The sequence below is a fragment of the Neovison vison genome, chromosome 2 (genome assembly GCF_020171115.1).
Source record: "Neovison vison isolate M4711 chromosome 2, ASM_NN_V1, whole genome shotgun sequence".
Classification (NCBI taxonomy): domain Eukaryota; kingdom Metazoa; phylum Chordata; class Mammalia; order Carnivora; family Mustelidae; genus Neogale; species Neogale vison.
In genome coordinates, this window is record NC_058092.1 from 80,597,874 (window position 1) to 80,886,231 (window position 288,358).

The window sequence follows — 288,358 nt, forward strand, 5'->3', positions numbered from 1 at the left end:
AGAGGATGGGTTCCATTTTGCCTGTGACGCAAAGGCTGTCAATTGAAATTGAGGGGAGAAGAGATGATACCATTAGAGAACATAAGAGAAAACCCACCAGAGAATTGAAGAGGATTGCTGACCATCCTGGAACCCATATGACATCTAGTCATGAACTTGGGGTGAAATCAACCTTTCCTTTGTGTGATTTTTTTCTCTACTGATATTTAATTGCTCATGTTCAGGCATGGAGAAAACAGATAGTTAGACTCCATGGATTGAATTTTTGCCAGATGGAGGCCAGGGAGTTTTTGAAATAGTGAACCATAAATCTAAGTTACAAAGGAAGGAAAGCGAATGCAGGAGGGGACTAATGCATATGGAGAGAGTGGAGGAGTTGGTAGAAAACTGGGTGCCCTGAAATGGCATCATAGAACGAACTTGCAGGAAAGGTGACAAGTTGTACAAAAGAGTGTGATGCTTGAACTCGTGAAGTTTGTGTCAGTCTCCACCTCTTCGGTTATAAGTAGAAGAAACTAAACTCAATGTACCTTAAAATAAAAAGGAATTTATCGGTTCATTTAACTGAGGGGTACAAAGGCAGAGAGGGCTCTAAACATACCTAATTCATGGGATTAGGGGATACTACAAGGACTCTCTTTTTTCACTTCTGAGTTTTCTTACAGGTTTCTATTCCTTATTCTCTCTTGCAACAGACATTCTACACAGGCTCCATATGGAAAGATGGCTACCAGCAGCTTCAAGCTTGCCTCCTGTCATCTCATGATCCTTTAGGAAAGAGCCCTTCCAGTATTTATACACCAAATTTTCTGAAAGGACTGAGATTTACCTTGCTTGCATCTCAGCCCATCCCGTGAGTGCCCTGGGCACTTTACAAACAGTCTTGTACCCACAGTACTATTTAGACTTCATGACAACTTCCATGGAATACTGAACTTGATGGTCCCTGGTTGCCTCTTCAATATCCATTCCCCCTTGCCTTTTCCTTTGTAGGACCCAGATTTTCTTTGGGGATATAGGAGCTCCCCCATTCTTTGCAAAATTGTTAAGGAATGACAGATACCATTCTCAGTCCAGTGATAGTCCCTGACTGGTTAAACTGAGTCAGAGTCACCCAGCTACCTATGCTTTCATGGGGATTTATTAGTATTTATTAGAGGATTTATTAGGAGTTCTTTTAACTCATATACATATACTTTCTTCATACTGCCCAAGTATGAAGAAGTAAAATTACTTTGAAAATAACATGGATTTTCTTTCTAGTATAAAACTATGTCCACTGTAGAAAACATAAATGGTAAGTTATTTACAGTTGGGACTAAGAGTTTATGGTCATTTCTACAAAAATTGAGCATGGATCTTTGACCAGAAAAAAAAAAAAAGAATTCCTTATTTGTTACTCCTTAGACAAATCACCTTAACTTTGGTCATTTTCCACTTAAAATGCCTGATTTGGGAACACCAGTCACGATGAAAATGAGGACGATGTGTACTAAAGCAGTCTCTCATTCTCTTTCTGTTTCTTTCTCACATTCTCTCCTCAACCTTGTGTTTATTTGCATTCATTGGGTTTACATAAAAACGAGTTCAGCATAGCTCTTAAGGATTGTTTTTGGGTTTTGGCCTACAATGTGTTAATAAAAACATTTACTAAAGAGCAACAAAATAAGCATTCTCAGAGTCAAGAACTTGTAATACTATTTGCCACAAAAGTAGATGGAGGCATAGAAGAGTAAATACACATATAATGAATTCATTTGTAGGGTCTCACATCTTCAGTCTTGCAAACCCAACTTGTGACAATATGTTTATGAAAACAAAACATTAAAAAACCTTGGAAAGTCATAATAAACACTGCTGCTGAAACTCCGCTCTGCCACATCCCCGGTTCTGGTTTGGATGTAACACAAGTGTTTTAAATTGCACTGGGTGGAGGCCCTGGCAGGAAGGAAGCATCGGATATTGCTGGAACATATCTTTGTTTGAGCAACAGCTAATGAGAAAGGTCACCATTATGCTTTGCTTTCAAACACTGTGTCTGTTTTGAAATGAGTCCTGAACATTTCATCACAAATGCTGATTTATAATCATTGAAGTACACAATCCTGTAATATTAACTTGTTTTCTCCTAAGTGGAGAATAGAAACCAAAGCCTATGTTCTCACCACTGTTTTGTTCGGAATATGTCAGTAAAAGAGAAAATGATTTCCTATTTATGGGCTCAGGGCTTTTAGCTATTTACAAAATTCCAATAGTGGATTTAAAGACAAGGATAATTTTTTCCCCTCCCCTGGAGTTTTGTGTGTGTGTGTGTGTGTGTGTGTGTGTGTGGTGTGTTTTAAATTCTTGTTAAACTCACTGCCAGTATTGGAGATGTAAGACTTTCTGGATTTCATTTCCTAACATTTTTTTACATTTGTTTAGTGGATCAAGTCAGGAGCATTGAGGTCCTAAGAAAGATTAATTTTTTTCTGTGCAAAGTGTTTACTGACAAATGCAATAAACTTCAGAAGGTCTCCTTCCAGGATGGACTGACTTAAATCAGAGATGGTAAAAGCAGTAATATTAGCAATAACAGTAAAAGCAGATATTTTGGCTACAACTTTGGGAGGGGGGCAGAATCTCTTAAATCTCTCCGTTTATATTTTTGGTTTTCCCCGTTGGCCAGGCCTCTGTATTCCCATGTCCACAGCACGTTCCACTGTGGGAGCCTGGAGCTCTCAGAATAAACTTTGGGAAAGGCTGGGTCCACCCTCTGGGGATAAGGGAGCCAGAGGGAGGAAGGGGAGGGGGTAAAGGAAAAGGCAAGGGGACGGCTGTCTTCCTGTGTTTGGATGACCTTTCCTTATGTTTATCTGGAGGGACTGGGCAGCTCTGCTGGGCTCTGTGTCAGTCTGCCATGTTGGCCCCATGTGATCTCTTTCTTAGCTTCGTGTAGGTAAGGCTCGGCTTCTGCTGGAAGGACTAGATTTAAATCTCTGAGAAAACAAAAGTATATGGGTCTGGGAAGGTTGAGTGCCTGGAGAAAGAAGGCTTAGCAAATATACACATATGCCTGTGTCTAATGGGTTCCTGAGGGAACACTCTGGGTGTCTCTTGGAGCCCTTTGAGGCAGGACCCACCTGTGCTTCTGCCCTTCAGCTGGGCACGAGGCTAGAGCTCTTCCTTCTCCTGAATGCTCAGCGTTTAGCACAATGTTCCCCACCTGCGGGTCCTCCATAAATATTTCATAGATGAGTAAATAAAGGAATGAATGAATGAGCAGGCATTGAGCAGTGACTGGGCAACAAGCAGTGGGTCATACAATACCTAATGTATTCTCCAGTCCCTGCACCTAGGGCCCCAGGAAGGAGCTCCACTTCAAAGCAACCATTTTCAAACCTCCCTGCCTCACATTCCTAATGCCTGAATCACTTGTTTCTTAGGGGTGGCTGAGACTAACTCCTCACTTGTTTCTTCCTGGTGGCTGAGACTAACTTTTTTGGTATTGACCTCTCCTCCTGGCCTGGCCTTAGTTTTAACGTTACTCCCCAGAGAAGTCATCCCTTAATGCCCTCACCCTTCTCTATCTAAATTAGGGGTCCCTAGTAAACTTCTTATGAAACTCTGTTTTCTTCATAGTTCGTAAGACAACTTCCAATTATATTCATTTGTGTGATAGGCCATGCTTGTCTGTCTTCTCCACTAGACTATATACTCCTTAAAGACACGGAACCAGATCTCTTTTCTCATCACTCTGTCCCCAGCACCTAGCACAGTAGTTGACATAGAGTAAGCACTCAGCAAGTATGTGTTCCATGGATGAATGAGCCAATCACAGAATGGATTATATTTGAAAGGAGAATTCATACTAGGTCACAGAGTGGAGGTGGAAGATAAAAGGCAGAGTCCAAAAGCTCTATCCTGGTCAGACCTTGGACACTTCATAAGTCTGAGATTCTGGAAGGAGGACAAAGTGGTTAACAGATATAAGTAATGTTGTGCATTTACCTCTGGAAGCTAGCTAACACTTGGGGTTCCTGGGAGTACCAGCAACTTTCTCTTTCATACCCAGCCTGGCAACTTCTTCCACTTTTTCAGTAACAGAAGGGTTTTCTTGGTTACCAGGTATCCAAACCTCAGAAGGACTCTTGACTTTTCCCTTTTCCTCATACCACACAGCTTTATAATACTTCTTGTTAGTTTCAACCTTCCCGTTCTCCTGAGGACCATTCGATCCAGTGTACTAGTCAAGTTTCTTTCTCTTGCAAGTTATAGAAATTCAACTCCAGTTAGCTTAAAACTAGGAATGTATTGGGACGCCTGGGTGGCTCAGTTGGTTAAGCAGCTGCCTTCAGCTCAGGTCATGATCCCAGCGTCCTGGGATCGAGTCCCACATCCGGCTCCTTGCTCAGCAGGGAGCCTACTTCTCCCTCTGCCTCTGCCTGCCATTCTGTCTGCCTGTGCTCGCTCTCTCTCCCTCTCTCTCTCTGATAAATAAATAAAATCTTTAAAAAAAAAAACTAGGAATGTATTGGATCATGTATCTCGGAATTTGATTGGAGCAGTTGGCTTTAAATGTGTCTAATCTAGGGGTCAGATGATTACTCAGAACTCCACCTCTCTTGCCATCTTCCTGCTTAGGTTAAAATGGGCAGCTATGACCCCCCGCTCACCATCTCCTTAGAGCACCAGAGAGAACTCTGTCTCCACACATGAGACTACTCCTGAATCAGTCCCTTTGGGGGAAGGGGCAAGACTCCAATTGTCCCGGCTTGGGTAACATGCTTACTCTTGTGGCTCTTTTAGGGGAGAAGTGGTGGAATCACAGAAAGAGTTCCTCAACGAAAAGACAGATTATGTTACCAGGATGAGTTGAGGAAGTGGTGCTAAATAATCAAGAACAATAGAATGTCTTCCTGCACAAGCAACCCTGTACCAGTAGCAGGAGGACCTTAATCTACATGAGGCAGAATGTGCAGGGGAGATGGGGATGTACTATGGAACCAGATGGCTTCAGTCTAAACCCTACCTCTTCCTCTTATTAGGTATGTTAATTAGGCAGATTAACCTCTCTAAGTCCAGTTTTCTCAGGATGAAATAGTGATAGAAGACATTCAAAAGAATATTATCCAGCCTTGAAAGTGAAGGAATTCTGACTCATGCCACAACATGGATGAACTTTGAAGACATTATACCAGGATAAATAAGCCTGCACAAAGGGAAAAATGCTATGTGAGTCTACTTTTAAGAAGTACCTAAAATAGTTGAATACATAGAGACAGAGAGTGGAAAGCAAAGGCCTGGGGGCTGGGAATAGGGAGTTACTTTTTAATGGGTATGGACTTTCACCTTGGGAAGATGAAAACAGTTCTTGAGATGGATGGTGGCAGTGATTGCTCAATAGTATGAATGTTCTTAACACTACTGAATCTTAAAAAGAGCTAAAATGATCAATTTCTGTTATGCATATTTTACCAGAACCAAATAAAACGGTGATGTAAAGAGTAAATGAGACAACAGGCATACATGTGAAATATTAATTCCCATAATAACCCTTAGAATGAGGTATTATTATCTCTTTTTTTAATCACTAAATGGAAACTTGGAGGTTAAGCAAGTTCAAGGTTACCCAGCTCAAAAGTGGCAGAGCCAGACTCAAAACCAGTATGTGACCCCTGAGTCCTGTTTTTTCCATTATACCACATTTCTCCCCCACACACTGTTTCCTAACTACTATTGCCTGATTAATATTTAAAATGCTGCTTTGATTACATCAAGCCCCTGCCTAACAAAAACTTAAGGGATCTACCCCTGATCTGAAGCCCAAATGCCTCTTTGGGTGCAATCCTTGCAGTCTGACTCCAGTTATTTTTCTAGCTTCACCTCAAGGTCAAGGCCAGGCTCTACCCTGCCCTGTGTTATCTATGTCCATAGCATATACTAGTTCTCTTGCTGGGACGATGGTGAAACTCTACCCGCCTTTCCATGCTCAGGTCAAGACCCAACAGCTCCAGAAAGCCTTACCTAAATGAAAGAAAGACATTGTCACTCCTTCCCCTTACCTGCCTCAGCATTTATTATTTGACAGTGATACATAATGTAGTGCTTTCAGTGAAATTCTTATTTCAGCTTTTCATGCTTATTTCCACAGCAGGCTCTCTGCTCATGGAAAGCACGGACTGTGTTGGTTTTTCTTTTTCTTTTTCTTTTTCTTTTTTTTTATTATTTATTTGTTTGACAGAGAGAGATCACAAGTAGGCAGAGAGGCAGGCAGAGAGAGAGAGGAGGAAGCAGGCTCCCTGCTGAGCAGAGAGCCCGATGCGGGACTCGATCCCAGGTCCCTGAGATCATGACCTGAGCCAAAGGCAGCGGCTTAACCCACTGAACCACCCAGGCGCCCCTGTGTTGGTTTTTCTTTATATTTCCTTCAATGCTAGCTTAGTGTTTTGTACTGGCACTTAGTAACATTTTCTTAATGATGCTGATGCAGGAAATATGATTAATGATGACTAGTTCACACAACCATGATTTGTACTGAGGAAAAACATGTATTATACCCTTTCTTGGTAGAGAAGGTACTGGAACTTTCCCCTGTACTTTTAGGCTAGTTCAGAACATAATGATTCCTACTCAGCTTGGAAATAAAAAGATTGAGTCTGGTCAAAAAGTTCATCTGCTGGTAGGCCTGTGTGATGTCTCTTACTGATTAAATTCTAAGAAACATAAGCAAGCAAAACCATTTACAAAGTAACCAGCAACAAAGCAGTGTTGTTTTGTTTCATTTTTTTTTTGAGCACATTTTAAAAAATTTAAAAGGTCATTGCAGGTTCTGCAAATAGTGTGTACTGTGCAAATACCACAGTCTCTCTATAGGTACTGGAAATGCTATCATAGTATCTTCAAGCCCATAAACGTTTCTAAATGACACTGTCCTTCCGTCCCTACTCAAATGCTAGTCCTCTGTGAACTATGTAAATGATCTGCATAAGCTCCCCAGGAAAAGAATCAAGGTCAAGGTTCTAGAAACAGTGCCAGGGCTGATATTCAGCAGAAAGCCCTACCGCAGTAGTTTCGAGTGGTTATGAGGTTTGTTCTGATTGTCCGCTTCCCATTCTTTAACTATTTTGAACATCATCCCTGGGTAAAGGGACCAGCACTGGAAGAGCAGGTAGTTCTATTTGGTAGGAGCACAGAGCACCACAGGGAGAATGACAGATGAGGATGGCAACATAGGTAAGAACCAGAACTTGAAGGAATTCAAATCAACCACATGGGCTGACAATCCATGGAAAACTGTTAAAGAGAAAATCAGTATTGACTACATTTTCGAAAGGCGAGCGATACCAGCTGATAGGATTTTATAATGTATTGAGTGAGAGATGATAATGTCTTGAACCAAGAACTTGGCAGTGATATGCAGATGTAAAATGTATAATTTTTAGGCAAAATTGACTAGATTTATGATTGGATGGAAGTAATTGAGGGGAAAAGTGTCAAGTGGAGTCAGAATCTGAAATGTGAATTTTCTAATTGGGGGTATGTGCCAAGAATACATGGAAGTTTCATATTGTTTTCCCTCTCTTACCATAAAGCTCAGGACATAAGTTGTGGTTGATCATACAAAATACACGAGCAGAACGGTTGAGTGTGAGGCTGCTGGCAACTCTTGAAGCCTGCAGTCACCTGATTTGACCACATTTTGGTGCAGTGAGTCTACACAGGAATAACTTCTTTAATATTGCGTGAGTTCAGTTTGGCATTGCTGAAGGAGATATGGAGAAGGTTCTGAAGGCTGATGGCAACTATGAAAACAGCAGCCAGATGCCTTTGGATGAGGCCATCTCCACACCATCCCACAGGGCATCATTTCTGTTTCACAGGAGTTGAGCCCTGGGTGTTGCTGGGATTGTTACAGCTACTTTGGGTCTTTCCCCACATACGAGGCAGTCAGGATGGGAATGGGGTGCAACCCACAAGTCTGGGAAGCCCCAGAGGAGAGACTCTGAGTTATATCCCCAAGATGGAGCAGAGAATCACCTTGGTTTGCAGGGAGAGAACATAGAAGAAGATTGATTTTATGAATATGCATTGTCAGTGTTATCCATCGTCATATTCCTTATGACTGTCTTCTTAAATCAGCCTTTAATTTTGCTTGTCTAAGAAAAGGAAAATATAATAAACCGCAATCTGAAAAATGAGTAGACTTTTACATTTATTTCATCTTGATCTTGGATCTTCAACTTTATAACTCAGGATTTTATTTTGAGTGATATTTCTTCAAAATAGCAGCAATTTCTCCCCTCGATGAAGACCATGACTATAGTATCTTTACAGTTTTAAAAATAAACTGTTCTTTGGACCTGCAAAGAAATATTCAGATGTCATAACCTGAAAATGCCTCAGAATTTTCCCACACTCCAACAAATCCCTAAACAGCTACATGGATATGCACCAACATTTCTAGATCCCCCTGGGAGCACATTTGAGAATGCTTAGTACTGAAGAAAATGTTAGGGAAATACATACACACTCAAAAAACAGGGGTTCACACCAAAAGTGCTCTCCAGTCAAGACATGAAAAGTATCTCAAGTATAACACGGTCATATATGTGATAAATTATTTTTTATTAATTATATCTGTATTAATTGTATAAATTATTTGTACGATACAGAGAGCAGTATAATTTAGACTTCTTGCCCACAAGTCAACATTTTTGTTAACACATATTTCTATTCTATCTTTACTGGAAACAAGACAAACGAATAAAAATATCTCAGTCTGGGGGTGCCTGGGTGGCTCAGTTGGTTAAGCCTCTGCCTTCAGCTCAGGTCATGATCCCAAGAACCTGGGATCAAGCCCATCATCGGGCTTCCTGCTCAGTAGGGTGGGGGGGTTCTGCTTCTCCCTCTCTCTCTGCCCCTCCTCCCTCCTTATTTTTTCTCTCTCTCTCTCTCTCAAATAAATAAATCTTTTAAATAAATTAAGAGATATATATCTCTTAATTTATTTTGTCCCTCCCTCCATTAGGCTTATCTTGGCCACACCCAATCCTAGCGTGAGCACAACTAGATCATTCTCCTGCTTACTCCTAAACTGCTGAGCACCAATGAAAAGCATCACCCATACTGGACATAGGTGCTATTATAAATTCTTGGCTTCTTCTTCACCTGCAGGACAATCTAGAAAGCTAGCTCCTTGCTATCCATAACAATTATTTCACACTTGACTCTCCTCAAACATCTGATCTACTTCTCTATGCCTTAGTGAAAGAAGATGGCTTTGGATAAGATTTCATTACAGAAACCACAAGCAAATCATGACCAAAACCATGAAAGTCTTTTGATAGGAAACATGAAGTGGTTATAGAAGTTGTCCAAAAAGTAAATACAGAAGGACAGGCAAGAAAATGAGAAAAACAAAAATGACAGGAACAATCTGGCCCTCCCAGTTATCAAACAAACTAGAAATCTTTTGTAATTGAATCATGTGGACTTGCTGAAATAGATAATACACCAATGGCAGAAGCCAGAGACCACATATAAGAATATAAGATAAGATAAAGGTAGCATTTCAAAACACAGGGAAAGGATAGAATAGTTAACAGATGTTGTTGGAAAAACTGACTATCTGTTTGGAAAAGGTAAAGTTTTATCTCCACTTCTCACCAATTTAAAAAAAAAAGATTTTAAAAGCTGTATGTTAAATACAAAGAAAATTATAAAAGTAGTAAGCAGACATATGGAAGAGTGTTTATAATTTTTATAATGAGAAAGGCCTCACAAAGCAAGATTCAAAAGCAAGAAATAAGCAACAAAAAATTTTGACAAACTGTCACTCAGTGTACTCACTGACCTGCTTTAAGGAAGTCAATCTGGTAATACCTACCAAAATGTTCCTACCCATTTCAAGATTTTCTTCCTTAAAAATATTCACATATGCACAAAGATGTTCATTGTAGTGTTCTTTGAAACAATAAAAAAATGGAGATGATCTCTTCTACAGTGAAGGAATACTTTAAATAAATCATAGTATGTTCATGCAATATGAAAACTACAAACCTTCCAAAAAACTGAGGTGGATTATAATGTATTGACTTAAAAATACCTTCCAACAGAGTCCAAAAAAATCAAATTTTAGGGCAATACAGAAGGTATGCTCACATTTATAAAAAATATCAAAACTGACAATTGTGTGTATGTGCGTGTGTGTGTACATATGTAAATACATAGAAAACAATTTCAAAGGATACACATCAAATTGTTAATTCCCAGTACTCCTGTAAGTTGGGAAATTCAATTTGGAAAGATGGCAGGTATTTTAGCTTTTACTAGAACTACCTCTGCCTTGTTTGAATTTATTACATTCAACATATATTCTATTTTTTTAAGACTTTATGTATTTGACAGAGAGAGAAAGAGCACAAGCAGGGGGAGTGGCAGGCAGAGAGAGAAGCAGGCTCCCCACTGAGCAGGGAGTCAGATGTGGGGTTTGATCCCAGGAACTTAGAATCATGACCTGAGCCAAAGGCAGATGCTTAACTGACTAAGCCACCCAGGTGCCTTAAACGTATATTCTAGTATACTTCCATAATGGAATTAAAAATAAAAGGGCATCTGGGTGCCTCAGTCAGTTAAAAGTATGGCTCTTGATTTGGGCTCAGGTCATGATCTTAGGATCCTGGGATCAGGCTCCATGCTCAGCAGGGAGTCTGCTTGAGGATTCTCTCTCCTTCTCCCGGTACACCTTCCCCTGCTTGTGCTCTCTCTCTCTCTCTCATAAATAAATAAATCTTTTTAAAAAATTAAAAAGAGAAAATAGAAATTATCAGAACCCATTACACATAGCAAAGATAAACATTGTTGCCTTAAACTATTGCTTTCTGAAACCTTTGTTTCAATAGTATGTGTGTAGAGCACCAGATGATCAGATCCATTAATTCTTATTGCCATGGAATCTTGTACATGTGTATTTAATTGTCTTAAAATCATTTTGAAAAGTACTCCTGAATTAGGAGTATTTTATTCTTTAATTTAAAAAATTTTTTAAAGGTTTATTTATTTATTTTGGGGGGATGGACAGGTGGGGGGGCGCAGACAGAGAGGGAGAGGGAGAACAGACTCCCTGCTGAGTGGGGAGCCCCACCTGGGGCTCAATCCCAAGAGCCTTGAGACCATGACCTGAGCCAAAATCAAGTCCACCACTTAAATGATGAGCCACCTAGGCACCCCTAGGAGTGTAATTTTAAATAACCATCCTAGCCAAGGACATTGCCAAGCCTTTACCCCCTGTTAAAGAAATGCCAGGTTAGGGAAAATAGAGACAGGCACAATAAGCTATTTCAAGGGTTTTGACTGTTGAGGGGAAAAATAGATAACTAATGTCTAAGGTCTAGCTCTGCTGTTCTCGTTTCTGTCGGATGGGCCCATATCTCATGTACCATTTCAAGTCCTCCTGACCCCGCCTCTTACTCTAGCCACTGCTCCAGGAACCCAATCTGAGTAAATTTCAAACTATGTGACGTGCCCTTGCACATGGCAGTCATGTGTGTGTACAGCCCAGTCAGTGCCCAGCAGGGCACCCTTGATCAATAGAGATGGGAATCTAAAATTCTCCCCCTTTACGTCCTCTGAGGGGACAGTTCTGAAATGTCTGTCGTAAGGCTCCTCAGAAGGTTACATGGAATTGAGCCCCAGTCACCTGCAACCCCTATGGCCTTGACCAACTTAGTATCACACCCTTGAATGGCCCTTTCCTCCCTCCTTCTCTTTTTCTAGTCCTGCTCCCCAGGATCCCATTCCCAGATATACAACATGGGGGCTGTGCATGCAAACTTTGGCTCAGACTTGGATTTTGGAGGAGTCCAGGCTGGGACTGGGGGGTGTACCCCTTCTTTTTAAACAGAGTGAAGGAATATTTCTGTACGGTAATGCCGACTAATATTTGTTTCACACTTACAGGAATTTTATCTCATTGCCACAAAAAACTTACGGGGGAGGTAACTCTACTTTCACTTGATTGATGAGGAACACTGAGGCTCAAAGAAGGGGAGTAACTTGACCAGGGTCACATCAGCTAAAGAATGGTAGAACCAGGACTCAGCCAAAGTTCTTGGAGGAGAAATCAGGCCCCCCTCCGCACCCCCCCTTTGGTATGACACAGCTGCCTTCTATCAGAAAATTTGCAGAGGGCTTTGATCTCTGTGCTTACCCCTATGGGCAGTGCTCTTCCCAGCTTATCAGCTCTCTGCCACAACACTCACTGGGGTTCCAAACACACCCATACTTTCTCCAGCTTCAGATACACCAAGCATGGAGGATTTTTTTTTTTTCCCCCAAGAAGTTGTGTTGTGAAGGAATACAAAGGAACAGAGCAGTAGTTGTAGAGGGGAATGCAGATCAAAAGAAAGGGTTCTTGAAGGTGAGCAGATGCACGAGCTGAAGGGGATCACCTGGAAAAGACGAGGTGGTGCAGGAGAGAGAAAAAGTAGGTGAGAGGAGATGAGTATCAAAGTCAGACTACAGAGACTGGCTTTCAATGGGTTAAGAGTCGAGTCCTCTGTGATAACTGGAGGAGAAAAGAAGCAACTCCAGTAAATAAGTTTAGGTCTCTAGGTAAGTTAAGATCTTTCTTAAGTAAAAATACAGACCAAAAGGTTCTTCCTCGGATTTTACATTGCTCACCCTGGGAAAGCAGGAACCATGCCTGGTTTCTCTACTGCTGTTGTATTTTAGTACCAACCTCCTAGAAAGTTCTCAGTAAATATATGTGATTGCTGAATAGATAGATATATATAAATTATACCCTTCCCCTCACCACCAAAAACTTTGAGAATAATACTAAATGACCAAGAAACAGATAAAAATGTCATTTAAGTAAAAATTTTAGTAAGACTTGGGGCGCCTGGGTGGCTCAGTGGATTAAAGCCCCTGCTTTCAGCTCAGGTCATGATCCCAGAGTCCTGGGATCAAGGCCCACATCGGGCTCTCTGATCAGCAGGGAGTCTGCTTTCCTTCTTTCTCTCTGCCTGCCTCTCTGCCTACTTGTGATCTCTGTCTGTCAAAAAAAAAAAAAAAAAAAAAAAAGAATTTTAGTAAGACTTGAAATGACCTACAAAGAAATGATTACTCTAAACTTTACTATTTCAGATGTACACACGAGGTCCAACAAACCACACGGCTCATGTGCAGAGGGGCAGAGCCCTTGCCTAGCAACAGTACCTGAGGAAAAAAGACACAGGGGTTTTGGTAGCCAGAGAGCTCCAGGTGAATTAGCAGCAGGAGGCAACCGCTGAAAGAGGAATGCCATCATCCATGGCTTCCAGTACTGGTTGAAGGAGGGTGTCTATGACCAGGGCAGAAGACATCCCTGCCTACTTCTGTCGGACAGAGTCTGCTGTGATTTGCTTCCAGGTGCCACCCTTTCAAATGAACAGTAAAAAGCAACCAGGCTTTTTAATTTTTTTAACTTTAATTTTTTAAAAGATTTTATTTATCTGAGAGAGAGCACACGTGCACGCAAATGGGGGGCAGAGGCAGCAGAATAGAAAGAAGCAGGCTCCCTGTTGAGCAAAGAGCCTGATGCAGGGTTCGATCCCAGGACCATCAGGACCTAAGCCCAAGGTAGAAGCTTAATCGACTGAGCCCCAGGAGCCCCAGGGACTAGGCTTTTTAAAAAAATGCTTGCAGGTAAACCTGGGTGGCTCAGTTGTTAAGCATCTACCTTTGACTGAGGTGATGATCCCAGGGTCCTGGGATCGAGCCCCACACTGGGCTTCCTGCTCAGCAGGAAGCCTGTTTCTCCCTCTCCCATTCCCCTTACTTGTGTTCCTTCTCTTGCTGCTCTCTCTCTGTCAAATAAATTAAAAATCTTAAAATATATATATATATATATATTTGCAACATTCTCATATGAGGACCCGTGAAGAAACCGGGTATGTTGAATTCTAGCAAAAAGACTCAAAAGGACCCAAATTGATTTTCAAATATGTGAAATGCTGTGTCATCTTTTCCAGCACATTCCCTTTGAAACTTCAGAGCCAACCATTCTTCCACCTCACCTGGGCCTCCAGTTGATTGGTCATACCTCCTTTTCACGACCTCACCTTACTGTTGGCTAGCTCAGATTACATAGGCCAACATGGAAAATTGGTTTCCTGTTTATACCCTCAAATTTCTCACTCCCTTTTACCTATCTTGTGCTTGCTTCGGGGCTGAAGTGGGGTTCAAGGGACTGAGTAGGGTCTTATGGTGTGATACCTTTCTTTCAGTTCATGACTATCTGGAGGAGAACTTCCTCCCCATACCTGCTGTTTTCTTCCATGCCGGGGACATAAATGAGTGTCATGTTCCTGGCCTCCTTCTCTCCCACTTGCCTTCCCCATCCCCCTCCAGATAAAATGATGTACCTGATTGGTGACTTTGGAAGGAGAAACTGAACCTACCTCAGATGGGAACACCTTTCTTGCCTTTTTCTTCTTGGCTATGAGCTGCTTCCAGCAGGTCACTTGTTTTTCAGCCTTTTCTCAAGATTTTAACTTTCTGATGAAGCTCTTTGGGGATCTTTGGGATGGTCCACTGAAGCTTGGGCCCGAGTGAGTAGACTAATTAGTCATGTCTAATTCTAGGGTTCAGTGTATCAAAGTTCACTTAGTTCTCAAATCAAAGCCATGTTCTCCAGTTGCTTCTTCCTTCTATCCTGAAGGGAGCTTATTGCCTGCAAAGAACATTGATTTCCCTCTGTTCATGGGGGATGGGTGCTGAAGGCCCCAGTGGTGTCAACCTTTCTTCCCCAGTCTCTCTCCTCCCTACCTGGGAAGGAGATGACCCAACAATGACATCAAATCTCAAGTGACCTCCAAACCTTAGTGGGTCTCCTCAGGTAACTTAGTCTCCCCTTCTCCTAAAAAGAGGATTTCATGGATTCTCCTCTCTCCCTGAAACTACTTGCCTGATAAGAAAATAAAAGCACCATAAGAGAGCTTCTGCAGAGGTATCACTAAGTCTGTCAAATGTCTGCTACCTCCTGTTGCGAGACTCCATCTGCAAGTGTCCATATTCCTCTCCAAGGCCACGCCTCACCTGGGCCCTGGATCTCTTCCCCTTGCCCCCTGCAAAGGCCTTGCTCTTGCTCTCTGAATGCCAGCCAAGGAGGGGTCATGGTCAATTATCATCCTTACAGATGAAGTTTCCTTTTTCCTCCCTGGTTTAGAAGGCAGCCTTGTGTCCTTAGCCCCTAACCCTTCACTCTTCTCTTCTTCCTGCAGCTCCTTTAAACGTGGGTGGTAACCCCTGTTTCTGACCTTCTGCTAACACTCTCTCTAAACTCCTGTTAATCATTATCTTCAGATGATATCAATAGTGTGATAAAGATTAGCAAAATGCTAGAAGGAATATTTTAATAAGTAAAAAGCACTTTGCTTTGTACTTTGATGAGAGTCCTGATTTTGATTAGGAAGACCTAGGATTGAGCCTTACTCCCACTTAAGAGTTTTGTGGCTGCAGGCAGGTCTCCTACGTTTTTTGAATGTCCACTTCAGCATTTATAAAATGGGGATAACAATGTCTTACCTTACATACACTATCTCAGTGTACTAAGTTTGAATGAAATATAAGTGGAAAGGTTTTGTAAAATATAACTTGATCTATAGACATAGATTCTATCATGACAGATTCTGTCAGACATGACATAAAAGGGGTCACTAAACCATTGTCTATAAGGAATAATAATTGACACAGGGAGCTGTCTTTTCACTTTCTCTCTTTTTAAAAGATTTTTTAAAAATTTTATTTATTTATTTGACAGAGAGAGAGGGAACAGAAGCAGTGGGAGTAGGAGAGGGAGAAGCAGACTTTCCACCGAGCAGGGAGTTTGATGTGGGGCTCGATCCCAGGATTCTGGGATCATGACCCGAACTGAAGGCAGTTGCCTAACTGACTGAGCCACCCAGGTGCCCCAAGACTTTATTTTTTTTAATTATCTCTACACTCAACATGGGGCTCACACTGACAATCCCAAGATCAAAAGTTGTGTGCCCTACCTATGAGGCAGTTAGGCACCCCTCTTTTCATTTCTAGGTACTCGTGGGGAGAACGTTGTATGTGTAGGTCCAAGATTGCCTTTTAAGTTCTTTGTCAAGTCCCGATCAAATCAGTAATGTACCGTAACCATGGATGGTACATGGACACAGGATGGAATCCTCTAATAATCTAAAAATAAGCAACTGACAGATTGAACTGAAATGCCTCTTTTCACCAAATCAACCGGGACTCCGTTTCACTCCTAGAAGTTAACAATCCCAGAATCTTCACTGGCTTCACTCACACCAGCCCTGCCCATTTGCTGATGATAGTTGGAATCTGGCTGAATCATCCTCCCCAGTAAAGGGGGCTCATTTGGGGTTTCAGGCAGGCACATCAGCACATTCCTACATAAGAGAGGGGAAGTTTAAACATATTCCAGACTGAGCTTTCCTTTTGGCTGCAGATCAGACAGGGAGCCGAACTTAGCTTATTTCTGTTTGTTGTTTCTGGTTTTTGTTTTGCTTTCCCCCCATATCCCAGAAGTGTGCACTTTAAGGGGGAAAAAATCCTACTGTTCTTTGGTGATTCTATGAGAAGCCAAGCTATTTATTAAAAGTAGGAAATAGTTTGGGCTGTTCAGCTGAGATTTTAACAGCTCTTGTCTAATCGTTAACATACCAACCTCCCTAACCAGAACATTTGTAAGGGATGACTTCTTAACAGGATCTGAAATCAGCCTTTTCCCAAAAGGCCTGTTAAAAATTACACATTTGGAATTTTGTCCCGGCCTGAGTCAGCTGCTAAATTCCCTTTTGATATTTCCTGGGGAGTGGGGTAGAAGTAAACAGCCTTATTTCATTTAATGGAATAAAAACATTTAAAAACTCTGGTATCAGATTTGCGTACTTGCTGACGACAGGGTGAGCAGCTGTACTGTCCCAGTTTGCCTAGGGTTGGGGGGATTTCCTGAGGCACAGGCAAGTTGATCACCCTAGAAAGGAAACCTTAGTACAAATCATTCATGAGATAGGTGAGGACATTGAGGCCCAGCAAGATGGAAGGATTTGCCCAATATCACATAAGTGGCTAACAATCACCACACTGATGACACTAGGATCTAGATCTCCTAAGGTCTAGATTAGGGCTCCATTGACACACTGTCCTTGTCCTTGGCAGTAAGATATGGGGTAAACCATGAAGAAGAATTTAAGTTTGGTGATGGGTGGGGAATGTAAATATGGGTGTGTGGGTGTTGCCTTTGGATTGATGGCTAACCTCTCTGAAAGGTGGAAGTCAGTCGGCACACTTCCCAAGTGCCAGGCACAGTGCTAGGATCTTAACAGAAGCCAAGAGTATCCACAAGGTTTCTAAGCCAGAGGTTCTGAATCTAAACAGAGTGGTATTCTCAATAGGAAGATATTTTTAATCCTGTGATATTTTAGTTTTGTTTTCCCATTGGTCTCAAGAAATCTTAGAGAAATAAAAAATTGTATTATTTGCTCCAAGAATCAGAATAAAGACAGGAAGCAGTGGTTGCTGGTTACCTTTTCCGGGAGTGGCCCAGAGGATGTTTACAGGAAGGATTCCTTTCTGCCCTCTGACTTACGGAGCTTTCAGACTAGAAATAGGGCCTCCAGAGTAGAAATCCTAGGGGGACAGAGTAGATACAAATGCTAGATAAAACCAAAATGAAACATCCTAAGAGGCAAAACACCCTTCTACATCCCCCACAAGGAAAGAGATAGACCTGGGGAGCCAGTGTGGAGAATTTTTGTTAATGCATAGTTATATCTCTTTTCCTTTTATTCCCTTCTTCAGCCTCACTCTTTACATTCCCTCCTCTTCCCTAAATTTCCTTCCATCTACTAAACAAGAATATTAAATGGAGGTGGGTGAGGGGCACGAAAAGCCTACATAATAAACATTCTCACCAAATCATAGGTTTTTAAAAAGGACCAGCCATCATTGTCTTTTTTAATAGTTACATCAAGTGAAATTATAGTATTTATCAAGTACACACGTAATTTAAGATAGACGGGAGTCAGGTTTGGCCACCCCTGGTGCTCAGTGGAGTTACAGTGTTAGCCCCAAATGCCAGGGCACAAATCCTTGTGGATCACTGCCATGTGGAGTAACTGTGGTCAAATTCTCCAGTTTCCTCATCTAAGAGTTGGAGAGAACACAGGGTTGTCATGAGGGTATCAGGTAACCATGCAAAAGAATTAGCAAGTCGGGGACACCTGGGTGGCGCAGTTGGTTAAACGACTGCCTCCGGCTCAGGGCGTGATCCTGGAGTCCCGGGATCGAGTCCCACATCAGGCTCCCAGCTCCATGGGGAGTCTGCTTCTCCCTCTGACCTTCTCCTCGCTCATGCTCTCTCTCACTGTCTCTCTCTCTCAAATAAATAAAATAAAATCTTAAAAAAAAAAAAGAATTAGCAAGTCGTTACAAAGGCATTAAGTACAGCAATCTATCCAGGTTTTGTGGAACCTGAAGATTTTACAACTCTGAGGGCTTTCTTCAATAAAAAGAATACAAATCTTACTTTCCCGAATATACGATTATGTGAACATGTTGCTGAGGCCCCTCCCTAGGTCTGGGAAGGGCTTCTTAATATGAGATCTTAAGGCTTAAGCTTCCTCAGCTTCAAGGTAAACCTGCTTCTGGATAAATCTTCAAAATAGATGTCAGCCTTTGCTGTTAGTTAGTTAGTTAGTTAGTTAGTTAGTTAGTTAGTTGAAAACTGTTTATGGTGTACTCACTGTGTGCCAGGCTGGGGGCTCCTGCTAGGTGTTGGGGGTGTTGCAAGTCTGGAAATTCTATGCCTTAGGTAAAGGGAAGGTCACTAAATATCAAAGCAAACCAAACTCCTTATCTAAAGAATGTTGAGTTTGATTCGACAGAACATCCCAAAGCTAATAAATGACTGCAAAGCACTTTACAGACCTCTTTAACAGTGTACCAGTGAACCAAATGAGCTATTTGTGGTCATTATTTTTATTCTCCTATTTTTAAAAATTGTGGTAAAATAAAAATAATATGAAATTTACTATCTTAAGCATTTTTTAAGAGGGGAGCTATGGAGAGGTAGAGGGAGAAGGAGAGAGAGAGTCTCAAGCAGGCTCCCCACCCAATGCAGAGACACATGTGGGTCCCAGTCTCACCACTGAGATCAAGAGCTGCACCCCTGACTGACAGAACCACCCAGGCGCCCCTGTGTTAAGCAATTTAAAGCATACATTTCAGTGGCATGAAATCCCTCCATATAGTTGTACGACCATCACCATCTCCATTCCCAGCACTATTTTTAACTTGTGAAACTGAAACTCTGTGCCCATTAAACACTAACTCTCCATTTTCCCTTCCCCAGAGGCCCTGGCAACTGCCATTCTGTGTTCTATCTTTACAATTTTGACTTCTTAGAGTAGTCAAATACTCTAAGACTGTATCTTAGATCTCTAAGTATCCACGTACAGAGTACCTCATGGAAGTAGAATCATACAGTATTTCTCCATTTGTTTTGGGCTTATTTCACTTTCCATCCTGTCCTCGAGGTTCATCCACATTGTATTTAGGGCTGAATGATATTCCATGGTATGTATGTATTCCACTTGGCTTATGCACTCATCCATCAAAGGATAGTTGAGTCACTTTCATGCTTTAGCTACCATGAATAATGCTGCTGTAAACACAAATGTACAAGTGCCCATGATTTTGGAGGTGCTTTAGAACATTTGCATCCCCATGATTGCTGCTATAATGTACGTGAATGATCACTTTCCTTTGTTCACATGCAAATCAAATAAAGCAATCAAATACCCAGGAGCCAGTAATCAAACTTGAATTCATCTTCCCCATATCTTACTGTCCTTTCCTTATTGTCTATTTTTGGCTCCTTTGTCATAATTTAATTAACCATATACACGTGGATTTATTTTCTGAGCCTTCTATTCTATTCTATTGGTCTGTTTGTATGCCAACACCATACTGTCTTAATAACTATAGCTTTGCAATATAGTTTGAAATCAGGGAGCATGATGCCTCCAGCTGTGTTCTTTTTTCCTAAAGATTGCTTTGTTATTTGGATATTTCTGGGGTCCCATACGGATTTTATAATTATGTGTTCTATTTTTTGGGAAAAATGTCATTGGAATCTCAATAGAGATTGCCTTGACTCTGTAGATTGTTTTGGGTGGTATGGAAATTTTAACAACGTTGAGTCTTCCAGTCCATGATCACAGATTATGTTTCCACTTATTTGTATTTTCTTAGATTTCCTTCATTAATGTCTTATAGGTGTTAATATATACATCTTTCACCTTCTTGGTTAAATTTATACCAAGTTATTTTATTCTTTTTGATGCTATTGCAAATTGATTTTTAAAATCTTTCTGATAATTATTATTGTATAGAAACAGACAGATTTTTGTGTATTTATTTTTAAAAATTTTATTAACATATAATGTACTATTTGCTTTAGGGGTACTGGTCTGTGAATCATCAGTTTCACACAGTTCACAGCACTGACCATAGCACATACCCTCCCCAATGTCCATAACCCAGCCACCCTATCCCTCCCCACACTGTCCTGCAGCTCTCAGTTTTTTTCATGAGATTAAGAGTCTCTTATGGTTTGTCTCCCTCCTTGGTCCCACCTTGTTTCATTTTCACTCTCCCTCCCCCCATGACCCCTCGCCCTGCCTCTCAAACTCCTCATATCAGAGAGATCCAATGATAATTATCTTTCTCTGATTGACTTATTTCGCTTAGCATAATACTCTCTAGTTCCATCCACATCATTGCAAATGACAAGATTTTGGGATATTTGATGGCTGCAATATATATATATATATATATATATATATATATATATACACATGTATACACACACACACACACCACACCTTCTTTATCCGTTCATCTGTTGATGGACATCTAGGTTCTTCCCATAGTTTGGCTATTGTGGACATTGCTGCTATAAAGGGGCATGTGCCCCTTCGGATCACTACATTTGTATTTTTAGGGTAAATATGCAGTAGTGCGATTGTTGGGTAGTAGGGTAGCTCTATTTTCAACTTTTTGAAGAACCTCCATGCTGTTTTCCAGAGTGTTGCACCAGCTTGCATTCCCACAAACAGTGTAGGAGGGTTCCCCTTTCTCCCCATCCTCCCCAACATCTGTCCTTTCCTGAGTTGTTAATTTTAGTCATTCTGACTGGTGTGAGGTGGTATCTCACTGTGGTTTTGATTTGTATTTCCCTGATGCTGAGTGCTGTTGAGCACTTATTCATGTGTCTGTTGGCCAGTTGGAATTCTTCTTTGCAGAAATGTCTGTTCATTTCCTCTGCCCATTTCTTGATTGGATTATTTGTTCTTTGGATGTTGAACTTGGTAAGTTCTTTATAGATTTTGGATACTACACCTTTATCTGATATGTCATTTGCAAATATCTTCTCCCATTCTGTCAGTTGTCTTTTGGTTTTGTTTCCTTTGTTGTGCAGAAACTTTTGATCTTGATGAAGTCCCAATAATTCATTTTTGTCCATGCTTCCCTTGCCTTTGGTGCTGTTTCTAGGAAGAAGTTGCTGAGGCTGAGGTTGAAGAGATTGTTGCCTGTGTTCTCCTCAAGGATTTTGATGGATTCCTGTCTTACACTGAGGTCCTTATACATTTTGAGTCCATTTTGTTTTCTGTTGTAAGGAAATGGTCCAGTTTCATTCTTCTTCATGTGGCTGTCCAATTTTCCCAACACCATTTGTTAAAGAGACTGTCTTTTTTCCATTGGACATTCTTTCCTCCTTTGTCAAAGATTATTTGACCATAGGTTTGAGGGTCTCTTTCTGGGCTCTCTATTCTGTTCCATTGATCTATGTGTCTGTTTTTGTGCCAGGACCATACTGTCTTGATGATTACAGCTTTGTAATAAAGCTTGAAGTCTGGAATTATGATGACACCAACTTTGGCTTTATTTTTCAACATTCCTCTGGCTATTCAGGGTCTTTTCTGGTTCCATATAGATTTTAGGATTAATTGTTCCATTTCTTTGAAAAAAATTTATGGTATTTTGGTAGGGATTGCATTAAATGTGTATATTGCTTTAGGTAGCATGGACATTTTCACAATATTTGTTCTTTCAATCCATGAGCATGGAATGCTTTCTACTTCTTTGTGTCTTCCTCAGTTTCTTTCATGAGTACATTACAGTTTTCTGAATATAGATTCTTTGCCCATTTGGTTAGGTTTATTCCTAGGTATCTTATGGTTTTGAGTACAATTGTAAATGAGATCAACTCCTTAATTTCTCTTTCTTCTGTCTTGCTGTTGGTTTATAGAAATGCAACTGACTTCTATGTATTGATTTTATATCCTGACACTTTACTGAATTCCTGTATGAGTTCTAGCAGTTTTGGAGTGGCGTCTTTTGGTTTTCCACATAAACTATCATATCATCTGCAAAGAGTGAGAGTTTGACTTCTTTGCCGATTTGGATGACTTTAATTTCTTTTTGTTGTCTGATAGCTGAGTCTAGGACTTCCAGTTACTGTGTTGAATAGCAGTGGTGATAGTGGACATCCTTGCCATGTTCCTGACCTTAGGGGAAATGCTTTCAGTTTTTCCCCATTGAGAATGAAATTCGTTGTGTGTTTTTCATAGATGGTTCTGATGATATTGAGGTATATACCCTCTATGCCTACACTGTGAAGAGTTTTGATCAAGAAAGGATGCTTTGTCAAATGCTTTTTCAGCTTCTATTGAGAGTATTATATGGTTCTTGTTCTTTCTTTTATTTATGTATTGTATCACATTGATTGATTTGCAGATGTTGAACCGACCTTGCAGCACAGGAATAAATCCCACTTGGTCATGGTGAATAATCCTTTTAATACTGTTGGATCATATTGGCTAGTATTTTGATAAGAATTTTTGGATCCATGTTCATTGAGGATATTGGTCTGTAATTCTCCTTTTTCATAGGGTCTTTGTCTGGTTTTGAGATCAAAGTAATGCTGGCCTCCTAAACTGAGTCTGGAAGTTTTCCTTCCATTTCTATTTTATGGAACAGTTTCAGGAGAATAGGTATTAATTCTTTTTTAAATGTTTGGTAGAAATCCCCTGGGAAGCCATCTGGCCCTGGGTTCTTGTTTGTTGGGAAACTTTTGATGAGTGCTTCAATCTCCTTACTGGTTATGAGTCTGTTCAGGTTTTCTATTTCTTCCTGGTTCAGTTGTGGTAGTTTATACATCTCTAGGAATGCATCCATTTCTTCCAGATTGTCAAATTTGCTGGTGTAAAGTTGCTCATAATATGTTCTTATAATTGTTTGTATTTCTTTGGTGTTGGTTGTGATCTCTCCTCTTTCACTCATGATTTTATTTATTTGGGTCCTTTCTCTTTTCTTTTTGATATGTCTGGCCAGGGGTTCATCAATTTTATTAGTTTTTTCAAAGAACAAGCTCCTAGTTTCGTTGATTTGTTCTATTGGTGTTTTTGGTTTCTATTTCATTGATTTCTGCTCTGATCTTTATGATTTCTCTTCTCCTACTGCGTTTAGGCTTTCTTCACTCTTCTTTCTCCAGCTTCTTTAGGTGTAGGGTAGTGTACTTGAGACCTTTCTTGTTTCTTGAGAAAGGCTTGTATGACTATATACTTTCCTCTCAGGACTGCCTTTGCTGTGTTACACAGATTTTGAACCTTTGTGTTTTCATGATTTGTTTCCAAGATTTTTAAAAATTCTTTAATTTTCTGGTTGACCCATTCATTCATTAGTAGGATGTTCTTTAGCTTCCATGTTTGAGTTCTTTCTAGCTCTCCGTTTGTGGTTGTGTTCTAGTTTCAAAGCACTGTGGTCTGAAAATATGCAGGAAACGATCCCAATCTTTTGGTACTGGTTGAGACCTGATTGGTGACCAAGGAAGTGATCTTGTTCCTTGTGCACTAGAGAAGAACGTATATTCTGTTGCTTTGGGATGGAATGTTCTGAATATATCTGTGATGTCCATCTGGTCCAGTGTGTCATTTAAAGCCTTGATTTCCTTGTTGATCTTTTGCTTAGATGATCTGTCCATTTCAGTGTCGGGGGTGTTAAAATCCCCTACTATTACTGTATTTTTGTTGATGTGTTTCTCTGATTTTGTTATTAATTGGTTTGCATAATTGGCTGCTCTCATGTTAGTGGCATAGATATTTAAAATTATTAGATCTTCTTGTTGGACAGACCCTTTGAGTATGATATAGTGTCCTTCCTCATCTCTTATTATAGTCTTTGGTTTAAAATCTAATTGATCTGATATAAGGATTGCCACCCCAGCTTTCTTTTGATGTTCATTAGCATGGTTTCATCATGCTAAATTATTTTCCACCCCCCCCCACTTTAAAACTGGAGGAGTCTTTGAGTCTAAAAAGAGTTTCTTGCAGACAGAAAATTGATGGTCTTTTTTTAATGCATTTTATTACCCTGGATTTTTTGATTGGGACAGTTAGCCCATTTACATTCAGGGTAACTATTGAAAGATATGAATTTAGTGCCATTGTATTGCCAGTAAGGTGACTGTTTCTGTAGATTGTTTCTGTTCCTTTCTGGTCTGTTACTTTTAGGCTCTCTCTTTCCTCAATATTTCCTGTTGGGCTTGGTGTTTGCAAATTCTTTTAGGTTTTATTTGTCCTAAGGTTTTTATCTCTCCTTCTATTTTCAATGATAGCCGAGCTGGATATAGTATTCTTAGTTGCATATTTTTCTCATTTAGTTCTCTGAATATATCATGCCAGTCCTTTCTGGCCTGCCAGGTCCCTGTGGATAAGTCTGCTGCCAGTCTAATATTTCTACTGTTGCAGTTTACAGACCTCTTATCCTGATCTGCTTTCAGGATTTTATCTTTGTCACTGAGATTTGTACATTTTACTATTAGATGATGGAGTGTGGACCTATTTTTAATGATTTTGAAGGGGGTTCTCTGTGCCTCCTGGATTTTCATGCTTGTTCCCTTTGCCAAATTAGGGAACTTCTCTGCTACAATTTGCTCCAATATACCTTCTACCCTTCTCTCTCTTTCTTCTTCTAGGACCCCAATTATTCTAATATTGTTTCATCTTATGGTATAATATATCTCTCAAATTCTCCCCTCGTGGTCCACTAGTTGTTTATCTTTTTATTTTTCTCAGCTTCTTTATTCTCCATCATTTGATCTTCTATATCACTATTTCTCTCTTCTGCCTTATTTATCCTGGCAGTAAGAGCCTCCATTTTTTATTGCACCTCATTAATAGTTTTTTTTTTAAATTTTCATTTCAACTTGGTTAGATTTTAGTTCTTTTATTTCTCCAGAAAGGGATTTTATTTTTCCAGAAAGGAATTCTCTAGTATCTTCCATGCTTTTTTGGAGCCCAGCTAGCACCTTGATAATCATCATTCTGAACTCTAGTTCTGACATCTTACTAATGTCCATATTGATTAGGTCCCTAGCCATTGGTACTGCCTCTTTTTCTTTTTCCTTTATTTATTTTTTTTTTGAGGTGAGTTTTCCTGCCTTGTCATTTTTCCAGATAGGAATAGATGAATCAGAGAACAAAATACTAAAAGGGTAACAACAACCCCAGGAAAATATACAGTAACCAAATTGGAAGAGACCCAAAACCAGGAGAAGAGAGGAAGGGGGCGGTATTTCCGCCCCCTTCCTCTCTTATATATATATGCACACATACAGACATATACATACATACATATATACAATATATATACATGTCTATTGTGTATATATATATATATATATTAGACTGGTGAATAGAACAGAGCCACACACTTGATTTTGGGTGTATTTTGGTCTGTTAGAAGAAACTGCCTCCCAAAATTTTAAAGAAAGAAAAGCTTATATATATATACAAAAATAAGGATAAGCATGATGAAGAGATGGAATATGACTATAAAGATGAAAATTTTAAAAGATTCTAAAAAAGGAATTGATAAGATAAGAAGTTGGTTGAAAAAGAAAAGAAAAAGAGGAAAGTATGTGATCAGGCTGGAGACTAAAACAAAGCCATGTGCTAAATTTAGCATATATTTTGATCCATTAGAAGAAACTCTATCCCAAAATTATAAAGAAAAACCTATATGTATGCAAAAAAAATAAGGTTAAATACAATTAAGGGATAGAATATGACTATAACAATGAAAATTTTAAAAAATTATTTTAAAGGTGTTGATAAGATAAATAGTTTAAAAAACATTAAAATGGGAAGAAGATAAATTTAACAAAATAGAATAAGAAAAATGAAATTTAAAGAATTTAACTTTGAAAGACTAAAGAATCATGGGGAAAAAGTCATGAATTCTATGTGCTGTATTCCCATAACTCTGAAGTTCCAAAGTTCTCCTTGATCAGTACACTTGGTCTTGGCTGGATGTTCTTGCTGATCTTCTGGGGGTGGGGCATGTTGCAGTGATTCTCAAATCTCTTTGCCTGAGGTGAAATTGCACCGACCTTGCTGGGGTCCAGGCTAAATAATATGCTCAGGTTCCCTCTCATAGCTTTTTTTCCCCCAAACATTTTCCATACAGCTTTGGAGTACAGGAATGAAGATGATGGCCTCCTAATCTCTGGCCTGGAGGAGCCCAGAGCTCAGGACCCCACTCCTCAGTGCACCTTCAGAGAAGAGACCCTCCTGCCTCCTGGGTCTGCACTTCACCCTCACTCAACCTGTGACCGAGCATTTCTATCTCTGGTGTGCAGCCCCATTTGGAGTCTCCAAACCCAGCAGATTCCTGCAGTGTGCTCCCACGCCTCCTGGAGGAGGAAAGTGAGTCTCCCTGGATCTACCAATTGTGGCATTCCTGCTTGAAGAGCAGTGGTCTGACTGTGCCATGGTTCACGGTTTAAGGTAACCCTGAGCTGAGAGATTACTCCTCAGCTCTGTCTCTGTAGCCAGCTTTCCTGCTCTGATATTTGGGAGCTCTACCACCCTCCGATACCTCTGGTCTTTTTGTGACCCCACGGGTCTTGAGACCACACTGTCCCAGTGAGGGCTCCCCACCCACACACATACCCCTCCCTTCACCCCTGTTTAACCTCTGGAGTGACATCTCTCAGTGGAGCAGACTTCTAAATGTTCTGATTTTGTGCTCTGTAGCTCTACTGCTTGCCGGGAGCTGGCCCTTCCCCCACAGTCTATCTTCCTGTATATCTCAGATCCACTTCTCTGCACATCCTAACTTACAGAAAGTGGTCGCTTTTAAAAGATGTTACTTAATTATTTATTTATTTGAGAGAGAGGAAAGAGAACAGTGTTCATCATGAGGCTCCATGCGGGTCTTGATCCCAGGACCCTGAGATCATGACCTGAACTGAAACCAAAAGTCAGATGCTTTACTGATGGAGCCACCCAGACACCCCTATTATGTATTTTTGAATTCAACTTTCTAATACATTGTTGAGAATTTTCACATCTATGTTCATTAGGGGTATTGGTTTACAATTTTCTTTTCTTGTGGCATCCTTTTCTGATTTTGGTATCAGGATAATGCTAGCCTCATAAAATAAATTTAGAAAATTTTCCTTCTCTTCTATTTTTTGGAAGAGTTTGAGAATTGGAATTAATTCTTCTTTGAATGTTTGGTAGAATTTGCCATTGAAACTTCCTGGTCCTGGACTTCTGTTTGTTGGGTGGTTTTTGATTACTGATTCAATTTCCTTACTAGTACTCAGTTCACTTTTATTTTCTAGTTCATCATGATTCAGTCTTGGTAGGTGGTATATTTCTAGGAGTTTATCCATTTCTTCAAAGTTGTCCAATTTGTTGGCATGCAATTTTTCCAGTAGTCTCTTCTGATTCTTTGTATTTCTGTGGTATCAGCAGTAGCATCTTTCATTTCTGATTTTATGTATTTGAGTCCTCTTTTTTTCTTGGTGAGTCTAGCTAAAGTTTTGTCAATTTTGTTTACCTTTTCAAAGAATAAGCTCTTGGTGTTATTGATTTTTTCTATTGTCTTTTCAGGCTTTCATTTATTTCTGCTCCAATCGATATCTCTTCCTTTTACTAACTTTGGGTTTCATTTGTTCTTCTTTTGATAGTTCCCTGAGATGTAAAGTTAGGTGGTTTACTTAAGATTTTTCTGGTTTCATGACAGAGGCATTTATGGCTATTAGCGTCTCTCTTAGAAGCTTTTGCTGTATCCCACAAATTTTGGTATGTTACATTCCTATTTTCATTTGTCTCAAGGTAATTTTTTACTTCTCTTTTAATTTATTCGTTGACCCATTGGTTGTTCAATAACGTGTTATCTAATTCATGTATTTGTGAATTTTCCAGTTTTCTGCATGTAATTAATTTCTAGTTTAATATCCTTGTGGTCTTGGGTCACCTGGGTGGCTTAGTCAGTTAAATGTCTGACTCTTGATTTCATTCAAGTCATAATCTCAGGGTCATGGGATTGAGCCCCAGGTCAGGCTTCCCACTGGTGGGGAGTCTGCTCAAGATTCTTTCTTTCTGTCCTTTCCCCTGCTGGTGGTCTCTCTCTGTCTCTCTGACTCTTAAATAAATAAATAAATCTTTTGAAGAAATACTATTATGGTCAGAAAAGAGTCTTGATATGATTTTAATCTTATTAAATTTATTAAAACTTCTTTTATGACCTAATATATGATCTATTTTGGAAAAATGTTCCATGCACACTTGAAAAGAATCTGTGTTCCTTTGTTTTTAGATAGAATATTCTGTATATATCTTATAAGTCCATCTGGTCTAATATGTAACTTAAGGCTGTTTCCTTATTGATTTTTTATCTGGATGATCTTTCCACTGATGTAAGTTGGGTATTAAAATCTTCTACTATTATTGTATTGCTATTTCTCTTTAGGTCTGTTAATATTTGCTTTATATATTTAGGTGCTTCTTTGTTGGCTGCATAAATATTTATAAGTGTTATATCCTCTTGTGGGATTGGCCCCTTTAATGTTTATCTTTGTCACTTATTATAGTCTTTGTTTTAAAATCTATTTTGACAGATATGAACGCAACTACCCCTGTTTTCTTTTGGTTTCCATTTGTGTGGAATATCTTTTTCCATCTCTTCACTTTCAGTCTAAATCCTTACATCTAAAGTGAGTCAGCATATAGATGGGACAGCATGTAGATGGGTCTTGCTGTTGCTGTTGTATTTAATCCCTCAGTTACTCTATGTCTCTCAGTTGGAGAATTTAGTCCATTTACATTTAAAATAACTATTAATAAATTATGGACTTATTGCCATTTTGTTAATTTTTTCCTAGCTGTTTTTGTAGTTCTTCTTTGTTCCTTTGTTCTTCTCTTGTTCTCTTCCTTTGTGGTTTTATGACTTTCTTCAATCTTTTAAAAATAATACTCCTTCATGTTACTTTTCTGCTTTAAAACTACCCATTAAAATGCTGCCCAATTCTCCCAAGTCTAACTCCTTACCTGGACATTCAAGATTCTCCATAATCTGCCCCAGTTTTACTCTTAAAACTTATATGCACTCTTTACAAGGGAAGACTCTAAGTTGGTCATCCAAATTGTCAACTCATGGCTTTGTTCATATAACCTCCACACAAAGTACGGTTAAATTCCACTCAACAAAGACGTGCTGAGACTTAATATACAACATCCATCTGTATCCACTCTGACCATGAAAATCCTACACAGTTTATCCCACTTGGTCAAAGAACTCTTCCTATCCCTCCTGCTTGCTGACATCCTGCTTGTTCTAATAGCAGCAGTTTCTAGTTTGGGGGATTTAATGGGCCAGTACTTTATAATAATAAAGTCCAATATAGGCTTGTCAATTTTTTATTCTGCCAAAATAAAGACTTTTTAAAAAGACCACCATCACAATGATCTTATTAAAGAAAAGGCATTTTGCCACTCAAGAAGAACAAAAGGCACAATCTCAGAATAATGGTCAGTTCTTTCATTGTAGCACCCTCAGCTCTAGGAAAATTCACTATATTGTTTTCCTTATAAGACTGTCTAAGGTAATGAAAACTACACAGGCTGGCATTTCGGAGTGATTCTGCAAGACTTGATCTTACCACCTGTTTAATACCTCCAAGCTGCCTTTGGGCACATTTTGCATTGCTCACTCTTTGTTTAACTTCTTGTGCCTGCATGTCATTTCCTCAGCTAGAAGGTAAGCTCTATAAGGAACCTGTGTAAGAACTGTCTCTTAAACTCCCCAGCAGGGTCGTGCACATGTAAAATGTTCAATAAATATTTGTTGAATGAATGATTCAGCCTAGATTAAGCTGTCTAAGCCTGTGTAACCAATAAATCTCCTCTTAATGGAGTATGAGCACCCCATCCTAAGGTAATTTCTTTCAATATACTTCTTTACAAAGAGTTAACCAGTACAAATTGCTTTGCTTTTGAGTGAATTCTTAAAAAAAATTTTTTAACTCTGATATGAAAAGTAAACAGTTTCTTCCTCAAGGCAGTAGCAAGCCCCAGCAAAGAGAATGAAGACAAACATAACTCGTTGTTTAATTGATCCCAGTTCTTTTGGGCTTTCTTGGTAGACATGCACCCTGTGTGTGCTTTTGACCTGACCTGACTTGATAGGATGGTTGGCTTTTGTTCTGTGGCACTTGCCCATGTGCTTAAAACATCCATAATACCCATGTTATTTCTTTGTCTACCTGAGTGATTTAAAAAAGAAAGAAACTCAACATCTTCTTTGCCAAGTCTTGGTTTTAGATTCTAGAGTTGATGTAGAACAATGTAGAAATATATCTTTTGGACTTTAAACATTTTTTTCTAGTCAGCATCCAGAGTTCATGTTCCAAAAATATAAATAAGAGAGCATCACATCCATGCTTTGAAACGTGTTCCTTGTCTTTCAATTTAATTCCATGCAATTGCTATTGATTAAGTGCCTACCACATGCCAGGCCCTGTTCTAGATTTGGGGGATATTTCAATCAACAAAACAGATAAAAATTCCTGCCTTCCTGAAGCTAATGAAAGAGGATTGTGGAGAGATAAATAAGAAACAGAATATATATATATATATATATATATATATATACTGTATTATACTTTTAGAAAGTGATGCATGCAAAGCGAACTAATGGGAGGAAGGGTCTGTTACAGCTTAGGTGGGGTGGTCAGGGTAGGCCTGATTGAGAGGGTGGCTGAGCAATGTCTTAAGGCAGCTGAAGGCTGTGGGCCACGAGGGCCTCTGGGAGAAGAAGTTAATGCTTTCCTCCAGCTTGACATTACAGGTACCTTGTCACTTTGTATCATGCACACTGGCCCTCCTTCACTGCTCTCCAGGGCATCCCCCTTCCCCCACTTCTGGGGCATCTCATTCCCACCTCAGGACTTTGCCCATGTTGTTCCATTAGCTCAGTATTTGCCCTTTCCATCCCTGGACCCTGAACCATCTCTTTGCTTTCAGGTTTCAACCCAAATACCAACTCCTCAGGTGGCTTTCTTTGTCCCCCAGCTCATTATAGCTTAGGTCCCCTCCCACCATTACTCTTATAGCCCTCCCTTTAGATACTCAATAACTAAATAAGATTCTCAATAAACAAATACATGGTATCCAATAAATAGTTGTTTGAATAAATGAATAGACAAATAGAGCTAGGGTGAGCTCATTGAGAACAGGACTTCTGACTTGTTGGTTTATCCTCAGTGCCAGGCACATAGTTACATGTATTTGATACACTTTATCTTCATAAATAAATGTCATTATCAAGGATAGATATAGGGATCAAGTTATGATTCGCTTTAATCAAAGCATAACAATAAACAAATAAACAAGATTTTAAAAGAAGTGTGAAACAAGGGCGCCTGGGTGGCTCAGTGGGTTAAAGCCTCTGCCTTTGGCTCAGGTCATGATCTCAGGGTCCTGGGATCAAGCCCCACATTGGGCTCTCTGCTCAACCAGGGAGCCTGCTTCCTCCTCTCTCTCTCCCTGCCTGCCCCTCTGCCTACATGTGATCTCTATCTGTTAAATAAATAAATAAAATCTTTAAAAAAAAAAGTGTGAAGCATTAAATTGTATTTGAGGAATGACTTCCTGTCCTGCTTCACTCTTTCAGCAGAGTAACCCTTCCCCCCAGATGAAGTTGTCTTTGGTTTCAGCCCTTAGCTCAGATGGGCCCTTTCAGGACAATTTCCTACCAACTGAAGGGCCAGTTGGTACCTTCCTCCCTTCCTGTGAGTCTCAGTTTGCTCAGCAGAAGAGTTACACACAACAAAGAGTTTTTGCTTCTTCCTCCTCCAGTCTGAAGTCTACATGTCTTTCATTTTCCACTGTGTCTCAGTCAAATTAACTATATATGGCTGTCATATCTCAAATTCTCAATCATCTGGATAATGAAAACATTTTTAAATTTTCCCCCATAATCCCTCATACTTTGAATGGTATCTCTAATTGGGGGTATTTTCTTATTGATGTTTGCTCAGGAAATGCCATAAGAATGATAAATGTATCCATGAAATCCCTGATTCATTTCAAAATGTACCTTGAGTGACTTATAAAAATCATGCAATAAAATTGAAACAAATGAGATAAATCAGAAGAAAAAGAAAAAGATAGTAAAATGAAGCAAGAAATAATCCCACTACAGAGAAATTCCAATCATAGGGATTCAAGCAGTTACTGTAAAGGGTCCACAGATTTGGCTCTGAGCAACAAAGGAACCAGAACAGTCATAAATATTTTATGATGTTTTGTAATACCAGGGGCTCAGGAGACTAGACACCCAAAGGAAGGGTCTCCCGTGCATCTTTTGAAGGGACACTGGTATCTTGAATAATACGTAAAGCAAGTGATTTTCCAATAGTTGTTTCTGAAAGGTCCCCCAATAATGGGTCCATGATTAAAGGAGCGAGACTGATAAAAAGCGAAGGTCAAGCAAATCTTTATTTTGCACCAAGCATCAAGAATCAAACTGACCCCGGGGGCACCTGGGTGGCTCAGTGGGTTAAGCCGCTTCCTCCGGCTCAGGTCATGATCTCAGGGTCCTGGGATGGAGTCCCGCGTCGGGCTCTATGCTCAGCGGGGAGCCTGCTTCCCTCTCTCTCTATCTCTCTCTGCCTGCCTCTCTGTCTACTTGTGATCTCTCTCTGTCAAATAAATAAATAAATAAAATATTTTAAAAAAAAAGAATCAAACTGACTGGCCAGGGCCATCTCTTACAAAGAGGCAACCTTTCTCTGCCTTACAGACTAGCTTTTAAGGGCAAACGCCATGTGGTTGGGCCTGGCCACGCACAGGTGGCCAATGAGATTGTAACACACAGAGAAAGCTGCACAATCATGCTAGGTCACACATGAGTGACCAATTGAATCAATTGAATTACAATTTACACTATAGTAGATATTTGAACTAGCCTATCACCTTGGTCAGAATTGGCACCCAAAAGGTGCCCAAAGGGCGGGGCCCATACTCCTTGGTACCTAGGGAGACAGTATGCATCCCCCCACTGATCTGGATGTCTCCACCTGGCCTGACCCACCCTTGTATTTGGGCTTTGTTACCTTGGACTGGTTTCCAGGACTTGTTTTTTTTAAGTCAGTCCCCTGGAGGGGGGGGGGGACAGGGACAGTTTAAGTTTTACTGTATAAACAACAAAGTCATTCAAAGTCATTGTTTAACTGGATGGAATCGCTCTAGCTAAATAGGCCCTTACAGTTTCCTACAATGTCACTTAAGGAGATTTAACTTAGGGCATCATAGTAAAGTGAAGTCCTCAAGAATACAGTTTCTCTTGAGGGAATGAACTGTTGTAGTTCAAATACGAAGTTCTTCAATTATCTGACTTGATCCAGGGATAAAGTCTAATATATCTGAAAGAAATGACAGATTGCTTCCTTCCATAGATGTTATTTTCTGCAACAAAGCTTTGATAAGAATCAAGCAGCAGAGAAGTCAAGGATAGATTGTGTGGCAGGGACCTAACGTGTCAAAACTTTGTGTTTCTGATTTGATGCTGGTATACACCAAAGAATTTGGCATTCATGTGTAAATAACGAGGGTTCCTAACCAGGTCCAGTATCTGCATAGACTACCTCTATAAAGAGTCAGACCAAGATGTACCCATGGGCCAGGGCCAGTTTTTCTTCAGAAAACAGACTTCATTTGCTCTAACACAGCACACGGACAGCCAAAGCCCCATGGAGCATGACTACCATGTGACATAAATAACAACCCTCCCACAAACATACATTCCACAGTTAAATATAAACTCAGTTTTCTGTTATCCTGTTTTGGTGTATTTATCCCATGCCTCCCCACCCATTAGTGCAGATAGTTGAGAACTGATCTTTAAAAACAAAATCAACCTGCAGAGAAAAAGTCATTTTGGATTCATGACTAGGGCCCTAGGCTGTGGGCTTCATGTTTGATTTGGCTGCTTCTCAATCCAGTCCTGTATAAGAGATAACCTCCTCCACCCCCCCACCCCCTCATATAGCTTCCTCTATCAGCAGGATGATTTTGTTTTTCAGAAAATATGTCCACTTGGTAAGCTGTCAAAATGAGTTGTACTCGAAGTATGCGTTATTCAGAGGGAGAGCATATTTTCAGCACTACTTGAAGTCTTCATTCCTGACAACACATTAAGAATTCAACACAGTAATCTTATTGTTTTAGCTGTTGCTTTTACCATTACTCATGCAACATGACTGGAAAAAAAACTAATGATGATTTTTCCCTCCCGCTGTATTTTGTGTGTGTGTGTGTGTGTGTGTGTGTTGTGTGTGTGAATTTTTTTAAACTTTTGGTTTGGGATGAATGCCCCTAACAATCCACCATCTGGTGTCCAAATATTTTTACAGACGTGAATCCAAATACCACAAAATCATTGCCACGGCTCAGGTTATGTGAGTCTTTTTCTGAGGCAGACTTTTTATTAAATGTGATTATTCTCGAACTCTGAGAATCTCAGCCAGGAACATTAAGATTTAGCCTTGATGACCAATATAAAAATAGATGGAAGGGAGAACTCCCCTGGAGCTAATCTCGAGACCAAAAAATGAACTTTTATTTTTGTTACCGTACACAGCAGTATACAGACTGAATCCAAGTGACAACGTCTGCTGCGGCATTCCTGCTCTAATCATCAGGAGCAGAGAAGATAAGGTGTGAGTAAGCTCTGTGGGAATCGAGTTTCAGCCCTGTCAGGTGTAATCAGAACCGTGGTCTTAAAACAAAGGCCTTCACTCCACCTCCTCGGTCAGAGGACAGTTCACTTCCCCATCCCCCCCAGACACTAAAAGGGAAAAGAAGGATCAAGTCTGTGTGTGAGAGCAAAATAAAACCAAACCGAACAACAATCACATGTCTGAGTGCTAGCTATCTCCTCCCTCTTCCCACCCTGGGATTAATGCGTCTACATTAAACATTGGATACCCCCCTTCTCTAATGTAATAATGATAATAATAGTTTTTAAAAATGAAGATTTCCTTCTTAGCCCTCTGTAAAGAAACTTGTTTTAGGGAGTCTGTGCATTATGAAGGAATTCTTAGGACACCACCATTTCCTTTTTCAGAAAAAAAAAAAAAAAAAGCGTATGTTTGCTCAAGATGTCGCCCAATTTTTTAGAGCACAGAGAAATTTGCTCTTGTCAGCGAACGTGCCACACAGAAAATTAGAATTTGTATGGCTACACTCCCTCGCAAAGTTAAAAATGAGGCCAAACAGAGCCCAAAGGATGATATATCCTCACGGCTTCGAGCTTTGCTAGTGAAAACAATCGGAATAGTCATGAAAATAATGGCAGAACTCAGCATGTCCATAGTTAGTGACGGGTAGAACTGTCCTAGAAAGACTAGATTTTGATGCTGCTGCTTTGGAAAGAAGGGGAGAGTTACCATTCCCATTTCAGTGACAGGCAAACTAAGGTATGGTGGCAATTAAGTAGCTGTGCTAGGGTCCCTGCAGGTCAGTGGGGACCTGGAGATAGGTCAGAAAGGGAGAGGAAGTGTAGACAGGGGTGATAAGGCTCTAACTAGAGGAAATTAAAACCCTGTAGTGTGGGAAAAGAACAATTAGCCGAGACAGAGGAGCAGGAAGGAATACCGAATGAATTACAATAAGAGGAAACGAGCCAGCAACAAAGGAGAAGGGATGGGAGGTGGGATGCGGCAGGCTAGGAGCTTGAGAGGAGTCAGGAGAAATGATTTAGGAAGGCTGGCTCTCTTTGCCTCTGTCAGGGCCTTATTGTTTGGTTGTAATTTAACCCCTTTAAACCTCAAATGTCACACTCTCAGGCAGCTATCTTTATTCATGAAGCTCTTCGAGACTGTTATGTGAATGTTATGAATTCCAGATGAGAATGACTTCATGATTAGTTTAGAAAAACCTGTCCTTCACCCCTAAAAAAGGGCAGAAGTCTAAGCTTGCATCAATAAGGAAAATCTTTCCATCAGAAACCCAAGAAACACTTAGAGCATGGTAGTATTAGCAAGAATGGATGGTTTAAGACCAAGAAGAAAACATTTGTGAAAATATTTTGTGAAAATGAGATTCTTTTTTTTTTCTTTTTAGTAAAAACACATAGAAGGGTTTAAAAGTAATTTCTATGACTATCCAAATTACCTAAGGAGAAGAAATTATTTATAATTAGTGAGAGGTCATGGGGAAAAGTACCGATGCTTTATGACAATAAGAATGTGCTTCTCTTTTAAGTCAATGTGTTTAGCATACATGATGATTGGCACAACTGAAAAAGATGTACTGTGAGCCCAAAACAAAATTATGTTTGACTCACTCCTAAAAATCAATTGGCAGAACGCTACAAGGAAGCACCATTTTAATCAGCCGAGAGGTTAATATCATGGGCGAAAGGCAAAGAGAAGGATGAGCTAACAGCTAGTCATTGAAGAGAAGGGAGAGTTGATTATAAAGTAGATGAGGATGCTAAATGGATTAGAAGAGCCAGCTACTATTACAAAGGGTTGATTGAAGGGGCAAAGTGGATAATGAGGCAAAGTAAGGATTCTTTAGAATCCTCTGTGTCCAGGAAATGAATTAACTGCTCAGAAAAACTACTAGATGAGGAAGGATCACATGAGAGTGACCAAAAGTGACCAGGAGAAAAACAGAAGGCTCTTGATTTATAAAATCAGCATACCTAAAAAGAAGATTTTTTTTTTTAAGGGGGATGGGAGGACTGAAACAATACTTAGAGGGTATAAAAGAAAACGGAGAAAATTTGAAGTAGACAGTGATGGACGAATGGCTTTCAAAAAAGCCACAGGATGAAAGATTCTTTAAATACCTTAAAAGTGACCGTGGGTGAGGGAGGACATTCGGGAACTTGAAGCATTGAACTCATTTTTATTTTAACTTATTTTAGTTTAGTGTTTTGATCTTATCTTCAGGAAGTCAATAAAATGTATGGACAGAAGAACGATGAATTAAGGACAATTGAGAATTTCCGTCCAATAACCTAAGCTGACTCCAGAAGAGGCAGCTCCTGAACTGGAAGGAAACTCTAAAAAGATGAATTTTGCCTCAATGCAGCGTTTCGAGAAGAATGATGAATTAAGGACAATTGAGAATTTCTGTCCAATAGACTAAGCTGACTCAAGAAGAGGCAGCTTCTGAACTGGAAGGAAACTCTTAAAAGATGAATTGTGCCTTAATGCAGCGTTTCGAGGGCTCCTTGGAAAGACAGAGATACTCGGGGAAACCAGAGTCAAGTAAATCTCATGCATTTCTGGAAACAGACCAGTGAAGAAGCAGAAAATTGCTGGCCTTTCCCTTTTAACTCAGAAGCAACTGAACAATTTAAAGGAAGATAAAGCGTGGGGATGAAATTATCAAATGCCTCGCTAGGTATCAGTTCAGAAAATAAGACAATCTAATTTCAGGAAAAGTTACCTCTTGATCAAAATCCTTACAGAGGTTTGGGCTATTTACATTTATAGAGAAAGCTGGTAAATAAGCATTTGTTAAGGTCACCATCATATTCTGAAATGTCATGTGTTACATAACATCACAGAGTGGAGACTGGTTAGGACATATGAAGAGCAGATTAAACAAGTCCCCGATGCTTTGAGACTGGATCACTCTCAAGGAGCCAACATCCGTGCAGACATGAAGGTTCCCACAAGCTTGGCCATCCAGAGGTAGCAGCGCCTATGTGAACAAGAGAACCTCAATCTCAAGATTCATCCACAAAGAAATGCCATCACAGAGAAGGTGTACATGAAGAAATCTTTGAAGAGAGGGGGTGGGGAAACAGTTTGCTTGGCAGGCAGGGATGGAGGGATAAGGGTAGGTATTTCAATATAGGAGGAACCTCTGAGAAGGCCCAGAACCCAGGGTGGGAAATCAGAATGAGAACTCCCAGGCGGGCTTGGTGAGAATGTAGGTTTGGTAAGGCATGATGGGAAAGGTAAGGTATTCTAGAAAAACAACAGTTTAGGGCCTGGGCTCTAAGGGCATGGGCTCTGAGACAAACCAGGTTGGAAGTCCAGCTCCATCACTGTCAACATTTTTTTTAAACCTCTCCATGGTTTATTTTCTCCTCTTATAAATGGGATTTTAACAGAACCTAGCTTAAGGGTTGTTCTAAGAGTTAAGTGACAGAACATGTGGAAAATAAGGACTTCAAAATAGCTATGGGTGTGAATAAATTGTAATCAGCCTGAGGCTGAGAATACACATCTTCCCAGCTTCCTCAAGGTCATCTCTGGCTGACCTCTATGCCTTTTTCAAAACTTTTATGCTCTCCAAAGACCACAGCCCCACCTGGCTCTCTCCCTCTAAGACATTGTGGGAAGGCCCACTTCCCCCTCAATTTCTCTTTCTTCCACTCAGAACTAGTCCATTTCTTCTCTGCTGATCTCCTGCCTGTGCTAGAAGACCCAGTGCTCCCACTCCTTTCCAAAGCTAGCCTTTCCCTTGAACCAGCGATTCAGTGGTGGCCTTGAGGTTCTGGAAGGATGATGTTTCCTGCTCTCCTGGCCACAGTAACTCCTCCACAGACTCCTTCCCCTCACGCTCAGCATTTCTCTGGTCTTTTGTCTTTTCTTCCAAAATTTGGTGTCTGAACGTCTGACTTTTCTCCTTCCTGCAAGAACTAAACTCCTCTCTGCATTTTTGTCCCTTCACTGTTGAGACGGCTGGTCTCAGGGTCACCGAAGATGAATCTAACCAGTTTTTTCTTCCTATTCTATCCTAGCTTCTTGCGATTCTGAGTTTACCTTCACTGACAGGTTGTTTCTCTCTGTTCTGATTGTTCCTTCTCAGCTTTCTCTTTCCTCATTCTGTTCCAAATGCAACCGTGAGGATTCTAGACTCCACCTGTCCCATCTTATCTGCTGTCCTTCCTCTGGGCAGCCTTTTCAAACCTACGATTTAACCATTTCTCTGGGTCATTCCTTCACCCCCTCCTGTGGTTGGAATCTCCAGTTGCCTTTGAAAATCTCATGTCATTGCCTTTTCATTTCATTTATTTGTCCACTCAAAAAATATTTGAGTGCCACTGAAACCTCATCCACCTCTAAAATCATCTATTTCTCCATTCCTACTCCCATCTGCATTTTCTCCTGTCCTTTCTCTGCATAAATGACATCTTAATCACTCCACCTGCATGAGGATCTTAGAAGCTATGTTCAGCCTCCTCACCTAGATATCTGCTCAGCTACTAAGTTGGTATGAGGGTGACCATGGGCTTTTTTTTTTTTTTTTAACATATGCTTACTTTTCTCTCAAGAAACTAGAATCTAGCTTTATTTCCTAGGGGAAGAAACTAATTTTATTTCTCTTCACAATTTCTTTTTTTTTTTAAAGATTTTATTAATTTATTTGAGAGTGAGGCGTCTGAGTGTCTTAGTCATTAAGCTTCTGACTTTGGCTCACATCATGATCCCCGGGTCCTAGGATTGAGCCCTGCATTGGGCTCCCTGCTCAGTGGGGAGCCTGCTTCTCCCTCTCCCACTCCCCCTGCTTGTGTTCCCTCTCTTGCTGTGTCTCTGTCAAATAAATAAATAAAATCTTTTAAAAAATTTATTTGAGAGAGAAAGTGAGAAAGAGAGATCATGAGCTGGGGGGAAAGGATAGAAGGAGAAGCAGACTCCCCGCTGAGCAGGGAGCCTGCCGTGGGACTTGATCCCAGCACCCTGGGATCATTACCTGAGCCAAAGGCAGATGTTTAACTGACTGAGTCCCCCAGACATCCCTTTCTTTGTAATTTCCCAAAATGACTTAGTAATATTTCTAGGACTGAGTAGAACTCCATAAGTATTCTTGAATTATATTGAGTTGAAATCTCTCATGAAGTGATTGTTAAGGATTTTTGAAGACATATCTGTTAATCCTCTGGCAAAAAATGCAAATGTACTCAGTTATCAATTAATGCCTACAGTTAAGATTCTAAAACTCTGTAGAAATAGTACAGAAAAATTATGTTATGGCCTAAAAATGTTAATTGTAAAGAGGGAAATAGAATTGTTCAGAGAGAAGATAATCCTTTATTTCACAAAAGACCCCGCATGGGAAAGATGAAATCCCCAAGGATAAATTGCCTTGTATGAAAAAAGTATCGAAAAGTGAAGGCTGAAAGCCAGAGGGAAACGAAGAGAGGAAGAGAAAGAGGAACCAAGGGAAGTAAGGTGAGGGGGACCACCACAAAGGCAGCCAGGAAGTAGTTCAGAACAGCCTAGTGAGTTTTGAGCACAGTGGAATCCAGTATTTGTTTTCCACTGTTGGCTGTGCTGTGCTGTAATTTCCCTAACTCCCATCACTCTCCCCTCTACCTCAAGAAAAGCCAGCTATGTGGTGCTCCAAGTCAGCAGTGGAGTGCCACTCAGATGCCACTCAGATTTCTCTCCGGGAGAAGCTGCTACAAGGAATGAAGTGACGCTCACCTCCCCCTGGTGCACCTTCAGGACCCGCCTTAGCGTCCACGCCAAGGCCACCATCTGCCTGAGCTTCCCCAGCCATTGACTGAACTCTGTGAGAGCTCTAACTGGGCCATTTCTGCCAGAGGCAGGACTCCTCCAGTGGGCTAGCTTTGCTCTGCATTTCCCATCTGCCTGCTCAAGACTTTCCCAGAGCTGTGCTGTGCTCTGAGGCTCTTTCATTTCTCTCTTCACAAGTGCCAGATCTGGGGTTCCGCTGACCCATTCTTGTGCACATGCGCACTTTCTCTTTCTCTCTCTCAATCTCTCTCCCCTTTATCTTTCACAAGCATTTTCTGAAGAAATCTCTTGTATTTCTCCTTCTGTCCTGGTGACTGAATCTCAGATTCAGTTCAAATGAACTGACACAGTGGGATGTTTTTCTCAGGAGTAGGGTGTGAGGGTGCCGGAATTGGAGCAGTTTCCATGGTGGGGTGACATGGTATGGAAAAGGGGCTCTGCATGCAGGAGGTAATGGCCCAGAAGGGGGATGGGGAATTAATGGAAGCAGGAAGCTGAGCCCAGAAGTAACTAGGAAAGGAATAATCTAGAGATTTGGAGAGAGAAGCTGGGTTTTCTATTTTATTTTAATCTTAAAGGATAAGTTAAGCTTGCAGCTGGAGAACTTTCCAGGATATCCAGGCATCTTGCTGTGTGTGAGAAGGTACAGAGCAAGACGCTTATAATGTGCTCTGAAGGGCGACCTGCAACCCAGGGGAGGTGGAGGCTGGTGAGAGAGCACTCCCAGAGCTCTCACAGAGAATTTACCTGCAGCACCTACCACGGGGCTCAGCAAAGAGGAAGCTGGAGAGGCTAGCCGAATGAATGAAATCTGCTGCTCTAAGTGAGAGCAAATTTCCTGATCTAGATAAATTACATTAGATACTCAATGAACTTGTGAATGATGTCCTCAAACTACAGTTAGTGACCATTAAGAAATTCTGAAGAAGGAAACAGCTGTGAGCTAGGTATTGAACAATGACACTGTGGTATTTCAAATGAAACCAGGATGACCTGCTTTGTTTACTCACAGTAGGAACACAGTATTCTCAATTTTACTTTACTTTTTTTTCATGACTTTTAATATAATTGCTTGATTCTACAAGATGGTCCATATCTTTGTGCCTTATAGTTTTACATCTGGCTCACTTACTTCCCATTGTCCCAAAACTCTGAGACTCAGTCCAGGTGGGGAGGTGGTGATATGCTAACTGCTTCCCATGTACTTGATGAAACGATGTTTACCCGATAAGAGGGTCCAATAAAGAGATTTTATTTCCTGGGGTGCCCAGGTGGCTCAGTCAGTTGAGCATCTGACTTTGGTTCAGGTCATGATCTCAGAGTCCCGGGATTGAGCTCTGCATTGGGTTCCCTACTCAGCGGGGATCTTCTTCTCTCTCTCATAAGTAAATAAAATCTTAAAAAAGAAAAAGAAAGACTTTTCCTGAACAAAGAAAGTCTGCTCCCTGTTCTGGTGTACATTTTAAACACCTCTAAGACACCTTATTACCTCAAACTGTCAGGTGATTCTACCAACGAATGACCAGTTATTTGAGGAGATGTTCAACCAGATTCTAGAATGTGTTGTAAAGGGCAGTTTTGAAAGCCTGTTGTATAATAAATAATTGAAGAACTACCAGGGTTTAACTGGGGGTATCTGGCCCTCGTAGCCACCAGACACCTATAAATGACTACATAAAAGGAGAGCTCCTACAAAAATTTACTATTAGAGGTCTTTGTTCTGAACTGCCTTTCTGAACCAATTCTTTCTACTGTTTCTCTTCACCTCCTGGCCCCCTGAGCTAACAAATTTACTGTCTGGTGTCCTTCTCCTGTTCCCTGTTCTACTTTGGCCTTCATGTTGCTCCTCCCAGCAAAGACTCTGGTCCTCCTCTGTTCAGGGCTGCATTTGGCAATTTCAGGTAAATGCCCTCCTAGGAAAACCGGGGAACCCTTCGACTGGACTCTACTCCTGGGGGTGGAACACCTAGAAGGTTTGGTGGGAGAACCGAATACCAGGAAGGCATGTGCTGACATGGTTTAGCTTTCAAATATTTGGTAGAGGCCATTTTACTTTTCTTTTCTTTTTTTAAAAATTCTCTAAGGCCCCAAGAGATAGAGGAAGGAATAGTGGGAATTAAAGGGACATAATATAGCTTAAAAGCAAAAGCAAAATGTATTTCATAGCAGACAGAGCAGCCACACCTGTCATTTCTTGTCCCTGAAAGGTGCTCAAGCAAAGGCTATCTAGCCATCACGTGGAAACGCTTGATCGCAAAAGGAGTCATGGCGTTGGATGGATCACATTACTAGAGGTCTACAGCTTTCTTCAGGACTGAGCTTCTCAGAGTCAAAACTTTCATGGCTCTTCAAGTTGAAAAGAAAAAAGTCAGATGCTTGCCTCTAAGGAATAATTTGGAGTGAGAATCATGGGAGGGTCCCTTGTATACGGCTACTGCCAAGAAGGAAGCTATAGGTGGAGATGAGAAGCAGGACAGTTTGAACCTTGGTTGGAGGATGGGACCTGGTGAACTGTGTTTTTCAGTTAACTGTGCTATTCTCAGAAGGACCCGGTAAGCTGTGTTTTTCTGTGTCAACTGGATCAGCTTAGACCTGAAGAATGCCAGCAATTTTCATCTTCCCACATGGCCAATCTATAATAATTAGTTTTACTGCTTTTTTCACAAGCTATTACTTTAATTATTTTAATTAGATTGTTCATGCACTCAAGTTGTTTACAAGCACTTTCCTTTTCATAGCTCATCAATAAACAGAAGAAGGGAAACTACCAGCTTGGAGGAAGCCAAGTTTTTATCAGGTGGGCGGTGGCCGAGAGCATGGAAGTGCTTCTCCTACTCTAAACTGGGGACCACCCAGCAGGCGGACCTCCTTAAGAGAGGACGCGAGTCTGTTCCATTGGGCGGACTAGGTCACGTGGGCATCCTCTGTGGTCTCCGCCCCTTCAGTCAAAGCAACACAGAGCAAATAACCCGTTTTCTCAGTGTTCCTCCGACAACCACCACCACAGAGTACATACTACAGGCTATGGATGGCTAATAGTAGGCTTTTATTAAAATTCCGCAGACTTGGCCTCTCTCAGTTATTTGGTTTGAGTGCTGGTTCCACCCCTTACCGGTGTGTGACCTTGAGAGAGTAACTTCTCAAATTCTCGATTTGCCTCTCTGTCCAAGGAAGGCAAAAGCACCAAACCGGTCGAATTCTTTTGATTGCTAAATGAGTTTGCTTTGGGCGGGTGCTCACACCGCGTCAGCATAGAGCAGTCATTGGCCCTCATCTCTTCCCTCTTGCCTTCTTCTTTCCTTTCTCTTCTGCTCTTCCCATCTCAGCCTGACAAAATTGGGACTTGGGGCTCCAGACTTCAGGATTCTTTCTTACTTCATTACTGTTCTTAAGCCTATACTTCATGTAAATATAAAAGAGAGAAAGTGAAATAACGATTTCCAAGGAATTACCACAATTTGAATAGTCCTATTGGGACATCCGAAAGACCTCAAGTTCCTTTTCTCCGGGGTCGTTACCTCCTGCACTCAAAAGTTTTGCGCAGGCGGCCTTTGGAACGTGTGTCCGGCAGCAGCCGGGTCTTCGCACCTCCTGGATAGACCAGCGGCGGTGGGGGCGGGAAGGGGGTGTGTAATGCGGGTGCAAGAAGCTCCTCAGGCTCCACCCACAGCCTCAGAGTATTGGTCCTTCTGGGGGAGGAGAGAGGGACTGAGGCAGAAGACCCTGCGTGCCATTAATTTTTGTGATCTAAAATCCTACTTTGAGCTTTTCTTTAGCAAAACCCAGCACTCCAGAAAGCCCTGTTGCTGTGCTCCCAGAGCTGTCTCTCCTTTGCTCATCTGTAAACTTGGAAGAGAAACCAGGAGTCACCAAGGCAGCTGCGCCTTCACCATAATCTGTCAAAGTAGGGAACTGGGACTCTTTACAGCAGATCCCAGGAATCCTATATTTTGCCCTATGCAATGAGGCTGCTAAATCCCCACCAGTGAAGCGTCACTCAAAACAAAACAAAACAAAACTGTCTTTAAATCTTTAATAGATTAACAGAAACACAATTTTTTCTCCAGGAGTTCTTCTATGGCTAGGATTTAGAACTGTGAAAGAAAAGATTTGGTGTATGTTGAATTGAGATGTTGTACTTGACCCCATGTGTTGTATTTTTGTTCCAATTAAATGTCATTGTGTACTATTTTTGGTTTAATTTAAACAACCAAAGGAGGAACTGACCACTCAGGTTTTCAAAAGGAATCTTTGGGCACCATCTTGTGACTATTTATGGTACAATAAAACCAAAGGCAGCTCTCTGAAGTTTTTAAAAGCGTTCTTCTGGAACTCTCTAGTGGCGTATCATGGAACTGAGAAAAGCAACACGTAATGAATAATGCTTCTCCTCCCAGATATTGTGAAGACTTTGGATCCTTCTGCTGTTATAACATAGTAATTTGCTGAAGAATCAGTGCAGTCACACTCTATTAATCTCTTTGTGTAAATTTCAAACACATACAAGAAATAACAATAAAGTCTCATTTTAATCTCAAAGATGGAAAAAAAGGGGAATCTCTCCAACATTTTAACATTTGTTAAGAACCCCCAAATTTTAAAGCTGGTCAGTCAGGGGTGCCTAGGTGGCTTAGTGGGTTAAGTGGCTGCCTGGGGTTCTGGGATTGAGTCCCATGTCGGGGCTCCGTGCTCAGCAGAGAGTTTTCTTCTCCTTCTCCCTCTTCCCACCGTTCTTGCTCTCCCTCTCTCAAATAAATAAACAAAATCTTAAAAATAAAATCTGATCAAAGAAAATATAAACTGTCCTCATGCCATAGTAATGCAACACCACATAAATGGAAATGTCCACCATCTTGGTAAGCGTATTGTACTTTCTAATCTCTTTATGTGTGCTAGTAGTTAATTCTCACAACAGCTCTAATAGCTCTAAGCTCATCCCCCACTGAGAAAACTGAAGCACAGAAAGGCAACTAACTCGGAGGCCAATGACTGGTGAGTGCCAGAGCTGGGACATGGTCAGACCATTCCCTCAGAATCCACGTCCCTCACCCCTACCTCACTCACCCCTACCTCATGCTGTCTCTAGCTTGATGTTAGTGACTCTGGGCATGATGTCAGTGACTTTTGTTGTTCTGTGTTAGCCTTCCCTGTTAAGATAGCCCTTGAGCAGTGTCATCTGAGTGCGTGTTAAATGGTGGTGATAATGTTAGTCCTGAGACAAGTGTCTGAAAATCCTCCATTGATACGGACTTACAATGTGCTAAAAGTTAAAGCACAATGTACAATATCAATAAGGTCTCATTTTTAAAAAATAAAGTCTCATTTTAACCTCAAAAATGGAAATAAAGGAACTCCCTCTATACTTCCCACATTTGTTAGGAACCACAATATTTTAAGATTTATTTATTTATTTATTTGACAGAGGGAGAGAGAGAGAGATCACAAGTAGGCAGAGAGGCAGGCAGAGAGAGGAAGGGAAGCAGGCCCCCCGCTGAGCAGAGAACCCGATGTGGGACTCGATCCCAGGACCCTGAGATCATGACCTGAGCCGAAGGCAGCGGCTTAACCCACTGAGCCACCCAGGCGCCCCAGGAACCACAACATTTTAAAGCTGGCCAGCCAGTTAAGTGCCGTAACATCTGTGCTGTCGATATAGGAGAGACTTCTTGGGTTTCCCCAGCCTTGGCACTGTGGGCATTTGGGGCCTGATAATTCTTTGTTGTTGAGGGCTCTCCTGTGCAATATAGGATATTTTGCAGCATCCCAGATCTCTACCCAGTAGATGCCAGTTTCGTCGATAGTCCATGGAAGGAAAGCAAGAGCTCTGGCAGTGATGGTCTCTCATTGGCCAAGTTGTGGCATTTTCTTATGGGCTGAGCTTGCTGCCAGCCAAGAAGAAACTCTTCCTTCCTCCTCTTGGAGGAATAAAGTAGGCTTTTTTTTCTTGTTGGGAATGTAAGTGAATCTCTTCTTCTTGGGGTCTGCAGTCGACGATGAGTGATGGGGCATGAGAACTCCTTGTGGCCTTTGGTCTGTTTAAGTTTCCTTTATTCAGTTTCATTAGTTTTTTTTTTTTTTAAGATGATTTCTGTGTTTTTATATATAAAAACACATTATATATAGAAGGTTTTTATATCCTCACCCGAGGCCCCCCCTAGAAAATGTGGTCTTGACCTTGACAAATCCATTGCAACTCACTTCTCCACTTTGGGAATGAAATGTCTATATCCTAATCCACTTGTGCCCCAAATGTCATCTTCTTTTCCTTAAAATTTTAGTTTTCTCTGTAAGTATTGGGAAAGGTTTTGTCTGTATTCCACCTGAGTTATCTACCAGGAGCTGTTCTTCAGTGTCTCACGCTTCTTTCTCTGCTCATGGCTGCTCCCTGCCTGGAATTCCTTGGCATGGACCCCATCAGAAGTGCTCTTCCATCTGCACCAGTGGAGGAGTGAGTGTGGGCAGGCCACACTTTGTTTATTAGACACTCCCTTTATTTTTTAGGAATACAGATTTACAAATGTTATATCCTCTGGTTGGACTGACCCCTTTATCATTATATACTGCCTATCTTTGTTACTTATTACAGTCTTTGTTTTAAGGTCTATTTTGTGTTGGGACACCTGGGTGACTCAGTTGGTTAAGCGTCCAACTATTGATATTGGCCCTGGTTATGATCTCAGGGCTGTGAGGAGGAGCCAGTGTCAGACTCCGCACTGGGTCTGGAGCCTATTTAAGATTCTCTATCTTGGGGTGCCTGGGTGGCTCAGTGGGTTAAGCCTCTACCTTTGGCTCAGGTCATGATCTCGGGGTCCTGGGGTCGAGCCCTGCATCAGGCTCCCTGCTCATTGGGGAGCCTGTTTCCCCCCTCTCTCTTGCCTGCCTCTCTGCCTACTTGTCAGTCAAATAAATAAATAACATCTTTAAAAAAAAGATTCTCTCTCTTCCTCTCCTTCTGCCCCCACCCACTCCTTGCTCAGAAATTAATTAATTAATTAAAGAGGAAAGATAATGAGCATCTATCTCATAGGCTATTGAGGGAAGTCCCTGGGAATTGCTAGTAAGCATGTTGACCAAATTTTATGACCAATGAGGTATTAAGTGGTTCTCCATGCTTTTGCCATTTATCAGGAGAAATTGAAGTACAGGTTAAGTACCAGGAAGTAGGTTCAAAGTCAGCTGTGTGAAACAGTGCTTGGAGAGTTGCTAACTCATATCTGTACAGGGAGACCCTCACCAGTCTGGCAGGCAGCTTCAGGTCTGCCCCACTATAACAACTAGTACTAAATATTCATCCTGGATGGGTGGGAATTTTTTATTATTTTTTCTTTTTTTGGAAGAATGGCAACAGCTGGATCTTTTTTTATTGTATTATTTTAGTCACCATATAATACATCATTAGCTTTTTGCTTTGTTTTGTTTTAAAGATTTTTTTAAAATTTATTTGACGACAGAGGTCACAAGTAGGCAGAGAAGCAGGCAGAGAGAGAGAGAGAGGAAGCAGGCTCCCCGCTGAGCAGAGAGCCCTATGCGGGACTAGATCCCAGGACCCTGGGATCATGACCTGAGCCGAAGGCAGAGGCTTTAACCCACTGACCCACCCAGGCACCCCGCATCATTAGTTTTTGATGCAGTGTTCCAAGATTCATTATGTATAACACCCAGTGCTCCATGCAATCCATGCCCTCCTTAATACCCACCACCAGACTCACCCATCTCCCCACCCTCTCCCCTCTAAACCCTCAGTTTGTTTCTCAGAGTCTACAATTTTTCATGGTTCATCTCCCCCTCCAATTTGCCCCAATTCACTTTTCCTTTCCTTCTCTTAATGTCCTCTATGTTATTCCTTTTGTTCCACAAGTAAGTGAAACCATATGCTAATTGACTTTCCCTGCTTGACTTTTCACTCAGCATAATCTCCTCCAGTCCCATTCATGTTAATGACATTGGCCACACCAACTTCTTTCAAGATATCTCTCCAAAAGCAAAGGAAACAAAAGCTAACATGAACTTTTGGGACTTCAACAAGATAAAAAAAACTTCTGCACAGCAAAGGAAATAGTCAACAAAGCAAAGAGGCAACCCACGGAATGGGAGAAGATATTCACAAATAATATTAAAGACAAAGGGCTGATATCCAAGATCTGTAAAGAACTTCTCAAACTCAACACCCAAAAAGTAGATAATCATGTCAAAAGATGGGCAGAAGACATGAACAGACACTTCTCCAATGAAGACATACAAATGGCTAGCAAACACATGAAAAATGTTCATCATCATTGGCCATCATGGACATTCAAATGAAAACCACATTGAGATACCCTTACACCAGTTAGAATGGCAATGAATAACAAGGCAGGAAAAAACAAAGGCTGGAGAGGATGGGGAGAATGGGGAACACTCTTATTACTGTTGGTGCAGCTACTTTGGAAAACAGTGTGGAGATTGCTCAACAAATTAAAAATAGAGCTACCTTATGACCTGGCAATTACACTAATGAGTATTTACCCAAAGATGCAGATATAGTGAAAAGAAGGGCAATATATGCCCCAATGTTCATAGCAGCAATGCCCACAATAGCCAAACTGTGGAAGGAGCTGAGATACCGTTCAACAGAAGAATGGATAAAGAAGTTGTGGTCCATATATACAACAGAATATTACTCAGCCATCAGAAAGGATAACAGCTGGATCATTTTATGACTTAGTCACCCTATGGTCCATCATCCCACCCTTGGATCCATTCAGACAAGAACAAAATATCTCAGGAATTTTTGCAGTCATAACTATCATGGCTTTTTGGGAGATTTCCCTGAGATGAATATTCATGGGAAACCATAGATGAAGCTTAACCAATATTTGAACACTTACTGCCTGGGATTGGATTGACAGTGCTGATGCAAGTGATCCATTGGAGAATGAGGAACTGACCCAAAGAATTCTACTTAAATTCTTATTGTCAGTTGTCAGCCCTGGAAAACTTACACTGGAACTAGGTGAAGTTCTAAGAGATATTATTTTGATATGGACTAGCAAATGCCCCAGACTGAAGTAGACTCTTGAAAAAAAAAAGAGTTCTTGCTGTGTGAACCAAGCCCAAGTCAGCCAAAGGGTGAAAACCCAGTAAAACCAGCCAGAAAATAATGTGGTGTAGCTACTGAGTCAAGGGGTTCCCAAGGCTGAAATAGATGGTATCAACCATGAGGATCTTCACTCCAGGTAAATTGTTGAACTGGCCAAGAAAACATTCCAAGCTCATTTGGTTGAGCCATGAGCAGACACCACACTGTTTGAAAGTAAAAATAACTTTAAAGCCTTATTGGCCTGGAGAGGCTCTTTCCTTCTTTGCCTCCTTGAGTCCTTCCTCCACCCTCTCTTCTTGCTTCAGCTGCTGATAGTACAGATACTGTATGGACCTTCCATGCTCCTTAGATAACTAGCATTGACTCAAAATCCACAGATCCACAGATATCTAGCATTGACTCAAAAAAATTCTGACTCTGCCTCCTTCACCTTCTGCTAGTCCACACACATGAGGAAGGCAGTTTGGCCACTGAATGCAGCTGTCCTTAGAAAGGGATCACTTCTTCATAGCTGCTTTCTCGGTAATGATGAGGACACAAGGGATGGGAGGTGATACGGGCTTATTTTGAAAATCTGAGATTTCTCCCTGACCATTCTTGGGCATGGTATGTCTTTCTTTTCCCTAACAGCAACCCCAGGACAAACATGGTTAGCACACCCTCTAGATGGCAGCTCAATCAAAATGGGGCTGGGGAGATTCAGACTTCATTCTGGTTCAGTCACCTGATTCTCTGGTTGGATCAGTATGGTCCCAGATCATAAAGATAGTTGTCACTTGGTTGAGTAATCATCACCAAATTCCCCCATGTTGCCTACACAGGCCAAAGTGGGAGCTATAATGGTTCTGTATAACTTTTATTAAAATGTCCAAATTATACTTGATTCTATTTTTAAAGATAGGCTCCTGGCCTGGTGTGGAGCCCAACACAGGGCTTGAACTCACCACCCTGAGATCAGATCAAGAGTCTGACAACTGACTGAGCTACCTAGATGCCCCACTCTGGCACCTTTTTTTTTTTTTTTAAATAAAAGGTCTGGGTGTGATTAGGGGATATTGAAGAAAAGGTGAAGTTATCAACACTGAAAGTGGATATTGTGATTTTTAGGCAATTTTTAGGTATTTGACACCAATCCATCTTATTTACAAATGGGTTAAAGCATTCCATCAAGTAAACTTAGGATAATCCTATTCCTCTCTACCCATAAAATAAGAACTAATGAAGAACTAAGGTGATGTTTGGTGTCCTTCACAGCTTCCTCCCCACCTGCAAGCTTGCCCGTGCTCTTTAAACAGCCCTCCCCCAGGGGTCAAATGACCTCAATGGATTCCTCCAGGCTCTGCTTCCTGCTCTATCTTGTGACATCCTATCTTACACCTGCAGTCCGTTTTTTCTCTTTGGCCACCTCAGTTGTAGTGGCCATTGTTGGTTGGTATCTGGTATCCATTCTTATCCATTTCTCCTACCTCCAGTATGAGTCCCTGTTGGGGACTCATGTGGGAAACCAACACCATTCAGACATTCACTTATTTCAAAGCAGTCAGGGGATGCTAACCCCATTCTCATCTTCAGAGGTGGCACTGATTGGTCTACGAGCAGCCCATTCTTTCTTTTTGCCAATAGAGCAATTTCAGCCAATGAGATGCTAGAGGAAATGTGAGGAGGAACTTCTCAGAAAAGTTAGCTTTCTCTCATAAAAGAAGGCCACAGAAAGAAACACATCCTATTTCTAGTTGTGATGTTTGGAGTTTCTGTAGCGATTTGATCCCAGCCTGAAAATGAAGCCACCATTCAAGATGGCAGAACAGAGAGAGGATAATAATGTTATAGTGCGTAGTCAACTGTGAAGCCCACCCTTCCTCTGGGAGATAATGTATTTCCTAAATATATAAGTCTGTTTGAGTATTTGATTCTGTTACTTGTTACCATACACTGAGTTAAGTAAACATGAATTCTTCTAAGTACCTTAAATGAATTCATGTAATTAAGGCTTGTAACAAATCTATGGGTTTATTATCTCCTTCCTTTGGAAGATAAGGAAACTAAGATACAGAGAGCTTAACTGCCCTGCCGAGGTGACACAGCTACTTAAGTGACACAGCTAGGATTGGAAACCAGATCAGGCTCAGAATCTACAGACAACCACTACTCTATCACCTCTCACTATTTCGTTACTCATAACCTAAAGCCTTTCAACCAATACTAACTATACCTTGCTTTTAAGACTGCTGATACTGACTACACTTTACTTTTTAAAGACTTTTAAGATACCTTGCTTGTTAAGACAACCAATACTAACTACACCTTCATTTTTAAGATTCAACTGACTCTTGGGCTTTGGACCTCCAAGCCCTTCGGCTTCCAAGCCCACAGCAGCAAGCTAGCTTCACCTTCCCATGTCCACCTGCAGGGCCCACTGCTTGCCCAAAGAGGAGATTGAACATTAACATCTAACTTCATTTCCTATTTGGACACCTAGGAAGGCAGCCAAAAGTTAACATGTGAGCTCTGATTTAACATTCTGTTTATTTTAAGCACCTTGATGTGAACAACTGGTTCAAAGGCCATCTACTGTATGGACCAAATAATGCCTTTTAGGAGAGACCCTTTGCTCTTATGATCTGGCTGGCAATAACTGGGAGATCTTATATTTGCCCTGACCCCATTGAGGAAATAGATAAGCAGCTCCTCAAGCCTGTCTCAGGGGTATACACACACACACACACACACACACACACACACCACAGTTATTCCCCATATATGAAATGGGGCAGGTGGGGATTTAATTACCAGACAACAATTACCCATTTTCATCAGCTCTTTGTCCTGGGAAGTTCCTTCCCCTCTCCCCATTGACAGTTCTTGGCTGTGATAAAGGGGAAGTATGGATTGTACTGGATAGTTCTGCAGCCCATTGCCCTTGCCAACCCCACCTCTTTCCACCAATACTATTGATAACCTATCAGAAAAATTACCAGATTTATTTTTTTAAATCATCAAAGAAACTAGGGCAGAGGTAAAAAACATTCTAAGTCTGGGGCGTGGCTCTGTTTGGTTTAGTCAGGAGGGCACTATTGCTTAACATTTTTGCAGTAGAAATATCAAGTAACTCACTTTCAAGTTTTTCTGAATCACAAGGTGTGTAAACTTGAACAAAATGGACATATGAAGACACCACATTTGAGGGGTCAAAAAATGTTATAGGATCTCCTTAGATCTATACTTGGAAGACTTGGTTTTTTTCTCCTAAAATTTTTTGTATTATAAACATCTGAAGCCTCCTTTAAAAAAGATCTTAAATGAAGCAGATGGTTCAAACTGATCTGAGTTTAGAGCTCAAAAAACTAGAAGGTCTCTTTTGTAACTCACACTGGGCTTTGAAGATAAATGTCAGAGATGTCCCCTGTTCACATGTATAGTTAAAGAGGAGACCGCTCAGAGAGGGTTGGGATTTTTCTTTGTGTGCGCCATGGAAGAAATTATTTATTTCACACTTAAGAAATTCAAATATTCTTGGGTTGGCTTAGCTGGTTAAGCATCTGCCTCTTGATTTCCACTCAGGTCGTGATCTCTGGGTCACAATCTCTGGGTGCGGGGAGCGAGCCCTGCATGGACCTCCACACTCAGCGGGGAGTTTGCGGGAGATCCTCTCTCCCTCTGCCCATCCCCTGCTCATACATTTATGCATGTGCTCTGTCTCTCAAATAAATAAATAAAATCTTTAAAAAGAAATTTTTAAGAAATCCAAGTATTCTTTTCTCTAGACTGGAGAGAGAGAGATCTGATAATAGGTATCAAGAAAAAAGGTGGAGGGTAACAGCAATGAAAGACTCTGGATTCTATTAGAATGCTTTGCTATCTGGGAGGCTGCCTGGTTTCTTAAAAGAATAATTCACTACCCAGGAGATGGTCAGGATGATGTGTTTGTCTTTTGGAATATACTAATCCTTATTTTAGATAACAAGCACTTATTTAATTATTCTTTTAATAATATTATTTTTAGTATGGCATACATAATATGATACAATATTTTTTTCTGATTTTAAAAGCAACATATGTTTCATGTAAAGAATAAAAAGTCACTTCTACTAATACATTCAAATATAAATATTTTTGAGATCCTACTATATGTGTATACTAGAAATGCAATACCAAACAAAAACAGACTTCATCTCTGCTCTTTTGGACTTCAGAACTGAATGGAAAGTGCACAGAAGAAAAGGCATTCATTTATTCTTTCAGAAAAATATTTATCGAGACTTTCTTTTCATACCCAAGTGAAAATTGCCTCTTATAGTGGTATTTATACTTTGCTCTTACACTTTGATAAGTAGTCAGACAAAAGGTGGGAAGATAATAGATACATACATACATACATACATACTTAGATATAGAATGTCATATTAAACACTTCCTGAATGAGTGCATTGCTGAGTTAATATAAATTGTGCCGTAAACTTGAAATGAAAATACACTCATATCAGTATTATTTTTTCCAAGTAATTCCTTAACCACTGAATAAGCCAGAAGTCTAGGAGCTTCCCCTGGAGGATTCTTTATTTTTCTGAGCAGTCCAACTAGCCAGGTGTTTCCAAGATCTTAAAGGGAGGGTCTGTATGATTTCCAGCTAAGACTCCAGACAGTCATCTCACACTACCCTCCAACACAGAAGTGAGGTCTTCATGATCTCCCAGTCAATGCTTATCTGCAGCTGACCTCGTGCCTCAGCGACGCAGCTCATGATATACCGTTTGCTCAGTTCCCTTAGGAAGTATGAAAAGACCCTCAGAGCCAAGGACAGTCCATGTTACTGTCTCCTGCACTCCAAGCGTTGTAGAATGTACGGCACAACATTTTCAGCTTACATGGATAGCCTGGGGCATCAGCCAGCCCTAGAGGAATGGCATTAGACTGAGCCCTGAACCCCTGACCTTCCTCTCGGCCCACCTAAAATGACTGTCTCAGCACACAGTAAGAAATACATTCACTCAACCCAATGGGTGCACACACATGCACACCCACACATGCTTAGAGATGAATCTGAAACAAAAGTTTCACAGAACTTGCCCGTATTATGCGTGATTCATATGGCTATAATCTCTCTATCCTGTTATTCTATTTAAAAAAATACAGGTTGGCAGGGTGCCTGGGTGGCTCAGCTCAGGGGGTTAAATCCTCTGCCTTTGGCTCAGGTCCTGGTCCCAGGGTCCTGGGATCGAGCCCCGCATCTGGCTCTCTGCTCTGCAGGGAGCCTGCTTCCCTGCCCCACCTACTTGTGAACTCTGTTGGTAAAATAAATAAATAAAATCTTTAAAAATAAATAAATTAAAAACACTGGTTGGGAATCATTAATGATTCAAGACCCACTGTTTGAAAAACACTGTTCTAAACTTTGGTCAGCCTTTCTACTTAAACCTCAAAATCACAGAGGGTCTGATTGTGCCCTCATTTCCCTGGATGATAGAAATAAAGTTAAATCCTTTTTTTCTCCCCCGACATTTCTTTTTTAAGTAGGTTCGATGCCCATTGTGGAACCCAAAGTGACACTTGAACTCATGACTTGGTCTAAGATCAAGACCAAGCTGAGATCAAGAGTCAGATGCCTGGGAGATCTGGGTGACTCAATCAGTTAAGTGTCTGCCTTTGGCTCAGGTCATGATCCCAGAGTTCTGGGATTGAGCCCCACATCGGGTTCCTTGCTCTGTAGGGTGCCTGCTTCTCCCCTCTCCCTCTGCCTGCTGCTCCCCCTGCTTGTGCTTTCTCTCTCTGTCAAATAAATAAAATATTTTAAATTAATAGATATTACTTTAAAGAATTATATAATTCTTTAAATTTAAATTCTTTGAATTCTTTATTTTGAAGTCAAAATAGCAGTTATTCTTGGAACATAGTGACAGGAAGGGAATGAAAGAAGGCTTTTGTTTCTGGACCTAAGTTTTGGTTACATAGCTGTGTTCAGTTTGTGAAAGTTCGTCATGTATCACTCAATCCCTAAAGCAACTCTACAAACCTAAATGCCCAACAAGAGCCAAATGGTAAATACATGATGGAACAGTCACACAATTGAATACAATGCATTAATGTGAGCAAGCAATTTACAATTACACATGATGGCTGAATCTCAAAAAGTTATAGTTGGAAAAGATGCCAGATACAAAATACTACATTTTGTATGATTCGTTGACAAGAAGTACAAAACAGATAAAGCTAATCTATGCCATTTAATATGAGGATGGTGAGAACCTGGGGACATAATGAAAGATGTCTGAAGTCAGAGAAATGTTCTATTTTACAATCAAGGTGCTGGTTACACGGGTGTGTTGAGTTTGTGAAAACTCAGTATAGCTTAAAAATTGCAACAGCTCTATGAGAATATAGTTATTACTATTTCCATTTGCAGGTGAGGAGTCTGTGGTTTTGAGCAGCTGATGACCTGAACAAGGTTATATATTTCGTAAGTGGTAGAGCCATGCTATCAGGGTCCAGGTGCATGATCATTCTGAGGAGTTCCTGTTGCTCCACATCTTAACAGCATTCGATGTCAGTTTTTTGATTTAGGCCACACTAATAGGTATGTAGAGGTATCTTGTTTGAATTTGCAGTTCCCTAATGACATGTTGAGCATATTTTCATATTATTTGGCAACAACATATCTTCTTTGGTGAGAGGTGTCTGTGCAGGTCTTTTGCTCATTTTTATTTTGTTAAAAAATTGTTTTTATTTAAATTCACTTTAGTTAACATGCAGTGTATTATTACTTACAGGGGTAGAATTTAGTGATTCATCCGTTGCATATAACAGCCAGTATTCATTCCATCAAGTACCCTCCTTAATGTCCAACAGCCAGTTACCCCATTGCCCCACCTCCTTCCCCTCCAGCAACCCTCAGTTTGTTCCCTATAGTTAAGCATTTCTTGTGGTTTGCCTTCCTCTCCATTTTTATCTTATTTTATCTTTTCCTTCCCTTCCCCTATGGTCACCTCTTTTGTTTCTTAAATTCCACATATAAGTGAAATCATATGGTATTTGTCTTTCTGTAACTGACTTATTTCACTTAGCATAATGCAGTCTAGTTCTATACACATTGCTGAAAATGGCAAAACTTTTTGATGACTGAGTAATAATTCATTATATATATACTTCATCTTCTTTATCATCTGTTGATGGACATTTGGGCTCTTACCATAGTTTGGCTATTGTGGACATAGTTTCTATAAACTCTGGAGTGCAGGTGTCCCTTCAAATCACTATGTTTGTATCCTTTAGATAGATACCTAGTAGTATAATTGATGGGTCATAGGGTAGTTCTATTTTTAACTCTTTGAGGAATCTCCATACTGTTTTCCAGAGTGGCTGCTCCAGGTTTCATTCCCACCAACAGTGTAAGAAAGTTCCACTTTCTCTGCATTCTCACCAACATCTGTTGTTTCCTGAGTTGTTAATTTTAACCATTCTGACCCCTGTGAGGTAGTATCTCATCACGGTTTTGATTTCTATTTTCCTGCCCCTTTGCCATTTTTAAAATGGGCTTTTGATTCTCTTATTATTGAAATTTTTTAAAGATTTTATTTATTTATTTGACAGAGAGAGAGATCACAAGTAGGCAGAGAGACAGACAGAGAGAGATGAGGAGAAGCAGGCTCCCTGCTGAGCAGAGAGCCCGAATGGGGACTCGATCCCAGGCCCCTGGGATCATGACCCAAGCCGAAGGCAGAGGCTTAACCCACTGAGCCACCCAGGCACCCTCTTATTATTGAATTTTAAGTGTTCTTTCTGTATTGTAGATAACAGTCTTTTACCAGATATATCTTTTGTAAATATTTTCTCCCACTATAAGCCTTGTCTTCGCATTCTCTTTGCAGTGTCCATTGCAGAACAGAAGTTTTTAATCTTGGTGAAGTCCACCGTATCAATTATTTCTTTGATGGTTCAGGCCTTGCGTCTTAAAATAGTCATCGCCAAATCTGCAGTAACCTAGATTCTTCTCCTGTGTTATCTTCTAAGTGTTTTATAGCTTTGCATTTTATATTCAAGACTATGCTCCATTTTCAGTTAATTTTTGATGTGTGTAGATACAGTTTTTTGCATGTGGATGTCCAGTGGTTCCAGCACTAACTTTCAAAGACTGTTTTCTCTCCATTGTATTGCTATTGCTCCTTTTCCAAGGATTGGTTGACTATATTTATGTGGGTCTATTTCTGGGCTCTCAGTTTTGTTTTGTTAAACTATTTATCTTTTTTTTTTCTGGTACCACACTGTCTTGATTGTTGTAACTTTATAGTAAGTCTTGAAGTTGAGTAATTTTGTTCTTCTCCTTTAATTGGTATTGACTATTCTAGGTCTTTGCCCTTCAATATAAATTTCAGAATCAGTTTGTTGATATCCACAAAATAACTTGCTGGAAGTTTCATTGGGATTTTGTTGAATCTATAGATGAAGTAGGGAAGAACTGACATCTTGACAATATTGAGTCTTCTTATCCATGAATATGGAATATTATTCTATTTAGTTTTTCTAAATTTCTTTTATTAGAGTTCTTTAGTTTACTTCATAAAGATCATGTACATATTTTGTTCTATTTATACCTACATATTAAAGACTTTGGCTCTAATGTAAATGACATTGTGCTTTTAATTTTAAATTTCATTTGTTTGTTGTTAGTATATAGGAAAGCAACTGGCTTTGGTAGATTAACTTTGCATCCTACAACCCTGTTATAATTCCTTTTACTTTCAGGTTTTTTTTTTTTATTCTTTCAGATTTTTCTGCATGGACAATCATTTTATAAATGAACAAGGGCATTTTATTTCTTCTTTCCAATCTGTATACCTTTCATTTTATCTTCTTATCTTATTGTATTAGCTAGGATTTTAAGTATGATATTGAAAAGGAGTGGTAAGAGGGGACACCTTTACCTTGTTTTTTATCTTAGCAAGAAAGGTTTTAGTTTCTGCTTACAAGTGTTTTGTAGATTCAAAAAAAAAAATCAAGTTGAGGAAGTTCTCTATTCCTAGTGTGTGAGAGTTTTTATCATGAATAGATGTTGGATTTTGTCAAATGCTTTCTCCACAATTCTATTGACATGATCATGTGGTACTTTTCTTTAGTCTTTGATGTGATGGATTACATTAACTGATTTTTGAATATTGGATCAGCCTTGCATCTCTGGAATAAACCCTACTTAGAGCAATTGGTCATGTTGTATAATTCTCTGCTCAATTCAATTTGCAAATACTTAAACTTTTTGTGTCCCTATGTAAGAGGGTTATTTTTAGTTCTTTTTTGTACTCTTTTTTTTTCTATTTTTTTTATTAAATTAATTAATTTATTTTCAGAAAAACAGTATTCATTATTTTTTCACCACACCCAGTGCTCCATGCAAACGGTGCCCTCTATAATACCCACCACCTGGTACCCCAACCTCCCACCCCCCCGCCACTGCAAACCCCTCAGATTGTTTTTCAGAGTCCATAGTCTCTCATGATTCACCTCCCCTTCCAATTTACCCCAACTCCCTTCTCCTCTCTAATACTCCTTGTCCTCCATGATATTTGTTATGCTCCACAAATAAGTGAAACCATATGATAATTGACTCTCTCTGCTTGACTTATTTCACTCAGCATAATCTCTTCCAGTCCTGTCCATGTTGCTACAAAAGTTGGGTATTCATCCTTTCTGATGGAGGCATAATACTCCATAGTGTATATGGACCACATCTTCCTTATCCATTCGTCCATTGAAGGGCATCTTGGTTCTTTCCATAGTTTGGCGACTGTGGCCATTGCTGCTATAAACATTGGGGTACAGATGGCCCTTCTTTTCATGACATCTGTATCTTTGGTGTAAATACCCAGGAGTACAATTGCAGGGTCATAGGGAAGTTCTATTTTTAATTTCTTGAGGAATCTCCACACTGTTCTCCAAAGAGGCTGCACCAACTTGTACTCTTTTTATTTGGTTTTGGTACCAGGATAATAGTGGCTTTCCAAAATGAATTAAAAAGTATTTGCTCTTTTATTTATAGGTTCTTAAGGGGAAAATTTAGATATTGATTTAACTAAACAGTGTTGTTTAGTTTTCAAGTATTTGGAAATTTTCTTGTTGCCTTTACTGATTTCTGTCTGACCCCATTGTTTTTGGAAACACACTTTGTGTAATCTCAGTTCTTTCAAATTTGTTTAGGTTTCTTTTATACCCCAGGATACAATCTATCTTAGTATATGTTTCACAGGTACTTTAAAAGAGTATGTTTTCTACTATTGTTGAGTGGAGTGTTCTATCAATGTCTCTCTCTCTCTCTCTCTTTTTTTTTTTTTTTTTATTTGACACAGACAGAGGGATCACAAGTAGGCAGAGGGACAGACACAGAGAGAGAGAGAGGGGAAAGCAGGCTTCCCCCCCAAGCAGAGAGCCCGATGCGGGGCTCAATCCCAGGACCCTGAGATCTTGACCTGAGCAGAAGGCAGAGGCTTAACCCACTGAGCCACCCAGGTGCCCCTCTATCAATGTCTCTTAGATCTTGTTGGTTGATGGTCTTATTAAGTCCTTCTGTATCCTTCCCGGTTTTCTAACTAGTTGTTCTAGTTAGAGCCTTGAAGTCTTCAACTATAAGTATAAAGTTGTCTATTTCTCCTTGTAGTTCTATCAATTTTTCTCAGATATTTTGGAGCTCTGACATTTGTGCATGTGTTTTTTTCTTTTTAATACACAAACTGAAGAGAGACTTAGTTCAAAAAAGGACATGAACTTTGTCCCATGAAGTGACAAGCTAACATAACTGTGTCAGGCACCTGAGAAGGACAAGCATTGAAAGTACAAAGGGCAAGTTCTTACTTCACTGGACAAATCATCACTCACCAGACACCTCTCAAAATTGCTATTTTTGACTGAAATCTCTGAAATGAATGTATCTCTTAAAATAGAAGTCTCTAAATTCTCCACTGCTATTTATTATAATGATTATCTTGAAATGGAGTCAGTCCCAAGGTTCTTAATAATGGCTCCCAAAAATGAGTTTTTAAATGTGAACTGATTTACTTAAATCAGGCATGGCAATTTCCCTTTTCCAAATAAGGATACTGATGCCCAGAACATTTAAATAATTGGCCAGAGGTCACCCCAGTGTGGCTGAGTCCAAACCAGGAACCTGTTTCTTCTATCCAAGCAGTCCCTGCTTTTTGGTTCTGAGTCATGCTGAAGACCGCACTTGCAAAGTTTGGTTGACTACTTTGTGCTAGGCTTCAAGGGGGATAGAGGACCAGAAGACAGGGGTTTTGATTTCCAGCAGCTCATGATCTTAAAGCCTCAAGTGCTACCATTTAAACACTCATTGAATTCTTGACTGCTCACAGTATCTTGTTGTCTTCACCTTCTCTCATTTCAGCAGAGAAGGTAACAGTGAAAAGATGGATTGTCTTTCAAAGGTGTTGATTAATGACTTGGTGAATGTCATGAAGTGAATAAACCACCCATATCCCACACTAGATTGATAAGAAATGACAGGTTGTTTTAAATAGACAATCCTTCTAGGTCACTTAAAATATCATTTGATTTACAAAGCTAAATGTACCATAAGTTTGGGGGAAAAGGTACATTAGCTTTTCAAAAGCCTTTAATCCTCTGCCTCCAATGTCAGAGTTTAAGGAAGCACAGTCTTGCCAAGGATGTGAGCCACCCCTTGGATCACTGCTTACCTTAATTTTCAACGGGTGTTTTGCTTGGCATATGATCCTCCCTGCAGAAAACATCTGGTCCTACAGGTCCTTACATAACCTTTCCCTCAATGCAAATCCTGTCCCTGCCATTTTATGCCTTGGCTCTTGCAGTCCATTATTTATTTAAATCTTTCATTTCCTTTGAGGGTCACAGCCAAGCCACAGCTGCTATGAAGACCTCCTGTTCCAGTCCAGCCTGGGGGGATTTCCTCACCTTCAGTACAGAATTTAGCTATGTGTACCTCTTGCTCAAAAACATAGGAAGAGCAGAGCATAATGGTTAATACTTCACACTCCTTACATAGGCATGTGGATTTAAGTTCCCCACTGTCTGGGGAAGTTCTTTCTTTCCTTTTTTTTTTTAAGATTTTATTTATTTATTTGACAGAGAGAGATAGAGAGAGATAGAGCACAAGCAGCAGAGGGAGAGGAAGAAGCAGACTCCCCGTTGAGCAGGGAGCCCAATGAGGAACTCAATCCCAGGACCCTGGGATCATGACCTGAGCCGAAAGCAGAGGCTTAACCATCTGAGCCACCCAGGCGCCCCCAATTTTGTTCTTCTTAAAGGCTGAATAATATTCCATTGTATGTATCTATGACATTTTTTTTTTTGTCCATTCATCTTTTGATGGGCATTTGGGTTGTTCAAGCACTTTAATAAGAATTGACTTAACCTATGAGGTTTGATCCCCATTTTCAGATGAAGAAACTGAGGCTCAGCTAAAGAACTTCCCCAGAGGGGCCCCCTTTATTCTAACAGTTCTTAACTTTATTCTAACAGTTAAGAGCTGCCATTGGTCTCTGCCATTCCAGTGGGTTAAGCTGCTGCCTTCGGCTCAGGTCATGATCTCAGGGTCCTGGGATCGAGTCCCGCATTGGGCTCTCTGCTCAGCAGGGAGCCTGCTTCCTCCTCTTTCTCTCTCTGCCTGCCTCTCTGCCTGCTTGTGATCTCTCTCTGTCAAATAAATAAAATAAAATCTTTAAAAAAAAAGAAGAAGAACAAAATTGTCACATGCAACAACATGAATGAACTTTGAGACATTATGTTAAGTGAAAGAAATGAGACACAAAATGACAAATGCTGTGTGATTCCACTTACATGAGGTAGTTAGATAGTTCAATACATAGAGACAGAATATAGAATAGTAGTTACCAAGAGCTAGAGGAAGGAGAGAAGGGGGAGTTATTGCTTATTGGATACAGAATTTCAGTTTAGGATGAATGAGAAAGTTCCAGCAATGGATAGTGGTGATGGCTGCACAGCAAAGTAAAACATACTTTATACCACTGAACCATACACTTAAAAATGATTAAAAAGGCAAGTTGTAACCAAAAAAAAAGTCTAAAAGTGGGACGCTTGAGTGGCTTAGTTGGTTAAGCACCAGGCTTCAGCTCAGACCATGATCCTGGGTCCTGGGATTGAGCCTGTTGGGCTCCCTGCTGAGAGGAGAGTCTGCTTCTCCTTCTCCCTCTGCTCCTCTCTACCTCCTCCCCCTGCTTGTGCTGTCTCGCTCTCTCTCTCAAATAAATAATATATATATATATATATATTTTTTTTTTTTAAGTGAAAAAGTACATTATGCCACAATTAAATTTTATTTATTTATTTTTAAAGAAGTAAGGTCTGCTGGAGAGAGCTGGCTGGCTGACCTGAAAGGGCTCACCTTTTGTCACCTGCATGACAAAAGAGTGATTTAAAAATGGATTATGCCAAACAAACAAAAAAAAGACAATTGTCATATAGTTTCACTTGTAGGTGGAATATAAGGAATAAGGCAGAGGATCATAGGGGAAGGGAGGGAAAACTGGTGGGAAGAAATCAGATAGGGAGACAAACCATAAGTGACTCTTGACTCTGGGAAACAAATGGAAGGTTGCAGAAAGAGAGTTGGGCGGGGAGATGGGGTGATTGGCATTAAGGAGGGCACATGGTGTGATGAGCACTGTGTGTTATACGTAACAAATGAATCATTGAACACTATATCAAAAACTAATGATGTACTACTGTATGTTGGCTAATTGAATTTAAATTTTTAAAAATCTAAAAAAGTAAACATAAAAATAAAAATGGGTGATATTGAGAAGGGCAAGAAGAGTTTTGTTTATAAGTATGCCCAGTGCCATACCGTGGAAAAGGAAGACAGGCACAAGACTGGGCCAAATCTCCACGGTTTACTTGGGTGAAAGATAGGTCAGGTCCCCCTAAAAATTATTTTTTAAGTGAAAAATTCTTCAGAAAAATTTAGACAATATCCATGTGGCAGCTGGGTGGTTCAGTCGGTTAAGTGTCCAACTCTTGGTTTTGGCTCAGGTCATGATATCAGGGTCCTGGGATCAAGCCCCATGTTAGGCTCCACTCTCAGCGGGGAGTCTGCCTGAGGATTCTCTCTTTCTCGCCCTCTGCCTCTCCCCCTGCCTCGCTCTCTCTCTCAAGTGAATAAATAAATCTTGAAAAGAAGAAGGAGAAGTAGGAGAAGAAGGAGGAGGAGGTGGTGGAGGAGAATAAGAAGGGATCCTAAGGAGCTAGAGTGAAGGTCTGGAGAAATAAAACAAGGAGGAGAGTAAAAAAGCCAAGAACAACGAAAGAAAACAACCAAATTCCATAGCGCGTTATTCCTTTGGCAATCAGTATGGGTAACTGGTGCTCTATCCTGCCAGCATGTATTATTACTTTAACATCTTGACTTGGCCGAAGGAAGAAATGGTTTTAAGTTTCTTACCATAGTGCCTCTTACTTCACAGCTTGGGAAACCAATGTGAATGTACTGTCAGCTACTGCCTGTGTGTGTCCCAACTACATGCTCAGATACCAGAGAAATAACAACAGCGTAGATCTAAAAGATCTAGTGGACCCATAGTAAGACACATTTGAACTAGAACTCCTTTTATCACTTGGCCTCCCTACCACACCATTTTAACTGGAGAGTTAGGAAAAGTACTTCAGGTCCCTTGATACAGTATCAACACAGAGCCATGGTCCCTATATTCAACTGTTCTTGAAAAGTCTGACAATTCCCTTTTGCCAGTGCATGAGCACAGTGATAAGCAGCTTTAGATCTCTCTGGAGAAGGATCAAGGGAATGTTTACCATAAATGCTTGTAGTAACATTGCATTGTCTTTCCTCAAAGGGATCTATCTCTTCTTCAGTGAGTGGGCTTTGGGTCTGTGAAGTGACATATTTAGAAATTGGGTGAAAGAATCTTTCTCTCTGAAAGAAATGCTGGTTCAGGTTTCTGTTCACCAGTTCTCGATTTTTTCCATTTTATTATACAGGTCAAATAATATTCTGGTTGACTTTCCGTCTCCCCTCTAGGAACACCATGACTTATTAGCTGAGAGTCAAAGCATACCAAATACTACTATAGCCTTGCTGCCCAATATGGCATATGCCCCCTTTATTCTAACAGTTAAGAGCTGCCATTGGTCTCTGCCATTCCAGAATCTTACTATTGCCTTGATATTAGGAATCTTAATTCCATGGTAAATCTTCTGTCAATCCCAGCCTGTACAAGATAGTTACCACAGAGTTTGTCAAATTAACTGGTGCTCCTTAGCAATGCTTTCCTCCTTGCTTTAGTGAAAGAAGTGTTCTTTGGGTCCTCCTAGGGAATACTGTCCAGTGCCGGTTTCGCTGATCACAAATAATAAATTCATTCTAATATTTTTACCTCCCTGAATCTTCGGATGCCTTCCTCAATTCCATGCCAAGGCCATTCTAGCATCTCCACCTAGTTATCCTAGGCTACCATGGTATCAAAGCTTCAAAGAGCATTCCCAGCAGCATGTTGGATGGGATCCTGGAGTCCTTTGCCAGAATTCTCAGCTCCAAGTCATGAAGGATGGCCCCAATAATAATAAGCTATAATCCACCCAGTTTCCTAACCCTGCTTCTGCATCACCATTCCCAATACAGTATTCTCAAGATCCCTACACATATGTGTCCCCCAGATTCTTGAAATATTCCTATTAACAAGGTCCTGCAATAATTTTGGTACGTAAGCCCCTTCCTCCCAGAACGAGTATGGTATTTCTGCTCTGGGGGCTATGTTGTATTCTTACTGTAGCTGACAGGTTTGTTTGTTTAAGATTTTATTTATTTATTTGACAGACAGAGATCTCAAGTAGGCAGAGAGGCAGGCAGAAAGAGAGGGGGAAGCAGGCTGCCTAGCAGTGAGCCCGATGTGGCGCTCGATCCCAGGATCCTGGGATCATGACCTGAGCCGAAGGCAGAGGCCTCAACCCACTGAGCCACCCAGGTGCCCCAGTAGTCGTCAGTTTGAGGAAGAAATGTACAATCTTGAGAAAAACCCGCCTCAGATGACCCTTCAAATGTCCCCAGACAGAGGGAAGTTGCTCTCTTCTGTAAAGGTCAAGAGCTAGTGGATAGAGAGCTGGTACCAGTTGCCAGTATGGAAAAAGGCAGTCCAGTTCATTTACTTTAGATCTGTGAGAAGCTGGTTCTATTCTAATGGACTGACATTGGCGGTGACACCCTATATTCTTTCTGGTAGGGTTTGCACCATTTAGAAAGTTAGTAAAAGTATGTAAAATCCTGGGCTGCCTGGCTGACTCTGTCAGTGAAATGTGTGACTTGATCTTGGGGGGTTGTGAATTTGAGCCCCATGTTGGGTGTAGAGATTACCTAAAAAGTCAAGTCTTAGGGGAAAAGAAAGACTATAAAATCCTAACAGAAGAACGAAGTACAAATATGTAATCAAGCTTATTAAATACTCCACAAAGAGGAGGATACCAAACTGATAGGACTAAGTATACCTCCGAGCAGAGTTAACAACAGATCACATTTTATTCAGATTTGGTGTAGCCTAGAGTCAGGACACAACCGAGGGAGACAAGGAAAAGGCCTTGGGCAAGTAGAGGAGCTTGGATGCATTTTTTAAAATTTTGGTTAAAGGAAAAAAAAACCTTGGAAATGGATGTTCAGTGCTTTTCATTGAAATTATAGTCAAAACTGCCTTGTCTCCACTGTAGTACTTCTAAAAGTGATTCCTCTGAATAAGCCCTCCAACCTGTGGTCATTTCCAAGCACAGGCAGACATTGTGATTGAAGGTGTCTATGTATGTAAACAGGTGAGCAGCTGTGAATAAAATTTAGTGAATTTACAATTCTGTGTCTATGGTGATTTTTTGAAATCTTCTTATTTGAAATCTAGCTTAAGGAAGAAAAAAACCATTGGTAGTTTAATTGAAAACATTCAGGACTGAGGAATTTGTGGAATTTGCCCTAAAACATTCTTTTCAATAATTTAGTTGTACTGCAAGCAGTTTAAGCAAAACTATTTGGACTTAGTGTTTTAGGAAGTTATGCCCTCCACAGAGAAGAATCTGGTCATTGTGATGCCATCTTAGCCATTTTCCTGATGAGAGGGAATCAATTACTGCTTGACCCAGGGGGAGAACTTACCCAGGTAGTTAAATTCTTTGCTCGCAGTAGGAATGGGGTGAAATAACGTTTAAGTTAAGAAATTTGGAACAAAGAGGGGAGCTGATGCAATATCTGGGACAAAGGTGAGCCTAAGATTCAGAGAAAAGACCTAACTGTTTATACATAGTAAGGGAGCAATCTTGCCTATGGGAAAGGAGGGAACAGTCTGATGCAACAGAAGTATCAAAAATGCTTAATCTGGTCTCTAATACAAAGTAAACATTGTCTTTTCCAGAAATAAAGGCAGAGCTTGAGAACAGCTTTTCCTCCACACTTTCTGTCCTATTCTTAACTGGAATAGAATTTGATTACTGTCCACAACTTATTTGTTTTATATTTATGATTTTTTTTTAAAGGGGCGTGCCTGACTAACTCATTTTGAGGAGCATGTGACTCAATCTCAGGATTGGGAATTCGAGCCCTATGTTGGGTGGAGAGATTACTTAAATAAACACACTTAAAAATAAATAAATATTAAAAAGCCATGGAGTTTTAAAATTCATCAAAATACAACCAGTCTTATACTTTATCTATTTCTTTCACCCCTGACCACAGATGTACGTATCAATTTAGATATAGTTTTAAGTGTTAATCCTTTTACTAAAAAATCATAAGCATCTTCTCTAAGTTACTACAGTCTCATAAATAATATGCTTACAGAATTAAGTTTACTGGTGGTTTCCCTTATAAAAGATGCTACTTTGTCATTCTAAGAAATTTACAATTCAGAAAAGTCAAAAATTAGAAGGAAAAAAGCACCTATAGTCTCACCACATATAAATTCACTCACTATCTGTGTTTTGGAATCATTATTACAATATTTAATCATTGAGTAATTTTTAATTTTTTTTCAGCGTCTACAATTTTATTTTAACATAATCTAAACAGATATCATTTAGAAAATACCAAGAAAATTTTATGTGTAAGAGCTGATGTTACTGGGGTGCGTGGGTGACTCAGTGGATTAAGCCTCTGCCTTCAGCTCAGGTCATGATCTCAGGATCCTGGGATCCAACCCCACCAGGCTCTCAGCGCAGCATGGAGCCTGCTTCCCCCCCCTCTCTCTCTCTGCCTGCCTCTCTGCCTATTTGTGATCTCTCTCTCTGTGTCAAATAAATAAAATCTTTTTTTAAAAAAAGTTGATATTATTGCATTTGGGTAAAGCTGGCAAGTTCTTGCTACTAGCATAGTTCAGGAAACACCTCGGAGGAAACCTAATATATTGGAATAGGTGTTGTGGCATTTAACCCCCAGTTTGATAGCTGTGGCGGACAACTAAAATAGTCAATGTTTGGTACTAGATGTAAAGCTTTATCTGTTACTCCGCAACCTTTAAGACTTTTTATGCATCTTATATCTAAATTCTTTTTTTAAACGATTTTATTTATTTATTTGATAGACAGAGATCACAAGTAGGCAGAGAGGCAGGCAGAGAGAGAGGAGGAAGCAGGCTCCCCGCCAAGCAGAGAGCGGGATGCAGAACTCGAACCCAGGACCCTGTGATCATGACCTGAGCCTAAGGCAGAGGCCCAACCCACTGAGCCACCCAGGCGCCCTCTTATATCTAAATTCTTAAGCAGTCTGTCATCTCATAAATCCAAGTCTTCTGGAAGAGTCTGTAGTGCCAGACTTGCAAACAAAATATCAGTCTCTAGCTCATCAAAACGCCGTTTGATGCCTCTTCAACAGCCTTTGATATGTATCCCTAATCTGTAGGATCTAAATGTGAAAACTGTCCCTCCAACATTTGCGATTACAGATTGTAGAAGATTTTTGCTTTCACTGATTTCTCGGATCCACTCTTTTACCAGATTGGATCCACTCGGATTTCTCGGATCCACTCTTTTACCAGATTATTTAATTTTCCCCAAATTAAAATCCTGCGCTGCAGTTCGTCTTCCTCTTCAAAAACCCCAAAGGGTTGCAGAGTCTCAGTTGGTATCTGTGTTAGTAGGCAGTGTCCTTGGAGGCTGCTAAGCTGATCCGAGAGGTAAGGTCATAGTGCTTCTGCGCTTCTGTGTTTGCTGCGATCCCTGCTCTTTAACTGGAAGCAGCAAGGAGTCCTCAGCTGGCACCGCCCAGTCACTTCCCCGCCCCCTGCGCCAGGCCCTCCAGCGGCTGATCCATTGAGGCTGGTGAGTGGAGGCGGGGCGCCGAGGGCACAGCCCTGGGCCCAACCCCCTTCCCTCCCTCGAACCCCACCTCCCGCCCCACCACCGCTCCCGCGGCTTTCAGCCCTTCTCCTCCTTCCCCTTCATCCTAACATGAACCCGGGAGGTTTTTTGTTTTGTTTTGTTTTATTTTATTGGTATATATTTGTATATTTATATATAATTATGTATATATTTCATTATAATAGATGATTGTGTTGAGATTCCTGGAAGGAAGTAGGGGCTGAAGGGGGTGGTAGAATTGGTTTGTGATGGTGTTTAGTGCTGCTCTAAAATCTTTCTCCTTGAAAGCGTATGGTAGAATTCTATTTCTCCACCCTCTTGAAGTCAACCGTAACTTTACCTAATGGGATAGGAGCAGGAATGGCGTGTGTCTGTTGCAAGTAAGCCGGAGCACTGAAAATTTGCCGGGCTTCTTCCCTCCTGCCTGATGTGGAAAGTACCAGGCGGTGGAAGTTGCATCAGCCTGAGTCTTTGCGTAAGGAGGAGGCAGAACAGAAAGAGCGGGAACCTCGAAAAGGTGATTAAAGAAAGTTTAATGAGATTACTAGGAACAACGGTGTGACAAGATATAGGGAAACTGTAAAAGCTAGAGGCATACCACAGGGCTGGCTACAGGAGGACACCTGTCTCTGCAGTGGAGAGGGCAAGAAGAAAAAGGGATGGCTGAAACCAGTGAGAGTACAGTAGGAGGAGAGAGCTGTGGCCTTTGGTGTCCAAATGCATGAGCTGTCACCTCGCCATGAGGTGATCAAGGGAATCAACCCAACAGTGTTTCTCTGCCCTCCCATTTTCCAGTCTCCTGCCAGTCCTTCCCATTGGCCAAACCCAGCTGGAAACCTGGTTAATGCTGTGGATAAAAGTTGGGATCTGAGGGCACAGAGCAGAGTGTGAAAAGATGGTGAATGGGTCTGAAAGAGCAAACGAAGGCTCTGTTCCCAGTCAACCCTCCCTCCTTTTCCCCCTCAGTGTCCACTATGATTCCTTTTTTTTTTCCTTCCAGGTGAAAAATTCTTTTCCCAGCAAACAGGTTACACACCCAAACTCCCATCAGCTGATATAGCCTCCCCAGGTGTTATCAATTAAGTCATTTCCACCCCTGAAACCTAAGACGTTAACCACCACCAGTGCTCTCCACTGTGGATCGTTTATTTATTTATTTATTTATTTATTTATTAAGATGTTATTTATTTATTTGACAGGCAGAGATCACAAGTAGGTAGAGAGGCAGAGAGAGAGAGAGAGAAGGAAGCAGGCTCCCTGCTGAGCAGAGAGCCCGATGCAGGGCTTGATCCCAGGACCCTTAGATCATGACCTGAGCCGAAGGCAGAGACTTAACCCCCTGAGCCACCCAGGCACCCCTCCACTGTGGATCTTTTAAAAAGAAGAGAGATAGTCAATTAGTGTAAAACACTGTTGCCACTGTCTAACATGGAAAATACCCAGCACAGTATGGCCCTCTGGCCCCTTAACGTCCATGTGATTCATTAACTTGTGTGCTTTGATGATTAGACAATTGGAGCTCCCTGGAAGAAAATGGTTTGCAGGTGAAAATGGGGCCAAGGAAGAATTGGATACTAGGGTAGCAAGAACAGAGTGACAAACCAGGAGCTTCTGAGCTGAGTTGTCTCTATCATCAGGATCTAATTATAAAGGCCACAGTCCTGATCAGCAAACTGTAGCCCATCTTTAGAGGGGCATAGGATCCAGAGAAGGGACTTAAGTAAAAAGGAGGTGAGGTGGTGGTTAACAGGCTACCAAGCTGGTCTTCAGGGTGGGGGTTGGGAATACTAATTCTATCTGGTAACAGCCTAGAAGTTCGAGGAGACAAGCCTCTTCCAGGAGGCTTAGATAGACAGGAAGCAGCCCAATGCTCCTGCAACACATTGTCATTCCATAAATATGGAGCATTATTTTGGGTCGTGTATCATCTTGAAAACTGGAGGTATGATGTTTAAAAAATAGGGAAGAAAATCCTTGTCTTTATGGAGGTTGGGTAGAAGTGAGGAAGGCATAAGTCAGATATACTCATTCAAATGGTTCATTCATTAATAATACAGAAAACATGCCATGGAGAACTCTGTGCCAATATCCAAGCGCACACCGGGGCCCTACCTAGTCCGGAGAGTAGGGAAAGACCTTTCAGGGAGACAGTTGTATCTGAATGTGTCCCAAGATCATTAGCGGCCAGTTGTGAGAGCACTGGACCATTTCCAGACACCACCCCATCTTGGTGAAAGGCCTCCCCATAACTAACCCACAAGCCTTGATTCTGCCAAGCTGCAGGCCTGCACAGGACAGAGCCAGATGGAAGACTGACCCTGGAAGAATCCAGAAGAGACATAGCTGGGAATGGTTACATGCGGTGGCTCCAATTCCATTTCCTCCATGAGTCTAATATTTTACTCTGTGTGTGTGTGGCGGTGGGGGGCGGGGTGGTGGAGGGACACTTTTCTGTCTCTGTCTCCACTGCTATTTCCTTGTTTGCTCCAATGTTGGGTCTGTAAACCATTAAAAGTGAATCTCGGGTACTTGAGGCAAATGCTAAACTTTCCCTCGTCATTCCTGCCTCTTCTTTCTCTTTGTGGTTCCTGTGTCTGCTCAGATTTCATTCATTTTGTGTGGTGGCTCAGAACTCTGAAGCCCTAGGAACCTAAGTCCCAGTTCTGGCTTCCCCGGTCACCAGCAGTGAGACCTGAGGCAAGTTCCTTTCTGTCCCTTAGCTTCAATTCCCCTGGCTATAAACAGAGGCTAATAACAAAATCTCCCTCACAAGGCTAGTGTGGGAACTGAATGGGATATGCCACTGTAAATGGAAGCTCTAGTAGTTATTCAGTTTTTCCACTCAGACCTAACAGCAAAATCTAGATCCCAAACTTTGCCACTCATCCTCCACCAGGACACTGACTGCAGTTACTCTCAGGGCTGCTTCCCATAAACAGCATCCAGTGCTGGGCTGTAGGATCCCATGACAGGTTTGGCCATGAAGTCCACGCCCCTGGGGGATATCAGGCAGCTCCTCCTCATCATTCTTCTCCTCTCCATTCCTTCTTATGCCTTAAATGGTTCCTAATATGGATATAAGTTTTTGTGTGGTTCTCCCCATATGTATGGAACAATTTTATGTAAACTCTTCTTAATTTAAAAGTCACACAAACATAATATCACACATTTCTGTATCTAGGGAAAAAAAAAACAAAACCCTAACAACTGAAATGGCATTAAGTTGCTTTGTACTAATGCTAATGTTTTCTATGGGTCTATGGGCCTGGATGGGAATGAAATGGTTCCCCAGCCTGGGACTAGATGATCTCCTGAGGTTCTTTTAGAGATATGAAAAGCAAACTAATGACAAAATAATGAGTTCTAGGCTACATGATGTGCAAGGTATGTGCCCAGGCTTTGTTGGTAGGGTCAAGATGTTCTTGGCCAGTATTTCAAGAAAAGAGAGTGTAATGGTCTATAATTCTTTAATTTTTTTTTTTTAGGATTTATTTATTTATGCTAGTTTCTTTCTTGATCTCTGGATGTAACAGTAGAGCTCCTGATTAGGCACACGTATTTTTAATTGCGACACTGAATGCAATTTAACTTAACATTTTTCTAAACTTTTTGGGGGGGAGCAATTTATATTTAAGGATGTTTCAAAGATAGTACAAAGATAAATTACATAGATAGCACAGGGATAAGTTACAAAGATAGTACATAGAATTCTTGTAGAGATATTTCTTGGAGATCCTGCTGGTTTGGTTCTGGACCCACCGCAATAAAGCAGATATCACAGTAAAACAAGTCAAATGAATGTTTTGGTTTTCCAGTGCATATTCAAGTTAGGTTTACACTATACTGCAGTTTGTTAAGTGTGCAATGCCATTACGTCTATAAAAAGAATGTACATACCTTAATTTGAATATACGCTATTGCTGAAAAATCCCAATGAGTCATCTGAGCCACCAGCAAGTTGTAATCTTTTTGCGGGTGGAGGGTCTTCCCTCGATGTTGGTGGCTGCTGACTGATGAGGGTGGTGGCTGCTGAATGGTAGGTGGGCTCTGGCTATTTCTTAAAATAAGACAGCAATGAAGTTTACAGCACCATTTGACTCTTCCTTTCACAAACAATTTCTCTGTAGCATGTGATGCTGTTTGATAACGCTTTAGCCAAAATAGAACTTCTTTTAAAATTGGAGTCCGTCCTCTCAAACCCTGCTGCTGCTAAGTGTGTGTCATACTCTAAATCCTCTGTTGTCATTTCAACCATCTTCACAGCATCTTCACTGGGAGTAGAGTCCAGCTCAGGAAACCACTGTCTTTGCTCATCCATAAGAAGCAGCCCCTCGGCCGTGAAAGTTCGATCAGGAGATCGCAGCCATCCAGTCACATGTTCAGACTCCTGTGCTGCTTCTAGTCCTCTCGCTGTTTCCACCACATCTGCTGTTCCTGTCTCCACTGGAGTCCGGAGCCCACCAGGTCATCCAAGAGGGCTGGGATCAACTTCTTCCAGACTCCTGTTCACGTTGATATTGTGACCTCTTCCCATGGATCATGAATGTTCTTAATGGCATGTAGAATGGTGAATCCTTTCCAGAAAGTATTCAATGGACTTTGCCCAGGTCCATCAGAGGAATCACTATCCATGGCAACTATAGCCTTATGAAATGTATTTCTTACATAGTAAGACTTCAAAGTCGAAATTGCTCCTTGAACCACAGGCTATAGAATGAATGTTGTATTAGCAGACATTAATGACATTAATCTTGTTGTCTATCCCCATCAGACCTCTTGGGTGACAGGTGAGTTGTCAATGAGCAGCAATATTTTAAATGGAATTTTTTTTTCTTTTGAGCAGTAGTTCTCAACAGCAGACTTAAAATATTGGGTAAACCATGTTGTAAACAGAGGCTTTGTTGTTCCATTTATAAAGCACAGGCAGAGTTTAGCATAATTCTTAAGGGTCCTGGGTTTTCAGAATGGTTAAGTGAGCAGTGGCTTCAACTTCAAGTCACCAGCTCCATCAGCCTGTCCTTTGCAGCTTTGAAACAAGTCCTTGGCATCTCCTCTCTAGCAATGAAAGTTGTACGTGGCATCTTCTTCCAATAGTTTCATGTAGGTTGAAAATCTGTGGTTTAGTATAGCCACCTTCATGACTTATCTAAGCTACATCTTCTGGATAGCTTGCACTTTTATTTTATGGAGATGGCTTTTTTCCTTAAACTCCACGATCCAACCTCTCTTAGCTCCTGCAGCTTCCTCACCTCATTCAGCCTTCACAGAATTGAAGAGAGGTAGGGACTTGCTCTGGATTATGCTCTGGCTTAAGGGAATATTGCAGTTGGTTTGATCTTCTACACAGACTGCTGAAACTCTCTTCGTATCAGTAATTAGACTGTTTTGCTTTCTTATCATTCACTTGTTCACTGGAGTAGAACTTTCAACGTCCCTCAAGAACTTTCCCTTGGCATCCACAACTTGGCTGACTGGCTCAAGAGGTCTAGACTTGAGCCTGTCTCAGCTTTCGACATGGTTTCTACAATAAGCTTAGTTATTTCTAGCTTTTGGTTTAAAGAGAGAGGTGTGCGACTTTTCCCTTCCCTTGAACACTTAGAGACCGTTGTAGGGTCTATGAACTGGCCTAATTTCAGTGTTATTGTGTCTCAGAGAATGGTGAGCCCCGAGGGGAGGGAGAGACATGGGAGACTGGCGCATCAGTGGAGCCATCAGAACACACACAACATTTCTCAATTACGTTTGCTATCTTAATCGGACACAGTTTGTGGTACCCCCAAAATGGAGCACCAGAGTAACATCAATGATCACTGATCACAGATCACCATGACGAACAGAATAGTGATGAAAAGTTTGAAGTAGGGTGAAAATCACCAGAATGTGACACAGAGACCAGGAGTGAACAAATGCTGCTGGGAAAATGCCGCCAGGAAATTTGCTTAACACAGTGTTGCCACAAGCCTTCAATCTGTAAAGAACACAGCCTCAGTGAAATGCTATTAAGTGAGATACACCCTGACAGCTTTCACGCAGCTTCCCTTAATATTGTTACATTGCATGTGAGCAGGTCCCTTCATCAAACCTGAGAAATTAACATTGGCACAGCACTATTAACTAAACTTCAGCCTTCATGGGAATTGCAACCTTTTCCCACGCATGCTTTTTTCTGCTCCAGTAAGTAGGCTTCAATAGGGCACTACGTTGCATTTAGTCACCATATCTCTTTTGTCTCCTCCAACTGGGACAATTTCTCAGTCTTGCCTTGATTTTCATGCACTTGACACTTTCAAGGAGCACTAGCTGGATATTTTGTATAATGTCCCTCAATTTGGTTTTGTCTGATGTTTCTAATGATCAGACTGCGGTTGCCAATGTTTTAGAAAATCACAGAGATGAATGCCTTTCTCATTGTATCATATCAGGGACACACAGTATCAACATGTCCTAATCATCTTACTCCTGCTGCTGTAAACTTTGATTACTTTGATTACTTGATTACTTGGTTAAGGTGATATCTGTCTGCCAGGTTTCTCTACTGTGATATTCGTAGGTTGTGGGTTTTTTCTCCTCTTTCCATACTCTATCCATTAGAAGTCATTTACTAAATCTATTAGCTGGGAAAATAAACGACTCCTTCTAGAGGTAGGATTATCAAAACATTTGTGAACATATGCTAAAAACCACCAAAACACTTAATAGATATTTTGGGGAAGATAATTTGAGACTATGCAACTCTTTTGTTCCTCTTTAAAGTTTCATCCCCAAATCTTGCCCACAATAATTATTACTGTGATGGTCAAATGGTAATTTTTCTCTTGCCCTCATTCCTTCTGCATATATTATTTGGAATTTTGGAATTTTTCTGCAAGGAAGGGCTTCCATTCTCCCTCAGTAGTTAGCATGTGTGTAGATATAAGAGCTTGTCTGCTTCTGTGTTTTGTTTTTTGTTTTTTTTTAATCTCAGTTGTTATGTATTTGTCTGACACAGTCTTGGATCTTTAAATCTGGAAGTCTCTCCTAGTAGTTAATAGTTCCAACCCCCATTCTCAGAAGTAACCAGTATGAAACCCTTTATTTCACATATGAGAAAGTGGAGAATCAGAGACTAAGATCATGCAGTTATTTAGACAAAACTTGAGGTGGAACTCAAGACTCAAGACTCACAGCCCATTGTTCTTTCCACATTCGGTTGTTTTTTCAAAGGTTCAGATCCACAGCCACCCAAATACAGTAAGTGCGAACTGGGTAACTTGTAAAACACCCAAGACGTAGTAAGTAAGTGGCTTTGTCCCTCACTGCTGCTGCTGTAGATAAAGGGGCACTTATGTGTTGGGAGAAGGTCTTAATCCAGACAATTTTTATTTTCTAGTTATGCTTTGGAAGACTATTAAAAAAACAACAACAAACCTTTCTACCCTGGCCACCACAGGAATTTAATGGGGACTTGTACAGAAGCTCACAGACAGCAGGCATCTGCAAAGATTTTTCTTGTAGAAGTCCCTGTTTTGCAAAGATTTGAGATGTAGCAATTCGAAGTACAGATTCTAGAACAATAAAAGAATCATTGATAAAAATCTGTGCCCTTGAAATTGGACTTTGAGGAGCTGAAGAGAATGAGAAACTCTGGAATATGTGTAGTTGTGAAAACAAGAAGCCCCTCCCCCCCACATACACATACACACATGCCTACATACACATACACAACAGACCAGTGTGGCGCTCTGCAGCAAAAGGGGGCCAGGAGCAGAACTGGCCTGACCAAAGATGGAGAGTGGCCACAGGACAAGCAAAGGATGTCATCCTAGTCCTACCTGGCTGAAGATTTCACCAGCATCTAGAGAAGAAGATAGCAGCTGCTCTAAAATTACACTCTAACTCCAGGACCGTACTTGGAATATGGCATCAATATTTAAACTTAGATTATTTCTGTCATGTAAGTTAGCCTAGCCTACATTGAACATGCTCAAAACACATCAGCCTTTTATTGCTTGAAGAAAGTGAGCTCCGTAAGGTGCTGTTAAAGAGAGATGCTGGACTGGGAGGAACCCACTACCATAGCATTGCAGCCCTGGTTGTTGCCCAGTGGCCGCAGACCAGGACCACATGTCTGGTGCAGGATGGTGCCCAAACAGGCCCCAAGTCTACGGAGAGGTGCCACTCCTTACACATAGGAACAAAAACCCCAAGCAGCAAAATCCAGAACTCCTTTTAAGTGTAGAAATATTGGTATTTTTATGGATTACAAACTTGTTAGTTATGTTTGATATTAAGTGTACATCCTACAGAGCATTCTTAAATATTCTAAAGGTTATTTGAGGGAAGGTTAAGAAAAATGGTTTCTCTTGAACAGTTTCAAATGGGTCTTCTAGGTCTTCTTTAGAGCCTTTCATATTATTTATCATTATTTCCCTTTCATATTTTTAGATACTCCAAGTCTTTCTCAGGACACAATAGTCCTAACTCTGAAACAAATTCTGCTGATGTTTAAGTGGAGTGGATACAACCTCTTGTTCAACCTGAATTTACCTTTGGGTATCTCCCTGAAAATAATTAGATTGTTTGTTTTTCATTCATTCATTTAATTAGAGTTACAATTTATGCAACATAAAAGGCACAGGTCTAAAGTATTCAGTTTGATGAGTTAGGACATTTGTAAATATCTTGAGACTACCACCCAAGCAAAATAGAGAACATTTTCATCATCTAGAAAGTTCCCACACACTATTTCCCCATCAATTTTACCCCATCTCCAAATGCAACCACTTTCTGACATCTGTCATAAATTTATTTTCCCTGCTCTTGCACTTCATATTCATTGAATCAAGTAGAATGTTTTGTGCATGTGTGAACGTTCTTTCACTCAGTGTTTCTGAGGTTCATCCATGTTGCTGTGCTTTTCAGCAGTTCTTCCTTTTTGCTGTTGAACAGTGTCACATCATGTGGCTATGCCACAATCTGTTTACTCAGTCTTCTGCTGATGACCCCTGAGTTTTCTAGTTAAAGGCTGTTATGGAAAAAGTTACTATGGATATTCTTGAGTTAGTCTTTAACTTTTCTTCTTTACAAAATGTCTTATTTTGAAAGAATTTCCAACTTCCCAAAAGTTGCAAAAATTAAAATGACAGAAAAACACTCATATACCGCTTATCCAGATTTATCTACTATAAATATTTAACTTTTGCTTTATCATTTGTGTATGTGTTCTCGATTGTGTGTGCATGTGTGTGTTTTCCTGCACCTTTTGATCTTTTACCCCCGAATGATGGCGCTTTACTACTAAAAAGTTCAGTGTATGTTCCTTAGAGTGTGGATATTCTCTAATAGAATCATTATACAGATCTTCCTTGGCCTATGACAGGTTATATTCTGATAAACCCATCATAAGTTGAAGACATTATAAATTTAAAAAGCATTTATTACTCCTAACTTGTTGAACACCATAGCTTAGCCTAGCCTACATTGAACATGCTCAAAACACATCAGCCTACAGCTGGGCAAAATCATCTAACACAAATATTGTTTTATAGTAAAGTGTTGTAATATCTTAAGTACTTAATAAATTACTTATGTAATTTATTGAGTACTATGCTGAAAGTGAAAAACAGAATGGTTACTCGGGTACAGAATATTTGTCAGTGTATCACTTGGCCACACTTGTGATTACATGATCCCACCTGCCTGGGAGCTGTGGTGGTTGCTGCTCAGGTCATAAGACAGGATTATTTCACGTTATCACTAGCCCAGGAGAAGATCAAAATCTAAAACTCAAAGTACAGTTTCTACTGAATGTATATCACTTTTACACCATCCTAAAGTTGAAAGATTGTAAGTCAAAACATCATAAGTCAGGGACCATTTATATAGTTACAAATTTTAGTCAATTTAACATCTATGTAATACTCTAATCTACCAATCATATTGCAACTTTATCAGTTATTGGCTTAATTATTGGCCCAATGTCCTTAAGAAAGTCATAGTAATCTGCACCCCCAAAATAACAAAATCCAGTTTAGGGTTAGCTATTGCTTTTAATGGTTGACTCTTTTTAGCCTCCTTTAATCTGGAATATTTCTAGAGCCTCTCTTTGTCTTTATGACACTGACATTTTTCACAAATATGGTACTCGTTCTTGTTTTTAAAAAATGTTCCTCATTTGGGGTTGTTCTGATGTATCTTCATAATTACGTTCACGTTATACATTCTACACCAAAATACTGCATAGGAGATATTGTATCCTCAGATAGCACATTTAGATGCATGAGATATTCACCTCTCCCACAGTGGTGACATTAATTTGGATTCCCCAGTCTAGATATTGTCCAATTTAGTCTCTAAAATCACCATTTTTTTTCACTGTTGTAACTAATAGGTCATCTTAGGGAGATCATTTAGGATTATGAAAATATCTTGTCCCTTATCAAAGTATCCTCCAGATTGAGTGTCCATTGGTAATTTTGCCCAATTCAAACTTAACTAATGATTATTGCAAAATGATAATCTTCCAACTTGTGTACTCCTCTATATTTATCAGTTGGCCCCCAGCTTTCAACTATAATCAAGAGCCCTGTCCTCTGCTTGCTTATTTATTTATTATAGTATGAACTCATTAATTTCTATTTCTTCAATGACTTGCAGTTCATTACTGTACTTATTTTGGTACACAAATTATCCCAGATTTGGCTAGAGGAATCTCTTCAAAAGGCTCTCGTGTTCTGACATGTCTCATCTTTCTTTCTTTCTTTCTTTTTTTTTTTTTAGCATTTCTTATTTTCTGGCACAAGTAGCCATTCCAGACTTTCATTTACCTTGCTCCATGCATGGAATTAGCCATGTCTTTGAGGAGCACTGGTTCATCTTAGTGAAGAATAATATTAAAGATCAAGACCTAGGTACCAGGTATTATCTTTGTTACCAGAGCATCTTTGCTTCTTGGCCCTTTCAGTGGACAGAATTAAGATATATACAGTGGACGGAATTAAGATAGATATGTATATATACACATACACAAAATATATTTATACCTGTAAATACATTTACATAGAGACTTATACACACACTTTATGTATACACCATATATATTTTTTAGAAATCATAAATTCATGCTTGAGATCTCCAATTCCAGCCATCCCCACAAAGTGCTTTCTAGTCTTCTTCCATTCCCTATTTGCATGTCTCTCCTTCCTCCATAAGACTGAGCTCCCCAAACACCAGTATATTTGCTCAGTCTTGTAATATATTCTAAAATAATTTAGGGGGCACCTGGGTGGCTCAGTGGGTTAAAGCCTCTGCCTTCAGCTCAGTTCATGATCCCAGGGTCCTGGGATCGAGCCCCGCATCGGGCTCTCTGCTCAGCGGGGAACCTGCTTCCCTTCCTCTCTCTCTGCCTGCCTCTCTGCCTACTTGTGATCTCTGTCTGTCAAATAAATAAAGTAAAATAAAATAAAACCTTTAAAATAACTTAGAACCACATTACTGACACTACTACAATAAACAAAACTCTAACATGAGCTCAAGATTCACTTGTAATTCTTCCCTGCGCCCCACCTTGCCCCAAACTAATGGTGTATAGTCAAACATGTTACTTGGCTCCTTCTTTCTTTCCTTCCTTGGCTCTTTTCTTCCTTATTCTTTTTCCTTACAGTATGGTTATGGTATTCATTTGAAATACAATTAGATTCATGTCTTTTCTTTTGCTTTCAGTTTTTCATTTTCCCCCATTCTTAGTGGTCAAATTTAATTTTTGAATGTGTAGAACATATATATGCTTTCAAGATCCAAAACGAGGCAAAAAAGGGTTTCTCAGAGAAGTGATACTCCTGTCACATCCCTTCCACCATATTTCTTCCCAACCTCTGCATGCTGCCAATTTTAGTTATCTGGTTTTTCTGTTAGTGTTTCTTTTTGTAAAGTTAAGCAAATGTATGAATATATCCCATTTTCCCTTCTTTTGTGCATAAAAGGTAGCATCCTATTTAAGCTCTTATGCTTTTTATTCTTAACTTAATGGTAACTCCTGAAATAACTCCCTTTTAGTGTTTCGAGATCATCTCTGCTATTTTTTTTTATAGCTGCATAGAATTCATTGTGTTTCTGTGTCAAAGATTTTTCAATGTCCTATGCTTGAATATTTGATTAGTTTCCATTCTTTTATAACTTCAAATCATGCTTCAAGAAATAATACTCTGCACACATATTTTTTTAAATTTCTGGAAGAATTTCTACTTCTTTGTGCATCTAAATTCCTAGAAGATTGTTGGGTCAAGGCATATATGTATGTATCATTTTGTATTTGTTCCTGTATTACAAAATTTCCCACAATTTTTTTCATTCCCACAGTGATATAAAGGGTGTCTGTTTTTCCCAAGTCTTGCCACCGAGTAACATTGTCAAGCTTCTCAATTTTTGCTAATGTAAGGGTAAGAAATATATTTTAGTAGAGTTTATTTTGCATTTCTCTTTTGAGTGAAGCCAAACACCTTTCAGGATGTTTAAAGGCCATTTTTTATATTATTGTAAATTGTTTGTTTTTGTCATTTGTCCATTTTTCTATAGGATTTTTCCCCTAAAATTTTAAAAAGTTATAAATTAGAGATATTAGCCCATTATCTGCAAAGTAGGTTGCAAATATGTTCTTCTAGTTTGTCTTTTGTCTTTTGACTTTGCTTATACTGTTTTTTGACATATCAAGTGTCTTCTTAGTGTTATGCCCCAATAACGGGTCCGTGATTAAAGGAGCGAGACTGATATAAGGCAAAGGTCAAGCAAAGCCTTATTTCGTGCCAAGCATCAAGAATCTAACCGAACGTTCAGGGATGCACCTCTTACAAGAGAGGGCGACCCTTCTCTGTTTCACAGACTAGCTTTTAAGGACAAAGGCCATGCGATCAGGCCTGGCCATGCACAGGTGACCAATGAGATTGTAACACACACAGGAAACTCCATAGTGATGCTAGGTGACAAATTGAGTTACAATTTACCCTAGTAGACATTTGAGCCAGCCTATTACACCTTGATTGGGATTGGCGCCCAAAAGGCTCCCAAAGGGCGGGGCCCATACTCCTTGGTAACCAGGGACACAGTATGCATCCCCTCACTGATCTGGATGTCTCCACCTGGCCTGACCCACCTTTGTATCTGGGCTTTGTTACCTGAAGCTGGTTTCTGGGACTTGTCTCCAAGTAAATCCCCTGGGGGAAGGGGAGCAGGGACAGTTTCTAAATAGGTCCTTACATTCCCCCCTTTTCTTTGGAGACTAGTCAAATCTTTGACTTTTTAGCCAGTTCTATACCCTCCTTTTAACAGCTGCTAGACTGTTTTAATGACTCCAGTGTGATTTACCCAGAGACAGTATTTCTCTCCTAAGGTTATGCAGAGCCCCCCTCCTCCTTTTATCAGAAACAGTAAGTTAAGCCCCTCCTTTTTTTTTCGCAATTGCTTATACCTCCCGTCTATATCTTAACAACAGGGCCAACAATGAATTTAATGAACTCGTTGTTTTTTGAGTCTTAGTTTTAGTCCACAATTGGCGGGGTCCATTGGTAGCGGCATCCACCTCTGGGGGGTGTTCTCGTCCTCGGCTCGTTTGACGTGACCTGCATGAATCCAGGCCCTGATGCCTTCTACTTTTATTGCCATGGGGGTGGTCAGGATGACAGTAAGTGGTCCCTTCCAGCGAGGCTCCAAGCTTCCCACTTGGCAGCAGCGCATCCAAACTAAGTACCTGGGTTGGCGTGGATGTGGCTCCACCTCCGATTTGGTCCCAGTGTGGGCAGTTCAGATCCCTGCATGGGCTCTTTTAAGACAGACTGTAATGCCTGCAGTGACTGGAGCACAGACTGAGCAGTCATTTCTGCTATAGCAATCTCTTTCCCTTTTTCTTCTTCCCATTCTAGTTCTTTCCGCATTTACTGTCTGACATTGAACACATCTATCAACCACATCTTGAGCCTTATGCCCTAATTTAGAAACCTAAAATTGCTTGCCCATGAGCTCTTTAAACTTGCGTGTCCCCAAACGAGTGCCCTGATGTATTTGGCTTACTAATTTTCTTCTAGTCTTAGCCCAATCTCTTTTACAGTCTAATTTAGTCCACTTCTGTAAATATACTTGCATCCTTGACCAGGAAGGCCGTGGCAGCAATTATGCAGAGGCAAGGAGGAAGCCAGCCGCTACTGGATCTAGTTTCTTGCTAAGATAGGCTATTGGCCTTTGCCAAGGCCCCAGAGTCCGAGTCAAAACTCCTTCAGTCACCCCTGTCTTTCCATCCACATACAAGTGGAAGGGCTTGGTAATGTCTGGCATGACCAATGCTGGGGCACTCAGTAAGGCTGTTTGTAATTCCCAAAATGCTCCTTTTGCCTCAGCTGTCCACTCTACCATAGTGAGTCCTCCCTTAGTCAGTTCGTAAAGAGGTCGTGCCATCTCCGTGAACTGCAGTATCCACAGCCTGCAGTAGCCCAACGTCCCAAGAAACTCCCTCATGGAGACCAAAGCCTAAGTAAGTGGTGTGCCTCTTACAAAGCTGTGTTTTCATTGCTGACACCTGATACCCTTTCCCCTGCAGAGTCTGTAAGAGAGCTCTCATCCCCTGCAAGCAAGACCCATAGTCCTCAGCGGCTATTTCTACTATTCCCACTAACTCAGTCAGAGTCTTCCTTTCAAATCCTTCAATTTTCTGAAGTTTCCTCCTTATATCTGGGGCTGACTGACTGGCAAAAGCAAGATCGTTTACACGAGTTATCATGCAATTTCTCTGAAGTTTACCTTAAGTTGTCTAGCTTAGGTAAACAAACACTTAATAACAATCTAATCTAGAATTTAACACCCATAAAGCCATGTTATTAAATCATAATTTTTCTCTCTAAAATCACCCTCACTTCCAGAGATAGCCAAATCAGGACTAACTCGTTTGAAAAACAAGTCCAGTTCTAACAAACTTGGCCTAATTATTTACATAAGATCAGTAAGAACAGTGAGTAATCATATAGATCTTTTAGAATCTGCTTTGTTGGAACTTTTTATAAGGAATCTCTAGGTTGAACTTTTAGTAGCCTCTCCAGGCCAGAAGCCAAGCCATGTACTTGCCGTCAGACATGCCTGCAATACCTGTCGACTTGGGCAAATTCCTCTCCCTGAGGTACCCAAAGTATCTTGAGGCTCCTGCTCCTACCAGGGAGTGACATTCTTTACTCACCTGGTGAGGCTGCTGGGAACTCTGTAAGCGAGGTATCGGGCCAACAGTTCCAAAGGGCTCTACGGCTCCAGGTTTTGTAAAGTCAACCTTAGTTCCTTTAAGCTGTCTGGTCATATCTGAGTCTTTTCAAATATGACTTTCCAGTCAAAGCCTTGGTAAAATAACCAGTGTCCAATGCCATCCTGTTACAAGGAGAACAGATTCTTATTGAACTTATGCAAATGACTGACTGCCAAGGAAGAATACTTACTGAACACTTTGGGTTTCAGAGGGTTCAGATAGAAAAGTTGAATGCCTTGATTCGTTTACAAATGAACACCTTTACATCTCTATAAGTTACAGGTAACTTAAGAAAAAGTTTCCCTACTCTAGAGCAAACATTACAGAATCAGTAATGTTTAAAACATTAAGAGACGCAACATTACAGCCTTTCAGTTCATCTAGTCCCATGTTACTAATTCTGGTTTAGTCTGAATGTAGCCCTTACTTCTGTAAATCTTTACCCATTTCAGTTCCCAGGATTTTAACATATCAAAGTCTTCCCATATGAATTTCCTTTAAGGTGGAATTCATCTTACAAGATAATTAAAACAATTACAAATGACAAAAACTCAGAATAGATATGGTTAAAAATCAAGTGAAGACCCTTATCAAAACATTAAACTCTAGGTACTGTATAGAGCCTCTAGAGTAGCTACAAAATGCAACCCAAGGTTGATCATTGGTTTAGCAGTACTCCGTGGGTAACTTAGCATATCAAGGAAGCCTTATGAGTCAAAGAGATTTCATTTACAACTCTGGGCAGGCAAAGAGAAAACCATTTACATTTCAGTATTTCCTACTTTTCTACAGAGTTGTTTCCCTTATTTCCATCAGCCTTAATTACACTTAGCAGAATTTTGTACTCTTAGAAATACCTTAACCTCTACTGAAGATTAAATATAAACCAACTGTGAACTGTTATAACAGAATTCTTTAGATGGCAAATTTTTCAATCAGTTAAGCACAAAACACGTTTACCAACAGATTTCAAAAGCACAAACCTAATTCCAGCAACCATGTCTCTAGCATTTTATCCCATTTGGTTGAAGTTTCAGGTTAGCAAAGACTTTCAAAGCTACTTTAACAATTACCCATTAAAACTTTAAGACAGACAATTAGCCATCAGTTCTAGTCATCTCTTTGCTAACAGATTTCAACACAGATTTTTTTGATCTTAAGTAAAAACTCTGAAGTTTCACATTTACTACTGTTAACTCAAAAGACATGTTTATCCTAATTAATCCAACAAACTTAACTTAGTTCAAATACTGATTTATGTTCCACCTGGGCCCACTCCACTTTGAATGTTTACCTGAGACACGGGTGGGAAGATCCAGAGTGGGGGGTGTTAGGTCCAGGGGGCGCTCTTCTTGTTTCCCGACAGTGAAGAACAAACAGAACAAAGTGCCACCAGAACGCAGAGAAAGGGTTCCCAGTTCTAAGGCTCATTGGCTCCAAGAGAGGAGCACATGCCATGCTTTCCCTCCAGCAAGGGGGAGGGGCTAGGCAGTCTCCGTCGGGCCAGAGAGGGCAAGGAATGTCCCTGAAACAAAGTTATTTCGGCAGCTGCTTGGGAATATTCCTTAAAGTCTCTGTCTCGAGTTAGACTAACCCCAGTTGGCTCCAGTTATAGCCATTAAGAGTCAGAGTTCCCTTACTCTGCTTGTCCCATTCCTTCAAACACAACAAACAGCACAGCAGACAACAAAAAGACAAGACCAAGACAGCCGCAGGCCCAGCAGTTCTTACCCAGAGCCTGCCACCGGTGGGGACTTTTTGATGATCTGGCCATCCGGGGGACTCAAACCCCCTGGCCGCCTAGGGGGACTCAAACCCCCAGTAACCACCTGGGGGGACTCGAACCCCCTGGCTGCCTAGGGGGACTCAAACCCCCTGGCGATCTACCAGTGGAGGAAAGGGGTGTCCCCGCATCCTCTCCAGCCCTGGGGAGCATGGCCGCGTCCAGCTTCACCCTGGTGGACTCTACCCAGACAGACCCTGGAGCTCCACCCAGACAGACCTCCTGATCTCACAGCGCCTGGAGATCGGCGGATCCCACAGAGTAAAATCTGCGAGATCTTACCTTGAGGCTTTTCCCAGAAATTCTGATGCTGGCTCAGTTCTCGTCATTTAATCCCGGACAGAGCCCCATATGTTATGCCCCAATAATGGGTCTGTGACTAAAGGAGCAAGACTGATACAAAACGAAGGTCAAGCAAAGCTTTATTTTGCGCCAAGCATCAAGAATCTAACCGAACGTTCGGGGCCGCACCTCTTACAAGAGAGGGCGACCCTTCTGTTTCACAGACTAGCTTTCAAGGGCAAAGGCCATGCGGTTGGGCCTGGCCATGCACAGGTGACCAATGAGACTGTAACACACACACAGGAAACTCTACAGTAATGCTAAGTGACCAACTGAGTTACAGTTTACCCTAGTAGACATTTGAGCCAGCCTATTACACCTTCATTGGGACTGGCACCCAAAAGGCTCCCAAAGGGCCCATACTCCTTAGTAACCAGGGACACAGTATGCATCCCCCCACTGATCTGGATGTCTCCACCTGGCCTGACCCACCTTTGTATCTGGACTTTGTTACCTGAAGCTGGTTTCTAGGACTTGTCTCCAAGTAAATCCCCTGGGGGAAGGGGAGCAGGGACAGTTTCTAAATAGGTCCTTACACTTAGCAGAGTAGGAAGCACGTCATACTGTTTTTGACATATCAAAAAGCTTTGACATATCAAAGCTTAAAGACTTCTATTACTTATATTTTTCTTTTTTTTCATTTATTGCATCTGGATATTTAGTCATAGTTAGAAAGCCTTTATTGATACCAAGGTTATAGAGGAATTCTCCCATATTTTCTTGTAGATTCCCAATACATGTATAGCAGGATAATTCTTGAGATGTCAGTTTTTGTTTTCTTTCTCTAGTTTCTCCATTCCCTTCTTCTATTCAGGGAGCAAGTTCTATGCTTCAGTGACCCAGTTGGGCTTAGCAAGAGGGCTGCATGACTTTTGACTGTGAAAGTCTAAACTGAGACTGAAGTTTGAGGAGAATAAAAACATGCTGCCAGAGACTGGAGGAGACAGGGTTCTTTAGCTGCAGCACGTACCAGGTCCAGCTGGATGCTAGGTCAGAAGATCCTAGCCTCATCCAAGATCTCCTGGTGTGGACAGAACTGTGTAGGCTGACACAATGACACTTCAGTCACAGCTAGTGCAGGCAGAGGACTGATAAATGGAGGCGCCTCTACAATGCCTTTGTGATTTATCAGACTCCAGAATTCTGACACCGCAATGGAAAAAAGACTAAGTTGATCGTTTGTTTTGTATTTAAATTTCATTTTAAAAATATAATAGGTTCAAAATAGTTCTGAAATAGCTGGAGGTCTTACATGCAAATTAGATAAATGAAATTAGGAAAATACTTCACAGCGTGTGCAAAAATTAATTCAAAATGGACCAAAGATCCAAATGTAGGAGCTAAAACAAGACAACACTTAGGAGGAAACATAGGGGATAAATTTTCACAACTTTGGACTTATTTGACAGTGGATTCTTAGATATGTCACCAAAAGCACAAGAAACAAAGGGAAAATAGATGAATTTGACTTGATCAAGATTAAAAACTTCGGTGCATTAAGGGACATTATTAAGAAAGTGAAAAGACAACCTAAAGAACGGAAAATTCTATTTGCAAACCATATACCTAATAAGGATCTAGAAACCAGAAAATATAAAGAACTCTTATGATTCAACAACAAAAAGACAACCTAATTTTTAAAGGGGTGAATGACCTGAAAGACATTTCTCCAAAGAAGATGCACAAATGGACAACAAGCGCATGAAAAGATAATAATTAGGAAAATGCAAACCTTTAACACAATTCACATTCACAGAGATTGCTAATAAAAGCAAACAAATGGCAGATGTTGATGAGCATGGGCAGAGATCAAAACCCTCTTTCACTGCTGGTGGGAATGTAAACTAATTCAGCTGATGTGAAAAGGAATTTGGTGGCTCCTCAAAATATGTAACATATATGGGGCATCTGGCCTGCTCAGTCTATAGAGCATGTAAATCTTAATCTCAGCGTCATGAGTTCAAATCCCTTGCTTGGTGAAGAGCTTACTTTAGAAAAAAAAAAAATTAACATAGAATTACCCCTTGTTTGGTCAAGAGCTTACTTTACAAAATTTAACATAGAGTTACCATATGTCCAAGTAATTCTATTTTAGGTGTATATCTCAAAGAATTTGAAAACAGGTATCCAGTATAGATATTTAGAAGTAATACTTCTGAAAACATCTACATACCTGTTCATAGCAGCACTATTCACAATGTCCAAATGTCCATTAGCTGATGAGTAGGTAAATAAATAAAATGTGATCTATTCATAACATAGACTATTATTCAGCCATAAAAATATTGAAGTACTAATAAATGCTACAATGTAGATACATCTTGAAAACAGTGTGCTAGGTAAAAGAGTCCAGACACAAAATGTCACATAATGGATGATTCTATTTATGTGAAATATCTGGAATAGATAAATCCATAGAGATAGAAAACAGATTAGTAGTTGCCGGAGGCTGGGAGGTGGAAACAGTGGGGAGCTACTGCTTAATGTGTATGGGGTCTCCTTTTGGGATGATAAAATTTTTTAGATCTAAGTAGAGGTGGTAGTTACATAATCTTGTGATTGTTCTAAATGCCACAGAATTGTTGAGTTCAGTTAATTTTGTTATGTGAATTTCACCTCATTAGAATTGTTTCTTAAATATGATAGATGATGTATTATATGGTTAAAAACTTAAAAGATACAAATTTATTCAGTGCAACTATTTTTTCCTGCCTCCCACCCCCACTCAATTGCCCTTCCTACAGTCAAGTCAATATCATCATCTTCATGAGTATCCTTCCAAAGACACTATATTCATCTATAAGCAAATAAGCTTATATTACTTCCTCTCTATTCCTTTAGTGAATGGCAACATACTAACATACTGTTCTGCTCTTGGCTTTTTTTCCTGCTTAATGTTATATTTTGAGATCATTCCATATTAGCATATACAGAATTGCTTCATTCTTTTCATGGATGTATAATAAATATTCCGTTACATTATCTAATCAGTCCTCCACTGATGGGAATTAAAACATGTTCCCAATTCTTTGCTTTTACAAAGATACCTTATATCTATGACATTTCAGTTATGTGAGAGTACATCTAAAGAATCAATTCCCTGAAGTAAATTACTGAGTCATAGGATATATGCATTTCTATTTTTAAGCTATTGATCAATTGTTCTATAATTTGTACTAATTTACATGTCTTTCTGAAATATTAATAAAAAATTATGTAATGTATTATCAAACTTTGGGATCTTTCCCATTTGGTAAGTGAGAGTTGTATTTTAGGGTAGTTTTCTTTTGTATCTATAACTATGTGTGATAAAAGCATCTTTTCATATTAATTATAATTTTTTATTCCATAGACTATACTTCATATTATTTACCAATTTTCCTATTCAGATTATGGCTATTTTTTTTTTTTTACTGATTTGAAGGTATTCTTAGGAAAATAAACCACTAGTCTATGAAATAAGGTGCAACTTTTTCCTACAGTTTTCTTTCTGCCCTGTTTACAGTGTCTTGTTTCATTTTGATTTGGTTTGCTTATGAGGAAATTATTTTTAAGTAGCCAAACATGTATTTTTTGTCTTCTATAGCTTTTGGATTTTAATACTTGTAAAGTGTCCCCCATGCTAAGATTATAAGATCATTATTTTTATTTATTTATTTATTTTTAATTTTTTTTTTTTAAAGATTTTATTTATTTATTTGAGAGAGAGAGACAGTGAGAGAGAGCATGAGCGAGGAGAAGGTCAGAGAGCGAAGCAGACTCACCATGGAGCTGGGAGCCTGATGTGGGACTCCATCCCGGGACTCCAGGATCACGCCCTGAGCCGAAGGCAGTCGTCCAACCAACTGAGCCACCCAGGCGTCCCTAATTTTTTTTTTTTTAAGATTTTATTTATTTATTTGACAGAGAGAAATCACAAGTAGACGGAGAGGCAGGCAGAGAGAGAGAAGGAAGCAGGCTCCCTGCTGAGCAGAGAGCCCGATACGGAACTCTATCCCAGGACCCTGAGATCATGACCTGAGCCGAAGGCAGCGGCCCAACCCACTGAGCCACCCAGGCGCCCAAGATCATTATTTCATGAAGAATTCTTTCCTCTTTTTTAATCATAATTTTATGGTTTCCTTGTATATTTTTTCTTCTTAGTTATTCTTTGAGCAATTTAGAAATTATTCTGTTTGCAGTATGAGGTGTGGATCCAAGTTTTTTTTTTTTTCAGATGATACAGAATTTAAGAAAAATAAGACTTGGTTTCATCTCTTGTAATGGTTCCTTCCATTTAAATAAATAAACACTGTAACAGCTGTGACAGAAATCTGAACAGGGTGCACTGGGAGAATATTGAGGGAAGGAAAGGAGAATCCAGAAAAGCCTTCATAAAGAAATGGATCTCCAACACTTCCTCATAATTTCAATTACCATTCCTATACCCTTCTGGAAACTCTCTTGCATCTTGACTTCTGTGATCCTCATGCCTCCAGATTTCCATATTGCCTCTTTAATTATTCTCACTATCCTGGATCCCTTTCCTTCCTCCATCCTTCAAATGTAGGTGTTTAACAGGGTTATATATCACTTCCCAACAGCCCATTCTCTTTTTAATTTTTTTTTTTGGTTCCAAGTATTCATCTATTTTGTATATGAAGACCTCCAAATCCATATTTTTTTTCTAAATGTATATCTAAAATTCTTATTATATGTGGGATTACTTATGATCATTTGATTAGTATATGTTCCCCTACAAGACTGTTCTGGGTGAAGACTGTTCTGTTTTTCTCACCAGTGGCTCCAGTTCCTGGCACATAGTAAGTCATTAATAAATATTTTCATATAAATAAATGTTTAGCACGGATCGTTTTCCCTAAAAACTTGCTCTTAATTCTTTGATTACCCGCTGGGAATGCCCATTTCCACCAGGCATTCCTTTTAGCTCCTCAAAATCAGTTTGTTCAGTTTAATGAACATTTACTGAGACCCTGCTCTGTGCCAACAATGTATAGGGCCCGAGGATGTACTTATTGTAAATAAACAGAAAGCACAATTGTCAGTGCATGTAGTTTTCATTACAATGACGTGCATGAGCAGTCTGGGATAAAAGTCACATATCATTTCCTATCATTTAGTTTTCTAAAGAGAGATACCAAGAAACAGACTCTTTTTTTAAGATTTTATTTATTTATTTGACAGAGATCACCGGTAGGCAGAGAGGCAGGCAGAGAGAGAAGGGAAGCAGGCTCCCTGCTGAGCAGAGAGCCTGATGTGGGGCTCGATCCCAGGACCCTGGGATCATGACCTGAGCTGAAAGCAGAGGCTTTATCCCACTGAGCCACCCAGGCACCCCAAGAAATAGACTCTTAACTATAGAGAACAAACCGATGGTTATGAGAAGGGAAGTGGTTGGGGGAGGGATGGGTGAAATAGGAAATGGGGATTAAAGAGTACACCTCTCATGATGAAATAAAATAAAAATAAAATAAAATGATTTTTTAAAAAGAATCATTGAGAAACCCTCTTACTGTTATCACTGGAAGGAGAGTTAGGTACTGATTGAAATCTCAACCACTTTCCTTTTGGGTTTCAACATTATTAGAGTCTTTACAACACACTGAGATAGTCTTATCTCACTAGCTCACTGTCCTAAAGAGAAACTCTTCAGGAGGTGTAGGAAGACTGAGCTGGTGAGCTAGTTCTACGACAGTGCCCTGTGCCTATAGGGAGAGGTGTTTCCAACACGGTAGGAGGCTAAGCCAGGAAGGCCATCCCAATTCAGTCATCTAGGAACTACCTAAGATCTTTGAGAATAATGTCCAAGCATAGAGAACCCTTGAGAGTTCATGCCTTGGTCACTCTACCACCTTTATTTGCTTTTTTCTTTGTTTTGTTTCTTAAATTCCTCATTATAAGTGAGATCATATAGTATTTGTCTTTCTTTGACTAAATTATTTTGCTTAAGATTATGCTCTCTAGCTCTATACATATTGTTGCAAATGGCAAGATCTCATTCTTTTTTTTAATAGCTGAAATTATATATATATATATATATATATATATATATATACACCATCCCACCTCTTCTTTATCCATTCATCTATCGATGGACACTTGGCCAGCTTCCTTGGTCTGGCTACTTTAAATAATGCTGCAGTGAACATAGGGATGCATGTATCCTGTTGAATTAGTGTTTTTGGTGGGGTTTTCTGGGTAAATAGAAGTGCAATTACTGGATCATAGGGTTGTTCTATTTTTAACTTTTTGAGGTAACTCCATACTGTTTTCCATAGTGGCTGCACTGGTCTGCACTCCTACCAACAATGCAACCCACCAAAAAGTGATTTTTTTTTAAATTTTTTTTTTTTTAAAGATTTTTATTTATTTATTTGACAGAGAGAGAGATCACAAGTAGGCAGAGAGGCAGGCAGAGAGAGAGGAAGGGAAGCAGGCTCTCCCTGCTGAGCAGAGAGCCCGATGTGGGACTTGATCCCAGGACCCTGAGATCATGACCTGAGCCAAAGGCAGCAGCTTAACCCACTGAGCCACCCCAGGTGCCCCCAAAGTGATTCTTTTTTAAGCAAAGATGAAAAAGATGAATTTTTCCTGGTGACTTGAGGTGTTTACCTTGTCAGAGAAATGAATGTCAGTTTCTCTTAAGAAACACCTTACTAGGGGCACCTGAGTGACTCAGTGGGTTCTCTGCTCGGCGGGGAGCCTGCTTCCTCCTCTCTCTGCCTGCCTCTCTGCCTACTTGTGATCTCTGTCAAATAAATAAATAAAATCTTAAAAAAAAAAAAAAAAAAGAAACACTTACTATAGGAATGCCTGGGTGGGTCATCGGTTAAGTGTCTGCCTTGAGCTCAGATCATGATCCCAGGGTCCTGGGATTGAGCCCTGCATGGAGCCAGCATTGAACCCTGCATGGGCTCCGTGCTTAGCAGGGAGCCTGCTTCCTCCACCGCCCCCCCGCCCCCCGTGCTTGTGCTCTTTCTCTGTCAAATAAATGAATAAATCTTAAAAAAATAAAAGTAAGACCCTGCTATACACTAGTAGAATTAGATATGAGACAGAAGCAGCAAAAGGGAGGAAGGGATTTACTTGGTAAGAGGTGGGGGCTTGGGGAACATGAGCAGAAAAGACAGTTTGGAGTAGAAGACCATCAGAGTTTCATTTTGAAAGATAGACTGAGTTGAGAGTGAGGATGTTATGGTAGGAAAGGATTGGTATTTCTGGCAGAAGGAATAGAATATTCTAGGGAAGACCACAGAGGGGAATAGCAGTATGCATTTGTCTTCTAGGCAGAGGTGGAATACATCTGTTCGAGGGGAGGAGGGTCAGGATAGGAATTCAGAGAGGTAGGTAGAACTGATCTCATAACTAGCTTTGTGTAAGTTGCTAAGGATCTTGGAGTTTACCTTGGTGATGAGGATCTAGTGAAGAATTACTCATTTGCCTCTCATTATCTTCCCTGACAAAAATGTTTCACTTCTGTGCTCCTGCCCTCAGGTAAATAATATCCTCTTCTCTGGTGCTCAACCAGGAAATCTCAGAGTGAATTTAAAATTTTCCTTCCTGTTAAATAACAAACTCACCATCCCCATCCAATTTGATTCCACAAAGTGCTTTCCTTCCTGTTTGCTCTGTGCTGCTTGAGTAGGTGTTTACAATCTTTCACCTAGATTATTTCAAGAGTGTCCAGACTGGTTTCTCTGCTTGATATTTTTTCCTTCAATCCATCCTACACATTGCCACTGGCACAGTCTCTTTAAATAAAAGTTGAGGTTACCACTCTTCCTCCAAACTTGGACTCCCTCCTTTTACTGCAGAATAAAATCTTACCTGGTTAACTGGATGTTTTAGATCTTCCCAAAATTGACCTCCATTCAACATTTCAAGCTTTTGTCTCATCTAGCACCACTTCATGAACCTCCGTCCAACACCATACTTAATCATCTTGCTTTGTACCTTCTAGTGTCTGTATCTTTGCTCCTATTATATCTTTTCCTAAAGCACCTTTCTTCTATTTTTGGAGGCCTGACCCAAATCACATCAGAGCATAACAAATTACCCTAAAATTTAGTGGCTTAAGACAATGGTAAACATTTACTGTCTCCCACAAAGTTTTTATGAGTCAGGAATTTAAGAGCTTCTTGGCGGAACGTTCTGGCTCGGAATCTTCGTAAGTCTGCATTCATCCATGGGGATGGAAGATCTGCTTCCAAGGCTTGTAAGCAGGCATTGGCTCTTTTTGGAATCCTTGATTCTTCTTGAGGACTGTTTGAGTGCACTTTGTGACGGCTGGCTTCCCTAAAAGCAAGCAATCCAAGAGAGGGGGGTGGAAGCCACAGTGTCTTTTATGATCTGGGCTCAGAAGTTGCATACTGTCACCTTCACCATACTGCTGTTTGGTCACACAGACTCATCCTGATAGGAGGGAGATTATATCGGGCCTGAGTACCAGAAATAAGGATCATTGTGGACAATGCTGGAGGCTGACTAGCACAATATCTCTTCAAGGAGGATTTCTGGATTCCCCAACTCTCCTGGCCCCTCTTCTCTCTGCCCTCTGTCCTGTGCATACCAAATTGCCTAATTGTTGAATGAGATTTAAAAATCAGAGGTCTTGGATATCTTCCAATAAAATGACATTTTTCTTAATTATTAATATTTTTGTGATCCTGAAAATTTGTTTTGGTTAATTATAAAAGGGCATAGTGCTGAGGAACTTTGTTCTCTAAAACCTTAAGTTGTCAGAAACTCTGTTGTTCGAACTCATGTTTGAGAGACAATATATCTTTACAGTGCAGAGGATCTGATAAGGGGTTTTGGGACACAATATTCTACATTAATGTTAAATTTATGTTTCCAAGGGAATAGAACTCAGAAGATGCTTCTCAACTCAGATCTGATATTAATTCCTTCGCATACAGATCTGATTTGCTATGAGCTTATTAAATACTATTTCATTTCAATTCTACCTAAACTCCTCCCTTCTTCTAATACTGTAATGACCCCCATTTCTTCCTTTTTTTTTTTTTTTGGAGACATGCCCATAATTCCTCTGCTCTGCGGTATCCTTTCTGTAACAAGTTAATGAACTCAGCTTTGTTTGGTTACAGGTTTGTCCCTAATGGTCTTTACCTGACGGACTTTATGAATAGCTAAAATTAATTTTTTACTTTTTATTTTTTAATTTACTTAAATTTAATTAACATATAGTGCATTATTAATTAACATATAGTGCATTATTACTTCCATTATTAACATATAGTGCATAGAGTTCAGTGATTTGTCAGTCTTATATAACACCCAGTGTTCATTACATCACATGCCCCCCTTAATGTCCATCACTCAGTCACCCCATGCCCCCACCTCCCATCCATCCAGCAACCTTCCGTTTGTTTCCTGAGTCTTTATGGTTTGTCTCCCTCTCTGATTTCATCTTTCCCTCTCTTTCCCTACTACTTTGTTTTGTTTCTTAAATTCCACCTATGAGTGAAATCATATGATAATTGTCTTTCTCTGATTTTGTTTAACATAATACCATCTAGTTCTATCCATGTCATTGCAAATGGCAAGATTTCATTTTTTTAAGGACTGAATAATATTCCATTGTATATATATATACCACATCTTTATCCAATCATTTGTCGGCAGACATCTGGGCTCTTGCACAGTTTGGCTATTGTGGATGTAGCTGCTATAAACAATGGGGTGCAGGTACCTTTTAGAATATGTTGCCCAATTGGTCATTCTTATTCTCCTCTGAACTGTAATCTATTTCCTAAATATATCTTTCCTTTAACCTTGCATGATCTTCCTTCATTGCTATAAACTCCAAGATGATACACCTTCTCCCATAGTTCCTAACACTTTTACATTACTATGCAATTTATTAGTGAATTAGTGATTTTCTCTCTTGTCCTTCTCACAGCTCTTTGTCTGGTCCATTAAGCTTTAGCTACACAGTCATCTTCTGTCAAGCCCTAATAGAAAGTTTCAGACAGGGATCCCTGGGTGACTCAGTCAGTTAAGGATCTGCTTTCTGCTCATCTCCTTTGCAGGTCTCAGGGTCCTGGGATCGAGCCTCATGTATGTCTCCCTGCTCAGTGGGGAGTCTGCTTCTCCCTGTACCTCCCCTGATTCTTGCTCTCTTTCTCTCTCTCACATTCTCCATCCTTCTCTCTAATAATAAATACTTAAAAATAAGTTCCAGACAAAACTAAGTATTTTCTTTTTTGTGTGCTATCACAGCACAAAATGTGTTCATACCTCTAACATGACACTTAACATATTTATAATTTTTTTTTCATATTTTTCCTCCTCTGCCAACCTTTGGAGATCAGGGATTGTGATCTGTTTTTATCTTTGTATCCTTGGTGCATACCAAATTGCCTAACTGTTACAGGAGATAATGAAAATGTCTATGTGGTAAACTGAGAATTTAGTAGAAGCTCCACTTTAACAAAATTTAGGCATTTGATCACCTCTCCACACACACACCCCTTGTGATTCTTGTGATCTGTATTAGGCAACTCCCAGTTCATATTAAGTAAACACCTAGGAAACCACTGTTTTGTAGGCGACTTTAACATGAGTGTGTATTATGCAAGGTTTTATGTACTTACTGACGGATACTCCTTCCTCCAGTTTCTTCAACTGAAGACAGGGATTCACTAAGTTACTGTACATATGCCAGTCTAAAAGCTAGGGATAATGATTTCCGTAGCATAGGGCCAGTCAGAAGAATGCTGTAATCTGCAATGCCCTTCTGATTCTGGGAGTAAGGCCAGCATGCACACAACGCGTGATTGTTATTCCTGAATGTCCCTTTGCGGAGAGCAGCGTTTCTCAAACTTTCTGTTTGATCAGAGCCACATTAAAGAAATACACTCTATATCACTGCTAGGGACACAAGGCTACAAGACTGCAATAAAAATTTCTCAGAACAACTTGTTTACACGTGACATACTCTGCATGTTCTATTGTCTTCCTACCGATCTCTCTCTCTCTCTCTCTCACACACACACACACACACACACACACACAAGTGGTGGTCTCAATCTACCAAACTCACTCCACAATCCGCTAGAGGTTATAACCCGTGGTTTAGGGGAAAAACCTGGCTTGGAAAAAGGTTTTCGATTTGTATAGTCATTCTTCCCACATCTCCCTACACCTCTTCGGTGTTTTCGTCTAAATAATCACCGTGCCTTCAGTTTTGTATAAATGCTCTATGATGGGGCTATTCCCCTTCTTCCTGAGCTCCTTTAAGAGGGTGGTAACGGCCCTTCACTGTGCGGGGGAGGGAGAGAGGCGGAGTGGCAGGTCACACTATGTCCCCCGCGCCGGGTAGGCCTGCTCTTCCAGTTGTTGTGAAAGCTTGGGTGGGTATGTGCGCACGAAGGTGGGAGTAGGGGTGAGGCAAGGACAGCAACCAGGCCCGGAAGAACCAGGGAGCGCCAGGGAAAAGATCAGCAGCATCTCCGCGCGGGCAATCCGGGCGACCCTGCGGGGGTCCACGCGTGCGCAGAGAGCGTCCTAGAACTGTTACGTCCTCCGTGGCGCTCGCGCGCGCTCCCGCCGAGCTGAAGTCCGTGGGGGGCTACGGCGCGCGGACGACGCGGCGGCGCGCGCCAGGGGGCGGTCCTGCGCTGGCGGCACCGCCCTCCCTCCGCTCGCTCTTCTCCTCCCAGTCTCCCCCGCGCTTCCTGCATTAAGGGTAGCAGACGGCGCCGCGGCCCCATTCCGGGCTCGCTCGCTCAGGTGGTTCCATGGCGGCCTTCAGCAAGTACTTGACGGCGCGGAACTCCACGCTGGCCGGGGCCGCGCTTCTGCTGCTCTGCCTGCTCCACAAGAGGCGCCGCGCCCTCGGCCTGCACGGGTAAGAAGGCCCTCGACCGCGCTGCCTCCGCGGGCCCGAGCGGGCGCTCCCGACGCGCTCTCTTTTCTAGCCTGGCGCCGGGCGGACGGGTCCCTTGGCTCGGAGGGGTCAAGCGTAGAGAGAGCGGGCCATGGCTGCTGCCAGGCTCTAACTTCAAGGTGTCTGATTTTCTCGCGCAGTCATCCCCAGTGTTCCCTGCTTCCAACATTCTGCTCCCGGGAATGTCGGTCTCCGCCACACCCGCTAGGAAACCTGTACCTCCTGCCCCCAGGCCTCGTCCCCAGTGCTCCCTACGCCCAATTCTGACTCCGAGAGCGTGAGTTTTTTCCCAGCGCCCGCTAGCAGCCCTGAGCCTCTACCCAGAGGCTGTCGCCTCCAGCCCACCTCCTGTATCAACTTTCTGGGTGCGTTCTAGTTTTGTCATCTCATCTCCTGAAAGACCGTGGGTTTGCTTTGTGGATGTGTATTTGTGATTTGAGGCTGAGGATTGGACTCGCCAGGATGGAGACTGTTGCCTCAGTCACTTTGATGGGGTTTGGCACGATTCCCTAGTAGTTGCTGTTCTAAGTTGTGAGCATTGTACATGTGAACTGCCCTGGGTCTTTTGGGTAAGATTGCTTTGTAAGGTGGTGTTCCGTGGGAGCTGGTCATTTCACCCCGAAAGGCTGAATTTGGAAGGCAAGGTTCCCTCCCCTGGCTGTTGAGGTGGAAGGTTAAAGTGTGATTTAGCTGAGGATCAAGATTCTTTTTGATTATACTCCACTTCTTCCTCCTCGAGAGAATCTTAATGTTTAGCTTTTGGGCGACTATAAGATTAGAGGAAGAAAAAGAGAGAATTGAGTTACTGTTGTGGGATTACAGACACAATATTTTATTCTCTGGGAGACACTTGGCTTCAGCAAGCGAATGAGGAAAGGATACTTCCTAGCATTCTTGCCAGTCATTGGATATTCCATCTTAAATCTTGGCATACTGCTTTCATGTATTTTATTTCATTCATCTGTCTGGGCAGGTGCTGTTGCCTCTTGTTTTTGTTTTGCTTGACATATCTGATGAGTAGTAGACTTTGGACTAAATCACTAACAAGGGGACTCTGATCCATGAAATTCTTACTAACCTCCTGTCTTCCTTACCTTACTAAGGTCTGAAGTGGTGGCCTTTCTCTTCCTTTCTCAATTCGATTAAGAGTTGAAAATGATTTACATCTTTGTCTAGACAATACAGTGCCAATCCACTTTTCTTCTATTCAGTTAGCTTTTAAAATGATTTCTTCTGAAAAACATAGAGGTTTTTGTTTTTGTTTTTTTTGGTTTTTTCTCTTGTGTGCTTTCTGAGCTCCCGGTTGCAAATGGAAGTTATTTGTTATCTGGGACTATGTCAGAAAATGTCAAATGTTGTAAGATAACTTTGTATTACCGTTTATTAGAGAAATGTTTCAGTGCATAGAACAGGTGTTTTAGTATGAGGTAGGGAATTTGAGGACAGCTCTAACAACTGTGGTTTACTTTGTTTTATCAGAGTATTACATGTAAAATAGGAATATAGAAGAGTATACATTAAGTATAGTGCTTGAAGAATTTTTACAGATAGAACTCACCCATGTAATCAGCACTCAGATCTGCACCCTTATAAGAACATTATTAGTATCAGAGAAACGCTTCATGTCGGTTCCAGTCATAGTTTAGATAGCTAGTGATTTATAAGGCTGTAGATTATTGTAAGGAAAGTTTTAAATATCATCTCCTGGGGAATAGCAAAACAGTCTAATAGAAACTGTCTTACTAAATTTTAGGTGCTTTTATTGTAAAATGCTTTGGAAATCTTTTTGAGAAACTTAGGACTTTTTGAGGATTTAAGTTAGACAACAACTAATTTACTGAACAAAAGATTGTTAACCTTGTTGCATTGACATGAATAAGGAAGATCTTTATTTTCCACATAAAATATTTTGTGGGAGGAGAATGCAAATTAAGAGTAGATAAGCATGTAGGAGGGTAAATAGGGTGGCTGAATTATGGACATTGGGGAGGGTATGTACTATGGTGAGTGCTGTGAAGTGTGTAAGCCTGATGATTCACAGACCTGTACCCCTGGGGCAAATAATGCATTATATATTAATAACAATTCAAAAAAAAGAAAATAAAAGAGTAGATAAGCACGAAGTTTAAATTACCGAGATAAAATAATTGAATTATTTTAAAACATTCAAGAGTGGTGTTGAGTCTGTTTTTGTAGTTGTTGTATTTCCAGAAACTTTTGGACATATTTCAAATGCTATCTTCGGTGCACAGTTTGAAGATTAGGGGATTAGAAAATTCTGACTTTATATTTTATTGGCTTTTTGGGTATCGTTTGTAACAGACTAATTAATTTTCCTATCTGATGCTTAATTAAGGAACCTATGGCTGCTTGGCCTTTTTTCATCTATGCTATTAACAATACATTTGTCTTAGAAGATAGTCCTTAGAATCAACTAGGTAATTCTAGAGCTAGTAAAACCACTTTAAAAGTTACAATGTCACATTATACCGAACATTAGGAGAATAATTCATTTAACTTTCTGAGCTATTTTTTAGTTTTGTTAATGTGTTTTTTTCAAAGTAAGCAGAATAATACTATGAACCATCTATATGTTTTCTGAAGAAATGTCATCAACATTTTGCCATTCATGTTTCATCTATAACCCCTTACTCCTATCCCTTATTTTTACAGGTTTTTAGGTAAATTTATATATATTAAACAGTATGAATCTTGGTTATACATTTTTTAAGTAAATGCAATACAACAGTGTAACACACTCCTATCATAAATTAGAACATTTTCATCTTCCTTGAAAGTTGCCCTGAGTTCATTTCCCATTACCATATAACTTTTTCCCCTTAATTTTAAATCATACATTTGAAAATCGCACATTTTATTTTTTTATTTATGGGGAATAGTGGAATCTGTACTCATGGATAAAGGAGACCATATATTCAGTTCAAAGGAAGTATCTGTTTTAAAATGTTGTATTACTGCCCTAGGTGCTGTGGGGGGTGGGGATTGGTGTGTGTGTATGTGTGTATTACACATACAGTCAAAAAAATATATGACATCTTTTCATAGGGAGCTTACATTCTTGTTAGGGAGGAGAAATTTAAATACAAATTAGTTAAAATTGTAAGGTGGTGACAGAATGCCGTGTACAGACAGACATGCCTTAGATGTTCTGAGAAAGGAGAGATTAATGTGTTATGGAAGAGTTTGGAAAGGCTTTATGAAAAATATGAGCTAAGTCTAGGAAAGGAGTAGGAGTGGATAACTGCAGATAAATTGAATGTTAATAGCAGCTTTATCAGATTTTTGTTGCATTTTGTGGTAGGAGGAAGTTTTGTGGTACCCTTTCAGCCCATCTTTCACTGCCACCAGAGCTGTTTTCAAGAAACACAATTATAGGGGAGCCTGGGTGGCTCAGTGGGTTAAAGCCTCTGCTTTCAGCTCAGGTCATGATCCCAGGATCCTGGGATAGAGCCCCACATCAGGCTCTCTGCTCAGCGGGGAGCCTGCTTCCCCCTCTCTCTGCCTGCCTTTCTGCCCACTTGTGATCTGTCAAATAAATAAATAAAATCTTTAAAAAAAACCCCACAATTATAATCTTGTTTTTCCTTCATTAGAGTCTTTTAGTTATTCTAAAACACAAAATTCTTGGCACGAGAAAATCGTGTTTGTAATCTGGTCCTTTACTACTTCCTATACTCATCTAGCATTGTGGATTAACAGTCTCTTGAGTATGACAGTCTCTGCTCAGCCTTTGCAGTCTGATTATAATCACTGTCACCCCCAGCACTTTTCCCCACCTTTTGGTGTTTATTTTCTTTCAAAATTCAGTTCATTTAACACTTTCTCTTAGGTGTTTTCTGTCTTTTCCTGATTTCCAAACTGATGTTGTTGTCCTTTGCTATCATGATACGCTAAGCATTTCTCTACTAGTTAGCACTCTGTGTTGTACTAGTTTACTTTCCTGTCTTCTGCCTATATCAGAGTGAGTTTCTTGAGGTCATGTACTGCCTCAAGTATAAATTCCTAGTTTGCACATGTCACGGGATAGACACTAAGTGTTGTATAAGGTGAACAAATTATGTAGGACAGTTGAATAACTTTTTTTTTCTTTTTTTTTTAGTTGAAGAACTTTTAAGGTTAAGGGTAATTGTCTGGCAGTTCTGGATGTAGGACCAGTTCAAACATGAGTTGAGGCTTTAGTTACCTAAAGAGGCAATAGTTGTATATCTGAGAGTATGTCACATGGGAGAGGTAGTAGGAAATTATGGGTCAGTTTTAGAGGGCAAAGAGACCAGTCTGCACTGCTGTAGTATTTTATAATCTTAAACCAAACACGAAGAACAAAAACAGAACAAAGCATTTTTTTTCCCTTCCCATGAAGCTTGTCAAGTTCAGATTTCTCATCCTGGATTTCAGAGCCTTCCCTTACCTGGTCTCACCTTACCTGGCTGATCTTATATGCCTTTGCCTGCCAATCAGTATGCTCTGTTCCAAACAGAGCAGTTTTGCACTGTTCTCTGAACAGGCCACATTCATTCCAGGCTTTGGAGCTTTATGCATATTAACCAAACCTGGAATCTCTCTCCTTATGTTATCTGTTCTTCAGCTCTTATCCTTTAAGGGTTAGGTGACCATCATCCATTCCATGAATTATCATTTAACAACTCTGGATGATCTAAATAATGATCCTTTTTAACTTTCTGAAGCAATTTAGGTACCTTATTTATTTTTTAAAAATTTATTATTATTATTTTTTAATCAAACCATTTTATTGAGGGGCCTGGGCAAAAGGTCTGTGGGCTGGTAGGACAGTAAGATTTGATGTCCTTAGCCTGGTTGGGATCTCTCCAGCTTCACAGTTGTCAAAAGCTGAGGTGCCTTTCTTGTTTTATCTATTAATTGCTTGACTGAGTGTGATCTAGTTTTTAGCTATGACGGTGTAGCCAAGTCCCCCAGCTTATGGAGTGATCCTTTATTCTTTTCAAAGCCCGCTCTTTAGATGGTGGGAACACAGTTTTGTCCTCCAAGTATTTCTGAGGCGTTTCAGGGAGCTTGTATTTTTCTTAGTGACACCTTATTTAACTTTTTTTTTTTTTTTGCCTCTGCTCTGTTTCATTTTATTTATTTTTAAAATTTTAATATATATATTTTTAAATTTTTTCAATTTATTGTTTTAAAAGATTTTATTTGTAAGTAATCTGTATACCCAATGTGGGGCTTGGACTGATGGCCCGGACATCAAGAGTTATATACTCTTCTAATTTAGCCAACTAGGGGTTCCTAATATAAATATATATTTTAAATTGAAGTATAGTTGACATACACTGTTATATTAGTCACAGGTATATAACACAGTGATTCTTTAAGTTTATTAGTTATGCTATACTCATCACAAGTATAGCTACCATACAAATGTTATTACAGTACCATTGACTATATTCCCCATGCTGTGCCTTTTATCTGTGATTTATTCATTCTATAACTGGAAACCTGTACTTTCCACTCCCCTTCACCCATTTTGCCCAGCTCCTTTCCCTCTTTTGACCATCAGTTCTCTTTATGTATGAGTCTTTTTCTGCTTTTTGTTAATTTGTATTTTTTTGGATTCCACATATAAGTGAAATCATAAGGTTTGTCTTTCTCTGATTTATTTCACTTAGCATACTGTTATCTTGGTCCATCCATGTTGTTGCAAATGGCAAGATCTCTTTTTTATGGCTGAATAATATTCCATTGTGTGTGTGTGTGTGTGTATACATCACATCTTTATCCATTCATCTACTAGTTTGTGTCTGTATCTTCGCTATTGTTAATAATCCTGTAATAAACATAAGGTGCATATATCTTTTTGAATTAGTGTTTTTGTTTTCTTTGGGTTAACACCCAGTAGTGGAATTACTGGATCACGTAGTACTTCTTTTTTTAATTTCTTTGAGGAACCTCCATACTGTTTTCCACAGTGGCTGTACCAGTTTTCATTCCTACCAACAGTACATGAGGGTTCCTTTTTCTCCACATCCATGCCAACACTTGTTTCCTTTTTGATACTAGCCATTCTGACAGGTGTAGGATGATATCTTGTGGCTTTTATTTGCATTTCCCTGATGATTAGTGATGTTGATCATCTTTTCATGTGTCTATTGGCCATCTGTATGTCTTCTTTGGAAAAATGTCTGTTTAGGTCCTCTGCTCATTTTTAATTGGAGTATTTGTGGTTTTATTGGTGTTGAGTTGTAGAATTTTTTTTTTTTAATATTTTGGTTATTGGCCTCTTATTAGATATGTCATTTGTAAATATCTTCTCCCATTCAGTAGGTTGCCTTTTTGTTTTGTTGATAGTTTATTTCCCTGTGCAAAAGTGTTTGCTCTATTTTAGATTCTACTTACATCTTGTCTCTTGAGCCTATCTTTTTGGTATCTGCCTTGATTCCTATAAATTATCAGGTGCAAAGCAGGTAATTGTAATAGAATTTTATCGAAAATTTGGGAATGGTGGCAGCAATTATATCTCAACCAAGTGAACAGCTTAAAATGGAGACATTCTTTTATTTATAAGTTCTTTTGACATTTCCATTGTTGGCAGTTTGTTGACTATTTTTCGCCGAGCCTCAGCCCTCTGGTCTTTTGCTAGATCTTTTCTGTACCTCTTAAATGTTCTCATATCTCTAGCTTTTATTCCCTGTACTCTCTCTCCACTAACTTTACAGCTTTCCTGCATGCTTCAAATTCAGCTTTCCTTCCTGAGACCTGCTCCTTTTGAATCAGGCTCTAGGAGAGGCTGGCTTCCCTTTGTTTAGTTTCACAGGCCCACTGAATGTTTTGCAAAGTACAAGCATGAGTCAGGTGAGGGGCTGGAGATGCAGGAGACCCTTGGCAGGAACCATGAGTGGATGTTATAGCCCCCATTTGGATCTTAGAATAAAGAGAATGGTTAAGCAAAAGTCCTCAAAGAATTTGCCAGGAAAATCATCTGTGTACTGAAACCACCTGATTCAGGTCAGATCAAGAAGCAGTGTTCTCAGAACTCTGTAGCTGTCTGTGGTCTTCTGGGCGGGAACTGGGTACAGACTATTTAATTAATTATACTTCTCTGTTATTGGCACAATAACATCTTTCCTGGCTTTTCCTTATCATGAGCAAATGCGATATTTATTTTACATATTTATCTTGCTTATTGTATGTTTCTGCTGCTAGGATGTAAGTTCCATGACGGCAGGAATTTTTGTTTGTTTAGTTCAATTTTATAGTCCCAGTGGCTAGAACTGTGGCTGGCATGTAGTTGGCTCTCAAAAAAAATTTGTTGACTGACTCTCACTCTGAGATGCTCCTTTCTTAGGGCTGCGGATACTGTTTTAAATAACACATTTTTCTTGTAACAAATGTTAATGTCTTCTTAAGGATATTATGAGCTGTTTGGAGCTGGGCCCATTATATATGCATGGGTAAAACAAGTCTTAGAAATTTATAAAAATGGTATCATTATTGTTTTATAACCTTTTCACTATTAACAATACAGTGGAAACAATAAAAATAATTTAAAAAATGAAATTATCCATAATGTGATCACTATAACTTATGTATTATTTTATTTTTGTTATTTCTTATTTCTCATTTATATGCATGCATTTTTACATAATTATAGTGTACTTGTTTTGCTATTTTCATTTAATGTGTAGACATCTTCCCTATGTTTCTACATGGACTTCATAACTATACTTTTTTCTTTAAAGATTTTATTTGCGAGAGAAAGAGAGAAAGAGAGCCCTCACATGCCAGGGGGAGGGGCAGAGGGAAAGGCAGAAGCCAACTCCTGGCTGAGCAGGAAGTTGCGTGTGCTACTTTGGTGGATCCAGGACTCCTGAGCGGAAGACAGATGCTCAGTCCACTGAGCCACCTAGGTGCCCCTGTAACTGTACTTTAAAGAAATACATAAACACTTCTTTGTGTGACTATATCATAATTTATTTGGGGCATCTAGATTTCTTCTGTAATTTTTCTAGATAATGCTAAATTCTTTTGCTGGTAAACTTTTCTGTCTCTGCTGAATTATTTCCTTGGAATAGATTGCCAGAAATGGGGTTATAGAATGAAAGCTAATGAACTTTCCTTAGTGTTTATGGAAAAGGTGTGAACATTGTGGAGCTACACAAATTACACCTGTTATGGGGTGCCTGGGTGGCTCAGTCATTAAGCGTCTGCCTTCGGCTCAGGTCATGATCCCAGGGTCCTGGGATCGAGCCCCGCATCGGGCTCTCTGCTCAACGGGAAGCCTGCTTCTCCCTCTTCCACTCCCCCCGATAGTGTTCCCTCTCTCACTGTGTCTCTCTCTGTCACATAAATTAAAAAAAAAAAAAAAATTACACCTGTTACTTCTCAAAAAGAGTTCTGCCGTAGACTACTCTGAAATGAGTGCAAATTTAATTATCTCATCAATAAAGGGTGAATTTTTTTTTACTTCTTTAAAGGTGTAAAATAATGTCATGACATTTTAATTTGCAAGAATGCCCATTTTTACATGCAGCAACTTGATCTTTATTATGGAGGTAGTTTGGCATACTATAAAACATGGTATGGTCTTTGGAGTTAGATATGGGTTCAAAAAAAATTTTTTTTTTTTTTAAAGATTTTATGTGTTTATTTGAACAGAGAGAGATCACAAGTAGGCATAGAGATAGGCCGGGGTTGGGGGGGCGGGGAACAGCAGGCTCCCTGCTGAGCAGAGAGCCTGATGTGGGCCTTGATCCCAGGATCCTGAGGTCATGACCTGAGCTGAAGGCAGAGGCTTAACCCACTGAGCCACCCAGGTGCCCATGGGTTCAAATTTCTGTGCAGCTATTTGCTAGATCTGTGACCTTGTACAAAGTTTACTCAGCCTCTGAGCCTCAGTATTCTCACCAGCAAAACAGGGATAATAGTATTTACTTAACTCAGTGGTTTGAGGATTAAATCAGAAATTGTCTTAACTCAGTAGTCACTGGAACAAAGCTCAATAAATAGAAGATAGCTTTAGTTCCTTGTGCTTGCTGAAAGGAAAACTAAAATGACAGCCAAACATGGCACTATTAGGTTCTCAAAAACCATTAAGCCTTCCTAAAAATTTCCTCAAATGTGCCCTTGAAAATCTCCCTAAAGAAGCCTTTTTTGGAGTTGGAAAGTATTTACTTTCATGTGACATGGCTTCAGGGCCTCTGTGTTTTTTCATTTGCTGCTTCCTGAATGATATTCTTTATTTCTCCACCTCTTAAAGAAGAAGTCCAAAACTAAATTTATTATTCTAAGTGTGGTATGACTGACACACAGTAGAATGGCTTATTACTTGCTTTGTAGATCCTAAGCTTTTTAAAAAATAGTTGAGGTTACATGTATTATTTTTGTGACCATCTATACTCTTCACTTGGATTTAGCTTACACAGTTGTTTCCCCTTCATTTGCCCTCCTCAACTTCTCGTGTTTGACTTTTTAAAAAAATTAAACCTGGGTGCACATATTTAGACTTATCTTTGGATGTATTACTTCCTCTAATTTTTTTTTGATCCTGTATGTTTAATTAGTATTCCTTCTCTGTATTTTCCCAGTAAATTTAAGTTATTGGACAGGGCCAAGTATAGAACATGTGTTTACACATAACTCTGTAACCTTTCTATTATTTGACACCCTTGGGGTGTTGTTATTATTTCTCATCTTCAAACTTACCTAACACTTTTTTACACCTTTCCTTCTGGTAATGACCTGGCATTCTGACCATAGGACTAGGCATCAAATCCAAGTTGGGCCAGTGGGAGTCCTCCTTTGAGATGTTTCTGCTGGAGCTGGTAAGGAAGGGTCTTTCTTTTTCTTTTTTTTTTTTTCTCCCCAGATTTATGTATTTATTTGACAGAGAGCGAGCGAGCATGCACAAGGAGGGGGTGCAGCAGAGGGAGAAAGAGAAGCAGGCTCTCTGCTGAGCAGAGAGCCTGATGCGGGGCTCAATCCCAGGACCCTGGGACCATGACCTGAGCCCAAGGCAGATGCTTAACCAGCAGAGCCACCCAGGCAGCCTTGGGAAAAAGCCTTTCTTTTCTGGTCATGGAGCAGTGAAGATGAGACCCTAGAGCTGTTTGTGGCATCTGTTTCTTTTCGATGGAAAAGGTGGAGAACTGATTTAGTCCATCATCAAATGCTTTGTAGCGTAATAAACTAAGCTTATAGAGTTTTCATGATCCCTTCAGAAAAGAAAATGAATTTGGTCCAACATGACTTTTTGGTGAACTTGGGCTTGTTCATAGAATTTACAGCTTCTTCCAAGTACTGGTGCCATATTGTCCATTTGCATAAATAAGTTGTAATTTTTTCCCTTGGATCAACATCAGTCTCATCCATGACCTGATGAATAGCTTCACCTTCTAATCTGTTATAGTAAAATACAAACTGGAATTATGAAGAAGAATGATACTTTCTTTGCAGTTTTCTTTACAATTATATATGCCAAATTAAATTTTATAAAAATGGGTATTATATTTCTTTATTGTTCTTTCTTTTGGAATGATTTGTATGGAATGTCGGAGTTGTTTAAGAATGCCATTTGTAGTTTTTTTTTTTTTTTTTAAAGATTTTATGCATTTGAGAGAGAGAGTGAGTGAGAGTGCTCAGAAGTAGGGGGAGGAGCACAGGAAGAGGGAGAAGCAGACTCCCCACTGACCAGGGAGTCAGACCCAGCTGTGGCATAAGCATTTATAGTTATTTCTACAAAAAACTTTTTATCAGGCTCTTGCTTATGGACATGGCTCTCTTTGTGCATTCTTTTTATGGAAAAAAAACACACTTGTTTTAGGCATCTCTGCCAATGATATCGCTATCTATAAATGTAAGGATAAAATACTTTTGATAGCTGATGGTTATGCTCTTCAGTGGGAATTATTGTACATATTAAGAGAATTTGAAGCTTTGAGTGTGCTTAAAAAGTGTTTTTTTCAAAAACACACCTTTGTAATCCTTTTACTAAATTAGCAGACCTGAATGAATACAATTAAATTAATGAAGTACAGAATTGAAAATAAAGTTATCAAAGCATATTCAGCTAATTTGATTGTTGTTATCTGAGGAGGCTTCCCATTTGAGCCTGACCTTAATAGATTTGTAGTATTTTGCTAAGGGGTAGAAGGCGTTTTAGGTGGGGGAAAACAGCTAGAGCAAAGGCATGGAGTTAATGGAGTTAACGATTTGAGAAGGGGCTCCAAGGAGTCCCTGGAAATTTTACTATGAACTATTTATTGAGCCCTTACCATATTTTAAGCATTACTGTAAGTATTTTATATTTATTCTTCACAAATAGTCTTTTGGGATAGTTGTTTTATTCATTTTACCAGTGAGGAATCAGAAGGGTAAAAATGGTACCTGCTTATGAGAGTTTTTAAGTTTGTTTTAATTAGCCATGTGGAAGGTAGAAGACGGGATAAAGTATTTTTATCAAATCCTTCAGATGGGCTTAAATTCAAAAAAACAGTCACCAATCATTCAGGGGTTAAGAAAAAGTTTTATGTTAATTTTTTTTTTTTAAAGATTTTATTTATTTATATGACAGAGAGAGATCACAGTAGGAGAGAGGAAGGGAAGCAGGCCCCCTGCTGAGCAGAGAGCCCGAAGCGGGACTCGATCCCAGAACCCTGGGATCGTGACCTGAGCCGAAGACAGCGGCTTAACCCACTGAGCCACCCAGGCGCCCCAGTTTTATGTTAATTTTTAAAATTTTGTGGTAATATGTTGTTAAAATGTTAGAGTCATGGTGAAATATTCTAAGATTTTAAATACGTTTTTTATTATATATTATACCACAACTGAAAGAAATTACATAAAAACATATATAATCTAATGACTTTTTTAGTTTTTAAGATAAACACCCTTGTAACTACTGCACAGGTCAAAAAATAAATATTTGCCTGCCACGCCACAAGTCTTCCATGTTCCCCTTTCCAGTCAGATCCTATCCCTCTTCCTTGCTATTAACTGCTATCTTGACTTCTATAGTATTGCATCTCTACATTTCTTTCTAATTTTATTGCCCAAATGTGCATTCTTAAGCAGTATAATTTAGATGTGTGTTTTCTTATTTGTTTCTCTTAATTTGCATGTGCTGCTGCCATTTGTCTTTCCCCTTTCTTTCTTACCATTTGTTGAAGCAGTCAACTATTTTGACCCATACAGATTCTGCCATCTAGGTTATGCTGATTGCATACTTTTTCTTCATTCTCTGTATTTCCTGTAAATTAGTAGTTGGATCTAAAAGCTTGATCAAAGCTTAGATTTTGTTCTTTTTTTTGTTTTTGTTTTTGGAAAAGAATGCTTCCTAGGTGTTGATGTGGTTGTTTCTGTTTGTGATTTTTAGCAGCCACTGTTGCTCAATGCATAAATCAGTGAATTTTTATTTATTAGGGCTTACAAAATGGTGGTATTTGAATTCGTTATTCTTCCTTTATAAGGTGGAATGCTTCCATAAAAAGGAACTTCCCTTCATCTACTATTTGGTTACACAGTGGTACAGTTCAATTAGGAAAGGTAGGATAGATATTTGTTCTTAATTTGACCAATTTTTAGAATACTCCATTAGTTACCTGTTATTCTCTGAAGGTGACCAGCGAGTTCTTAAGTGTCATTATGAATCTCTTGATTTACAATAAGTAACTACCGATTTAATGCTCTCTATTTTATAGATGCTCTGGAGAAACCCTATTTTATGAATGCAGTGGATCTTATCAACAAAATATAAAATGTGCCTTGGTTATCAGCTCTTTCAACTATTCTGTATAATTTTTAGGCTCAGCATGTTGGGATTTTGATGAGGATTACTTTTAATCTTTAGATTAATGTATGATTGCCTTCTTTTTTAAAAAAAATTAATCTAGCCATAAGTGTGTAAAAATGTGTGATTTTTTTCAAAAATCCAGCTTTCAGTTTTGCTTTACCTCTATTTCCTATCTCTTATTTACCCCCCCTTTCTTTTTTGCCTCCCGCTGCATTCTTTTATTCTTTACACTTTCCTTGCTGAATTTTATTTTTCTTTCTTTTCTTTTCTTTTTTTTTTTTGTAAAGATTTATTTATTTATTTATTTGACAGACAGAGATCACAAGCAGATGGAGAGGTAGGCAGAGAGAGAGAGAGGAGGAAGCGGGCTCCCTGCTGAGCAGAGAGCCTGATGCGGGGCTCAATCCCAGGACCCTGGGATCATGACTTGAGCCGAAGGCAGAGGCATTAACCCATTGAGCCACCTAGGCGCCCCTGAATTTTATTTTTCTAATGTTCTGAGAGTGATATGAATTTCCAGCCTTTCTTTTCTGAAGTATGCATTTGAGGTTATAAAGTTCTCGCTAAGCAATGCTTTAGCTGCAGCACACAGTTTTTTTTTTTTTTTTTTTTTTGATATATAGACTATACCATTTTAAACATACCATTTGATGTGTATATCATACATTTCAAAATTTTTTTCATTGACCCATGACTTTTCACAAGTTTATCTCTTTATATATGTCAGTTATCTATTGTTGGATAACAAACCACCTCAAAATTTAATAGCTTCAAAAAATTATTTCTCCCCTCAGTTCTGTGGGTTGCTGGGTAGTTCCTTGGCTGGTTTTGTTTTGGGTTTGCTTGAGGCTACATTCAACTACAGGATTGTCTACATGGGGGAAGTTTTAAGAAGGCTTCACTCATATTTGGCTGATGGTACTAGTTAGTGGCTGGGGTGCCTTTGTTCTCATCTAAGTGACTTTTTATCATCTAGTAAACTATACCAGTTTCCTCATTTGTAGACTCAGGGCAGCACTCCAAGGGGCCAAAATAAAAGCAAAAAGGTTTCTGCCACGTTCTGTTGGTTAGAGCAAGTTACAAGCTTGGCCCAGATTCAGGAATGAGAAAGTAGATTCCTTCTTTTTAAGAGAAACACAAAGGATTTGTTTCATATTTAATTTACCATAATTACCAAACATTTGGGAATTTTTCTTGTAAATTTTTTCTTTTTGTTGTTGATTAAACAGCAAAATTGCTTTGTAATTATTGGGGCACCTGGCTGGCTCAGTGGGTTAAGCCTCTGCCTTCTGCTCAGGTCATGATCCCAGCGTCCTGGGATGGAGCCCCGCATTGGCTCTCTGCTCAGCGGGGAGCCTGCTTCCCCAACCCCTCTCTCTCTGCCTGCCTCTCTGCCTACTTGTGATCTCTCTCTCTCTCAAATAAATAAATAAAATCTTTAAAAAAATAATTTTAAAAAATTGCTTTGTAATTATTTTTTTCATTATTTTTATCCCTTCTAGTAGTTTGGAAATTATTTATTTTATGTTCCTTTTACTGGTTACCCTAGAGATTTTAACGTGTTAAATTTTTTTTTTAACTTTTTAAAAAAATTATTTGTCAGAGGTCACAAGTAGGCAGAGAGGCATGCAGAGAGAGGAAGGAAAGCAGGCTCCCTGCTGAGCAGAGAGCCCGATACGGGACTCGATCCCAAGACCCTGGGATCATGACCTGAGCCAAAAGCAGAGGCTTTAACCCACTGAGCCACCCAGGCGCCCCAACATGTGTTAAAATTTTTAAGTCTGAACATTAATCAGTAATACTTCATCCCCCTCTTAAGCAGTAAAATGACTTTAAGAGCAGTGGCTCTGGTTAGTTTACTCCTGATTTATATGCATTTATATTTATATTTTATTATTATATATTATAAATACATATATGTGTGTATATTTTTAAGGTTTTTTTTTTTTTTTAGATTTTATTTATTTATTTGATAGAATGAGAGAGAGACAGCATGAGGCGGGGAGGGTCAGAGGGAGAAGCAGACTCCCCAGTGAGCAGGAAACCTGATGTGGACTTGATTCTGGGACTCCAGGAGCATGACCTGAGCCCAGGGCAGTTGCTCGACCACCCAAGCACCCAGGTTTTTTTTTTTTTTTTTTAAAGTACTAAAAGACATTATTATTGTTTTATCTAATATCCATTTAGAGTTAACTATAGATTTACTACTTTGGTTGCTCTTCATTCATTTTTGCAACCTGAACCTTCCAGCTGGTATCACCCTCCCAGCTACCACCAATATGACCTTTAGTTACAAATCTACTGATAATGAACTTTCTCCATTTTGTCAGATAATGTCTGTATTTGCCTTCATTCATGAAAGTGGTTTTTTTTTTCCCTGAACATTTAATTCTTGATTGACAATGATTTTCTTTGCCCATTGAATATTTGATTCTTTTTTTTTTTTTTAAGATTTTATTTATTTATTTGTCAGAGAGAGAGGGAGAGAGAGCGAGCACAGGCAGACAGAGAGGCAGGCAGAGGCAGAGGGAGAAGCAGGCTCCCTGCTGAGCAAGGAGCCCGATGTGGGACTCTATCCCAGGTCGCTGGGATCATGACCTGAGCCGAAGGCAGCTGCTTAACCCACTGAGCCACCCAGGCGTCCCGAATATTTGATTCTGCCATCTTCTGGTTTCCATTACTGATACCGAAAAGTCAGCTACCAGTTTGTAACTGTTGCCCCTTTGAAGGTAGTGTGTCTTTTTTTTTTTTTTTCTGTAGCTGCTTTTAAGGATTTATCTTTCTCTTTAATTTTTCTGGAACTCATTCTGATTTGGTGAGGTGTGGATTTAAATCTATCCTGCTTAGGACTACTAGGCCTTTTTTTACTTTGTGGATTGTTGTCTCTTCCAGTTTGTAATATTCTCAGCCATTATCTATGCCTCGTTCTCTTTATTCTTCCTGGACACCAACTAAGATGGTCTCATTGTAACAACTGTCTCTTACCTTTTTTTTTTTTTAACACTTCATAGATTTGTGTTTCATCCTTCTGGGGGTGGCCTGCTGATTTCTATATAATTACAATTTTAGAACATTGTTGATGAAGTGAGCATTTCTTATTTCTTTGTTTCCATCTTTTTGTTTACTTTTTGCTACACTCTGAATAATAAATTCTGATTTAGCTCCTAGATTATTAGTTGTCTCTTTGGCTGTGTGAAATCTACTAAAACTATTAAATATTTAAGTTCACTTGTTGTTAGTGGTATTTTTTAAAATTACATTTGGCTCTGGGGCACCAGAGTAGCTCCGTCCTTTAAGCGCAGGCTCTTGATCTCAGCTCGGATCATGATCTTGGGGTTTGAGATAGAGCCCTGTTCTGGGCATGGAGCCTGCTTAAGATTTTTTGTTTTTTGTTTTCCTTCTGCCCCTCCCCACTTCTGTCTTTAAAAAACAAAACAAAACAAAAAAAATCTGTTTGGTTCTCTTAGGTCTCTCTCTCTCTTTAAAATAATTTCCTTGTTTTGGTAGGTAACTTTGTTTTATTTTGTGTATTTATTTCTTTAAGTACATTCTGCATTGTCTTTTTTTTTTTTTTTTTACATTCTGCATTGTCTTAATAGATGTGTTTGGAAAGTCCAACATCCTAAATCTTCTTGGGTCTCCTGTTTTCTTTAATTTCTGCTGGTTCCTGATTATGGAGTCTAGTTTGCTGTGTGCTTGGTTATTTTTGATTTTGGTCTGGGTATTTTATTTTAATTAGGCCTGGGAATAATTTTGAGGCTTATAGTAAACATACTTTTTTTTTTTTTAAGAGGAAAGTTTGCTTCTTACAGTGCCTGGGAACAATATTCAGGGAACAACTTAAATGAAGGTCCTTGAGAGTAAATTCTGAAAATTTTAGTACAGCATTTTGATGAAGAGGTGGAAGACTCACATTTCAGATGCTATGGTTTTGTTTCTCAAACGAGTTATGTCATTGTATGTCCACCATCATTGTCATGTTAGTGCCTTTCAGATCAGTATCTCTACTCTTGTACTTCAAATCAAAACTTCTAGAAAATTGTCTCCTGGACGATTCCATATAGTTATTCAACTGGGGCTTAAAATCAAAAAAGTTTACAATGAGTCCAATTATTATTTCTCTTAAATGCTTTTACTACTGTTATTCTTTTTGTAGTTAATGAAATCTGTGTCCTCTAATCACTCAATGTAAATTATTTGTGAAACCTGAGGAAAATGATCTGTGCCTTTCAGTGGCATCAGTTTGGAGCTGATGGTTTCTAATACCTCCTCTATCCTTACACAGTTCTTAAAATCTGTGCTCTTCTCTACTCATTTCCATGTTCAGTTCAACCTTGAATAATGTAGGGATCAGGGACACTGAACCCCTGAACAGTTGACAGTCTGTATAACTTTGGACTCTCCCCAAATTTAATGACTAATATCCTACTATAAAACTGACCAGAAGCCTTACTGATAATATAAACATTAACACTTACTTAGTGTGTTATGTGTCTTATGTACTGTATTCTTTCAGTAAAGTACACTAGAGAAAAGAAATGATTAATCAGAAAATCATAAGGAAAATACATTTACAGTCCTGTACTGTAAATAATCTGTGATAAGTGGACCTGCACAGTTTAAAACCTGTGTTGTTCTGTTCTCCTCCCTTACCCTGTCATTTCTGGCAGTTTTCTTGGGTCTTTCTTTCCAATCCCAGAAGCTGCTGCCTGTGTTCAGCCCTAATTGACCTCAGTTGAGTGGGTGCCATGTACACACATACATACAGTATTTGATATGGCTATGGATATGAATTGAAAGAAGTTAGAGATGATAAGGAAACTACTTAGAAAGTAGGTGGAATAGTTATGGTAGTATATGTGAGAAATTTTGATGGCTTGAGTTGAAGTCCTGGCAATAGAGAAAAGAAGAGCATAGAGAGCAATTGGGTATAAAGAGTATGAGAAAGGGAAAATACCTAAGAATAATTCCTAAGTTTCTGGTTCAGATGGTTTTATAGATGAAGGTACATTCACTGAATTAATGCCCAGGTTCAGTATGAGAAGATGGAAGAATAAATTGGGGGTGGAAAAGTGAATTCAGATATATTCATTGAGTATTATTTAATTTTTAGAATTTTGTTTTGGAATATACTAATAAATTGATTATCTCATCAACATTAATGAAGCAGTGATTTATTTATTTATTTATTGTAATTTTATTTATTTGACAGAGAGAGAGTTCACAAGTAGGCAGAGCAGCAGGCAGAGAGGGGGAAGCAGGCTCCCTGCTGAGCAGAGAGCCTGATGCTGCGGGGCTCAGCATGAGAGATCATGACCTGAGCTGAAGGCAGAGGCTTAACCCATTGAGCCGCCCAGGTGCCCCTGAAGCAGTGATTTAAAACCAATTCACTGGTTACAAAAGAAAAATAATGATTATTATAAAAATATCTTAGACATCAACTAGAATAGATAATTCCTTCTATTCTTTTATCCCAGCACTGGTGTTTAGTTGTAGCTGTATTATTTCTCCTACCACTTTAAATGAATGTTCATTCCATTTTTATTGGCCTCAAACTTCTGCTTGTTTTTTAAATGATAAATGTGTAGAAGAACTGTAAAAAAAAAAAAGTAATATATGCTTAATTTCATACTTATACATATTTATGGAAGCACCACTTTAAGACAATCTGTATGATTTTTTTTTCCCCTTCAGAAGACATTCATACATTCCTCTACTACTTAGAGTAGTACTTACTTATTATATTACTAAGTCTAGGATATACTGGACTTGTTTACTTAGAATGAGCTAGGTGAGAAAATTGTTAGGGTCAAAATTACTGTTCTGGTTAATTAAATTTAATTTCCAGTTAATTAAATTCTGGTTATAGTTTCTAGTTTTCCTCCTTTTTCACTTTCTCTGAAATCTCTTCTCTAAAAACTTCTCTATTTTAATTTTTGACAATTTCTTTTTCCTAGTCTTATCATTGCCTCCTTCCATCTTTAGGGGAAGTTCCTGCCTATTAATTTTACGTTTTGCTGGCAATACTAAGGGATGGTTAACTCTTCTCCCTATTCCTTGCTTCTTCTAAAAATAAGGAACTAACAAAACACTATTCTGTTATGTCCTTAGGAAAAAGTCTTTCCTAGGTTGTTGAAACATTACTGATATACAGTAAACTGCTGATATTTAAAGTACACAACGTGGTGAGTTTTGACATGTAATACCTGTGAAACAATTACTACAATCAAGATAATGAACATTTTATCACCCCGAAGTTACCTTGTGGCCCCTTCTAGTCAGTCCTCTCCCTGTTCCTTGCTTGAACTACTGATCTACTTTCTATAACTACAGGTTAGTTTTGGTTCCTCTCAAATTTCATAAGTGGAATCGTATACTATACATGGTTTTGTCTAGCTACTTTCAGTCAGAATAATGCTTTTGAGATTCATCCATGTTGGGTTTATCATTTTTTTTTAATTGTTGAGTACATTTTATGGACATACCACAATTTTTAATTCATTGTTGTTGGTGGACATTTGGATTGTTTCCAGGCTTTGACTATTAAAAATAAAGCTGCTCCTTACACCACACACGAAAATAGACTCGAAATGGATGAAGGACTTCAGTGTGAGAAAGGAATCCATCAAAATCCTTGAGGAGAACACAGGCAGCAACCTCTTCGACCTCAGCTGCAGCAACTTCTTCCTAGGAACATCGCCAAAAGCAAGGGAAGTGAGGAAGTGAGAGCAAAAATGAACTATTGGGACTTCATCAAGATCAAAAGCTTTTGCACAGCAAAGGAAACAGTTAACAAAACCAAAAGACAACTGACAGAATGGGAGAAGATATTTGCAAACGACATATCAGATAAAGGGCTAGTATCCAAAATCTATAAAGAACTTATCAAACTCAACACCCAAAGAACAAATAATCCAATCAAGAAATGAGCAGAGGACATGAACAGACATTTCTGCAAAGAAGACATCCAGATGGCCAACAGACACATGAAAAAGTGCTCACATCACTCGGCATCAGGGAAATATAAATCAAAACCACAATGAGATACCACCTCACACCAGTCAGAATGGCTAAAATTAACAAGTCAAGAAATGACAGGTGCTGACGAGGTTGTGGAGAAAGGGGAACCCTCTTACACTGTTTGTGGGAATGCAAGCTGGTGCAGCCACTCTGGAAAACAGCATGGAGGTTCCTCAGAAAGTTGAAAATAGAGCTACTCTATGACCCAGCAGTAGCACTACTGGGTATTTACCCTAAATATACAAATGTAGTGATCTGAAGGGGCACATGCATCCGAATGTCCACAATAGCAATGTCCACAATAGCCAAACTATGGAAAGAACCTAGATGTCCATCAAAAAATGAATGGATAAAGAAGAGGTGGTATACACACACACACACACACACACACACACACACACACACACACACACACACACAATGGAATACTATGCAGCCATCAAAAGAAATGAAATCTTGCCATTTACAATGGCATGGATGGAACTAGAGGGTGTTATGCTTAGCGAAATAAGTCAATCAGAGAAAGACAATTATCATATGATCTCCCTGATACGAAGAAGTTGAGAAGCAATGTGGGGAGTTTGGGGGTAGGAAAAGAATAAATGAAACAAGTTGGGATCGGGAGGGAGACAAACCATAAGAGACTCTTAATCTCACAAAACAAACCGAGGGTTGCGGGGAGGGAGGGGAGAGGGAGAGGATGGTGGGGTTATGGACATTGGGGAAGGAATGGGCTATGGTGAGTGCTGTGAAGTGTATAAACCTGGCGATTCACAGACCTGTACCCCTGGGGCTAATAATACATTATATGTTTAAAAAATATTAAAAAAGTAAAGCTGCTATGAATACTTGTGTAGAGTTCATATATGGACATATGCTTTCATGTTCCTTGAGTAGATACTTAGTAGTGGAATGGCTGGATTGTATGGTAGATGTTAACTTTTTAGAAAACTTGCCACTGTTTTCCAAAGTGTTTTTGTATCCTTTTATATTCCCGTTAGCGGTATGGAAGATTCCAGGTGTTCCACATCCTTGGTAACTCTTGGTGTGATCTGTCTTTTTAATCTGAGCCATTCTAGTGGATGTATGTAGTGGTTTCTCACTGTGGTCTTAAAAGGGAACATTTGAACATTTTCCTGTGTTTATTTTCCATCCATACATTTTCTTTGACACAGTGTCCATTTAAATCTTCAAATGAATTGTCTTAGTCTACTCTAAGAGTTTTTTTTATGTATTCTGAATATAAGGTTTTTCTTGTATGTTTTATAGATATTTTCTTAATAGTATTTTAAAGAGCAAAATTTTAATAAAGTCCAGTTTGTTGATTTGTTTGTTTGTTTGTTTGTTTTGGTGCAGCTGACACTGTGGGTCCAATTTAACAAATCTTTATCTCAAGATTACAGGTTTTTTTTTTCCTCTTTCCTTTTCTCTCATAGTTTTAGCTCTTACGTTTAGGTTTGTATTCCATTTCAAATAAATTTTTTTTGTATATGGTGTGCAGCAAGTGTTGAGGTTAATTTTTTTTTTTTACATATCACACCCACTTGATCTGGTACTATTTGCTACAAAGATTATTCTTTGCCCATTGAATTGCCTTAGCACCTTTGCCTTAAATCAGTTAGCTGTGTATGTGTGGGTCTGTTTCTGCTCTTCTGTTCCTTTGATCTATATTTGTACTCTAGTATCATACACTCTTGTTTATTGTAGCTTTATAATAAGCCTTGAAATGAGATACAATTCTCCAGACTTCGTTTTTTTCCAAAATGTATGGATTATTCTAGGTCCTTTGCAATTATAAATGAATTTTAAAATAACCTTGTTACTCTGCAAAAAAGCCTGATGGGATTTTGACTGGGATCCCATTGAATTTCTAAATCAATTTGGGGAGAATTGACATGTTAACTATATTGAGTCTTCTGTTCTGTGAGCATGTTATATCTCTATTTAATCATCAGTGATTTCTCTGCAGTGTATTATAGTTTTCAGCATATAGGTCTTACACATCTTCTTTTTCTTTCCAAGTTTATTGTGAAATAATTACTATCTTGGGTGCTTTTGTAAATGATATGCATAAAATTCTAATTTCCAATTATTCTTTTCCTATATGTAGAAATACATTTGATATTTGTATATTGTATCCTAGAACCTGGCTGAACTTGCGTAGCTTTTTAATAGATAGATGCCTTATGATTTTCTATATAGATGTTTATAGAATTTGCAATAAAGATAGTTTTACTTTGTCCTTTCAATTCTGTGTGCCTTTTATTTTTCTTACCTTTTTGCACGGTGTTTTCCAGTAACAGTATTGAATAGAAGTAGTGAGAGTTGCTATCTTTGCCATATTCTGGATCACAGAGACTTAGACTTCATCAATAAATACAATGATAGCTGTAAGGTTTGTTTGTTTGTTTGTTTGTTTGTTTTTAAGATTATTTGAGAGCAAGAGTGTGGGCTCGAGTAGGAGGTGGGTGCAGAGAAGAGAGAGAAGCAGACTCCCCACTGAGCAGGGAGCCTGAGGGGGGCTCAGTCCCAAGACCCTAAGATCATGACCTGAGCCAAAAGTAGATGCTTAACTAGCTAAGCCACCCAGGTGCTCCATAGCTGTAGGGTTTTATTGATGTCCTTTATCAGATTGAGGAAGTTCTTTTTATTCCTTGTTTGGGAAGAGTTTTTATGATGAATTGGTGTTAGATTTTGTCAAAGCCTTTCCTGTATATCTACTGATATGATCATATGGTTTTTTTTAGACTGTTAATATGGATGAATTATGGATTTTCAACTGTTAACCTAATCTTCCATTTCTTGGGTAAATTCCTTCCATCCTATACTTTTTATAAATAGTTGGTTATTAGTCTTGTCTTTTTTTAATAATGCATTTGCCAAAGAAAAAGAAGCTGGCACAAAGCACTTCTTGCATTATACCAAAATGCAAAGGTTGTCTTGAGGGTATGCACTTGTAGTTGTTTGAATTCTGAGTGAAACTAGCCTTTTTTTTTTTTTTTTAAATTTTGTGGAACATCATTTTTACTTGAAAGAATGACTAAATCACTGTAGTTATTTGGCCTTGAATATTGCAGACATTCTCTTGTAGTGCCCTTGAGGAAAAACAGTAGTGTTTGTTGCTGATGTTACAATTTAAGCTTTTAAGTGATAATTAAAATTTGGAAAACTTGTCTCTGCTACCAGAGACAAGTTTGAGCTTGATAGCTTCCTCATGGTTAAGACTTTCCTGATGAGATAGGTGGGAGTATTGACAAATGTAATTCTAAAAAATATTGTGCAGTAAAATTTATTACATTTGGAAAGTCTACTATACAACTCGGTGAATCATTATTTTCCTTTTTTTTTCTTTTTAAGATTTTACCTATTATTTATTTGTCAAAGAGCGCACAAGCAGGGGAGTGGCAGGCAGGGGGAGAAGCAGACTCCCTGCTGAGCAAGGAGCTTGATGTGGAACTCAAGCCTCAGGATCCTGGGGTCATGACCTGAGCAGAATGCAGACACTAAGGCGCCCTGAATCATTATTTTCCAACAGACTAAGGCGTATTACAAAATTTTGTGTGGGCAAAAGATTAATTGGAAGTATGATATAATACAGACCAATGGATTTTATTGTATAAGATACAAAGTTCATTGATAGGGTTTCAGACTGCATTGTAACATTATAATATCAAGGAAGAATATCCACGGTTATGAAAATACTCCTGTTTTACAACTAATGTATCTCTAACACAATAGATAAAAAGAATTCAGACTCTCCTACAAAAGCCCAGTTTTCTTTTATTAAGTCAGACATTAATGAGATTTTCCAAAATATAAAACAGTGCTAGTTTCCTTACTAAATTTTTTTGTTTGGGAAAATATAGTTCTTTTTATAAAAAATTTATTTAACATGTAATATATGTATTATCTTTAAATGAATTTTGTTATATCCTGAAGCATAACAAGAAAACTGATGAGTAATGATTGTTGTATATATTACAGATGACCTTGCCATTAGTGTGTGAATCAACAATATAGTTTGAACATGTTGAATACCTTTATTTTAATGTATTTAGCTGATAAATTGATCTTTTTGGTAGCCAGAAGGAATACACAAGAGTAGAAGACATGTCTTGTTTGTTTCAAGCCTTTTTTAGTTTCATAGGATAAAAAAATACTGAATATTTGTTAGATTTGAATCTACCTACTAGTAGATCATGTTTTTGGAAGTAAATTAACTTCTCTCCAGTCTTTAGCATCACATTTCCAGTGAGAAAAATGTAACCCAATAATTAGGATTCTAGCATACTGTTCTAATTTATCCTAAAGGATCTATATATATTTATATAGTTAGTGTCTTCAGTGTTGAGAACATCCATGGAAAACATTAAAGAATTCTTTAAAAAGAGAAATTCAGAAATCCTTATAAAAGGGGCTCATAGTTAACTGCACATGCCTGAATATATATAAAGGAATTTTCTGGAACAATTTTACAACCTCATAAAAACTTTAAAACAGGTACATAAACCTGTAATGCAGTTAAAAATAGAAAAAAAATAATAAACCCAAGCACTCTTAGAATAAGAGCATCTACTGAATTGTAATTAAGTTTGGCTTTCTATCCTTTTTCAGTGACCCTGGTATCTTATTACTGGAAGTATTCATTCTACAGATTGTTGGAGCTCAACTAAACTAAGCGTTGAACATAGAGGGTTGAATAATATGTGCCCCCAAGAGTAGATGTGAAGTTGTGCTACCTAGATTCTCCTTCAAAGAAGGGCCTACTGTCCAGCTGAAAGGAGTTGGATCACCAAGTAACCCTTTCTGGACACACCTTAAGGACTGCCTTAGCTGCAGAGCCACCTTCCCCGAGCTCATGACCTCCCTGGAGCAGCATGGGTCTGTAGACTGAGCAAGATAAAGATAAAAAGAGCTGGCTGTTTCAGCCTTTCACAGACTACTCTGATGGACAATACTTGCTACAGGGCTTCCTGCCTGATTGAAATTTTACTGGACCTGCTTCACAGTTTTAGCTTTCCTTGCCTTCGTTTCATAGGTGTTGGTCCGCAGTAAACATTTTCTATCCCAGGTACTACCTCATGTTTATTTTGGAAAGACCAACCTGCAATAGCTCCTGATCTCATGAAACTGACTTACTGGGAGGAAATACCAATCAAACAGGAGATTTAAAATGATATCAATGTTGTACAGAGCGTAGGGTGCTATAGTAGTGTGTTATAAAAAGAACCTAAGCCTGCTTGTTACATTCTTAAGGGAGGTAACCTGGATTAGTGGTCAGACCTGGGTACAATTGCCAAATTAATCATTTTGAGTAGCATGAACCATACCACTAACCAAGCCAGTTTTTAAATTTGTAATGTGGAATGACACATGGTCTTCCCTGCTTTAGGCTATTAACCTGGGATTGCTCACATGGCTAGAAGAGTCCAAGCAACAAGAGAGAGAGGGCCCAATGCACATTTTCAACCCCTTGCTTGCATCAGTTTGCTATATCCCATTGACTTAAGCAGTTCACATGGCCAAACCTTGATTCAAAGATAGAGAAATAGATTCCACCTCTCCATGGGGAAATTTGTAAAATGAGTGTATGTGTATTAAAAATTACTAATATGATGCTTGATATGGTAGTAGTTAATATTTATTAGGCACTTTTTATAAATAATATTGAGTAAGGGACAAGTGGACTATTTTATTTAATATATTCTTTTTTTTAAAGATTTTACTTATTTTTGGGAGAGAGAGAGGGAGCGAGTGAGCACAAGTGCGGGGAGGGGCAGAGGGAGAAGCACACTCCTGATGAGCAGGTAGCCCAATGCACGACTCAATCCCAGGACCCCGGATCATGACCTGAACTGAAGGCAGATGCTTAACTGACTGAGCCACCCAGGTGCCCTATATTTAATATATTCTATCTCTGTATGATATGAAAAAGAAGGAATTCACTTGGAGAATTTGGTGTATTCTTCTGATATCTTAAAATAATTTTTATGATGGGAACAGTTTGCAAATAAAGCTCTCTTTTCTTTTCTCTACAGTAAGAAAAATGGAAAACCACCATTACAGAACAATGAGGTAAAATTTTAAGTACTTGATTCTTTGGGATTTCATGTATTTATTTTATTTATTTTGTTACATAATTTTGAAGTTTTATTTATTTATTTTAGAGATAGAAAAGAGCCCATGCGTGAGCATGGTAGGGGAGCAGAGGGAGAGAATCTTCAAGCAGACTTCCTCACTGAGTGCAAAGCCCCCTAGGGGCTCGATCCCAGACCCATGAGATCATGACCTGAGGTGAAACCAAGAGTCAGAGGCTCAATATACTAAGCCACCCAGGCACTCCTTGTTAAATAATTTTGAATCATAATTTTAGAATTAGAAGGGAACTTAACTATTATCTTTACTCCACTGTATATTATAGCAGTTCTTTTTGAAATAGGATCCCTTGATAGGTGACTTGTAATATTTACTTGAATCTGTTCATTTGATGAAGAAGTACCACTAGGAGGCAACCATTACCATATTAGTTCTAGCCCATGATGAGATTAATCTTCCCCTCTGCCCTCTTAGTGATTGATTCTATTTTTGTCTTTTGTAGCCACATAGGACAGGACTGCTCTATTTTTTCTAATTGACTCTCATATTGTTTGAAGATAGTTGTATCTTCTGAGTCTTTTTTTATCCATGCTAAGCAGCCCCTCATTCCTTCAAGTTTCTTAATCTGTCATGGTTTCCAGTCCTTTTTCAATTCTGTATATATTTTTAAGGACTTATACTGCTTAGTTTCCCTAGACATTATTTTTAGTCTAGAACATAGTTGTCCAGATGTCTGACTAGGATGGAAAACATCAGCACTATTACAAATATCTTGTTATAAAAGCCATATTGCTGAAATTCAACCTAAAATTGCTTTTATTTCTTTAGCCCTAACTGCTGTTTACATTGAGTTGAGTTATTATAAATTATAACCTTCAAGTATCTGATGAACAACTATGTTGGCAGATTGCCTGTAACTGTATTCATTAGTTGATATCTTTCTTTCTTTTTAATAACAACTTTACAGAGATAGAGTTCAAAGACCATAAAATTTATCCATTTAAGAATACAATTCAGTGGTTTTAGTGTATTCACAAAAGAGTTGTGCGGCTAACTAATTTTAGAAGATTTTCATCTTCCCAAAAATAAATTCCATGCCCACTAAAAATCACTCCTTATTGCCCTCTTTTCCTAGTCCTTAGTAATCAGTAATCTGCTTTCTGTTTCTATGATTTGCCTACCTCAGACATATTCTATAAAAAGAGTCAGATAATATGTGGTCTTTAGTCCCTGGCTTTAACTTAGCATGATGTTTTTAAGGTCCATTTGTGTTGTTGCATGTATCAATACTTCATTTCTTTTTATTACCAAATAATATTCCTTTGTATAAATTGACCACATTTATCCATCTGTCAATTGAGGGAAATTTAGGTTGTTTTCATTTTTAGGCTATTATAAATAAGGCTGCTATGAACATTCATATGCAGGTTTTTGTGTGAACCTGTGTTTTCATTTCTTTTGGTATATATCCAGGAGTGGAATTGCTGGTTCATATGGTAACTCACTTGATTTGTTTTGAATAAACATTAGTTTATTCCTATATATGGCAGCTTATTGGATCTGTACTAATAGTCTATACTCTAGTATGTCTGTACTGTTAGTGTAATTTTGAATGTAATTCTAGCATCTAGTATGTTAGTAGAGGTCATTATCCATAATTTAAATTGGCCTTCTATTTTTTCCTCACGATTGCTGATAATATTGACTGTGTAAAGGACCAAAGAAATGACTCTGGCATCTCTTAATCTTTGTTTGCTTGCTTATTTTTAGTTATGGTTTATTTGGTTATGATTATATCCAACATAGCAAAATCTGGTTCATATTTCTTATTAAGGACCACAGTAATTTTATAAGAAACTTCAAACCCTTGAGTAATTTATTAATTCTTTCATTAAGTCATTCTCTCAACAAATATTGATTGAACCCTCCTAAATGCCTAGTTATTGGTTTTGGCTCTGGGTGTATAGCAGATATAAATATAAGTCCCTGCCCCTGTGGAGCTTAGCGTATACATGTCAGTGAATATCCTTAAAAAAGAAGGACATGACTTAGTCCTAGGAAACTCATGCTAGCTTCTAGTGTTTAGTGTCTCTTAAATCTTTCTACATCCTCCATATAATGTCTGTTCTCTGAATATCGTGGAGATTGATAAGAAAATTGCTGTTCTTTAGTTTCTGTGATCTTTTTCTCTGGCTTTGAAAAATGGGACAAGGGATGCTTTTCTTCGTGTCTGGCATATCTCCATTTTCATAATCTCTCTTACCTAAATTATATCTGAGTAATCAAACCTTAATTATCTTAGTTATAGCTACTATCTGCATATTATCAAATCTTCAAGTTCTAGGGCATCATTAAAACTTGTCAGTACAACTAAATTCATCCAGTGATGTTTTTTTTTTTAATTCTATTTTTTGTACAACTTCTTTTAGCATATACTTATTTGCTCATTGCATAGTGTGAGCAAGATAACTTTAGGTTAGATTAAATTTTGGACAAAAAGAAGATATAATATGGTATGTACACTTACAGCACATTTGCAGAATTTATAGGAAGTGAATGTACATACACATATACACGTATATGCTAAAATGAAATCTGGTAGGATTATGTGCCAGATATTAACAGTTGGTATCTCTAAATGGTAGGTATAGGATCCTTATTTTTGCTAATCAGAATTTTCTAATTTTTCTATAGTTAATGTGTTATTTATGAGCACAGACAGATAAAAAGGGATTTTTTTTTATTGAACTTTTTTATAATGTTTGGTGAGATGGTAAAGTTTTCACAAGACATGAGATTTAGGAAGGAGAGAAAGATTTAATAGAGTTAGTAGTGTAAAGAGGTAGTTGACTGGATTTAAAAATACTTAATTTTGATGGTAGTATACATGATATAAAATTCAAAATAAACACTGCTGGGGAACTATAAACTTAGATGGGGAACTTAGCATTCCTGTGCATATTTTATACTGATGAGGTGTGTGTATGTTTGTATAACTTTTAGAATAATTTTTTTAAAGATTTTATTTATTTATTTATTTGACAGAGAGAAAGAGATCACAAGTAGGCAGAGAGGCAGGCGGTGGCGGGGGCGGGGGGGGGGGGAAGCAGGCTCCCCACTGAGCAGAGAGCCTGATGCGGGGCTTGATCCCAGGACTCTGAGATCATGACCTGAGCCTAAGGCAGACACTTAACCCACTGAGCCATCCAGGCGCCCCAGTCTTCATAAACCATATAGGTAGAATTATTTTGCTTATTAAATTTTATAAGTTGATCATGGTAAGTATCATTCTACGTTCAGCATATTTTTTAGGTCCTATGTTAATGTTTATGTTGATAGCTGTAGATCTAGTCAGTTTAACGGTTTGACAGAATTCTGTTGTATAAATAGGAGCTGCTTCCTTTTTATTGTGTAGAATTTTCATTTCATAAATTTTGTATAGTTTATAGAATTTCATTATAGATGCATATTTAGGCTTTTGATTTTTATGATAATATAAATAGTGTGCAGATGTTTTTCATTTATGTGTTTAGGCATATGTGCAGGAATACCAGTAGGATAAGTACCTTAAAGTAAATTTGCTGAGTTATTTTACAGTCTATGTGCGTTTTACATTTTGATAGGGCACCTGGGTGACTCGGTTAAGCAACTGCCTTTGGCTCAGGTCATGATCCTGGAGTCCTGGGATCCAGTCCCACTTCGGGCTCCCTGCTTGGCAAGGAGTCTGCTTCTCCCACTAACCTCTCTCCTCTCATGCTCTCTCTCTCTCTCAAATAAATAAGAAAAATAGTTTTAAAAAAACCATGATAATAGGTGCTATTATAGATCTACCTAATAGTTGTGTTGATTTACACTTTCTCCAGCAATGTACAGGAATGCTTATACTCTTGTCAGTTCCATATGGCTTTTTATTTGTTGTTTCAAAGGTCTCTCTCAATCCATTCTAGTTCATCTCACTTTTCTAAGTGGATTGACACATCAATAGGAACTTATCTTTGCCCTTTGACCTTGTTGCCTCCTGAATGTTAGGCACATTATTTTCTGTTTGCAGTATTTCTTTAACTATTTAAATTGTCTTTATCTAATGATTTGCTTTTTCTGTAGTTTACATTTTAAATTTATATCCTTAAAGTGTTTTTTTTTTTAATTTTTTAAAGAAATACTGGAAAGTTCACAGGTAGAGGAAAGTCAGTTGTGAAATTAAAATGAATTCATTGGAGAGGCTAGTAGTGTTTATGAAATGTACTGTCTCTGTAGGTACTCTCCGTTAGATTTGGTTTCAGATAAGAATTTTATTAGTGTCAAGAATGGTAGAGTGTCGGGACGCCTGGGTGGCTCAGTTGGTTAAGCAGCTGCCTTCGGCTCAGGTCATGATCCCAGCGTCCTGGGATCGAGTCCCACATCGGGCTCCTTGCTCAGCGGGGAGCCTGCTTCTCCCTCTGCCTGCCACTCTGTCTGCCTGTGCTCGCTCTCTCTCCCCCTCTCTCTCTTTCTGATAAATAAATAAAATCTTTAAAAAAAAAAAGAATGGTAGAGTGTCATGGCATTTCTTCATCCTTTCTGAGCCAGCCCTCTAGTCCAGGTGTTTCTTTGCAGAATATGCTGTAATGACTTTAGGAAACATATATGCAATTCCTTCATGGCCTGGAAGGTAATGGAAATCAAGTCAGGCTTTCAGACAGTTTGTGATTTAGAAGTGATGACAATAGGAATAGAAATAAAAGAGGAGGAAGAATTACATAGCATGTAGCAGTTAATATTTTAAATTCCTTCAATGTGACTTTCTTATAACCTTTTTTAAACCTTCTTCATTGTTTTCCCTAGATCATTTCTTGAAAGCAGTTAGATGCTAGAAGTAGGTAATCCTCTGTTTAAGTCAGAAGGTGGCCATTTTATTTATTATTACTCTGTCTATTCAAGGGTGTTCATTACATGTGCAGTGGGGTAAGGTAGGAAGGCAGTGATAGGAAAAACTTGAAACTAGTAAAAGTAATCTTGAAGTTTAATTTTCTTTTTTTTAAAGGTACTTGGTATCTGTTGCCTTGCTTTGTTTTCTTCCTGTATTTTCTCGGTTTGGGGAAGTAAAAGGGGGGATTTTGGTTGAAGTTGTAGTGTTTGGCTTGAAGAAAATAGGCTGAAGTAAATATACTGTGAGTAGTGCTTTTGGCCTGTTTCAATTTCTGGTGTGTTCCTGTCATTCAAAACAGTGCCTGGGACTGTGTTCCTGTCATTCAGAACAGTGCTTGGGAATATTTATTGAATGAATGAAGGAACACATGCATGTGTGATTGAACTAACTGGGCCTCTAATTCAGTAGGATGAGGTTTGCAACCTTCATAAGGTTTCAAAGACCTGAACTCTGTTACAAGAATTACAGGATAGACTGATTCTTACCTTAGTCTTCCTGATCTAACTCTACACACACAATGCCTTCTGACTTCTTGATCTATGAATCTGTAATGCATTCAGTGCCTGTTAGGATCATATAAATATAAAGCACTTAGCAAAGTGTCTGACATATAGATGGTAGCTTATTATTGTTCTAATTCAGTATACAAACTATTCATTTCAGGTTCCTCAACTTAGATAAAACTTACACTAAAGTTTATCTAATTACAGAATTTACTAAACCATGGGTATTTATCAGGTGCATAGTATTTAACAAATAAGTGAATTGTGATTATAGGAGTTGGGGGAGGATCTCAATAGGGGGATCGCATCCTTCTCGTGTCTGTTGCCTGTTGCAAGAAGTTTCTCCTCTATGTTCTTCTAAACAGTTCAGGTGTAATGAAGTAAATAGCCTCTAACATGTCCAAGTTATGTCACTTTTTCTTATTCCTTCAAAAGAAAGGAATAAGAGGGTGATAAGATTAATTACTGCTCTTAAGTTTCTCTGGTAGTTTCTCTTAAGTTTCCCACTACACTGACTAAATAAACTTTAAATCTTTACTGTGGTTTCAAGGGTCTGTCTTTTGTAGGTCTTGTCAACCTCTTCAGCTTCTCTCATTTTTATTGTTTTAGCAATTCTACTGTCTTGTTCTTCAGTGTGTGCTCTAAATTTATTCTCGACACTAGGTTTTGTGCTTGATGTTCCCTGTGCTTGACTACCTTCCTTCCCTGAGGTTCTCACATGGCTTCACTTTATTTATGTCTCAGCTTAAATATCACCTCCCCAAAGAACTCTGGCTTGTCATCCTGTCTGAATCAGTCTTTTGCTCATGGCCCTACCTAGTGTATCTGTAACAGCTTATTGGTTTATTTTTATCTGTATTTATCCTGCTAGAATGTGAGCTGTAGGAGTGAAGAAACCTTGTCTGTCTTTGAGTTTATGAAGAAGAGAGAGTGAATTGGTAGATTGCATACTGAAAATGCTAAATGCTAAATCTAGGAATCTAAATGTTTCCAGTAATTACTATCAGGAAAATTCCTGTTCAGGATTTTAAAAACATTCTGCTGTTAATCAGGAAGTGGATAATAAACGGTCAGTAAGTACTTAACATTTCCGATGTAGTATCTCTCTGATCTCATCTTCTGCTACCATCCCTTGCTTTATAGTTCCAGTCAGACTGGCCATTTTATTGCTTCTCAAGCAATTAAATGAGCTTATACCTTGGCATTTTGTTCTTGCTGTTTCTAATGCTTGCAGTATTCATCTCCCAGATACTTGCATGGCCCCAGAACTTCTCACTTCCTTATTTAGTTTTTGATAACATCTTACTTTCTTGAAAGCATATTTGAAGAGCAGTGCAAGTTAGCACTCTCTAAACGCAATATCCATTTTGATAGTTGTTATTATTGACTTAGGTGAATGTGGTTCTTTAATATTTCTTGTTATAAATATCTTAATTTTTTTGTTTTAATGTAGAAAGAGGGGAAAAAAGAGCGAGCCGTGGTGGACAAGGTGTTTTTTTTAAGACTCACACGGATTCTGAAAATCATGGTTCCTAGAACATTTTGTAAGGAGGTAAGTCTTGAATTATAATGTTAAGTGTCTAACTTTTAAGCTCACGTGAGATCAGAACAATAAAATTATAAAGCTTTTGTTATACTACAGATCAGATGTTTTTTGTGTAGGTAATAAAGACTACTAAATTTTTTTCTTTAAATTGTCTGTTATCCTTGCAAGTACCCTTGTTGTTTGGTGCCAGATTTTAAATAGTTTCTTTCCTCTTGTTTATGAAATAGGATCTCATTATATTTTATTTGAAATATTAGACTACTTCAGTGCAGCTACTCTAAATGGTGTTGTTTTATTATAACTAAGTTCTATTAATAAAAACAAGATTAAATTTAGAAAGACAAACCTTTTTATTACATTGAGATCTTCATAAGTCACATTGATATGGAATATGTTTGAAGGTTGTTCTTTCATATTTGATTAAATATGTTTTGAGATACCCAGAATGATATATAAATTCTTCCAGTATTTTCAGGAGGTGAACTGGTTTTAGGAATAAAGTTTTTATTATCTTTTCCTTTGCCCTTTTATCAAGATTATCTTTATCATTATCTGAGGAGTACTTTTAATGATTAAAAAATAAGATAATGCTGTGTTCTCCATCTTTAATCACCTTTTGTAGAACCAGAAATATCATCACCTTTGTCTCTTTCCTTCCCATACTTCATCCTTTCAGCCACTGGTATTGGGTCATTTTTCGTTCTGAACATTCTTAACATGGTTATTGTAGTGTTCATTGTTCTCACTTCAAAGAAGCTTCCCTTCTTAACTTCTCTGCCAAATTTATTTTCTTGAAATGTAATGTTTTCCATTGTTCCAATTTTAAAAACCATTGGACTTACCATCTATTAATAGCAACAAAAAGATAAGATATTCCCAAAGTACTGTAATCCCCAAAGAGAACCCATATCTCCCTATCACACTGGACTTGCTCTCTTTCTCCCTCATTTCTGCATCATGGCTTGTAGATTCCACCCTTACCAGCCTCTAAAACATAATTTAATAACTTTTTCCCCCTAATAAGATAGAGATAATACGTTTTCCTTGAAGAAAAATTAGAAAATGCAGATAGATTTCTTTTTCCTTCTTGGTGCCTCTTAACCTCTCACTCAGAAATTCTATCAGTATTTCAGTGTCCAGAATATATTTTAATAAAAATGAAATCACACCAAGACTTTTTAAATCTGCTCTCTTCTTTATTTTTAAATACTTTCTCTTTGTGTTTCTCTTGAATTAGTCTCGCTTTCCATTCCTACTGTTCTCACTGTAGTTTTCTTAACCTGGATTATCATCATCTCTTAATTGGTCCTTTCGCCTCTTCTTGTTTTCATAATAGTCTTTTTTCTAAAACCCTAATAAAAGCATTTGTCTTCTTTTTTTCCTTGTAGGGTAAAGCACAACCTAACTTTGATCTTTCTTTCACTATCATCTGTTTAGAAGAGTTTGCAATTTTGTCGTCAGACTCTGTACTCTATGCTTTCATGACCTCATGTCTGTGACATCTGTCCCCTCCCTCCAACAAAAACAGATACTAATTAAAAAAATATCTTGAGGCGCCTGGGTGGCTCAGTGGGTTAAGCTGCTGCCTTCGGCTCAGGTCATGATCTCAGGGTCCTGGGATCGAGTCCCAATTCGGGCTCTCTGCTCAGCAGGGAGCCTGCTTCCTCCTCTCTCTCTCTGCCTGCCTCTCTGCCTACTTGTGATCTCTCTCTGTCAAATAAATAAATAAAAAATCTTAAAAAAAAAATAGCTTGATGCTCATTATTTTCTTTAAGTTTTTTCTTTCTACAACCCACCTGATTGAAGAATTCCTGTTTAAAATACGATCTTCTCTGGAAAGATTTATATATTCCCCTCTTAATCCATTAAGAGTTCAGTGCTCATTTGACTTTAGCAGGGGTTTGCTGAGTATAAAATGAATATGAGATATTGGATAGATCTCTGGGAGTTAGTAAGGGAGATACCAGGCCCTAACTTGGCCAATCTCCAGCTTTCTCTAGGCCCAGCCATGCTGCAGAGTCATTTTACACATGATCTTTGAGAATTATAAAAATCCAAGTTTAACCTCAGTTTACTGGGGGTTTCACTTAGAAATAAACTCTCATAGAAATGACAGAAGATTGGAAGTAGGGATAGAGAGACTAACCAATTTAGGAAATAGAGAAATGATAATGTTGCATACGAATAAATGGAAGTTCATACATATCATGAGGTGAGGGGCTGCCTAAATCAGTGCAGTTCTTTGGTTTCTGACATATTTCACAAACCCATTCATCATGGAAATAGTAGTGATTCTAAGGCCATCCTTTGTAGAAAGGCATTTCAGGATTGTCAGTAATCAAAGTTTGCCAGATTTTGCTGAGACAAGTAAAGTTGGTACTTATTTTAAGGAAAAATTAAACAGAGCAGAAAATCAAGGCAAAATAAGCAATCTTTGTCTGGTGTTACCTTTATATGTCAAATGATTAATTTAGGATTGAGACTGTATTTAAGGTCTGAATTAAAAGTTAGTATTACAGTTAAAGTGACATCTACAGATACTGCTTATTACAATTAAGAGGTTCTTCTGTTGCCAGTTGAATACCTAACTTTCAAACAGGGCCTAGAGTAGGAAGATGGGATCTTTGTTTTCTGGCTGACTTTGGGGTAGCACCTATCATCAGTCACAGAAGCTTTCTTTGACATTATCTTTTCTTGTGGCTTCATTATTCTGTGTTTATGACTCCCTGCCTCGACTACACCTACAGCACTATACTTCTAGTACCTTCATCTTTAACAAAAATATTTGTTTTGCAAAAGTTACATAAGTAATAGTTGCAGTTGCCATGCAGCACCATCATTTTGAGTTTAAATATGTTATCCAGCAAATGTCCCTGCTGCTACATGCCCTCTTCCCTGACTTTAGCTTGTATCTTAAGGTCATTATTCTTCCAATTTAGAAGATTTGAATAGGGTCAGCTTTGAATGCGTGTGTGTGTGTGTGTGTGTGTGTGTGTTAGAGGTTAGAGGATAGGTTCCCATCTCAGAGAGAGAGAATGGACTTCTGACTCAGCCTCTCATCTTTTCCCCTTGGTAAATCCATCTTCCACAGCATTGCTTAAGTAATGTCAAAATGACACTTTTTAACATTTTGTTCTACCTAGAGACTTGCAGTAGTTTATTATTGCTAAAGTCTGCTGGATATGCAGTACTGTTATTCATATGGTTTCAGTCTATTTCCTATTTCTCATTAAATCCTTTATCTTTTTTAACTCATAATTGTCATGCTCTCTTTTGTTTTACTTGGTGTGTTTAATATATTTCTAACATCATAATCCTCTTCTGCCACTGAGGCCTTCCTATTCTGCCACTTGTTTCACAAAGTGATGCAAATATACTTACCTACTATGCTGTTTTCTCATTTTCTGTGTATAAATTTTCATCACAAAATTGAGGGCAGGGGCAGTATTAGAGATTTTTCCAACAAACTGAACCAAGTTTATTGCATTAGGCACAATTTAGTCTTCAATATTTGCTTAACTGTGTATTAATAGTTACTATCATTTTTTGTTTTAGACTTCTATATTAGAAATCTGAGACAATCACAGTACACTGTGATTCAGGTAATTGAAGTTATACTACTACCTTCTAGTATGAAGACAAATTATTTGTAGGAAGACAAATTATTTGACCTGCCTGGGATTCACTTTTGAATTCTGGAAGAGAAAGTTAGATTAAATGATGTATAAGTCTTTTTCATTTATATTATATTTTTAAATTCTTTTAAAATTATATTTAAAAATGGCCTATACATAAAATGTCAGCCATTGTATTAAAGCTAGAATAAAGATTTGAATTTAGAAATAAAAAAATCTTTGCCAAGGTAATGTTTCTTTTAACTTTTAAAAATGCATTTATTTAATTTACTATACCTGGTTTATTTTAGACAGGTTACTTGATACTTATTGCTGTTATGCTGGTGTCTCGAACATATTGTGATGTTTGGATGATTCAAAATGGGACACTCATTGAAAGGTACTTTTCTATTCACCTTCCTCCTATATGTACAAAATACTGATTTGTCTCATATTTAACATTATCTTAAGCAAAAATTAGATTCTCAATTAGGTATAAATATTTAAGTCAAATTATGTATTTGTTCATTTACTTAACAGATGTTTATTGAGTGTCTCCCATGTGCCAGGTATCCTGCTACTCTGTGATAGGGATATACTGGGGAACAGGAGAGACTTTGTACCAAGTCCTGCAGAGCTGACAGTTTTAGAGAGTTAGGGACAAGGAAACAAATTAAATTGCTGGAGCAAGGGTTAAAAAAATCACCAAGTAGGATGACTAAAATTAATGAGATAATTTGGAGGAAAATATCAAAGCACTTCAGAGAATCATATTGAGAATGTTTATTAGAAGGAAAAAAACAATTTGTAGACATTTCCTTCAGTTTCTGAAGGTAATGCTTTGTACATTTTTTTTCATTATAGTCTTCGTACATATTATCATTATAATTGATAATTTTGAATTTAAAAACTTATAGTAGCAGTTGGGATATTAACATTTATCTGTTAAAGATTTTGTTCCCGATGATACCAATTTGAATGTTAGAGTAAAACATTTTTCTTGGAATTCTCTTTCCTGACATGCAGTATTTTATCAGAAAATTTCTTAAAGTACTTAATCTAATAACTTTTTGAAGACACTACTTAAAATTTTTGAATGCTCCCAAATTTTGAAATAAAGTGCTTTTTTTCCCCCCTCATATTCTTGACTTGTGGATGAGGAAGAACGCTTTATGCACATGTTTTCTGACTCATCTCTCTTGGCAAATAGAGAAAGTTATTTGCATAGGATTAAAACCCTAACTACATGCCTCAGAACACGTGTAATTGTGCAGGCTCTTGTATTTAATACGGCTCTCCCTGAAACCTGTGGTCAGTGCCCTGCTTTTTTTTTTTTTTTTTCCTAATTGTAGTAATATGTGAACAGCTTAAAAAGGAATACATGAACACAGCTTAATGTCAAATAGTGTTACTGGAAACACATCACTTCTCTAACCCATTCTTGTACTTGTAACTGCCATTCCTGGAGCAAGTTGTTTTCTTTTTACTGTTCATCTGTACCTCTGTATTTCAATGTAACTTGTTTATTGTCCTAAATTTTTCAGTTTTAGAGAGTATGCATTTATTTCCTACTTTGAAAGATGAGAATTAGCTCTTTTACATTCCTACCCATGACCATGCTCATCCTCTTAAGTTGTTTTATCGCATTTTTTGTCCTTAGAATTTATTGTTTACGTGATTTTTCCTGTTGATTTTTCCTGTTTACTGCTGAGCCACATGCTGTACTTTGGTAGTTTCTTTGATAAACAACTTTTTGTTTTTCCTGGCGTTTGAAAATTGCAAATTTTTGTTTGTGTACCTTAGTTCTTTGCCTACTTCTTACTAATTCCGCTTAAGCTTATTTGACAACACTGTAACATCTTCTCAGTATTGTAATATGGTCATACACACTAGGTGATCTTTTGATTTTTGTCTATTACCACTGCACCCTATACCTCTTGTTAGTTTCTTGTCTTCCTGCCCTAATCTGTACTGATTGCACCTTAAGCCAACTAAAGAGCAGTCCACTTTGAATTTGCTTTAATTATGATCTTGGGAGTTTCTTTTTTTTTTTTTTAAGATTATTAATTTATTTATTTGACAGAGATCACAAGTAGGCAGAGGGGAAGGCAGAGAGAGAGAGAGAGGGGAAGCAGGCTCCCCACTGAGTCGAGAGCCCGATGTGGGGCTCGATCTCAGGACCCTGAGATCATGACCTGAGCCTGAAGGCAGAGGTTTAACCCACTGAGCCACCCAGACACCCCATCTTGGGAATTTCTTGTATCTTTCTCTTGTGCATTAAATAACCTGTTTTCTGAAACCTCTGTTTTACTTTTTCTTAATTTACTTTATCATTTTGGCATGTACATTGTTTTTCTGAGAAAGGGCACAATAGAAGTAAATTTTTGAGACCTGAACCCTTATATTTGGTTGATAGTTTAGCTATATTTATACAATCCAACTTGGAAACCATTTTTTGTTAGAATTTTGAAAGCATCACCCTGTTGTCTTCTGTAGAGCTCAGCAGTTCTCAGCCTTGGTTGCAGGATGATTAGAATCATCTGGGGAATTTTGAGAACCATTAATACCTGGGCCCACCCCCTAGAGATCCTGATTCAATTAGTCATTAGTTTTTGAGATATCCCAGGTGATTCTAAAGTGTAGCCATGGTTAACCACTGCTAGTCTAGTTGCTGCATTGGGTATGGAGGTCCACTTCTGTGCTGCTTGCCCTTCCTTAATGGTGGGTCTGTTTTTAGCCCCCTGTGGAAGCTTTTATGATCGTTTGTTGTTGTTTTGGTGTATTGCTGGTGTTTAGTATTTTTACTGAATGTTGCTGTGATTTTTTTTTTTTTTTTCACTGTGCTGGGCCTAGGTGGGCTCTTTTCAATTGAGAAACTCATTCTGCATTCTGAGAAGTTTTCTTGTGCTTTTAAAAAATTCTTCCTCTCTTTTTTTTCTTCATTTTTTTCTGTAATCTTTATTACTTGAGTGTTGGAACTCAAGATATAAGATAATCAGATGATTATCTTATAATTTCCCTACTGTTTCATCTCTGACATTTTATTTTCTAGGAAATTTCTTTTTACTTTATCATCCAGTGAATGTATATGGTCATCATTTTATTTCTAAGAGTTATCTTTTTGTATAGATGTGCATTTTTAGAGCAGTCATTCTTGCAAGTGTGTGCTTTTTTTTTTTAAGCTTCCTGCATTGTTTGTGTTTTTTCTTGTTTTTTTTGTTCTCATTTTTTTGTTCATTTTAGAGGCTTTCCTTAAGTCTGTCACTCTTTCCCTGTCTATTCGTCTTTAAAAGTGAAGGGGTGGAGGTGCCTGGATGGCTTAGTGGGTTAAGCCTCTCCCTTCGGCTCAGGTCATGGTCTCAGGGTCTGGGGATCGAGCCCTCCATCGGGCTCTCTGCTTGGCAGGGAGCTGACTGCCCCCTCTCTCTCTGCCTGCCTCTCTGCCTATTTGTGATCTCTCTCTCTGTCAAATAAAATAAATAAAATCTTTAAAAAAAAATAATAATGAAGGGCTAAAAAACTTGCTAGAAGCCAACTTGAGGACTTACTGATTGTTGGTCTTCCTGAATGGTGTTTGAAGAGAGTCTGGTCATTTTTGTGTATGTGCCCTAGTGAGGAATCCTCTTAGAAATTCCAAGAAATTTGTTATAAACATAAGAAGTGTTTATTGGTTGCTGCTAGCATATCAGCTTTGGAAGATCAATTTTACTGCTAGGTTCTGCTTATATAAGTTGTGTGCATAAGTAATTTGAGTCCTTTGTATACGGTAGAGAAGACATGTATGTCCTTTTTTTTATATGATTATAAAATTTTATATTTTTTCCTTTGATAACTTTATTATCTAAGTACCCTATCTATTAATAAAGATATGGGATCCCCCAACAATATAAAATATAAATGTATTATATATATAATATATATATAATGTATTTATACAAAATATATTTTGTTAATAACAAAAATATGCAGTTTATATCTACTATAATCATCATATTAGCTATCTGTGTAGAAAGTCACATATTGCATATAAAGAACCTTCTACAACCTTGGTAGAGTGTAGAAGAATGGTTTATTTTTTAAATTTTACTTTTCACATTTTATGATTTCATGTTTTTTAATCCAAAAGAATAATACTCTTCTAAACTAGGCATTTCCAACTTAAATTGAATAGATGCTGATTTTAATTTTCTCATAGTCTTAAATGCCCTGGAAAAAATGCACTGCCGAGAGGAGCATGAGCCAACCTATAATTTTACTAGAGTAATCAATATGTTGAGTACCCAGGTTTTTTTTTTTTTTTTTTTTTTAAAGATTTTATTTATGTGTTTGGCAGAGAGAGAGAGATCACAAGTAGGCAGAGAGAGAGGGGGAAGCAGGCTCCCTGCCGAGCAGAGAGTCCGATGAAGGGCTTGATCCCAGGACCCTGAGATCATGACCTGAGCCAAAAGCAGAGGCTTTAACCCACTGAGCCACCCAGGCACCCCATTGGGTACCCAGTTTTAAAATTTAGATATGACATAAAGAAAAACTGAAAAAAAAAAAAAAAGTAGAGTTTCTAAAAAACATTATTTTGATACTACTAAACTTACAGAAAAGTACAGAAACAGTAAAAAACTTCCATATACTCTTTTTTTTAGCAAAGTTTTTTTTAAAGAAAGTTTTTTTTTAAAGATTTTATTTATTTGATAGAAGCAGAGAGAGATCAAGCATGAGCAGTGGGGAAGGATAGAGAAGAAGCAGACTCTCCACCGAACAGGGAGCCTGATGTGGGGCCTGATCCCAGGACCCTGGGATCACGACCTGAGCCAAAGGCAGATGCTTAAACTACTGAGACACCCTGATGCCCCACTTTCATATATTCGTAACCCATATTCATCAATTGTGAAGCAATCATTTTAAAATAATTTGTTAACTTTCTCCTTCATAAGTATTTTTGAGCTTCTGTGTATGAAATCTTTGATACTTAGTTAAATTTAACATTTTTTAAACATTGTGAATTCATAATTTGGAACAGTTTTATTTGAAAAACAGCACATTGCTCTAACTTGCTACTAAAGCTACATTATAAATTGGTTGTGCTTTTTTCCTTTCTGCTTTTTCCAAAAAGGTTTAGATTCATCTATTTCTGCTTAAAAAAAAAAAAGTCTGAAAGAAACTCATTCTGGTCCTTAATGTACATTTTAATATCCTTTACATCTTTTTGGCTTATTTGTTAGTGGTGGCTAAAGACTTTGGAATATGGGCAAATTTTAATGGGACAGACTTCTTTCTTCAAGGTAGACACTGGAAATTTCCATGATATGGAGGAGAATCCTTCCTACCTGTTGCTGTTATAATGTACTTATAAAGATATATTTTATTTCCAGCCTTTTGCCAACAAGCATTTTAAAATCACGAAATCATCTTTTATAAAGATCCTTATGTGTTTTGGAAGTAATATGATACAAACTGTAAAATTACTCTTTATTATTATTTTTCTTTTGCAGCGGAATAATAAGCAGAAATAAGACTTTATTCAAGAAACCATTTTTTAAATTTATAGCTGCCACTCCAATGGTAAACTGTTGCTGAATGATAGCATGTGCTTCACCAAGCTTTATAATCTTTGCGTGTTTCACAGCTTGGGCAGCACTAAAAGCACTTTGGTTTTATGTGAAGTTTAGTTCAAACAATTTTAATCTAAACCTCTAAACTTTTTGTACTGTCTTAAGTGCTCTTGTTTTTAATATTCTGATTTCTAGAAAAAACATTTTTATGTGGTTCAGTTTTAGGTATTTTCTAGCTCAACTTAAACTTTTTAAAAACAATTGTTTAGCAGTTCTATCAAAATTGGACTACAGATTTTTCTATCCGTCAGAAGTAGCATTTCCCAGAGTATGTTCCAAGGAATGCCAGCCATGACAGAGGAAATGATACCTGCTATAAAGCCCTTTCAGAGAGTTTGAATGCACAAGTTTTATGTTATGTTAAGGTCTTTGAGGTCTTTGAAAAAGACATTTGTTAGTTTTGTTTAACCCAGGTTTTCTCAAACTTATTTGACCATGCATCTTTTTTTGCTCTAAAACACCAGCTAACATTACTTGGCATTATTCCCCTACTCCCTCATAAAAATCAGTTTATTTCCGTATCCTGTACCATATCTTTTTCTCTATGTGGAGCTAGGTTTAAATCATTTAGCACAATACTTTTCAAAATATATTTTACTGACACTTATTGAAAAAAGAGTGTATGATCAAATAAGTTATATCTTTTTAAAGATCATAGATGTATGGTACCCAGAGATCCTTTACTTATATGATATAATGGTTTTCAAAAAGTAGTAGAATTCTTAACTTTAAATAAGTTCTTAATGGATATTTTTAGAACAGGTAAATATGTAAAATACATTAAAAAGGTGAAAGAGGAGTTGGTCTAGTTGAAGTGTGTTAACAGATCTGAAGCAGCTAGAGAACCATTCCGAGGCTCTGGGGAACCCCACTAGTCTACTCTCTGACCAGTGATTAGTTCTAGTGTCAGCAGATAAGGCTCCATGGGTCTAATCCCACTGCCATCTGTTTGGGAAAATGTTTTTAGGATGCAGCTAGTCTCATTCTTGGCTGTTTTTCCTCTGCCATAGCAGAACACAGTAATTGGAACAGAGCTCTTCTGGCCCACAGGAGCTTAAAATATTTACTCTTGATCTTTTACTCTGAGAGTTTGCTGATCTGTCATTGGGCTATCTCTGCCATTAGTTCATACAAATGAGAATCAGGGTATTAAAATATTTGAAAACAAATACTAGTTTATTTCATCCATAATAACCCATTGCTGGCTCTATAAAGTTGTTAGTTGTTTCGCCATCTAAATCCCTTTTGTAACAGCATGAGTCTGTCTTTAAATTACCGTTTTTTATGAAGGAAAAGAACTGAGGAAATCATTGTTATTTAATTTTGCCATTCATAGAGTGATGTTCAAGAAGCCTGTTTCAAATGTCAGATTTCAAAAGTTGGAAACGCGTTTCTGCAAGAAAATGTTTTTTGGCATCTTTATTTCTTACTGAATCTTTTGAGTCAATAAAAACTTCCAAGAGTAATTTTAGAGCTTTACAGCTTTTCTATGAGTTCGATATTGCTTCTTTTGCAACTAATGCATTGCATGTGGTGGTTTGCAGTGGTATCATTGGTCGTAGCAAGAAAGATTTCAAGAGATACTTATTCAACTTCATCGCCGCCATGCCTCTCGTAAGTGTAATTCTTTAAAAAATCTTTACATAGGGAAAAACTTGGATCTACCTAGAATCTTCAGAGATTTTTGCTTAAGTTTACTTTAAAGATTTATGGTACCAAATTCCTATCTCAAGTTTGGTTTTATAACTTAGAGCAGAATTTTGCAATGTAAACCTTTTTACTAGATAGTAAAAAAGGAATGAAATTGGGTTTAGTTTCATTGTATACATATGTGGATGTGTCCATATGTGTTATTTTGTTCTAACCTTTAGGCCAGGGTTTCTGTGATGTTTAGTAGCATCCCACTTGATGGCAGTAGTGCCCCTCCCCCCAGTTTTGACAACCCCAAATATCTCGAGGACATTGGCAAATGTCCTGAGGAGGGTAGGGCGTGGGTAGGTGTGGTGGCAAAATCACCCTGAATGGGAACCATTGCTTTAGGCCCTAAACTATTGGAGTAACTTGAACCACTGATGTCATTTAAGTAAAATTAGAATTTAGTATCTGAATTTATTAAAAATAAAGGTCAGTGTTTGGTTTAAATCATAAGTGATATTCTTAGCTTGGTTCTTTCTTTTATTGCTACTACAAGAATTTTATTATTATAAATATGAGAGTAAAAAACTTAAACTCCAGCTAATTAGAGAATATGTCAGAAATTTAATAAAGCATGAGGATACATGTACATGGTTTTTAGACTTTAGAAAAAGTTGAGATGAGAATTGTAGATGTCATTAAGAGATGGAGATTCAGTGGACAACCATTGTTTTCTTGAGAAAATGTTTATGTAAATCTGAGTTTGGAACTATGGAAGACTTAATTTCAATATAATGATGGGAACAAGAAGTAAAGATGAGTCTAGAAATTATGGTATTAGTTGGTATGAATTTTATAGTTTTTTTTTTAAAAATGCAAATAGAATTCATTGTCTAGGGTTGTAGTGCTTATAGAAGGAAACAGAAGATACAAGCATAAATGTCAGGACTCCTTTACACTGAATCCAAAGGGGACATTTGGCTTTTTATTTGTTGACAAAAGAAGTGTCAAGATGCTTCTCGTAATTAATGTTATTAACATATTAAAAAATTGAGTTTCAAGTAGAGTTTTAATATATCAGCATAGTAGAGCCAATTGCATTTGCTTTGGGATGTTCTCTTTGTATCTTTGCACACTCTGAGTAAAACAGAAGCAAATCATTATCAATTTGGACAATCAGTTATAAAAGTCATAGGATTTGGGGACAGAGCCAATGCTAGAGCAATAAATAATAATTTTGTGAATGGAAATTTAGCAAAGCCAGTAATATGTGTTTGTTTGTTTCAGATCTCTGTAGTTAACAACTTCTTGAAGTTTGGGTTAAATGAGCTCAAACTATGCTTCCGAGTAAGACTAACTAAATACCTCTATGAGGAGTATCTCCAGTAAGTGATAACCTATTTTTATATTAAACATACTTGAACTGAATAGAAATGTTGATGATATTGAGATCTAGAAGTTTTTCTCTTGTATTGGATATGTTTTCAAGGAAATTTTCTTAGACCCAGAAGCACATAGGCAAAGACCTCAGCAGTTTAGACTTTAATCCTAGCTCCTCGGTTAATTTGCAAGTCATCCTTCTCTGGTCTTGCTTCCTTATCTTTAAAGTAAGGACAATCTTTACGGCCTCTTCCAGCTCTAGACCTTTCCATTTCTATGAATTTGCCCTGTGTGCTAGAATGTGAATTTTTTTGTTTTTAAAATCCTCAGTTTTCATGTCATTTTCTTCCATCTGTTTCAGAGCTTTCACATATTATAAAATGGGAAATCTGGACAACAGAATAGCCAACCCAGACCAGCTGCTTACACAAGACGTAGAAAAGTTTTGTAACAGTGTAGTTGATCTGTATTCAAATCTTAGTAAGGTAAGTTTCTCTATTTTCTTTTTAAAAATTATGTGTTGATTTGTTCAGTTTTGAATCTTAGCATATTTATATAGAATTGTTTTGATGGACATAACAGCATATAACTACTAAGTGCTTTTTTGAGAAAATTAGAGTTGTTATAATAGCTTTAACTACAGTTGTTTAATTTTCTCTATTATTTTTGTGAGGTGCTTTGGCCAACTTAGTGTGTCTTATAAAGATTTTGTATGAATTTTGCAGGCTGATTTCAGGAAAAGAACAGAAATTTGAATTTTTGTCCCTTGACTTGTGGACTTGTGGCAGCTGTTAGAAATTGACCATCAGTTTATGTTTCTGGTTCCACATGTGTAGCACTAGGCTGGACCTCTTCCTGTTCATTTCCGTGCTTCAGTATCTCTAATTCTAATAGATCATTTGAGTAATGGTCAAAAATCTTCCCACGATACTAGCTGATTTCCATTTTCTAATTACTATCTCCCCCTACCCCCGCCATCCCAGAATACTGCCAGAGCTCTTGGGACAGAGGATAGGCCCTAACCAGGTTTCTTCCTGCCAGTTTCCTCAGTTCTTTTTTGTACTATCTTGTCTCACCACCCTTTACAGCTTTTGCTGTTGTCTTCTCATGAAGTCATCGTCTTTGCCATTACCTCCTGCCTTGTCTGGGACATGTACAGGGCACCTCCGAGATCATCTACCCAGCATTTCTTCCTCTCGTCATCTCAGAGGCCCTGTTTCCTACCACTATCCACATGGCTGCTCTTGGTCTGGGGTGAGAGTTTGTCTCAAAGTGGACCAATTATAGTAGTATCTTTGTCCCTGGCCACAGTTGATCCAGATACCCAGTCTGAGACAAAAGAACTCTCCCCAGGGGTCTGGGTCACACTGTAAGAAGAGGCATGCTCCTGCTTCAACCATGTGGCTGGAGGGAGGACAGGCAATTCTTAGAAAAGTGCTGTTGATCTGCAAGAATCCCCCCACTCATGACAGGCCCATTAGTAGGATGCCTTTTCACTTCATGCCACACTTTTTATTCAGCTTTCCAGAAGCCTTTGCTAACTTATTCTTTACTGTAGGAATTCTGACAACTATAAATTATTGATTAATTCATTACCACATTTTGACGTTTGTTGTATATGTGTGTCTAGGGCCAGGGGAGTGTATATACAAATATTTGTGTAATTCTGTACATACTGTTTTGTATTCCTTACATCTTGACACTTGAGCAACTCTACAGCTCAGGTCTTGTCACATTGGTAATAGAGAAAAATATAATTGTAGTGGGCCCTGTTCTACAGTATTTTTACTGTTTTTAATATCTCATTGTTTTAACTGTGACTTAAGTGATGAGTCATTTTTGTCAACTTTTAAATGTACTTACATTTTATAAATATGTCTATCTTTTTGATAATTTATAAGGCAAAAAAGAACAGGTTAATCTTAATAGAAGCCAACAGAAAGGGATGGCTCTAGACTTAAAGTGAAAGAATATAGGGGTTTTTTAAAAACACTTCAAAATATGTATAAACTTTTGATATGTCATTTGAGTTGTCTCCATGTGTAAGGAGCAGTATATTAATGTCTTAGTTCTAGACGCGTGAGTTTTATATCAGAAAATTATAGGCTCATTCAATTATTTCAACATACGGATATTGTGATAAAGTAATAGAATTAAAGCAATGTTACAAACAGGAAGAGCCTTTCATTTTATTGGTGTAGATCTATGGAAACCTGGAAAGCTGGTAGTAGATTTGAGGATACAGTGCCTTTTAGTCATTGTTTTTACACTGCATTGAGAAATTACTAAGTTCTAATGGTTAATTATCATAGTTGAACTTACCTTAATTGTTGGAAAATGGAAAGTTTTTCCCACTTGATTATCAGTAGCCTTTGGTTGTGCTATCTCTGTTTTAAGTTTCTTGAGAATAAGAACTGTTTATTTTATGTTTTTGTTGGTCTGTATGCTGTTTATAGTACATTATATATGGTGGGAACTCTGCATGTTGACAATTATGTGTTAAATGTTAAATAGCATTTTATATTTATCATGTTTTATTAGCTTTCAGTCTATACAATCTACTTTTTAATTCTTTACCTTTTAATATTTACAGCCATTTTTAGACATAGTTTTGTATATCTTCAAGTTAACAAGTGCAATAGGAGCTCAGGTGAGTTTAATCTATCTTTTAAATTGCTATAGTACTATGTTGTAAATAGCTGGATTGTAGAAATTTTTATGTATCTCAAAGAATGTGTTTTTACAATATGTACCTAAGAAAGTCTAGTTATAAAATAATACTGTATTAGAGACTTAAAAAAGTACTCTAATTTGGTGTTTGAATCTTCCTTAAGTCAGATACTTGGAAAATTTTTGTGGCATTAATAACGAGAAGTGCTTAAATATTGACATCATGTACTTACTATTGTAAAGTAATGTCTAAAAAGAGATTTGGAGACAGCCATTTTAATATGAAACTTGAATGTTAAAATATGAGAAATACCTTTAAATATAATGGTTTTTTTAATATATAATATGTAATTTTATAATTATATAAATGGTTGACTATCTCCTGAGCCATAGCCTGTCTCTTTAATATTTGTGTTGGTAAGAATGACCTTTAAATTTTCTTTGAGTATTCTCGCTGAAATACAACTTTAATTATGTAATATGTGATGTCACTCTTACATATTTATTATACAACCTTGTAATAGTGTGGCTGTACTATGTATATATGTACATGTATATGCATACACATCTTATGGTTGATTAACATACAATCTATATAGTAGTTTTTGCTACTTTCCAGAACACTGGAGAAAGTAGGCTTTATTTTAATTTCTTGTCTACCATCCTAATCTGCTACCCTATGATCTGGGTTTAATCATTCTTCTAGCTTGTTTTTACTATAAGCAGATGAAAAGGCCTAATCCCTTTTGTCTTTGTACTGTAATATTTTTATGGTACTTACTACATTTTTATAATACCTAAATATCTCTCCATGTATTCCTGTTATCTGATTCTGCATTTCTCAAAGGTAGAAACTATGTTTTAGTTCTCTCCTTTGCCCATTCTTGCATTGACTGTTGAAATACATTTGAATCAATCATATTTAATTTTAAAAATACTGAATACAAATCATAGTCCATACATGTTGTACTAGGTAGTGGGGAAAAAAGATGAGTAAGGCACAGTTCCAGCTGAAGAAGATTTACAGTCCAGTGAAAGAATAGGTATTCAGTTTTAATGCAGAACGATAAGTGACAGAAGTTTGATAAACATATTTAGTGTCCAGAAGAATTGGAGGTAATATTTGAGTTGCTCTGAGGAGGATGAGTAGGTGTCCATTAGATATGTCAGGCTTGCTAGGCACAATACTGGCTTCCTTAAATGGCATGTTTAGGAAATAGTTTATTCAGTATGGCAGAATATGGTATATAGATGGGAATGAGGAAAGTGCCTGTGATGAGTTGGGAAGGTAAGCTTAAAGCTTTCCTCTTACGTTGGTCAATGGGTGATGAGGTTACTCACCAAGTTAGAAAGTATGGCAGCTACAAGCAAGATGTAGGAGAAGGGAAAACCAGGTAGAGCTTGTTTGGGAGACTTTAGCGTGACACCCTACAGAGTAGTGAGCTAAGTACTCTGTAGTACTTGGCACTTACTTGTAAATACTATCTTGGATTTTTAAGAGTGATTGGAGTAGAGATAAAAAGTAGGAAAGATCTAAGGAAGAAATCGCAGGGAATATTAACATTCTAAGAGAACGTCTGAGAGTGTCCGTGGTATTAAGGGAATATCAGGTAGAGTTCCATCAGAAGAGTTTTAGATGCCATAGGAAGAGTGAGGATGCAATTAGGGGTTTTTATTTTTATTTATTAATTTCTTTTAAAGATTTCATTTTCTTATTTGACAGAAAGAGGGAGAGGGAAAGAGCACAAGCAGGGGAAGTGGCAGGCAGAACTGAGCAGGAAGCCTAATGCGGAGCTCGATCCTAGGACCCTTGGGATCATGACCTGAGCCAAAGGCAGACACTCAACAGACTAGTCTAGGCCACCCAAGCGCCCACAATTAGGAGTTTTTTAGATAAGCAAATTCAGAAGAGCAGGGGATGAGATACAGTGTTGGAAGAGGAACAGAATAGACGAGTAGTGAAAAGTGTGAACAATGTGTATTTTCCCAAAAAAGAAATAATTAAGGGGGGAAATTAGCCAAGTCACTGCAGTTATTTATAGAAATTGTGCATGTTGCATCCAGTGAATTTATTATGATATCCTTGACATTGTATATTCTCTTCCAATAATAATAGGGCCCAACAAGTATGATGGCCTACTTGATTATTTCTGGGCTACTCCTAACTCGACTTAGAAGACCCATTGGTAAGATGACAATAACTGAGCAAAAGTATGAGGGAGAGTATAGGTTCGTTAATTCCCGGCTCATCACAAACAGGTAAGAAGAAATGTGTTAAATTTAGCTGTACTAAAACTGTTTTTATGGATATTGATGTCATATAAGTTAACTCCAAAATGTCTGGGAGACACTGTTACCAAAATTGTTTCTTTATTTACCTCTTTTGAATAATACATTATAAAAAATACCAGTTTTATAAAGTAGTAATCCTTAACATTACTCTTTTTCTTAATTGTGTAGTATCCCTGGTTCACCTCCTCATCTCTTTTATTGACTAATTTTCTGTTAATTTCACTTTAAACACACTCAAAATACATTCAAATTCAAGTTTACTTATAATATTTCTTCAAAGAAAATTCTATCTCAGTTTATCCACAAATACTTTTGTTTTGAGACTGTGTATGCTCAGTAATTCAGTCTAACTGCACATGTGTCTACCTATTTTCCTGATAGTTTCCAAAATAGGAAGAAAAACTATTAGGCTCTGGAGCCAGCCTGATTAGTTTCAAAATCGGCCTCCTCTTCTTATCGATTATATATTATATGACTTCTGGCAAGTTAGTTATAGCTTTACTTTTCTTGTTTGTAATAGAGAATATAGGACTATAAGTATTAAATATGAAATACATACAAAGCTTCCAGCCTAAGTTTTGATATGTAGTAGGTACTCGATAAATTTTCTCACGTATTGATCTGTAAACTTTAAGTCATTTTGAGGGTCCTAATCTTTATGGAGACCCTAAAGCATTTACAGAACTACTTAGAAGATTACTTTTTTAACAGTTCCTTCTTCCTTTGTTTCCTTATATTGCTAAAATGGTACCAGTTTTAAATAGAGTTCAGTGCCTTAGGGAGGCGGAGGAACAGATTTTTGGTTAAGTGGAGAGGTGATTTGCCAAGTGAATGAAAGATGGTATCAGCTAGAATGCTTTCTTTTGCAAGAAACAGAAAACCCTGATTTAGGTAGCAATAACAATAAGGGCATTTACTACTTGACATAAGAACTCTTAAGGTAGCCCCATTCCAGGTACAACATGATCAGGGCTCTGGTCCTTTGATGTTCTCTTGGCTCAGCCCTCCTTTGTATGTTGCTGCCTTCCTCAGCCTAATTTTTCTTATGATCACAAGATGGCAAAAGCAGTTTCAGATCTCACCAGCCCTCCTCCCCTGTAAAAAGCCCAGAAATAAAAATAGGCCATTTCTTCAGGAGAGCAGGGAAACTTTCCCAGAAGCCCCACCCTTGACTTTGTTTCACCTCTCTTTGGCCAGAATGATCAGTTGCCCTTGCCTGAAGCAATTTGGCTTAGACCAAAAGGAACTCATCATTCCTTATAGATGGGGTTGAGGCCATTCCTAAACCCTTTGGTGCATAGAAAGGGATAAACGGGTAGCTAAGAAAAGTGGAGTTCTCTTACATAAGAAGGTTGTCGTGGAAGAGAAAACAGTGATGGATAGGCAGCCATAATATTCTGGGTTATTTTTGCCCTTTCAGGTTTTAGATCGGGGCTAAAATGAGAAGGAAGTAGAATGCTTTTCTCATCTTCCATGGGCTTAAACATGCAGAGGGGTTGGAAGGAAGTAAGAAAAGTAATATAGGTATAAAATTATTTGTTAAACCGTAATTGTGATACCCTGGGTCTCTGTGTTATTGTGTCAAGGAAATGGTGAAACACATGTCAAACATGATTCATCTTTATACAAAGTTAATTTTGTTTGAAAGGGTTGAGGTAAGAGCTACCTTGCTTTTGTAATGGAAAAGATGCAGATATATTTTGGAGTAGAATATTAAATTCACATACATTTTTAAGGGGAAAAAATAGACTTTGAAGATTGGCTGTTTATCGAAGGCTTTTTAACTGTACCCTATAGACTACTGTGCACATCTTTACTTTTCTCTGCTGTAAGAGTTATTTTCCTGGGATTTTTTACATTGTACTGAATTGGGAGTGGAATGTCAGATATGAGTTATAGTCTTAGCTGCTTGACTTGCTAGCTGTAAGACTCTGGCAGACTTTTCTTAACTACAGTGTCTTCATCTGTAAGAATGCCCTTTTTTTTCTAGTCACGATTCTTGTGGCCCTTATGGACCCATTCAGGCCAGCTCAAGAAAAGGGGGGTTGTTGTGAGGGTATGGTGAGATTCCCAGCATAAGAATGACTGTGCAGTGACTGTCCAGGGCTCCTGGAAGCTGGCACTGTGAAGTCATTCATACTTGGTTTGCTTTTCTGTCTTTCAAAGGCTGTATGTCATGGCATCACTCCATAGCTTCTATTAGCTGTTGTTTTCTCTTCTCCCTTCTGTAGGGTCTGTATTCCATTTGTCATCTGTAATGGCTGTCCTAGCCCTACCTTCCTATACATCATAGCAACCTCCTTCTTATTTCTTATTAAAGAAATTAAATTAATTTTCTGAGAACTAGCCCAGCACATCTTTTCTAGCTATATATGGCATATGCAACATGTGGCTCCTGTTCAGTCTGATCCAGTTTAGGCATGGATTTCTTTGCCCTCTAATCAGTCAGGCAAGGAGCAGACTCTCAAGTACGGGACTGTGGCCAGACGCACCCACTAAGCTTACAGTCTTAAGTGTCTTTTATATTTATTTAATGTTTATATATATGTTATATATATAAACATAAATATATTTATATTAATATTTAAATAAAGTATTCAGTCATCAAATACTGTATTTCAATTATTTTTCAGGTACCAGTAATATCGAAATTAATTACTAAATTATTTTCTTTAATAGTGAAGAAATTGCCTTTTACAATGGGAATAAGAGAGAAAAGCAGACAATCCACTCAGTCTTCCGAAAGCTGGTAAGGTAGCATGCTTGAGACTCATGTATTTAGGGAAAAAAAATTTTTTTTTCTTGGCATTTGCTGATGTATATCTGTATCTATCTATATAGGTATATATATATATCTTCAATCTCTAATCTCTAAGATATTTATTTTTAAGTAACTGTGAGTATTTTTATACAAAATAAAAGAATAAAAACTATCATGCCAGTATATTGAGCTGCCCAGTTATAAAACTAGGTTGATTGTTTAAAATAAAAGTCAGTGTATTTTTAGAGTTTGCTTAGAAGTTTTATTTAGTGATAAATTCTTTTGTTTCTGTAGCATTCTTGAAGATACTGTGATGGTTATGTTTATTATTTACAGTAGGGATCAGCAAATTATTTCTATAAAAGACAAGATAGTACATATGTAGTTCAGACTTTTCAGACCTTATCGTCCGTATTGATGCTCAAAAGTAGCCATATACTCCAAGGGAAGCAAAGGCAAAAATGAACTCTTGGGACTTTTCAAGATAAAAAGTTTTTGCACAGCAAAAGAAATAGTTAACAAAACCAAAAGACAACTGACAGAATGGGAGAAGATATTTGCAAAAGACATATCAGATAAAGGACTAGTATTCAAAATCTATAAAGAACTTATCAATCTCAACATGGAAAGGACAAATAATCCATTCAAGAAATGGGCAGAAGACATGAACAGACATTTCTGCAAAGAAGACATCGGGATGGCCAACAGACATATGCAAAAGTGCTCCACATTACTCAGCATCAGGGAACTACAAATCAAAACCACAATGAGATACCACCTCACACCAGTCAGAATGGCTAAAATTAACAAGTCAGGAAATGACAGATGCTGGCGAGGATGCGGAGAAAGGGGAACCCTCCTACACCGTTGGTGGGAATGCAAGCTGGTGCAGCCACTCTAGAAAACAGCATGGAGGTTCCTCAAAAAGTTGAAAATAGAGCTACCCTATGACTCAGCAATCACACTACTGGGTATTTACCCTAAAGATACAAATGTAGTGAAATGTAGTGATCCAAAAAGGCATGTGCACCTGAATGTTTATAGGAACAATGTCCACAATAGCCAAACCATGGAAAGAGCCTACATGCCCATCTACAGATGAATGGATAAAGAAGATGTGATGTGTGTATATATACATACACACAGTGGAATACTATGCAGCCATCAAAAATTTGAAATCTTGGGGTGCCTGGGTGGCTCAGTGGGTTAAAGCCTCTGCTTTCGGCTCAGGTCATGATCCCAGGGACCTGGGATCAAGCCCCACATCAGGCTCTCTGCTCAGCGGGGAGCCTGCTTCCTCCTCTCTCTTTGCCTCCCTCTCTGCCCACTTGTGATCTCTGTCTGTCAAATAAATAAAGAAAATCTTTAAAAAAATAATAAAATTGAAATCTTGCCCCTTGTAGCAGCATGGATAGAACTAGAGGGTAGTATGCTAAGTGAAATAAGTCCGTCAGAGAAAGACATTTATCATATAATCTCCCTGATATGAAGGATTTGAGAAAGAAAACAGGATCATAGGGGAAGGGTGGGAAAAGTGACACAAGATGAAACTAGAGAGGGAGACAAACCATATGAGACTCTTAATCTCAGGAAACAAACTGAGGGTTGCTGGAGGGGAGGGGGGAAGGAATGGGGAGATTAGGTGATGGACACTGGGGAGGATATATGCTATGGTGAGTTCTGTGAATTGTGTAAGACTGACGAATCACAGACCTGTACCCCTGGAACAAATAATACATTATATATTAATTTTTTAAAAAGGCATATACTCTTTGTAAATAAGTAGGTGTAGCTATGTTCCAGTAATACTTTTTTATAAAAATAAATGGCAGGCTGGATTTGGATTGTGGGCCAGTTTGTTGACCCTTAATTTAGAGTTAAAAACATTGTTTCTTATGAAAACTATACATATATCAGTTTTTATTTTCTTGCCATTTGGAAAATTAGGAAAATTCAAGTAATTTTATTACTTCATATAAAAGATATTGAGTGCCATCTAGATGCCTTTGCTTATTCCAGGTGCTAGTAATAATAGTGGTGGACATAACATACAAAATCCTGCCTCCAAGGAGCTTACATTTTAGTGGAAGCTTGTGAAATTAAATCTATATTAAGGTGACTTAAAAAGCTTAAAGAAATAGACATTTTAAATGATTTCAGGGCACCTGGATGGCTCAGTTGGTTGAGCATCCAACTGTTGGTTTTGGCTTAGGTCATGATCTCATAGGTTGTGGGACTGAGCAGCACACCGGGGCTCATGTTCAAGAGGATGTCTGCTTGAAGTTTCTCTCCCTCTGTCCCTCCCCACCTCACATATGCTCAAGTTCTCTCTGTCTCTCTCTCTCTCTAAAATAAATAAGTAAATCTTTTTTTAAAAAATGAATTATTTTAGACTTTGAATTTTTTGTGTTATTTAGATTTAATACGACTGAATTTTGATAGTGCTGAGAAACTGCATTTAAGGTAATTTTCCAGGGATCTGCTGTTATATCAGCCCACTCTTCACATGGCTTACTTACTCTTACCTTTAGATTTTAGCCCCAAAGTTAACAACTTACTGTGGCCTTGCTTTTCTCTGGTTAGTCTGTCTGAAATGGCTTCCTCCAGTTCCCAATTTAATGATCTGTTTCTTTAAAAGATGTATTGCAATTTATAATTATCTTATTTGTTTCCTAGTTTGTCTTGTTTCATTAAAATGAAACAAGATGGGATTGGGAGGGAGACAAACCATAAGTGACTCTTAATCTCACAAAACAAACTGAGGGTTGCTGGGGCGAGGGGGGTTGGGAGAAGGGGGGGTGGGATTATAGACATTGGGGAGGGTATGTGCTTTGGTGAGTGCTGTGAAGTGTGTAAACTGGGCGATTCATAGACCTGTACCCCTGGGGATAAAAATAAATGTTTATAAAAAATAAAAAATTAAAAAAAAATGTATACTTCATGAACTCAGAGACCTTTTCTGTTTTGTTCATTGTATCTCCAGCATTGAGCACAGCATGTAACAAATGGCATTCACTGATTAATGTTTCAGTCATTGTGCTTTTACAAAAGATAGGAAGAGGAGGCCACCCTGTACTCAGAAAACTCACATTTTAGTGGGGGAAATAGTAAATAACAACTGACTATTTTATATGCTTTTAGATAGTCATGAATTCTATGATCAAAATTAAAATGGGATGACATGGTACAGTGTGATGGAGTGGTTGCCTCGCTATTTTGGGTAGGATGGCAAGTAGGTCTTGTCTTTTTTTTTTTTTTTTTAAGATTTTATTTATTTATTTGACAGAGAGAGAGATCACAAGCAGGCAGAGAGGCAGGCAGAGAGAGAGGAGGAAGCAGCCTCCCCGCTGAGCAGAGAGCCCGATGTGGGGGGCTCAATCCCAGGACCCTGGTACCATGACCTGAGCCAAAGGCAGAGGCCCTAACCCGCTGAGCTACCCAGGCGCCCCAGGGAGGTCTTTTCTTGAGGTGACATTTTATCAGAAACCCACATGGAATGAGGGAATTAGTCACAAAATAAAACTGTCTGGGACAGCAACAGTATTCCTGACAGAGAACAACAAGAGGAAAGCCTTAAGGCAGTTTGAGGAACCAGTAATTCTGGAGCTGAGTGAGAAGGAACATGGAAGCAGATGAAGTTTATGATGGAACCCAGTGCCAGATCATGCAGGGCCTTGAATAACCTGATAGATGCAAAATTTGAGAACACTGAAAAGGCAGAATATAAAACATTTTTTAGACTTGTAATTTTGAGGTAGAGTGTGCTTGATTAAAGCTACAGACTAGGGCTGTACAGCCTTGATGAAATTAGCACTTGGTTCAGATCGAGTGTAGTAAGATTCTTAAGGAAAACATAGACCAGATGTCTCCAGCTAAAGCAAGGCACTGAGTGCCAATCTAGACTGTAGTGTTTTACCTAAATTAGCTCATCCTTCTGTGTTATTGTTGTTGTTTTGATTATTGACCATTTTTACTGCACGATGTATCTGATAATATTATGAAGTGTATATCTGATAATATTGTGAATACAGTATTATATACAAATGATACCACATTAACATTTATATGTAATTTCCATTCTGTTTGCATAAAAATGGTTTCATGAAGTATTTGACATCTGCTCTGTGATAAGTATTGTACATGAAATGTGATGTACAGTATAATCAGAAATCAGACAGTATTTGTGGAATCAGTAAATTATACATTTTTAAAAAATTTTCAGTAAGTATTTGTGGAATAAATAACTCATGCAGTTCTTTTTATTTTCAGGGTAGATTCATTTTCTTATGTACACATATAATACATATTTTATTGTTTTTGTTTTCTGCCAGGTGGAGCATCTCCATAATTTCATTTTGTTTCGGTTTTCTATGGGCTTCATTGATAGCATAGTTGCCAAATGTAAGTATGCTTTCAAAGAAATAGTGGAATGAAATTTATGGAGAAAGTGAAGTATTATTAATGTTTAAATTTTAACGGTTTTGTTTCAGATCTTGCCACTGTTGTTGGTTACCTCGTTGTAAGTCGTCCTTTCCTAGATTTGTCTCATCCTCGACATCTCAAGAGTACACATTCAGAACTTCTAGAGGTAAAGTATTAGTAGTCATAGTCATAATAAATTGAAATTTAAATATAAAAACAAATAAAAGGTAGTTTTTAGTCTTAGAAATACAAGTGAAAACTAGTATTTATTTCTATTTAAGGATTACTACCAAAGTGGAAGAATGCTTTTGCGAATGTCTCAAGCTCTGGGTCGGATAGTTTTGGCTGGCCGTGAGATGACTAGATTGGCTGGGTAAGTAAGATTAGTAATACTAAGCAATTGCAGAAAATAAGTTTTAAGAATATGTTATACTTAATGATTGTGCCCAGTTGAGGTTAAGATAAGGGGCAACGGAAGCCCCATTTCTTACTCCTGCAAGCTGATTTTGATAGACAAATTAAGGAAGATTTTTCTCTGAGATTTTCATGTTTCCTTAAGAGCTGTTTTGAGTCTTCAGCCAGGTTAATGGTTCTCAAGCTATTTGCTCCATGGACAGTAGGATTTAGTAAGTTAGAAAATGTTAAGTCATGGCAGTCTATTCTGAATTCATGGGAAATTAAGTTAATGAATAGAATTTTTGTATTTGAACTTTTTTGTCCTCCACTGTATTTTTTTCCTCTTAGGTTTTTGAAACTGGCAACCTAGCAAAAGATAAAGATGAAGTTGATTTTAATGGGGAAAAAAGTGAAAAGTCACTTTGTGGTGTCTGTAGATGCAATTGCAAATATGGTCATTCTGTTTAGTAAAATTGTTCTTAGAGCATAATATGGAATTAAGTATTTCAGTATTTTAAACTCTAATATAAAGGGCTTTGGTATGGCATAAAAGAACACCATAATGTAAAAAGTACATCTAAAGAAATTGGATCATTTCAGATCCTTCCCAGACCTGTGACTCATCCACATATTTCTTCTTTATTCCTCCTTTTCTACGGCAATTTAAGTCTTCATGGCAAAATGGAGTTGATTGTCAACTACTATGAGGAGTCTTTCTTGAGAATATAGACATTCTTCCTAGTTGTTAATAACTTTTCTTATGCCTTTATGGTTCATGGTAAATGGGGTGCTTCTCTTCCTTCAGGAGGTTTCTGCTTGATTTCCACAGAAAATTTCTCTTTTGCTTCTTTGATGCAGATTGCTTTCTCTTTGACCATCATGTTATTTAATTTCCTTGATATCTTGGCATGAGTGTTGATTTCTCTCTCTTGCTTCAATGATTTCTATCTCATATTAAGAACACTTCAACTTTTCTCCAATTTTGGAGTAGGAAAGAGAGGAATCTTCCATATTCTTCCATGTTTGCAGGGAATTGGCATATGTGTAATAAATGCCTTCCTCACACAAGAAGACTAACTTTATACCTGGCTATCACTCACTCCAGGAGGAGCTCGGTCCATACTTCCTATGTCTGTAGAGGGTACTAACTAGTACTAGCCCTTGTGTAGTGTCTACTAGAAACCTTTAAATTCTAGTGGCAAACAACCTTCTTGACTCAACTGTTAATGAAGTAATTATGTCTTGAGGTGAGAGCCTATGAATCCTCTTCCCTTATCCTCATCCTGCTGTCCTACTGAAACATGATAATAAAGCATGCATACACTATCACTCACACTTTATGATGAAGAAACTTCTTTTAGGTTATTTCATTTAAACTAAATTATAATTTTTAGGAATTTCAGTTAAGTTTGAATAAAAGTTTTGAACTTATACAATATTGTATGTCAGTTCCATCTCAAATAAGTAGCAAAAATAATAGTAAAAGATATGATGGCCTTTGGAGTTTTTTTTTTTTTAATTTATTTGAGAGAGAGAGACAGTGAGACAGAGCATGAGCGAGGAGAAGGTCAGAGAGCGAAGCAGACTCCCCATGGAGCTGGGAGCCTGATGTGGGACTCAATCCCGGGACTCCAGGATCACGCCCTGAGCCGAAGGCAGTCGTCCAACCAACTGCGCCACCCAGGCGTCCCGGCCTTTGGAGTTTTCATTATGACTTTTTTTTTTTTAAATTTCAGTTTTACTGCTCGGATTACAGAATTAATGCAAGTATTAAAGGATTTAAATCAAGGCAAATATGAGCGCACAATGGTCTCGCAACAGGAAAGGGGTAAATATGAATGCACTAGTTCCCATAGTTTAAGTTTTGGCTGACATCCTGTGATGCTCTAATACTTATTTTCCACTTAAGGTATTGAAGAAGGAGCACAAGTCATTCCGTTGATACCTGGTGCTGGAGAAATCATCAATGCTGATAATATTATAAAGTATGTATAGGAAAAGTTCTTTAGCACCATAAACATTTGTTAAACCATGTAGTGGCATTCTCTTTCAGCTATGTTTGCTTAATGTTTAATGTAAAATTGTAATTTTTTTCGATTTCTTCTGTAGATTTGATCATGTTCCTTTAGCAACGCCAAATGGAGATATTTTGATCCGAGATCTTAATTTTGAAGTAAGTTACTAAATGATTGTATATAAGCTTAGATTTAAAATGTGAAATGAAAAGCTAGTCTAATATTGTAAAATAACTGTAAGGTTGACTTAGTCTCTGAATCCACAAAATTCTTTTAAAAAGTAAGTCTTTGAAATACTTAGAAATCTACTTTTCTTGGGGCACCTGGGTGGATCAGTGGGTTAAAGCCTCTGCCTTCGGCTCAGGGCATGATCCCAGGGTCCTGGGATCCAGCCCCACATCCGGTTCTCTGCTTGGCGGGGAGCCTGCTTCCTCCTCTATTTCTCTCTGCCTGCCTCTCTGTCTACTTGTGATCTCTGTCAAATAAATAAGTAAAATCTTTAAAAAAAAAAAGAAAGAAAAGAAAAGAAATCTACTTTTCTTAGTTGTTATGACTTACAAAAAAATCTTTTGCAGATAAAGTCTGTCTCAGAAGATATAGTTGATTGTAATCTCTAGTGGGAAATGAATATTTAAACATTCAATATAATTTTAGTTTAAGTTCAAAAAAATTAGAGTTAGGTATTGTTTTGATTGTGCAGGAGGCTCTGTCCCTATACAAACCAAATATAGACTCTGCTGTCACGGAAACAGTGGGAGAGCAGAACAGTAGCAGTGGGATATATCTCATGCTCGGTGAAGAGGGATGCTGATTCAGTCTAGTCTCTTAATCAAATGGGACTATGGCAGACCCAATTAAAAAGAAAAAGAAAGAGGAGTATTTTTGTATATTTGTAAGACACTCCCAGACCCAAGGGTTACCATTAGGATATATGTCTGTTACGACTTTATGAGTAGTTCAGATCAGAAAATCTTGACGATTAGTAATAGATTCCTATCATGTAGGCCGTCTCCCAAGTCTAGAGCCCACTTGATACCACTTCTTTAGAACTACTCTGTTCAGTACTTGGCTGGATCTCAGGACTCCGGGGCCACTGGGATCATGACCTGAGCTGAAGGCAGACACCTAACTACTGAGCCACCCAGGTGCCCCCAGTTACCATTTTCAGTGAGACCTGGCCTGACCACCTTAAAAATGTAACCTCCCCTACCAACTCCCAAATTTCCTTACCTTGATATATTTTTTTCTCCATAGCACTTACTTTCCAATACACTGTAATTTACTCATTTATTGTGTGTATTCTCTATTATATGTCTCTCCTACTAAAATGTAAGGTGGTAAGAGCAGGTTTTGTTTTGTTTTGTTTAATTAGTGTAGCCCCATTACCTAGAGCAGAGCCTGACTGTGAGCATTCAATAAATATTCACTGAGTTAAATAATAGGAATGTAGGGCCTCAACAGTTAATGAAAATTGTCAAAGCAGGTTCCACAACCAGAGTAACTCACATCTTTGTTATCTTCTTTCCTTCTGTGATACACTGCTGTGTGATACTGTGATACTGGAATTGTAACCCAGATTTCTGATTCTTCAGAGTTTATTAAATACTTACATGAGACTGTAAGCTCAGAACTTAATCACATTTTCTCATTTAACGTTACATTGTTGCAGAGCGATTTGGTAGCACTGGTAAATATTTATAATATATGTAGACTTCTAAGAACCTGATCCACAGAAACATTTCTCACTAATACATAAATTCGCTCACTGGTTCTGGTTCATTGCAGTATTATCCAAAAGAGCAAAGCAAAATACAAATGACCTAAACAATGAACAAAAAGGAAGTTTTTAAATAAATTATGGTACATTCTTAGAATGGAATACACTGTAGGCATTTAAAAAAATAGAATGGGGGCATCTGAATATACTGACTTGGAAGAATATTTGTGATATATTGTTAAATAGTAACATGTAGCACATATATCGTATGATTCCATTTTTTAAAAACGAGACCATATACACACATACTTGTTTTTGAGAATCCTCAAAATTTATAAGCTGTTGTTCTGTATTCTGATTAAGTTGATTTTATTCAGTGATCACATTTATAGCTAAAAAGAAAGCTTAGCATTAGCAAAAAACAATTTGACTGTAAGGAAATGTTCACTGAGTATATATTCACTATAAATTCATAGACTGATTTTCTTTCAGGTTCGATCTGGGGCCAATGTTTTAATTTGTGGCCCAAATGGCTGTGGGAAGAGTTCACTTTTCCGTGTTCTTGGTGAAGTAAGTACAAGTTGGTCTCAAGATTTTGTGGTCTTGTTTTGCCATACAATCTATCACATTGTGAAATTTACAACTGCTTTTCTCCTCACTCTTTTTCCTTTTATAGTTATGGCCTCTTTTTGGAGGACGTCTAACTAAACCTGAGAGAGGAAAGTTGTTTTATGTTCCTCAGGTAAGACGTTGTTTGAGTTATTTTGTAATCTTTGATGTAAAGATCTTTTATTTTTTAAAAGGTCACTTACAAGGATTTTTGCTCTGTCACTATCAGAGACCTTATATGACCCTTGGAACACTTCGAGACCAAGTGATATATCCAGATGGAAGAGAAGATCAGAGAAGGAAGGGGATATCTGATCTAGTAAGGAAATGTTTATGTCTTAGATCTACTGGAAATACTCCATTTCAGATTATTTATCTTAATCAGATTAGTTAAGTATTTTAACTGCCAGGTAGTTTACCCTATCCTGTAAAAACTTCTAAAACATTGTCATTACTTATAACTTTCCAAGTGGAAGTAAGATGTTAACTACTCTGCTTAAATAAGGCTTAGTGAGTATTTAACCTTGTCTCTCATCCTTTAATTATGTACAGTAGTGTTATTTTATTTAAACTACTAGATATGTTTTGTCAGAATTAGTATAGATAGGAAGTGAAGGTTCAGGGCTATCTTTGTGTCATATCCTTTTGTGAAGTGATATTGGCAATAGAATTATAGTGATTGTCATTTAAAAAATAAAAGCAAGATAGAGAATGTTGGCCTACATTATGTTTGATTTCATCTTTAATCATTGTGCTAAAAGGTACTAAAGGAATACTTAGATAATGTCCAGTTGGGTCATATCCTTGAACGTGAAGGAGGCTGGGACAGTGTTCAGGATTGGATGGATGTCCTCAGTGGTGGAGAAAAACAAAGAATGGCGGTAAGTATACTCTGAACACATTGCATGACAGTGTAACTGGTTGCTAAAAGTCACTTTTAGAGTCCAGTATTTTGATTATTTTTATTAATTGATTAATTTAAAATTATTATTTTAGTCTTTTTATTTAGCAACTGTTATAGTACAGATTAGTTTAAATGATAATAGAAGTACTTGAAAATGTATAACTTGCATTTGCATTTAGAATTCTTAAAAATTCATAAGTTTTCCAATTATATATTATTAATCCATTTAGGATTAATTGAAGTGGGGGAACCTTTTAGCATATTGATCCTGGGTAATATGGTAGTCCAAGATGTCTTAATATCTTTTCCCTACTGACCCCTCACTTAAGCTGTTTCCTCTGAAGTTTCTGAAGGTTTAGAGATGATCCACTCTGTGTTCCCACTTTATTCAGCTCCTGCCCTCCCCTCTACTGTTATGCCATTATATCTATCCTGATTTCAGGGCTCAGTATCTACGACCCAGAGTTATTTAGAACTTTTACATTTTCCTAATAGAAGCATCTGAAAAGAGCTGTTTTAATTTTATGATTGTCTAAACTTATTCCTGCTCAAACATGGCTACAAAACACTGCCTTTTAAGAGTGATACTTTGAATACTCTGTTAAGAGGGTTAACTTTTATAGAGTCATTTTCTAACTATGCATACCATAGTTTGAGCAGCTGCAGAGGAATTTTTTTTTTTTCCCCCAGAGTGTTAATCTTGTAGGAATTAGAGAAAACTGTAACCAAAGAAAAACAGCAAGAGAAATGGCTTATTGCCGAATTGCTTACTCATTATCTTTAAATTATATTCTCCCTTTTTTTGTTGCCTCTTATTCCCTGATAGTGCTGGTTATTTTTCCCAGAACATACCCATTCTGTGTGAACTTCATGTCAGCCTGTTCTTGTGATTTTGTCTGGCTAGTGCTGGAACATGAGATTAAACTATAGAGTGAAGAATGAATCATAAACAAAAGAAAAGAGATGTCAGCCAAACTCAAAGTGAAAATTGGATGGCAGGAGTGAGAATTTGAAGTGACTGAGGTTTCTGCACTTAATTAGAAGATGACTATAACAAAGAGAACAAATTTAAGTTCCTGTTACTATGACTTCAAAGACTATGGAAGGATAGGTCAGGATTCACAAAGGCACACAGTATAAATGCAGAGAAAGAAAAATAAATGTGCTTAACTAAGGAATCCTGTGGATGGGGGCATAAGGGTACAGAGGGGATAGATTTTATTTGAAGATAAGAAACTCAAGTCCTAGAGGAGTGAGGGGATATCTTGGGGAAGAGGGAAGGAGTGGAAGGAGGAGCCCTGTAAAGCCAGATGAACCATGGTAGAGTTGATTGGGAAATGGAGAAACTCACCCATGACACTGCTGCATGACCAAGTCGCTGGCATGTGTGTTCTGTATAGACCAATATTTGGAGAGTTGGTTGTGAAATTTAAAAGAGAGCTTATTGTGTTGCTACCTTCAGAAGTTTTGTGGGGAGACAGGGAAGGCTAATAAAACAAATGTCGAGGCTGGTGAAATTGGGTGAAGTTTGTGTATGGTCATTTTAATGCTCTTACAGTTTTTGGTTAGGCTTGAAAATCTGCAAAGTAAAAAATGAGGGAAGTGAGGATGTAATTTTTATAAATTGTAAAAAATAATTTATAAATTATAAAAATTATACTTTTTAAGAAAAAATGGATTGAAAGGTCTAACCACACAAAACAGTGAATATATAAGACTGGAGGCTGGTTGGTGTAAACAGATGAAACAAGGGAACTTTTGGATAAGGAAAGTCAGATTTGAATTGGAGGGAATGGAATAATACTACTGAATAAAAGGGAGGTCTGGTGAACACATTTCTAAAATTCCTTGAGGAACGTGAGTAAATGAAAGGAAATAAGATCATTATTCCATAGTTTTAGTGAAAAACTTAATCATGGTATAATTTCCCCAGAGTTCACTCTCAGCTGGGGGTCTACTCTTTGCAAGGCTCTGAGATAGGTGTCTGCCCTTAATAATCTACGTAGGAGATCCCTGTATTCTCAACTAACTGTAACACAAGGCAGTCTTCAATTATAGCTATAATAAAAGTACACTGGAATAATGATGAAGGAAGCATTGGTTTTGAATGGCAGACTCCCAACAGCCCTGTGAATTAAGGCAGTCAAGGGAAGGACTTGTAGGGCCTAAGTAGCCTCCTAATGCCATGTGGCTACTGAGTGGCAGAATGGAGATTCAAGTGCAGGTGGGTGTGATGTCAGACTTCTTGCTCCTGACTAGTACATTATATAACCTCTGATGTGCCGGTGGACTGTCTCTCCAATTCTCTTCTCTCACTGCCCCTCAGAGTCTCAAGTAACATTTTTCTTAACTCATTGCACCCCTTTCGGCCCAGCCATTACCACCCAGGGGTGCTCTACCCAATATCGTAAGTTGCAATATCTTATTTCTCTGACTGATACTTCTCTTTCCCACTCCACTCTACTTGTCCTTCCTATTTAGTAGTGGTCTTTTTTTATTATGAATTATGAAAAAGTATGTAAGATTAAAAAGTTGGAATATTTATAAAAGTATAAAGAAGGGCCAAAACCAGGGTACCTGGGTGTCTCAGTTGGTTAAGCAGCTGCCTTCAGCTCAGGTCATGATCCCAGGGTCCTAGGATCGAGCCCTGCATCGGGCTCCCTGCTCAGTGGAGAGCCTGCTTCCCCCTCTTCCTCTGCCTACTGCTCTGCCTACTTGTGCTATCTCTCTCTAATAAATAAATAAATCTTTAATTAAAGAAAAGAAGGGTCAAAACCACTTACTAGAGATAGCACTTTCATAAAATTGTTAGTATTTTATAAAACCAATTTTGTAATTAATTCTGTTTCCTTTAGAAATTGACACCTGTCTCCCTTCTTCAGACTTACAGATATCTTGAATATTGACCCTTCCCTTTTCTTATGATTACTCAGTCCCCTTCTGACTCTACCTCCTTTCCTGTCCAGCATAGACTTAATAATCCAGGGCCTGGCACATAGGAGGTAGTCAGGAAGTATTTCATAAAGGAATAAACAAATGCTCCTTTTCCCGTAACTTCCTTTCCTGCTTTTGTTTCCTCATATTACCTTAGCTGCAGCCCAAGAACAGTTCTTTGCCTATATACAGTTCTTTCTGTATGTAGGCCTGAGCCAAACAGTTCTTTGAACAGTTTCTGTATATAGGCCTCTGAGCGCAGCTGAAAGATCAGAATTTGTTTGGTGCTACCACACTTTCATGTTCCCTGGTGATCATCTTCCTTTTGCCCCTCTTTCTCATTTTTCATGATAATCACTTAAAAACTACCAGTCTCAGGCTTTCTACCCCATTTCCTACTCCCAGCAGAACAGCTCACTTCCTACTTTAAAAATCTGGTATTATGTCAGTTACTGACAGCTCATTTTTATTGAGTGCATAATAGATAGGTGGTAGGCTAGGCCCTTTACATTGAATTCTTGTCAGTCCTTTGAGGCAGGAACTGTTGAGTGTCCCCTTGTACAGAGGAAACTGAACTGTAGCACCGTGAAGTAGGCTGCCAAGCAAGGATCCACTAGTACAGGTTACCGTGTGGGGTGGGGGTGGGGGCCGGCCGAGCTCAGGTGGTAGTACCATTGCAAAGTTCACGTGCTTGCTCACCTTACAGTCTTCTCGTACTGTGGTAGCAAGGACTGACAGCATGGTGGGAGAGAGATACATGAGAAAATTGCCATCCAGTATGCCAAATGTGATGATGAGATCCATGGAAACATGGCGGGAGGGCATTTGTGGCATGCCTTCAGATAATCAGTCCTCTTAATGAAGTTCACACTGGACTGTCCTGACCTCCCTGCTTCTGTCTGTGGGGGATATGTCATCCTTCCTTTTGAGAAAGGCTAAATGTCTCCATGTTTTGGGGCCTTCTCTCCTCTGACTGTATCATACTCTTTCCTTCAGTATATCATACTCTTTCCTTCATACCCTATATTTAATCTCTTCTGGTCTTTCTCTTTCAGAAAGACATTTTCAGATCTCCCTGATGTAAAAAGCAAACTCTGCCTTAACCAAAGATCCTCTGTAGTCTGGCATTCTCTGCGCAGCTGAACTTCTAGTAGTCTATACTTGCTGCTTCCCCTTTCTTATCTCATCAGATAAGGAGTACTGCTTATGTTTTAATTTATCAGATATCTACATGTTTCCTTCATGCAAGTGTTGGGTGTACAGTAGTGGTTAAAATAGAGTTTCTACTTAAGTGAATATAATAGCCTAGAAGAGTAGACAAAGAGAACATACATTTTACAGCATACGAAGGGCTGCAGAGAAGTTGCAGTAGAGACCCACTTGGATTGAGGTGGAGGGCTCAGGGTAGTTTTGAGGAGAAAATTCAAAGATGTAAAAAGCAGACAAAAGGAAAGTGTTTGAGACAAAAGGAAAGTGACATGTGCTAAACCTCTCTGGCTTAAGACTCCTTGTGTCCTGGTAGTTGAGAAGAGGCAATTTTGGCCAGAATGTTGAGGTTAGAAAACAAGAAGGAATCTGATTCTGCAGTGATGCCCCAGTAAGAAGTGGATTTTGTTCAAAGTGAAGTGGGAAGTTGAAGAGAAGAGTGACATTTGATTTACATTTCTGAAAACTCCTTTCTGGTTATAGGGAGAATGGATTGGAGGGGAGTGAAAGAGGAAGTAGGCTATAAGCAGGAGATGGTTGTGTTCTGGGCTGAGGGCATGATTGTGGAGAAAGGAGAAAGTGAGTGGACTACAAACTCTGAAGGACTTACTCAAATGGACTAAAAAATATGAGGGTGGATGTGTGAAAGGGAGGGAGAGAAGCGAGGACTTGTGGCCTTCAAGCTTGAGCAGCTGTTTGATAGTGTTATTTTCTGAAATGTTTAAGATGCAGTGGGGTAGATGGATAGATTTTAAGGGGAAAATTCGGTGAAATTTGATGGAAATATCAAATAGGAATTTTTATTTAGCAGTCTAGAAATTTGAAGAACAGAAGGTACAAGAGATACGTATGGAGAGTCCACAAATGTAAATAATATTTGGAATCATGGGAATCAATGAGATCATTCAGGAAGAGACAATATAGGATATAGGACTTACAAATACAATATAGGATAAAGGACTTACAAATTTGCCCTGAGGAACCCCAAAATTTAATGGTCAAGTGAAGAAGAAAAGGCTGGTAAAGAAACTGAGGAAGCAGCTTAAGAAGTGAGAAGAAATGTTAAGACTATATTTCACTGTCACTTTCTCATGGAGGAGGAAGTGGTCATCTGAATTGCATGTAGCAGAAAAGATAAACTGGGTAAGAATATAAAAGTGTCCATTGGTCTTGGCACATAATGATTGTTGCTAGGGGCAAATGACCAGTTGGAATATCTGTTAGACAAAGGATCAGAGTAAATAATTCCCCGAAAATAAATATGGAAAATAAGTGAGAAGGTGTTCAGCATTTTTGCTAATTGAAGAAATGGAAGCTATAACATTCTTGGTGTTAATTTTACTTATAAAATTAGCAGACGCTTAAAAATGAGCACATTTAGTATTAACCTCAGGGACACAAAATGGGTGCACTCAAAAATTATTGGTGTAGGGGCACCTGGGTGGCTCAGTAGGTTAAAGCCTCTGCCTTCGGCTCAGGTCATGATCCCAGGGTCCTGGGATCGAGCCCTGCATCGGGCTCTTTGCTCAGCAGGGAGCCTGCTTCCTCCTCTCTCTCTGCCTGCCTCTCTGCCTACTTGTGATCTCTGTCTGTCAAATAAATAAATAAAATATTTTAAAAAATTATTGGTATAAATATTAATTGGCAGCTTAATATTAATTGACATTACTTAAGCAATAAAATGTTAAAAAATAAATACATTTTTTTTCATTTAAGCCATCTGGAGTCTGGATTCTAAGATTTGGTTAAAATATGTACCCTCTAATCTTGTTTAGAGAACATTCTATAATAGTTTAAAACTCAGTCTCATTTCACATCAGTCTTAAATGTTTTAGATTAACTCTTAACAGTAAATTTCCTATGTGTTACATTTTCTCCTTTGGGACGATAGTATAGACACATAGGTTTTGTTTCTTTTAAATATATTTCTCTTTTGGGGAAGTAGGTTTTTTGAGGTATAATAATTTTCATTCTTGCTTTCCAAGACTCAATGCATATTTAATTTAAGGTAAATCTATTTTAGCTTATTAATTTCTGCATGTGATTATAAAATATTTCCTTTTATGCTTCAGATGGCAAGATTATTTTATCATAAACCCCAGTTTGCCATTTTGGATGAATGCACAAGTGCAGTTAGTGTGGATGTGGAAGGTTACATTTACAGTCATTGTCGAAAGGTAAGCATTTCAGGTTCTTAGTTTGAGGGTCCCTGTCATTCTTGGTTTACTGTGTATCCAACCAAATGTCTATCCAAAGAGATTTCAAAATGACTATCAAAGGGTTTTCTATCTGCTTTAATAAAGATTTCAAATGATAATTATGAGTTAAAAAATTATAAATGAATTCTGTATATAATTCTCTTTGGCTGTATCTTAGATTTGAAACAAATACTGTATCTAAATTTACTTCTCTTTTACCTCATTCCCTATACTCAGAGTTAATAAACTGAGATATTCTTAATGTGTTCCATTAAGAATGAAACCTAAATATCTCTTTTTTTTTAATCAGGAAACCTTGACAGTAGTCATTTGGTAGTTTTCAGTTTGTCCTTTTTTTCCCCCTCCTCTGGCCTGGGCAACATTTTACCAGAGTTTCTTGTGGTAGCCTTTCTGAGGCTGTGTGTATTGATACCGTTCTTTAACTCTTTGGTAGTTCTGTGGTGGTTGTCATACCATCTATACTCTTGTTGGATTTGGAGAGTAAGAGCAGTATATCCTAACTGTTTTACAGTGTTACCTAAGTAAAGGAAGTACAGGAGTCTTTTAACAATTTGAAAGTGTTATTGGGGGTTTACAGTAAATATAAAAGGTCATGTTGCATATCTACAGTATGAATTCATACTGTTAAGAGTATGGTCATTGATCAGCATCTCCTGGGAGCTTGTTAGAATGCAGCCTCTCTGGCCCTACCAAATTAGAGTCCACATTTTAACTAAATTCCCAGAGGATTCAAATGCATATTATAGTTTGAGAAGCATTGGTATAATGAGGCAAGAATAAATTTGCTACATGAATCTTTGTAGGAAGATTTTTCTGTACTGATTTTATTTCTTTAATGGTTTGTTTTCTATTCTTGAATCAGTTATGTTCATTTATAATATTTTTATGTATCTGTTCCTATAAACTTTCAGATTTATAGGTTATTGGAGGTATAGTCTCTATTTGATCAGTGATTTAGAGGCTCTTTGGTGGTAGTCTTGACTGTGTGCTGTTCCCTTATGTTTAGTTATAAGCTATATGTCCCCACAAAAGATGCAACTTTCCAATAAAAGTGTAGATTCCGTTTAAAAGAAGAAAATTCAGGGCGCCTGGGTGGCTCAGTGTGTTAAAGCCTCTGCCTTCGGCTCAGGTCATGATCCCAGAGTTCTGGGATCAAGTCCCACATCAGGCTCTCTGCTCAGCGGGGAGCCTGCTCCCTCCTCTCTCTCTGCCTGCCTCTCTGCCTACTTGTGATCTCTGTCAAACAAATAAATAAAATCTTATAAAAAAATTAAATAAAAGAAAATTCTTACAGGGTCCCCAGTTTCTAGTTTTAATTATATTCCTGTAATAACAGTTGAAATGAGATATGAACTCCTTGAACTTAGAGCTCATTTACAGCCACAAAACAAATAAAAATTTACAAATTAAGTACAGACAAAACACAGTTTCAATTTGGTAACATTAAAGAGACCTCTGATACTGTTTTGCTGAAACTAAACCACCAGTTTGGGATTTAATTATGGAAAGATACAGTCTGAAGTAAGTGCGGGTGGCTCAGTGGGTTAAAGCCTCTGCCTTCGGCTCAGGTCATGATTTCAGGGTCCTGGGATTGAGCACCACATTGGGCTCTGCTCAGTGGGGAGCCTACTTCCCTTCCTCTCTCTCTACCTGCCTCTCTGCCTACTTGTGATCTCTGTCAAATAAAATCTTTAAAAAAAAAGAAAAAAGTAAGCGCACCATTGACATGTTTTACTAATAACTTATTTTGTCATGCAGTTTGTAACCAATTTGAAAACTTTTCCACATGGCGTCCAAAGTTATGGCACATTAAACGTGTTAAGTGCTATCACTTTATTTGCTTATTTATTTCTAAAGAGAGAGTGGGGAACGAAGAAACAGAGGGAGAGAGAATCTTAAGCAGGCTCCACACCCAGCACAGAGTCCAACTTGGGGCTCCATCTCATAACCCTGAAGTAATGACCTAAGCCGAAATCAAGAGTCAGACACTTTACTGACTGAGCCACCCAGGCACCCCAAGTGCTCTCACTTGAAGTAATCACTTTGTACCAGCAAAGTACAAACAGAGATTTGGGCACTTAAATCTCATGGTAGAAATGATCCAGAATATACTTTGGCTAAATTTTAAAAAATTTATAAAAATTAAAATAAAATTAGAACTCATGTTGGAATTATCTGGATACTCAAGCATTTATTTCTCAGCCTGAAGAGATCCATTTTAAGTAACTACGATCTAGAGCAGGGTTTCTCAGTCTCAGCTCTGTTGACATTTTGGATCAGCTAATCTTCAGTTGTGAGGAGCTGTCCTTTGCTTTATAGGAAATTTGATAGCATATCTGACCTCTGTTCATTAAATGCTAGTAGCACTCTCAATTGTGACAATCAAAAATGTCTCCAGACATTGCCAAGTGTCCCCTGATGGATAGAACTCCTCCTCCCAGCCCCAAGTTGAGAACCACTGATCCAGAGCCTCTGCAGTTATATTGATTGGTGGGTTGTTGTTGTTGTTTTAATCGTTATTAGAAATCTCTGAATCTTTATTTAGAGTTTAAAAACCAGTAAGGTTTTGGGGCACCTGGATGGCTTATTTGGTTAGGCATCTGCTGTCAGCTCAGGTCATGATCCCAGGGTCCCAGGATTAAGCCCCATGTCAGCCTCCCTGATTAGTGGGGAGTCTGCTTCTCCCTCTGCCCGTCCTCCTTCTCATGCTCTCTCTCTCTCTCTCTCAAATAAACAAATAAAATTAAAAAAAAAAAACACAATAAGGTCTCAAAACTAAAAGATTTTTCATTATTTTGTAGCATGCTTAATAGGGTAGCCAAACCTTGCCTAAACTAACAGAAGATATTTAAACTCTTAACTTATCTCAGTGTCGGTGTTATAACGTTGCCACAGAACCATTCAATTTTCTGCCCGAGAATTTTGCCCCAGACATAATCCAAAACAGGTTCCAATAAAGGAGTGTGACCCTGTATTTGAAAAACAGATTGACTGTAGAGAGTACCATGTTGATTTAATTTTCCTGACTTTGACCTCTTGCTATTTTTACTATTCCTATACTCTTTTCGCATATTTTTCACAATAAAATAGAATCTGGGTCAGGATATATATTTTCTGCCCCAAACAAAATAGTATATTTAATGCTAGTACCTGTTAGGTTGTTTTTTTTTTTTTTTTTAAAGAATTTATGGATACTTGTGTGTTTTTATTATGTGGTTGATGGTCTGTACTTTGCATTACCTTGAACATCGGCATCATTTGTTATTTTTTCTCTTTTACATTGATTTTTAATTATAGCTTCTGAAAACAGTCATTTTAATAGTTTAAATATGTAGAGGAGTTTAATTTGTGATTCTTTGTTACTGATAAAAACTTAAATCATTTTCTTTGTATTAGGTTGGCATCACCCTCTTCACTGTGTCACATAGAAAGTCTCTTTGGAAACACCATGAGGTTTGTATTTCTTATATTGACTGGTATAGTGGAATTTTATCTCATTTAAATACTTGAGTTCAGGTGATTATGGTTTTAGATTTCCTGGTGTATGTTCTCTTACAAATATATACCTTGAAGGACAAAACGTGATTCTAAATTTTCCTTAAATGTTGTTGTTATCAGTTTTGAAAGCTCTAATACATATTTAATAAGCCCTAGCTGATTGGAGAGATAGTAGAGAACCAGTTAGTGGTTCTCCATTTTTAGAAATCACTATTGTATAATAGCTGACTAAACTTTACTCAACCTTATCACAGCTGTGGCTAAGTGAAGTTTTTCTCACCACTCAGTATTGACAGAAGGGAAAGAGTCTTAGGAAGGATTAGATGGCAGAAAGTTTAAGGACATTTTTCGTGAGATCATGGCTGTAAGGGGAAACTGACTAATGTCAGCTGTGTTTATCATTGGACTGTAATCAAACAGAATCATTAAGTAGTTACTATAATTTACATAGCCATTACAGTGAGGTTTGCACTGGTATGGATCCCTTATGTATCCTGGTGTTCTAACAGTGCCGTTCTCAGTATGGCACTTCTTTTCAGCTCTTCAAGATCTTCATGATCAAACCCCAAACTAAACCCTGTTAACTCTACTCTTCCCTTCCCTCTCCTCCCTTTCCCTTCCCCTCTCTTTTTCTCTTTCCTTCCTTCTTCTCTTTCTTCCTTCCTATATGATGAAGAGATTCTAGGTAAAAGAAAGGGTTTGAGAAAAATTAGAACAAATGTACAGGGTATCTTGGTCCATAAAATACATACCTGATGGAGCAACTTTTTCCCCAAGTACTGAGTTGACTGTCCTTGGGGGATACAGAGTGCTTTCTTTACCCTCAATGACCCTATGGTTAAGATGATAGTGTACAGATAAGATGAAAAGTGTGGGATTTGAACTCAGAAAACCTGGCTTCAAGCATGACTGTCTGGCATCCGTTGTTTCCTTCATATAATAAAGTTATTGATCCTTGCCTTCCTGTCTCTTAGATTACCATCAATATCGAAGAGGTAGCCTCTGTGAAAGTATTTAGTAAAAATAATGGAATTCTGTATAGCTGTGTGACTTTTAAAGATACTTTTTATTCTTATAATTTGTCCATTAATTCTTATAATTTGTCCATTTTTCAGAATGAAATGAGAAATTGAATAACTAATAATCAAAGCAGTTTAAAAAGTATCAAAGCCTTGGTGTTTTCTCAGGAATTCATAAATATCATAGCCACAGGGCTGTGAGAGTTTTTGGATTTGACCTCCCCTCTTCTTCTGGTGGGGGAGACAAGTGCAGAGTACCAAGCAGAGATTGTGTGACGGAGGGATGTTAATGTCAGAGGCCAGAATAGATAGAAGATGGGAAAACGCATCTTTTCTGTAAATAAAAAGCTGCTAAATAAAACAGAAGTCTTTCTAGCTGTTGTCCTAAGTGTCTTCATAGGATGGGATATACAGGCATACTGTATAGCTCTTTTACTCATCTACTAAGACCACAAACAAATAAAAAGCCTTAAGTTAGAGGTTCCGAACTAATCCAGGAAACCAGATAAAGGAAATATTCAAGAATTCCCCATTGATTAGGCTTATCCTTAGTGCAGTTCAGCCTGTGGCACATTGGATTGGATGTGGAGTTATGAAAGCATTCTGATATGTAGGATGCCTGTACATTTGTTTCCTTCAAAATAATGAGGAATTTTGGTATTTTAGTTCTTATAAAGGAAAGTACTCTGTCCACTCCAAGCAGAATTACATTGTTGCTATATTAAAGAGAATGGACTTCTTCATTTAGTCTTACCTTTCTGGGTATAAAACTTTTGAAGGTATTAGTAGCTTAAAATAATTTCCATTTTCTTGTATAATAACCTCTGCATAAATTCCTGACAAAAATGAAATTATCTTAGTCATTGATTTTTTCCCCCCCACTTCTTTCCCATAGTACTACCTGCATATGGATGGCAGAGGCAATTATGAATTTAAACAGATAACAGAAGATACGGTTGAGTTTGGCTCTTAGGATCTGGAGAGCTGTTCTGCTTCAATGAAATCATTAAAGAACACACTTAGAAATACACAGTATGTTGTAAAATAAAGCTGAGCTTGTTTTTTTTTTCTTAAACAAAACAACAAATAATTAGATATGAAATAATTGAGAACAAGTTGTTAAACCATTTAATATTATATAGGATCTTGCTAATTGTGTATATGTTGGTTTAATTATTAATATGTACTAAGAATGTCCTTATTCTTGTGGTTAAAAACCTGCCTAAATTAAATTGGGCTTAAATCAGTGTAACCTGATTCATCCTGGGATGTAAACCATTTGAAGTCAGCTAATTTGACTTTTATGGCTCTATCTTTTCCTTCAATGAAGAACCCTATTGAAAACTGGGGTCATCATTTATCCTGTTCTTACAAGATAGTCTTGAGCTTCATTTTCTTGTGCTCCATGATTGTAGGAAACAAATCATAGTATTTTATCAAAACGTATAACCTGAATGCATAATAGCATTTATCACGCAGTGGCAGATTGCTTTAGCTGCCACCGTTATACTCATTCCTTGTATAGATCTTGGGGTACATTTGACTCCAGGAAAGCCATTTGAAATTTCTTTGGCTAAATAATAAGTGTGCCCCTCTCAGTCTGCAGTATTGAGTTGTTCTGAGGGTTCTTTGTGGGAATATAACAGAAGTTTATGTGCAGTCTTGCTTACAAGGGGTGGTTACTATGTTTCACACCTAATCTTCCCAATGTTTGGGATATTAAGGCATAAAGTCCTTACATGTCAAGCTCAAGCTCTTTAATAAGAGTTTCAGATTTTTTAAAAGAATTGGATGGATCTGTGTATGTTAGAAGCCCATTCATTAGAAGTGTGGTGGTTACATTTGTTAAACTCCAAATGAGCCATAGGAATGCACTACATGAAGTAATGCACTGAGTATACAATGTTATCACTGTCTTTGACTGTGATTTTATGTTTAAAAAATGTTATAATTACGCACATGGGTGAATTATGTTTCCTAGGCACTGGTTTATCTTTGTGAATCTTGAATAACTTTTTATATTTGGGTCACTATGTTGAACTATCCCAAGAGAAATTGATTTCACCTCACCAAGCCACCATTAATGACTTACATATATTTTTTGCACAGGGAAAACTGAAATGGGATTTTATCAATAAGCTAGATATGAAATCAGTTTTATCAGACTAGGGTTCAGAAATGGGCATTTTATAATCTTGTTTCAGTATAACTGATTTTGGTTTTTTTCGCACAATTAACTATAAGAATCACCGGCTACCAAAGTAAAACTTGATGTACTGATTCCATAATGTATAACATTCAGTTTTTACCACTCTCTTTGGCAAACCTGTCTACTTACTTATTTTCTGTTCAGATTAAAAAGAATCAGTTATCCTGTACAACTTTTGCTTGTTCTTTTTATTCTGGTATCTAAAAACTGGGTAGTTCATATATAGTTCACATAATCTTGACTTAAAAAACATGAAAATAAATTGACATTCAGAAATCCCTTTTAGCACCCAGAGTCTCTTTTTCAAAAAGTATGTCAGATGTGATTTTTAGCAAAATGAATTTCTCTTTTAGAAAAGCCACATAAAACCTTCTGTGTGCCAGAGCACCTGGCTGATTCAGTTGGTGGAGCATATACCTCTTCATCTTAGGGTCATGAGTTTGAGCCCCACACTGGGTATAGAGATTACAAAAAAAAAAAAAAGGTGAGACCCCCATAAACATCGATGTACCTCACAAATGCAACCAAATAGCCAGGAGACTTTAAAAGATACTATCAGTCCTGGGAAGGATTTTAAGTTCTGGGGGAATTTTGAGATTTTCAGATTTCTAGATTACCCTAAACCTACTAGCAGCTGCCTCTTTATTCCTTCTGTAATGGATTTTTTCCATCAAAAAACCAATTGGGGTTCCTTTTTTTTTCTTTTTTTCTTCCTTTTAAAATTTAACAAACATTAAAGTGCTTCACTGTTTGAGGCATAGAGGAATATCCTTTTCCTGGAGAATCACCATATACACTAACATAATGGTGGTTCTGCGAAGACCTACAATAAAGAAAGGCAAAACCTAAAGGCTTTTTATACCAGGTTGAACAAAGAGAGGCAATTGTGGAAAAATAAACTACGTGAGGAAGCCAAGCGAAGGTAAGAAATAAATAAGGTTTATGTAGAATTCTGTCATGACCTGACATCCTTGATGATGAGAATGATACTTTCCTTCTGGTTTAGAGAGGACATCCTCCATATGGAGATGGCAAATATTAGCTTATTTTCAGGAAGAAAAGGGAGAGAGAGCACCTGGTTTTTTTGTTTGTTTGTTTGTTTTCCTTTCTTTCTTTCTTTTTTTAAAAATTATTTTTTTTTAAAGATTTTATTTATTTATTTGACAGAGAGAAATCACAAGTAGGCAGAGAGGCAGGCAGAGAGAGAGAGAGGGAAGCAGGCTCCCTGCTGAGCAGAGAGCCCGATGCGGGACTCGATCCCAGGACTCTGAGATCATGACCTGAGCCGAAGGCAGCAGCTTAACCCACTGAGCCACCCAGGCGCCCTAAAAATTATTTATTAGAGCAGAAGCAAGAGGAGCAACAGACAGAGAGAAGCAGGCTCCCCGTTGAGCAAGGAGCCTAGTGCTTGGTTCAATCCCAGGATCCTAGGACTATGACCAGAGCTGAAGGCAGCCGCTTAACAGACTGAGCCACCCAGGCGCCCCTGCACCTTTTTTTAAAGTGTTTTTAGCTCAGAAACAGTGGTTACATTAAAGTGGTGTATTCTGGGGTGGCATATTGCCACCCTTCACCTTGTTCCCTTCTCTTAGTGATTAGCATTTGACTTAAAACTAGGGAGACTGTAGTGTCTATCATTTCCTTATGGACTTCTTAAACTTCTAAACTTGGTGTTTAAAAGTATAATTTGCCTAAAGGCAGAGTGAATTCTGTCAGGTGAACTTCAGCATTGTTAGTTGTAGGAAACTGTTTACATCAGTCATTTTTCCTGTGTGAATAATTGAAATATTCTGACCCATAAACATACCATATGCATGTCGCTTAAAAAAATTGAAAACCAGTTTCCTCTTCATCCCTAGGAGCAACCATTTTAATTGTCTTGTGGTGATTGCATTTTTCCCCCTTATTTTAAAATAATATGCTGTATACAGCTGTTTCTTGATAAATTGATTTTAGATATTTCCTATTGCCCTTTTTGTCATTGGCCTGACCCCCTGAACTCAGAACTGACCTCCTGAACTCAAGAACCAATAGAAGCTTTGAGTTTTAGAATGCATAATTTTTATAAGCACTTGCCTTTAAACCTAATAGAGTTCTTTTATAAATGACTTTTTGCAGTACCATCCAAATGTCAAAAATACCACCTAGACAGACAAACAGACACACAAAACACCTTATTGTTATGATTTGTACTTATCCTTGACAACAAGTAACTTTATGGAAGCTGAGAGCCAGGTTTTGAACAGGGGTGTTTAATCTTGGCCCATTTCACAGGTCAAAGGCTCCAGAAATCATTTGGTCTCTTCTTTTCCTGAGACTCCCTTATGTTACATTTCTGTTGGAAAGGCTACCATTCTGGGTGTTCCATAGAGGAAAGGTGGTTCTTGTCTCAAGGAGATTGAACCGGCTCTTCTCCTACTGCTAAGGCCACAGGGGCTCCTCAGGGGAGATGAGGATCTGGTTTTCTACAAGGGGCACTGGAGTGATTTGGTTTTGCCATCCCACTTCCCTTTCCCAGGCAGTTAGAGCAATCGGATTTCCAGTGCCCTTCTTGCTTACAGTATGTGAACTGATTGTAACCCAGTTTTGTGTCTGGTCTCTTGGTCCCAGGATTGGGGCTGGGGACACTTACGCATGGGGACTTCCTTTCTTCCCCTGGATTACCTCATAAAGACTAGAGCTACTGTCAGAAGGGCAGCTTGCCTTTTCATTTTCTTATCTTCTTTTTCATCCTCTGTCCCATCTGTTATTGAATACCCTAAAAGCTGTCTTTGCTGAGTGGAGTTAGTGTTGGGACCTGTTGCTAATTTTTGAAGCTTTCTGCGGATATCTGGAGCACTTTGAGATATGATATCGGTATTGAGGACCATTTGATTAACTTGGGCCTTGGGGTCCCAATTTGTATGCCTTTTCAGACAATCCCACAGGCTTTCTGGGAAGGCTGATGGGTTTTTAAACAACACAACATCAGGTGCCCCTGACAGGAAGACCAAACAACCAGGTACCCAGGCTCTACTCAATTAAGTCCTTTGTTGGGGCGTGGGGTGGGGGGAGGTGGAGGGTGTCCCTGCTCAGCAGGGAGTCTGTTTCTTCCTCTCCTTCCACCCCTCCCCCTCTCATGTTCTCTCTCTCTCTCTCTCTCTCAAATCAATAAAATCTATTAAAAAAGAAAAAAATAAATTAAGATCTCTAAGCATTAAGAATTATAATAAATGTAATTAGGACTACTGCGAATAATATGGGTTACAGCTGTATATTCAAGCAAAGAAAGATGGGTGTTTTTGGTAATTAAGGTATGAGAAAAAGAAATACGCTTTTGTTGGGGGAAAAGAAAGTAACTTTGTCCTAAAATGAGACTGGTTGTATGGGATGGGATATGGGAAACTTAGGACAAAATCTGAATGTAAAAAGAGAGCTGTAGAAAGTCTAAGAAAAAGGAATCTCTGGAAAGGAGTTTTATATTTTATATGTAATTGAGACTGAGATGGGAATGAATGAGTTTTAAGAGTACACTGGTATAGGGGCCCCTAGCTGGCTCATTCAGAAGAGCATGTGACTCTTGCTCTTGGGGTCATGCGTTCAAGCCCCATCTTGGGTATAAAGTTTACTAAAAAAATAAACTTAAAAAAACACACTGGTATAGGTTGGAATTTGGTTTACTTTTGATAAGAAATTGTAAACCAAGTTTTTTCTTTATCTATCCAGGAAAAATAGTTTCTATGCTTTGTCTTTATCAGGTCTTGGATTACTTAAGAAAATCCAGTCTTCTTAATATTAAAAGAACTAAGTTTGGTTAGCAACAATAAATCCCTTATTGCCAACTTGTTTAAAAGTTTTGTAATGATCTGCAATCCCACTTAGATGTGTACTTTATTTATTTTTAAAAAGATTTTATTTATTATTTATTTGACAGACAGAGATCACAAGTAGGTAGAGAGGCAGGCAGAGAGAGAGGGGGAAGAGGCTCCCTACTGAGCAGAGAGCCTGATGTGGGGCTTGATCCCAGGACCCTGGGATCATGACCTGAGCCGAAGGCAGAGGCTTTAACCCACTGAGCCACCTAGGCGCCCTAGATATGTACTTTAAAAGCTTCTGATATTTTTGACAACTTCCCCAAAAAATGAAAACTTTTTGACTAGTTAGGCTTATTTATTTGGTATGGAAGGCATTATCAACTAAGCAATGATAAATCTTCTTTTTTTTTTTTAATTTTTTTTTTTTAAGATTTGATTTATTTATTTGACAGAGAGAAATCACAAGTAGGCAGAGAGGCAGGCAGAGAGAGAGAGAGAGGAGGAAGCAGGCTCCCTGCTGAGCAGAGAGCCCGATGCGGGACTCGATCCCAGGACCCTGAGATCATGACCTGAGCCGAAGGCAGCGGCTTAACCCACTGAGCCATCTTCTTAGATTATACTGTGTGGGTAAATGCTCTGGCTGTTCCAGAAATTATCTAAAATCCCTGAAGTTCTAGTATGTCCCGGTATAATGTCATCACTTGTAATTCTGATTATGAGGTGTTGTGTGTCACAAAAATACTATAGCTAGCAAGGGCTACATAAGGTATCAAAAGAAAAGGCCCCAGTATCTAAGGAAGCTGCAAAATACTTGGAGTTTATTATGTCTGAGGGGCAACGAGGTAGGTCTTCCTACCTCATTGAAAGGAAAATAGCAATATGTCAACTCACCCCACCAAGGACCCACAAATAGTTGTGTAGGTTTTGGGGAGTGACCGATTTTTGTCACATCTGGATTCCTAACTTCGCCAATTGCAAAACCCTCTAAGATGAGCTTTGTGGACCTGAGACAGACCTTTTGAGTGAGATTAAAGCATGTGATCCAGTTTACTGCAGTCACAAAGATCTTGGAAGTGAACCCCTGTTGGATGCAGAAGAAATATGGATAAATATGTTTCCATTTTTGGGGGTGGGCAGGCCTCACTGAAAAGATAATACTTGAGTGAAAGTTGTAAAGAAAGTGAGGGAGCCAGCCATATGGATATTTGAGGCAAGGACATTTTAAGCCGAAAGCAGTAGTAAATAGAAAAACCAGGAGGTGGGCCATGCCTGGTCTGTTAACGTATGAGAAGTGGCCTCCCTGATAGCCCCCAAGATTCTCACCCCGGGTAGTCTCACCTGTGTATCATGTGCCCTCGTGCTGAGTTCGTGCTGGCCGGGTGTGATGAAGGAACACAACAGAAGTGACCATGTGCAACGTCGGAGGCCAAGGCATCAGGGGCACTGTGGCTTCTCCTCTCCTGCTTGGATGGCTCGCTCTGAGGGAAACCAGGTCCTAGTAAGGACCCCCTGGTGGCTGGAAGGAAGGTCCCAGGCCCTAGCCTGGGCTGACTTGCCAGCCTGTTAGTAGGCCATCTCGAACATGGGTCCCCAGCCCCTGGGTTGCCTTCAGAGATACCTGCAGCCCCAGAGGATATCTTGACTGCACGTCTCTTGAATAACTCTGAGTGGGAAGTGCTTCTCAATCCCTTTCCGAATTCTTGACCAACAGAAAGCATGGCTTTGGTTGTGTTAAGCTGTCAGATTTGGGGATGCTTAGTGATGTGGCCCTGGAGTCCTAATGCCTTAGGAAACACTGAAGAGGCACAAATAATAAGGGAGTGAGTGTGGGGCAAAGAGCAGGGGATAAATTCAGAGACAGAGAGAGGCTCCAGATTATGTGGGACTTTGTAGGTTCATGTCCGATGGGACGTTATTAGAAACATGAACAAAGGGGTGGACTTCAGTTGGCTTAGGTTTTGTGGGCTCTCAGGCCGCTGTGCTGAGGCGCTGACAGCAGAGGGGTGGAAGCAGGTAAGGAGGTCCTTGCCATAATCAGGTCAGTGGTGGTGAGGGGCGACCGCAGCAGGGGAGTGGCAATGAGCGTGGTGAGAAGGGGTAGAATTCTGGAAGTATTTTGAAGGGAGAAATGATAAGATTTGCTGAAAACAATTTAAAAGATTGGACAGAACATAAAAAGCCACCTCTTCAAGGCATCCTAGAGCCAACATGCAGTGAAGAATTACCTAGGCAAGACCGGGGAAAGGCATAGAGCTCCGAAGGAGAAGTGGGAGGCGCTCTGTCCCAGAGGTTACTGCGGAACCCAGAGCGGGCAGCTGAGAGCGAGAGAGGACCTTCGAATGGGGCTAAGGGGTCAGTCAGGTGCTGCCACCAGTGGGAGCTGCTGCATGCTTCCAGGAGCTACCCTGAAGGACAGAAGGGGCTCACAGAACCCTGAAAAAGACCCACGAAACCCAGACTATTACCAGGAGCTCCCACTAGGATAGGAGCTGCCCCAAAGGCTTAAACTAAAACTCAGCTCCTTCGAGATGATCCAGGGGAGGCCCTTTCCTCCAGGCTCTACTCCCCACTGCCGGGACGCAGGGGTTTCTCGGGTTTGAAGCACACAGTGGACCTTGACCAGGTGGTAGAGCCGTCTGCCTACCCCTCACACGCCCCACTGAAATCAGCCTCCACCACGTGAACCTGGGGTGGGGTGTACTTCAAGATGGGGGAAAACCGGTCACCACAGGCCCAATTACACCCCGTATAGACAGGACCCCACCTCTTGCAGTGAGCCACGCATCTCTAAAATTAGAGGGGGGCCCGCCCCGGACCCACCGCTGCAGGGTGGAAAGGCCGCTCCCCCTTGCCAGAACCTCGGGACGCGGCGCTCCCACGACGGAGGATGACAAACACGCCCGCGAGCCACCGGCACGGTGGACCTTTCTGTCCGTCTCATCCGCGAGGTAGGCGAAGCCCCCAGGGGTAGGGGCGCTCAGTCTAAAGGATCCTGGCTCTGCTGCTCTGGTTTCTGCAGTCCTGTCTGCTGCCGGCCCCTGAGTGGCCCGCAGCGTTTTCTAGGACTGTTCAGTCGTGAGAGGCACAGGTCATTGTTAGCACCTGGTAGAACAGAGCGTTTTCTGGCTGCCTTTACTTTGCTCATCGGCTTCTGAAGACGGGCTTTCATGCTCTGAGCCTTCCGATCTTGAAATGAACCTGTCCTGGTAAGAGTCGTTGTCCCCGTTGTTCTAGGATATCTGAAACGAGCAAACTCCAGACACACTGGAGCGCCCTGGGGAGTGCAGTTCCCTGGGGAATGTAAGTGGGTGATGATAGGCTGGCTCTGCGCCACCTGCCAGTGGGCGGGGTCCGGGGCGTGCTTAATAGTTCCTGTTGTGCCTGCAGTCAAAGTCAATATTAAGAAAATCTTTGATGGGACGCTTGGGTGGCTCAGTCGGTTAGGCGTCTGCCTTCGGCTCAGGTCACGATCCCAGAGCCTTGGGATCAAGTCCGGCCTGGGGCCTCTTGCTCAGCAGAGAGCCTTCCTTTCCTTCTGCCCCTCCCCCTGCTCATGCTTGTGTGCGTGCACTCACTTGCTCTCTCTCTGACAAGCAAATTAATAAATAAAATCTTTTTTTAAAAGATTTATTTATTTGACAGACAGAAATCACAAGTAGGCAGAGAGGCAGGCGGGGGGGGGGGGGGGGGGGGGGGGGGGGGGGAGCAGGCTCCCTGCTGAGCAGAGAGCCAGATGCCGGGGCTCCATCCCAGGACCCTGGGATCATGACCTGAGCAGAAGGCAGAGGTTTTAACCCGCTGAGCCACCCAGGTGCTGTAATAAATAAAATCTTTTTAAAAATTAAAAGAAAATCTTTGATCAGGCAGCTTGGCTGCCTACCCTCAAACAAAGAGGAGGAGGCTTTCCTGAGGGGGACAGGGAGGCTGTCAGAAGGGCCCTACCCAGCGCCATGTGGTTCTCCTTCCTGGGGCCCTTGGTTCTCCTGCTCGGCTTACTACTCTTTGGAACCTGCATACTCAACTATTCAGTGCAGTCTGTGGCCAAGCGTAGAGAGGGTTGGGAGTAACACGAGGGGGCGAACAGCTAGGGGTAAAATCTGGTGACACACAGATCTCAAACGAGGGGGGAAACAGTTCTCCTTTCTGAATCCCTGCAAGGACGTGCCATGTCTGACAGGAAGAAGCTACAGAAGATGGCCCTCCACCCTAGGCCCCTCCAGAAGGAGGAGCGGAATAAAACCAGATGGGGCATTTTTGTCACCAGTCCGACCTCCTGAACTCAGGAAGCTCCTCGAAGCTTCCATCTCAGCATTACCTTTAGAAACTAACAAAGTGATGGAACAGAAAAAGAAATATTTGAGGAAAACTCCTGAGCAGATGAATCAAAGTGCCAGAAATGTCTCAGCCTCATGATAATGTTAAGATGACCCTCTGAAAATTCGTCCCAAGTCCTAATAAAAGGGAGCCTTCGGTCTCTTGTTCAGGGAGTCATGGCTTTGGGAATTATTCCCTGTAGGAGCGGAAGAGGGAGAAGCGGGTTTCCCACTGAGCAGGAAGGCCAATGTGGGCCTCAATCCCAGGACCCCTGGGATCATGACTTGAGCTGAAGGCAGCCGCCTAACGACTGAGCCTCCCAGGCACCCACTTGTTTGACCTTTTACCCTACAAACATGTGAGCTCTATAAATGCTGGGATTGTGCTCAGTGTTTTTCAATCAAATCCACAATGCTTGGCCCATAATAGATGTTTAGTATTAGAATAAATTAATGAATAAGTGAGTGAATTCCAATGTATAATCTTGGCTTTTTGAAGGCAATTATGATCCAGAAAAGGAGCCAAGACAGGTAAAGAACTATTTCGTATAACATTAAGGGTCCTGTGGAGGAGTGTAAGAGTATTGTGAGGTGGTGGGGAGAGTGCTGGGAATCCAGGGAAGGAAAGCACCTGGCTGAGACCCAGGGAACATTCTGAGCTACTCTGAAAGGTGGGTACAAGCAAGGCACATGAATCAGTGCAACTGAAGCAGGAGAGCTTTTGGTCTTAAGAGAGCTGCAGATGAGGCAGAAGTCCTCAAAGTCTTATGTTTGGAAAATGACAAAATACATAATCAGAAAGTGTAGTGTTTGTAATATATTTGGGACTCTGCCTTTACTTTTGGCTAGGATTAGTACCTTGCTGAAATGTAAGTTCAGTAAATGACATCTTCTCATCAAGACTGTGTAATTCTGTCGATAAAGTGTCTGTGCATTTTCCACCCTGCACCCTTTACTCTGGATTTGTGAAATTGGGAATATGGACAGAATGGTTGGGAAAGTACATAGAACAGAGCTTCTCCGACATTGGTGAGTGCACACATCATCTGGAAAATGAACGTTCTGATTCGGTAGGTCTGGAATGGGGCTGGAGAATTTCCATCTCTCACTGGGTCTCAAATGATGCCGAAGCTGCTGAACCCCGAGTATACTTGAAGTAGCAGGAGCTAGGGTGGAGGTCTCGCTCTGGACTAAAGAGACCCCTCACAGGTAGAGTTGCAGCACGCTGGAGAAGGTAGTTTGGTTTAATGATTCTGCCCCCACCCCACCCCACCCTGCTGCCCTGTGCCTTCATGCTTAATCATTTACAGGTATTTGGTTTTAAGACTCCTTTCTTTTTATAATCCAGTTTAGAAGCATCGGGTCAAATTGTCAATCCACCCTGTGAACTGAAGGTGGCGCCACAATCTTAGTTATAAACCACACTTCCCTTTCAGGCTACTGTGAGGGAGAAAAGTACACTCTGGGCCCCTCTAAATGTTTCTTTTCTTTTCTTTCTTTCTTTCTTTCTCACTTTCTTTCTTTTTTAAGATTTTATTTATTATTTATTTGACAGACAGGGATCACAAGTAGTCAGAGAGGCAGGCAGAGAGAGAGAGAGAGAGAGAAAGGAAGGGAAGCAGGCTCCCTGCTGAACAAAGAGCCCAATGCGGGGCTTGATCCCAGGATCCCAGGACCAACACCAAGCAGAAGGCAGAGACTTTTAACCTATTGAGCCACCCAGGCATCCCTAAATGTTACTTTTTAAATTCTCTGGTTTGGTGTATGCTCAGGGAACAAAAGTTACCTTGCAGATGGAGCAGACTTTTTTGTAGTTTTTGAAAAATTACATTGGAGAGAAAATGTTATGTCAAGAACCTTTTCCTTAAAGATTTTTTCTTAGAACCCTATTTAAAAGTTTATTAAATTTTGCACATTCAACATGAGTTGAAATTTCTCACTTTCCAAATTCCTGGATTTCCTTTTTATTTTTTTAGTATTTCTATTTCTCCACAGGAAAAGTGTTATTTTTAGTTGTTCATTATTGAGGCTCTAATAATGGTAATCATGTAAATGATTGAATGAGGCTAAAATGAGCTGAAGAGCTTTGGGCCAATTAGTGTACTTGACAAAAGAGAAAACAGGCTTCCCAATTTCACTGAAGTTCTCTTTAGAGACTTTCTGTTCCTTGCAACCGGAAAAATACTGACAGACTCATCTGTGACAAACGTTCTCCTGGGCAGGGCACAGCCTGCCGAGGGAGAATCTTATCTGTGCTTTATGTATTATTTTGATTTTGGCCTCACAGCAGGCTGCATTCTGACCTCTTCAAGGGCTAGGCCATGTGGGTCTCTAGCTACTCTTATTGTAGTAAAAAAGAGATTAAACCAGTGGTTCTCAAAATTTATTAGGCATTAAAATTACTTGGCTTCTCAGTACAGCACGGATGGCTGAACCCTATCTTACACCACTCAGAAAAATTGACTCAGAATGGATTAAAAACTTCAGTGTAAGATCTGAAACCATGAACCTCCTAGAAGAAAACAGGAATAAAGCTCCTTAGTCATGACTTTTTGGAAATCATACCCAAAGCACAAGCAACAAAATAAAGAATAAACAACTGGGACTACATCAAAATATAAAGTTTCTCCACAACAAGGGAAACCACCAACAAGATGAAAAGAATGGGAAAAAATATTTTCAAACCATGTATCTGATGAGAGGTTAATATCCAAAATATATATAGAACTCATACAGAGCAACAGCAAACAAACAAAAAACAACCCTGGGGAAAAAAAAAATCCCAAAACAACAACAAAAAAAACCCCAAAACCAAAAACTAAAAAAATGGACAAAGAACCTGAATAGACATTCTTCCAAAGACATACAGATAATCAACAAGTACATGAAAAGATGCTCAACATGGCTAGTCATCAGGGAAATGCAAATTAAAATCACGATGGGATCTCCCCTCACACCTGTTAGAATGCCCATCATCGAGAAGACAAAGGATAAGAAATGCTGGTGTGCATGCGGAGAAAAGGGAGCCCTTGTGCACTGTTGGTGGAAATGTAAATTGGTGCAGCTGCTATGGAAAGCAGTATGGAGGATTCTCCAAAGATTAAAAAAAATAGAGATACCATATGATCCAGCAATTCCACTTCTGGGAATGTATCTAAAGGAAATAAAAGCAGTAACTCGAAAAAGATGTCTGCACCCCCCACGTTCAGAGCAGGATTATTGACAATAGCCAAGACATGGAAACAAATTGTCCATTGACCACTGGTGGATGGGTAAAGAGGTTGTGGCACAATGAAATATTATTCAGCCATGAAAAAATAAAATTCTACCATTTGCAACACCATGGATATACCTTGAAAGCATGCTCAGTGGAGTAAGTCAGAGAAACACTAATACTGTATGATCTCATGTATATGTGAAATCTAACACCAGCACCATGGCCAGTATCGTAGAAAAAGAGGTCAGACTTGTGGTTACTTAAGGGTTGTTGAAGGGGAAAGGGGTATTGACAGAAGGTGGTCAAAAGGCACAGACTCCCAGTAAGACAGAGGCAGCACTAGGCAGGGGTGCAATGCCTAACAGGTTGACTAGCTAGACTCCGCATGATATACAAGAACCCTGTTAGGAGGGCCGGTCCTAAGAGTTCTCAGCACAAGGGGAAATTTCTTTTCTTTTTAAAAATATTTTTATTATTTGAGAGAGAGAGGAGAGCAAACATGAGCAGTGGGGAGGGGTAGAGGGAGAAGCAGTCTCCCCACTGAGCAGGGAGCCCCACATCCGGGCTCTCTGCTCAGCAGGGAACCTGCTTCCCACCCTCTCTCTGCCTGCCTCTCTGCCTGCTTGTGATCTCTCTCTCTCTCTCTCTCCCCGTCAAATAAATAAATAAATAAATAAATATATTTTTTTAAAAAGGGTATGTGATCAAATAAGTTATATCTTTTTAAAGATCCTAGATATATGGTACTCAAAGCTCCTTATATTAAGATTTTCAAAAAGTAGGATTCTTACTTGAAATAAGTTCTTTTTTAAAAGATTTTATTTATTTATTTGTAAGAGAGAGAGAACACAAGCAGGGGGAGCAACAGGCAGAGGGGGAAGCAGGCTCTCCTCTGGAGAGAGGAGCCTGATGTGGGATTCGATCTCAGGATACCAGGATTATTACCAGAGCTGAAGGCAGACGCTTAAACTGGCATCCTTTAAATAAGTTCCTAATGGATATTTTTAGAACAGGTAAATATGTAAAATACATTAAAAACATGAAAGACGAGTTGGTCTAGTTGAAGTGTGTTAACAGATCTGAAGCTGCTAGAGAACCATGCCGAGGCTCTGGGGACCCCACTAGTCTACTCTCTGACCTATGATTTAGTCCTAGTGTCAGCAGATAAGGCTCCATGGGTCCAATCCCACAGCCATCTGTTTGGGAAAATTTTATTAGGATGCAGCCAGTCTCATTCTTGGCTGTTTTTCCTCTGCCATAGCAGAACACAGTAATTCGAACAGAACTCTTCTGGCCCACAGGAGCTTAAAATATTTACTCTTGATCTTTTACTCTGAGAGTTTGCTGATCTGTCATTGGGCTATCTCTGCCATTAGTTCATACAAATGAGAATCAGGGTATTAAAATATTTGAAAATAAAGACTAGTTTATTTCATCCATAATAACCCATTGCTGGCTCTATAAAGTTGTTAGTTGTTTCACTATCTAAATCCCTTTTGTGGCAGCATGAGTCTTTCTTTAAATTACCATTTTTTATGAAGGAAAAGAACTAAGGAAATTGTTATTTAATTTTGCCATTCATAGAGTGATGTTCAAGAAGCCTGCTTCAAATGTCAAATTTCAAAGTTGGAAACCCGTTTCTGCAAGAAAATGCTTTTCGGCATCTTTATTTCTTACTGAATATTTTGAGTCAATAAAAACTTCCAAGAGTAATTTTAGAGCTTTACAGCTTTTCTATGAGTTCGATATTGCTTCTTTTGCAACTAATGCATTGCATGTGGTGGTTTGCAGTGGTATCATTGGTCGTAGCAGGAAAGATTTCAAGAGATACTTATTCAACTTCACCGCCGCCATGCCTCTCATAAGTGTAATTTTTAAAAAATCTTTACATAGTGAAAATCTTGGATCTTCCTAAAATCTTCAGAGATTTTTGCTTCTTAAGTTTACTTTAAAGATTTATGGTACTAAGTTCCTATCTCAAGTTTCATTTTATAACTTAGAGCAGAATTTTGCAATGTAAGCCTTTATATGAGATAGTAAAAAAGGAATTAGGTTGGGTTCAGTTTCATTGTATACATATGTGGATGTATCCATATGTGTTATTTTGTTCTAACCTTTAGGCCAGGATTTCTGTGATGTTTAGTAGCATCCCACTTGATGGCAGTAGTGCCCCTCCCCCTAGTTTTAATAACCCCAAATGTCTGCAGGACATTGGCAAATGTCCTGAGAAGGCTAGGGCTTGGGTAGGCATCGTGGCAAAATCACCCTGACTGGGAACCATTGCTTTAGGCCATAAACTATTATAGTAACTTGAACCACTGATGTCATTTAAGTGAAATTGGAATTTAGTATCTGAATTCATTAAAAATAAAGGTCAGTGTTTGTTAAATCATAAGTGATATTCTCAGCTTGGTTCTTTCTCTTATTGCTACCATAAGAATTTTAGTGTCATAGATATGGGAGTAAAAAAAAAGCTTGATTTTAAACTCCAGCTAATTAGAGAATATGTCAGAAAATAAATAAAGCTTGAGGATACATGTACATGACTTTTAGACTTTAGAAAAAGTTGAGATAAGAATTGTAGATGTCATTAAGAGATGGAGATTCAGTGGACAACCATTGTTTTCTTGAGAAAATGTTTACTTAAATCTGAGTTTGGAACTATGGAAGACTTAATTTCAATATAATGATGGGAGCAAGAAGTAAAGATGACTCTAGAAATTATGGTATTAGTTGGTATGAAATTTATAGTTTTTTTTAACAAATGCAAATAGAATTCATTGTCTAGGGTCGTAGTGCTTATAGAAGGAAACAGAAGATACAAACATAAATGTCAGGACTCCTTTACACTGATCCAAAGGGGACAGATTTGGCTTTTGTTTGTTGACAAAAGAAGTGTCAAGATGCTTCTCATAACTAGTGTTATTAACATATTAAAAACAGTTTCAAGTAGAGTTTTAATATATCAGCATAGTAGAGCCAATTGAATTTGCTTTGGGATGTTCTCTTTGTATCTTTGTACACTCTGAGTAAAACAAAAGCAAATCATTATCAATTTGGATGATCATTTATAAAAATCTTAGGATTTGGGGACAGAGCCAATGCTAGAGCAATAAATTATAATTTTGTGAATGGAAATGTAGTAAAACCAGTAATAGATGTTTGTTTCAGATATCTGTAGTTAATAGCTTCTTGAAGTTTGAGTTAAATGAGCTCAAACTATGCTTCCGAGTAAGACTAACTAAATACCTCTATGAGGAGTATCTCCAGTAACTGATAACCTATTTTTATATTAAAAGTGCTTACATTGAATAGAAATGCTGATGATATTGAGATCTAGAAGTTTTGCTTTTGCATTGGATATGTTTTCAAGGAAATTCCCAGAAGCACATAGGCAAAGACTTCAGCAATTTAGACTCTAATCCTGATTAAAAGGATTACATCTGCTTACACAAGAAGTAGAAAAGTTTTGTGACGTGCAGTTGATTTGTATTCAAGTCTTAGTAAGGCAAGGTTCTTAATTTTTGTTTTACAAATTATGTGTTGATTTGTTCAGTTTTGAATCTTAGCATATTTATATAGAATTATTTTGATGGACATAACAGCATATAACTACTAAGTGCTTTTTTGAGAAAATTAGAGTTGTTATAATAGCTTTAACTACAGTTGTTTAATTTTCTCTATTATTTTTGTGAGGTGCTTTGGCCAACTTAGTGTGTCTTATAAAGATTTTGTATGAATTTTGCAGGCTGATTTCAGGAAAAGAACAGAAATTTGAATTTTTGTCCCTTGACTTGTGGACTTGTGGCAGCTGTTAGAAATTGACCATCAGTTTATGTTTCTGGTTCCACATGTGTAGCACTAGGCTGGACCTCTTCCTGTTCATTTCCGTGCTTCAGTATCTCTAATTCTAATAGATCATTTGAGTAATGGTCAAAAATCTTCCCACGATACTAGCTGATTTCCATTTTCTAATTGCTATCTCCCCCTACCCCCGCCATCCCAGAATATTGCCAGAGCTCTTGGGACAGAGGATAGGCCCTAACCAGGTTTCTTCCTGCCAGTTTCCTCAGTTCTTTTTTGTACTATCTTGTCTCACCACCCTTTACAGCTTTTGCTGTTGTCTTCTCATGAAGTCGTCGTCTTTGCCATTACCTCCTGCCTTGTCTGGGACATGTACAGGGCACCTCCGAGATCATCTACCCAGCATTTCTTCCTCTCGTCATCTCAGAGGCCCTGTTTCCTACCACTATCCACATGGCTGCTCTTGGTCTGGGGTGAGAGTTTGTCTCAAAGTGGACCAATTATAGTATCTTTGTCCCTGGCCACAGTTGATCCAGATACCCAGTCTGAGACAAAAGAACTCTCCCCAGGGGTCTGGGTCACACTGTAAGAAGAGGCATGCTCCTGCTTCAACCATGTGGCTGGAGGGATCCTTTCAGCCTTGACCCTTCTTCCCACTTAGTCTGAAGTTGTATGATCAGTGTTCGGGGGGAGATGGAAGCAGAAAGCAGAGGGACATGAGGTTTGCTCTGGTTCAGGGCAGCCTAGACAGACAGGACTAGTGCACAGCCCGCAGATGTACTGAGGACAGGCAACAAGTAGGAGTCAGGCTCCCCCAGCCTCCAGCCCAGCCATCTCCGCCTAGCATAGATTTCCCAGGCTGGAGGGAATGGCTAGCCAGAGGGAAGTGGAGGGACCTGGAGGCAGGAACCCTGGCAGTGGGGGTGGCAGACTGGACACAGGGAAAAAGCGGATGTTCCAGGGAATCGCCAAATCACTCAGGAGGGTTTCTACCAGCTGGTGGAAAGGGAGCCTAAATTAAAATTATATCAAGGGTTAAAACAGTGAAGAAAGTTACAACTGCTGTCTCCATGGGCCTTATCCCTCTGTCTGTACCATCGCAGCACTCTGGGGCTTCAGAGCAGGGAGCAAGGGCAGCGGTGGGTGTGGGAGACCGGGTTGGAGCAGGGGTCGGGGATTGGAGCAGGGTTGGAGCAGGGGTGCAGGGGTGGGCCGGGGTCGGGCTGGGCAGGTGCCCCTGTGCCTGAGCTCAACGGCCTTTTGGGCTTCTTGCTGCCAGGGCAGCCCCTCCGGGGAAATCAGGAGCCCTGGGGAGACGGGGTGGGAGGGGCGTGAGACCCCTGCCAGCTCCCACCTGCCTCTTCCTTGAGGCCTTCGAGGATCCACACAAAGGACCATGCCCATTTTCCCTTTGAACTCACAGAGAGACCTGGTAGAAAACCCTAGGGAAAATTGTTCCCTCTGTATCTGGCACAGGGCCCAGGGCCCCTGGGCGGCAGAGGGAGAAGTCGGGGGAGGGGGGGAAGCCAGTTAGAGTAGGAGAGGGTGAGGACCCAGGGGAACCTGTGGCATCTAGCTCACACCCCTCTCTAAGCGCGCTAGCCTTCATGCCAACCTTCACACAGGCTGCGGCTTCAGTGCGCCTGTTCACACCTTGCGAGCATTTCCCCTTGATTAACTCTAATCTGGAATCATTCCAACTCCCCCCACCCCAGAGTCCTCTTGGAGGGTTGAGAGCAGTACCCCTGAAAACACAATATATAATTTTAAAAGGATAGCTATGATCGCTGTGAGGAAAATGGAATATAGGGACCCAGCGTGGGAATAGGGAGGCCTCCAGCTAGGAGGTTGTGGAAATAATCCAATAGGAGATGAGAATGGCTGGCATTAGTGGGATAGCTGAGGAGGAGGTTAACTTTTGTAAGTATTCTTTTTTTAAAGATTTATTTCTTTATTCCAGAAAGAGAGTGAGAGCTAGGGTGAGCTAAGAGGGGGGTTGGGAGCAGAGAGAGAGGGACCAGAAGACTCCCCACTGAGCATAGACACTCCCCCCACCCCCAAGGCAGGGCCCTATCCCAAGACCCTGATCATGACCTAAGCCTGATGCTTAACCTACTGAGCCACCCAGGCATCTCTGGAACTGGGGTATTTTAAAGGTAGAGCTGACCTCTTTGCTAATAGATTGAATGGGAGAAGAAAGAGAAGTCAGCGGTGACACAAAGGGTTTTGGCCTGAGCCAGTAGTGGTGCCATTTTTTGACGTAGGAAAGACGGGAAGAAACAGGTTTGGGGGGGGCGGAATTACAGATTCTCTTTGGCCATATTAAGATTGAGGTGCTAATTGTACATCTGGGTAGAGATGCTATAGTAGTTAGGTCTGCTGCATAGCTCGGGAGTGTCGGAAAGAGCCTGGGGGCACTGGGAGTCATCTGCATGCAGATGATAAGGGCATAAGGCAGGATAGAGCGAAATGATAGAGCCATGGACTTGGCTATATTTCACAGAGAATGATTATTGATAGACAATAGGTTGGAGCACTAAGGTGATCCAATATTTACAAATTGAGGATGGTGTCCAAGAAGCAGGAAATGAGAAGGAACTCCAGATGAGGGCTTCTATCAGGTCAAAGAAAGATTCATTTTTTAAGGTAGAGAATAATACAGTATGTTTGTGTTCTGATAGAAATAACTGAATGGAAAAGGCTATCTTGATAGTGCCATCAAGCAAGGATTATTTCAGGGCAAAATCATTTAGTAGTTGGGAGTGCATGAACACAGACATTTACAGTATAAACGTCCTTCTTTCTCTCTGTTTATACTCCGTGGTCAGTGCTTTCCCAGCTTCAGTTCAAGTGCTTTTGGCAAAAAAACAAAACAAAACAAAAAAAACAAACCTGAGCCACAGCTTACTTAGACAATTAAGTGGCTTATATCCTGTGAAAAGTCCATGGGTAGGGAGAACTTCAGGCAAGGTTTGATCCAGTATCTTGGTGACTTAGTTTCTTTCCTTCACCCTGCACTGCTCTCCAGTGTGTTATCTCCAGCTGAGGCTGGCTCCCTTTGTGGTCTTGAGATAACTGCCTGCAGCTCTGGGGGCCACAGGTTTCTTCATTATATTCCCCAAGAAAGAGTGTGCCCACAGTCCCAGAAAAAGCCCTGAGATTCATCTTTCCTAGATGAGGTTAGATCCTGTGCCTAAACCAATGTCTGCAGTAACAAGGAAGGAATGTATTGAATGGCAAAGCCAGAATCACCTAGATCCCAGATGAAAAGCAGGGGCTATGGCATGGGGAACAAGTGCCCACTGTAAGTTTCTGAACTAAAGTAACATGGTAACAGTAACAAACATCAGGCAACTGTTAAAGAAGAAATAACACCTGCTAAATACTCATGTATTAGAACAAGTAAGAATTGCACTTGGGAATGAGTTTATCTCCTATTTCATGGGCAGGGATAATTGTTCCTTATTTTACTTAAGAGACGGGTACTTCAATTATAGGTCATCAGCTGTAACTAGGGTAAAATGTCTTTGGATTTCACCAGTACTGACTACTTCTATGTAAATCAAACTTATTCAATAATTTGAGATCGTAAAGGTCTATTTTCAAAGCCTGAATTTTTTTTTTTGCATGTTTGTTTACTAACAGTTAGCTTTATGATACATCGAGGGCCAGGATAAGTAATGAAGTATAATTTGGCCCACAGGAGGGCAGCAGTTTCTGGATACCAGGAAAAAATTAATAGGCTTTTCTGCTCCGAGTACTACGGACAGTGTGGATTTTAGCAGCAGGTGTTCAGTCTCAGCAATAAGGACAGGTGGAGAAACACGAGACTGGGGACTCTGAAAATACAATCTGAGGGTTTTGGAGGGCAGGGGGGTGGGAGGTTGGGTGAGCCTGGTGGTGGGTATTATGGAGGGCACGTATTGCATGGAGCACTGGGTGTGGTGCGTAAACAATGAATTCTGGAACACTGAAAAGAAAATTAAAAAATAAATAAAAACTCTTTTTTTTAAAAAGTGCAATCAGGAAGCCTCCTGATCATCGCAGTGTGGTCTCATTCAGATCTGGAATGCATTCCTTCCCCGTGAACAGCCAGACACCTTGTTACTATCCAGACTGGCTTTCCCTTCTTTAGTGGATCCATTCACATTCCTTAGATAATGAGGCCTCAGAATCACATAATGACGTAGTTGTTCCTGGCAAGGTAGGAGCAGCCTAATGGAAACAGGCAGTCAGATGCCCTCTCTGGGACTTGTTCTACCACCCCCTCCTCCACATGGTGGACTAAGCTCTTTGTCCCAGGGAGCCCTGTGAGAGCAGGAATTCAAGGTAATGGCCAAAGCACACTTTACTGCAGGACACGCCCCCACACCAAGCTCTCTTCTGTTGACTCGGGTATAAAGGCACGCCTTCTTTCTCTGGCATAATGAAACACTGCCAAGTGTATGGCAGCCTCTCCCGTACTGATACCGATTGTTCGTGGCAAGCAAACCAATAAAATGAACCCAATACACTATGGGTCTGTTTTCCTTTATTTCTCTGAAGTTTCTACCACTTTTTTCCTTTCAGGCTACTATTTTTTAGGGGACAGCAAAGGTTTGATTTTCCCATCCTTCCAGAGAATATGATGTTATATCAAACATGTCATGTTTTAGAGTTTTGTTGATAACCCTTGGAATTCTTTGGAGCAGAGGAACAGAGGGATTTGAAATTCATGAACAACTGGACAGTGACCTGCTTCTTCTCTTATTTTAATGCTTGCTCAGGGTGTCTGTGGGGGACCCCTTCCAGGAGGGTGGGCCATCTGGGTGCTCTTTCTAGCCTGCACCGGCCCAGCCTTTCGCAGTGGGGAGCAAACACAGCTGTGGCCGTAGTAGGTGCCGGGAACCTCATTTCCGTCTCTAGCTGGAATCCCCTTTCAATACTCTTGTGAGATCAAGACTGTTCTGCCGTGTTTTATTTGTGTTTGAATGGTGGACTCCCTATTTCTCTACTCTAGAGGGAGGTAACGTGGTCAGCTGGACTCAGCGATGACTGAGAACCTACTGTCACCGCCTCCTTCAAAGGGCCGTGAACACGAGCCAGACCCAGTCCTAGCCACAAAGAGCTCTCAATTTAGTTTGCTTTTCACGAACTCCAGAGACTCTACTTCTCTCTCTGCCTATCTTCTATTGCCCTTTCATCCAATTTTCTTTCAAGATGATAGTCCAAAGAATTGGTCCTTTCTCCTCTCTAGCCTTCATCTGCAACTCCACCCAATGCCCACAAAAAGAAGTCACTCCCTCCCATCTGCAGTCTGCTGGATGATTTTCTCCCTTCCCGGACACCGTGTGCCCCTGCCATTGCTGTGTGATTGGTCGTGCCCCCCAGTAGGCAGTGTTGTCAGGTGTGATCAGATGTTGCCTGCCAGTGACAGGTGAACAGAAGTTCTAAGAGGTGGCTCAAAGCTTGAAGACATGGCTGCTGTTAGTACTCATTTTTTGTATTCCCTCTGCCCTGACCTAAATAGAGTCTTCCCCTTGGGTTCGGGTCTAGAATGAGAATGTAATTAAGAAGAGCTGCAGTCAACTTGGCAGCCACCAAACTAATGTAAGTGAGAATTCAAGATAGCGTTGTTGTTGTTGTTGTTCTTACTGTTGTTTTAAGATAGCGTTGTTTGAGCCACTGAGAATTTTCAGGTCATTTGTTCCGGCAGCAGAGCCAACTAATACAAAGTCCAAATCATAAATAAAAAAAATGGAAGGTATAATAAATACAATAGTCACAATTCCCAGCCACCTTTATTTGTATAAAAGTATATTAAATAAATTATTTCAATATATACAAATAGAACCATATTACTTCTATAAATAGAATATCCCCATGTATAAAACCTTTTAGAAAATTATATAAATATATACAATATTGACCATAAAAACTTGCAGTACCTTAAATCATCACCTCTATGTGGTCTCTATAGTAGTCTTATAAAAATATATATATATATAGTCTGCTGTCAAGTGCTTAATCCACAGCATCTGAGTCAATTAAAGTGCTAAACTGTAAGGTGCTTTAGGAATGTGCCCCAAAACAGAAGTCTTCTGCATTTAACACATTCATATAAAAGTTGCCAATTGTTTTGGAACTCTAAAGAACTCAGAAAAGAAGAACCTAAACACCATATATCACAAAAGAATTCTCTATGTTAGAAAACTTCACCCAAGTTCCATTTCACTCTCCCCTATGATTTGAAGTCAGCTTCTCAAAAGTTTTCCAAAAATCTACCCAAGATTTTTGTTCATCTGTTTTGATTACGTGATTTGGTTTCATTTGGGGTATAGAATGTACATTCAAACATATGATATGTGCAAAAGTTGCCATAGTGTTAAAATAGAAATTTTTAAATCTTGGAATTGGTTGTACCGTTCGTTACATTCCAAAGTGTCTAATGCTGTCGTTGAAACCAGAATCCTAATCGTGAGAACTGGTCAGATCAAGAGCTATCTCTGAGCTCAAGTCTCTATGCTCCAAGATACTCATTTGTGTTTCCATATATATATATATTCTGTTGTCTTACAAGTTCTTGGTCGCAGTGCACCTACACCCTACACTCCGTCGCGGACGGCAGCTCCCAGGACACACGCCTTATGCAGCATTGAGTGGGGAGCTCTCCTTCCCACTCTGCTGCGCGCGCACCTTCCTGCACTTGTACAGGGTCACAGACAGGATGATGATGAGGATGAGGACCACGAGCACCACAATTACAATGATGAGGAGCACTCCTGAAAGACAAAGGGTACCAATCAACTTCAACTTGGAGATCTTGCATCCCATTCATCAGTGGGCAGAACGGAGGGCAATAACCCCAAATGACACCAAATTAATGTTTTGTGTAATTTGAAATTTTTTTCCTCCGCTCTTTCCACGGCAACACATTTCAATTAGGAAAGAATAGGTCAAGTCCTCACTGTTTTAGGGCTGCTGATGGTGGTGAACATGATTTAATGGGCTGTTTAATAAACCGGATAATGTTGACAGCCTAGAAAGGGTACATGTAAGTGGGAGCAGGAACCACTGTTAGAAACAAGTGGCTAAAACTAATGCTGGTTTGGTGGCCAGGATTACAATCGTAGAAGATGAAGGTCAGTGCAAAGAGCGAGACACAGAGTGCTAGCAGGGTTCAGGTGAAGGACAGTAGATAATTGGTTGGGGCAATAGGAAGGCTTCCTGGTGGAGGTGGCATCTGAAATGGTTCTAAAGGACACATTTCAGTAGAAGAAAAAGAGGCAGGGAAGAAGTGATCTGAGTGTGTATGAGGACAGAGAGGCAGCAGAACCCCAGCTGGCTTGAGGGAGATAGATGTGAGGACTGGGGGTCTGATGGCACAGAGGGGTGCAGGACCAGATGGAAGGAGAGCCCTCTTCTTCCCCACTTCCATTGTGGTCAATCAATAGGAGAGAATTTACTTTAGTGTTTTTAGGGCACCTGGGTGGCTCAGTTGGTTAAGCGACTGCCTTCTGCTCAGGTCATGATCCCAGAGTCCTGGGATCAAGTCCCGCATGAGGCTCCCTGCTCGGTGGGGAGTCTGCTTCTCCTTCTGACCTTCTCTCTCATGCTCTCTCTCTCTCTCTCTCAAATAAATAAATAAATAAATATTTTTTTTAAAAGTGTTTTTAAATATTCAAATCTCGCCTTAGCAAGGAGCTATCCTATGACTCTTTTGTTCCCTGAATGTCCTCAGAATCCTTTCCCTATAAAGCCTGGAGGGCGACTCAGGATTTCAGCTTCACTGGACAAGTGTGAACCCCCCGTGGCACTTCTAGCTAGGAGCCACTCCTCACAAGGGGTCTGGGCCCCAGGTGTGCATACACCTGCACGAGGGACTATCTGGTAGATTCAGTCTCTTCCTTTCCGGGTTAGACTTTCAGACCCTGTGACAACGGCCCATGGTGCATGCTCACAAATGTCTAGTGGGTGCTGCTGCCGCTGGTTCAGACACTCCCCCATGACTCCCAGGATCGAATTTAAGTATGAAAAAATACACAGAGAAATCTGTGCTTTGATGTTAAATTGTAAACTTGCATCAAGTGTCCAGTGCTCAGTGGAGAGCCTGGCACATGGCAGGGGCTCAAGAACACACTAATACAAAGGGACAACACAGAAGCATTTCTAAATGCTTAAAATTGTAAGGGAACCCCCAGAACACACACACAAACAAACAACAACAAGGCTGTTTTTCCCAGAACAAAAGTCCATCCATCCTGGTTCTGAGGGTGGAACCAGTCTTCTGGAAGGCATCCGTGCCTCCCAGGCGAATGCTGGGCAGAGCCACTCACCTGTGAACGTACCTTTCTCATGGCTAGTGCACTCAATAGGACTTTCTGGACTCTTCTGGTTAGCCTTCCGTGATGGAATCGCTGCTTGAACACTGAAACAGTAGCTTTCTCCTTCATCCACATCAATCAAAAACTCATTAGTGTTTGTCTTGGCTGTTTTCTGTTAAAAGATGAAGAGTTCTGAATTCATCTGGGCTCAGAGTGAATTCTTTCCCCATTCCTAAGTCACTGTGGAAGGAAAAGCCTACAGGGACACACCTGACATAGAAAGGATTAGAAGTGACTTGGCTGCTCTGTTCCCCCTGGTAACTGCTAAGGACGTTTCTTCCAAGACCAAAAATATCCAATTTAGGTACATCCAACCCAATTGAGCTCCCCTAGAAGAGATGTGCCATAAAGGGAAAAAGGAATGAAGCAATCATCGTTGAATGGAAAACCGATTTTGTCTCTGGGATCCTCCAGAGAGAAAGAAATGGGAGGGCTGGCAGGAGCCTCAGAGACGACCCCGCCCAATCCTTGGCTGAGGAGCCTGCAGATCTGAGGGGTCCCGCCTGGAGTCCCAGGCAGAACCGCCCGCCCCCGCCCCCCCCCCCCCCCCGACCTCGCTGCTCTCTCACCGATCCCACTATGGCGTTTTTGAACTAAGGGGGGAAGTGGGCTGTAAAGTCAAGGACCATAATTTAAAACAAGTCATAAAAACAGATGAAAGAATCCTCACCTTTCCTGTACTTGAAGCTTTCCAGTAATAAAGTGTGTATATTAAGTTCTTGCCAAAAACATCCCGGAGGCTGAGGAAGGTGCCGTTCCTCCTAATTAATGTGCGCGTATCTCGTATGGTCACATTCAGCTTTGTCCCAACTTGTTTGAAACTCTGGATTGTTGGCCGTCCGAGCTTGGCTGAAACATAGAAAATGAGCTCCGCTAGAACCAAAGAATTCTCTACCAAGCAGAAGCCCATTCAGTTGTCACGGTTAATAGCAGCCCAGCCATCCCTCGTGGAGTGGCCTACAGAATGGGCTCCCCGGTGGTCGGGAGCCGAACCCCGAGACTTCCCAGGGCACTGCCATCTCTGTGCAAATATAATGGAGCCACAGACGTCACTTTAAATTTCCTTGCTGTCACAGCAGGAAATGCAAAAAGGAACAACTGAAATTACTTTTAATAATATATTTTGTTTAAACCCCAATAGCTAAAATATTATCATTTAACATGTAATCAATATAAAAAATTTTGGAGATATTTTTCAAAATCCAGGGTGTATGGCATTAGCTGTATTTCAAGTGCTCCGTAGCCATCTGTGGCTAGTGGCTGTTGTAGTAAATGATGCAGTTGTATAAGATTCCATATTTTAGATACAGTAAATTAGGGGCTGAGGGAAAGAGCAGGATAAGTCCTCAGGACCTCAGGGAGCCAGTGTCAACCATAGGGTCTCTGCAATGGCTCAGCAGTCTGCTGTGCTTAGGCTGTGTGACCGTAGAAATCCCAGTAATTCAACACAAATTACCAACAAGTGTGTGTGTGTGTGTGTGCACATGCAAAATTAATACATAAAATATTTTCTTCTTCTTTCTTTCTTTCTTTAAAGATTTTATTTATTTATTTGATAGAGAGAGAGCAAGCGCATGAGCAGTGGGAGAGGAAGAGGAAGAGGGAGAACCTGAGTCGAAGGCAGACACTTAACCGACTGAGCCACCCAGGCACCCCTATAAAATATTTTCTCTCTTATGCCAAAAAAGGATTTGAAGCGGCTTACAAAAAAACTCAAGAACTATAAAAGGAAATCATGAGGATCTGACCAAAGGGGGAATGAGTGACATGGACCCCGCACGGTCCCTGAAGTGTGGCTGTGGCTGAGCCCCTGTGAGAGATACACCAGAGAGGGCCACACAGGAGTCTGAAGACAGGCTCTGGCAACCGGGGGCTCAGGGAGGGCAGACAGACTCACTCGGGGTTTAGGTTACTTTCTATTTCCACTCTCACTGTAGACAGCAGAGGGGAAAGGTGGTGGACCGTCCCTCAGCCTCTCACCGTCCCTGCTGGGAGAGAGCATTCTCCCTCATTGGGCAGTCAGAGGGTCAATACAAAAAGCACCAGATAAAAAACGTAACACCCAGGGTGCTGGGGTGGCTCAGTTAAGCGTCCATCTTCGGCTCCGGTCATGATCCCAGGGTCTTGGAATCGAGCCCCACATTTATCTCTCCGCTCAGTGGGAGTTTGTTTCTCCCTCCCCCTCTGCAGCTCCCTGTACTTGGGCTCTCTTTCTCTCTCTCTTCTCTCAAATAAATAAATAAAACTTTAAACAAACAAACAAAAAACATAACACCCTTTCATTCTAACCTTTTGTTCTAATCCCTTTTGGAAGAGCAGCTGATTTCACTCTCCTCAATGTGCTACATCTGTTCATTAAAAATACCTAACTCAGGGGGCGCCTGGGTGGCTCAGTGGGTTAAGCCACTGCCTTCGGCTCAGGTCATGATCTCAGGGTCCTGGGATCGAGTCCCGCATCGGGCTATCTGCTTGGCAGGGAGCCTGCTTCCCTCTCTCTCTCTGCCTGCCTCTCTATCTATTTGTGATTTCTCTCTGTCAAATAAATAAAATATTAAAAAAAAAAAAATACCTAACTCAGAACTATAGTCCTGACCGAAAAAAAAAAAAAAATTCTAACTCTCCTGCTTGGCTGGAATCCTCTGCATTCCCTTGTTAGGTTCTAAGGTCAGCTTACTGGGGCAAAGGCTGGGGAAGGAAGCATTCCTCATTTACCAAGCCGGCATGAAGGAGGCAGGCTGGGGCGGGCCAGGCAGGGGCGGGCACACCACCGCATCCCGCGACTCCAGGCCTGCTCAGGTTATTTTAAAAGGTCAGCAGGCCTGATTGTGGGCTCAGAGGGGAACTAGACCTACAGAGATCTGTGACTGTTTGGTGAAAACCCTAACCTGGAACTTCTGGTCTCATGACGGAAGAGAATATTCCGGAGATTCATGCGATTCCGTCTCTTATAATCTCCTAAATATCCACGGGGGAAATGCTCAATCTACAGCTTTGGTGGGTTTCCTCCTCCCCCACCCATTCCCGGCCCCTCCCTGGGCCCTCCCCAGCCCCTCTACTGGGCCTGGGGATAGGGAAGTGGGGAGGGTAGTTACATGATGACACTGTTAACAACTGCAGAGTTTACGTTTCTGTGAACCTCCCACCACACCAGGAGTGAGCCAAGAGGGCTGTGGCACTTACCAGTTCCGGAGAAAGAGGATCTGTGTATGGATACATAGTCTTTTATGTGATAGTGCCTAAGAGTCACAAGCTCACAGAATATTCAGCTCAAGCATGAAAGGTTCTTACAAAGAGTACTTACTCTCCAGGTAAGGTGTGAACTCTGGGGAGTTTGTAAATGGAGGCTCCCCAGAGTAATCGGTGGCGTCAGCCGGGTAGGAGAGGACCCGCGCCTGGTACGTCTGATTCACGTCATTCCCAATCTCGTCGGTGAGGTCACACTCCGTGTCTGTGGTGTAGAAGCATTTGCTCTTCCAATTTCCAAGTCTAGGGCTACAGGGAGGAAAAGAGGCAGAGAAATGAAACGAGAGGACCTGCATCGGAGGCAGCTTGCTTTCTGGCTGGGGTTGGGTGTTATACTACCAGCCCCCACACGGGGTCCAAGCAGGCAGTGGTCCTTGCAGCAGCCTGGGGATGGCTTTGCAATGACTCACTTTTCACAGATAAGGCTATGGGGCAAGGTGAGAGCGGGTGTCCCTCTCCAAGTCACACAGCAGCTTGCCTGCTGGGTCTGTGCTCTCAACCATTTATGAAGTAGCTTGCTTGCTCGCTTTCTTAAGATTTTATTTATTTGAGAGAGAGAGCACAATGGGGTGGGGGGAAGGGGAAGGGCAGAGGGAGAAGCAGACTCCCTGCTGAGCAGGGAGCGGAACCTGGGACCCCAACACTGTGACCTGAACCGAAGACAGATGTTCAACTGACTGAGCCAGCCAGGTGCTGGCTTTCTTTCTTAAGAAAGAAAGAAATTTCCTTCTTAAAATGCAGACAATTTCTTATGGTTACATGGGAGAGAGAACAATTTCCCATCAAGACCCAGTTATTTGTTGTAGTCTACTTATTATATCATTCTATGACACACTGATTTTTTTTTTAAATTTATTTTAAAGGGAGAGCGAAAGCATGAGCAGGGGGAGGGAAAAAAGGAGAGGGAGAGAATCCCAAGGAAGCTCCATATGGAGTGTAGAGCCTGATGTGAGGCTCAATCTCATGACCTTGAGATGATGACCTGAGCCGAAATCAAGAGTCAGACACCCTACTGACTGAGCCACCCAGGAGTCCCTACTACATACTTATTTTATCACATTATATATTCTATGTGAAATACAGTCAATATATTTCTATGTGAAATATAGTCAATGTACTAATAATAGGTTATGTACTACATAACCATATATTCTATATATTATATTTGATTGTGGCCACTGTTGGTGTGGTTATTTATCACTGAATCTACCATATGCTAGGAATCATACAGGGCCTTTTACTCAGGTAACTTCACTTGATATAATCTTTCCAAGAAGGTATTGGATCTTTTTCACATATAAGGACACAAGCTCAGAGCCATTAAGTACCTTGTACAAGGTAACATAGCTAAGGCAGTGAGAATGGATGTATTCATCTCATTATACTACATGCCTCCCTCACTTCTATGTGAGTACAGCCCATCAAAGATGATCACATTACAATACCGGTAGGATCTAACAGTCTGAGAGACAAAGAGGCTAAGATAGAGATTTCCTTTGCGAGACATTATTGAAGAGGAAATAATTTAAGGAATTGCTAAACACGACATTCTTCTAAAGGATGGAAACATTTGTAGATGAGTGTCCCAGCCACTGGATCCAAACACCTGTGCCACGTACATTGACAGCCACACTGCTTTTCCCGTTAGCATCACAGACCACCGGAGAGCCCTGCCCAGCATTCAAGACCGTTCTCCAATACTGCTTTCTCCAAGAATCTCCGTATCTCCTTTCTCACAATTGGCCTCTCCCTTCTCTGTACCCCAGCACTGACATGTCCAACGAAGCACTTACTACAAACCTGGTACCAGGGTCCATGCCCTTGTGGCCCATGCACCCTGAAGCAGCACGGCTAAACGGAGGGCTCGCGTAGCTAGGTCTTGCTGAATGTTAGGTGGTTTGCACTTGTGGGCTGAATCAGGGGAAAACAAGCTGCCATGTGGATTCAGCTCTCTCAGTTCATGCATAAGAGCCCTAAGTACATATATTTAAAAAAAAAAAAATCTGAACTAACTCTCGGGGCTAAGAGGGCATGGGCAAATACACTCTTTGTCCTAAGATCCACAAACTGAGATGGATACAGAAATATTTTGGTTTCTTACATTTCTCTAACTTTCTGTGATAAAAGTAGAGAGGCTGTCTTAATTCCAGAATGACCAAAATGCATTTTTAATAATAATATCACTTCTATTCTAAAAAGTGAGAGAGAACATAATGATTCTTCTCCATCGCTATGGCACACCTACTGTTTGGGTTAACAGGAGAAAGCCTGCTGCGCTCTGGGGCTTCCTTCCATCTGAGAGACAGGTATTCCATTCGTCCCAGCTCACACACAGAAATCACAGTACTCTTCTGGTGAAATTAGCACAAGCGCCTAGATCCCCGAAAGCAGTAAAGTTTTGTGAAAAGGTAATGAAGGGGTTCTGTACTAAGTTCCTCTAAATGCTATTGTCAGCAATAACACTTTAAAAAGCTTCAAGCTTCCTCTAGGTATTGCAAAACCTCCCGGTTTGGAAATAATAAATGTCCCACTTGAATTACTAAGAAATTCCAACAGAAGCCAGATTCAACAATTTAAAAGCAGGTTGCTCTCTAGAAGCTTTGGAAGTTTCGTCTTAGCATTCAGAACATTTCCACAGAATCAATATTACAGGTGATGGTTGGGCACAATGGCTTGAGCCAATAGCACTTCCCAGCCACCACTGAAAACTTTTTTTGGGGGGAGGGGCAAATGCTGCCAGAGCTCCAAGTAGGAGCTCCAGGCACAGTAGGGGTGCCCTGGGATGGGGACAGGCTGGTGGTACCGGCAGGTGGGTAAAGAAGAGCAGCAGATTAAAATGCTTTCTCTAGGGGCAGAAAGCCAGGAAGGAGGAAAACTCACAGAGGGCCTTCCTTCCTCCTCCCAGCTTTGGGGGCTCCCATCTGACAATGGCCAACCCACCTAGGCAGCTGGTGGTCTGAGGTACTGGGGAGATCCCCGTTACAGAAGAGCCTGAGCACTCACTATAGGGGCAGTCATAATCAATCCCTCCCCTTCCCCAGGCAAGTTTCCTCTTCCTCCACTGCCATTGTCCTTCTCACCCAGGAATTGTATTTACTCAAGGGGTGGCTGAAGAAGAGTGTGGGGGAGGGGGACAGCCCCTAGGGCCTCTAGTGCAGAGGCAGGAGTATGGGGAGGTCACTGTCTTGGCAGGAACCCCTCATCCCTGGCTGCAGGCACCTGCGAGCCACAGCTCTGCTAGGATGTGTTACTGAAATAGCAGCAGCGGGGCGCCTGGGTGGCTCAGTGGGTTAAAGCCTCTGCCTTTGGCTCAGGTCATGGTCCTGGGGTCCTGGAATTGAGACCCCCCCCCATCGGCTCTCTGGTCAGCGGGAAGCCTGCTTCCCCCTCTCTCTCTGCCTACTTGTGATCTGTGTCAAATAAATAAATAAAATCTTAAAAAAAAAAATAAAGAAATAGCAGCAGCCTTGGAAAGTCTGAGAACTTAGAGCCCATCAAGGCTTCTGTTTAAAAATCAGGTTGGTGATAACAGTTGCCACATATTCTCCAAACCCAAGACTGAATATGTGTAGGAGTAAGCATTCCTCCTAAAATCCTATTTTCGTTATCCAGAAGGAAGATGTTTTACTAAGGTAAACCTCAGTGCTGTATCAGAGGAATTAATTACCAATTCTCAATTAGGGGACGCTGAATGGACGAGTTGGACCATAACCATAATTATTACCTGGGGTTCTGAAACACCTGTCATTCTCTCTCTATATCCATGCCCACAGCACGCACATACACAAGTTCTCTTCCCTGTTTAGCAATAGCCGTCATGAAGTTCATTTTTGAAAAAGAACATCTACCTCATAGAGGCTCTCTGTCCTTAGGAGCTGTGTTCCTAATACCATATAAAAGGTTTGACACAAGCTAAAACAAAACAGCAAAACACCTTGAATTTGGAGCCAGTGATTCCATTGTGCCTTTTTTCAATTAGCTCTCCTCTATTTAATAAGAACTCTATTGAGCCTCCTAGAACATTTCAGAAACCAAAAACTCCCCCAAGAAAATGGTGAAAACCGTCAAGGAAGATGGGCAGCATGCGTCTGACACTCAGATTGAAAATGCCAACCTACCATCTCTTGGAGGGAGCTGTCAGTCAGAGAGGACAGTGGCCAAGCAGCGTGGCTCCAACAACCCAGAATATAGACAGAGGAGCATTTCTTCCAGGCTTTAGTGAGTCACAACTTTGACCTCCTCTGAGTATATGTATGCAACCGAATTTTCAATCAGTGTCCAAAGATGAGTGAATCAAACACTGCTTTAGGGCAATGTCTACATTTGGACTCCTCCCCGCCCCCTCCACAACATGTTAGATCCGGCTCAGTCTAGACAGGGAGGAAAAAACCGTGTGCTTAAATGGGATTAGTATCCACTCAGGACAACATGTTCCCATGCTACCACAGCGGCTCAAGAAGGTTCATGTACCCCCAGCTTTGACTCCATTTAAGAATATTTCCATAGTGTCCAAAAACAAGTGAAACAGTCTATCAGTTTAAGCTGTGACAATGTTGCAGGATTCACGAGTATAGCTCTCGCCTGCAAATGACCAGGAATGCCCTTTGTGGTCTGTTAAATACTCTCATTCATTCATCAGCATTAAAGACATTTGTATTCAGCACAGGGAAGTGGAAACATCAAAAACTTTAATTTTCTTTTTCTTTCTCTCTTTCTTTTCTTTTTTGTACCTAGCTTACCTTATCTGAACCGTGTAGACATGATTGATGGGTTTGGGTTCCCACTCCAAAATTGTCTTGAAATTAGTTGATTTCCAAGTTAAGTTATATGCTACCACTACCTCTGTAGTGCCTTTAAACAATAGAAAAACAACTATTATTACATGAACTCAGCATATGATTTCACGTTGATGGTATAAAACCTCTTCCCACCCCCCCAAAATCACCATTAACTTCATACCAATTTTTTTTCCAACCAAAAAAGCTTCATTACTGAATTATCAAGACAAAAAAGATTTTCAAGTTTTTATTTTCTTAATTAAAGTCTTTGAAGTTCCTCATGGCAAGATCTACCTGGTAATCTAAGAAAAAATATAAGGATCTCAAAATCCTAGTTTGAAATTACTCAGGGGTGTGTGTGTGGTGGTGCAGGAGGGGGGGTTAAAATGGTGGGAAGCCCTGAGATAACTTGACCTAGAACCACAGCGCAGGAGCCTTCAGCCTCTTGCTATATCTAGGACCCAGCCCAGGAAGTACAGGACTCAGAGGTTCAACTCACCAGGGAAGGCCAGGTAAGAAGGGTTTGGGATAAGTTATGGACAAGGGCAGATCCCACGCGTGTGAGAGAGATTAGGGCTGAATACCATAAGAAAGCCAAATCTTGACTTTTTCCATTTTTATCTAACATGTCTCTATATAGAAACTTCCGGACAGCTAGTCAGAGGTGTGGCCTGTCACACCATGGGATGGGTTTCATTAGGATGCGTTATTATTAAGGTCTGTTTTGCCAATACTCAGCAGGTCAGTCTCTGCCATGCCGCGCACACGGAATAAGCATATGGGGCATGCACAATGTGGTGTCTGCTCCAATCTAAGCGACTTTTTGCAGCAAGATTGCCTCTAACTCAATCTAAAACAAAGATGTCCAAGAAAAGACCGCAAGGGCGGATCTTTATCCAGGCAAGTGCACGTGCAATAACACGGTACGCTGACCAGGCCAAGTGGTGATCACTGGAAAACACCTTCCCTAAACTCAAAGCGGGAGCCACAAATCCCTGTATGCCATAATGACGGACTCGGGAGCAAGATTCTCCAGCAGAAGGGACGCCAACGACTACCCTCCATCACCCGCCTGCGCGCCTCGGGAGCCGGCTTCGGCTACGTTCGGACTTCGCTGCTTGAGAGAGGACTCGGCCGTCTCAAGGGGGTGCGGGGCACCTCCGGGCAGCAGGGCGAGCCCCCTCCTCCGGCCGCGCGCCGCTGGGTTTCGGGAGCGGGTGCCACTCACCTGACGTTCTGGCCACCTGCAGGAGGACCCAGATAAGCAAGAGCATCCTAGCGACTGCGGCCTCGGGGCTGGGTACCCGGGGCCAGGTGGGGGTCTCCATGTCCACAAGCTGGCGGCGAGGTCGGGAGGACTCCGTTGCGCCCCGAAGACTAGAGAGGTTGCGTTGGAGGCGCCGATGGCAGCGTGCTAGAGCGGGAAGGGGTGCGGGGAACCCTGAATCTGGGGGAGCCCGCGCTCGGGCGCGCTTTAAAGAGCCGCGCGACCGCCCGCTCCTCGTGTGCCCCTCGGTCCGCCCCCGCCGCTCCTCCCCACTCCTGCCTCCGGCCGGGCTACTGGCCGTCGCGGTGGGCGGCCCCAGGCCAGTCCCCACCCCTGTCCCGCCTCCTCCGGGGAGGAAACTCCCAGCGGTGATTCACCCGTGATTCAATCGCGCGGCAGAGCGCGATGCTTCCCTTCGGCCCCGGCGGCTCCAGGTGCGGCGGGGGACAAGGTCCCCCCGGCTTCCCGGCCCCGTCACCCCCGAGCCACCCAGGCCGGCGACCCCAACGTCCGACCTGAGTGGGCAGGTCTGTGGGGAAGAAAGCGGGGGCGCGTCGGGAGGAGTTCTCGAGGTGGAGGCAAGGATTCTCCCCTACTCTTTGGTTCCGGTGCTGTCCCCGGCGGCGGGAGCGGCAGCACTTACAAGTTGAACCGCACGTAGCGGCTCCGGGCTCGCTGGCGTGGCGGGGAGCATTCGCCCGGCGCGCCGAGCACCTGGGGCCGAGCCTCGGAATCTGTGGCCAAGTTGGGGCTGACGGCGAGCGGGGCTCTCTCCCACCTGAGGTTCGGCCTCATGCAGGTCCGGAGGTCCGGAGGTCAGTTAGCCCAGGCTCAGCCCAGCCCAGCAGGGGTAGTGACCGAGGAAGAGCTGCGGTAGTCTGGCGGTTTGCCCTTGGGAGAATTCCAGCATGACATCTGCAGCTTGGTGGTTCCAGAAAGGATTGTTCTCACACTGAAGAAGACGGTCGTGGGACTGAGTTCCATCCAAGTGTAGAGAAATCAAAAATGAAATTAAAAAATAGCATCAGACTTTTATTTTATTTTTTGCCGCTCTTAAGCATTGGGTTTTTTTTTTTGTTTTTTTTTTTTTTTTTTGAATCTATTTCTGCCTTCCTCTTCTGGGCTTTCCTATAAAATTGTCAGGCAAGAGAACGTTAACTCCTATTCTAAGTGGCATTGTAAGAGGTGTTGTCAAAGTACTTGACATCATTCTGTTTTATTACTATGTAGTTGCCTCCAAGATAGACTGGAGAGGTTTTAGGGAGCAAGCAAAGTCTCCCACTTTTTTCTAGGGAATTTAGCCTTGCCTTTTAGTACATACTACATACACATTTCCATAATGCCTGTTGAGCCATAGCAATACACTCATTTTAAAAGAAATAAAATCCTGCAATTTTTTTTTTTCTCCCTCTGCCTGAAACTGAAATAGCACCTCCAGGTTTAGCTCTTGTCCATCTTTCCTGGAAGCTGAAAGCTGCACTTGATGGTTTCCTCTTTGAGACCTCTTCCAGGCCTAAAACCCACAGAATTTATATTTGCAAAATGAGACCATGCAAGCCTCTTTTTTTGTAGTCTCTGGGCCTGAGTCATTTTCCCTAACAGAGATTTAGCCCAGCTTGGGATGCGATTCTTTGCACTGAAGTTGAAGGTACCTACAAGAAAATGTTATACTTGCTTCCCAAGACCAGGGAACTGTTGCTCTATCTACAGAGTAATTGGTTCCATTTGGAGCCACTGACTGTCCTGAAATTATAAAGGGCTTTAAGTTATGTCAAGATCAGCATTTTGGCAAGGAAAATATGTTTAATGTTAGAAGGTGACACAAAAAGGGATGTAAAGTTGATAAATTAGATAAATTTTTATTTTGCATATTCACTAAAATTATCAGATAAGGAAAAGAAGAATTCCTTGGGTTTCTGGGGAGGTTTTTGAGGAAATGTGGAATTAACATTCTTAAAAGTTTGAAAAATGTTATAAAAATTTATTGCTGTTTTCAAGAAAAAGAGGAAGCAGACTGGCTATAGTAAATAATGTCTCTGTGATACCACTGTCGATCAGACAGTGGCCAGACAACTTCTAGATCACTGTTGCTTGGCACTGTTAAAAGTACATTCCTGAAGTTTTACTATTGATATTTATTACACAGAAACAAATTAATTGTTAAAATTATTCCCTATTCTTACATTTTTTTTTAAACCTCCTTCGTGAAGTTGAACTCCCTCCTACCTGATGTATCTTGGAAGATTCTGAGAAGTGTGAAACATGCCTAAACTATAATGATAATCAGGCTGGCCTGATCAGTCCCTTTATGATTAGATCTTAGAGTACCAGAGGGCTGGAGGGGACCTCACAGACATCCTTCTAAGGATGAGAAGCCTATGACCAGCCTCACAGAGCAGATCTGGTCTGCTGGCCTCACAGACATTTTTTTTTTTTTTTTTTTTCCCCACAACCATGCTTTCTTCTACTCCGAATACATGGAAGTAAGATTGGGTCATAAGGGCGCCTGGGTGGCTCAGTGGGTTAAGCCACTGCCTTCGGCTCAGGTCATGATCTCAGGGTCCTGGGATCGAGCCCCGAATCGGGCTCTCTGCTTAGAAGGGAGCCTGCTTCCTCCAATCTCTCTCTCTTCCTGCCTCTCTGCCTACTTGTGATCTCTGTCAAATAAATAAATAAAATCTTTAAAAAAAAAAAAAAGATTGGGTCATAAACCCAAGCTTACTTGATTAATTTACTCGTCCATAGACATTCAACAGTGCTCTACAGTAGGTGTAGAAAACGCTGGCAGTTTGGGGAACACACCGTTCCTTGACGCGTGCATGTACGGATCCATGTAGGAGAGGTCGTGTTCCTTTTGCATAAACAGTGATGCACTGTGCTTGATGAGGAGTCTAGAAATGACTGGGCAGCTTTGCAGCGCTTCCTCGGTAGCCCCCACTAACTGCACTGACTTGCTTTTATCGAGTTCTTCACTTGATTTCAACTGCGTGTTTGTCATCTTTCTTCTGCCCTAGAGCTCCTTGGGGCACTAGGGACTGGATTTTTTCCTTTACATGTCTCAACCCTTTGCACAATTACCAGCACATGGTAGGCTTTTATTTTAATACATTTGAATCAATGAACATTTTTATGAGAACTGTGCATGCAGCCAAATATTTTCATTGGCATTCAAGAGGCAAAAATTTTTTTTCATTGAAATTTTTCATTGAGTGTTCCATAATGCTCAGATGGGTAAGAAAATGCAAATCCATCGTGGGTTACATGGTATTACTTGACAGCAAGCTCCAGCTGGCTAAATAGTAAATAATGATTCTTGCTACTGCCAGAAAATGTGAGCAAGAGGAGAGGTAGCTGGATAGCAGGAAAACAAATGTGGAAGTTTGGGAACTGGTTAGCATTTTTCTAATAGCCTCAGTTCTAGGATGATTCAGAAGATTTTCAGTCATATGATGAGGCTGTTGTTGCATGGCAAGGCTTCCTGACTTTTTAGAGTAAATTGTACAAAAGGTATATCTCCCCGGGAAGGGGATAGGTGAAGCTTTGGGGTCTGTGAACTTGAGAGTAATTTACATAAAACTATTATATTCATGTAAAAGTGGTAAAAAGAGTAGTGAATCCATTTTACCCCAAATCCAGGTAAAAGGCAAACTAGGACAAAAGGCCAGAGAGACTTAGGGAGTGGGGAACACAGAGTTCTGGAAAAAGAAAATATGACTTAGCAAAACTTAAAAAAACATCTGGCAGGGTATAGTTAGTCATGGAAAAATTGGCAGTCATGAGTGTGCATTTTATGAAAATAATTATGTGCTAGTCCAACAGTTAACATTTGGATGGAAATTAAATAGTGGAGAGCCTATACAATGAAATCTACTATCTATCTTCATTATTTGAAAATATTTCTATTAGCTGTCTAAAATAGTTTGCAAGAAGCTTTACCAAGTAAGTTATCACAAAGCACGTATTTTAAAAAGCAAAATTTTAGAGAAAAAGCTTCCAGTTCAAGCCTTAGATAGGATTAATATTTTAAGCACAAAAGTATCTTTATAAACCTAAGGCTTTTCAGTCTGTCAACTTCCATTTTGGTGGGCAGTAAATATTATTCTTACTCTGTATATACAATTTTGACAAAATAGGTAAATCATAAATGTAAGTTGTGGATATTGTTTTAATAACAAAAAGTCATTCAAATGAAAACATATAATGTATGATCTCATGAATATAACATATAATTTTAAAGTTTTAATATGGTATAATTTTATGTAAGCATCCTTTAACTCTTAATTTCTGTAGCTCCTTAACTTGATGAACAGAAACCCATTCATTCAGTAAATACTTGATTATCTACCTGATGTTGAGTTCTCTCTAGACTTTGGGCATACAGAATAAAACAAAGAGTCCCTTTCCTATTGAATATATCAGCACTCCTACTTACTGTCCTGATTTTAATTGTTTGAATGATTTCCCGTCAGCATTTTGGATTGGTTATAAAATGATATTACTTATTTAAAAATTTTGTTGCATGCCAAAAACCCCCCAAAACAAGGTTAGGCATGTAATGTAATGGTCAGACAGAAATCTTCAACTCAGAAAATTAGGCTTGAAATACATGTATGTTATCCATTTGAAAGTACAAGTGAATTTTCAAAGTGTAGCACATGGGAAAAAAAGTGAATCCCAGTATAGAAAGCCAACTCTAGAAAAAGGCAAATGATAGCTAGGTTGATGGTGGCAGTGGGTTGTACCCTAGATGAAGAGAAAAAAAAAAAAAAGGGAAATAAACAGTTTAAGAGTATTTGCACCTGGAGCCTTTATTCTTTTTTCAAGAATTCAGTTGTTGACATTTTATAAACCAGCATGGTTCACAGATGCTCTAACATCTTAGCCCGTAAACCATCCAGCCACTTGCAGCTGTTCATGGTAGATTCTCCATCCTGTGACACCAATGCCTCCTTCAAACAGAGCTTGCTGGCTGGGAAGTCACTGCTGAATGAGGAAAGTTGTGTCCACACTGGAGGCATGTGTATAATGTTTGGCTAGTGGTGAAGTGGTGACTGCCACTCTAAACCACTACCTCTGGTTTCTATATGGCAGCAACTCATGGGTCTAAATCAGCTATGGACCAGCCATGAAATGCCTCCTATTCCCTGTCATGAGGAGCTGGACAGGATATATGCTCTAGACAGGGCTTGTGGCACCGTGACAGGGACTGGGTTTTCAGAATTTGGTAAACCTTACAGACAGCTGTTAAAATGACCAAATTGAATGGATCTCAAGTCTGGCCCTTGGTTTTTTTTTTTTTTTTTTTTTTAGGTCTTATACATTTGTCAGAGAGAGAGTGAGAGTACAAGCAGGGGGAGCAGCAGGCAGAAAAAGAAGCAGGTTCCCCGCTGAGCAAGGAACCCAATGTGGGACTCAATCCCAGGACCCTGAGATCATGACTGGAGCCAAAGGCAGATGCTTAATGGACTGGGCCATCCAGGCGAGTCCCCTGGCCCTTGATTTTAAGAATAGTATTTGTCTTACATCTTCTTTATGGATTTGTCAACCAAAATCTTGCCTTCTGCAGGCTAATAAATACTTACTGAGGGATTACCCTGTGCAGGGCAATGTACCAGAAACTGTCTTAGGTGTCCTTTTGTGAAAATATCTTGCAAGCTTGTCAGAGAACTAAGGCCCAAGTGTAAGCTTCCACAGGAGAAGGCGTGATAAGTGAGGTAGGATATGTTGCCATGTCTCTCACTAGTAGATGGAGAGCTCTGTGCCAGAGGATGCTTTATCTTTACTAATATTCCCAGGTCCTGGCACAGTGCCTAGCATGTGGTGTGTCCTCCACACCTATAAAGCTTTGTTTAAAGATAGAGAAGGGATTTGGGACTTCTCAAAAGGGAAGAGAGAATTCACATTTCACTGGGGTGATGAGAGAAGCTTCCTTGGAGGAAAGCACTGTCTATGCTGGACCATAGTGGAGTGGCTGAGGGGAGAAAGGATGAGCCAAGAGCTGAGGCCTGTCCTCACATAATGGGTTTAGGCATCCTGCAGGTGACAGGTGTTGTTGGAAGCTGGAACGTTGGCTCATGGACATCTCTGCAGGCTTCATCAAGTCTGGACTTGATTCAGTTGACTGTACCTTAAGAAACTCACTCTTCTGGTTTATCAGAAGCATTGAGTCAGGGGGTGCAGGAGGAAGCTAGACCCCTAACTTCCATGGCAGCTGAGGAATAGAAAGGACAGGCAGTCTGAAGGAAGAAGCTGTGGGACTCAGTGACAGATTGTGACTGGAGGGCAGAAAGGAGACAGCGTGGTAAGGTCTTGGGGCAGAGAAAGGTAGCAGCACAGGTCAAGATAGAGCCTGGAAGAGAAGGTTGGCAGCTCATAAACTGTCAATTTTACATAAGTTGAGGGTGAGGGGGTAGTGGACCCCTAAGAAAGCTGCCCAGCACGAAGAGTTGGAAACGGGGCACCAAGGCTTGGGAAGAGATCAAGGCTAGTGTTAGAAACTGGGAGACATTTGCCTAGGTTTGGTGAAAGATGTAAAAGTAGATAAGGTCTCCAAAGGAGGGTCTATAGTAACAGCAAATCCCATAGCTCCAACCAAAGGGGCGTGTATAAGTTCATGGGACTGGGAAACTCATAGTCTAGTGGAAGGACTGCAGAAACCAGGGCTTCTGAGCCTGGGTCTCTCTCCTGCCCTTGCCTGCTCTTTCTCCCATGTCTCAATGCAGCTGGTCTCCATTTGTGTCTGCACACAGACTCCCACGTGGTAGGGCCTGGTTATGGCCAATAGCACAGAGTGACATTTTCTCTGCTCCATCACATCAGGGTTTGGCCATCGTGCCAGGGAAGGTCTTTGAGTATCTGTCTTTGGGGCATTTGCCCACCCTTTGGCCAATCACCATTGCCAGAGGAATACCAGGTCTGGCCATGTGTCTGCTCCTGGGGCTGGGGAGTGGGTCTGCTCCTGGAAGGAGCAGACTGAGAAAGTCAGCAGTCGGATGGAAACAGTAGTTACCAGTGAGCCTAGGACTGAGACTGGAGAAGGAAGATGACATGGAAAAAAAGTAAAGGAAAGTCCAGAGAGATGGGGAAGACAGACAGACCCTAACTCTAAAGGAGCAGAGTTTTCATAAGAAAGAAGAGGTCATGACAGCCTAGGATGAGCAGAAAGCCAGTTACATATGGAATTTTAATGGGTGCTAAAACACCTAACTCCTAAAATTAACTTGGCTATTGATCTTGTCAAGTTTTTCACTTCTTTGGGTGGAAACTAGAAAGATCTGCACAGCTGAGTAGGGGAGACACGCATCAGGTTTTCTCAGTCATTCAGATCAATTCAACAAACATTTGTTGCTGTTTCCTCCCTCCTACCCCCAACATGTGGGGCATGAAGTTAGGTGCCAGGGACACAAAAATAAAGGAGATATATTCTTGCTCTGAAGATTATGAGATGAAGGACAACATGAAACAAACAATAAAGCACGGTATGTGCCATGTCCATCAATCCCAGGAATGCTTATGGAGCACCTACTGTATACTTGACTTGTGCTGGGTACCTGGGGAGTCCAGCCTTTCGCCTGGTCAGTGGCCAGAATCCTCATCCTCCTACCACAGTCATTGCCCTATAATGAAGTTAATCATGGGGTCATTGTCTTCTGCTTTGGTCTAAGCATCATGCGGGCAGGAATGCGTCTGCCTTGGTCCTTCACTGAAGGCCAGTACCTCTAACCCCTAGACGCTACCATCAGATAGTTGCCAAATGAGGAAACAGCAAACTATGCATAGCCCTAACACATTGCCATTTTCTGAGCATCCAGGAAATCTACAAAATAACATGTTCTCTCTACGTTGAGCCTTTTATTTATTCTTAGCTGATGTCATGCTCCCAGTGGAAAAGCAAATGATCATTAAGAAGCCTTCAGCAGCTTTCAGGAGCTGTTTCTGTTATTTGTGACCAGTAAAAACAACCTGAAAATACTAGTCTAGCATCCTCTAGGTATTAGCTTATTTAATCCTCACAGAAATCCTGTGAGAGGTAGCACAGGTCAAGATTTAACCCAGAGCCCAGAGAGGTTAATTCACTCACCCAGCGTTACACAGCGGGGAAGTGGCAGAACTGGGATTTGAACACAGGCAGTTAGCTTCAGGGTGCACTTCCACAGCCAATATAAGACCATGCCACCTTTCACAGTGAGAGCATTAAGGTGTGCACATTTCCCGCTGCATGGATTCTAGCCCCTTTTTCTTTTTCCCCCTTTTCTGTTTTCAGCCTTGGGAAGCTGGCCCTCTCTGGGATTCCTGGCTTTGAAATAAGGGGAATTTCCAATAGAAAGCCAAGCCAAAGCCAGCCGTTAGTTGAGAATGAAGGGTTCCTTCTTTTGCTTTGTTTCCAACTCATTTAGTCCTTAATGTTTTTGACAACCAAATTCTTTTCTCTCCAGAGCAGAAAAGAAAGGAGACCCTAGCCTAAAAATGCCTTATTTTCCCCTGACAACATGAAACAAATGCTCTTCCCTATTTCTGTTACTCATTAAGAAATAGGGGACATGATTATAATGAATAAATGAGTTGCATTTAGGAGAGCCCTTCTGACTCACTTCTTGCTTATGCCATAATTGAGCTGATGAGCTAGTTTAACCTAGAATCACTTCCACTGATCTATTTACCTTCCACATGCCTTTCCTCATGTGTGAATTCTTATGATATCCTATTTGTCATCGGAATACGTGTGTCCAGGCTCGAGATGAAACTTATCACAGAGTCATTTATATATTTCTGCCAGTCTATGTGTCCAATGAACCCTGGGAGCCCAGAGGGGATGCTCAGGCAGTTGAGCTCCCTCCCACAGGATAGGACAGTCATCCCCACCATGGACCTGACTCCTCTGTGGTCCCTCACTTCCCCAACCCGACTGCAGGTTGCCTCATGCTAACCTGTGAGTCTGAAGCAGGTCAGGTGGCATCAGTGCTGGGGTAATCAGGCCCTTTCTTAGCTGAACAGCTACTGTCTTTGTGCCTTTCCTATGTGGTCATTTCCACGTCACCTTTAAAGCATCTTGGAAAAATGTTGATGTTATCTGAGAACCTATCCCGGAAGCTGATCCCAGGAGAAAACCACCAACGACTCTTCTCCCTTTCATTGGACACATTGTATCAGTTGGCAGTCAGGTTCCAAGGATCATTAAGGGCATCCACGAGATAGAAACACCATGGGGGCTGCAGGATTTGAGTGAGACAGAGTGTGTGACGTTAGGGACTCATGCGGGAAGATAGGGAGAACTCTGTTTTGTAATAGGGAGGGGTCTGGATCTGACCATGTGACACAGACCCCAGGTTCCCTGGAGCCACTGCAGAACCCTCCAAGGGGTACTTCAAGGTATGTGAACCCCTTGTCTCAAAGCCGAGGAAGTCACCTGGCCTCTTTCTACATGGGGCAGAAAGGTCGGGTTATGAATGGCTTACATGACTCTAATGCTACCAGGCAGTCCTCGCAGACTCTGGTTCACAGTTGCTGCTTAGCCCTGAGGGGTAGGGATGGTTACCATGCCATCACGCAGTGATGGGCACCAAGAACACCAGGAGTAAGGAAGATACCATTTTTGTGGGTCTCCTGCCGAGAGTTCCACCCATGCTGACTTACCCCAGAGAGCTGCTTCCTATAGTCTAGCCTCGTCTGGGGCCACCATGCTCTCTCCTGATAGTATCTGGTGCCTCTCCAGAGGCACTTATCTCCGCCTCTGCTTTGGTCTCTAACCATGGTATGCGGGATTTGACATGGGGTCCAAGAAAATCTAGTCACGGATCTCTGACCAGGAACCTTGTGGCACTAAAGAAGGGTGCATGCGGGCTCCCTGCTTCTTTCTGGGCCAGTGACCTGTTGGGCGAGGCACTAATTCTTTAAGTCAGCATTTCAAAGAGAAGATTAAGAACAAGTTAAGCCCTGAGTTCAAATAGTTCAGTTAATCCAAGAGCAAAGTGTACTGGGTTTTGAGATCATGTGAAGTAACCAAGTCTTAAAATCAAAAATGGTCGTGGAAAAGAGGCACCTACACCTTCCACTAAGAAGGAGACATTTATATGGTGAGTGTGTGTATGTGTGTGTGTGTGTGTATGTGCCCCCACACGCGCACAAGACATGGGATTTCTCAGGCTTTTCATTTTCCTGTCTGTAAAAGGGGCACAATAGATCAGTGGTCCAGATCTCATAATCTTTGCTTTGCTATCTTAGAGACAGACATGTGGACCAGAGCTTATGTTCATGGCAGCTCTATGCTTGTTCTATCAAACAGTTACTATTTTTGATTTTTAAAAGAGCTTTAAATGGGCATTTATCTTCTTCTAAGGATAATAGTTTATAGTTTTTGTGAACATACCTCCTATAAACTGATTTGGTTCAAAGCAGCCAAACTGGTTGTGGGAGTTTGAGACCAAATTCAGACCCACCATTTCTTTGTCACTGGCAATCTTCAGATATTAAGGACCATTTTCTTGCAGGTCTGAGTGTTTTATTTTAGCACCAGCATATGCGGTAGTATGGTTAGCACAGTCTTCGACATGCAGTTGGTATATAATGGATGCACAACTCTTGGAGCAAAAAAAATTACCCAGGTACACCTATAGGGCACATTACCCATAGGGGACTGGATAGGTGACATCCTGGAGGAAGGCTTGGTGGCAGCTGATTACATGACAAGCTCTGCACCTGCTTCTTCATGTCCATTTCTTCCAAGGTCAGCGGGGAGGTACCTTCTGAGAAGGGCTTTCTGGGGAAGAGAACTTGAGAGTGAGACTCAGAACAATTTTCTGAGGTTCTCCTACTTGTCTGTAAGACTCTTCCGGGCAGACTCACTGGATTCTCCCCTCAACTGAGAGCTCCTGAGATCTGAATCTTCAAGCCTTCTTGATGACCCTGGACAAGTCGGTGGTTTCTCCCCAGTACCCACCTTTGAACACTCCCATCTTCCTGAAGGGCCATCCAAACCAGTAGGTTTCCTTTTGCCCAAATACTTGTAAATAAGAAATTGTTTTACTACCATGGATGGTTTACTACCATGGTTTTACTACCATGAACTTTTCTGTCTAGATCATCATGATTTAGTCACAGTCACCATGTACTAGGATGATCTTGATTTTCTTCTGATGAAAATCCTGGAACACAGGTACTGTAAGTTCCCCCTGGAGAAAAGGGAGGTGCAGCCAGGCTAAAGTAATTTGCTTAGGATCACACACTGGGATGGGGCAGAGCTGGGAGCTCAAATCCGGTTGTTGAGTTCTGGAGCGTGTACACTTGATCATGACCCAGCCTGCTGGCATCCCAGCCTGAGCACTCACTATGCCCCAGCTCAGGGCACTAGGAAGGTCACAATGTTCCCCCTGCCCTCAAGGGGGCCCAGGGAGGTGAAGACTCTAAGGTAGGAGACACTGTGCTGGGTCAGTGACCCAGGAAGAGCAAAAAGTGCTACAGAGCCCTGAGAGAGGAGTCCTCGGTTCTCCGTGGGGAACTCTTTTATCTTCTCTATCTCACCTGGCCAATTTGAATTTTTGTGTATTAAAAATATGACTCAGACTTTGAAAACTAGGAAGAGTCCTTTTACTCAAAAATAGAAAAAAGAAAAAATTTTATGGCTTTAAATAAAATTTCTCCTTATTTGCATCCCCTGGTGAGCGGCAGGAAGTTTTGGATGTCCTGTTTATTTATTTATTTATCATCCTCCTCATTGTTATTATTATTGTGTGTGTGTGTGTGTGATCTATTCTGCCCAAGTATGAATTCTGCTTCCTTCAACAGCTAACTTCATTGCTTCCCAAGGCATTAACCTTGATATAAAATTTTCTAATTTACACTGAGGAGGAAGGCAAGCTCTGAAGCCGTTCCTGCCTGCCCATACCTGTTAAACTACTCCAGCAGCTTCCATCAGCAAGCCAGAGAAGCAAACAAACTGAAAATCCACCCAGCTTTCAGGTTAATTCCAAAACAGTTGCTGGATGAACGTACGATGTGGACTTGGTGCTCTAGCCAATGACAGCAGTGATGCTGTGTTGAGCTTGGAGACAAAGCCCAAAACTTTAGTGATGTCTCCAGGTGCTGAAAGGAACAAAATCCCTTAGTTGCGCGTCATGGTTAAGATGCAAAGTAGAAACGGGGCTGAGCAGACAAACTTTGTCTCTAGACAAATTCACCGAGAATGAGGCAGCAGCAAGCCACAGGTGGGATGGGTGAGCAGGTCTGCCCGGGGTCACAAGAGAAGAGAGGTGCTTCATGGGCAGTCTAGCTGAGCTCCAGACTGCAAGTCTGGGTGAGGGTGGGGATAGGGAAGCCCCACCCTGCCAGCAGGCCTCCAATGGCCCTTATCCTTTCTGGAAAACACAAAGGGGTTGAGGGCACAGTACAAATTTCTACATGACACCCAATGTCCTGTGGCTGAGTAAAGCGACATGGCTAGCTAAAGCCTTGATTATGCTTAAAAATTTAACTTCTCGGGGCGCCTGGGTGGCTCAGTGGGTTAAGCCTCTGCCTTTGGCTCAGGTCATGATCCCAGAGTCCTGGGATTGAGCCCCACATCGGGCTCTCTGCTTAGCAGGGAGCCTGCTTCCCTCCCTCTCTGCCTGCCTCTCTGCCTACTTGTGATCTCTCTCTGTCAAATAAATAAATAAAACTAAAAAAAATTTAACTTCTCACTCAAGGCAAACAGATACACAGGGAAACAGAGATTCTACACCTAGGATGTCCAAGTTCGGAGATAATTTATTCTTGCTCTTCTTCTTCTTCTTCTTCTTCTTTTTTTTAATTAATTCATTTGAGAGAGAGAGGGTGGGAGAGAGAGAGCGAACTTGAACAGGTGGGAGGGGCAAAGGGAAAGAGAGAAGCAGACTCCCCAGGGAGCTCAATGCGGGGCTTGTTCACAGGACCCTGGGATCATGACCTGAGCCAAAGACAGACACTTAACCAACTGCACCACCCAGGTGCCCGAATTACTCTCTTATGAAACAGAAACTTTTAAGATAACAACAGTATTGTCCTAGGAGAGCATAATACCAGGAAAGACAAGAATCTTAAATAAGAAATTGAGTCTTTGTTTTTCCTTGTTAGAGGAACACACTAAAAAAATCAGAGGAACACATTAAAAAAAAAAAGATTTGCAGCATAAGAAATCTTGTTCAGATGTATTTTTTCTTCCTAATTATTAATAAATCAAAAAATAAATTGTACTACTGGACTAGTTAAATTACTTAGGTTTTGTTGTTTTTTTTTTTTTTTTTGCCAGGCATTAATATAAAAGGAGGAAATTGGACTCGGATACACCAGTATCCACTCCTTGCTCCCTCCAGATGGGAAGAGAAGGACTCTGAGGCCTCCCCAGCCCCTCGGGACTGTTGGAACTTCCTCAGGCCCCAGCAGAACAGCTCAGGCGTCTGTCTCATGTGTGTCTGGCTGGTCCAGAGTTTACTCAGCTGCTTTCTTGCCTGAACTTCTTCCTTCTATTTAGTCATTTTTTAAAAATTCAGACTTTATTATTTTTTAAAGACTTTTATCTATTTATTTGACAGAGAGCACAAGCACAGGGAACAGCAGAGGGAGAAGGAATAGCAGACTTTCTGTTGAGCAGGGAGCTCAACACAGGGCTCCATCCCAGGACCCCAGGATCATGACCTGAGCTGAAGGCAGCCACTTAACTGACTGAACCACCCAGGTGTTCTAAGACTTTATTTTTTTATTAAAGCAGTTTCAGGTTCACAGCAAAATTGAACAGAAGGTGCAGAGATTTTCCAAATACCCCAGATACCCCCCATCCCTCAGCCCCCCTCCACCCCCTGCATAGCTTCCTCCCTCATCAGTACCCCCCACCACGGTGGTACCTTTCTTACAATAGGCAGAGCTTCACCAACACATCATTGTCATCCCAGGTCCAGAGCTGACGTTTTGGTCCACTGCTGGTGGTATATATCATACGGGTTCAGACAAATGTGTCATGACACGTATCCAATATTGTGGTTTCATAAAGAGAATTACATTACCTTAAATCTCCTCTGTGTTCAACCTAGTCACAAAAAGAGGAGATGCTTCACGAACATGCATGTCATCCTTGCCCAGGGGCTGTGCTGATCTCCTCTGTATGCTTCTAGCTTCAGTATGTGTGCAGCCAAGGAGAGCACCGAACATCTCAAGAGGCAAAATCTAAAAGGATCTCCCTCATGGAAAATCAGCCCTCAGTGACGGGAGGTCTGCAGAGCTGGCTCGGGTCAGCTTTGCGTTACCTGCTCAGCATCACCACCACTTTGCCCTGGTGGCAAAACCAGTCTCCACCCTCCACATGAATCTGTGGAGGACTCAGCAGTTTCTGCATTGGACATCGCACGGATGCGCCCATCTTACTCTACAGAGGGCAGGGGCAGTACTTTTCTAATAAACTTCATCTCAGTGGCTCCTGTTCCGGGCAGACAATGGGCATCCCATTGTTTGCTCTGTTGAACCGAACAAACTAGGGTCCAGGGGAGGAAATCTCATTGTTCTTTATAGAAAGATCTCTATTAATGACACAGATGTGTGCCCTGCTGCGTGAGTGACTGCCGTAAATCTGTCCTGCGGAGCCAGGAATAACAGAGGAAGTAGGGGTTTCGGATTCTCTTTGACCATATCCTGCGGGACAAGCCCCTTCCCTCTGCTCCAGATGTAGTGCATGGTATAGCTCAGGCTCACTGGAAGGGTTGGGACGTCCCCATTTGTCTGCTTTTTCACTGCAGTGTGCAGAATAATGCCTGGTATCCTGCAGGGGTTCAATGAGTTTCTGCGGAACGAAGGAATAAATCATGGGTCCTGGCCCCGGGGAAGCGAGGGTCCTGCCCCTGTGATCCTGGCCAGAGATGACAGATGTGCAGCTGTCCATCATCTGCCAGAGCTGGGGCTGATTCTCTCCAGTGGTGGCTCCTTAGTCAGCTGCTGCTTTCAATCTCTATCCTTTGCGAGCAGCTTTATTATAATGAGCTGTGTCCATAGGAAGCTAGCTCTGTGCTGCTTCTAAATCTTCTATTTTGCAACACAAGCATGTATTATTTTTTAATACTCCCTTCGAGGTCATGCTTCCTGGATTTCTGCCTGTTCTTATGGCCCCCTTCCTCACTTTCCTGAAAATGCTTTAAGATACTGGATAATCAGGCTTGCCAGGAACCAGAAGGAAAAAGTCCTCAGGTGCTACCTAATCCTCTTTAATCAGTGGCCTATGGTAATACTTTCAATCTCTCCTTTCCCCAGCCCATCCCACCCATTGCCATATCTGCAGCTATCTACCACCTCATTGTCGATTTCTGCATAGAATGTACTTGCCATTAGATTCTGGCTTGGTCCTTCTCTGTCCAGCCCTGTATGGTAGGGACTTATGTTTCTCAAACTCCTTTCCAGCGTCTTAGCTCAGTCATTGGGAGGAGCTGGTAGAAGACCAGAGGACAAGCAAGGAGCCAGAGTGTTTCTCTCCATCCCCAGCCCCCACTTCAGTCAGCATGCTCCTGTTGGCTGCACCCCCTTCTGGGATCCAACAAGGCAGTCCTACCCCTGGGATCTGGTAGCACTATCTATTGTCCCTTTATCCCCAGGGAGAGTGGCAAATGTCTGCTCTTGTGCCTTTTGAGATTGCTTCCCTATGTCCTCTTTGGTTTCTCAGCTCTTCCCTGACCTTTGTAACGAATATCCTGTATTAAATCCACTCTATTTGCAAAACCTAGGGTGGTTCCTGATTTTTTACTAAACTTGAATAGACACAGCATGCAAATACTCCTGCTGACTTCATGTGGGCTCCTCGCTTTTCCTCTGACTGTTCTGTGGAATGAAGAACTTACCTCAACAAGATAGTGTCATAATAAGTTGTTTGTGGAAGAGCTCCAAGATCCTGAAGTGGCTTGTAAGTTATAAGTAAGTGCAATCGGTCATGAATTAGCATTCATCCAAATATTCTCTGCTTACTAAAGTATGTTTAATTTCTCTTCTTACAAGAGAAACTATTTGAACGGTCCCCAGCTGAAGAGGTGTGGGTGCTCCCTTGAAAACGGTCTTGCTTGGCTTCTAAGCCTGGGGGCAGCTGTGGTACCTGACTTATCACTCGTTCAATGCTGGGTCACCTTGTATGTGTCCCAAAGCCACTTATCTTCTCAGCTTTGGATGCCAGTGAGCAGCCAAACCTATACTTAGGGTAGCTAACCCAAGGTATCTGGCAAATGGCTCAGGGTTAGGGGTTTGGGCTGAACATGGATTTGGGGTCAGTCACACTAGGGTTTGAATCTCATCTTTGTTATCTCCAGAGCTGTGTAAGTTTGGAAAAATTTCTAAACTTCCATAAACCCCCCCCCCTTTTTTTCCCCCTAATGTTTAATGAAGAGAAGAAAGTTTTACATCAGGCTTTACATTAGATGGTTGTCTCAAAGAGAAAGATCTGCCTTAAGGCCGCAATCAGAGTTTACAAATCATGAGACTTGGCTACTGAGAGCTGACTCTTCTCCTCTCCCATCAACGCTCTATGTAAAGTAGTTCATGTTCTGTAGGTCTATCAAGAACCCAAAGCCTGGGCGCCTGGGTGGCTCAGTGGGTTAAGCCGCTGCCTTCGGCTCAGGTCATGATCTTGGGGTCCTGGGATCAAGTCCCGCATCAGGCTCTCTGCTCAGCAGGGAGCCTGCTTCCTCCTCTCTCTCTCTGCCTGCCTCTCTGCCTACTTGTGATCTCTCTCTGTCAAGTGAATAAATAAAATCTTAAAAAAAAAAAAAAAACAAACCCAAAGCCTGCGTCTATCCCTATCCAGATGGGCCCAGAAGTAACCTAGAACCAAAGCCTTTTTAATGAATATAGGAATTCTGTTTCTGTGAAAACATCAGCCTCCTTAATTTATTTCTTTTCTGTGTTTGTTCGTCTGCCTATTTATTAAACACATTCAGTTGCTTATCCTTTGCAAATAGGATATGAAAAGGAAGAGAGAAGGAATATTTAGCTTTGTGTAGCTCTGATTTCAGACCTGGTAAATATTGGATGGTGTTGACAGGAATCCAGGTCCCGAATATCTGACCTGGAAGGACTGGACAGGACTCTTGTGTTATGAGAGGTAGTCTAAGTTCTGGCTTGATCAAACTCGAAGCTGGAGAGCATCCTCTGACAGTTATGCTTCTGTTTTGAGCTCCCTTGAAAGGAATCAATTTCTGCCATTTGGGGGGATGGGCAAAATGCACTGTTAATTTTATGTAGTAACTGTCAAATGTTGTAAGCCAGTGCTTTCACTATTTAAAAGGGGAAATGTAAGCCAGTCAACCTACATTCTGATCTAAAAAGCAAACCCAGGTAGATGAATGGGAACGTGGAGGAGGAGGAATCCCATGTAGCAAACCACCCTTCTGAGTGAGTGCTGATTTGCGTAGATTTGAAAGGCATGGCTGGGAAAGAATCTAGGGCACAGCATTGTCAAAGAGTTATCACAGATCTAAGGACTGAGATGTTCTCAGATGAAGTGGCACAGAGCTTCAGCCCTCGTCAAAGAGGGACTTTTGCCATGGGGGGTGATCCAGGGACCACCTTTTGGGGCAGCTGAAAGAAGCCTTTCCCCTTCTTGTCCTTTGAGAAGGGGAGGGGGGAGAAAAGTGAGCCAGGGGGTGTGAGGAGTTGCTGGTTTGTGGGAATGCATATGGATAAACAGCAGAGAGCCAAAGTACTTCTGATTCCAAAATAATCATTCAACAAGCAACACATATGGGTCCTAAGGGAGCTCCTAATGAGAACACAGTGAAAGCCCAAGGGAAAGGGCCTTTATGTAGCATAGATGTGGTGAATACCCTTGAATACCCTCAGTTTATCTTTTCAGCTTTCTTCCTCAGGCTGCAGGTTTTGCAAAGGAGCCTCGGAAGAACATATGCGGTCACGTGTTCACTCTCATGGGCCTAAACCAAACAGCACTTGATGGAGACTTTTTAGTTCTGCAGTCTGATAACTAAGCACTCTGGATTCTCCTTCCCCGATTCTACTGTTATTTTCAAAAATTGAAATAATACTTATCTCTTTCCAAATACTACATATATATTTTTTAAATTTTGTTAAGTGATGGTCTCTTTCCTGCCCACCCTCCTGAACTATAATTTCTTTGAGAATAGATATCTTTTTGTGTTTTATTTGCTGACACATGTCCCCAGCACTTAGAACAGGGCTTGAACCATAGCAGATCTTCAATAAATATTTGTTGGTTGCATGAGTGAATAAAATGTAATCCTGGTTTCATATTTTTAATATATCTCAAGGATAATAACAGAGCCTTATACTTATAAAACATTCAAGAATTGTCTCTGGGTAAGTAAAAATTCAGCTCAGTGTCTATTCTCTCTCTAAACCTATGGTCAATACAGCTGTCCATAATGTAGGGCTATGGTCAGCTGTTGGACTTGCAGATTCCAAGTTGGGCATCTTAGCCAGATTGGAACATGATTCTTTGTGCTCACTGCTGAAGACTGTACTGGAAAGGCAGTGGAAATCAGAAACACAGAGGGCTCTCAATGGGAGGGATATGCTAGCTGGAGTTGGTGAATTTGCCACTTGAATAAATCTTATAGATTGGGAAACACAATTCATTTACATGCTTCATTACATAAATGAACTCCATGCTTAAAAATTCATAAGAGACTGCTATCTCCAATCATAAATTCAATTAACTTACCAGGCTGGAAAAACATAACTCAGGCAGACAAGATAAAGAAGCCAAGCTCACGAGCATGGTCGCTCCCATTGAAAAGCTGCCCAGGAAGACGATCAGCCTAGGGATGCTGGATTCAGAACCAGGGAACTTAGTTCTAGAACTCAGATGTTGGATAGCCACACTCCAACATGTCTTTCACCATTCCACCTCCAGTCAGGAACCCTCCTGGCCTCTTGGTTTGGTGTGGATGGGCCAGGCAAATTAGTTTCTGAACCCCCCCCCCTTTTCTGTGCTTCTGTGGGTGATTAACACATTCCTCCACGAAATATGTTAATGCTCCAGTCAAGTCTTGTTCTGGCCTAGGAATCATTCTGTCTCACTAACTCTTAGATTGAACAGGCATGAGTGTTCACTCCCAGCTAACCAGTCCTAATGGCTCTTCTCTGAACCATTGGGTGATTTGACTTTATAGTTTAACTCTTCAGAGAGTATTGATTTCTGTCATTTCCAAATGTTTGGGCTGCCCTTCTGTCTCTGCCATTCATGGTCTTTGCCTATTAGGTAAGCTTCAGATATTAATGGATTTGTCCTCCTGAGCAACCTCTCCCACAGAGAGCAGAGCAAAGTGACTCTCTGACCCAAACGTTTTGATCCCTGATGATTAGTTTCTTCCTATAACTCATTAAGTTGTCTTTTTATTTTTTATTTATTTTTCAAGATTTAGTTATTTATTTTAGAGAGAAAGAAACAGACCGAGTTGGGAGAGGGGCACAGGGAGAGTGAGAGAGAGTCTTAAGCAGACTCTGCACTGAGCACAGAGCCCAATATGGGGCTGGATCTCTCAACCCTGGGATCATGACCTGAGCCAAAGCCAAGGATACTTAATTGACTGTGCTCCCCAGGTGACCCCAGTAAGTTGTCTTTCGAGGGTATATGGCCATCTTCAGTGAGGCAGCCTCCCCTCTCGTGAGTTCAGCTTTTTCCTCTGGAGCGGGATCATTCCTGGGACATTGGAAAGTCACCGTAGGATTGAGAGATGTGGCCTGAGGATGGTTCACATTAGTGGCTGTCTCTGCATGGGTTCCCCACCCCATTCCCACACCACAGCCCCTCTTGCTTATGCAGCCCCTCCCCCCTTAAGAACCTCTAAGCTCCCATAGGGTGGATCCACCCTGTAGTTTTCATGGCCCTGCCTAAGTCTGGGGCCCAACCCATGACATATATACCTTTAGGAGGTCAAAAGCTGAATTAGCAAGATGACAGATAGAATGATCCAGAAAAGCTTGTCCTTCTGGGAAGTTGTTACACACTAACTCTTGAGAAATTGGTCCCTATGGTTTCAGCGGAGAAACCTATTAAGTTCATGTTCTGAACCTGTGAAGTGAAGGACCCCAAGCTGGGGGCCTCTCCAAGGGCAGAGCCAATGTGGAGGAGCCACTGTTACCATCTTCACAATGATACAGCCCCTGAGTCATGTTTAGAATAAACCTTTGATGATGGAAGGGAACTCAGGCACTCACTACACAAATGAAAGTAAATTTAATCACATTAGTTATACTTTGCATGATTTTGTTTATTAAAACTAGGAAAAGGACAATACATTTAGAAACATTTTCATCAAGTCTTGAAATAACAAAGGATTTGTTTGGATAGTGCTGTCCAATAGAAATATAATGTGAGCCACAAATGTGATTTAAAATTTTCTAGTGGTCACATTAAAAAAAAATTGAAAAAAAATTTCCTACCTACTTTTGTTAAATGTAGTAAAAGATAAAATATGAAAAAAGTAAAAAGAAACACGCAAAGTTAATTTCAAAAGTATGATTTTCCAGTCCTGAGCAGAACTTTCCTCCTCCCTGTTGTGGAGGTAAACCTTAGTCTTAATATCTGGATTCCATGGGACAAAGGCAGGTCTTGTCTATGTTCATCACTGACAGCAGGGGAAATTCAGGACTGAATTCTGGCACAAGGAATGATTAACAGGCCGTGGGGACCAGAGGTAGAAGAAAAAAAGTCCGTAATCAAAACCTCTGACTTCATTTGGAAAATGTGGTCCTAACTTACCAGGGAGATTACTTTCCTTTATCATTGCTTTGTCAGATTAACTCCTTTGAGAAGAGAAGCCACATTATTCTTTTTATTGCAACTTGTCTAGATGTTGCTGTGGGAATGCCCATACATAGTAAGGCTAACCAGATCCTGAGAATTCTATGAGCAGCTTGCCAACAGCTTGGCATTCACAGCCTTCCTTTTGTCCTAAGATCAAGCATTTACGAAACACAAAGGTGTGCTGGGCCCTGTGATGTCTAAGAAAGAAGACAAACCCTTGTCATTTTGCTGAGTTACGCTTTTGTTAGAAAACAATAGGGGTGGGGCGCCTGGGTGGCTCAGTGGGTTAATGCCTTCAGCTCAGGTGGTGATCTGGAGTCCGGGGATTGAGCCCTGCATCTGGTTCCCTGCTCAGTGGGGAGTCTGCTTCTCCCTCTGCTCCTGCTCATGCTCTCTCTCTCTCTCAAATAGATAAATAAAACCTTTAAAAAAGGAAACAACATAATATCTAATAAAATGCTAATTATGGGACATTTATACTATATGTAATAAGAGTTTCGAGGAGAGAAAAAAAAGTATGTTTTACTTAACCCAGTATAATCAAAACATTATCATTTCAATAGGTAGTCATAAAAAAATTAATGAGATCTCTTACATTCTGGTTTCTGGGTTTCTTTTTTTTTATAGCAAGCCTTTGAAACCCAGTGTAATTTATGCTTCTAAGAACGTCTCCATTCAGACCAGCTGCATTGCAAATTCTCAATAGCGACATGTGGCTGATGGCTGCTACTTGGACAGTCTGATAATAAGACTATTCCATCCCACAGATGTCCTGATTCATTGAAGTTCCATGGTTTTGAATTCCAGCTCAAGGAAAGCTTTATTAGCTCATCTTGACCAGGGCTTCCTGGTATGGTTGATGAAGTTCATGTTCATAATGTGTTAATTATCTACCACTCTAGCCTCCCTGGGGTATTCTGCTTCCCTCTACGTAGCACGCATAGCCAGAGTGATCCCGCTAAAGTCTAAGTTAGATACTTCACTCCTCTGGTCAAAACCTTTCCACAGCTTCCCATCTCAGTCTTTTCATAGCCTACAAGGCTGGCCCCTGCCTCCATTTCTGTCTCATTTCCTACCATTCGGTCCCTCATTTGTGCAGCCAAATGACTTTGTTGCTGTTCCCTGACCACACCAAGCACTCATCCTGCCCCAAGACTTTACGCTTGCTTCTTCCCTTCTGCCTGGAATGTGTTCCCCCACATCTTCCCAGGGTTCACCACGAAATGGCACTTATCAGAAGAGCCTTCCTTGACCTTTCTATATAATAGCCCTTAAAGAGGGGTTCTCTTGAGGCTTTTCTTATCACTCTGCATCCTCACACACTTATGACCTGCCTTATTTCCTAGCTCTTAATTGTTGCTTAGTTCATTTTCTGTCTCCCCCACCCCCACCCTATTAGACTTCCTCTGTTTCCATTGGAGGTGCTGAAGTCCCAGCAGCAATAGTATCTGGCACGTAGTAGGTGTTCATCAAACACTGGTGAATGGATAAAAGAAGGAATCCAACTGGGTAAGAAATGCGTACAGGAATTATAGGCTCTTATAACAATAACAGATTTATATTTAAGATACTTATTTGAGTTTAGTCTTGGAACCAAGCGTTTCCCCCCCTGGTAAAGAACTCCTCTGAACAGAAACGCGACGGGCCTCTTATCCAAGGTCACTCCGCCTCACTCGGGCTCTCTCTCCCTACTCCAGTATTGCTCTTTTATCACTTCTCAGCTGTTACAGGCCCAGATTAGACACCCTGTGTTTTTTATTTGATGAATCACAAACTGACAGTCACCAAACTCTTGGATGTGCTGTGTTGTCGGAGTGTCCACTCACAGCACCTCAGATTGCTTAAAACCGGATCAGTAATCTCGGTCAAAGAATTCCCATCCCGTGACTGCTGGTCCTTCTCTTTATTAATTAGTATTTACATACATTCCTTTCCGGAATGCAGAGGTGGGGCATGGGAAAGCCTCCACATTTGTTTTTCAGGTCTCTGCTCATTTCCGGTCCGGCTGGGGCATGCGCAGACGCAGCCAGCCTCCGCTGTTTCGTCCCCCTCCAGCTGCTGCGTGTCCTTTGTCGCGCTCCCGAGCAGGTTGCGGGAGCTGCTTACCAATGAACTCCAAAGCTGGCTTTATAAAAGCCCTCCGGCTTTACCTCTGTGAGGTTGTGGAGTATCTACCTTAATTAGCCTACGCTCTGGCAGGGCCTTTTCCAGGGCGCACAGCACCGAGCCACGAAGTCGCGGGTCAGGGGTGGAACGAGATCCGTGGCCTGGGACTCACAGGGTCACACCAGCATCTAACCTGAAAGCCCTCCACGCGTGCCCTAGACATCGTGTTCTCACCAGGCGAACCGCGTAACCTAACGGGTGGTTGTGTTGGCTGTGGGACTGGCCCAGTGTGAGCGCACAGAGGTCTGCATGCTTGGAGCCACTCGAAGGAACACCATCCTTAGGAAACACAGCCACAGGCGCATCTCCTCAACCTGGGGCGCTCCGTGATTAAGCACATGCTCCCCGGGAGACCAAGAAGAGAGCATCATCTCCCTGGTAGGCGTTCTTACTTTCCGTTGACAGGATACAGTGAACGCACAGAAAATGCTCACTCGTGGAGGACAAACCTCGAACACCTTTTTTTTATAAGGACGTAGAAAAGTTTAATGGCCACAGGACATTAGAAACTGCCTGTCAGAATTAAGAAAATATTTAGAACTTATTAGAAGTTGTAAGATTTCTTGCACAGCTGAGTCACGGTTTTAATGTCAGGCATTCTGTACCACACTATGCAAAATTGTCCCTGTTATTCTCGCTCCTGTATGCTGTTTGTTTCTTGAATAGTAGGAGTTACTATCCATTGGGTTTTTTGTTTCTTACCTGTATCCCAGACTAGACTATAAAGCCCATAAGGGCAACAGAACATATGTATTTTATTCATCCTTATATACCCAGGAGCAAGTATATACCTAGCATGTAGAAAGATATAAAATCATATTGACTACTAATAACACTAGTTGGATGAATAGATCAATGACAGTCTTTCAACAACATCTTTAAGCAAAACTACTAAATCAAGCTAAAACATCGATTCATATCCATTTCAAAAGTTTAAACTGTTTCTGAAAAAGATCATCAACTAATTCAATCCAGGAGTTAAACCATGTTAATTCTTGAGAAGAAAGTGATTCTAACCAGGCAAACAATAATTTATGTTCCAGAATTTTATATTCATGAAATGCAGGTATCCTCTGCTATTAGAAAGTAGAGTGTTCCTATGAAACTTTCATAAGCTCTAATGGCATAAAGCCAAGGGTATCCTCCACTAATATAGTGGAGGATATGTTTTTTCCTAAAAAACAAAAACAACACTAATATAGTGGAGGATATGCTTTTTCCTAAAAAACAAAAACAACAACCACAAAAAGAACAGAGTGGCACAAAGCAGGCTTTTTCAGAAGGCAGGGGATGCCTGTTTCAGGCTTTACCCACAGAGAACTAGGGTGTGAGGACACTGGCTTACAAAGAGCCAGGAATGTGAGTGAAGGCTGGACGGGAGCTCAGTAATGCATGGCTTTACCTGCCACGCTGGGACCCTAAGCTCCATTTACTCCATGTGCAAGGATGTTTATCAGTGACATACAGTGCTCCAGGGAGCATAATATGAATTAGATATGCTGTTTATAGTCAATGGCCCCAGAGCCTATCGGAGGGAGACAAACTTGACTATGTTGACAGGCACACAAATAGAAATATGGTCACTGTGTTTAGTCACTCAGAGGAGAGGTAGCTTGTTTCCCTAGTGTGCTGGGGACACTTCCCACAGGAGGTGCCCTAACCCTTCCCCCAGAAGGGCCCATGTTAGAGCCTTGGCACCTGCTTTTCCCATTCCCAGAAAGACCCAGGCCTCAGATTTTCCAAACCACCTCAGACCACCTCACACTACCAACTTGGTCGCTATTTCTCCAAGGATACCAGCCTCCCTACTCATCTCAGAGGCTTTCTGCAACTCTTCTTCCCCAGATCTTTGCATTTCATTTAGGTTTCTGTTAATCTATCAGAAGTTCTTTCTTTCTTTTTAAAATTTTATTTATTTATTTAACAGACAAAGATCACAAGTAGGCAGAGAGTCAGGCAGAGAGAGAGGAGGTAGCAGGCTCCCTGTGGAGCAGAGAGCCTGATGTGGGGCTCGATCCCCGGATGCTGGGATCGTGACCTGAGCCGAAGGCAGAGGCTTTAACCCACTGAGCCACCCAGGTGCCCCGAGAAGTTTTTTCTTTAGAGAGGTCTTTCCTGACTCCATTATCTAGAAGCATTCCACCCTGTACCCTTGTTTTGTTTTTCTTTCCAGCACACTCACCCACCAACCCCCCCCACCCCGCGATTACCTTATATATACTATACATAATACATTACATGTAAATTTCCCGAGGCCAGGAGAACACAAACTGTCCATCTTGTCTACCACTGTATCTCCAATGGGTGACACATAACAGGAGCTCAACACTTACTTGCTGAGTGAATAAATAGATTAGATTGAGTGTGGTGGTGATTAACGAACGAGACAGCTGATCAAGAGAGATCTGAGTCATTAGGAAATTAAAATAACAAAATAGAGAGCTTTTCATTAAGACAGTCTCCACTAAGCCTCTACTTTGCATCATCAAACAGAACCTGACACATAATAGGCCCACAGAATAGATTGATTTAAAGTGAATGAAAGGACACTTTGTTTGCTTTTCTAGACACTGTTTGTTGAGAAATCAATAAAAATGACGTCCTCAGTGAAGAACTTCCTTTCTTCAGAGATTTTACTAATTCATACTGGCTCTAGCATTGTTTTATATATACCGGTAAAACTTTGCTGGATATAAGTAAACCATCTGCACCATGGATTCTTCCAAGTTATTTTCTTTTTTTTTTTAAAGATTTTATTTATTTATTTGACAGAGACAGATCACAAGTAGGCAGAGAGGCAGGCAGAGAGAGAGAGGAGGAAGCAGGCTCCCTGCTGAGCAGAGAGCCCGATGCGGGACTCGATCCCAGGACCCTGAGATCACGACCTGATCCAAAGGCAGAGGCTAAACCCACTGAGCCACCCAGGCGCCCCCAAGTTATTTTCTTAATGATTGCCCTGGGAGTTACAAGGACGTCTTGTAAAATTTTCATGTGAATGAATAACAACATACTTTTAAAAGTATATAAAAATTTTGCTCTCTTATAGCTTCGTTCTCTTCCCACTCCTTCACTATTATCATCATAAAAATTATATCTTCATACATTATATGCCTATCAGCAAAGATTTATGGTTATTGTTTTATGCAGTTGTCTTTTAATCAAATAGGAGAAGGGGCACCTGGGTGGCTCAGTTGGTTAAGCATCTGACTCTTGGTTTTGACTCAGGTCATGATCTCAGGGTTGTGATATTGAGCCCTGTGCTGGGCTCAGTGGATAGTCTGCTTGGGATTCTCTCTTTCCCTTTCTCTCTGCCCCTGCCTCCCCCCACCCACACTCTCTTTCTCAAATAAATAAATAAATAAATATTTTTAAAAAAATCAAATAGAAGAAAACGAGTTACCAAAAAAATACATATATACTCTCTTTCGTATTTACAATGCAGTTGTTTTTACGAGTGCTTTTTATTTCTCCATATGGATTCAAGTTATTGTCTAGAGTACTTTCACCTAAGCCTGAAGGAAGGACGGTGTTTTGTAGGTCAGGTTTACTAGTGACACATTCTCTCAGTTTTTATCTGGGAGTGTCCCAATTTCTTTATAGTTTTGCTAGATATAGAATTCTCGTGATGGTCTTTTTCAGTCCTCTGAATGTCATCCCTGAATATGGCATCCCTCACTGCCTTCTGGTCTCTATAGTCATGGATGAGAAATCAGCTATTAATGTTACCAAGACTCTCTTGCTGACTTCAAGCTTCTCTCTTTGTCTTTAGAGTTTAGCAGTTTGATTATGATTTAAGTGTTAATCATTTTCAGCTTATTCTACTTGAACATTTTTTCTTCCTTCCTTCCTTCCTTCCTTCCTTTTTAGCTTCTTGAATGTGTAGATTATGTTTTTCATGAAATTTAGAAAGTTTTCAGTAAATATTTCTTTAAAAATTTTCCCTATCCCTTTTAGTCCTTTTCTTTGGAACTGTCATTATGCATATCTCGATATGTTTGATGGTGTCCTGTAGGTCTCCAGGGGCTCTGTTAATTTTTCTTCATTCTTTATGTTTTTTCTTTTCCTCAGACTGTATAACCTCAGTTAACTTATATTAAAATTCATTCTTTCTTCTTTCTTCTGCCAACCTAAATTGCTTCTTTCTTCTGACAATCTAAATATGCTATTGAACTCCTGTGGTGAATTTTTACATTTCAGTTATTTGCACTTTGGAGTTCCTATTTGGTTCTTTTTTATAATTCTTATCTATTTGGTGAGACATCCTTCTCTTACTTGCCTTTAGTTCTTTAGACATGGTTTTCTTTAGTTCTTTGAACATGTTTAAGGTAGCTGATTTGAAGTCTTTGTCTAGTAAGTCCAGCATTTAGGCTTCCTCAGAGGTGGTTTCTACTGACTGCATTTTTCCCCTGAAAAAAGGCCATATAGGCCATATGGTCTTGTTTCTTTGCATGTTTCATATTTTTTAATTGAAAATTCTATGTTTAAATAATATAATGTTGTGAGGTTGAGAGTCATTCTGTCCTCTCCCAGCATGTGCTGTTGCCATTGATTTGTTTAGGTGGCTTTTCTGAACTGAGTCTGCAGTTGAATTCTGTATGTTTTGTCATGTGTGGCCACTGAATTCTCTGCTCATTTAGCTTAGTGGCCAGTTTGTGATTCAATAGAAATTTCACTAAATGTGTGGGAGATTTCTGAGGAGCTCTGTATGAGTATTTGGGGGCACACCTTCAACATTCAGATAGGTAATTTCCAAATCTATCTTTATTTGGGGGATGCAGAGAGAGAGTGGGAGAGAATCTTAAGCAGTTTCCATGATCAGCACAGAACCTGACATGGGGCTTGATCTCATGACCCTGACAGCATGACCTGAGTTGAAATCAAGAGTTGAACACTTAGCCAACTGAGCCACCCATGTACCCCGGCAGTTTCCAACTCTTAGCCTTCACTTTCTGCTTATGTAAAGCCTGAAGGTCAGTCAGAGGTGAGAATTTAGGCCCCTTCTCGGGTCTTTTTTGACATGTTCATGACTGGCCATGCATGAAGCCTTCTAGATTCCCACAGATATATGAAAGCTTTTCAAAGCTCACTATAGATATCTCAGTTCCCACCTTTTTCTTTTAAGCTTTTTGCTTAGGCTGTTGTTTGACCCAACTCTTATCTGCCACCCTGGGCAGCTGTAATGTTTTCAACTAATGATCCTGGGAAAAGATTTTTCTTAGTGGGTAAGTTGCAAGTCAATCCAAGTAAAGACAGTTTTGTAAGCAGAGTCTTCTAAGAATGACCAGATAGACCAAATACTGCCAATTCTCTGAAAATAGAATTTTGAAGGAACCCCAACCCCATTCTGCCCCCTCCAGTGGTTGCCACACTGCTGGTTTCCACTGTGCTAGAGGGCCACTGATTTTCAAGTCTACTTTTGGGTTGCAGAGGAGTAATGGAGATAGAGCAAGTTAAAATGTCATAAAGCTTGCTGGTCTTATTGAGTTCGAGCCTTTCTTCCTGAATAGACTCTTCCCAGATTGCCATAAGCCTCTGATTAATTTTAAGAGTTCTGAAAAAGTTAATTCTGACAATTTTTACAAATGTTCTCACTGCTTTTATGGAGATTTTCAGAGGTCCATTCTCTGCCACTTCTGCTAATGTTCCTCCACAGATTCTTTCAGTGGAATTTATCTTTTCCTTGGCATAAACATTTTCTAAACATTGACCATCTAAAGTCTCAAATAGTTTACATTTGTTCTAAATTGTCAGGAAATGAGTTTTCTGAAACAAATGTTTATTCTTATAAAACTACCATGGAAACAAGGCAATTAAAGGATGAAAGACAGATAAGCCACAGGAAAAAAGAAATTGTTCATGTCTGTCTACAACTTTCACTGTTATTTATGTCCTTTTGCTTTTTATTTTAGCATGGACCTGCTTACCTTGAAACTACCTGATTGCAGTTCAGCTGTGCATCAGTTCCGCATCTTCTCCCTGGGCCCAGGTAAGCATGGAACAGAGTGAGACTGAAGTAGTCTTCAGCAGCCCCTTCACTTTGGCCATCTTTATTGTATTAGGTCAGGTGGCCATAACAAAATACCACAGACTGGGTGGCTTAAATAACAAATTTATTTTCTCACAGTTCTGGCAGTTTGAAGTTCAAGATTAATGTATCAACAGGTTTGATTTCTCCTGAGGTCTCTCTTTGGCCTGTCAATGGCTGCTGTCTCATTGTGTCCTATGGCTTTTCCTCTGTTCACACATGCTCCTGTTGTATCTTCTTCTTCTTATGAGGACACCAACCCTATTGGATTAGGGCCCCACACTTGTGATCCCATTTAATCTTAATTATCTCCTTAAGGCCCTGTCTCCAAATATAGTCACATTGGGGGTTAGGGTTTCAACATATGAATGGTTGGGAGGGCGGATGCAGTTCAGTTTGTAACAAGTTTCTAACACAATTAAGTAGGTTCTCCATAAACATTTCTATAGATGATAAGCATCCTTTTTTGTTCCTTGTCATTTATGTTTGTGTACCATCCTTTATTCCTCTGTAACACCTCAAACTAGGCACAGTGGTTTCTGGTCTATTGGGAGAGCAGCACTGTGTGGAGCTTCCAGAGTAATCTCAGTGCCAGAGTTCAAATTCCCACTCTGGTACCTGCCAGTTTGTGTGACCTTGAGCAAGTCAGTTAACTCACTGATTTTTCTCTGGCTTTTGTATTCTTTCACTTCTCCTTCATGTCTCTCTACCCTCTAGGCCCTGGATTTGTCACTGACCCCTCCTACTAAAACACCCTACTTCAGCTCTATGTGGCACATGTAGGGGTCCACTAGGAAAATGTATCCTGGTTAATGTACTGACTAAGTAGTTCTGAGTGTTCTCCAACTCTGCCTGCGTAATATACATATTTGCAGAGATGCTGTCCCTGCTGTTGCTGTTCAGGCAAGAATAATAGTAGCATTGTTGGGCAGTGTAGTTCAGGAAGGAAGGGAAGAGGCAGTGCAGGACAGGCCTAGTGGGGGTGGGGTAATAAGGGGTATACCAGAAGCTGGGAGACCCTTCACATGTATTTACTTAACCAGCTTTCTCCAAGAATCTGAGAATTGTGCCAAGTGATGGGCCAGAGCTCCTATCAGAAGCTTCTCTGACCAAAGGTTATGGCATGTACTAAAGCATTATAGGGGGGAAAAGGCCTGAATTTAAGTCTGAGGTTTATTGTTTATTTCCCTCTGACCATAGATAAGCTACTTAGCTTCTCAGAGTCTTAGTTATTCCATTTTTAAAAGAAAGGACAGATCAGGTGTTCTATATGGTTAGTTCCACATTTTTGTCTCTCATCTTCTGGAAATCTCCACTGAGAGTGGAGTGCAAATTCTGCCTAAGGAAGAATCTGTATTTTTAATGCTGATATCAGCACAAGGTGCTCCAGTTGGGAAGATGGGAGCAGAGAGATACATACATGGGATAAATGTTTGGGGGAGAAAACTTGGAAATGAGCCTTTAAAGGAACAAAATATGTGCACTCTGAGGCTATCTTTTGATGGTGTTATTCATGAATTCCTCACATACAGTAAGAAAGAACTCAGTTTAACAGTTTAGACAGAGAAGGATCCATTGTGGGTTATTAATCCCTGATAGTCATGGACAGGAAGTAAATTCAGAGTCAAAAGACAGAACCTTCATTTGCCCAGTGTCACAGATACAGTAATCTCATGTTACTGTACTTTGATGCAGGAGCCACATTTTGTAAATTTCTCTATTCCTAGCACCACACAGCACAGACAGAACAGACATTCAGTGGACATCATAGTCCTTATTCTCCAAATGGAATTTTCTTTATGTTACCTGATGAAAAAGAGAGACAAAATCAAGACCCAATTTTTATATTGTCCCTTTAATTGTTGGAGAACTAGAGCTCATGATTTTCAATAAATTCAGTGGAAATTTTACTCACCTTGGGAGTTAACAGTTTAAGCTTTTGCCTCCCCAGAGCATGGCATTCAGGCTAACTGCCTTGGCATCAGCCTTCATGGACAGCTTGTAGGTACAAGGGCGGCAGCAGCTAATAAGAGGAGGGAGGCTCAGGCTGCAGCCAGTGCTGGATTTAAGCTCTGCCTCTGTCACTCACAATCTTATAACTTTGGCGAGCTGTTCACCTCTTGAAGTCCAGTTTTCTCAAACCTCAGAGTCATTGTGAAGATCAGTTTTATTTTTTTTAAAAAAGATTTTTATTTGTTTGACAGACAGAGACCACAAGTAGGCAGAGAGGCAGGCAGAGAGAGAGGAGGAAGCAGACTCCCCGCTAAGCAGAGAGCCCAATTCGGGGCTCAATCCCAGGACCCTGGGATCATGACCTGACCTGAAGGCAGAGGCTTTAACTCACTGAGCCACCAAGGCACCCATGAGGATCAGTTTTTAAAAGGTACACAAGGTACTTTAAAAAGTACACAAGGATGGGCACAAAAGTGGAAAGCACAGAAAATGTTAGCTCAAAGAACTGATAGTCATGGGCAGGAAGAACTTTGTATTTCTTTTACTTTTTTAGGATTTATATATCCTACTATAACAATGATATTTATTACATTTTTATAATAATTTATAATATTGTAATAATGATTTTAAATATTATAATCATATCCACATACTTTAACTCTTTGTACTTTAACATCATCAAGAGATTTAGGTGCTTGTGAATCATGGGTACTTGAGCAACCCAAGAAATCATCAATTTGTCTTTTATTTTATTTATTTATTTATTTATTATTTATTTATTTTATTTTTTATTTTTTATTTTTTAAATTTATTTATTTGACACACAGAGAGAGCGAGAAAGAGAGAGAGATCACAAGTAGGCAGAGAGGCAGGCAGAGAGAGCAGCAGAGAGCCCGACGCAAGGCTTGATCCCAGGACCCTGAGATCATGACCCGAGCCGAAGGCAGAGGCTTAACCCACTGAGCCACCCAGGTGCCCCTTATTTTTTATTTTTTATACACATATATTTTAATCCCCAGGGGTACAGGTCTGTGAATCGCCAGGTTTACACATTTCACAGCACTCACCAAAGCACATACCCTCCCCAGTGTCCATAACCCCACCCCCCTTCTCCCAACCCCCCTCCCCTCAGCAACCCTCAGTTTGTTTTGTGAGATTAAGAGTCACTTATGGTTTGTCCATCAATTTGTCTTTTAGATGTCCTTTTAGAAAGTCCCATAAACCAGCATCCCTCATCATTGAGGGCTTAGAAAGTTTGGAAAAAAACAAGTCAAAAGATGGATGCAGTCAAGGAAGATCAAGAAGAAAAAAGATCATTAAAAGTCATAATTCTTTTAAAAAATATTTACTCCTATCTCATACATTTGTATTTATAAACAGTAGCACATTCTTTACGAAATAATGCTTAAAATCTTTGAAGATTCACATGTAATATCTCCAAAGCTTTCTCAAGAAACAAAACATAAATAAGTTCTTGCTACTGGTATAAAAATTTTTAAAGTCTTTCCAAACCAGTGAGTCTAAACACTTCACTTCCTTCTATTTTCCCAGCCTTCCTCTTTCAAATGAGGACTCTTGTTATCTCTAGATCCCAAAGGCACTTTGGATTTATGTACTGGTGATTGGAGGGTCAAATATTAAGAGTCTCCTCTCTTAAGTATTCAGGAATACAGTAGTTTCCCATTTCCACAGGGGATATGTCCCAAGACCCTGAGTGGGTGTCTGAAAGTACAAACTGTGAGAGTACTGAACCCCGGATAGACTATGCTTCTTCCTCTGCATACATACCTCTGATAAAGTTTAATTTATAAGTTATTAGGCCCAGTGAGAGATTCACAATGTTGAACAGTAATAAAATGGAATAATTATAACGTAACTCTATCAAAAGTTATGTGAATGTGGGGGTCTGTCTCTCTCTCTCTCTCAAAATACCTTATTGTATTGCATTCACCTCCTTCTTGAGGTAATGTGAGATGATAAAATGCCTACGTGAGGAGATGAAGCAAGGTGAATGATGTCGGTGTTGTGACACAGTGTTAGGCGACTACTGACCTTCTGATGATACATTAGGAGGATCTTCTAGCTCCAGACCACGGGTGACTGAAACCTCCAATGAGGGCAAACTGGTGTATTTTAAACCAGTGCACTCAGATAAAGAGAGACTGTCTGAAAATACACTAGCTTTGCCTCAAATTGTTGGAAACATAGTGAGCAGTTAGTATTTTAGAAGCCCTGAAGATCTGAAGCAGGGTAGTTGTGATCTTGGAGAAGGAAGAAAACAGGAAGTATTTAGGAATGTATGTGCTGGAGAAAGCTTTTGGTCAGATCACTATTAAAAACAGGAAGGTTAGGGATGCCTGGATGGCTCAGTTGGTTAAGCGGCTGCCTTCGGCTCAGGTCATGATCCCAGCCTCCTGGGATCGAGTCCCACATCGGGCTCCTTGCTCAGCAGGGAGCCTGCTTCTCCCTCTGCCTCTGCCTGCCATTCTGTCTGCCTGTGCTCGCTCTCTCTCCCTCTCTCTCTCTGACAAATAAATAAAATCTTTAAAAAACAAAACAAAACAAAACAGGAAGGTTAGTCTGATGGGGCCTGATTTAAGCCTTATTGGATCAAATAAAGAGTTCATGGGGCGCCTGGGTGGCTCAGTGGGTTAAGCCGCTGCCTTCGGCTTGGGTCATGATCTCGGGGTCCTGGGATCGAGTCCCATGTCGGGCTCTCTGCTCAGCAGGGAGCCTGCTTCTCTCTCTCTCTCTGCCTGCCTCTCTGTCTACTTATGATCTCTCTGTCAAATAAATAAATAAAATAAATAAATCTTAAAAAAAGTAAATAAAAATAAAGAGTTCATTATCTCATTTTTTCCTGCTCAATTTTTTTAAAAAAATTTTAAAATTTCTTTTCAGTGTACCAGAATTCATTGTTTATGTACCACACCCAGTGTTCCATGCAATCCGTGCCCTCTATAATACCCACCACCAGGCTCACCCAACCTCCCACCCCCCGACCCCTTCAAAACCCTCAGATTGTTTTCCAGAGTCCATAGTCTGTCATGGTTCATCTCCCCCTCCAATTTCCCCCAACTCCCTTCTCCTCTCCATCTCCCCATGTCCTCCATGTTATTCCTTATGCTCCACAAATAAGCGAAACCATATGATAATTGACTCTCTGCTTGACTTATTTCACTCAGCTGGGGAGTAGGAAATGATCCAACATCCACACTTGCTGAAATGCCAGAGACTGAAGTCACAGTAGCGTGGGGTTGACTGAGGCATCCTAGCTGCTCTGAGATATTTGGGGAGGTTTTTTGCAGTGACCAGAGGCATCTCCCAGTTGACATACACTCCCACACACCTTCCAGTGTCCTCTCCCTGCAGATACCAGGCTATCCCGCATTTTCTGGGACTCCACATCTCACCCTCTTTGTAGCAGTTACACTCACAATTTTTCCTGAGCCAGGGCACGGGGGTAAGTGAAAGCAGCACAGAACAGAGCCAGAGGTCTCAGCAAATAAAATGGCTATCTATTTTCTTCCGTTGTGCTGCCACAAAATCTCCTGAGTGTCTCACTCAAACATGGGGTTATTTTTTTCTTCCCCCATGGGGTTATTTTTTAAAAACTTCCCAAGCCAAACAGTAAACTTTGGGTCACAGTGTATGGACCACATGCCCATCAGTAATAGAATGAATAATCAAGCCAAGTTCAACACAGTGGAAGGCACTGCGGCGGTTTGAAGGAGGCATCTGCTGCAAATACCGCCCTATGGGTGGCTCTCAGAAACATGGTATTGAGTGAGAGAAGCCGGGCACTGCAGGGTGGATGCTGTTTACTTTCTTTTACATAAAACACAGAAACAGGTGAACTAATCCGGAAGTATCCCTCTGGGGAAGGAGGTCTAAGAGGGTGTCCTGGGAGCGGTGTCTGCTGGTGATACTCTGGTTTTGTTGTTGTTGTCGTCGTTCAGAGTGCTGGTCACCTAGCTGTGTTATTTGTGAAAATTCATTAACTGTACGCTACTAACATGTATCCCTTCTGTATATTTCATTTCATTAAGAAGCTTTTAAAAATGATTAATGGAAAGCAAGTATGCCTCCATTCCTTGGCCAAAATCTTTTCTGATTTCAGGCTGACATCCCTCACCCCATCTCCGGCCTTTTCTGCAAGGACAACCTTTGTCTGGGGAAAGCCCTTCCAGACTTTTAAAAACCTTCCCTGAGGGCATCCCTGGTAAACACAATCAGGGGTCTGTGACTTTTGGAGACTTAACGGTCTGCAGATTTCTGTATCAGGGATTTTGGACATTGCTGACAGGCAAGGAATGATGAACTTTCGAAGTCAGCGCTGCGGAAGTCATGTGAACGGTCCGCTAAACGATTTCTTTAGTTCGCAAAGATTTCAGGAAGATACTATTTTATGGTGAGCTGGCAGTGGTGATTATCAGCCAGCATGGCTTGTGTGTACTTTACTTAGCGATGTGTAGTTTCATAGGGTCACTTAATTTACAGGGCAACAGGAGTAGCTCAGATGTGAGGATGCTAGGACACAGGTCACAAAAAGGCCTTTTGAGCATTGAAATGCTGGCGGTTCTTTAAATGTTTTATTTGCTCTTTGTTTTTATACTGATGGGCTGATGATCAGTGTATCAGTGTTGTCCCATGATTATTAATAAGCAAGAAAGAAGAGCAAATCAATTCATTGATTCGCTTTGATATTTGTTCAATGAAAGAACAAATTGGTGCAAAAAGTTTTCTGCCGCTTGGGATATGGGAATATGGACATATCTTGAGTTCATCAGAAGGAATATCTTGAGACAGTTTTAAAATACTTGAGTCTTGAAGAAATGTGGAAAGGAAGTTCAATGTATTTTTTTTTTTTTCTGGATTAAAAATTGTGTTTAAAGAGGGCCGCTTTGGTGACTCAGTCCGTTAAGCGTCTGACTCTTGATTTTGGCTCAGGTGGTGATCTCAGGGTCGTGAGACTGAGCCCAGCCGACAAGTTCCATGCATGAAGCCTGCCTGATACTCTCTCTCCCTTGTCCCACTGCTCTTCCCTCTGTTCTCCCCACTCACATGTGCTCTTTCTCTTTCTCTCTCTCTCTCTCAAAAAGAAAATTATGTTTAAAGGAAAAAAGTGAATCCCTCTTTTCTAGTTACTAATGTTGAAAATCACTGAAACATAATTTGAGACACCTCCTTAGGAAAGCTTTTAAAGAATGCCTTTTCAAAATCCCCTTAAAAAAAGAAACTCTATTTTAACAAGAAGGCATTTGAATATAATCTTAAATTCTTAAATAGATGCCTGTGGTATAAATTCTTCATATGGCAGATCTCATGCTCCAAAGGATAGGAGGTAAGAAGCTGCCTGATGCAAGTTTTTTCCTCTATAGCCTCATTTAATGATGGGTTAGCTGCCCAAGCAGTAATCCTTTCTTCTGTATTTTAATAAAACTGTTATCAGCTTTGCCTTTGGCTTCAGCTTCTGTAATGTGCTATTAGCACCATGTGTAATGGAGTTGGCAGAAAACAGTTGCATCGCCCTGGACCTTAAATCCGGATTCAAATTCTAATTCTGCTCCATCCTAGATAGGAGACACTGGGGTTCAGAGCATGCCACCCCAAAATATAATACCTTTTGTTACCAGATACAACAGCATATACTGGAGTATCTTGAAGACTTTAAGCTGAAGGAGTCTGAGAAGTGGGGAGGTCTCTGTGACTTTCTCCTGCCTTCTTCCTCTGAAGAAGGTCATAAAAAAACCCTCTTGTGAGAGATGCTGTCCCTACACCCAGAGGAAAGGAACATCCTTATCTTCAAGATGGAGGGACACTAAGAAAAATCCAGACAAACAGGCCTTGCTAAGTTCCCCCCAACTTGCTACACTTATCTACTCTTACCGTATTTCTCCACAACGGTCCACTCATCATCAAACCCTGCATAAAAAACTCTCAGCTTGAACAGTTTCTTCAGGTTCTCAGCCCCTTATGAAGGCCCCCATGTCACATCAAACTTATGTTAAATAAAGTTGTATGTGACACAGGCAGCAACCTCTTTGACCTCAGCTGCAGCAACTTCTTCCTAGGAACATTGCCAAAGGCAAGGGAAGCAAGTTCAAAATGAACTATTGGGACTTCATCAAGATCAAAAGCTTTTGCACGGCAAAGGAAACAGTTAACAAAACCAAAAGACAACTGACAGAATGGGAGAAGATATTTACAAATGACATATCAGATAAAGGGCTAGTATCCAAAATCTATAAAGAGCTTATCAAACTCAACACCCAAAGAACAAATATCCAATCAAGAAATGGGCAGAGGACATGGAGAGCTATTTCTGCAAAGAAGACATCCAGATGGTCAACAGACACATGAAAAAGTGCTCCTCATCACTCGGCATCAGGGAAATACAAATCAAAACCACAATGAGATACCACCTCACACCAGTCAGAATGGCTAAAATTAACAAGTCAAGAAATGAAAGATGCTGGCAAGGATGCGGAGAAAGGGGAACCCTCCTACACCGTTGGTGGGAATGCAAGCTGGTGCAACCACTCTGGAAAACAGCATGGAGGTTCCTCAAAAAGTTGAAAATAGAGCTACTTTATGATCCAGCAATCTCACTACTGGGTATTTACCCTAAAGATGCAAATGTAGTGATCCTAAGAGGCATGTGCACCCGAATGTTTATAGCAGCAATGTCCACAATAGCCAAACTATGGAAAGAACCTAGATGTCCATCAACAGATGAATGGATAAGGAAGAAGTGGTATATACATACAATGCAATACTATGCAGCCATCAAAAGAAATAAAATCCTGCCATTTGCGATGGCGTGGATGGAACTAGAGGCTATCATGCTTAGCAAAATAAGTCAGTCAGAGAAAGACAACTATCATGTGATCTCCCCGATATGAGGAAGTTGAGAGGCAATGTGGGGGGTTTGGGGGGTAGGAAAGGAATAAATGAAACCAGATGGGATTGGGAGGGAGACAAACTATAAGATACTCATAATCTCACAAAACAAACAAACTGAGGGTTGCTGGGGGCGGGGGAGCGGAGAGGGTGGTTGGGTTATGGACATTGGGGAAGGTATGTGCTATGGTGAGTGCTATGAAGTGTGTAAACCTGGCAATTCACAGACCGGTACCCCTGGGGCTAATAATATATTATATGTTAATAAAAAAATTAAAAAATTATTAAAAAAAAGTTGTATGCTTTTCTCCTGTGAATATGATGTTACCAGTTTAATTTTCAAAACCACCAGGGAAAACACATTTTCCCTCCCCTCTAGTCTCTCTCAGTTTCCAAATCTGCAAAACAGGGTTAATAATTCCTGCTCTGGAGGACTCACAGGGCTGTTGCTGTTGGATCTCTTGACCAAATGTTGTTATGAATGGTTTGAAAATTAATTTTGTTTTAAAATTGGATTTACAAGTTGTTACTGATTATTTAAAATAATAGACACAGTAAAACAGAATAATAAAATAAGAAAACTGCTCAGGGAAAGGCTCTTAGGTTTCAGAAAGAGTTGGCTTTTCGAGGCATGGACCTTCTGGCTCCCCAGCTCCCTCAGACAGAAGCAAGGTCTTCTCTCGAGCCAGTTTGAGTCTCTTGCGAGATGGTCACTGTGGTATCAGGAACTCTCAGTCCCCCAATGGTGATGGCCCATTAAAATGTACTCAGCTCTCTCTTTTGCTAAGAAGCATGCAATACTGTGATTTATATTTTGGTCTTCATCTGCACTTTCTTGCTCCCAAATCTCTTGTCATTGCCTAACTCATTAGAGCAATAGAGGCATCTTCTGTTAAAATATTTGGCTTTTGTTCTCAATTCTTGTAAATAGCTTCAGAGTGCTAAATGTGAAAATGCATCTCTTTGGTCATTCATAAGAAACCCTGTTAGCCACTTCTGAGTTACGTTAATGGCGTGAGTCTTGGAAAGCCCCTAGGTCGCCACTGGATGGGGACTGGTGCCAAGAGGTTCAGTCATGATTAGAGGGTTGGAACTTTCGGTCTCCACTACCCCCCACCATCCAACTTGTGGGAAGGGGAGAGGGGCTGGAGGTTGAATTAATCATCAATGGCTAATGATTTAATCAGTCATGCCTATGGAATGAAGCCTCCATAAACACCCCAGATCACAGGGTTTGGAGAGCTTCTGGGTTGGTGAACGGGCGGAGGTTACTAGGAGGGTGGCGCACTGGGAGAGAGCATGAAAGCTCTGTCCCCTTTCCCACAGAACATTGTTGTGTGTGTGTCTTTTCCATCTGGTTTTCCTGAGTTCTATCCTTGTAGAATAAATTGGCAAAATAGTAAGAAAAATGTTTCCTGAGTTCTGGGAGCTTTTTAGCCAATGGCTGAGCGCAAGGGGAAGGCTGTGGGAAGTTCTGATTTAAAAGCCGGCTTGTCAGAAGCACAGCGTGAGATAAGAGGAAAAAAATATAGATTAGTCTCTGCCATGAGTTCCTGGCACAGAGCTCCTAAAATGCTTGTAATTTCCCCCTAAGTGATAAGAGCTCTGGAGCATCTTTTGTTCTAATATTTGGTCTCTGACCCAGATCCTGACTGACCTAGAGCTTCTAAATTCCATGGTATTCCCTCAGTAGTGTGGGTGTCTTTGATTCTTAGGAGGTGATGTTGAGTGGGCTCCTGGGTGTGGACTGGTCACCAGAAGGACCACGCCATGATTGGAACTTGGGATTCTCAGCTCCACATTCCACCTCCACCCCCTTCTCTACAGAGAAGAGAGAGGGGCTGGAACAGAGTTAGTGACTGATCATGCCTACATGATGAAGTCCTGAAGTCCCTATAAACATCCCCAAAGTAGGGGTTGGAGGGCTTCTGTGTTGGTGAAGAGGTGGAGATGTTGGAAGAGTTGCAAGTTGGAGAGGGCATGGAAGCTCCTCACTGCTTCCTACACACCTTGCCATACCCATGTCTTCCATCTGGGTATTCATCTGTATCTTTTATCCTATCCTTTTATAATAAACCATTAGATTGTAACTAAACTCTTCTCCTGAACGCTATGAACCAGTGTCGTAAAATTGACTGAGCCCAAGAGAAGAGTCATGGTAACTTCTGATTTAGAGCCTGTTGCTCAGAAGATCAGCTCAGAACCTGGACGTGGGACTGACATGTGAAGGGGCTGAGCCCTTGACCTGAGGGATCTCATGCTATCTGCAGGAAAAGAGTGTTAGAACTGAGTGACATCGTAGGGTACCCAGCTGGTGTCTGAGAAAATCTTGCTAGGGGAAACTCACACATGTTTGGTGACTGGAAGCGAAGTGTTCTGAGAGTCAAAGTGAAGGAGTGAGAGTAGAGTGCTGACAGGAACAGCCCAGGCTTTCCCTTTCACAAACCACAAAGAGCCTTTTTCTGGGGTCAGGCTGAAGATGGGGGAGCATAACTGCTACAGGGAAGCCAGATCTTAGAGCCCCCCTACTGTGATTTTTCTGAAAGCAAATAGTCCTAGTCAGATGTGCCTCAGGCATAGAGGAAGACGTCTGATGAAGGTCTGTGGCTGAGTAAGTGGGGGGAATGGCCACGAGGAGGTGCAGTCAGCTGGCCAGCACAGCAGCTGATGGCAGACAAGAAGAAGCTCTCCTTCAGTTAGACCCCTGGCTTCGGCTGTCCCTCTCCCATGACCCTCGCCCAGAGGTCTTCTTAGTTACATGAATTTGAATTCTAAGCAGAGCTGGAGAGTTCCTCCCTGTCTGACCAGGTCTCCTGTATCAAAAGCTAGATACTCTAAGCCTATTAATACTTTTTGTGTGTGACCTCCCAAACTAGCACCTTGCTTGGATTTTGTCCTTCTGAGAGACCTACATTTAATTGAATCCTGAAAACCCTTCACAGTTTGTCCATATTGGTCCCCTTGAATATGAAGCAGATTTCATGAAAATGAAATAGTTTCTCAGGATGTTTGCCTATCCAATGCACATTGCCAAAACTTAGCGCTGTCTCGGTCAGCCAGAGCCAAGGGATCGCCATATTAAACACCATACCCTGGTGTGCTTCTCCTAGAGGTCTACCTTAGCCATATCTGGCACATAGCCTCCTTTTTCTCTCTCCCTCCCTCTCTCCCCAAGGGTCTCCTCCAGGCATAGAAAATGGCCTGGGGTGAGCTGTTGACCCCAGGGTCATGTACTGTCTGTCCAACAACCTCTGATGTGACCTAACTCAACACGATGAGCTCACCCAGGAATTTTAATGGAAAACATCAAGAGGATGAGTTAGCGCCAGGAGCTGAACTGCAGTGAGACATGTTCAGAAATGGATGAAGCCAGGACCATGTGGGTCCCATGGTCACGGTGTGCAAAGTGAAGCATGAGCAGGAGTGAGACCCTAAGCACCAGTCAGGGGGAGAAATAAGACTGAACAGTGGGAGAGAACATAGTACAAGGTGGAAGAGCAGAAAAAGAATCGCTGAGGATATTTCCTGAATATTCTGTTTCTTTTTCTGGGTTTCTGTACATTCCTGATAATAAACCTCACTTTTTAAAAAAATATTGTTTATTTATTTATTTATTTGTGGGAGTGAGTACAAGCAGGGGGGAGCAGCAGAGGGAGAGGAAGAAGCAGACTCCCCGCTGAGCAGGGAACCCAGTGCGGGGCTCAATCCCAGGACCCTGAGCTCGTAACCTGAGTCAAAGGCAGATGCTTAACCAACTGAGCCACCCAGGCATACTGATAACCTACTTTCTTTGGATTTGACCTGAATAAATATCTATTACAGAGGAGATGCACACACTTCTCCCTTTCTTCCACCCAGTTAACTAGGGCAGGTGTAGGGGGAATCTCAGATTATTCTTGTTATGGATTCTTGGTGCTGATAGAGCTGATAGAGCTAACTCATCAGTGACGCTACAAACCTTCAAGGCCTGACACTGATATGTCTCTAACTTACATGTTAGTAAAAATAAGTGCACCTCTCTCTCCTCTTTTCTGGTTCTCTTAGCAGTCTGTAGGCAGGGCCCTCCTTCTGGGTGAGAAATGGCTTAGGAGGACTGGAGGTCATTAATTCTCATGGCTTTTTCTTCCTGTGATTGCTAAGGATGGGGAGGAGAGAATCTTTCCAGAAGGCTTTTGCATTTCTGTACTGCAGAAGAAACTAAAAAAGGTCTATCCACTTGCAACACTGACTGTTCTCTGATTTTGTGTTATCAGGGTGCTGGGCATTAAAAGATAAAAGGCCCAAGCATAGTGGTGGACTTTAGGGCACTTCTAGCCCAGCTGGTGCTTGCTGATCTGATAGGACAGTCCTCGGTGGGATGGGTACAAACTCTGTCCCTGCACGTGAACAGCAGAGGCAACCATGCCACTGCAGGCAGAGCTGCCGGGACTCGGACAGGGTCCCCCAGTGGGCCTCTCACCTTTCTATCCCAACAGCAGGGTTTTATTGCACAGATGGATGTTTTATGGCTTTTTCTGCACTGGGAAGCTCGCCGAAAGTTGATTTATTCGGTTGGTTGCTCTTACAAAGAGTTTTCTCGCTGTACACTTGCTTTGTGAGGTGAATTTAAAATAAGCCAGGCTGACCTGACTGGCTGTGTGCTTCTTTCATTGTCTTCTGCTTTGAGAATCATTTGAAGCTGATACTCACTGAGGAAATCATGTTTTCTTCGAACGTTCCTTCCTTTCAGCTTATGGAAAATCTGACTGTTAAGGCCTCACTGCTAGGTGCTTTTGGCCTGCAAAAGCAGTTGGAATCTGGGCTGAGGGCTGAAGGAATCAATGTGGAGGGGAGCAGACAGCTTTGGGAGGCCTGCTGTCTGGGGAACAGTTCCGAAGTTTCTAATTCCCAGGCCGCTGTGGGTGCCATCCTAATTGGAGGTGCTCTGACTCATCTCTCTCACCACCCCCTCTTCTGAGAGGCTCAGGAATCCAGTTCTGTCCTGGGGGCAGCACATGGCTGGGACTTAGAAAGGCTTAAAAAGAGAAAAAAAATAGAGTCCCGTGCTTTCCCTGCCAAGCACAGAACAGAGGCCCGCTTGTGCAGCTTGTCTTTGGTCATCCTGCTGCTGTTCCGGAATAATTTGCCCCACAAAGAATGGGCAAGGGCCCCAAGTTGTAGCCCCCCGGCCCTCTGCAGAGCTGTTCTTTCATCCCAGGGTGATTTCCATCAGAGGAGTGCCCCCGGTTTACCTCAGAAGAAAAAAACCCCTTTTAGGAAGAAGTATCCAAACTATCCTCAAAAACAATAGTTTTGATGAGCATGGTGGCATTCCTGCCCTAGTGGGAAGGGGGATGGTCCCAGAGATGAATTAACACTGTCGCTAAGCAACCATCTCCAACCCCAGCCCTGGTGGAGCCAGATGAGAAAGAACCAGGCCACTTAATCCCCAGTCCCTGCTCAGTACCAGTCACCACTTCCTCTGAACAGACTGAATGCAGGCCGATGTCCTCTGGCTTGTGCTGCTGGCGGTGCTGGCTCTCAGGATAGAGTGACAGAACAGCCTTGGCCTTGAGGCTGGCTGGGTCACTTCTTGCAGCCCTAATGAGGGTCCAAGGCAGCAAGGCTGTGCCAGGGACCCCCCGGTTCAGCGCAGTTTTGTATACCTGATCTCGTGGAAGCCACATAACCCTGGAAGTGTCAGTTATGCTCTGCAGATGAAGGGCTGGAAGCTCAGAGAGGTGCAGTGACTGGGCTAAGGTCACACAGGAAATGAGTGGCTCTGTCTGCCCTAAAGCACTGTGTCCCCTCCACGCCCACTGCAGCTTGTACCCATGTTTATTAATAGATTTGAGTATTTGCAAATGAAGAAGTCCCATGGAGCTGCTCACCAGCCAGTCATGATGGGATTTCTCTCCGGTCACAGCAACTTAACTGTTTACGCACAGTTACGCTCACCTGGTGTTTGGGGAGAGGTCTGGTCTCCCTGGTGTCACATGGGTGATGAAGTCAGGTCTTCATGGTGAGTGAGGAGAGCTACCCCCTCACTTCCCCTGGATGCTCTTCCCCGGTATGCTGGGCCACAACAACCCCCAGGCCTCGAAGCTCAAATGCACTACCCTTTCTCTGCCTGAAAGCTCTTCTCAGCCCCAGGCTCTTCTCAGAGACATCTCCATGACTGTCCTCCTCCCTGTTCCCAGAGTGCTCTGGGTGATGTGGGGGGCACCGTGGACCCACACCCAGGCCCCCCTGAATCAGAGGTCATTGTGGTCCAGCTGCTGGAAGGCTGTGCTGCTCCCCAGGGATGGCCACAGCTCCCCAAGTCATATTCCATTCTGGGGGCCCCAACCAAAAGGGAATTGAGGCAGAGTGTGACATTCTCTCAGCCTCGCTGGGAGGCCTTTTTAGCAGCAGGGCTCCCTTGGGTGGCAGAGGCCATTACCAGGCCTACATTGCAGCTGGGCCTCTCCACCTACCCATCCTGTGTCCTCCCCTGCCCTTCCATAAGGTCGATCCCAAGGGCACCCTGCATGCTCAACTTTGTCTCAGAATCTGCTTCCTGGGGGGGCTCAACCACCACATTCTCCCTCAGACCTTCTCTGTAGGTGACTGTCCTGCCCTTTAGACTGAGCTCCCTAAGGACAGCAGCTGAACCTTCTTTGTTCTCAAACCCAGAGAGCCCAGGTCCAGCAGAGAGTAGGTCCCCAGGAGACCTCGGTGGAATGAATACATGAGTCATTTACAAGATATTGGAGATGAGAGGAAATGAAAGGCAGGGATGCCCACAGAGAGGGCACCCCATTCAGCGCCTTTTGCCTTTTGTTTACCATTGCCTTCCCAGAAGAGTCTGAGTTTCTTTGATTCTCCCCTCCCCAAGCCCCACCCCCGCCACTTCCCACAAGCAACTCCCCTCTCCAACTGGGACTTGGCTGGACTCCTTCCTCTTCTGGATCCATCTGGACTCCATCTTTCTGGATGTGGTCTCTTAGGAGCTACTGAAGAGGAGAAGCCAGGAGCGGAAGCTGTGTCAGCAGCTGAGCCAGTGTGTGGCCGGAGGCTGCTTGTTCCAGAATGACAACCTTGTGCTCTGCAGCTCTCTCCCCGTGTAGATATTCTTCTTTTTGTTGAGCCTTATTTATCTTAACCTTTGTACTTCTCGTTAAATACCCATTCTCCAGTGAGATTAATGTGTTGCTCACACCCAGCCAGGTCAGTCCCAAGGACTATCAGGTGGCAGCTGGCCCAGACCAAGGAATGCCATATGGAGTTGGGACGGAGTTAGCTATCAAGGGGAAGGACAGAGATTCCTTTCCATGATTGTTCCTTGGAGTCATTTCAGAGGCAGGGGTTCCCATGTGCCTTAGTGCCACAGAGCAGAGAGGAATGGGCACACCTCTGTGAGGAAAGCTCTGATAAACTTGACATGAGGGACCCCAGTGGACACTCCACACCTTCATGGGTCTCAAGTCATAATCCCTGCTGACTGTGGGTTTATGATGTCAGGCCTTCAGTCTTATTGCCCAGGGCTGCTTTTGATTAGTCTGGGCCCAGCCACCAGCAGCTGGAGAGGCTCCTTGCTGGGCCTCCTAGAAGACTGGAAGAAAGTTGACCCAAAGGGAAAATGGACAGAGTCTTGTCCCCTCATGGAGGACTTGCCCCCTTTCCCCTAGCAGGCCAGGCACATTCCTCATGACATCCCAAGCCCCAGAGTGGCTCTCTCCAGCGACGTGACACCGGAGGCCCTCCTGAGGGACGACATGCCTCTGATTTGTGGCCATGCAGCTGTGTTTGGGTAGACATCAACACATAAACAAGTCCTGTCCCTGCTGCCCGGCGGACACATAAAGCAATCAGAGTGGACTTTTATTTGTCATCTCTCAGCATTCCTTATGATCTGTTTACTACTGCTCATCCTTCCCTAGCCCTGTGTGAGCACTCCAGCAGGCCCCCAGACTGTTGTTTTTTGTTCTTAGGGTAAGAGACAATCCTAGAGTCATTTTAGGCTCCAAGTGCTGACTCCGCCTGGCAATGAGCCTGTCTAGTCTCCAAGAACAGTCAACACCGTGAACCTGTAAGAGGCCACACCCCATCTCCTTCCCCAGTGGCTGCCTGTGGACTGGAAACCAGCTGTGGGGAACGGGGTGGCAGTCTGGTGGGCTTCTCCTCAGTCTCGCTGGGGCTGGTTCATGGGTGGGAGGGTGGCAGGGGGAGGCAAAGTCTCCTTGGGATCGTCATAAACTGGTGTCACCTTTCAGGGTCAGCCAGTCATCTAAAGCTGGCTCTCCATCTCTTGAGATGCTTTTGTGAACAATTTAGAGGTGCCTCCAGGATCCCCTCCCTGACATTGCCCATGTCCTCCAAGTCAGGGCATTTCTTTTTTTTCTTTTTTTTTTTTAAAGATTTTATTTATTTATTTGACAGAGAAATCACAAGTAGATGGAGAGGCAGGCAGAGAGAGAGAGAGGGAAGCAGGCTCCATGCTGAGCAGAGCCCGATGTGGGACTCGATCCCAGGACCCTGAGATCTGTTTCAAAGGGTTGACACTCCTCCTTCAGCTTTTGGCTATTTACATCCATCTGAGGGGCACATGGGTGGCTCTGTCTGATAAGCATCCAACTCCTGATTTTGGCTCAGGCCATGATCTCAGGATTGTGAGATCTAGTCTCGAGTCAGGCTCACACTTAGTGCAGAGTTTGTTGGAGATTCTCTCTCTCTCCCTCTCACTCTGCCCCTCCCCCTGCTCACTCTAAATAATTAATGAATTAACTACTCTTTTTAAAAAAGAACATATTAAAAGAGCTTTCTTATTTAGCATTCTGAATAATTCTACAGCATTAGTAGTTTTTAGAATAAGAAATCAAGGCTCAGAAATGTCTCAGTTGGCTTAGATTTGGATGCATGTAACAGAAAAACCCAAAAGAAGAATGACTTGAATAGGAGAGAGGGGTGTTTCTCTCTTACTGAAAAAGTTTGGAGATAGACAACCCAGAACTTATGGGGTATTACGTAGTGTTAGAACCCGAGCTTCTTCCAATCTGTTGTTCTGCCATCCTTGGCATCTGCTTCCACTTCATGGTGCAAGATGGCTGCTTAAGCTTCGGTCAGGAGAAGGAGAAAGAACTGGTGAGAGGTGCACCCTCTTCCTTTAAAGACACTTTCTCGAAGTTGCACCCATACTACTTTCCCTTACATTACATTGGCTAAAACTTAGTCACATGGTTAGACCTACCCACGAGGGAGATTGGGAAATGCAACATTCATTTTCAGTAACCATTAGAAATCAGAGCTTCTGTTACCAAGGGAGTAAGGAATGGATATTGGGCTAAACAATGAGTACTTTCTGCTATGGATATTAAATAACTTGCTCAGAGTTTTCCAGCTGAACTCTGTCTACAGAAGATATTAGTGATACCAGAGGAAAGGAGCAGTAAGGACATGGGAATGGGAGAAGGTGACAGCTTAGGATAACATCTGCCTTGTGGTCTGGAAGATGGCTCCAGGGTCTCCTGCCTGCTCTGCTGAAAGTCCAGTTGCTTTGCCAGGAGTCTGGCCACCTAGCTAGCCACCTGACTCCTCATTCTCGCATGGCTCTGGCCAGTACACGGTGGTGTTAAAGTTAGCATGGCAGAGCAGAGAGGAAAAATGTCAAAGGCGGTGTTGAAAGGATGGAAAGGGGTGAAGAGTAGAGCAATTTTCATTTCCCTCCAGCTTCTTGCCTCCTTGCTTCTCTTCAAGAATGGTGGACTCATGGTTCCATTGTACTTTAGCTAATACGTGGTGAGCATTTACTCCATGGAAGATCCCAGACAGGCCTTGGGGAGATTGTTGGGGAGGGTCATTGAAAAGATGTGACTGCTGGTTGACTTGTGAGCTGGACTTGGGAAGTCTGAGGCTGGATAGCAAGAAGAACAGAAATTTGAATTCTGATCTTTTGACTCCATATAACAGTCATGCAAGATGAATGAAAGCCTAAGCAAGCCCAACTCTCTCCACAGTAGAGATCCCAATGCCAACACCAGCCGTGGGTGCCACACTTTACAGTTCATACAACATCCTCAGTCTCTTGGCCAGGTAACAATCCGGGGCCACTAATGGCTCATGGAAGCATCACAAACACCAGACCCACTGAGGGCAGGGGCAACATGCTTCGGTAGCCTCAGGGGGCAACGCAGACCTCAGAATGATCTCATAGCTGGCTTTCATGCCAATGATCTTAGGTCAGCAAGGCAAATGGGATCTGATCCTCATTGCTCTCTTGTTTCAGAAAGCAGTGAGTACACCAGAGATTTAAGGAAATCAAAAATATTTCACACAGATATTTAAGCAAGAGCAAACTGTCTAGAGCACTTGTAAGTTTTCAGTGATGTGGAGAGTTGTTGACTCTGCCAGATGGAGCAGGCTGGTTCTAAGGAAAGGGATCTTCCCAGAATTTCCTACTATGAAGTTGGGTGCCCACGACACCGTGGTGGTTGAACCTTGGGGTTCAGCTACATATGCCAATTCACTTTCATCAGGAAGAAGGGAATGAGCTTGCAAAAACCCTCTTAAAAGTTACATTGATTAACGATTTTCATTCTTTTTGACAGGGATTATTAAATGTCTCAGACCAGGACTCTGTTATTATTTTAGCATGAATAGCCCTTGAAGGGCTCCTGACACCTCTGGAGAGCAGCACTAAGTGGGTGTGAGCCATAATCCTTGCCCCTTGTCCTAATCCCCATCTGGATTTATGGGCTTCCACCATGGCACAGAAGGCGGATGCAGGGGGCGGTGAGGCTCAACAGCTAGACCATCAGCCCCTGGCTGGAGCTGTTGTGACATAACCTGGGACTCTGCTCAAAGTCCCAGCTTCAGGAGATTCCCCCGTTTTGCACAACCCTGCAACAGAAGCCATATCCTCATTGTGAAAGATCAGGTTTAACCACAGACCAACCAACCAGCCTGTGTCGAGCTAGACAAGGAAGCAGGGAGGATCTGACCCACTGAAGAGTGCTTTCTTTTAATACAGAGGGAGGGTTTTGTTTTTTTTTTTGAAATTGGGGATCGGGGGTCCCAGGATTTCAGATTAGGACACTGTGCAAGATCTTGTCTTGCAAGCTATTAGGTCACTGTTCCAGCATGTGATTAAGATGAACAACGTATTAAAATGCTGGTGTAATGCTGTTATAAAAATTTTAGTTTGGACATATCCTTAGAAAACCTCAGGCTTCTCCTCCACAAAAATTGGCAAAACAGTTTATGGAGATAACTCACAGTTGTCTGGTGAATTGAATTAATCCACATAAACCCTGAGGTGGGGGGGGGGAGAATTTTATGAGCTGAGTTGAGAGAACAGTAGATGGTAGAAATAAACCTTTTTTTATCTTGAAGCTACAATAAAAGTAAACTCAATAAATTAAATAGCCTACAGGATTCATAAAATTGAGTCATAAGAAAAATAAACACAAAATCCTGTGGTTCAGGCTACATTAAGATAAGCAATTCCGAGTCTGTTTCTTTAATAATAAGCTCTTTCCTGTTTAGACAAAGAGTCTGTCAAGGAATTGATGTAAATGTGTTTCTGCCCACTATTCTTTTATTTCCCCCTTTCCTGCTAAAATTACTTGCTGCTGCAGTTGTAAGAATTAAATGAAATACTATGCATCATCTAAGCTTCATGTGTAAGGAAATCTAGGTAACTGTGGTTAAATTGGAATCTGAATAGTGCTTTTCTTCCTCCTTCTTCCTTCTCCTTTTTCCATCCTCCTCTACTTTGTTGGTTCTTCCCCACAACTGACTGTGTGCTCATGTGGCCCTGCTTTCTTGCTCATTTATGTACTCAATATTTATCGAGCTCCTTATGATGTACGAGACTCTCTTCAAGGTCCTGGAGACTCAGTATGTAAGGATGACAAAGTCCCTGCTTACACCGGAGGGGTGAAAACCAACAGATGAATAATTCTGTGGTATAATTTTGAGTCCTGTAAAGTGCTATGAAGAAAGACATGGTATGGGGCGCCTGGGTGGCTCAGTGGGTTAAGCCTCTGCCTTCGGCTCAGGTCATGATCTCAGGGTCCTGGAATCAAGGCCCCCATCGGGCTCTCTGCTCAGTGGGGAGCCTGCTTCCCTCTCTCTCTCTGCCTGCCTCTCTGCCTACTTGTGATCTCTCTCTCTGTCAAATAAATAAATAAAATCTTAAAAAAAAAAACCCAAAAAAACAAACAAACAAAAAAACCCGAAAGAAACCCTTGAGAGAATAATGGGATAGAGACCAGCACATGGGGGATATTTTACATGGAAAGATCAGGGTACCTTCCCTAAAGAAGGTGCAGCAGTGTCCTGAATGAGGTAAGGCGTAAATCCACAGGAAGATCTGGGAAAAGTACGTGGCGGAGGCAGAAGAAACAGCAGGTGCCAAGGCCCAGAGGTGGGACCCAAGATTGGTGTGATCTTCAGAAAACAGAAAGGCCAGTGTGGGTGGAGTAGAGTGAGCTGGGGATAAAGTTATTGGTGATGAGCCTTGAGGCATGGCCAGGGGCCAGGCCACATAGGGCCTTGTGGGGGCATGCTAAGGAGTTGTTCCTAGTGTATACTAGGATGGATGCAAAGTTACTGGAGGCCTTGGGTCAAAATATGGTTTATGTGTTTTAAAAGGACTGGTCTGTCTACTGGAGAATATGAAAGGGCAAAACAGGAGCAGAGAGACCATGTAGGGTGTTAACAAAGAGGAGGAGAAGAAGTGTAACATAGTGGGTAAGCCTCAGGAGCCAGACAGCTGGGGTTTGAAGCATGCCTGTGCATTAAGGAGCAGTGTGAATGTGGCCCAGCTAAATAACACTGCTGGGCCTCAGTTTCCCAATCTGTAAAATGGAGATGATAATAGTAAGGTCTGCTACCTTGTACACCTCCAGGTGGAATGACCCCCTAGAGCCCAGTGAAGGCAGTGTGAGTGGTACCACGTGAAGCTGTGTGACACAATGGTCTTAATAATGATCTCTGGGGCGCCTGGGTGGCTCAGTGGGTTAAAGCCTCTGCCTTCAGCTTGGGTCATGATCCCAGGGTCCTGGGATCAAGCCCTGCATCGGGCTCTCTGCTTAGTCAGGGGCCTGCTTCCTCCTTTCTCTGCCTGCCACTCTGCCTACTTGTGATCTCTGTCAAATAAATAAAATCTTAATAAAATAAAATAAAATAATGATCTCTACCTTATTGGGTTAAACCACCAAACACAGAAAGCATGCTATGAATAATGCCTGGCACCCAAGAAGAGCTTAACAAATACAAGCTATTATTTGTAGTTGAGGTGAGAGATGATGTTAGCTTGGAGTAAAGTGGTAACAGCAGGGGTGGTAAGTGCTCAACTTTGAAATAAAATGTGAGGGAAGAGCCTGTCCTGGCTCCCAGGGGCACAGCCAGCCCTGATTGGCACTCAGGGGCACACCTTTGCCAAGACTTCTGGGTGGGTTTTTCAGTCAGATTCATTTTGAAGCTGGATTATTCAGAATCTTCCCCACCAGTATGTTTCCCACTTAAAATGATGAATGTTATGTAGTATAGAACAGGACACTGCAGGTAAATCCCCAACATAGTGCCCAGTACATTTTATGTTTTAATAAATGTAAACTTTCATCATGACCATCATGACCATCGTCGCCATCATTGCCATCTGAGTGCTCGGTGATGTTCCCACAGAACCCACGTACATACCTATACCACAGCAGAGAGAGCTCAGCGGTTTTCCTCTCTTGTGGGATAGCTCAAGAATGCAGAGCCTTCAGGAATTACTGTTTTGAGGCCACAGTGTCCCTGAGGTCTTTTGGGTAGTTCCTGAGATACCTGTCCTTGTGCCCTCAGACACTCTCTAGGGCTCCAAAGGGCTCAAATAAGAACCAGCCCAACCAGGAAAAGAAGCACCAGAACATATAGAAAAGCATATGGTTCAAAGGCATGATTCATCTTGATTTCATTGATTTCACCAATCCTAGAACGCAAGTCAACCGTTTAAAGTTAAGAAATTGGTTTAGGTCCTATTCTGTTAGGGTCCATGATCAAAGGAGGGAGACTGATACAAAGCGAAGGTCAAGCAAATCTTTATCTCGTGCCAGCACCAAGAATCAAACCGACTGGTTGGGGCCGTCCCTTATGGAGAGAGCGACCCCTCCCAGCCTCACGGACTAACTTTTATAGAGCAAAGGCCATGTGGTTGAGCCTGGCCACACACAGGTGGCCAGTGAGATTGTAACACACAGAGAAAGCTGCACAGACATGCTAGGTCACACGCGGGTGGCCAATTGAATTACAATTCACCCCATAGTAGTTACTTGAACTAGCCTGTCACCTTGGTCAGAAGTGGCGCCCAAAAGGCGGGGGACCCACATTCGTTGGTAGTTAGGGAGATAGTATGTGCGCTTTACTGATTGGATGTCTCTACCTGGCCTCACTTGTCCTTGTATTCTGGGCTCTGCTATCAGGGACTGGTTGACCATATTTTACTGGTTTCCCGGGCTTGCTTTTAAGTAAGTTCCCCTGGCGGGGAGGCAGGATCAGTTTAAGTTTTACTGCATAAATAACAAAATCACTGTTCAACTGAGATGGAATCGCTCTGGCTAAATAGGCCCTTACGGTTCCTTTTTCTCACCCACTTGGCCCTCATGAATTGCTAAAATTGGAGGTGTCGGGGCACTCAGCAGGCCCAAGAATGAAGACACTAACTCCTCCAGGGTGTTCCATGGGCAAGACGTGTGGGTAGCTCTGGGTAGCTGCTCTGCTCCCTCAGCCCATAGGTTTCAGTCGCTTTGCTCTCTGGTTACTCATGCATGAGGTAATCTCCCCACTTTATTTGTTCTTGGATGTGTGAGCTATATAATTCCTTCTTCAAAAGTTATAAAAATGGAGCCCCAGCTAATAACATAAAAAGAGGTGCCATTTTCCCATTCTCAGTCTCGATAATGATTCCTGCCATGAGCCAGTCATCATGGAAATGACTCAGCCTTTCTCTCCTGTGTTAGTAAGGTTTAACTGTGTTTGGTCCTGACTCAATCTGGCTAGGAGAAGAGCAGGAATGATAGAAACTGTGCCCTAATGTGTTACTATGTTACTTTTACTTGACTTACCCAAGACTCTGCAAACACAGCCTTACCAGCCCCTTACCTTCCTTCTGAACTGGCTGCTGTCTTAGACCAGTTCATTCAGTGGGAGTTTGTTGCCCTCTGTGCTCTCCTGCCAAGGAGCTAAGGCTAGTCCTGAACTCAAAATCAGGCATCTAACTCTCTTTGCATTTCTAGTACTAATGCTTAGTATGTTCTTGGGGGCCCTACTGTAAGAACTGATCCAGACCCAGATCTCAAGTGAAACCTCTTATCAGATGACTATTACTGGTTGAAATTATCACTCATAGAGATCCTGGAAGTTCAGCAGTGAGCCAGAGTCCATTTATCTGACAAACATTATCAACTGCCCACCCAACAGCAGGCAGTGCTGGTCATCTAGGATGGAGAGCCAGAGGCAGAGTCCCTAACATCAGGGACCCCCAAGATCTAGTGTGGCAGATGGACAAGAAAAGAAACAGTTGGAGAACAGTGTGATTATTAGTTTTGTAACAGGTATTCAGGTGCATTCAGGAGGTACCTGACCCACACTGGTGCCCTGGAAAGAATTCCTAAAGGCAAGCATGCCTCAAGGTCTCCAGAAAGGTACACAGAGCCATACAATTAGAGAAGGGCCAGGGAGGGGGTGTTCCCAAAGAGAAAGGGAACAGCATGAAAAGCACGTGTGACCACGCCATCTGGCAGTGACCCGGACATCCATTTTCTCCCTCTTCCTGGGCTCACAGTCCTGCTCACAGTTAAGTGTGACCCTATGACAGAAGGTGTGTAGACATGATGGATGGGCTGACCCAGAAGATCCTCTTAAGTGTGCCCTTCCCTGGGCTTTTCCCAAGTCAGGGCACATTCATGATAGGTCCCAGTCAGCTAACTGGTACAGGTAGGAACCAGATCGCAGAGGGCTGCCTGCAGGAACTCCCGAGCTGAGGTGTGGGTGAGAAGCAATCACATTTGGTTTTTAGAATACAGAGATGGCACAGTGTCAGTGGGAGGGTTGAAACTGACCTGAGCCTGTGCTCCTGGAAAACAGCAATATTTAAGAAATCCCCTATCCCTTGTTTCCCCAAATCCCCTATTCTTTGCTGTTCCAAGGCTAAGCCTCAAAGGACCACCCCCGCCCTCCAGTATTTTAAGATAAGACCCATTTACATCTTTCTTCAAGGCTCCTATAAGAATTAAAGACAAAGCCCTTGTTGATCAGCCTGATTAAAACCCCAGAACCCCTTCCCTTCCTTTTTTTTTTTCTTTCCTTTGCCACCATTCTTCTCCCTGTTGCAATCTCCCGAATGAAAACATCTCTTTAACTGTCTGTACATTTGGTCTTCACTTGAATACTGTAGTGTTGAACTGAAGCTCACTTCTACTTGAGAGTAGACCATTATCTGCTCTATTTTTCTTGAACAACTTTTATAATATATTAACTTGTCATCAGTCCTCTGTGAGACTATAAACTCCTCGAGGAAAGTGCTTGTCTTCTTTACCATTTACCACTGTTTCCCCAAAGGCATAGACCAGTTCCTGGCACACAGTAGGCATTCAGTAGAATAAATTATGGCACGGTGACACCCAGTCCACATGAGCTTTCTGCCAACCTCCCTGGGCTCTTCCTGATCTTCTCTCTCTCCCTCTTTCTCTGTGTGTCTCCTTTTCTAGCCCCTTCCTGCTCACCTGCCTCCCTCTCTGCTTCTTCTTTTTGGTCCCTTTCCTAATCCCTCTCTTCCTCTTGCTTCCCCTCTCTCCTCCCTCAGCCCCCATTCTCCAGCCAGCCAGGTTGTTCACCTGGAAGTGTGCAGGGCCAGGTGAGAGAGTTCCAGCTATGGCAGGACTGAGCCAACCAAGTTCATGTCCATATCTGCTGGGTCAGGACAATTCTAGTGATTTTTTTTTTTTTTATTTAAAGCCAATAAATTTTTATTTAAGGAGTTTTTACATGTGATTCCTTCCACTGCCAGTCACTGCTCATCACCATAGTTCCTCCAAAGTTAGACTCATAATCTTCAAAACCGCCCTTTTAAAAAGAACTTGATCAATCCACAGTTGTCACTGTCACTCCTATATAACAGGAACATAAAGTAAGGTTCCATTTCCAGAGATGATCATGTAAACTGAAGCCAGCCTCCCTCAGAGTTCTTTCAGCTGGGTTTCTTGCATCTCCATTTGAATACGGACATACTTTAAGAACTCCCCACCTGTAATCTTTGGGATCCGATGTCTTTACTTCAGGGCCCTGTTTAGGGTCTGAGTGTGGATCTGCCTGGTTCTCAATTTCAAACACCCTAGAAAAGGAGAAGCGTTACTTCCTCTTGAAAATTATCTCAAGCTGAGCAGTATGAAAAACCGTTAAGAATACTGTTTCAATAAAAATACCAGGTTTAACATGCACAAAGCCAAGAAAACCAACGATGCCAGATACTGAGTTTCTATTGCACTGTCCTTTGAACACCCAGCAGGAATGAGCTGAATTCTAGTGATTTTGATATGTCATTTTCCCAGGCTCTCTTTGAAAGTTAAAGATTTACTTAGAATTGGCCAAGTGGGTATTTGGAAAATAATCAGTGAGTTCTCACGAAACCTTGCACTAAGCAGGTTGCTGAGAGCTGGGGAGGAGACAGGACCTGGGTGAGGCCACAGCCTTCCAGGAGCTCCCAGTCTAGTTAGCCAGGGAGGTGAAGGCCCACCTGTGTTCCCTGCGGAGGAAACACAGGCAGTCCCAGGGTGTAGGTGGCACAAGCTGGTGAGTTCTGGAAGCCTGTCAGCTGCTGTTACCATTGGAGCTTGTGGCCTGTATGTGAACTATGGCTGCCAGACAGACAAGGAGACCAGGGACTCAGCTGCAGAAGAGGAAGGTCTGTCCATGATTGTGAGGCTCCTTGGGCTGCTTGGATGGGACTTTGATGAGGATCCCTTTCTCTTGTTGAACCCCTGCACCAGCTCCTCTTCTCAGCCCCTCCCTGAGACTAAGAAAAGGAGCCCGAATCAATGCCTATGGATTTCCTAAGAGTGTAGAGTCAGCACTGGTGGGCTGAACCTTCCACCAAGGCCACAAAAAGCCTCACAAAGCCAGTGTCCTACAGCTGGGTGACCTACTCTCCATCCTCCATGGGACAATGTGACTCAGCAGAGTGAGGTTCAAGACCTCCCTTTAGTTTCTTCATAATTATCAGCTGAATTGGGTTAACTGCCCAGAAGCTAATTAACAAACTATAGAAATGATCCCTGAAAGTATAGTCTTCCAGAAGCTAATTAATAAAACCTACAGTATCAGCCCTTTCCCCTCCAGGCTGGGGAAACTGTACTCATTAGCGTCTAAAGTTCTGGAGGCAAAGGTGAGGCAGAGCCAGCGAGAGGCAAGGGGAGCAAGAAGGTGGTCAGTCTGCACGGGTGTGCCAACGCCAGGCAGCCGGCGACCCACCCAGCGCGGGAACTGTTTCTACTGGGCGCAGTATTCCTCTTGTCCCTGGAATTCCTCTTGTCCCTGGAATTCCTCTTGTCCCTGCTTCTATAAGAAGGATGGGCCAGAATCTTTCTGGGAAATGCCTGGAAGGATCTCATGACCTCCTAGGGTGGGTCCTTATAGTTCTGCAATTCTGGGAGGACAGAGGAGGGAGAGAATCTTTTCTGAGCCCTGGCATTTCTGGATGTACTTCAGGGAAGGAAAGCAAGGAGGGCGGCAGGACTGAGTAAAGCCAGTTCATGTGTCCCAGGAGGCTGATTCTCAGAGCAAAGAGGAATGGTGGAAGGAAGGGGTTTTAAGAAAGGAGTTAGTGTGGGTTTTTGCTGGAGCAACTGCTGACTTCCTTCAGGAAGAAAGCCCCCATTCTATAATCTTAATGACTTCTGTCCTCTCCTCCTGAACAACTTCCCTCAAAGCACCCACCGAAAATAAGCCCACAAAGCCTTGTTCACTTAGTCACTTCTTCCCTATCGGTGATGGTCTACCTACTCACACTTCACTCTCCTTGCTGACTCATAGGTTGCCTTACAAGCTGCACTTCTACACCTTGGGAAGGTCATTTTATAACACCACAGCATCTCCCTGGCCTGTGCATGGTGTGAGTTGGTGTGTTAAGAGTGTGATAACCAAAGTTCATGGCCCAGGCTTATGGATATTTAAGAAAACGGTCCTGGTTCCATTTCCGGGTCCCCTCCCCCATCAATTGGGATATTTAGAAAATGTCTAAATAGCAAAAAAAAAAAAAAAAAAAGACTAACTTGATTTACTTCTGTCTACCAAAAAAAAAACTACAAAAAAAGATTTTCTAGGTTCCACATTTCAATATTAAGATGTCTTATGTTATTGAAATTTCAATCACAATAAAGCAACACAATGAGTCCTGGAGGCAGGGGAGAGGGAAGGGGTAAATGTTTCTAGTTTTGAATGTCTGTCTGTGCTATGCCAGGCACCACGTGTGTTTTGCATACATTTTAACCCTCACAGGAATGGGGTGTTAAAAAGTGTGATGGATCTCACTTCACAGTTGAAGTAAGTAGGGCTCAGAGAGGCTAAGTGCCATGGACAAGTTCACATGGCAGTGGAAGGTGCAGTCAAGATGGGAGTCCGCATCTGCATGGCCAAGATCCCTCCCACCACCCCAGACTCTGTCCACAAAACCCAGCATGCCTTTGCCTTTCTTTTTAGTGTAAATGCAACCTATCTCTATTTCTGTGTGTGGAAAAGCAGAATTATCTATTTAACGATTAAAAAAAAATTTTAGATGTAATTGGTTTATGATTTATAAACTTCTTGAATCCTTATGATTTAGTTCTTTTTTTTTTTTTTTAAAGATTTTATTTATTTATTTGACAGAGAGAAAGATCACAATAGGCAGAGAGGCAGGCAGAGAGGAGGGGGAAGCAGGCTCCTTGCTGAGCAGAGAGCCTGATGCAGGGCATTCTCCCAGGACCCTGAGATCATGACCTGAGCTGAAGGCAGAGGCTTAATCTCTGAGCCACTCAGGCACCCCTTATGATTTAATTCTTACCACAACCCTATGGTTGGGTATCTCTGTTAGGGATTGTGGTAAACACCTGTTGTTTTTGTCAGCCCAGTATCCACCTGTTTTTTTCTGACACCCTCCACTCCTTAGGGGATCACTTCCTCTACCTAAGTCCAAGGGTTTTGTCTGAAGCTGACCCCACACACTGGCTTGGGATGGGGTGGGGGTCTAGACCCAAACCTAGCCAACAAGGACATATCATTTCTGTTTGGTTTGGGGGTGGGCACATCAGATGACCACACTGGGCCAATCAGAGCAAATGAGAGTCAGCTCTGGAACTTCAGAAGGAGCAGTGGGGAAGAGGCACTCTCTTCGTGGTGGTCGTGCAAAGCTGTAGATGCTGTTGATTGTCTTTGCCTGATTTGAGGACAGCTGGTCTGAGAATGGAACTGATATCGGGAAAGTAGAGCTGAAGAAGGTCCTTGATGACAAGGTTGGATACTCAGGTCCACTAGTGCTCTATGTCCCAGAAGCCTGGACTTTTCAGTTTATTATGCTAATTTGCTCTTGCTTAGTCTACTTTGAAAGGGGTTTTTAATCATTTTGTTATGTACTATTCAAGTTATTGCTCCCCATCATCAAAGGAAATTTGATTGAGGTCACTGTCTTCATCATTGTCAACATCATGGGCTGCTTGTTAATTGTGAATCCCAGGGACAAAAGAAGCATCTAGCCCCAGAGATTTCCTGTTTTGTTATGGGGCAGCAGGGTGTGGTGGTGGAGTGGGTGCATATTAACAGTATAAGGTGTTATGGGCTAAAAATTGCACTTAAATCCACTCTCCCTCTTCCCTTCTTTCTCCTCAATCTCTCCCTCATTGGAAAGAGTACGAAAGAGCCCAGAGAACTGACAGAACTGGGGAGGTAGCGGGGAGAAGTGGTTTAGGGACATTGTCTGTTAGAAAGGAAATAGAACTTCCATGCAAAAAGCACATTAGCCGATATCAGATGTGACACTAGGTATTTGGTGAGAGATGAGAACTGAAAATGCAGCTATAGGTGTCACACATGGAGATGAAAAAGGTCAGAAGCATATATGTAAGGAACCAAGTGCTGGATGCTAGCACTGATCCCTAGAGAAGACGATGAGTTAGCACCAAGGTCATTTGAGGGAAAACTCGTGCAGAAAAGTTTACTTTAGAACATAGAATGTGTCTTCAAGTATATATATTGATTTTCAGAAAATGCAGATTCTCGTTTAAGTCATAAAACATATTATTCCTGCATAACTCAATTCCTTTGTCAGTTGAAGTAAATGTATTTAGGGCAAAATGCCCTCAGCAATTTTGACCATAATAAATAGTTTCCATTCTGAAAATAATTTTGCAACGTTAGAGAATTACCTAATTTTTATGTGTAATTTTGTATGGACAAAACTTGGAATAAAAACAAAACAAAATGTCCACTCAAACGATAAGACTGAAGTCATATGGCAGAGCAGAGCCTGGTCAACTTTTTGTGTAAATCAAGGGTCTTTTATTAATTATTTTGAGAAGTCTGTGGGCTTGAAAGTACATCACATGAGAAGAGAGTACAGTGATTGAAATTGCTACTGGAAATGTGTATGTAGGGATTTTGTTTTTCCTGGCTTCAAGGAGCCAACCCTCATTTATCTAGAAGGAGAGAGAGAAAAGAAATGGCGGGGCGGGGAGAGGGAGCTGGCGGTGGCATATTACATTCCTAAATTAAATGCAAGCTTCCTGGACAATTGTAGCAGACTGATAGTTCCATTTTTGAGCCCACTGATTTTTAAATCATTTCCCTACTTTCCCTTAGGTAAGCACCCTGCTCTCCGTGCCATGGGTTCTCTGTATACGTTTATTGAGGATGAGGCTGATGATGACATCCGTCCTTTTTCAACAAAGTCCTCTGAAGATAAAGCTCAGATTGGCCGTGCAGAGTTCCAGGCCAGATCCAGAGCTGGGACCTCCACAGGAGTGCCCTTGACATTTGAGAGGCAACGTTCTTCATAGCACAGAGCTGTCCCTTCATTGCAGGATGTTTAGCATCCCTGACCCCTTCATTAAATGTTTGCAACACCCCCCAGTCACTGTGAAGGTCATATCTCCATCCACATTCCCAAGGGCCCTCCAAGAGGTACTGCCCCCTCTTCCTTAGCTGGTAACTGCTAGGGGATTGCCTCTTTGAATCTGAAGATGCTAGCTCTGGGAAACTCAGAGGGTTAAGTGTTAAAAGATAAACTGAGGCATTGTTAAAATTTTTAAAAGTTTATTTCAACCAAAATTTATTGCAGGGGGGCAGGACCAAACCAGAAGTTGTCGAGTGCTTGGAGGACGGGAGTTAAGGTTGTGTGCTTGGGGGGATCTATACATAGAAAAAGTGCAGGAGCAAAGAAAGGAAATTACTTGGTTGGCCATAGCTTCAAGCCCAGTTGACTGTTGGTGGTTGGTTGTCCTTAAGGTTTGGTTTCATAATCATGAGGTACTTACATGCTTGGGTTTTGGTTTCTCTGCGTGGGCTGCCATGACACTAAAGCCACCTCAAAGGCTGCTCATTTAATTAATTTAACACAAGAGACCTATGTGCCTAACCCACACTTAGACCACCATCCATTTCTGCCGTGGACATGTTCCCTATATCTCTTTGGTTGTTAAGCAGAAGTAATAGGTATCTTGGGGTCCCATTCTGACCACCATCCATCTGACTTTCTTACTAATTACATACAAATATGTGGACCTGGTAATTAGAATTAAGACTTTGGAGTTATTCCATGAGAAGAAAATTTCCAGAAATGCAGAAGCCTAGGAAGTTGTGTGGAGCCAGAAAAATATAGAGAAGCAGCCCTTCCCTGGAGCATCAGGCGGCTTGCAGAACCCTTCTTTCGGGGCAGTTGTTGTGAGGTGATGACCTTGGCTGATGCATGCACTTTGTACTAGTCCCACTCTGCCTGTTCCCAGTTGTGCTGTTTTATTTCCTGGTGATCCCACTGTCTGGGGCCCCTAATGGCAAAACTGTCATTAGCTAGGCTATTGTATTACCGAGAAAAAAAAACAAAAAACAAAAAACATTTGAAGGGTTTTTTAGAGGGTAACAGAACTTGGCTTCAGTGGGGGAATACAAGGGATGTCCCAGTCCAGGTCTGCTATCCCAAGAGTGTTAAGTTGTGTTTTCCACAATGTTTGCAAGGCCACATGGCTGTCGGTTCCACTTTCAAGTACATCCAGATGAAAACGCAGCTGTGTTAAGGTATCTAGTAACTGCTTTCCTCAGATATAATAATTTATCTAGAATGGAGTGACCACTCAGCCATCGGGAATATAATCATTTGGACCACCAAAAGCACTGTAGAGGATTCTTGATGGTCTCTAGAAACTTGGAGAATGTAGTGGAATGATAAAGAAAAGTACAGTCATTGGCATTCTGGATTCAAGCCGTAGATTCATTCTCCTGGCTGTGTGACCTTGGGAAAGTTACTTAACCTCTCTTATCCTACCACTCTCAGGTATAAAATAGGAACAGTTGTAATATCATAGGGAATTAGGACAGCGGGGGGTCATTGAGATGATAACATGAACTAAAGTGAAGAATTTGGCCGGTTACTGGAATGTATTTATTACTCAATACATTGCAATTACGATGATGAATATCACTACAGAAAGAAGAATAGGCACTTGAGAAAATAACCTTTTGTGGGGAAAAAAAAGTAAGAGGAGAGGAGAGGTGAGGCCAAAGAAGAGTAAACTCTTCCTACAATTACAAATTTATTTGATTAACACTAACAAACTATTGTTATATTTTAATCATATAGTTTCAGAGAAAAATTGAAGCACGGGAATAAAGCAAAAAATTGTGGTGATGTATATGGAGTTAAAATTGAAGGAATGGCTTTAAGAAGCAAGAATTTGAAAGCCTTTGGGTTAAGTTGCTAGAATTTATAGCAGGTCTCCTGGCCCACCCAGAAGCTGTGTTAATCCAGATTCTTTAGAGATCTAAGGGATTTCTTGCATTCCTCTGGCGGCAGTGGAGTGGACCTAGCCTCCATCAATTCCATTTAAAGGCAGAGCCTCAGAAGCCCCCAGATTGAACTGTGGATAACAAAGCCACCTCCTGGATGGAATCAAAGAGATCAGGGTTTGCCTCTTTCAAAGAGCAGGAGATAGCTGCTCATATAGGGTTAATGCCTAAAGCAATGCACCTAGACTGAACTGGATTTTAACTTGACAAAAAGAAAAATCTGCTGACGTTGTATTTCCTGTTAGAAATCCCTGTAGGAGGGTGGGTCTAAGGGTTCTTAAGAATGAAGGATGGACGTGAGACATGCTGCGCAGAGCCGGGCGTCAAGGAGGGAATGCCATCTCTCGGACTGCAACTCACCTATCATCTGCTGAGCCCCGTTTCTCCTTCAGGGCCCTCGCCAGTCTCCTCTCTTCCAAGAAGCGTTAATTAATGCTGCCCAAACTGGAAATGATGATGACAGTGTGTTTAATAGAAACTACAGTAATTCCCATTCATTTCAGACCCACCAGCTGCTAGGCACTGTGCTCGGAGCTTGCCACAAAATATCTATTTCTTAACAGTCCAGTCGTAGATAACAGTCCAGTCGTAGAAACAATCTAATGTGCCTTCGACATATCCTCTCTAATTCTTAAAATAAGCAAAACAGGCTTCATCTTCTTTGTTTTCCAGACTAAGAAATGTACTTAGAGAGGTCATAGTATGCTGAGGGCCCCACAGTCTACTGCAGATGGAGCTGGCATTTGGACCGGACGTTCTTGAGGGCAAGGCTCTTACTGTGTCCAGCTTTACCCCTCACAACATGACCCCTTTGCCCATTGTTCTGCAGAAGGTCTTCAGCAAATACTAATTTATTCAGTGATTCAGATGAATATTAGCCACCTATCCCCAGAGGTGAGACTCTGTGACATGCCTTTGTGTGTACATCCTGGGAGTGGCAAAAAAAGGAATGTGGACGTGGTCTCTGAGGGCACCCAGGCACCAGCACCCACCGGCCCTGCGCTGCTTCCTTGAAGCCACCTCTCCCACATCTCAGAGGATGCCAGAATTTAGTGTGGGAACTGGCCTCACAAGCTGCCTGGCCCTACGCTCTTCATTTTATAGATGTTGCCATCCATAAATCTATAGGTGTAGGGCCTTTAGGAGTGAGGCCCAGAGAGGTTGGGAGAGTCACCTAAGGTCACACAGCCAGGCTGTTCCAGCCTGAGTGGCCAGGCTGGAACATGAATGTAGGCCACCTCCTAAACCTGCATCTAGCCCCTTTTCCATTACACGGCAGAAAGACAGGGTGTGAGGGAACATTAGAGCAGAAGGGGTCTGGTCTTTGCATAGCTGACCGTAGTGATGCTGTGTCCTGCCGTGGAACGGAGATCGAGTGACACGGGGCACTTGCTTGCCTGCCATGGTCCACTCAGGCAGCACTTGGCTGCAGCCCAAGGTGCATCTTGGGGCAGGCAGATGTCTGTTCAGATCATTTCATCTGCCAAGAGTCAGGCCTCCGGCAAAGGTTTATTTTCTGAGAGTGTACTTGTGCATGCACCCCTCCAGACCCATTGTGATGTCCCCCTGAACAGGCTGCAGATCTGTGATCGATGTCTTGAGATTATATTTGGCTTTACTCAACTTATGTCAGCTTCCAGCTATTACCCCTGTCTAAACATCACAGGACAAACTGTAGGTATGGACATCCAGGTAATTATTTGAAAATGCTCAATCGGAAATCATTTTATTGGACGATATGACTTTTTCACAATCTATACCAAGTTTCAAGGCTTCTCAGCTTTTTCTTTCTGGAAAGAAATGGTCCTATACAATAGAAGATCAAAGATCAGAACATTTCTGGCTATGTGTTATTGGCAAGACCTGTGGAAAACAATAAGACTGTGAGAATTAGCCTCTGCCCTCAAGGGGTGTACAGTGTAGTTGTGGAAAAATAACAATAGCAGGCAGATACTGAATACTTTCAAGGGGCCAAGTTCAGTGGGCCTAGGTCCCTCCTGGAGTATGTTATCTGTGACATTGAAAGCCATTTCCTAGCAAACTTTTCATGCCTGCACAGAGAGGCATGACTAGCCTCCCTCCCTCTCCCCTTCCATTTGGTGCTTCCTTTTCCAAGAACACAAGGGCGCTACCTTTGTGAGCTGGCCAGACTGCTCTGCAGCCAGAGAACCTGGGGTCTGGCTAGGTCCCAGCAACACCACACCCAGGTCTGTGCACCCTCTCCATTTCTCTGCTTTGCTCAGGGAGGAGAGGTGAGCTTGCTTGGTGTGACTCAGGCCAAGGAAGTGAAAAGCCCAGACACGGGTTCATCAGGTTCTCCCAGGTCTTAACCCATGCTTACTAACCCGGCAGCATGCATAGACTCTGAGACCTCCAGGCGGTAGCTGGGAGTCTCTAGGGACCCACTCTCTGAAACCTGGGAGGGACAAATATCACTTGATTTCATTTCAAGTGTTAGCAGTCTTTTTCTCTTATTTTCCCTTCTTTCACTTTTTAGGGACTCTTTCAGCAGAGTTCTAAGAAACAGTACTCCTCCAGCTTAGTCCCAAGCTCAGCTCTCACCAGGATTTTTCAACATCTTCCTTGTTCCCTGGCCTCCAATTATATGCAGTAAATAAATGCCATCACCAAATATTACCACCTTGTGGGAGGGGTGCCCAAGGTGGGCTCTTTAGACACAGCCTGTAAAGAAGCCCTGCCCGCCCTGTTCACAGTTAGAGGGACAGGGCAACATGCAGTGGATGGTTTGGCCTCCTGCCCTGGAGGGCAGGCCTCCCTCCACGTTTCTCCCCTGCAGACTGCCTCCTGGTTCCTACACAAGGAAAGAGTCCCACGTCCGCTTATGAGCTCTGCAGTGAAAGCTGACTTCTCCAGTGCTGGAGAAAAATGGGATGGCACGATGCCTAAACTGTTGCTCCGTAGGGGCTTCAGATGGATGGAAAGTCCAAGACCCTTCTCTCTCTTGGGGCAGGGATGTCTTTGAAGAGCCCCTTTCTAATGAACTTGCCCGGCGTGAGCTATGCCTAGTTTAGCATTTACTGACTGCCACACATGTGCCGGGCACCATAGAAAGAAGGACGAGGGTGCAGCAGTTGTGTCCCAGGGACCCCAAACCCTGTGGTTGCTGAGACCGATGTAATTACTAACCCAAGATGGCAGGAAGAGCCCACTCGAGCAGGGTCTGCTTTTCTCCTGGATTTAAGCTTGATGGAATCCTCAAAGAGGCACTGTCTTCTTTGATTCTCCTTCTTTCTAATACTGCTCAACCCCTGTGGGTTTAAGTGGACTAATAAGCAAAAGAAGCACGTTCAAACTGCATTGAATGAGCAGGTTACCCTGCTCTTCCCACTGGGAACATCTGGGAGACAGGGTGGAGTTTGCCTGGCCTTGCTCCCCCCACACACCGGGCAAGGAATTCCCTCTACCCTGGTGGAGGGCAGAAACTCTTAGCAAGCCTGGTCTGGCCTTCCTGGGGGCGGAGCACCTCCCTGCGGACAGAGACATCCCCCAGGCAGAGTCACAGAGTGCGCAGGCCTGGGGAGAGGGTAGGGGGGTGGGCGTGGGTAAGGCATCACCCTGGCTGCCTCCTCCACCCAGGCCCAGGCCTAGAAACGCAGCAGTGAGATGGAGGCCCAACATTCCAAGGACAGGAGGAAACCCAGCAGGCTGCGTGGGAATGGCACAATGAATACCTAACCCCAGCAAAAGGAATGTGGCCCCTCTGGTGTTGGCCTCTTAGTCTCTCCCCAGCAGGGCAGGGGTGTTGCTCTGTACAGTTCTCTGTTTATGAACACGTAAGTGCTCAAGGAAACAGGTTTGAACGTATGTAACGGCGTTTGCTCAGTGCATCAGTGGCCTGAGTACAAGCTCAGTACAGTTCTAATACCAACTTTGCATGGGGCTGGGGGGCAGGGGCTGGGCAGGAATGTCGGTGTTGTTCCTGCTTCCCATCATCATGTAAGTGTTCTCTGAGGCCGGGGCTCTCTTGGGCCTTCTGGAAGCTGCCCCATATCTGAATATCAGGGAGGGTTCCTTGTTCATGCCCATCTGCCGTGGAAGTTTCTTGACTGAGAAATGGGTTTGCCAGGTGGCCAGTTTGTCTCTCTAACTGTCTGGGAACAGTGGCGAGCCTTCCTGGCCGTCTCAGGTCACCTTGACTCGGCAGGGGGTTGCAGCAGCCTGTGTCCACTCTGGGGGGCTAGCCTTGGCCCACGTTCCCTCATTTCCTCAGGAAGTCACTCTGCCTGCTGCCAGGGGCCAAGGAGCTTATTCATATATATGAGCTGCTTATTATCATTGAAAGAAATCAGCTCAGAGCCTGGTGGGAAGGGATGGCTGAGCTCCCCAGGTTTGTTTGTCTGTATAGGCGGGCACTTGGCCAGCCACACACATGGCAGCGGCTGGCGGCCAGCTTCCCCGGCCCGGGTTCTGAATGCAGGTAAGGGAACGTGCAGGTGTAAGGCTCCTTCAGCCTCACACTGAGGGTAGACTGAAACCACCAGGTGTCTTTTCAACTCTCCGTTTTCAACCACATCACACCTGAGTGTTTTCATCAGGAGCGCTCACAGGGCAAAGGAAAGGTACATCTTCCCTTGCTGACTGAGGGCTCACTCTGGGGCAGGGCCACCACTCCCGGAGCAGGTGAAGGAGCCCAGGGACCTTTCTGAGGTGTCTCCTCCCACTCAGACGTCATGAGCAGTGACTTCCAGCCCGGCCTACCGAGCCTGTGGCACTCCTCTCTGCCCTTCTTCCTCAGGCTCCCAAAGCCTCTTGGCACGAGAAGGCAGCAGCCGCTGGCCAGCAGGAAGATTTTGCCTGAGAGGAAAGCAGTCAGCATTAGATCCTAAATTCTGTATCAGATCAAGGGGACCACAGCCAGCAGAGTTGAAGTCTTCTTTTCCTCCTCTGCTGGGAATTCAGGCCTCTCTGGTGCTGCTTGGACTGCCTGATAGTGGTTTATTTTTAAGGGGATATAGGAGCCTTCTGGAGAACTCGTTCCAGGGAGACAGCTGGGCACAGTGGGCCAAGCTGAGCAGACCCTCAGGTGTGAGAGGCCAGCCATGATTCTGACTTCAGCCTGAGTCTGTCCTCAGCCAGGTTCCCCGGACACGTCACTGAGCCACAGGGAGAAGGGCTGGGAGGAAAATATAGATATAAAATCACATGGTTTTTGTTTTTGTTTTTGTTTTTAATTCCAGTTCTGCCCCACCATTCACTGAGTGACTTCGGGTGAATTACCTAAGCCCTTCAAAGCCGTCTCCCTCTGCCAAATAGCCCTCCATGTGTGGTTCCTAGCTCAGAGGGTTGCTATGAGGTCATGTGAGTTAATGTTCATAAACCACTTAGAATATTGTGAAAGCAAAGTGTTGGCTAAATGAAACCCAGAATGTCTCTGAGACTTAAGGGCACAAGTAGCAGGACTCTGTGACCCTTTATCGGTGCGTGAGGAGGGGAAAGAATTGCTTTCCTACCCCTTTCCACCAACCACTCGTGTCTCCGGTGCATCAGAGGGCTGCACTCAGAACAGTAACTATAGGTCCAGGTGTACGGGCCCCAGGGATCACCTCTGGGGACAAAGACATCTGAGACTGAGGGGTGGTCACTGGGAGAAAGCTTTGTAGGAGCAGGTGAAAGGGGACAAGTGGGTGTACATTACTGCTGATGTGGCCTCATCTACACCCGGTAACTGGTGAGACCTGAGGAGCTCGGTCACAGAAGCCCTAGTGTGGCTCCACCCAGGGCCAAAATCACTCTCTGAGCCGCTGGGAGCTCAGAGAATGGGAAGAGCTGTTGCCTGAGAGGTGTCTCAGGCTCAAGGGTTAGCTTCTTTCTACCCCCAGATACTAAGTTATTGCATTTAATAAAACTTGTGGGCTCTTTTCTATTTCTACTTCTGTGGGGCTGAAATTTGACTTTTATAGTCCTCACTCACAGAGAACTGCCTTGCAGAGACTCTGTCTTAATAGGGTGGTGGTTGTTAAAACCAACCAAGAAGATTCCTAGAAAAGGCATCACCAAAAGAGATTTTTGAATGGCAGCTGGAATAGGAAGTTACATGGGAAAATGGAGGACCCGCTATACTGGACAAAAATGTTAGGAGCCCCTCATTCTAAAGAAGAGCCAGGCCACTCACTCCATGCTTTATAAGAGGCTTATGGCCAGCCTTGCCGACTCCCTGCAACCTTCACCTCAGCTCTGTTCTGCAACACAAGCAGAGACCTGGGGCAGGGAAGAGAAGGATAAGTTCTCACCAGAGTAGTTTCACAGGGGAAGGTTACTTCCTCCCCAAAGTGAGGTAGAGAGCAGGCTGTGCTCTAAGATGGAGGGGACCGGCTGAGTCTAGTGGTGTGGCAGGTCTGGGAAAGTTCTTGGGGGACGCAAGTTATGTTCCTATCATGTGGAAGCACCCATGAAACTTGAGGCCCAAACCCAGAGACTGCTGCAGGCAGAAGGCCTGCGGGAGCAGCCTGGGCCAAGGGCTAAGGAGGTTGCTTTCTGGTTGCTTGGCAACAAGTCAACTGGCCAGGTTGGCAAGGCCCACCCAAAGGAGAGGTTAACAGCCCAGACTAATGCTGGCCAGAGGAGGTATGACTGCTCCAAGGGGGCCCCCGTTTGGGGGCTTTCTTAGAGAGAAAGGGAAAGAGAAGTTTAAACTGGATGGGAGATTGGAATTTTGATGCAGACTGGGCTGGATGGGCAAAGGTGGCGGCTGGGACAAGTGCCGCCTTATTATACTCATTCCCCACTTAGGTGAGACTCCTCAAACTGGTTTTGTGGCCAAGAATTCTAGGAGCTTTATTTTCCTCCTGAAATACAAAATCTGGAGAAACCCAGAAAATGGAGCGAAGAGTGGTTGCCTTTTTGAAGCCGAGTTCTGAAGACTCTGAAACATTCATCCATGCCTGGAGAGCTGTTTCTCGGATGGTTGCTGCCTAGTGTATTAGTTTCTTATGGCCGCTGTATCCAGTTACCACAGACTTAGTGGCGTACTATCACACAGCTTTATCACATCACAGTTCTGGAAGCTGGAAGTCCAACATGGGTCTCACGGTGGTAAAATCAAGATGTCCGCAGAGTTACGCGGAGTCCGCACATTACATCACTTCACCCTCTGCCTTCCCTCCCTCTTCCACTGTTAAGAACCCTTGATATTACATCAGGTTCACCTGGATAATCCAGACTCATCTCCGGGTCTTAAAGTCAATTGGTTAGCAACTTGAATTTCATCTATAATCTTGATTTCCCTTTGCCTTGAAACCTGAAGGGTTCTGGGGATGAGGACATGGACAACACTGGGGGAGGCCATCATTCTCCTAACACACGTGGCTTATGTATTATTGAATTCAATTTAATTGAACAAAAATGCATGTGATCTTCAGGATATCCAAGCCAAGATTCAGTCCCACTGGATCTCCTTGCCCCTGGTAGGTAGTGGGAGGCTTACTTGGAACTGAGAGGCAGTAGCCAAGAGACTATTGGACTTTCATCCATGTCTGGAAGGCCACATAAAAGCCATTCCATCCCACTGAGTGCCCAAGCAGAGTTGACTGGAAGAACATGTACCCTGCACCTTCCCTAGAGGGAAGGGGCCCTGAAACCCCTGGGCTGCCACTCCTGGGCACTCACTGTCTGCTGACGCCAGACTTACTCTTTCCACTCTAAGCATCTTTTGCTGCAAATGCCCAAAGGTCAAAATTCCCAGCAGCTTTAACCAGTTTCTCATGCCTGAGATGCTGCTGATACTGGGGACAAGGAAGATGATGAATGCCACTACCAGTGTTCCTGAGCTTTGAGGCTCACTGTTCTCAGAGGGAAGAATCTCCTGGTTAAAACCTGCATTTGTATAGGCAAAACAGCTGGTGGGGGGGAGTCGTTTGCAGAGAACTGGAGCTCCCCTACCCGCCCTGCCCCCGCACCTGGCCGGAGGGTTGCAGATAGAAGAGTTCTGTAGAGCTGGGGCGCCAGCACCCTTAACTGTGCTTGTAGAGATGGGGACGCAAGCAGAATTCTTACATTGCTGTGTCTCGTCCCCACCTCCCAGCTTGGGATGCACCAGCAGTTCTCATCCAGCCTCCAGATACAGAAATGGGAGTTCCTTCCAGACGTCCTGGGCTACAGAGAGAGGTGCGAAGAGGAAGGTGCAGCTTCACTTTCTCACATGAGTACCAGTCAACGGGGTACTTGCTCTCACGGGAGGACCCCCGCAGCTTAGGTGGGCCTGGGGCAGGGGCAGGGGCAGGCACGGGTCCAGCAGAATGTTCGCACTAGTGCTGTCTTCCTCACCCCATCCCATCCCATCACAGGGCACCTGAGGACAGCACACCCTCCTTCAGACCACCCTTGGGGAAGGCCTCCTGGCAGCTGAGGCATCCATTAGTGAGCCCCTCCCCCTGGGGCCCTGCCCCCCACCCCAGCTCTTGGGCACAATGATTCTTCTTGTCTTTCCTTCTCTTATGCAATAAGGCTTAACAGCTTGTTGGAAAGGACAGGTGGCCTGTTAAGTCAAAAATCAGGCCCTTAGAAACATAAAAACATATTTACCCTCTTTGAGAGTGAAAAGGGTCCAGTTCTCCCTTAGAAACCTAAAACCACTGGGATCTTGACACAGTTCTTTTTCAGGAACATTCATTCCTTCAAGATGAGGTCACTTTCTCCCAAGAATGGACCAAAGTCTTTGCTTCAGAAATACCAAAATCTGCAAATCCACTCTCCAAACACATTTCCTAGGATGAGCATTATACTCTCATAACAGAAAAAATAATGACCTCTATTGAGACTTTGGCAAGTTTGTGACCACATTTATCATGATAAGCTAGCAACTCAGTTTTACCTTTTCAAAAGGTAGTTTTGGAGGTATTTTTGGACCTATTTAGAAACTGTCCCTGCTCCCCTTCGCCCAGGGGATTTACTTGGAGACAAGTCCCAGAAACCAGCTTCAGGTAACAAAGCCCAGATACAAAGGTGGGTCAGGCCAGGTGGAGACATCTGATCAGTGGGGGGATGCATACTGTGTCCCTGGTTACTAAGGAGTATGGGCCACGCTCTTTGGGAGCCTTTTGGGCACCAGTCCCAATCAAGGTGTAATAGGCTGGCTCAAATGTCTACTAGGGTAAATTGTAACTCAATTGGTCACCTAGCATCATGGAGTTTCCTGTGTGTGTTACAATCTCATTGGTCACCTGTGCATGGCCAGGCCCGACCGCTTGGCCTTTGCCCTTAAAAGCTTGTCTGTGAAACAGAGAAGGGTCGCCCTCTCTTGTATGAGGTGCATCCCTGAACGTTTGGTTAGATTTTTGATGCTTGGTGTGAAATAAAGCTTTGCTTGACCTTCGCTTTGTATCAGTCTTGCTCCTTTAATCACGGACCCGTTATTGGGGCATAACACAGTGTGTGACAAAGGGTATGCTGAGAAATAGTGTCTGTTTTTCTGGGTTGATTAGGAGGCTATTCACTGCCTTACCAGAAAGATTTAAGTCTCCTTTACCTTGACCTAATTCATGGTGTTATGATGGGTTTTGTGTATCCTTGGACACCATTTCTGGTATATGGAAGGATGAAGGTATTTTTTCAAATAATTTTTTTATAAGAGAGCATGGAGGGTGGAGGGGCAGAGGGAGAGGGAAAGAGAGAATTTTAAGCAGGCTCCATGCTCAGCATGAAGCTTGTCACAGGGCTCGATCTCACAGCCCTGAGAGCATGATCCCAGCCGAAATTAAGAGTCAGACACCCAGGCATCCTGAAGGAGTAAAGTATTATAGCAGATGCTGTCCATGTCCCACACACATCCCCTGGACCACAGGTCCTGCCAAGTACCAATTGCCCAAATCTGCATTTGGGCTCTTCCTCCCCTCTCCCAATTCAGATCTTGGGAAGGGTGCATAACCTACACTTCCTTGGGCAACAGAGAGATTGAGAAACTAACCTTTGCCCAGCATGCACTCAATCAGGGAGTCACGATTTAGTAGCCTGTAGATAACCCAGCCACTAGCCCTTGGGAGGTCAGCTACTTTTTCAGATGAGTTAGACCCCTTTCCCCAGAGTTTCCCTTTAGGCTTAAGTATTAATGGCTCACTGTGCTAGATGCTTTCTTGGCTTCCTTTCTTCCCTGGATTCCTTCCCACTCCCCTACATTGTATTGTCTGTGCTTCCCCCAAAACTATTTCCAGTTGAATCTGTCTCAGGATCTGCTCCTAGGAGAACCAAAACTGAAAGAGCTACAAATAAATAAAAATGATCAGAAACAAGTAAAATGCCGGAAACATTATAAATATTCAGATAAATGTTTGTCACATTAAAGAGACAGCCATACAAAGTGTATTCTCAATTTTTAGCCCAGAACTGAGCACTTAGTAGACACTCAAGAAAAGCTTGGAAAGAGGGGAAAACAGCCTACTCAAGCTTAGGCTAGGTAATCACCCAGTGGGGATATCATAGGGAGGTTGAAGAATCATTGCTATGTGGATACAACCTTGAAAATCCACAGATTTAGATTCTATGGGCATGGTATTGCCACAGTGGTTGTGGGGAGCCTTCAAGGTGCTAAGAATGGTGGTTAGCCTGGGATTTTCAGTTAGCCTCTCTCATTTTCCTATTGAATTTCCTGCAAGATTTATTTTAAACAGCTTTATTTAGATATAATTTATCATAATTTTCACCACTTTCAGAGTTGGACAACTATTAATTACCATTCAATTCCAGAATATTTTCAACACCAACCACCCTGCCCAAAACTGTACCCACTAGCAGTCACCCCATTGTTGCTCTCTCCAGCCCCTGACAAACACTTCTATTTTCTCTTTCTATGGATTTGCCTATTCTTGACATTTCATATAAATGGAATCGTGCAATAATGTGGTCTTTGTGAATGTATTCTTTCATTAGGCATAATGAAAGGGTTCAAGGGTTGTCTGTTGTAACACGAATAAGCTCTTCATTCCTTTTGATGGGTAAATAATATTCCATTGCATGGATATACCATGTTTTGCTTATCCATTCCTTAGTTGATGGGTATTGGGTTATTTCTACCTCCTGGCTATTATGAACAACACTGTTATGAACATTCATATGCAAGTTTTTGTGCATTCAAATGTTTTCATATATCTACACGCACACACACATACACACACCCCTAGGAATAGAAATGCTGGATCATGTCATAACAATGTTGAATTTTTTGAGCACTATTTCACATACCTACCAGGAATGAAGGAGGGTTCCAGTATTTCCTCAGCCTCACTGTTCTTGTTATTACTTATCTTTTATTCCTATAGTCATCCTAGTGTGAGGAAGTGGCTTCTTCTTGTAGTTTTGATTTACATTTCCTTCATGACTAATGATGTTGAACATATTTTCAAGTGCTTATTAAATATTTGTATATCTTGTTATGAGAATGTCTATTCAGATCCTTTACCATTTTTATTTTTTTTAATTTTTTTTTTAAAGATTTTATTTATTTATCCAACAGACAGAGATCACAAGTAGGCAGAGAAGCAGGCAGAGAGAGGAAGGGAAGCAGGCTCCCTGCTGAGCAGAGAGCCCGATGCGGGGCTCGATCCCAGGACCCTGAGATCGTGACCTGAGCCGAAGGCAGCGGCTTAACCCACTGAGCCACCCAGGCGCCCCGATCCTTTACCATTTTTAAATTGCGTTTTTTGTCTTTTGTATAGTTTAATATATTTTAATAGCAAACTTTGAGTAACAGCACAGAAGACAGACAACATTAAAAACATGTACTTGCATGTAAGATAACTCAGAAAAGCATAGTGAATACATTATTTGTCTTTTTACTCTTGACTTGTTGAGTGTTCTTTATATATTCTGAATATTGGACCTCTATCAGATATATATTTCGCAAATACTTTCTCCCATTCTGGGGTTTGTCTTTTTACTTTCTTCGTTAATGTCTTTTGAAGCCCAGAAGTTTCTAATTTTGATGAAATACAACCTTTCAATTTTTTTTGTTTGGTTTTAGTGGCACATGTCAGAAACTGTTGCCCAATTCAAGGACATGAAGATTTATACCGCTATTTTCTTCTAAGAGTTTCATGGTGTTAGTTCTTGTATTTAGCTCTTTGGTCCATCTGTGTTAATTTTGGTACATGGTGTGAGGTAGGAGTCCAAATTCCTTCTTTTGTATGTGAATATCCACTTGTCCCAGAACCATTTGTTACAAAGACTATTTTTTTTTAAAGATTTTATTTATTTATTTGAGAGAGAGAGAGAGAGAGATCACAAGTAGGCAGAGAGGCAGGCAGAGAGAGAGGGGGAAGCAGGCTCCCTGCTGAGCAGACAGCCCGATGCGGGACTCGATCCCAGGACCCTGAGATCACGACCCGAACCAAAGGCAGAGGCTCAACCCACTGAGCCACCCAGACGCCCCTCAAAGACTATTTTTTTCTGTCACTGAATTGTCTTAACACCCTTGTCAAAATCAATGGACCACAAATGTAAGAATTTCTTTCCACACTCTCAATTCTATTCTCCTGATCTATATTATCTATCCTTATTCCAGTGTTACAGTGACATGATGACTATACTTTGCAGTTTTGAAATCGAGCAGAATAAGTCTTCTAACGTGGTTCTTTTTCAAGATTGTTTCCCTTGCATTTCCATATACATTTAAATATCAGTTTGTCAATGTCTGTAAAAAAGCCAGGTGGGTTGTTGATAGGGATTATGTGTGAACTGTGGATCAGTTTAGGGAGTGTGGCAATCTTAACGATATTGAGCCATTTAGTCTATAAACATGGGCTATCGATCTTTCCATGTATTTAGGTTTTTGGTTTTCTTCAACAATGTTTTTTTAATTCTCAGTGTACTGGGACTGTACTTCTTTTGTTAAATTTGTTCCTAAATATTGTATTCTTTTCGATGCATTAAATTCTTAACTTCGTTTTTTATTTTTCATTGTTAGTGTATAGAAATGCTATGTTTTAGCATTTTTTAATGTTAAATTTTAAATTTTAAAGTCTGCATTTCTCCCTTCAAGATCAAGAGTTTTCATTTCCAAGGATTATCTCGTCCATCTTAAGGCACGGGACTCTTGGAGGCCTGCCACGGAGTGCCGCAAGCTGGCTGCAGTCCTTGAGAAATTCTTGGTGGTGGGAAGTAAATAAAGCATGTGATTTACTTAGTTCAGATAAGGCAGGTTTACAGAGCTGTGGACTTTAAAAATGAGAAATTCTTGAGGGTAGAATACAGACCTGGGGATGCTACAAATAAGTTACAAAGTAAAATGCTAAACTCAAAGAGCTGGTAGTATAATGGGGGCAGGAGAAATGGGTGTTCAGAAAAAAAAAACAGGTAAGAAGCCTTCCAGGGAAAACAGGTATGCTCGCTAGCACCAATTTTGAACATCGACTATGAAATTCAGAGCTGGAAGGGATCGTGGGATCATCCGGGCTCCTCCTCTGAATTTACAGATGGGAACACTGCTAGAAAGGGAAGCGGTATGATGTGCCATACAGGAGGAAAAGCAAAGGGTTTGTAAACAAATGCCTGAGTCATCACTAGCAGGAGACTTTGGGAGATGGCCCTTAGCCGCTGGCAGCCTCACTTCATCTGATTCGTAAGGAATCAGGGAGCCAGTGAGTCACCAGTCTTTCCTTGCACCATGTGCCAGGCACTGTGCTTGGTGCTGGGGACAGAGTGGGGACCAAAAGGGACACAGTGCATGACCAAGAGTGGATTTAGGACGAAGCTTACAAGGCTCATTGTAAGTGCCAGGTCAATGTCCCGAGGGCAGGGCCCTATTGCATTTATTTCTGAATCGTGAGTGCAGATGCCTGGCAACTTCTAGATACTCAACAGGTCTGTTGAACTCAACAAATTTTCTTTGCTTACCCCAAGATAAAGGAGTACTTTAGACACTGGAGGGGAGGACAGTTTGCCTGGAAACAGCAGAGCATTTCAGGAGGAGGGGATGACCAGTGTGGAGCTCGGCAGGAGACCAGGTGCTGGGCCAGAGGAAAAGGCACATCATCAGTCAAACTAGGATCCATTTTATTTTATTTTTTAAAAGAAAGGTATCTTATGATAAAAACAAAAGAAACTTTCTGGTCTTTTTTCCCATTCTAGTGACATCTACAGGTGAATGTATTTTCTCATCAAATATATCAGTTATTCTCAGTCACATAAACTAAGTTTTAAAAGAAGGAAATGCAGTATGTGTCAGCCTCACTCTGAGAAAAAATAAAAGCAGTTCTGTGCATCCTATCTCAAGTTTGAGCCCATCCTAACTGGGATAATAAGAATTCTGAGGGCAACTTGTCTGCAGAGAAAAGGGAATCACATCAGGCTCCAGAACAGGAGTCCAGGCCCCTGTGAGTCACTGTAGATTTCTGCAAGGTGAGGAGCCCTCATTCTCCTAGCTGGGCCCACCACAGCTGGGGGCGAGCAGTGCCGGCAGCTGGAAGGAGGCAGAGGGAGGAGGAGGCAAGCAGGGCTCCGGGGGGGGGAAAAAAAAAGATACAGCCAACCTGCCATCCTTTACCAATCTTACCCTCACACGATGTGCTGTTTCTTTCTTTTTTTCTTTTTAAGATTTTATTTATTTTTTAAAGATTTTATTTATTTATTTGACAGCGCAAGTAGGCAGAGAGGCAGGCAGAGAGAGAGGAGGAAGCAGGCTCCCTGCAGAGCAGAGAGCCCGATGCGGGACTCGATCCCAGGACCCTGGGATAAAGCCGAAGGCAGAGGCTTTAGCCCACTGAGCCACTCAGGTGCTCCTTACTTGTTTTTTTGAGAGAGCGAAAGAGAACATGAGGTGGGGCAGAGGGAGAAGGAGAAGCAGACCCCTCCACTGAACAGGAAGCCCCATAGCGGGCTTGATCCTAGGACCCTGGAGTCATGACCTGAGCCAAAGGCAGATGCTTTACTGACTGAGCCACCCAGGCACCCCACGGTGTGGTTCTAAATCCTTTTTTGTTTAGACTTGTCCAAGCTTCCTAATAAAGATGTCATGAGGCAGAAAACCGATGATCCCATACAGTCGAGAAAGAGACTGCCGTGATTGGGTGTCAGTGCAAGCTGTAGGGTTGGCTACACAGAGTGCTCTCAGCTCCGCTGTCACCCAGGGCTTCCTTAACAGTTGCCGAAGGAAGGGAACTAACTGCCTCTTGAACTTAGTCAAAGATGGTGCCTGGAGGTAGAGATTGAGTAGTAGGGAAGACCAGTAGAAAGAATTTTGAAGGTTTTTTGTTTTTTTATTTTTTCCCTAGAGTATAAACTTCCAGTTCTGTGCTAGCATTCATTCCATTCCATGCCAGAACTGCTAGGGCCATTTTGCTAGGAAATTAGCGGCTGTTAGTCTGGATGAGTTTAGATAAGAATGTGTCCTTCATACAATGCAAACAGGGAAGGGCTTTGAAGAGTATGAAACTAGTCTCTGTCTAGTGCTACTTAAGGAAGCACAGTGCAAGGCTGTTTTACTCAGAGCCAAGGTGGAGAATCTTTCCCAAGGTGATCTAATTCCCAGGGTCAGGTGGCAGGCCACGCTGCCCAGAGTCTCCTTCCGTCTGCATGCCTTGACATGGCTCTCCCTCACCATGGCAGCCTGGCTTCTGCCCCTGTGCCTGGGTGCCTGGAGCAGAGTGTTGGCAGCCCTGGAAGGAAGGGGATGCCTCTTTAGAAATGAGCCCAGGAAAGCTAACGGGGCCCTAAAGAATTCAGCTTTAGCCCTTAGGAATGCCCCCAACCATCTTCAGCCTCACCTCACCCCACCGCTCCTCATCCTCCTCCACTGCTTTCTCTCCAGAGTACTCAGCTCCAGTTCACCTCCAATGTGTGTGGGTTCCGGTTTTTTGTTTTTGTTTTTGTTTTTTTTAATATATATATTATTTATTTCAGTGAGAGAGCAAGTGCACAAGAGCTGGGGGGTGGGAAGCAGAAGGAGAAACGACTTCCCTGCTGAGCAGAGAGCCTGCCAAGGGGGTGGATCCCAGGACCCTGAGATCATGACCTGAGCCAAAGGCAGATGCTTAACAGACTGAGCCACCCAGGTGCTCCTCCAGTGCTTTTTAATGACTGATTTGTTGAGTCTCACTCTCTCTCCTTTCTAGCTAGCATGGAAGCTCCATGAGGGCATGGATTTTTGCCTATTTTGTTCATAGCTGTTTCTCTGGTACCTAGAACAGTCTCTGGAACATAATAGGCACCAACGAGTATTTGTTAAATGACCAAATCCATTAAGCTCTTTGATACTCTGTTCATCCAAAAATCTGGATTTGTTTCATCTAAGACAACTTCTGCTGAGTAACTTCTGAATGTCTGGAATTATTCCTGGGGCTTGGGGTTTGGCATCTAGGAGGGAGTTTGAAAAGGAAGGGAAAGAAAGTTCCTTTTGAGGATTGGGGGAAAAGACGATATAACCATGGTGTTCTCGGTGGACGACTTCTTACCATGCCAGACGCTCACCGCTCCCTGTTCATTTGTGCTTCAAACCAGCCTTTCCAAGTAAGTAAACTTAGCTCGGTTTTCCAGAGGAAGAGATGGAGGTTCATAGAAAGTCAGTAATTTGCCTGAAACCACATGACTACAAAGTGGTAAAGCCCGGGACTGTATAAAATATACAAGTACCACCTTCATCAGCTGGCCAACGGCCCCCTTTCTCCTCTTTGTCCAGCTAGCTGCTTTCCGGAGGGGCAAAGCTGTTCTGCCTACCAGGGTCCGACAGAAGTCCCGTCAGGGACTAGATTGTCATGTAAATGATTGCAAAAGTGTGTGTTTGTTTAATCTGCCTTGGTTTGAGATTTCTACTACTCTGAGCTCTAAAGAGCAGAGTGATTCATCATGATACTTAGTCGTAGGATGAGAGAATGTATATGGAGGAAGAGAGAGACAGTCAAGTTTGGAATCTGATTTCCCAGCTAACTAAGGTGGGGATTCTCAGAAGGATTGCTGCTGGATCAGCAGGCTCATTTTTAGGGAATTCCTGGTTTGCACTATACGTGAAGATCAAATTTGTTTCCAGTCAGGTTTAGGCTAAGAGATTCTTAGTGATGTAATCCCTGTTCCAGGCCACCAGAAAGGCAGCCCTCTAACCCCCAAACTGCAGACTGGGAACACCAAATATCTTGTGATTGAGCAACTGAAGACTTCAAATAAACCTCTCAGGGTCTGGACACACCCTGTGGTTGAGCTCGCTGGCTTGACATCTTCCTGAAGGAAGAAATCCTGGTCCTGAGAAAGTACTGTTCAACTGTGTGTGTTATAGGATGGCTGGATGTCCAAAACAGAGGTGTTGGCCTGCCTAGCACAGCTGGGTCAGAGGAATCAGGGACTTTCACTGCAAATAAATATCCTCCAAGCAAGTACTTAAATAATAATATTTTCTTATAATAGAGTTTCTCTTAGATCTTATTCATACTAGGGTTTCCCCCCCCCTTGGCTCCTTTAGTGTGTGAAATAATTTTAAAACTTTCAAAGTTAATTTCCTTTACTAGGCTCTCAGGCAAAAACCAGGCAAAAATCTGTTTTTAGAAAGGGCTTCGATGTTTGCTCACACCCTGACGAAACATGCTCCTCCCTAGATCTGATGGGAAGGCTAACAGCATGTTCTAAATACAGCCCCGTCCCGGCTTCCCAGGCTGGGGACCCACAACCCTGCAGGCCAGAAACTGACAGATGAAAAGATATCCTATGTCATTAGGAAAATGAGAATTAAGGCCACAGTGAGGTATCACTTCATGCACACTAGGATGGCTAGACTAATAAGACAGAGTAACAAGTATTGGGGAGGCTGTGGAGAAGCTGAAACTCTGAAACATGGCTGGAGGGAGTGTAATTCTGAATGAATGCGGGACTTCCTTTGTAGATCTTGTGAAGAATTGCAAAGTGACCCGCATGGATCTCAAATTTAACACAGCTGGACTGGAGCTCTTCATTTCTTAGGGAAACCTGTCCTCTTGCAGTGTACCTGGTCTCTTGTCAATGGAATGACACCCATCCAGCTGCTCAAGCCAAAACCCAGGAGTCATCAAAGACTTCTCTCTGCCTTCATTCAGTCCCTCAGCAAGGCCTTCAAATACTCTGTGCCCTGTCCTGCTTGCACTGCTCCCGTCCTAGTCCAGACCCCACTGGCTGTGTCCTCATCCACTGAGACACCCTCCAAGCCAGTCTCTCTGCAACTAACAGTCCGTGCTGCACTCAACCGTGAGGTACATATTGTCCTTTCGCTGCTCTGCTGAGACTCCACAGTGACTTCTCAATGCACTGAAAATAAACCCCAGAGATCTAGCCATGCGGGCAAGACTCGACATAAGTGGTCCCCTCCCCACTTCCGGCTTTGCCTTCTGCACCGCTCCCCCTTTCACTGTGTCCCAGGCACCCCAGCCAGCCTACTTCCTGTCACCCGACAGGCGGAGCTCATTCCCATCTCAGGCCTTTGCACTGGCTGCTCGCTCTACCTGGAACGCTCTTCCTCTAGAACACTGCATGGCTCCTTCTCTCTACTTTGGTTCAGTTCAAATAGCTTGTCCTCACTGAAGCCCCAACTCCTGTCCTGAGTTACTGTCTATTTATCTGTTCTAGATCCTTTATAACACCTGATACAACCTGAAACCATCTTGTGTGTTTATTGACATGTCAAGTACTGTCCTTGTTCTCAACTGTAATACAAGCTTCGGCAGGGGGGTGGGGGGGTGGGGGGGGGAGATTTGGTCATCCCCAGCTCCGAATGCCTGGCATGTAATCGGCTCTGAGTAAACATTTCTTACACAGATGACAGCATGTCAGCACTGGATTCAACTATGTTTGTCTTGTTCTGAGTAGAATGTAAGGAGGTTTAGAGGATTAAAAATAATACAATTTGTATACCAAGCTAAGAAAAAATGGAGATAGGCTACTTCAGTGAACTCTTAGCTTTGCAGTACCTCCTCTCTACCCACACTCACCCTGTGATCTTCCCCTCCAGTGTATGGCTCCAAGCACCCTGCTTTGCTTACACCCAGCCCAGTTATCTGCCTGAAACTCCAGCTCACTCTTCCTCCATGGTGTCTAGCCAGCCCCTCAAACTTAGCATGTCCGAGTCTACCATGCTCCTATCTCGCTCCCATGGTCCAGGGTTGACCGTACAAACAGGCCCCTTTCTCACCTGCCCCCACCACCAAGCAACTCAAGCCCCATCACCTCTGAACTCCTACAATTGTCTCCTAACTGGCCTCCTGGGTCTGCCTTTGTCTTTTCTGTCTGCCCTTGGGAATTA

At 41.1% G+C, this 288,358-nt stretch overlaps 2 protein-coding genes, 2 non-coding genes and 3 pseudogenes across 5 annotated transcripts; 1 reads left to right on the forward strand and 6 right to left on the reverse strand.

The window, feature by feature from the left end:
- Window positions 1-67,995: 67,995 nt before the first annotated feature.
- LOC122899156 lies at window positions 67,996-70,040 on the reverse strand (annotated as a pseudogene).
- Window positions 70,041-73,197: 3,157 nt separating this feature from the next.
- Window positions 73,198-98,412, reverse strand: LOC122899157 (annotated as a pseudogene).
- ABCD3 (ATP binding cassette subfamily D member 3) lies at window positions 98,356-174,715 on the forward strand. Its single transcript, XM_044238719.1, has 23 exons — window positions 98,356-98,549; window positions 124,425-124,461; window positions 131,348-131,446; window positions 135,366-135,454; window positions 142,205-142,274; window positions 143,583-143,680; window positions 144,037-144,160; window positions 146,269-146,325; window positions 148,462-148,604; window positions 151,317-151,386; window positions 155,730-155,799; window positions 155,889-155,986; window positions 156,102-156,193; window positions 157,953-158,044; window positions 158,126-158,201; window positions 158,326-158,389; window positions 160,441-160,518; window positions 160,625-160,690; window positions 160,787-160,876; window positions 161,319-161,438; window positions 167,674-167,778; window positions 171,217-171,273; window positions 173,233-174,715. Exons 1-23 carry the CDS (start codon window positions 98,440-98,442, stop codon window positions 173,308-173,310), a joined length of 1,983 nt encoding a protein of 660 aa, XP_044094654.1. The 5' UTR covers window positions 98,356-98,439; the 3' UTR covers window positions 173,311-174,715.
- Window positions 174,716-195,435: 20,720 nt separating this feature from the next.
- Window positions 195,436-207,540, reverse strand: F3 (coagulation factor III, tissue factor). 2 transcript variants are annotated; one of them, XM_044238721.1, is made up of 6 exons: window positions 207,287-207,540; window positions 206,020-206,131; window positions 201,339-201,529; window positions 198,708-198,886; window positions 198,002-198,149; window positions 195,436-196,435 (listed from the first exon to the last, which is right to left on the reverse strand). In XM_044238721.1, the coding sequence occupies exons 1-6, from the start codon at window positions 207,384-207,386 to the stop codon at window positions 196,299-196,301; spliced, it is 867 nt and encodes a 288-aa protein (XP_044094656.1). In that variant the 5' UTR covers window positions 207,387-207,540; the 3' UTR covers window positions 195,436-196,298. The 2 variants fall into 2 exon arrangements, with proteins under 2 accessions (XP_044094656.1, XP_044094655.1); XM_044238720.1 differs by having other exon boundaries at window positions 197,990-198,149; window positions 207,287-207,539.
- A 13,825-nt stretch (window positions 207,541-221,365) lies between these two features.
- Window positions 221,366-221,472, reverse strand: LOC122901540. The gene has a single exon (XR_006383551.1). It is a non-coding gene; the product is annotated as a U6 spliceosomal RNA (small nuclear RNA).
- Window positions 221,473-262,533: 41,061 nt separating this feature from the next.
- On the reverse strand, window positions 262,534-262,658 carry LOC122901628. The gene has a single exon (XR_006383619.1). It is a non-coding gene; the product is annotated as a small nucleolar RNA SNORA8 (small nucleolar RNA).
- A 640-nt stretch (window positions 262,659-263,298) lies between these two features.
- LOC122901401 lies at window positions 263,299-263,418 on the reverse strand (annotated as a pseudogene).
- Between the last annotated feature and the right edge of the window lie 24,940 nt (window positions 263,419-288,358).

Bases quoted from the DNA above. Each gene is read 5' to 3' on its own strand.
- ABCD3 (XM_044238719.1), top strand. From the start codon at position 98,440: ATGGCGGCCTTCAGCAAGTACTTGACGGCGCGGAACTCCACGCTGGCC. The intron at 143,681-144,036 runs GTAAGTGATAAC...CATCTGTTTCAG, and splicing joins CTCTATGAGGAGTATCTCCA to AGCTTTCACATATTATAAAA. The intron at 144,161-146,268 runs GTAAGTTTCTCT...TAATATTTACAG, and splicing joins TGTATTCAAATCTTAGTAAG to CCATTTTTAGACATAGTTTT.
- F3 (XM_044238720.1), bottom strand. From the start codon at position 207,386: ATGGAGACCCCCACCTGGCCCCGGGTACCCAGCCCCGAGGCCGCAGTC. The intron at 198,150-198,707 runs GTGAGGATTCTT...ATCTTTTAACAG, and splicing joins AAGCTTCAAGTACAGGAAAG to AAAACAGCCAAGACAAACAC. The intron at 196,436-197,989 runs GTGAGTGGCTCT...TTTGTCTTTCAG, and splicing joins TGAGAAAGGTACGTTCACAG to GAGTGCTCCTCATCATTGTA.